The 226,686-nt window shown below is 41.5% G+C and overlaps 4 protein-coding genes, 1 long non-coding RNA gene and 3 pseudogenes across 14 annotated transcripts; 4 read left to right on the top strand and 4 right to left on the bottom strand.

Moving 5' to 3' along the window:
• Positions 1-19,899: 19,899 nt before the first annotated feature.
• HNRNPLL (heterogeneous nuclear ribonucleoprotein L like) lies at positions 19,900-58,403 on the bottom strand. The gene is made up of 13 exons (XM_086700398.1): positions 58,212-58,403; positions 47,901-48,019; positions 43,162-43,399; positions 41,200-41,280; positions 39,762-39,863; positions 39,604-39,676; positions 35,055-35,126; positions 29,346-29,563; positions 26,371-26,492; positions 25,551-25,752; positions 24,842-24,899; positions 24,653-24,751; positions 19,900-20,969 (listed from the first exon to the last, which is right to left on the bottom strand). The coding sequence occupies exons 1-13, from the start codon at positions 58,401-58,403 to the stop codon at positions 20,914-20,916; spliced, it is 1,632 nt and encodes a 543-aa protein (XP_086556524.1). The 3' UTR covers positions 19,900-20,913.
• On the bottom strand, positions 27,300-27,399 carry LOC112864426 (U6 spliceosomal RNA; annotated as a pseudogene).
• On the top strand, positions 57,383-174,377 carry GALM (galactose mutarotase). 2 transcript variants are annotated; one of them, XM_086700399.1, is made up of 7 exons: positions 57,383-58,034; positions 128,950-129,104; positions 134,617-134,823; positions 141,345-141,426; positions 170,722-170,863; positions 172,241-172,415; positions 173,250-174,377. In XM_086700399.1, the coding sequence occupies exons 1-7, from the start codon at positions 58,022-58,024 to the stop codon at positions 173,325-173,327; spliced, it is 852 nt and encodes a 283-aa protein (XP_086556525.1). In that variant the 5' UTR covers positions 57,383-58,021; the 3' UTR covers positions 173,328-174,377. The 2 variants fall into 2 exon arrangements, with proteins under 2 accessions (XP_086556525.1, XP_025783075.1); XM_025927290.2 differs by lacking the exon at positions 57,383-58,034 and adding an exon at positions 119,523-119,965.
• On the top strand, positions 58,402-62,044 carry LOC147582342 (uncharacterized; annotated as a pseudogene).
• Positions 147,869-169,950, bottom strand: LOC147582343 (uncharacterized). 4 transcript variants are annotated; one of them, XR_015248999.1, is made up of 6 exons: positions 169,335-169,925; positions 169,039-169,121; positions 164,351-164,856; positions 161,851-161,960; positions 152,596-152,718; positions 147,869-149,879 (listed from the first exon to the last, which is right to left on the bottom strand). It is a non-coding gene; the product is annotated as an uncharacterized LOC147582343 (long non-coding RNA). The 4 variants fall into 4 exon arrangements; XR_015248998.1 differs by having other exon boundaries at positions 164,351-169,121; positions 169,335-169,950; XR_015249000.1 differs by lacking the exon at positions 169,335-169,925 and having other exon boundaries at positions 147,869-150,082; positions 164,351-169,281.
• Positions 174,378-187,070: 12,693 nt separating the features above from the next.
• SRSF7 (serine and arginine rich splicing factor 7) lies at positions 187,071-193,253 on the bottom strand. 4 transcript variants are annotated; one of them, XM_086700405.1, is made up of 8 exons: positions 193,097-193,253; positions 191,899-192,079; positions 191,486-191,662; positions 190,545-190,619; positions 190,360-190,461; positions 188,661-188,714; positions 188,084-188,119; positions 187,071-187,369 (listed from the first exon to the last, which is right to left on the bottom strand). In XM_086700405.1, the coding sequence occupies exons 1-8, from the start codon at positions 193,122-193,124 to the stop codon at positions 187,315-187,317; spliced, it is 708 nt and encodes a 235-aa protein (XP_086556531.1). In that variant the 5' UTR covers positions 193,125-193,253; the 3' UTR covers positions 187,071-187,314. The 4 variants fall into 4 exon arrangements, with proteins under 4 accessions (XP_086556531.1, XP_086556530.1, XP_086556533.1 ...); XM_086700404.1 differs by having other exon boundaries at positions 190,351-190,461; XM_086700407.1 differs by lacking the exon at positions 188,084-188,119.
• Positions 193,254-193,264: 11 nt separating this feature from the next.
• On the top strand, positions 193,265-208,689 carry LOC112864357 (tetratricopeptide repeat protein 39B pseudogene; annotated as a pseudogene). Its single transcript, XR_015249001.1, has 3 exons — positions 193,265-193,701; positions 196,774-196,869; positions 206,538-208,689. The product of XR_015249001.1 is annotated as a tetratricopeptide repeat protein 39B pseudogene (transcript).
• A 7,918-nt stretch (positions 208,690-216,607) lies between these two features.
• Positions 216,608-221,857, top strand: GEMIN6 (gem nuclear organelle associated protein 6). 2 transcript variants are annotated; one of them, XM_025927317.2, is made up of 3 exons: positions 216,608-216,715; positions 217,280-217,417; positions 221,058-221,857. In XM_025927317.2, the coding sequence occupies exons 1-3, from the start codon at positions 216,630-216,632 to the stop codon at positions 221,431-221,433; spliced, it is 600 nt and encodes a 199-aa protein (XP_025783102.1). In that variant the 5' UTR covers positions 216,608-216,629; the 3' UTR covers positions 221,434-221,857. The 2 variants fall into 2 exon arrangements, with proteins under 2 accessions (XP_025783102.1, XP_086556535.1); XM_086700409.1 differs by having other exon boundaries at positions 216,640-216,715; positions 217,284-217,417.
• Positions 221,858-226,686: the final 4,829 nt, after the last annotated feature.

Consider the following 226,686-nt stretch of genomic DNA (forward strand, 5'->3'; position numbering starts at 1 on the left):
ACAAGACAGATGAACCTAAGGGAAGGGAAACAAAAATAATATAAAAACAGGGAGGGGGTACAAAACAGAAGAGACTCATAAATATGGAGAACAAACTGAGGGTTGCTGTAGGGGTTGTGGGAGGGGGGATGGGCTAAATGGGTAAGGGGCATTAAGGAATCTACTTCTGAAATCATTGCTTCACTATACGCTAACTGATTTAGATGTAAATTTTAAAAAATAAAAAATAAAGTTAAATAAATAAATAAATAAATAATGAACAAAGTGAGGCTCCAAGGGATTAAAAACTTGCCAAAGTCCCATGGCCACTCAGCAGAGCACCTGGGGCTCGGACTGATCGATGACTCCCTCCTCTGCACAGCACAGCCCCTCCAGGGCTTGGGGGTGAGGATGGCTCAGCGCACAGGCAATGGTACTTTTATTTGAGGCAGATTGGAAAGTAGCTTATTAATGTTTCTCCAAGACTCTGAAACAGGTAACTGACTAGTGCCACTTGCTACCCACCGCTCTGAAAAGGGAACTCCTTCTACCAGATACTGAGTCTATCGTTCATTTCTCCCACTTCTGCTCTGGTTCCAGTTTGCAGTCTTCTCTGCATCCAGCAGTGAACTGGGTGGTGAATGCGCCTCTCTCCTCATGTTCCTCATGATCCCTGGCATTCCAATGTGCCCTGGCCTGGAGCTGGAGCTGTTCACTCTCTGGTTATATAAGGGTGAAATCCACCAGGCGTGGACAGAGAGGAAACCCTTGTCAAGAATGGATCCAGATTTGCAGGGCCTACAGCTTATAAAAATTTTTAAGATCATCTTGAATGGGAAACAATGCAAAAAAATCTTATTTTTTGCTATTTATACAAACGCAGGAACGCATCACTAGGTCCCCTCCTTGTGCCTTAGAAGAGGCCAGGCCCTGGAAAGTGAGGGGTGCTGAAGATTAATTTTCTTTAGCTTCAGGGTAAAATTGCCCCTGGGCCTTACATAATGTAAAGTAGGACATACCTGGGGCGCCCTTTCTGATCCCTCACATGTCTTTGAACAAAGCTGGTCAGACCCCTTTGGGAGGTAGGACACACAGTAACCAGAAGCCTTGGGGTTTTCAGGACAATTCCTATTTCAAATATTTTATCAGACCATATGTCAAATGATGTCTCTTGAAAAAATGTAGGTGGTAATGTGATAGAAAAGAGGTACAAAAAAACAAAGAAAACAAACAAACAAATAAATAAAATAAAATAAAATAAGGGGCGCCTGGGTGGCTCAGTCGGTTGAGCGGCTGACTTCGGCTCAGGTCACAATCTCGCGGTCCGTGAGTTCGAGCCCCGCGTCGGGCTCTGTGCTGACAGCTCGGAGCCTGGAGCCTGTTTCAGATTCTGTGTCTCCCTCTCTCTCTGACCCTACCCCGTTCATGCTCTGTCTCTCTCGGTCTCAAAAATAAACGTTAAAAAAAAATAAAAATAAATAAAATAAAATAAAATAAAATAAAATAAAATAAAATAAAATAAAAACCAACCCTCTTCCCTCTCCCCACCAAATGAGTCCAAATGGAGACAGAACTGCTACTTGTTTCCTATGGATGTTCTGCTTCCTGTCTCAGAATGGAAGAAACAAACCCAGGAACTTCAATAATGGAGCACAGCCGGGGCACCTGCGTGGCTCAGTCGGTTAAGCGTCCAACTTCGGCTCGGGTCATGATCTAACGGTTTGTAAGTTCGAGCCCCGCATCGGGCTCTGTGCTGATGGCTTAGAGCCTGGAGCCTGCTTCGGATTCTATGTCTCCCTCTCTCTCTGCCTCTCCCCCACTTGTGCTCTGTCTCTCTCTCTCAAAAATAAATAAAATGTGGGGCGCCTGGGTGGCTTGGTCAGTTAAGCGTCCGACTTTGGCTCAGGTCATGATCTCACGGTCCGTGAGTTCGAGCCCTGCGTCGGGCTCTGTGCTGACCGCTCAGAACCTGCAGCCTGTTTCAGATTCTGTATCTCCCTCTCTCTGCCCCTCCCCTGTTCATGCTCTGTCTCTCTCTGTCTCAAAAATAAATACACATTAAAAAAATTTTTTTAATTAAAATAAATAAATAAATAAATAAAATGTAAAAAAAAAAAAATAAATAATGGAGCACAGCCTCTGCAGAGACAGAAGTGTCTACCCTCTAAGAAAACAGCAGGAATCTTTAAAAAGAAATCACCTTCCCTTAGTAGGCAGCAATAATCACGTGGCCGAGAAAATCCTGCCTCCTTAGACTTACCTTGGGTAAGAAACAAAATGTAGTCAGAAAGGACAAGTTGAGTTCCAAAGACTGGAGAACCTTCTTCTAGTCCCTGTCGTCAGTTTTCCATTCCATGGTAACCACGCCCGAGACTTCAGAGCAAAACATTGAAGCAGATGTGCCGTGTAGGTCTCCCATCCCCCAAAGACTCAGGCTCAACTGTCCCACAGACTTCTCAGGGGCTGCCAGGGAACAGATGTGCAGCAATAAGCTATTCATCAAGTAAGAATGGGAAGAGGTGTTCGTTTTGCTTTCCAGGAAACACTATCTGAAAGGCAGAAGATAGCATGGGCAGCACTTCCAAGGTTAGCACAGTGCATTTGCGGCTTGTTCATAACGGTAATAGTGATGACGTGCATCGCTACTGTTTACTGAGACTTACTATGTGCTATAAATGTATTATCTTGTTTAACCCACATAACAACCCTATCACTATTCCTATTTTACCTACAAGAAAACAGAGATGTTAAGAAGCATACCTAATATCATACAGCTAATAAGTGCTACAGCTGGTACTCAAACTAGTTCTATCGTCATTTCTAACCAATGTGTTTTCCTGTCTCCTTTAATGGCCATTTGATAGATATCCCAGTGATTCACTAAGAAAGAAAGGAAAAAAGGAAGTGAGAGAAGAAAGGAGGAAGGGAGGAAGGAAGGGAAGAAGGAAAGAAAGAAAAATTCAGTTAAACATTTCCACAAAGATCAGCCAGTCCCTGCCTGGTGGTGATGTCAACCAAAACTGCTGTGGGGCAAGCTCCGTTCCCTCACCATTTCCAGCAGCAGAATAACCTGGGCACTTAGGAAAAAGGCCAGTTGTTGGGCCCATTCCAGACCTACTGAGTCAGAATCTCCGGGGATGGGGCCTAGGAGTCCTCCTGACACATGCCTCCCTCCACTACCACCCCGACCCCCCAGGCAATTCTGTCACACTGCTGCTTGCCCGATGTTTGAGAACAGCTGCTTGTCGACAGGCCATGCCTCCTGGCTCACCTGGGAGACCCAGTTGTCCGAGCATAAGTGGCAAGAGCACCCCCTTTATTCTCCTACGTGTTCCAGTGCAGACAATCCATTCGCATGTGTATATCTCTGTATTTTTCGTACCAAAAATCAGACCATATTGTACATGCTATTTTATAACCTGGCTTTTTTTTTTGACGATTCCTACTTTTCCATATAAATGAAGTTTTATCTTGACTAATACCAATCCTTATTCAGATTTCTTCAGTCATCCCTGAAATCTGGTTTAATCAATATGTAATCGTTTTATAATGGTTATAACTATTATAATTGCTTTATAATAACAGTTTTCTCTTCTAAACTGAAAACAGTTTCTTTTTTCTTTACAACCTGTCCTATCAACTAGACCAGGCTAGATGCACTATGGGCCATGGCATCTTTTGGATTTTTCTGGATACTTGTTAATTAGTTTGCTCCCCTGTTTTCCATATTGCTTATCAACTAAAAATTAAAGTTTCATGGAGTCAAGTTTGGCTATACATCATAGGTAATGTTTACTTCACCTCTGTATCACATCAGGAAACAGGTACCATCTGGTTGACCTACATTATTGATGCTAAGATCAACCACTGGATGAAGGTGATAACTTTCTGATCCTACGATGGGAGAGTTGCATTGTTTCCCTTGCACCTAGGAAGTAATCTGTACAGCCTCACTTTGGCTTTATATGAACATATAGTCTCCCATCAACCATACACCTAATGCTTTTAGCACCATTGATAACTATTGCCTGAGTTAGGGATGTTGCAGAATGTTGACTTGCTAAACCTATCAATCCTACTACATGATTGGCAGGTATTGTTTGGTAAAATCGGGATTTTTATGCATCATATGAGGCCATTTGGTTACCAGTCCCTATTGAAAAGGAAGGTTAAATTTCTTTTTCTCTACCATTTTCCAGTTGAGGAGCTAGTTTAACAGCCACATGAGCCCAATTTCTGGAGTCAGTTGTGCAATATCTGTGTCTGTGCTCAGACATGATTGGCAACCAGAAATACTCTATCAAAAAGAGTATCCATAAGGGCGCCTGGGTGGCGCAGTCGGTTAAGCGTCCGACTTCAGCCAGGTCACGATCTCGCGGTCCGCGAGTTCGAGCCCCGCATCAGGCTCTGGGCTGATGGCTCGGGGCCTGGAGCCTGTTTCCGATTCTGTGTCTCCCTCTCTCTCTGCCCCTCCCCCGTTCATGCTCTGTCTCTCTCTGTCCCAAAAAAAAAAAAAAAAAAAAAAAAAAAAAAAAGTTGAAAAAAAAAAAAAGAGTATCCATAAGTGTTGACCTAAGCTAACTACAATTTTCACATCTGACCCTCAAGCCACAATCTTGTACTGCATTTCTTTGAGCTCAGGAAGTTCTTAAAGAACACTTAGTTTACGATAAAACACATTCTATTGCCTCTCAGAAATGAGCTTTCATTAAGTAGAGGCAGAATTGTTCTAGTTAATGGGCTTTCAAGAAACATGAGCACTGTACCAAGCTATGGGACAATGATTCTTTGTGTTTGCAGTTTGACATGTGGCATAGGTCTTTAAAAAGAGTTAGCATTTCCGAGGGAACATACATCAGACACTGTGGCATGTTCAACAATCTCTCTCATTGTACATGTCCTTCTTACATTGTGACTCTGACACTCCTGGCAGTGAGAGGTGTGGTCTGTGTTCCCTTCCCTTGAATCTGGGCAGGCTTACAGCATGGCAGAAGTGACACTATGTAAGAACATACCACCATTTTTTTTTCATTCGCTTGTTGATGGACATGTGGCTGTTTTCAATTTTGTGCTATTACAAATAAAGCTGCTATGAACATTTGTGTACAAATCATTCTGTGGACATGTTCTTTCTTTTCTCCAGAAGTAAGTGGATGGGTCATATGGCAGGTATATGGTTTAACTTTTAGGAAACTGTCAAATACTTTTTGCAAAGTGTTGAACCATTTTACATTCCCACCAGAAGTGTATGAGAGTTCCAGTTCCCCCACATCCTCACCAACATTGAATATGGTCAGTCTTCTCAATTTTAGCCATTCTAATAGGTATGCAGTGGTTATCTCACTGTGGTTTTAATTTCCATTTCCCCAGTGACTAATGATGTTAAGCATCTATGCATATGCTTATTGATCATTCATAGATCTTCTTTGGTGAAATCTCTATTCTAACCTTTTTGACATTTTAATTGGGTTGTTTTTAAAAAAAATTTTTTTTTAATGTTTACTTATTTTTGAGAGAGAGAGAGAGAGAGCACAGGAGCAGTAGAGGGACAGAGAGAGAGGGAGACACAGAATCCAAAGCAGGCTCCAGGCTCTGAGCTGTCAGCACAGAACCCTACACGGGGCTCAAACTCATGAACCGTGAGATCGTGACCTGGGCTAAAGTCGGACACTTAACCAACTGAGCCACCCAGGCACCCCTAATTGGGTTGTTTTTTTTATATTGAGTTTTGAAGATTGTTTATATTTTCTAGATACAAGTTCTTTATCAGATACGTACATTGCAAATATTTTCACCTAGTCCATGGCTTGTCTTTTCATTCTTTCCAAGAGCAGAAGTTTTTAATTTTGATTAAGTCCAATTTATGAGTTTGTTCTTTTATAGATCGTGCTTTTGGTGTTGTAACTAGGAAATCTTAACAATGTCACAAAGATTTTCTCCTATGTTTTTGTATACAAGGTGTTTTCTTTTTAAAGTTTATTTATTTGGGGGGAGAGAGAGAGAGAGAGAGAGAGAGAGAGAGGGAGCGCATGAGCAGGGGAGGAGCAGAGAGGGGGAGAGAGAGAATCCCAAGCAGGCTCCACGCCATCAGCGTGGGGCCCGCTGTGGGACTCGATCCCACAACTGTGAGATCATGACCTGAGTTGAAGAGTTGGGCGCTTAACCAAGGGAGCCACCAGGCACCCCTACCTACAAGGTTTATAGTTTTAGCTCTTTTTTACATTTAGATCTATGACCCACCTTGAATTAATCTTTGTATGTGGTACAGCATATGCATTAGAAGTTCTTTTGTTGTTGCTTTTCGCTTTTGTATATCCTATTGTTCCAGCAACATTTGTTGAAAAAACTATGCTTTCACCACTGAACTATCTTTTCATTTTTGTAAAATAGTCATCAGTGTATGTGTAGATCCCTACGTTCTTTATTCTGTCCCACTGATCTATTTCTATCTTGTATCACCACCCACTGAGTTTGAAACCAGATAGTTTTAGTTCTCCAATTTTGTTCTTTTTCAAAGTTGTTTTGACTACTCTGGGTCCTTCACATTTCATATGAATTTTTAGAATCAGGTTATAAGTTTTAATTGGAAAAAAAAAAAAAAAACCCTGCTGGGATTTTGATAGGGATTGACTTAAATTTATAGATCAATTGGCAAGAATTGACCTTTTAATTATATTGAGTCTTCTGACCCATGAGAAAGTAGACCTGTCCATTTATTTAGGTCTTCTTTAATTGCAGCAATTTCTTGTAGTTTTCAGTGCACAGGTCGTACACATCTTTTGTCAGGTTTAGTCCCTAAACAGTTCATATTTTTTTTTTAATTTTTTTTTTCAACATTTATTTATTTTTTGGGACAGAGAGAGACAGAGCATGAACAGGGGAGGGGCAGAGAGAGAGGGAGACACAGAACCGGAAACAGGCTCCAGGCCCTGAGCCATCAGCCCAGAGCCCGACGCGGGGCTCGAACTCACGGACCGCGAGATCGTGACCTGGCTGAAGTCGGACGCTTAACCTACTGCGCCACCCAGGCGCCCCACAGTTCATATTTTTTATGCTATTGTAAGTTGTACTTAAATTTTTTTGCAATTTGATTGTTGCTAGTATTCATTGACTTTTAAATTTTGAGTTCTATTTTTAAATTTCTTGGGAGTTTTTGTTTTTTTTTTATAAATCTGTTCTTTTTTGTTGCTGTTGTTTAAAAGCACCCCATACTTGGGATGCAAAATCTTACTGAAGAATGTAAGTTTTTGCTTTAAATTTTCTTCTGCTCCCTGAATAGTTTTCTCCAGCTTTCTCTATTGTTGCTTATTTGGGTCTTTATCTTTCATGTTAAAGTATTGATTGGGGCAGAGGGGAATCCATTCATATTGAAGAGAAAGACACTAAAAAGCCAGTTAGAGCTCTGCATGCATGGGCGAGCACGGTTCACTACTAGCCATCTCTGTAGGGTAACTGTCCATTTCATACACACACACAAAAACCCCCAAAATGTTGGAATCTGTAGGGATTTTTGCCTTTGACTGGACAGGTTCTCCAGAGAAGAATCTTCCAATCTTTTTCCCAGAGAGCCTAGTTCCAAGAAGGGAGAGGGGGTGGGATGAGGACAAGGTTCCGAAGGGGAGTCTCAGTTTTCCGCATGTAGATTTTCACTTAATTGTCGTTTCCAGGATTGTGCTTCAGCGTGCATCCTCTCTGCCTTTGTTCCTAAGTCTGATGCTTCTCTAGTTGAATTTCTTAAGAAAATAAACTTCCTTTCTACTTCCGGAGTACAGGAGAGGTAGTCCTCTTTCAGGGTAGCATATGGAAAGGAATCTGTGGTTTAATTGTTCCTTTTAAAGTCTTTCAACAAATCATCCCGTTATGAGCCCTCTCTCCCTGAACTGGCAGAGTTCTGCTGTGCAAACTGGCATGCACTTTCCTCTATAAGCTAGGTCAGTTACCACTTGTCCATTTGCTTCCCATTTTCTAATGTTTGTTGACATCTCTAATTCACTAGCTTCTGCTGTCCCGTGTGGATTTAAACGTGTTTATCCTTTGCACAAGTGTGCAGGCCACAACGTTTATCTAGAAGTCAAACAGCTTTTGAATTACCAATAACCCTCTGTGGCAGTCCTGACCCTTCATTGCATCCAATGAGGCTGTGGGGCTAAGTCTAACGGAAGGAGTGAGGCTGAAAGGTGGAGTCTGCTCAGTAATTAGTAATTTCAAATCCATACGTGGTAGTTGTAAAGATATATAAGAAAATGTAAATCACTATTTCTACAATGACAAACTGGTTAAAAAAACCGCAACATGTACGTCAGACAGAATGGCCCCAATATAACAAGAACAAAACAATGCTTATAAATCAGTAAAAAGATGAACGCTAAGAAAATAAATAGGGGCACCTGGGTGGCTCAGTTGGTTAAGCGTCCGACTCTTGATTTTTGGCTCAGGTCATGATCTCACAGTTCATGGGTTCAAGCCCCACATCGGGCTCTGCACTTAAAGTGTGGAGCCTGTTTGGGATTCTCTCTCTCCCTCTTTGCCCCTCCCTCCTCTGCTTACACTTTCTCTCTCTCAAAATAAATAAACTTAAAAAAAATTTTTTAAGGAAAAGAAAGATGGTTAAAATATATAAAAATACATTACAATAAATGTGCAAATTAAAATAATATTGAGCTAATTTTCACCTATGAGATTAACAAAGTTTAACAGTTCAACCTTAAAAAAAATAGTTGTCTTTCTTGGATTGAGCAGTTCAATTTGACAATTCCACCAAAATTTGAAATGTGAATAACTTTTTGACCAAGAAATTCCAATCCGGAGTATCAGGTCAGGAGCATATAAAAAAAATTTTAATGTTTATTTTTGAGAGAGACAGAGACAGAGCATGAGCGGGGGAGGGGCAGAAAGAGAGGGAGACACAGAACCCAAAGCAGGCTCCAGGCTTTGGGTTGTCAGCACAGAGCCCAACATAGGGCTCAAACCCACGAGCTGTGATATCATGACCTGAGCTGAAGTCGTACACTTAGTGAGCCACCCACGTGCCCCCAGAGGATCAGGAGCATATAAACAAGTGCTCAAAAGCTACATGCAAAACCCATCGGTGTGAAATTAAGTTACCATTCTATCTCATGGTGAATATTCTGCAGAGAAGATGACAGTGAATTTAGAGATGATTTTCCTTTTGTTTACACTGATTTGACTGAATCTTTTGTAATAAGCATGTCTTACTTTTACAGTCAGAAAAATTAAGAAAGGCATTTTTGTTTTATTCATTTAGAAGCAATTTTAAATAGTTAAGGGGCACTGGGTGGCTCAGTCGGTTGAGCATCCAACTCTTTATTTCAGCTCAGGTCATGATCTTGTACGTGGGGTCAAGCCCTGTGTCGGGCTCTGTACTGTCAGTGCAGAGCCTGCTTGGGGATCTCTCTCCTCCTCTCTCTTTGCTCCTCCCCTGCTCACGCATGCTCTCTACCTCTCAAAATAAATATATATATATTTTTAATAAAAATAAAATAGTAGTTAAGACTATGACCTGGGTTCAAATCTGAGCACCACTCCCTTGTTCAGCCGTCAGCAAGTTGCTTCGTGTCTCTATTCCTCAGTTTGCCATTATTACATACGGTTGTTTTAAGGAGATTAATGTATGTAAAATGCAAAGAACCTGCTTGGCAAGCAATAAGCACTTGATATGCACTAGTTATTATTTCATTTTGGAAAAACAAAGATTATTTAATGATTTGTGTTTAGGTTGTGTAAAAATGTCTCTATTGTCAAAACAGCTGACTCAAAATGCCAGTAAGTCAATGGGACGAGACAAAAACAAAATGACAAGTTTAAACACTGGAAAGGAAAAGACAAAGTGCAATTATTTTCAAATGCTACAACTGTCTACCGAGGGAAATCTAAGATACTCAATTTAAAAATTATCAGGATTAATAAGAGAATCCAGTGGAATGGGAAAATAAGGGTTAAGTATTCTGAATTCAATAGCTTAACACTATAGTAGCAATAACTAGTTAGAAAATATAATGAGTTTCAATTCACAGTAAAAATAAACAATACAGCTAGAAGTAAGCTTCATAAGAAATATATAAACTCCACATCAAGAATATCACAAAAATAGGGGCACCCGGGTGGCTCAGTCGGTTGAGTGTCTGACTTCGGCTCAGGTCATGATCTCGCACTTCGTGGGCTCGAGTATGAACATTGTTTTTTAGACATACTAGTATTGTATACTTCATAGACTACAGTATAGAGTAAACATAACTTTTATATGCACTGGGAAACCAAAAAATTCGTTTGACTTCTTTATTGTTTTATTGCAGTGGTCTGAAACTGAACCCACACTATCTCTGAGGTACACTTGTATTTAGACTGTGGTCAGCAGTAAGCCCCCAGAGGTCCAACCAGGTTTCTGTCAGAAAACTAATGCAACTCTATTAGTTTTCTATTCTTGTCATAACAAATTACCACACACTTAATGGTCTGAACAACACAAATTAATTACCACACAGTTCAATAGATCAGAAGTCTGACATTGGTCTCACTTGGCTAAAATCAAGGCTGTGTTCCTGCTCGGAGGTTCTGGGGAGAATCCACGTCTTTGCTCATTCAGGTTGTTGGTATAATTCAGTTCATTGCAGTTGCAGCACTGAGACCCCCATTTGCTGATTGTCAGCTTGATGGCTGTTCCCAGCTTCTAGAAGCTGCCCACATTCCTTGACTTGTGGCTTCCATCCTCCATCTTCAAAACCACCAACAGCAGGTCGAGTTGTTCCCATGTTTGAATCCCTCCTCCTATCTCCTCCCTCAATGCGGACAGAAAAGTGTCTCAGTTTCAAAGACTCGTGTGATTAGATTGGCCCCACCTGATAATCCAAGATACTCTCCCCATATAAAAGTAAATTTACTCACATCAGCAAAATCCTTTTTGCCATAAAGGTTACATAGTTACAAGTTTTGGGGATTAGGACTTGGGACATCTTGGTGGGCAATTAAGTATGTGTGTTCTGGAATCCTCAGGGGTTGGAATTTGGTTCTAATAGTCAATGGCTGAACAACCTTGGACAAGTTACTTTAAATTTCATCTTTGTAATAATGCTGGCACCTATCCCAACTATCATAAGAACTATGTAACACATACACTTAGCAGTGCCTCACATACATAAAGCTCAATAAATGTTAGCTATTATTAAACTTAAATGAGGAACCTTTTCTTATCTCAATTAAATTTCATCTTATTCTTTCCAACTCAGGGCCGCAGGCTGTCAAGATAGTTTTTAATCTCAATTCTGTGGTCTTCACTATTATAACTTCCTTTTAGATTTGTGTTATCTTCCTCTTGATAAGCATGCTTGCTCCTTCCTCTCGGTCACAAAGTTAGGCAAGGTCAAGCTGTAACTTTGGCATGAATGGAGACAGCTTTCATCTTTGAAAACAATTTCATGGGACAGACCCTGACTCGAAGGATCAGGTGCTAAGAAAGGGAAAGGAAATACAAAGATTCCTCTTGCACTTATGGACATTCCTAGTCTAACGGCCCCTTTCAAAATGAGAAAAAAATAGGGTCACTGCAAAATGGCACCCAAGGCCTACTCGAAGACACTTTATTTTTAAGTGGATAAAGGAGATATTTACATCTCCATTTTATACATTAATAAACAACCGAGGCTCAGTCCATTTTAAAGGACTTGTTCGGGCTCATTATAGCTGATAAAGGGCAGAGTGAGGCCATGAACCCAGGATATCTGACTCCAAATCCTACCGTCTTTCCCCCTCAGCACTCTTCCTTCTAAGGGTTCTGCTTACCACATCTGGGAACTGGAAAAGCCCCAGAAAGGAGACAACTAAATGATGGAAGAAATCTTGGGTCTTTGATGAAAGAAGAGATACTTCATTGGAAGGAAGGAAGGAAGGAAGGAAGGAAGGAAGGAAGGAAGGAAGGAAGGAAGGAAGGAAAAATTGGAACTCTTTTCTTCAGCCTAGAAATGTTACAACTGAGAAAAAAAAATCAAATCCAGACTGACAAAACTAAGATTGATGGGCACTATTTGCTATAATCTAGTTGGCGCCTTTCAAACTCCTGTTAAAGTACTTCCTCACAGAGCATAAATGTATCCAACTCTATACTTCGTGTAGTGCCAGCAAGAAATATTCAGGCAATCAGTCTTCATAACAGTGACTTCCTGGAAAAAACTTACAAATTGATCATTAGGAATTATAGTGTGTTTTCCCATTTCCCAGCAGTATGATAAAGAGGCTCGACCAAGGGAGTATTATGTCAAATACATCACACATACAGCCAACATAGGTGAAAATCCAATATTATGACTTCAAAACTCCGTATTCATAAAAAAAGGGTCAATATGTACCACATCCTGGTTGTGCAAGAGATCTCAATGTACTATAACATGTGTATACAAATATATGTAATTTATGTATATTTAATACTAAAAGTGAAATTGTATCATACAAACTTCTCTTAAACAATTTAATTTTGTCTGCCTTTAGAATTTAGGAGGGCTTTTGGGGTTGTCTGGGTGGTTCAGTCAGTTAAACATCCTACTCTTGGTTTTGGCTCAGGTCATGATCTCCCAGTTTGTGAGTTTGAGCCCCACATGGGGCTTCTCACTGACAGTGAGGAACCTGCTTGGGGTTCTCTCTCCCTTCTCTCTCTGCCCCTCCCTTGCTCACACTCTTGTCTCTCAAAATAAACTTTTAAAAAAATTAAAAAAAAAAAAACAATTTAGCAGGGCTTTTATTGAGATTGTAGGAGTAAGCCAAGTCTTTAAAAAAAAAAAAAAACTGTCCAACTAGGTTGAAATAATTACAACCATCATCTTGTTGGATTTTCTGTATCTGAGCTATCCTACTTTTTAATCTATAAAATCCTTTTTTATTGCTGAAAAATTCTCAAAGGAGCAGCTGACCATGAATTTGAAATGACAATGATTGGGTTGTGACTGCTTATATTTCCATCCCAAGTGTCAGCCCCATGGCAGTGCAGAGGCCCTCTCCAATGGAAGTGCCCCCTATCGGTCCTAAAGATTTGTATGGACTACCACCAGAAGTATTTTTATATATATTATTTCATTGTGAGGTAAGTAGGACAGATACTATTATTCTCATCTTACACATAAAGGATCTAAGGTTTAAGGGACCTTAAATGACTTCGCTCAAGGTCACACAGCTCATTAGTAGAGTAGCTGGGACAAAGAAGCCAGGTCCCACAATCAAGGCACAGTGTCTTTTCCTGCATTGTATGGTCCACTCACCTGTCTGCCAGGACAGAAAGGTTTCTTCTAAGAATCTTCGGGAGTTGGCAAGATGATCACAGCAGGACTTTAGGTTGATATAGTGTGACTATAGTCCAGACAGACTATAATCCAGGTCTTTCCAGTAAGGTGTCACCCATTTAATGGAGCTATTTTTAAAATGCCTACGATCACTCCCTCTCACAAGATGGGCAATGCACAGTGAGATTTTCTTGTGATCACAAATGCCTAGATTTTTCTCAAAGCCACACAGCTTTGGGGGGAACAAAATAAAAATTCTAACTACTGTGTTTCTTTGCTCCCACTCTGAGTCAGAATCATCCGGTGTACCTCAGATACTGCAAGCTTAGAAAGGCAAACCCAATACCCAGGTATGCCAAACACTGTCATTCCCCTCCTCCATCACATAACCTGGCCCCATCTATCTTACCCATAACCCGCATTAAGAGGTGGCTGATGTCATTAGGGAATACCATGGAATGGAACCACTGTTGCTTGGCAATGATCTCCTCAGCTAGCTTCCCATAAGCTAGGATAGAAATTTCTTCCCCTTATCCAAGCTACTTCTGTGACATATACCAGCTTTAAGGATCTTCACATGAACATTCCAGATGCAAGAAATTGGTAGGCAGCCTGATCCTTTCCTCTATTCACTAGAAAATTTGCAAAATTACTAGGCAACAAGAATAATTAATTTGATCCATTTAGGAAACCTATCTGGATAATTCAGACAAAAAAAACACCTGTTACTCAGGAACAATTTTACCGATTTTATCCAAATAATTTCAACAGCCCCTTTCCTCAATTGAGAACTGCTAGGTCAGAAAAGAAACAACAACAAAACACCACCAAATAGAACTGCTTTCTTGAGCAAACAGCGTCACCCAGCCTAAACCCTACATTGTATCAACACTAGACCTAGGAACCATTACTACAATCCAGCTCTCCTTCCTCAGTCTCTGCCCTTTGCACCAAATACAATCACATGCTCTTCATTGGAAAAGCACCACAGCCCATTAAACAACCTTGGGTTATAGTTACAGCTCAGTCCAATGTGTCACACCTGATGGCAAGTAGGTTGAGGGTGGGGCTCTAAGATGTTTGCCCTGTGCATTTTCAGGGTCTTACTCTACAATTTATAAACCATGTGGTCCTCATTCACACATAATGGAAATAATTCCCCAAAGCGGTCCTACCTTCCTCAGAAACATAAATTAACTAAGGAAAATAACAGGTTTTACTAACTGAGACTAGTGTTTAGAGCAGAAACTCTAGGGAGCACAGGGTTATTACACAGCAGGAGGAGGTACAATAGGCTGTGAAACGATTTTGGTCTTTTTGGTCCAGTGGTAGAAATTTCAGCTCAAACAACAGCACTTTGCTGAGAAGTATCTTGCTGTTAAATAAACAATTGTATGAGGCCTTTTTAGAACAATGAATTTGGATTGGCAACAGCTCTGTAGATATTACTTATAACAGTTTAGCAAGAAAAGCTCTACCATGATTGAGGTCATTGATATTGGCATCAGTCCTCTCAATTATTTTGTATTAGGCAGAAAACGCTTAGGTTTTATCATGTATCGTACAGATGCATAAAACAAAATGCATTAGCCTTCTCATTTTAGATAAGTCTCCTAAAGCTCTCTTGAGCAAACCATGAGCAAAAATTTATATATTATATACATAAACATTTTTGGTTTCACATATTATTTTCTATATAAGCCAGCGTCTAATTGCTCAAGACTTTGAAGCAACTATGAATGTTAGCAAATGGATCAAAGTCCAAATACAATCAGGTAGACTGGATAAGACAGTCTATGAACTTTCAAGGAAATTTGGGTAGAATTATAAACATCTGCCTGTAGGCTGAGGCTCCTTAAGCGAAGACAGCTCAAAACTTAGGACAGAGTCCCAGCAGAACCTGAACTGAGCAGCTAGCGCACTACCCTGGTTTAGGAATGCAGAGAAGTTCTACTTTTCACTTACGGAATCATCCCTCCCTTTCCCAAACCCTCTTTCCTAACTGCTCACTGTTCACAAAACTCCAGTGGGCTCTTTCCTGGCTCCAACTCCCCTGCCCCATAGTCCAGGATGACAGACGAGAAGTGACCAGCCATCAGACCAATACAACCATAAACCAGATCTAGAATCACATCTTCTGCTGGTGTTGGTAAAAGTAACCCACTTTCCCCCTATGCCCCACATTCCTTCCTCAACCTATCTAGCCAGCTACATGGAAGTCCTGACGCACTCACTGTATTGACCCTTCTCTAAACTGAAGGGTCGCTGGGCCAGACCTTTTTTTTATTCCCATTTTAACGTGTACAATTCCATGGCATTTAGTACGTCACAATTTGGTTAACCACCACCACCATCTAGTTCCAGAGGAATATCATCACACACCACCCCCACCAAAATCCTGTACCCGTTAGCTGTCATTCCCCATTCACCCCTCACCCCTCCCCCAGTCCCCGGCAACCACCTATTCTACTTTGTCATTTTACCACAGCAATTAATACTTTGGGCAAATACAGCTAACACTTCCAGTCACTGAGAAAGATCAATTAACTTAATGAAACAAAAGGGCTTTTTTGTTCATATAAGAATCTTAAGGATTAACATCTGGGTTTTACGTCAAATTGAACTTCAGGTCATAGCATCCCTACAAGGTTTTGTTAAACTTTAACAGATCACAGTATCTGGGCTTCTCATCATTAGTTTGTGAAACATAATTATCATACCGCTGCCCTCCACACACCCACGCAGTGCTAATCACTCCTTGACCTCATTTTTCCATTTTATAGAATTCACAAAAGAACAGATTTAAATATATTACTCAAAGATCAGAGATTCACTAATTGATTTTTAGTTCCTCCTACTTAGGAAATAGTGTTTCCTATCTGGGAAGATACCTTTGCCATTCTTCTATTGGTTCCTTTGTAAGCTCAAATTAACCTACTGACTGTTAAAAGCTAACTGTCTGTTTGAACTTCTAATGTCTGGTACATTCCATGCGCTTAACAGATATTAAAAAATAAATGAGTTAAATGTCCAAGAAGCCAAATGGTTGCAAGCGACATTTCTGGAATGGTTTTTGTCGAAACTAAGGCAAAATCTGCAGATGGACTGGCTATCAGTAGGATTCTAGTTTCTACTCATGGAATCATTCCTCTTCCCCAGCCCTCCAACCATCCGACCCCTCCCCGCCCCTGCCACCTGCGAAATCCTCTTTTCTAACTGTTGCAAATCATGCCAAGTATTACTATGCAACACAGGTGTTATCTACGTTTTTCTCACCCTGTCTTAAAAAAAAAGGTATTTCAAATAAACAAAACCACTTCAATAACCATCTTAACAACCTAAGTTTCACAATCCTAAATTATAATCAGGTTTCAAGTCCCCCAACTATCCCACTGGTATTGTTACCTAATTAGCTAATACTTAAATTATGGTAATAATCACAATATTTGAGGCCATTTACTAGTTTACTTTCCAGACTTTCAATAATCCATAACTATTCCCCAGAAAGAATTAATATTGCTCTTGATTTCTCTTGGTGTTTCTCAGGAGAAAAAAACAAATGATAACCAGATTATCAAATCAACTCAAAGCAAATATTTCAAGGTTGTTCAGTAGCTTTGGTCTGATTATTGTGTCATATTAGGGAGCTGTGTATGTTTTCAAATCAGAAATTGCCACTAATTCAGTGCTTCTACTTAATTCAATTAAGTTCTGTAAGATTTACATAAAAGGAGTGAAGTACACAACGGAGAGAATTTTTAGGTTGAGTATATATTAAAAGCAACTCCCTAACAAACCTACAGAGAATAGCTTCAGTATAGAAAAGTGTCCAGAGGTATTTGACTTATGTTTAAACTTTATGGTACTACTTAGGACAAAAAAATTCAAAGTGGGAAAATACAATGGGAGTCATAAGCCCAGACTGGCAAAAAGATAAAAATAGCTCAGTTTAAAAACAGGGCTACCTGTCAAACAATTCTCTGTACTCTTTCATTTGTGTTGTTTGTACACTACAATGGCTTAAGGTGAGATTTAGGCACTTAGACATTCTTAAAAATGTCTAGCTAGGACTTCAAACTGAGAAGGGAACTCTGAAGACAGGAGTCTACGGAGCATAAGCAAAGTAGCCTATGCTCACAGTGGTTTCCACAGCTGTCTAAATTAGTTCTATCCTCTTCTGTTTCTTTTTTTCCCCGCCTGCTGGTATCTCTCAAGATAGCAAAATGGCAATACAGTCCCAGGCCTACCTCATAAATGCAGACCACACGACTTTGGGAGAGCATCTCCTTACCCGTTCTTCAACAAATCCTAGGCTTCGCTGTCTTTGGATCAACCTAGGTTTACCAGTTCAACCCAGAACCAGATTAGGTTAAAGCAATGGTTCCCAATCCAGACAATCTGACACCTTTAACATTATGCTCAAATAAACTTCCTTGATTATACCTACCTACCCTCCCACCTACCTACACACACATGCATGCACACGCACACACAATATTTGAAAGAAAACAACATAAAACCTTAGTTATATAAAACCTGACCTGCATACTGTGAAGCATAAATGTTCAGGAATGGTTACAGTAGAAGACAAAGAGATGAGTATGACTGCTGCAAATGAAAACTGACCCTGATGTGTTATAATATCAATGTAATGTCAACTCAATCTTTCAATGACCTAATTTTCCAAAATAGCAAAGAACTCTCGGAAATACTGCAATCATCTTTCCTTGATTTACAAGGTAGTTGCATTCCTATGAAATTCATTGTACTGTATACAAAAAGAGTTTGTATTTACAAAATTCTTTTTTTTAAATGTTTACTTATTTTTGAGAGATATAGAGAGCAGGCATGCATGCACAGGTAAGGGGCTGAGAGGGAAAGAGAATCCCAAGCAGGCTCCTCACTGTCAGGGCAGAGCCCTAAACAGGGCTTGAACTCACGAACCTTGAGATCATGACCTGAGCCAAAGTCAGACGCTTAACCGACTGAGCCACCCAGGTGCCCCACCTGAAGAACTTTTTAAGTGAAGCAAAGTTCCTTGTGCTTTTGCTTCCTAATTATGGAAGAATGCTCTATGGTCAAAATTTCTTTATTCTAGAAAGAATGGAGTATCAATGGTAACTACTAAAAAGCAGTTACCTAGCAACCTATCCTTGCAATAAAAAAAGAAAAGAAAAGATGAAATGTAACTAACCCCATTTGGTAGTTTTTATTTTCTTCTCTCAACTGGAGTCCTAGAAAATACAGTCTGGATAACCAAATCACTAGGATGTTCATAAGTCTCATGTCAGCTGCAACCATAAATTTTATTTGAGGTAATACCCTCAGCAGGAAAGTGAGGATTTTAAAAGGCAGCTTATATTCCTTAACTCAGTTATACAGATATATTTCCTAATATTTAATGGGATTTAGATATGGGATAGGATTCCAATACTTAAAAAATAAACTCAAAGCTATTATTTCTTTATAGCTATAGCATCTACTCTTTCATGTTCTCCTAAAAGCAGAAAGATAGCACAAAGAATGTTTATCTAACGTTGTTAAGGCTAAGGAAATACAGAATGTTGCCAAAGCCAATTCCATTCCAGGATCAGATAGTATCAGGTATTAACAGTAGTGACACCCAAGTAAACTGTCAAAGACATTACTGATAACAATAGTATAGGGCTGACATACCAGTGTATAGATCAGCAAGGTATAACTTAACAATACTTTACACCTTAGGAATTTACTCATCATTCTGTTGGGGAAAGAGCATTAAGACAGAGTTCATATCTAAAAGTCAATACCATTTAAGCCAAATCTAAATTAATTAAGACTTGTCACCATCCATGGGTGTGTTTCCTAAAATCTTAGGCACAAAATAATCTAGAATGCTGACATCACTATTAGTTTTCAGAAAAGGGAAAGGGAGGAAGACAACTATTACATAAACTCAGAAATTACCTTTTAAAATAAAGATAATTTCATTTTGCAACAAATGTAAAAAGTACAGGGGAGGGGGGAAAAAAAGATTTGGTTATTGTAGAGTTAGGTAAACATAAAATTGGCAACGAATGAACGAGGAACACACAGAGCCCAGTATCATACACTTACAATTCATACACAAGGTGCCCTTGGCATAACTTACTGGGTTCCATGTAATGCCTCTAGATTGAATTTAAATTTTTCTAGATCTTTAGAGGGCTAAAGGGACACTGGTTCACAGCTGTTAAAATTCAAGGGAAAATAAATGTTAACGTGTGTTTACTTTCCATCTTAACTTCCTATTCAACAGCTCTAAAATTTTTTAAACCCCTGCCTCATTTCTCAATGGATTAAGGCAGACTGTTTTTATGTTAAAATTCAAAATAAAACTTTTACAAAAGATCTAAATAGAACTTCTACTTGGAAATTTGTTTAAAAGTCTCAAGATCACAAAACTGCTACTGCTAACTATAGACTTCAGTTATTCTAGGTAGATGAAACATATTCCCCTTCTATTAAAGATAAATATAAAATGGCTACATCACATTTTTATTATAAAAAAGCTATGAATTTGATAACAAGTGTGCTATAGTCTCTTAATACCATGTTTAGTCCTTACACCTCCTTGAGATATATTATTTTCCAAAAAAAGGAAAAAAAACAGTTCCAATGGGAGAAAGAATGTTTAATAAATGGTGTTGAAACAAATAGCTATCTGTTTGGAATAAAAATAAAATTAGATCCTTACACCTTGCACCATATAGAAAAATACATATATTACTGATGGATTCAAGAGTAAAAAATAAAAATGCAAGTACCCAAAATTCTACATCCAATATTAAGGGGTTCACGAACTCCCTAAAGCCCATCCATGGATCTCAGGTTAGCAAGAAGAGGAACTGTTAATCATAAAACTTCCATTAAAATCTCAATGCCAAACACCAGATGTGTTTTCAAGATCAAGTCACATGCAACAAATGAAGATGAACACATTAACTCATTGTTGTAACTTTATAAAATCTCCAAACTGGAACTAGAAACAGAGGCATGTCAATACAAATGGACAATGACTTAAAAAAAAAAAAAATTACACCAATTTAAATAAGTTTGAGTGCATACTGTACAAGTGTACCCATGTCTGTTAGCCTTTCAGAAATATAAAATCAGCTAAATCTTTAGTACTTAAAATTCATTATGTGCAATGTTATTCTCAAACTTGATTAAAATACTTAATAAATACAAGTTATGTTTAATATGAATAACTGCAACATACGTAAACATCTAAACATATAATAGGAATTCTATAATATTAAAATGCAATACTTTCACCTGCATTAATCTCATACACAATGGAAAAATACTTGCAGATAGTTAGCATTAAGAATGCAAATATATTTTCACTGTGGAAGAAAAATAATAAGATTAGAAATCATATATTTGAGTAATCTACAAGGAAGCTGTAGATAGTCTACATTATGATATTCTATTTTAAAATGAAAACAATTCAATATTTAACTTTACAACAAATTTACTCAAGGCAAAATATTTGTTTATTACAGAACAGGATCTTAAATCAAAGGAAGCAAGGCAACATTAGATCAACAATCTTAGATTTTTTTTTAATGAAGTGTAGCTTTAAAACTGTAATAAAGGTGAACATAAATTCTAACATGCTCTTCTCTTCTTATAAATGGGACGATGTAGAAAAGCAAAGCTTCAATGTGTAGGGATTGGAACCATCTGTAAAAATTAAAAAACAAAGTTAACAGTTCACTTCATCAAACTTTCAAGATTACCTTGAATTAGCAGAGTCAATTATTTCACCTTCGTATAGCATCAGGAGCAGAAACATAAAGAAGGAAAATTTCTATGCAAGGAAAAGGGAAGATTACTTCTGTACATCGCTACCGGCAGTTAACCTACATGAAGACAGGGACTCTGTCCACGGTTACATTCCTACTGCTGAACATTATCTGACACACAGAGGAACTCAATGCTTCTTAGTGAATTAATTAATCATTACAGATAAATAGTATAGGATTAGGCTTATGTTCACCAGCAAAGCTCCCTTTGCAGAATACATTAGAATGGCATTTCCTCTATAAAAGCCATTTCAGGGGCGCCTGGGTGGCGCAGTCGGTTGAGCGTCCGACTTCAGCCAGGTCACGATCTCGCGGTCCGTGAGTTCGAGCCCCGCGTCAGGTTCTGGGCTGACAGCTCAGAGCCTGGAGCCTGTTTCCGATTCTGTGTCTCCCTCTCTCTCTGCCCCTCCCCCGTTCATGCTCTGTCTCTCTCTGTCCCAAAAATAAATAAACGTTGAAAAAAAAAAATAATTAAAAAAAAAAATAATAAAAAAAATAAAAGCCATTTCAAATACAGGCTGGGAAATGGGACAAGACTGGTATGTATAGGAAAATATTAATAAACTGAAAAAGTTCCAGAAGATCTACTATTAAATTCTAAAATTACTCAATAAAAACAGTATGATCCACAAAAATTTTTCCATTTTATACATTTTTCCTTAACTTTTCAGACTAGACAGAAATAATTCTTCCTTACTTGATTATGCAAAGAAATAATTCTGGTATCTTAATGTATTAAAAGCTATCATCCTTCAAGAAAAACATTCCTATAAAGGAAAAAGCTTATAAATAACAAGTATTTGCATGACACTGGAGAGGATAAAAAGATAAATAATTGTTCTAGCCTCCAAGGAGTTTAAAATTCATATACTATCTTGTCTATGTCTCAAATATACATGTAATTTTAAGCCTTTAAAAAACTTCTATTGAGGGGTGCCTGGGAGGCTCAGTCAGTTAAGTGTCTGGCTCTTGGTTTCGGCTCAGGTCATGATCTCACGGTTCATGGGTTCAAGCCCTGCATCGGGCTCCACACTACCGGTGGAGCCTGCTTGCAATCTCTCTCTCAAAAATAAACTTTAAAAATAAATAAACAAATAAAAACCTTCTAATATTAAGCTATGATTCACTACCTAAAATTTACTTTTGTGACTAAAAAGTTAAATGAGGAGATATTCCTATTTATTTTTTATCTTTTAATTAAAATTTTCAAACATAAAAAAATTTATAGATTAGTATGACAAACCCCTATATGTCACCTAATTTTTTGTTTTAATTTTTTATGTTTATTTATTTTTGAGAGTGAGAGAGACAGAGTATGAGTTGGAGAGGGGCAGAGAGAGAGGGAGACACAGAATCCAAAGTAGGCTTCAGGCTCTGAGATGTCAGCACAGAGCTCAATGCGGAGCTCAAGCTCAGGGACCACGAGATCATGACCTAAGCCAAAGTCGGCCGCTTAACCAACTGAGCCACCCAGGTGCCCCTCTATCACCTGATTTTAATAATTGTCAAAATTTGACAGTCTTATTTTATCTACCTACCCTCCACACACTTTTTGGGAGCTAGAATATAAAAAACAATTTTTTTTTTAACCATTTATTCATTTTGAGAAAGACAGAGCGTGAGTGGGGGAGGGGCGGAGACAGAGGGAGACACAGAATCTGAAGCAGGCTCCAGGCTCTGAGCTGTCAGCACAGAGCCTGACGCGGGACTTGAACTCACGAACTGTGTAATCATGACCTGAGCCAAAGTTGGATGCTCAACCGACTGAGCCACCCAGGTGCCCCTGGGAGCTAGAATATTTTAAAGTAAATCCTCAATATGTTATTCTACCCATAAATCCTCAGTGTGTATTTTTCCTTTCTTTCCTCATCATACCTAATTAAGTTAGTAATATTTTTTCTTCCAATATTTAGAAAAATAAACTTTTAACACCCTTTAGATCCAGGATCAAAGTACACAGCACAACGCTTCAGAAGTTATATACTTGAGTGTTCTTTGCATGGTAGAAAAAGAGGCCATTTACCATTTTGGAAAGATTAAACAGAGAGACAATTTCATTTGATACAAATTAAAACCAGTATTCATGATAATCAAATTGTGGTACATCTCTACCATGAATAGCTACTATGCCTGTGCTTTAAAAAAAAAAAAAAAAAAAAGTGGCTTTGCATGTGCTGATACAGAAATAGCTCTAAGACAGAGTAAATGAAACCAGTAAGGCAAAGAAGAATATGTACAGGAGAACCATTTTGGGGGCACCTGGGTGGCTCAGTTGGTTGAGCATCCGACTCTTGATTTCGGCTCAGGTCATGATCCCAGGGTCACGGGACTGAGCCCCACATTGGGCTCTGCACTGAATATGGAGCCTGCTTGGGATTCTGTCTCTGTCTCTCACCCTCTGCCCTCTCTCCTGCTTTCTCTCTCTCAAATGAAAAAGTAAAAGATTCTCTCTCTCTCTCCCTCCTCTGTCCCTCTTCCCAACTTGCGCTAACAACAACAACAATAACAACAAAGAAGAACCATTTTGTGGGTGTGCCTGGATGGCTCAGTCAGTTAAGAATCCAACTCTTGATTTTGGCTCAGGTCACCATCTCACAGTTGTGAGACTGAGCCCCTCACCTGGCTCCACACTGAGCAAGGAGCCTCCTTAAGATTCTCTCTCTCTCTCTCTCTCTCTCTCTCCCCCCCCTTTTTCTCCCTCTGTCCCTCCCCCACTTTTATACATGCACAGGTGCATGCATGCACCCTCTCAAAATATTAAAAAAAAAAAAAACATTTTATGTAAATTTTTTAAATGTAGATATACATACACTGGAGGAGGAATAAAGAAGACAAACAGATTATAAGTTGTAGAAACCTTTAACTTTCATTTTGTACCCTTATGTGTTTTAAGCTTTTTAACCATATAAATGTATGTATTACTTTCTTCTAAAAACATCAAGAGGGATTGTGGGAGCCAGCATCCAAGATGGCCTCGATGATCCACCCTTCTGATATTCATAGCCCTGTACAGTCTCCTCCCACACTGTACCACAGTTGGTCTGTGCAATTAAAATACAGCATAAATGATAGTATGTCATTTCCAAATATTAGGGTATAAAAGACATTGTGGCTTCTGGTTTGGTTTTTGCTCTCATTTCCTTTGGATCACTTACTCTGAAGAAAGCCAGCTACCATGAAATGGCCAATGTAACTTGACTGGACTTGCAAAGGACCACGTAAGTGAACTTGGAAATGGATTTCCCAGTCCCCAAGCATGACCTGAAATGACTGTAGACCCAGAAAACAGCTTGACCACAACCTCGAGAGATCCTAAGCTAGAAATACCCAGCTAAACTGTCCACAGATTACTGACCCTCAGTTTGCTGTCTTAAACTGCTGAAAGTGGTAATCTGTTATACAAGCAATAGGGAACTAACATAAGGATTGTGTGGGGGGTGGGATTTATATGCCTTTTTACTTTGTACTTCTCTATATTAAAAAGACAGTAAGTGTTATGGTAAAATTACTAATGTTTTGACAGTAACTGCTATTGAATAATTATGACACAATTTCACTTACTTGGAACTCTTATCTGGTAGTGATTAAGTGCGGTAAGGGCTTCCACTGCATCAGTTTTGCATTCCCATTCTAACAGCCCAGAAAGTGTTTTGGCAGAAGCTAAAACAAAACAAAGAAACACAAATCCAGTTGTTATTTGCTTGTCATCAGTTTAACCAGAAAACCTAAAAAGAGGGAATGTGCACTTACGTTTTGCATCAAACACTTTATATTTGATGAATGTAAGAACTTCATGGTCATTACATAACTGTCAAAGAAATGTAAAACTCCATTAAAAATATGGCCAAAATAATAATATTCCTGTTTTTTTAAGAAAGTAAATTTATGGCAGCATTTAAGACTGGCATGCATGAATTAAATCAAACACTTTTTAGATTAGTAAGTTCTAGGAGAAAATCAACTAAAAAAAAGTGATATTCTGTGAACTATGTAACTTATTTAGTGCTATACAATAAAACCACAAACTGGTAACTGAAATACATATTTTCAGAGCTGACCAAGATTTATCTAGTGTCTAAGGTAGGGAGTGGAGTTCCAGAAAATCAATTCTTTTCTGAAATATTTTCTACATTTAGGCAAAAAGGTAGGGATAGATAACATTTTTTTATGGGCAAGATTTAAGGGCACAGTAAAAGAACTTTCTGATTCCAGAAGTAAGGTCTCTCACTCTCAATCCAACTCTCAAAAAGACTGAGCCACAAACCAACAAAAGACTAATGCAGAATGGAAGCCAGAAAAGTACAATGACCAAAGAATGAACTATAAAGTACCAAATAAATAACAGAATACTATTAACATCAAAAGTAGATGAACAGCGCAAGACTTTAAAATGAGGCTAAAATATTTTAAATTTTAAAATAAGACAGAACATTCTGCACAACTCTATTTCAGCACCCACCTTGGTGAAGGTCTCCTCTGTGACACACAATGGAACATTATAATAATGCAGCACACACGAGGGCGGCTGAATTATATTCTTAGATGCTTGACCAGCACTTGTAAAGCGATTATTTTTGCTCATTGCAAAATCTTTGTAGCTACTTGTACCATCCTCCAGCTCAAATATTTGACTTGGAACAACTGAATGTTGTTTAGACACACTAAAGATTGGGAAGGAAAAACGTACAGAACATAGCTTGTTAGATAAAAAGCAGCAAGTAGACAGTCTCGAAATGTTAATACATATGCCTGCATTCAATTTTAACAAATAAGACAAATGTAGCTATTTTAAATGTGGTTTAAATATTTAATATTTTAAACATTTATTTGAATATTTAAATTTAGTTTGAGTTATAATCCATCACTCATAGCTTAGATACAGTCTTGTATTAGGAAACTTTACACAAAACTTGCCCATTTTTACATGCTGTTTTATGGTAACACTAAAAACTAGGTATAGGTGAGCAAAACCTGAATTATATGACCCTAACATACTTTGTCTAAAATGGTAACTTTACACAAAACTTGTATTAGGAAACTTTACACAAAACTTGCCCATTTTTACATGCTGTTTTATGGTAACACTAAAAACTAGGTATAGGTGAGCAAAACCTGAATTATATGACCCTAACATACTTTGTCTAAAATGGTAACATTATAGGTGCTAGTTTCAAATGTGCTCTCAATTACATTAAAATATTCTGAAATTGAAATTAATGTTTCTAATAAAAATGAAGTTTTTTTTAACACTTTTAAAATTTACCACTTAAGATAATTACCAAACATTAAGTCTTTTCCCAAATAATTTGACATTGTTAAGGTGTGTGACAGCTCTTTCTACAGCATACTCATCACCCATTTCTACCAGTGCTGTACCAGGAATGGTCTTCATAAACTTTACCTGTAAATACAAAATCCCAAAAAGGTGACTATTTATTTCCCTTCTACAGTAACAGAATTTCTGAAAGATAGTATGATTTAAGTGGCTGATGTCAAATACAGAAGATCACCTGGAATCTTAACTTTATTCTGCTGTGCTATTACACACTCCTAGCTCTTATCAAAATTCAACAGTTAAAAAGGAAGATGATAGGGGCGCCTAGATGGGTCAGTTGCTTAAATGTCTGATTCTTGATTTTGGCTCAGGTCATGATCTCATGGGTCATGAAATTGAGCTCCCACTGTCAGCATGGAGCCTGCTTGGGATTCTCTCCCCTCCCACTGCTTGTGTGCATGCACTCTCCCTCTCAAAATAAATAAATAAACTTAAAAAAAAAGGAAGACTATAATTCTATTATATAGCACAATAAAGAAGAGCACAGGCTTACCCTGACTCTGCTATTTATTGTGTGATTTGGGGCAATTTACTTCACTTCCCTGAGCCACAGACTTCCCTATGAAATGGAGATAACAGTAACATCTAGTAGGATTCAACAATATTTACTCATTCAACAAACATTTACTAGGTGCCTCAAACATTTTGATAAACACTGTGGGAGGTACTGGGAATTAATGGTGAACATAATAGACACAGTCTTCTTGAAACTTATATTCTGGTAGGTAGGTCAAAAATTTTAAAGTAAATAGTAATTACCGACTTCTCAGAATGCTTTTAAGGCAATACTCAAGATACTGTAAGAAATAATACAAGATGGCCTTGAGACAGCACTGCCAGGAGGAAGGCTTGTACAAGGTTAGGGGCACTTTAAAACACAGGCTTTACTTCACAAGTTCTCATAACATCTTGGACAGAGGCCATACTTATCCTCTTATATTATTCCAATTTTAATATATAACAATGTAGTAATGAGGGTTAGATGGGTTAAAGTATGATAATTATTCAGCATAGTACCCCGCCCCTTGGAAAGTCCTTAAAATAGCTATTCTGTACCACTAACATTCGCGATACCTTGAATATACTCCCTTCTTATTTGTTAGCCTTAAAAGAACACTACAAACATATTTACACAACAAATGCAGCATAGCATTTATACCCACCCTTGCAACTAACTATCCTTTTTAACGGGCTATCTTGGCATTTTTATACTGCTCCTGTATTTAAACAAAACTCAGCTATAGTAGAACTTTTCAGCTTTGCTCGAAATCAACTGTTTTCTTGTGGGCAAAATTTCTATACATTGATTTAATCCAATAACATCCTACAAATCTAATAATGACTAAATATATTAAATATGGAGCTCTTATATTCATGAATCTCAAAAAAAGGTGAGGAATAATTAACTATATATAGGTCTTTTAAAGGATTATCATAACTTGAGATTAGTGTATCATAATATATTATTTAAAATGTTTAAAAATTTTTGAGATATGGGACTAGAATTGTTCAAATAGCACACAGAAGATTTTGCATTTATCACACAAAGTGATTTATGTTTCTAAATCATGAGACAATTAGTTCATAACACAAAAGACAAAGATATACTAAAGATGTTGATTGAACTGCCTGATTCTGATTATCTACAAATATGATAAGCACAAAGAGACAACCTAAGTGATAAGGCTAAAATACACACTAAAGCCCATTTAGTCATCAAACATGCAGTTCCTAAACCTTAACTAACACCTAGGTGTCTTAAGATAAATGTCTGTGTGAAAAAATTCTGGACTACTTCTCTCAGTATTGCTAAATCTATCCCCTGTATTCCTGGCTAGTTACATAAGCAGAGATATCCCATATGTTAGCCCTAGACCAAAAGTGGAATTTTCTTTCTTTTCTAAATGTGGTCAAATTGTTATGTTGAGGAAATTCTTGTCTCAGAGATTTTCTGAGTTGCTTCCTCAGATCAAGGAGGCTTTAGAATTAATAAACCAAGTAAGAACTAAGAGTACCAACTATTCAAGCCATGCTCCCCCTCCCACACATTTATGACCCACATGCTTATACCTTTTTATTGTAGTGAAAAGAACACTAAAAATCACTTAAAACAATAGAGAAAAATAACATTACCTCAGTACTGAAACTCAAATTGGCAAGGGTATCGAACAATTGGTGACTTAAGACTACCGATCACTTCCCCAGTTAAATTTTCCATGATTCTTTAAAAAACAGTTTAGCATCTACTTTATGATAAGAACTATTTTAAGTATTTATATCAATGAACAAAACATCACAGATCCAGGGAAATAGATGCCTAGTGAAAACAAGGTTACAGCTCTTTAAAGATCTTTAAAATATATAAAATTTAAATGTTTTGCTACTTTTTGAGTATAAGCCTCCAGACAAAGTTTTGGACACATTCTTTCAAAGTGGGTCAGTTTCAAATACTGATAGAGCTAAAAGCACATTGTTCCTCAGAAGATACTAGAACTCTAGCATTTAGAAGGCCAAGTATATAAATCCAGGATTTTCCTAAAAATTCATGACTTGTGCTCAAGCTCCACGAAAGTAACTGCTCTTTCAAATTCTACAGTTCAACATGTTAAATGCTAGACAGAAACTCTTTGTAATGATAAAATTAATACAGGCTTTATGTCTATAATACTCTAGTGGTTGATTAAACTGTTTTGGACTTCTATTTTTAAAGTATTTTTAGTACCAACAACCTATACCAATCACTTACCAACAAAAAACAATTTCTGAAGTTCCTACCTAATGAATTTTTAGCGTACATTGGTTACTGCTAAAAGAACTTGTATGTTCCCAATAAAAGGCGAAGACACATGTATTTACTGCCTATTCAGACTTTCCTGCTAGATATCCTAGCAAAAGAAATTAATATGAAATGAAACTTACCTTTTCAATATTTCCATATAAGCAGAATAGGTTGAACACTCTTGAACAATTCATTTTTAGCTGATGTAATCCACTAACCATTACAACTGAACCAGACGGATTTCCTCCATGCATGTAAGAGGAAGAAGCCTGTGGTAACGGATACGCCACAAGCTCAGGTGTATCTCGAGAGCCCATTCTGTAACGACTTGGTAAAGGCAATAATGGACCATGGGAGCCTATAAAAATGATACAAAACAAAACAAAACACAACTTTAGCAGATACGCTTCATCACACAGAAAGTAAACTCTTACTATTAGCTAGTTTGGTGTATGTCCCAGGAAAACTCAAATGTGTTAATATTCAAATATAACCTGTGGGGATTAATAAAATCTGTAATTCTTTGTATCAGATCCTATATACATTGACCTGCACACCCCTGCATATACATCAGGCTTTAAGTTTGTATTTTTAAAAATATTGTTGAACCAGAAGTATACAAAATCAGGCCATAGATAGTGGGAATAAGGGGAAATCAGTGTAAAACTTTGGGCTGCTGTGTATAAATTATACCTCAAAAGTTTTTTAAAAGCCTCCTGCCAAAATCTTTTGGAGGATAATACAGTAACATACACAACGAAATCTCAGAAACTATCTCTATATACAGATATAACAAAAGGAACATCTCTTTAATTCCAATGAAAAGCTGCCTCCTTGAATATATTTTACTATAATGTGCTTTCTAGTTAGTATTTTATCCCCCAATTCTAATTTAGGAAACTAAACCTCTAATTTAGTTAATATCTCACCTATGCAAAGGTGTCATTTATTCAGCACCCTGCACTATCTGAAACAACATCAAGAGCCCAGAAGAAAATAATGGCTGAGTGTCTGAAACTGTTGTCACAGAAACACACATAAATCTATGTCTTGCACTGAGAATCCTTATTAAGAATCAACATGCTAACTTTAGAGTAGTTCTAAACAACTCTACCTGGTTTTCCCATCCATAACAGATTGGAAGTAACAAGAAAAATAAAGCTAAAGTGAATGGAACAGAAAGGAATGAGGACGGAGTCTGGAGAAACTCATACTAAAAGCAGGCATAAGGCACATTCACAACAGCAAGAAGAGAGGCGTAAGAACTGAGAAGCAACTAAGAAACAGACTCATAAACTGGAGGTTGTGGGAGGCAAGGAGGGAGGGGGGTGAAATAGGAAGGGGATTAAGAAGTATAAACTCCCAGTTACAAAAAAAAAAAAAAAAATTAAGTCTCAGGGATAAAAAGTACAGCACAGGGAATATGGTCGATAACACTGTAGTAACGTTGTATGGTACCACACTTCTCGTGGTGAGCACTGCATAATGTATAGAATGTCCAATCACTATATTGTATAACCAAAACTAATACAACAGTGTATGTTAGTTGTAGTTCAACTAAAAAAAAAAAAAAAAAAAAAAAGCAGCAACTCAGATGGAGATACAGCTCAAAAACGTAAATCCATACACCTTCAGTGCTCCTGAGTTAGTGATTACATAATCGAAGCATACTCTGGTAACATGCAAAGGTCTTCTTGATGTGCAAGAAACCAATCCAAAAACCCAAGTCTTTTCCTCATTTCTCAAGAAGTAAAGCGTATATAATACTACTGACTTTCATTTTTATCCAAGACTAAGGGACAACTGTCATCTACTAAGTCAGTCACTAAGAAACTACATCTTGGTATTCACAGCATGCTATTAGAACTTATGTGGACTCCAATTCAGAATTCAGTATTCTAAATATAGTTGCCATTCATAACAATTCTGCAACACTACCACTGAGCACACACACAGTGTGAATTCCTACAACTTCATGAAGGCAGAAACACCTTATCAATTCATCGTTATCAGTGTTGCCTTAAATTGGAATTCAACTGCTCTTCCTGCTGGGAATTGATAGTTTATTAAAACAATCAATATAGCTCATCAATATATACTTGTTAGTAACTATACATATTTTGGCCTCTAATTTAGAGTGATACATATAATGGGGTCAAATATCAATCATTCTTACCCCTACTGCAAACACACACATACATATTATACCATACATATTACACTACCACCATTTGCTTGTACAGTAATGACATTTCACTATTATCACTAAATATTCTTTTTCATAGGAAGTAGAAAGATGTGTGTATGTGCTAGATGGGCAGTGGAAACTTCCACTCTACTTAAGTTCCCCAAGGTCCAAAAATGCTGAGATTCACTGCCCTAGGTAACAACTGAATTCAGTGCAAGAGAATAACTGACGTTTGTAATTATGACCTCAGCCATCAGGATTAAATTATGTTATCTATGCTATTTACATTGCTGCCTATATTGTTTAAGAAGATAAGAAAAAATAGAAATCTTTAAAAGCTTTCTATATATAAAACAAAAAGTTCACGCAAAATATTTTGATCCTTAAAAAGCTAATACTTCTGGTATTTAAAAAATTCACTTATGTGGGAAAATACTACCTAAATGGCATTACTGTCATTTTAATAGCATTTCTCATCTTTGATACTTTAAAATCTTTGGTCCAGGAGCATATCCAAAGACACTAGCAATTAATATATAAACTTTTCTTAGGCTCACAGCAAATAAATCTGTATAAAAGTAGCAAAAATCATACTTTTCAAATATGAGGGCATCTGCAAGTTTATCTCATGGGACCGGGCTCCCCAAATTAAAAAATTTAAAATATTCTGAAAGCATAGATTTATACTGCTATAATAAATCAATGAATAAATTTAATCTAATTAAAAATTAAATCTTTTCTATTCCTCTTTCTCCTATACCATCATAAAAGAAAAGCCACTTACGATATGACACCAAAATGCAAATACACTGGTTTTGCTGAACTACTCATCTGAAGGCACACAGCTGTGATTTGCAATGTTTTTTAAAAGGCTCAGTATCAGAGCGCCTGGGTGGCTCAGTCGGTTGAGTGTCTGACTCTTGATTTCGGCTCAGGTCATGATACCAGGGCTGTGGGATAGAGCCCCACATCTAGCTTCACGTGGAGATTCTCTCTCTCTCCCCCCCCTCTCTCTGCTCCTTCCCCCGCTCTCTCTCTTAAAAAAAAAAAAAAAAAAAGTCTCTGGGGCACCTGGGTGGCTCAGTCGGTTGAGTGTCTGACTTCGGTCATGATCTCACGGTGTGTGAGGCGGTGTGTGAGTTCAAGCCCCGCATCGGGCTCAGTGCTGACAGCTCAGAGCCTGGAGCCTATTTCGGATTCTGTGTCTCCCTCTCTCTGCCCCTCCCCCACTCATCCTCTGTCTCTGTCTCTGTCTCTCTCTCTCTCTCTCTCTGTCAAAAATAAATAAACATTAAAAAAAAAAAGTCTCAATGTCACTAGAACCTATTCCCATCTTCTTTACTTTTTCCCCCATTTCCTCACCTTACTTCTCTACCTCTTTTTATTCATCTCTCTCTCTCCTCTTATACTCTATTCTGCTTACTTCCCTAGAAAAGAAGAACAAGTTTTCCTCAGAGAGGTAACTGCTTCAATGGACAGAGCTCAGAATGGTCCCTACACAACCATTCCTGCTGAGCAGGACTCTCCAGAATGATCCCTATTTAACTACCAATGTAAAGAATTTTACACCTCTCTTTAAGTAAGCTTACATTTTAAAATTTACACACACACACACACACACACACACACACACACACACTAAATTGGGGTATGAAACTGATAAAGAGTTGGACAATAAGCTTTTTAAAACTATAAAGTTCTTGGGGCGCCTGGGTGGCACAGTCGGTTAAGCGTCTGACTTCAGCCAGGTCACGATCTCGCGGTCCGGGAGTTCGAGCCCCGTGTCGGGCTCTGGGCTGATCGCTCGGAGCCTGGAGCCTGTTTCCGATTCTGTATCTCCCTCTCTCTCTGCCCCTCCCCCGTTCATGCTCTGTCTCTCTCTGTCCCAAAAATAAAATAAAAACGTTGAAAAAAAAAAAATTAAAAAAAAAAAAAAAAAACTATAAAGTTCTTTTAGGGTATATAACATAGTTTTGTTTATATAATTTTTCGGTAAGATGGATTTTACAAAGAAAAGCAACTCTGAAAATCCATACCAAGAAAATAGTGTCAACACTACCACAGTAGGGTTCTGTCCTTCATTTATTCTTTCACAGGTTATTCTAGACCCTGTGGCAAAACATTTAAACAATTTTTAGCATTCAGCTGACTGCCATGACACATATACTCCACAACTACACTACAAACTTGTGATTACAATTCTTTGTAACCCTCCATTATGGAAAGCATAGTGGGCTCTTAATAAGTGTTTCTTAGGGCACCTGGGTGGCACAGTCGGTTAAGCGTCCGACTTCAGCCAGGTCACGATCTCGCGGTCCGTGAGTTCGAGCCCCGTGTCGGGCTCTGGGCTGATGGCTCAGAGCCTGGAGCCTGTTTCCGATTCTGTGTCTCCCTCTCTCTCTGCCCCTCCCCCGTTCATGCTCTGTCTCTCTCTGTCCCAAAAATAAATAAACGTTGAAAAAAAAAAAAATTTAATAAGTGTTTCTTTACTACAGGAGCAGAGCCATCCTTATGACCAGATTTAATATTTATGCTGTCAAAGAAATAGCTAAGAAAAATTATCAAGGAGCTCATTAAAATAATTGTAGTAAGATTTTCATCCTATACCACACTTACTATTTAGACAGAACACAGATTGTTTCAATCATTTCTGCCATATAGACTACCATAGCAACTTGAACATACACACACACACACACACACACACACACACGTAATAAATCCTGGAGTTCAAAAAAACAAACTAAGGAATAAGCTTAAGCTCACAGCTAAGAATAATGATCAAACACGCAGGCATGCTGAAAACATTTCAGAAAACAGGCAACACTGGAAGCTTTTCAAAGATAAATCCTGAGAGCACAATATAGCAATTTCTATTTTCTATACCACTTCTAATAGCATCATACTTCAGCTTTAAACCACAGAATAGGTGGGGTCACTAACTATTTAAAACTAAAAAATATTTAAAATCACAGAACTTCTAACCAGTTACAAGACTTATCAGTAGCAATTCTCAACATCTACCTATAAGGACAATAGTCTGATACCTAACTTTTTCCTGGGGAAGAGTATTATTCTAGGTTTCATGATCTTAAATCTTATCAATATACCAAACATTAAAACTAAGAATTTTTAAAAGAGGAATTAAATACAAACAAATTTAGCCAAAGCCAAAATACCAACTGTAGAACTGTCTTAACTCTAAAAGACTTAAGGCTCTAACAAGAAAACATATTTCTTTTGGACAAATACCCCATCCTTTCTGCCTTTATTACTCAAAGTTCCTCTTTGCTCATAATTGGTATAATGGAAGAAAATATACTTACTAAAGAAGTATCTCTTTTTGGTCTTCTAACAGACCAGAACCCACTACTAATCAAAATCAAAATCAAAACCAAACCAAAACAAAACAAAATGGTAAAAAAGCTTTTCAATCTCCAACCAGTAGCTCTCATTCATCTCAAGGATTATATATCAATATCCTAAGAAAACAAAGGATTTTGGACAACTCCTTGGGAGTACATTATAAGTGACTAATCCCCTATAAACCAAGTCAGGTGAGCAGGAAAAATAGAGACAAGAAATGTGCCATTCTTCATCAGAAATGCAAAAATTCTAGTAGTTTGTCTATACTACCTTCCTTCTGCCTTGACAAACTTACCATAGCCATCATGTCTAAACGAAGAAGGGTGTTCTCCCAAAATGGCTTGTCTCTGGCGACCCTTTCCTCTATCTGACACAAAAGTAGAAACATGGTTTTAACAATTTTGACCCAAGTACTTAACAGTTCTCACATGGGAAACACCCATTCAAAACATCCATTACAATTCATAAAAGAAATAGGATTCCTGGTTAACTTTAAACATCCATTCATATCCAATTTAAATACAAACACCAAAAGTTTAAGGAAGTAATTCTATCTAACAAATTCCACTTAACTTGAAAATATCTTTTTGGCAAGTGCCAAATACAATCACACTTTCAAATTTAAGGAAAGAATGGATACTTTTCGGAAAGTGAACATACACAATGCTAGAGTTTGACACTGTACAGAAGTTTTTACCAATACATGTCTTTAAAACAAGCTTTAAGTGCAGTACTTTTGAAAGACAGTACCTGAATCATACTATTAGCTTCAACAGCAACACATTTTCAAAGTGGGCTTCTTTCAAGAAGTTCAGCATAAGCCAACAACAACCTGTATTACACGGTTTCACAATCAGTAAACACAGAGTATTTTGTATGTATATACACATATTTACAAACACCTACTGACTTGAGAGCTGGAAATTTGCACATCACTGGCCCATATTATAGCATGGATTGGTCATTGTCTATAGACCTTAACACCAGGCAGGACTATGAGCACCCTCCAAAGTTTAAATACGCCAAGATAAAGCTAACCAAGGGGGCTACATTATTGGATGAGAGTACTACAATACTCCTAAAAGATAATTTTTATTCTAGCTATGTTTTCAGGAAAGGCATGCCAATTTTCCTAAATCTAGAATGAGAGATCAATAATAAAATTACTTACAAGTTTCTAAAATAGCACTTCCTATGTTGGTTGGTAAATTTTAGAAATTATTGTACAATGCTTTTTAGAAAGTTTGCTGATCAAATCATAGCACCCAATAAGATTTTTTTTTTTTAATGTATCTTAAGAGTCTGGTAATTCTAATCTTTGAAAATTTAGAGAGAGGCCTTCTATAAATCCTTAGTCACCTAAACAAATGACGTTTATGGGAGATGAGAAATAATTTTCACTTCAGCCTAGAGAAGTACAATTTTAAGTACCTATTTGAAGTTATCATAGCATTAAAAGGGACCTAAGAGATCATCTTGTTCCATTTATTTTGTATAAATTCTCTTTACATTATCCCTATCAGTTGGAATCATCTAGCCTCTGCTTACCCAACACCAATTAACAAGGTTCTCATGACTTTCCCTTACATTTTCAGTTAGTCCTAAATAATGAGAAAATTAATGTTTATATTGTATAGAAATTGGTCCTCTACCCATATTCTATCCCGTCTGAGGCCTCGTAGACTTAGTCTTTCTCCAAAGACCCTTTCAAAAGCTTCCAAGTTATTAAGATCCTTCCTCCATTTCCCCAGTCATTTCTTCTCCAGTCATTCACAGCTCCTTCTTTCCATTATACGGGTTCCAGCATCCAGTATCATCATTTAAGTCTCACTCCTCTTGAATCAATCCAGTCTGCTAATCCCTTCTGTTAATGTTCCTTTACTTAAGTATGCCACCCAACACTACATACAATTCCTCATCTGATCTAAGCAATCTTAAACCAAAACCACCATAATGTCTTCATGACTCAGTTTTATTGATATAGTTAACAGTGTCCTATAAAGGAAAGAGCACTAGAGATTGGGAATCAGAAGATTCCAACTTAAACACTAATTCACTGGATAATTACATAAACTCACAACCTTCATTCATAAAATGAAGGAGTTAAGAGTAGATAATCTCCTAAGGTATCTTTCAGCCGAATATTGTCATTATTAATAGTTCTTTGGATTTGAAGCATTAAGTACCTAATATAAGGTCACATAAAACAGAAGTGTGCAGAAGAGTCAAACACTAATTACATCAGTCTATAAATAGTAGTTTGAAACTTTTCATGAATTCATCTGAAATCTGATGGAATCTGTGTACATTCTCCCCAAAAAGATGTACACATAGACAAGTTTTGCTTAACGTTTCTGGAGTGATTCTCTGGAGTCCAGGCTAAGAATTTTTCACACTAAAATGTAATTTGGGCTGAAAAGGACTTTTAAAAATGAGGTTGTATTTATTACAGAGCTCTTTTTAGTAGAAAAAGTTACAATTCATTCACAGGATGCCTGGGTGGGCTCGGTGGGTTAAGTGCCTGACTCTTGATTTTGGTTCAGGTCATGATCTCAGGGTCATGAGAATGAGCCCTGTGTCGGGCCCGGCACAAAGCGTGGAGCCTGCTTGGAATTCTCTCTCTCCCTCTCTCTCTCTGCCTCTACCCCACTCATGCTGTCTCTTGTGTTCTCTCTTTCAAAATAAATGAATAAACTTAAAAAAAAGTTACAATTCAGTATCAACTTGAGTAGAAGAGGAAGTCACAAGACTTCAAGAATGTAAACTGGTATGGTCTCACCAGACAAGTGTCTGTAAGGATTTAGAAAACGAGTTTTTCCCTTGAAACATAACCAAGTAAAATTCTACTTTACTTCTTTATATTTTGCTATTTAAATATCTATCTCACCCATTTGTAACCTTTTCTGACACTAATTACTTGTATGAAAAACTAATCTAAGTTGGCTCTGCATAAACTTCAGACCTTCTAAAAGAACAGATGTGAACACTAATAAGAAACATATCTACAATGTTTTAAGAGACATTAAGAGAAAGGTTACCAGAGCTATTTCAAGAGTTAAAAAAAAAAAAAAAAGTGTTCAATAACTGACTATAATTTGACAGAAGTGAGAGATTTCTCATCAACCACTTGTTCTGTTGTTTGAGTACTAAGGCTTTGTTTTCCAATGCTGTATTCAACTGTACTAAGCCTATGCCAAGTGGATTTGTGAGTAGTGAAAAACGTGGGGTCCAGCCGAAGCTGCATTATAATACAAACCTGTTTGCAACCCCATGCATCAGACAAGATGATTTCCTAAGAATTGAGAATTAAGGGGCCAATCACCCAAAGTCCTAAATATTTGAACATGCAAAAGATCATCACATTGTCTTCTTTTTTCTTTTGGCAAGAATACATACATGCACTATAGAGTACCTACTGCCCACGATATTTTGGATGCCATAAAAATTTTTCCTACTTTGTGGATTTTTACAGATATGCTTATCTTGGTGAGTTTTTTCAACACGTGGTTCCAACACTAATATTGTAGTTGAGGTGTAGCCAATACTGCAGCCCCCTTGTTTTTACAAGATCCACATTTTAATTTGTATATTCCAGAATTGCCACACAGTTAGTTGAACAATTTTATCAGTCAGATCTATGCTCATGAAACCTAGCATTTATCAGTTATAGGTGAAAATGCATCTCAAATGAAATGCTCTTACTTTAAGATTTATCAAGTTTAAATATTGTCTACCTTGAACAGACATGTTACTTTCACCTACATTTGAAATGTCAAAATTTCTAGTTACACAAGTTAACATGAGTGATAACCTTAAATTGTTACAAAAAGTGACAACTTATGAACAGCCACTTTACAAAAAAAAAAAAAAAAAAAAATCAAACCACACAGAGATCGTCTTTTACATATAATGCATCTTTTCATCATCAGGTTAATCTAGTCAATGTCCACAGTTAAGGAAAAAAAAAACCCAAAAGAGTAAACTTAGGTGCAGCAGGTGTGTGCACCTTTCTATTCCTTTTCTTTCTAACATCTGTGTGGATTGGTTGAGCATAAGCAGTTCTTAAGGCCTGTTGATAATCTGGCCCTGGTTATTTGCCAATTAACAATTTGAATCTAGGCTGCAAACAGTTACAGTAATGGGCGTTAAGATTTACAACATCATAGATAAAGTTCTAGTACCCGTTAGTGAAAAATCTTAAATTCTACAACTGAAACCTTAAGGGAAATCAGACCAATATATACATACAACTTGAATAAATGGGCACAGTCTATCATGGTGTTCATCCCATGCAAGTCTGAAGTACTGTTAAGTGTCCTCCTTTAAAAACTTGGGGTGATGGTGCATGCAGTATGCAGTCAAGGTGAATTGCAAGTCTGAGTTTTTCAGAGGGCTTTCTGCTGATGCCGATGTTGTGCATGATGAAGTGTAGAGTCAGCCTGCTGGAGTCCTCTATCCTTCTTAATGCCTTGTCCAGCTTGGGGGAAAAGTCCTTTCCATAGAGAAGCAGTGTGCAAGTTTGCAGTTTGTAAGGAATATTCTGAATCAGTTTCCTCTCCTCCAAAGAGAGAGAGCTGCTTGGAGAAATGCAAGTCCTTGAACTGCGGGCGTGCCTGTATGTGTGGGCTCCTGGTTGAACTAAATATAAATAACTCCGTACATACCAGTAGGGGGCACTAATTTCAAGGTTATTTTCCAGCATTACATGGCCTTTGGCAACAAAAGCATTCACCAACAAGGTTTTCACTTGAATGAACTAGCTCACCTCAGGAAAAAGGAATCTAACTGCATGTAAAAATTTGTCAGCAGATGTAAGCACATTCTAAAATGCATAAAATACTTACCTCGTCTTCCCAAATATGGTTTAGTGTAGTCCCAACTGTCATTGTCATTCCTAATAACATTTAGACGAGTTGGCTGTTAAGATTAAAAAGAAAGTAAGCTCAAATTGTATATCCAAAGCATAAATATTTCTTTGGCGAAGTGTTGAAAAAATATTTACCCTTGCATATTCGATTTTTAGTGTGCAACATCCAGCATATATATCTGCTCCATTGAGTGCTGCTTTAGCTTTCTGGGCACAAAGGACTGATTCAAACATAAGCTCTATTAAGGAAATTTGGTTTAACGTATCCAATATTTTATCATTATTCGCTGCCTCAGAAAAGGACTGAAAATAATCAGAACTCTCACTTCTAGAAATGTTTTACCAATAAAATTTCTAGATGAATTTTAGGAGTACTTATTTTCAAAATCAAGGGTGCCAAAGAAAACATAATAAACCAAACTACATTAATCCTTCCAAGTCAACTGAAGTACTTCATAAATTGAAAGGAAGAGGGAAAATGGAGCATGGTTACATTCCCAGGCAAAGGACAGTTTGCTATCTCGAAACAGGAAATATTTTACTCTTAAAAGTAGGAAAAACAGGGGTGCCTGGGTGGCTCAGTCGGTTGAGCGTTCAACTTCGGCTCAGGTCATGATCTCACAGCTCGTGAGTTTGAGCCCCGCGTTGGGCTCTGTGCTGTCGGCTCAGAGCCTGGAGCCTGTTTCAGATTCCGTATCTCCCCCTCTCTCTCTCTCTCTGCCCCTCCCCCATTCACACTCTGTCTCTCTCAAAAATAAACATTTAAAAAAAAAAAAAGTAGGAAAAACATTACAACAAAACCAGTTATATAAAACAAATATTTGATTATATTTCTGAGAAGACAGGGTTTTATAACCATTAAACTATCTTCACTTTGTTGGTTTTCAAAAATTACTTGAGTCTATATATTGTTTAAAAAAAAAAAAACAAAAAAAAACCCCACCAACGTGGTTTTTTAAAAAAAGGGCAAAAATACCTTGCTAGAAGTAAGCACCATTAAGAATTTGCTGTATATCCCTACCTTTTTCTATGCATACACATGTACATATAGGATGTGGGGCGAGGGTAGTTATTATTCTTTTGTTTACATGGGATTATACAGTACATACTATTTTGCTACTTGCTCTTTTTACTCAACATATCACATATCTAACAAAGAAAAGTTCTTATATAAACCTTGACCATTTAAAAGAGTCAATAAAAAAAGGTAAGAATAGTTTTACTGACTCTAAAGTTTTGGTACTTCCAAACCACCTATTTTAAGGAGAGATTCAAAAAAGTCCGTTTAGGATACATTTAAAAAGGTAGAGATGTACATATTATCAAATAATGTTATTTCTTCTCCCATTAAAAAGACAAAGCACACTATGAGATGAAGCACTGGAATGTTTTAGGTAGCAAGTTATTATCTGTGGGCACTGCAGTTTTTAAATCTAAGACAAATAGATTTTGGGGGAGGAACAGAGAATAAATACCACTTGTCCAGATATCATTAAGCAGTTAAAAGTAAGACGTATATTACACAGCATTCATATACATCAATTAAAAAATTTACAATCAAAGGATATTCAACCATTGCTTGTATCCCATTTCTCTTGAATATAACAATACGTTGTACTTTTCCAACAGGGTTGCATACTGTATATAAAACATCCTATAAAGGAAAGAAAACAAGATTTCTTCACATACAAGATTTCTTCACATTTTATACTTGGAAAAACAACAAAGTTACACCCTGCTTTTTTTTTTTTTTTTTTTTTTTTTTTTACTAAAAAGACACCTGTCAAGATGTCATTTCGATTCATTACTAATTAAACTTTTAAAAATTGTTATCCTTCTAAAGTTACTTCCTCACCTATACAATATACCCAACATTAGAGAAGTTATAATGAAACATTTCAAAAAGACTCGTACCTATTTTATCTCCTAAATAAACCCTCAATTCTTATTTTAACAGGTACTTAAAATAATATCTGACAATACACAATAAATAAGCCAAAACTATAATCAATTAATGGTTTGTTTTCCAAATGTGACTCTGGAATGTTTAATATTATAATCACTTGAATTATAGTAATAAATATTTATTAAGGGGTAGTAATATATCAACTCAGTATTCATTTTTCAAGGGACAATGACTATAGAGGAAAGACTCAGGAAAGATCATTTATACAATGTTAGATGTCAGCAAACAAGATCCCTAAATTAAGTAAGAGAAAAATTAAAAACCCCCTTAAGAACAATTCTTCAACTGTCAAATTTCTTGAGCACCTACAATTATACAGTGGCACCATTAGGTACTAGGGATACAACAATAAGCAAAGCAGAGTACTTGTACTAGATTAGGAACATTCTTTCTCCCAAAACACATATTAATACTGCTTATTAATAAGTCTAGAAATATTAGAGGTAAATAATATCTAACAAAATTTAAATAGTATCTTATGCTTTGTTTTTAGTTTATGTCCCAGTATCGTATAGAAATCATTTTTTCTTTCCCAGAGAGCACAAGCAAGGGAGGGGCAGAGAGAGGGGACAGAGGATCTGTAGTGGTCTCTGCAAGCCTGATGTGGGGCTTGAACTCACGAACTGCAAGATCATGACCTGGGCCTAAGTAAGATGCTCAAAGGAGCCACCCAGGTGCCCTTTACTAGAAATCATTGTTTTTATTTTTACTTTTTATTTTCTTTTAATGTTTATTTATTTTTGAAAGACAGAGAGACAGAGTGCAAGTGGGGGAGGAACAGAGAGAGAGGGAGACACAGAATCTGAAGCAGGCTCCAAGCTCTGAGCTGTCAGCAGGGAGCCCGATATGGGGCTCAAACTCAGGAACTGTAAGATCATGACCTGAGCCGAAGTCAAACACTTAAATGACTGAGCCACACAGGCGCCACGAATCATTCTAATTGAAGCTTCCCTCACTGTGATATTCTATTCGTCACAAAAATAAAGTGTCCTTGTCACTAGCTTATTATGAAACATCATGTGATTATGAAGTAGAAAATTTAACTGGTTCAGGACATGAATCCTTTGTAAAAATTCTGTTAATACCACTTTTTAAAAGAGTTAAACAGTGAATTTTAAGTAAATCAGACAGGTTTTTAATAAATTATCTCAAAACCACTTATAATAATATATGCATTTTATTATATACTATGGGATTCTGTCCTTACCTAGTAGACACTCTTAACACACATACTGGCACATGAGTGAAACAAATTTCTTGGATCACTTCTAACAAGTCTAATTCCTTACCAGAAACAGAGTTAACTCTGATGCTAAATAATAAAAATTTTTAAATGTGCTTATTTAATTATGACCATTGCACTTCTGACCTTTTTACCTTTGGTGCTTGCCATTTCTTTGTTCATTAAACATGACAGTCAAAATTAAGATTCATTTTAAAAATTCTTTAAAAAAACACTGTTTTTATTTTTAAATACCTAGATGGCAGTGAAGAAAACTATAGGTTAGTCACTCTGAAGGCAAATTTCAAAGTCACTGTTAATTTAGTTTATCATACTAAAATACATACCACTGTAATTGGATAAAGAGGATTCTGAATTGATAGCAGAAGAACTTTGTTGCCTCCTGATGGATCATCGGTATTTCCTGGCCGAGTGATCCTTTTGCTCGTAGAATAGTTGAAAAAAGCCTGTTGACCAGCAATGTACACAGGTTCATCCGCAGCAAAGGTCACACATTCTTTGGCACTATCTATGTTTTCAAATTCCACTAGAGCCTGCCGTTTAAATGGCATCATCATAACATAGCTGAAAGGCAGATTGGGAAGGAATACCGAAAGAATAAATTCAGTTAACATTTATTCTCAATCAAGGAAAGGCAGACTCTAATAAAAATGTGTCAAATCATACAGATTAGTATTCTTCACTACCTATATTCAATGTTAGTCAATTCTTTTTTTTTTTTTAAGTTTATTTATTCGGTGGGGGGGTGCAGAGAGAGAGAGGAGGACAAAGGATCCAAAGCGTGCTGTCAGCACAGAGCCTGATGTGGGGCTCCAACTCACAAACCATGAGATCACAACCTGAGCCAAAGTCAGACAATCAACCGACTAAGCCACCCAGGCACCCCTAATGTTAGTTAATTCTTATAAACTGTGGTACACCAGGCAGATGGTTCACATGTGAAAGCTTATCCTCCTGTGACAGAAAGGTTTTCCATCTTTTGCCTTCCTCAAGCACAATTCTGTTACCAGTTACCAATGACGCCTCCCTGTTTATTCTTCAGGCTGCCACTCCCAAGCAATACTAGAAAATCTCTAGATACAGAAACCAGCGGAGATAAAACTGAACAGAAAGTTAGCAGATGGGACCTTTAACAACAGAAACTACTACCTCTACTGTGTTTTCCAAATAAACAAGTGCCCACACTAATAATAACCAAGGACTATACAATTTCGCTTATCTTACTAAAAACAAGAGAATTAAAATATACATAGAAACAACTGCAAACCAACCAAATTTCACACAAATAATCTCTTCCAAAATATTTTTTAAATATTAAAGAATCCATGAAAAGATATTCATCAGATGATGATAATCATGGTTGTCTGTGAACAAAGAGGGTGAAGTTATTTACATTTCATTGTATACTCTTGGGGAGGAACATATTTTAACACGTGAAATGAAAAATAAAGCAATGAAGAGAGGGAGGGAAGAAAGAAATCAAAGAACATGGATCACAGCAGGGGAAATATTACGTCCTCTATTCATAAGAACAAGCACCTTAAAAAAGGTTTTAAAATACAATTAGCACGGGTTTTATAATAGAAGGCTGCAGAAAGAACATCAGGTCAGGTACTCAGTGACAGCACTATTTCTGAATCAGGCATCTAGACCTACCGCTACCCTTTAGAAAGCAGCAAATGATTTACTAGTAAGAAACAGACCACTTTGTAGCCTGGCATAGTATGTAGTTTCTTATGAATTTCACCTTTTCTCATTTATAAAATGTGAAAGACTATTGTCAAGATTATAGTTACTGAATACAAACTGCTTGCCTCACCTCATTCATCTTCATATTCTCAGAATCTAGAAACAGAGCTGACACGTAACAGGCATTCAATCAATATCTGTTGGTCTATGAGGCTTGTTAGCTCTCCCCACCCACATTGTTCAAACTTAAAGAAGCTATTGAAACAGTAAGATAAAGAATTATCAATTATGAATATAAAATATAAATTCCAGGAAAGAAATATTATTTTTAGAAACTTCTTGATGAAGTTCTGAAGTCGTGCATACAAAAAAACCAGAAAACCCTGGAATCAGGACTATGCTAAAGAAATTGAAGAAGGAGGCGCTTGGGCGACTCAGTTGGTTCAGTGTCCAACTTCGGCTCAGGTCATGATCTCGCGTTTGCGGGTTTGAGCCCCGCATGAGGCCCTGTGCAGACAGCTCAGAGCCTGGAGCCTGCAGCCTGCTCTGGCTTCTGTGTCTCCCTCTCTCTCTGCCCCTCCCCTGCTGGTGCTCTGTCTCTCTCTCAAAAATAAGTAAACATTAAAAAATCTAAAAAAAAAAGAACAAAAGAAATTAAAGAATAAACATTCTCCCCCCACAAATATAAGGTGGTTGAATAGCTAAATAGTATTACCAAGTAAGTATGTTAATAATGCCCTTTGATTCTTTGGAACACAGAAAATTATAAAGGCTGAAAAATAAATTTTTTATTGACCTGTCATAGACTTGGTCTTAGTGAAACTGCCTTCTATGGTAACTACAATAAGAAGTGAGCTAGAAGCACAGACTTAGAAGTGAAAAAGTGGCATCACATGAAGATAAAGAAGGGAAAACTAGAATGTTGCAGATGTTTTAGAATGCACCTAAATTATCTGTCATGTAATTTTTAAGAAATCTTGAAAAGCATATGAGGAAGATAGGAGAAGAACAAAGAAAGAAAAAATAAAAGGGCTAAGGGACATGGTAGGGTCAGTGCTTTCAACTTATAACTCAAAACACATTTACTAATATTTAAACAAAAGTTGGAGGAGGCAAAAGATTTTATTATACAAATTGGGTCCCAAAAGGTTTGTTTTAAAATATTAAACCAATATAGCTAATTATACCTAGCATGCTCTCCTTTAATGGAAGGGGAAAAGGGAAGAAGAGAGAGTACATCTTTTTAAACATTCTTTTGATCCTAACAGATGAATATACTACAGAATAAAGACAACAAATATACAGAATTTTATTAGACTGACACAACCATTCTCAACATCTTATAGTTTCTCCTCACCTTCTTTCCTACGCATCTAGTTTTCAGGTATAAACTTACTCGATGTTGAACTTGGTGATGCACATTTTTATATGAGCAGTTTCTATATAATCTCTATAATCCCACACACACCACTAAAGAAATAAACAAACACAGAAAGGTTCTATAAATGCAACATTTTGAAGCAAAACACCTACTCCTCACCGGAGGCTGTTCAGGGTTCTTTCAGTTTTAACAGCAGCCACCTCTTATTCAAGATCATTTCACACAATTAAAACTCCTAGTGCACATATTTATGCCAATTAAACTTTTAATTTTACACTAATTTGTTCCAATTATTTCACGACTTTTTTATCCACAAAACTACCAATCCTGAGGGCAGAATGATGTACTATGCAAATTAACAGAATTACATTCACATATAAAACACTTTACCATGGACTAAATATCAAAAAGTATACAGGCCACTCAAAAGTGATTCACGTAAAAAAAAAAAAAAAAAAAAAAAAAGAAGTGATTCAAATAATTCAACAACTTCCACAAATAGTTCTATTTCTTTAAAGCCGAACATTAAGATCTTGTGTCATAATTAACATAAAAATGTCAATATAGTTATGATTGCTCTAAAGTTCCCACCAGTATTTGCTCGTCGACCTGTTTTCTGACAGGACTCCAGTATCTCTTGGCTTTAAAGAAATCACTTTAAAAGCCTAAAATAAAATTACCAAATAAAAAATAAACCAGAAATAACCATCTCTTTCTAATTCCATAGGACAATGCAACCCACGGGGTTAGTCTAGTACCAACGTGCAAATCTAAATAAGGTCTAAGTTTGCTTCAATATATAATGTTCCCGACAAACTTAATTTCCAATATCCTCTTCAAATGACTAAATAGTGATGTAGTCATCTGAATGACATTTCAAGAAACGGGCTTTCCTTTGCCCATGTGGACTGCCAATTTGTACGTGCAAGAATAAACAATACGTAACAGTGGTCTCTAAGGTGCATAAGTTGAGGATAACAGGTTTGCCACGTCACCCACCTCTCTGTAAGATCATCAAAGAAATTAAAAAAGATGCCATGATGGAAGGTGTCACCTAACTCTACTATTCCTTTGAGGCAACGATTCCTTTCTGTTGGACATCTCTGCTCACTCTCTCACCATCTATTTATGCATCCTTTCAATACCCAAAACTCCACATAAATTTCCATAAAATTGAAGCAATCAAGTTATCTCAGCAAATACACTGAAATCTCTCCCCTGTTTATGTATTTTGACTTAGACTGTGTCTCTGATGCCTCTAACCAACGTATTCACCAAGGAAAAAATAAAATAAAATCAACTCTAGACTATCCATACTAATAAGAGAACAACAGCCGGGCACACTCCAAAAATAATTTAGAAAGAATTTTTGAGTGTCTATTTTTGGCAGTACATTCACTTTTCTGATTATATTTTCATTTGAGTCAATATTCTTAAGCATACGCTAACTATGGAAGAGAAAGGAGGAGACTGAGTGAATACAAAACACAAAAAGAAACTAGGGTAAAACACTGACTTCTCATGATCTGCAGAACTCCTGGCAGCACACACCTAAGGCAAATAATGCCTACCCTTCATCTACTCACTTTTAGTTGCCAATTAATTCTTAAACATTCCAAAATAAACAACAACAAATCAGTATTTAAGTACCGCTACTTGAAACTCTAAAGATGAAGGGCGTAAACTCATTCAAACATGAAAGCAGTGTTTAACAAGGAGTCATGGACTCATTTGAAAGTCAGATGAAAGATGAAATTACCCATTTTGCATATAGCCTGGCTGGGGAGTGATAGGTGATCATGGTCCACAAAAATACATCTCTGCATCATCCCAGGAAGGAAAAAAATAAGAGGCTTAAAAGGTTCTAAAGAAATACTGTCACAGGCAAACTTAATATATACTATGGTCAAACATCAAAGCTTATATTATAGCAAGCAAGCAAGGCTTGTTTTACTATACTGTTTTCAATCTGCATGAAGTCCCTAGAGTCCTTACCATATTGTCCCAAATTTCTCCAGGGCCTCCACAAGGTCTGCTTCCACCACAGATTCACAGAGTCCTCGAACATGGACAACAGGTGAAACAGAAACTTTATGATGACTTCCACCTGCCTCCTAGCAAAAGAAAATAATTTCTAGTTAAAAATTTTAAAGGTCTAAATTGCATCTATAGTAGATTCAATTCTGCATTAAAAAGAAAACATCAAAAAAAATTCCAAACCAAACTGCATTCACAAGTTAGCAAAAAAATCACCAATTGTTAGGCAGGAAAATTTAGATTTCTTAGAAGAGGGTATTTTCTCTTAATAAGAAGTACAACATAGGGGTGCCTAGATAGCTCAGGGCTAGCTCTTGGTTTCAGCTCAGCTTATGATCTCACAGTGTGGGGTTTGAGCCCCGCGTCAGGCTCTGTGCTGAAGGTGCACAGCCTGCTTGGGATTCTCTCTGTCCCTCTCTCTCCGCACCTCCCCCATTTTGCACGCACACTCTCTCTCAAAATAAATAAAAAGAAGTACAACATAAATTAATAACTTATTTCAACTGCAATAAAATCTCAGAAAAAATTTCAACAGATGCAGAGTATGCTATGACTGGAATTATATTGTATACTGATAATTTCATTACAAAATATCAAAATCTCAAGTAGTCCAAATGAACAAAAAAAAAATCCCAATTTAAAATGTTTCTTTAATACAAAGATTATAAACTTTATATCATCTTTTGTCCTTGTTTAATTGGTTATCTCGTTCCACACTAACTTAAAGCTACTGTGCTTACTTAAGCAGCACACTTGACAGCTTAAATTTATACAAGGTACCATCTTTGTTGATGAACAAGTAGTGCTCAAAAATGCAAGCCTTGGGGCGCCTGGGTGGCGCAGTCGGTTGAGCGTCCGACTTCAGCCAGGTCACGATCTCGCGGTCCGTGAGTTCGAGCCCCGCGTCGGGCTCTGGGCTGATGGCTCAGAGCCTGGAGCCTGTTTCCGATTCTGTGTCTCCCTCTCTCTCTGCCCCTCCCCTGTTCATGCTCTGTCTCTCTCTGTCCCAGAAATAAATAAACGTTGAAAAAAAAAAAAATTAAAAAAAAAAATGCAAGCCTTCCTGGGCTTCTCTGGAATACTCTGTTTCTTTTGAGTACACCCAGGAGGTAGTTTTAAAATACACGTATATGGACTATGTATGAGAATTATTTTGACTGTGAAAATGGCTCTATCATTTACTTATTCAAGTTCTATTTTTTTTTTCCAAGTTCTATTTTTTTTTTTTTTTTTTTTTAAGTAGGCTCCATGCCCAGTGTGGAGCCCAATTCGAGGCCCAAACTCATGACCATAAGATCAAGACCTGCTGACATCAAGAGTTGGATACTTAACCAACTAAGACACGCAGGCTCCCCTGAAGTTTTATTAAGACAAAAATCTGTATTTTACAACAAGCCACTGGGCACCTCTCTTGCATCACTTCAGAAATGACTTCCATATACGATCCACACACACACACACACACACACACACACACACTCAAAATCTATGAAATGAAAAGTTTTTTCTCCTACAAACAGACTAATCTAAAAGCATAAATGTTTTATCATTAAAACTTAAGAATTATTTTAAGAAAATTAAATGTCTTTATGGCTATATTAAAAGACTCACCAATTTCTCTTTATAATATTATAAAGACTGTTAGAAAAATATAACAGTCCTGTGCACTGCCAATAAAAATGTTATGTCACAGTTTAAAGAGTTGATTGAAATATATAAAGTAACCATGGGACTACTCTCTTATACTATTGTCAAATTCAACAAATAAATTTAGTCCTCTGCAAATATTAATCCAATACTTGGAATTTCATTTGAATTGCTTATGCTGAGTCAAGCAGATATTCATTACATGCCACTAAGTTTGAAATAAATCATTCTGATTGTACACTATGTAACCCAACACTATTACAACCTTAACAAATGAGACTCTTTCCCTAAATGAAACTCAACAACCAAATGTGCACTGTCATTATTAAACTACTAAGCATAAATGGACAACTATACAAGAGTTCTAAATCATAGCTAAAACCTAATGTAGAGCATATATTTAAATATATTTAAAGTATAAATAACAAATTTTACTCTAAAAATAATCAAACAACAGAAGTCAAGAAATAAGACAGTCCTCTCAGTTGATCCCTAGAAATCTGCTGGCAAAGGTAAACGTGCAAAAGAAAACTTCACTGGCCAAGACAATTCAAAACGCTACTATAAAAAAATAGTGGAAGGAGGATTTCAGGTTAGGACTAAAAAGAGACAACAGGGGTGACTAGGTGGCTCAGTCGGTTGAGCGAAGGACTTCAACTCAGGTCATAATCTCACCCTTAGTGAGTTCAAGCCCTGCATGGGGCTCTTTGCTGTCAGCAATGAGCTGGCTTCAGATCCTCTATCCCCGCCTCTCTCCGTACCTCTCCTGCTCGTGCTCTCTCAAAAATAAACATTTTAAAAAAAGAGAGAGACAACAAAGGCATTATTTGAGTCTTCATTTTATAATGGATAAAAACTACTATGATATATGTTTTAGAGACAAATGGAGAAATTTAAATAGAGATAGGATTTTATATTATGTAATAGAACTATTTATTGTCTTAGGTAACATTATAATAGTAATGTTTATGTGATAAGAATATCCTTATTCTTAGGAAAGCTGGGATCATTTAAAGATGGACTGTCATCATGTCTCCAACTTTCACAGTTTAGGTGAAAAAATGTATATAAATATAGATATACACATATGGAGATAAAATCCCAAATGGCAAAATGTTAAAAACTGCTGAATCTAGGTGAAAGGCATATGTAATTGAATATTTCACAGAATAAAAAGTTGGGAAATTATTTTATTATGTATTTAAGGCCTATAATAAGGTATGAGGAACAATATAAATAGTCATTAACTCACCAACCACTTTAATAAATAAAACACTACCCAACAGTTGAATACATCTCCTACCTCCCTTCCCATCATGGATAGCCACTGTCTTGAATATAATGCTAAAAAAATATGACTATTTTTCAAATTGGTCTTCTCACAAAGAAATGGATCTCAGGACCAATTTTAAAATCCCTCAAAAATATCTGATTTTAATATATTATTATTTAATTACATTTCCTAAATGGAATAGCTCCAGACTTAAGTCATTCTTCAGAAGTAGGAACTTAGTAAATGCAAACAATATGGTACTTAGGGGAAGATATGATTATCTCAACCTCAAGGCAGAAAACATACCCTGTATCCACTGTATTTCCCTATTTCCACTCAATTAATCTGCCATTCATAGAGATTTCTCTAATCTTTACATTATGTCCCCTTTTCTTGAACTTAAAATTTTCCCATCTTTTCTGTAGTTTAAAGAAAAAAACAAAACAAAACCTGAAGGAGTCACATCTGAGGGACCACAAAAAAAGAAAAAAACCCTAGGGTTGTTTCCAAATATAAAACTGATATATTAATGGTATCTTTTCAAACAATATTTTCACAACCCCCCTTTTCCCCCAATACTAAAACTTTTCTTAAATCAGTATTTTCTTATCTCTACTTATGCTTTATACTGGTGGTAAGAAATCTGCAATCTGTACAGCTTCTTTTACCTACCCTAAAGTTACCTCTTTTAAGCATCATACTATGTATCTGAGTCTGAAATTGGTGAATAAATATTATTTGCCCCATTGTCATATATTAACACTTTGATCATGTCTTCTCCAGTTCAACAAAGTTTTTTTTTAATCCTTTCTCATACAGAAGCCCAAAGTCCTTCCATTTCTAGGTTCCCTCTTCATCTATTTATGTCCATTACTTGTCAGACTAAAAACAGTATTCCAAATAAGCACCCAGCAAACGAAGACATGCCTGCAATTTATATACACTTTTTTTTTTTTTTTTTTTTTTTTTTTTTTTTTGTTACCTTAGTCCTTCTTTAGGCAAACTTTGTCAACTATAATGGAGGCATTATTTGGTCCCTTGGGCAGACTACCGACCAGTCTAGTCATACCATTCCAAACTCTCAGCCCCTTAAAAGTTATCTCAAGGACAAACTCCAATAATACCAATTTTCAGTGCTAATTTTGACTATTGCAGATTGAAGACTGAGCGCTACTGAAAAGAAGGGAAGCTCAGGAGGGTATAAGTGAAGTTTCTGAGAGGAATGAGAAGGGCCCGTTAACGCCTCTTCACATAGTAAAATAAATGTAAACTGGCAAAGGCCAGGCACAATGTCCTTATTAGGCTTTTTTGTTTTCCCAACATCTCCATGCCCAACACATGCTTAACAGCATAACACTTGCTCAACAGCAACTGAACAACCTTCTTCTCCCCTCTCAGAATTATAAAAAAGACCAAACTCAAGTTCAATCATTCATCCCCCAACACCAGACACAAAACTACTGCCAAGTGCTTATCCAGCTTCTCCTTAAACACTTCCAGTGACAGGAAACATACTACTCATGAGACAATCCATTATATTTTTAGAAAATTCTTCGTATGTATCCAAATCTGTCTCCTTGTAGCTTTGTATCCAAAATGGTCTTTGAAGTCAGACCAGTGTTTGAATCTTTGGACATTCACTGGCTCCAGTGATCTTGAGCTAATTGCCTTTTTGAGCCTCAGTTTCACTATTAAAAAAAAAAAAATCCTTATCATGTAAGATTACACTAAATAAAGTGTCTAGTACAGTGCAAGATGGAGTTATTAAGGGTTCAAGAAATATTGGGGCACCTGGGTGGCTCAGCTGGTTGAGCATCCTCAGGTCATGATCTCACACTCCGTGAGTTCGAGCCCCGCATCGGGCTCTGTGCTGACAGCTCAGAGCCTGGAGCCTGCCCCAGATTCTGTCTCCCTCTCTCTGCCCCTCCCCTGCTCATGCTCTGTGTCTGTCTCAAAAATAAGTAATAAAAACATAAAAAAAAAAAAAAAAAAGGAAATATTAAATGGCACCCTTACCCTTATCTACATTTCCCTCTTCTACATGACAAACCTCCAATTATTTGTAATGATTTCTCAAACCACACCTAAATATACCCTAGAGGCTAAATATCCCCCTTGCCCCACCCCCATTCTTGTCATTCCTCTTATAATGCGATTTCAAGTGTCTTTTTCTATTCTAGTAATCATTCTCTGGATGCATTAGAATTCATCAACATTAAAAAAAAAAATTTATCAATATTATACCAAAAAATGAATACAGTATTTCTAGGTATTAAGGTTTTCCCTTTTACTTTGGATACTGCATATAGACCAAGGAAAAAGGAGTTTTAAGGGACAGCTGAAAATATCTTTTAACCCACGCTATGCTTAGAGTTAACTACATAATTTTTCTTACTAAATTAAACAATCACATCTCTTCGTCTCTTTTTTTTTTTTTTTTTTTCAACGTTTATTTATTTTTGGGACAGAGAGAGACAGAGCATGAACGGGGGAGGGGCAGAGAGAGAGGGAGACACAGAATCGGAAACAGGCTCCAGGCTCTGAGCCATCAGCCCAGAGCCTGATGCGGGGCTCGAACTCACGGACCGCGAGATCGTGACCTGGCTGAAGTCGGACGCTTAACCGACTGCGCCACCCAGGCGCCCCCCCTCTTTCTTTTTTTAAAGAAACAATACAGCAGATCCAAAATATGAGAAATCCTTTCATTTTCTTACCTAAGTTTTCAGGTACACTTGATCCCATAACAGAGCAAAATTAAAAAGAACAGCCATACCATTCAAATAACTTTTTAAAAAATAACCTTTACTTTTTTACACATGCAGCAGGGATTCTCTGGTTTTGCCTACCCAGATCCCCTTCCCCCTTCTTCTGGTTAAACACATACACAACCCTGAACTCTGTATTATTCCACTGGTATTTTCAATCACACAGTCATGCCTATCCAACTTCAGAAGTAGCCCAGTGATTAGCTGCAGGGCTAGGGAAGCTAAAAAGTGTTGATCAGAAGGGATAAATATGGGCACCGGGGAGAGGAGAAGAGTATTCTCTATTTGCTAGCTATAAAAATTGCAAGTCTAGTTTTATAACTACATGGAGGAAATAGAGCATATAGAATCAAGTTTCAGTGACATCATCTAAATCCCTAGATCCAGCCATGCCTGAAACCGCGACCACAACTTAGCTTTCTCAGTTACACAGGCCAACTTTTTGTTTTGCTTAAGCTCACCTGAATTGTTGCTGTGGCTGAAACTACAAGCTTTGAAAGGTGTATTCAATTTCAGAGGCAAAAAAAAGGCATTAAATGACGTAGAGTCACAGATTTTTAGATATGGAATTTTTAAAATTAATTTATTTTGAGGGAAAGAAAAAGAGAACTCAAGCCAGGAAGGGGCAGAGAGAGAGAGACAGAGAGAATCTCAACCAGGCTCTGCACCATCAGTGCAGAGCCCAACTTGGGGCTCAAATCTACAAACTGTGAGATCATGACTGGAGCCGAAATCAAGAGACCAACGCTTAAACAACTGAGACACCCCGGCACCCCTGGAATTTTTTTTTCTTTACTTTTATAACCCCATCACAGACAACAGCACCTGGCACATAAAAGGGGCTCGAGTATTGTTTTTTGATGAATTAAGAGATCACAGTGATCATCTGATCCAACCTCCTCATGATGGTTGAGTCACAAAGCATGTTGTTGGTAGCAGAACCAAAACACCTGCCTTGGTTGGGCTTATAGGTCCATTAAAAAGCTCTTTTCATTGTATGTACTAACACGAAGAAATGTAGTCACTTGTTAAAACCAAAAGATAACAAAACCTACTACCTTTCTCTTCTTTCCTAACACAAGGCCTGAAAATCCTCACAACAGCAGCATAGCTAGAGACAGAGCACATTTATTGCTATAGAAGCCTTAAAAATTAAAACTCTGGCGCTTACCTCCAGGGCACACACATCCTTTAGCTTTTTCATTCCCCAGGGTGTATTTACTATGCTCACTGTCAGCCTCTAAACTTTTCCTGTGGGAACTAAGCTAACAAAGTGACCTCACCTTATCCCTCATCCCATATTCATCTAATAAGCCATCATTAATATTCCTATACATCTCTGTAATTCAGATCCTTAAAGTATAATAGTGTATCTTAAATTCAAACTAGCTCCTCCACATAATATATATCACTAAGAAATCCTAGGATCTACGTTTTTATCATGACGTTTTGCCATCTTACAAGTCTATTTATTAAACATTGAGAAACTTAAATTTTCATCTCATCGGCAAACAAGCCACTTTAACAATCTGATTTGCCTGTTTACTCACTAGCAGAAGATAGTAAAAAAAAAAAAAAAAAAACCTGAAGTCTCCAAAATGAATTAGCATTCCATAAATTTTTATTGATATCAGTCTTTATATAAGCAGATCTTTCTAGGTAACCTCTCAATTTAATTCTTCAATTGGTTTCACCAAGTAAAGCCCTAATTTTGAAGTCAAGCTGCTTTCTAAAAAATAAACAGATATAGAAATTTACTATTCATATGATCTTGAAGGTTGAAAGTCATGACTTCTAAATTTAAGACCACCACTTACTCCACAAGAATAAAGTAACTTATAATACACAGCACAAACTTTCATAATCCAGCTTTGTTCAACAATGCAGCACAGTGAATCTGAAACACTCTAGGAATTTCTGGTCTTCAAATTAAGTACCAGAAGACATAAATTTGAAGAGTGTCTTATTTCTCATATCCGAACTACTAACTCACTTCTCTATACACCTTAACACATCATGATCATTCAGTGATCAATTCATCTTTAACTTAGCATTTGTAGAAACATAGCTTTTCTTAAATACTTTCTTTCCTCTTTACATCTAATTAATAGATTAAATTAATAAATAGATTAAAGCACTCATGGAAACTTAATTATCAAAAACTAAATAATGTAAATCCTTGAAGACTTACTTTGCACTTGACAAACCTCCAACTGAGTTGAAAAGATTGCCCATCATTGTACCTAATCTGCATTTGCTGTTATTTAACAGTTTGACCACAAAGTATTTCTTCTCTGGCTGGACTGTCAGACAACTGAGGTTGAGCCAAAACCATTTCAGTTAGATAAATTACCATACCTCTGGCTGATGACGCACTAGACGTTAAACTTTTATCCAGGGAATGCCTATCCTAATACAATTTTATTATGTACAGGTTTCCATAGTTGCAATAATTTCAAAATAGTACCAAAAATCGCATGAAGAAAAAGGTTTAAACACAGGAAAAATAAGCCTTCATTAGATTTCACAGTGCAGCACTGCTCCTACTGTTAAAAGCAATTCACACTCTGAGAAACAAAATAGCAGTAAATAAACAAAAATTAAAATTTATAACTCAATCTGCATTTATTAGATCCTGCCTGGGTAATTTAAAAGCTGCATTACATTAATCACTGAATTACAACTTCAGGTATAGAAAGGCTCAACTTTTATACTAAAAGAACTCAAGACTAGGGTGAATTGACTTTCCCAAAGGCACACAGATATGCGAGCTAGGACTCCTGACTCTCCCCAAGCCCTGACAAGTACTATTTCCACTGCCAGATACCATCCACTTTGGATATATTAAGCATATATTATTTTCTTCCCAACATGCAAAATAATCTATTGCCTTAATGTTTAATCTGTTTCTCAAAAAATATTTTTTTCATTAAAGAATTTAGGTATCTTTCCAACACACTTAAGACATTTCATGCTACTGCACAAAAAACTCAAGACTTGTGGCAAAAGAAATACACTGACCCTTCTAAAAGATCAGTTACAATATTCCTGTTTCCAAACTTCCACAATGGAATTGGCTTTGAACTGAAACATTTAGAAGACATGCATTTTTTAATGCGCAAGCCCAAGATACATTTTGAGTATGCCAAATACCTAGGCACAAAAATCAAGTCATACATATCTAGCTATAAGGAAACATTAACTTAGAGGAAGAAAAAGTTCCTTTTTTCTAATGTGTTGAAACCTATGTCACAGCTTCAAATTGGGAAACTAACGTTGGTAACTACTGACCAGAATTTTTTTTATATAAAAATTCAAATAGCTAGGGGCACTGGGTGGCTCAGCCGGTTGGGCACCAGAGTCTAGATTTCAGCTCCGATCGGATCGTGATCCCTCGGGTTTGTTTGGGATTCTCTCTCTCCCTCTCTCTGCCCCTCCCCCCCCCACTCTGTATCTCAAGATAAATATTTTTTAAAAATTCAAATACCTAAGAAGCTTATCACTGGCCTCTTATAAAGGGTGAAAAACATTTTAATAGAATATATGTGTACATTTTCTTAAATTTCAGGAAAAGTCTCCTTTCAAAAAATCAATTAAAATGTGTCACATGTTTAAAAGACATCTAAACCGCTAACACATATGAAGTACACCAAAAAAGGGCAAAGACTTTTGCTTTGCTTTGTTTCCTTAAAGTCTCCATGCAACTGAAGCTGAGTTACTACTTGCGGCGGATAAGACGATTTTCACATTCCTTCTGCCTCCAGCTAACGTTTCTGATAAGAGCAACAAGAATCTAGGAAGGTGTGTTTAATCCAATTCCGAGCTCAGTCCTTCCTTTCGTGGGGCAAATTTGGAATAAGCCGTCCATGAACTGTGGTGATTTTAAGATTTGTTTTACTTGAAAGTAAGGGTCGTGTTCACACCTACCAACACTTGTTTTTTTGACCGAAGAGCTAAGATCTGTACTGAGCAATAATCCTAAAACTGGGTAGCAAAGCATGCGCACCATGCCTGCCAAGAGTAAAAATTTTGAAATTAGACCTCCAGGCGAACTAGGGTGTGAGCTCCAGGGCATAATTTGTCATTCAGTTACGGCTCTGCTCAGGACCCAGGTGAAGAGAGACCCCGGCGGAACCGACGCAACAACCATCCTGCGACCGTGACCAGCGCGCAGATGCTGCGGGCACAGGGGCAGAAGGGAGCGGGGCGTCCCGACGCCGGCCAGCAGCCGGAGGAGTTGAACTAACAAAGAGCTTATCGCGCACCGAAGCCCCCCGGGAGCGGAAGCAACGCCGCCCCGCCGCCCCCGCCGGGCTACCCTCCCCAAGTTCAGGGCCGGTAGACGACTCGCACGCGGGGCCTGCAGCCAGGCCGGAGCCGGGTTCGCGGTCGGGATGCGGGAAACAGGTAGGGCAAAGAATAAAAACCCCGAAGAGAAGAAAGAGCCGGCGCTTCCCGACGCGGTCAGCGCAGCAGCAGAGGGCAACGAGGCGCGCGGAAGGCCCCGGGGCCGAGTCCCCGCCGCTCGGCCCTGCTTCCCAGGGAGCCGCCAGGCACAGCGGACAGGGCGCCGCGCTTTGTTACCGGCTGTGAGAAGCTCCGGCCGCCGCCGCCGCCGCCATCGCCCCCGCCCCGGGGCGTCGCTTCCCGGCGGTTCTCGCCTTCCTCAGCCGAGTAGTCGATCTCCCCCTCCTCGGTCTTAAGGCGCTTGGCCTGGCTCTCGTACTCGCGGTCCTCCTCGTACGCCTCCCTGGGAGAGGATGAGGAGGAGGACATGGCGGCGGCCGGAGGGACCGGCGGGCAAGCGGGTGGGGGTGGCGGCGGGGCGCGGGCCTCGGACGCCGCCGGCCAGTCCCCGCCACTGGCCGCGTCTCTTCAGCGAAGGTCTGCGCTGCCGGGCCGTCCGCGGGGGCCAGGCGCCCAGGAGCCAGTGGGGGTGCAGAGATCGGGCGGGATGAGGGGGCGCCCCGGGAGGAGGCTCCGGAGCGGCCGCTCCCCTTTATTACGGAGCCAACATTCAGCCTCTCCCTCCTCCTCCTCCGTCTTCGCTCCCAGCCCGGGGGAGCGAATCTAAGGATGGGGACGCGACTGTGGCTTCCGGTCTTCCCTCCTCCCCTAATCCGCTCCCCGCCGCCCAGGCCGAGCCTCCGCCCCCGCTTTAGCTGCCGGCGCGCAGGATCGAATCCAGCCGCAGCCCGCGGGAAGCGCCCCTCAGCCTGTGTCCCGCTCGCTATTGGCAGGGGGAAAAGTCGACCAGGCTTCCAATTGGTTGCAAGGGCTGTTCGTCAAGTGCCGCCCACGGCTCGGCCTCGCCCCCCCCCCCCCCCCCCCGCGCCTTGTGAACTCGCCGCTGGCCTGCCAGTCCCGAGCGCGCGACGTCCGCAGCGCGCTGTCCGGGAGCCGTTGCTGCCCAGCGGCCGTTAACGTTGTTCGGCTCCCCCGAAGCCAGGCGCTGAGTGAACCCGGGTGGTGACGAGGCGTGCAGTGAAGCCAGGGCTGCGGGTGTTAACCGCCCTCCCGCTAATTTAAATGCTTTTATTACTTCTCTTCAGAAGAGAATGAGGAAAACCTCTAAAATCCCTGCAGATAGACCTCGCACAGCCCTTAAAACTACAGAGGCTGAGGGGAGGAAAGGGTTTGGAACCATCAAAAGTAGCCTTCTAGGAAGAAGCCTTAAGTGGTGTGCAAAATCTGATAAAAGTGGGTGCACCCTGTCCGCCCCTAACTAGGTATTCGAGAACAGCAGCCCACATTTCCATTTAGCAAGGTGCCAGTCAGAAGAAGACGCTCCACATGGGTGAATGTCAGTTTGATCACTTAACACTCATTTGTCATCTAGACCCTTCTTTCCTGACAGTTATAAGGGACTGGTCTATAAGTTCCTGCTCCAGTTAAATGTTTTAAATCTCCCATATAATATGCCATGCTTCTTCCCAGCCCTTTCCTTTCAGGATGATCTGTTTATTTCACATCATTTATTCTTGAAAGATACATACAAAAGCCTATCAAAACCCTTCAGGCCACAGCTCACTTCCTCTGTGGAGCCCTGAGGATTCTTCCAAGCTTCTGGTTGCTGTTTTCTCTTTTTGCAACAAGGCCCTTTTATACTTAACCTCCTAGAGTGTTCTAGAAACGCTGGAAGACGAACTTTGCTCTTTTCATCTTTGCAAATCCAGTTCCTGTGCAGACCCCTGGCACAAGTTAGGTACTCAGCAATGCTGAATGAGTGATTCCTAGGAAATAAAGGTCCAGTATCTTTCAGGAGAGAAACTGGAAAATCTAGCCCAACCTAACTGCCCTCTGTGACTTAACCCTTGGAGGATTGTCTAGGATCAGGAGTCACTTGAGTGTTTCCATCGTCCTTGTCCCTCAGATGCTCCCCTAAATGTGGCTCTTCCTTTCCTAACCATGTGGATTGTTTCCTCCTCCAGCCTAGTTCTCTCATTTCCAAGGTTACTTCCTCCAAATAAGCCGTTTTTATTTATTGCTGGCAATGCTTTAACATATACTATTTTATGTTTTATAATTTACACTGCCTGTCATTTTGGAAAACAATTGCAAGTTTTTCACAGCACCATACAGCTTATAATCAGACACTTGTGCAGTTGCAAGTGTCTACTGACAAAATAGAACAACAAAAAATTTTAGAAATGTATTTTTTAAATTAAGATAGAATGGAAGTGGACAGAAGAAATATCAAAGGGGGGAGCTGCAGTGCTAGCTACAGAGCAGAAATATTATTGGCAGAGCACTGTGAAGAATGAGAAGAGCCAAAAGGAAGGCCTTATACAAACTTTCCAAATATTTCATAGTAATGGTGAAAATGTTTTAAATTCTCAAAACCTACCTCCAACCCGTAGATTATACCAACTTGAAATGCAGGTCTCACACCAATCCATAAGGAAACCCAGCCTTACTGAACTTTGTTGCTATACTGTTTACTAAGAGAGGGTAGGAATCAATATGTACCAGCATGAAACTTCATCTTTTGATGAATAGCTCACATCAAACTGTTAAGTAACAAAACAAAACAAAACAAAAACTAAGACGTAAAAATGTAGAAAGCATGTTTAAAAAACATAGATCAGTATGTTGGCCATGGGTTATCTGTGAGCTTGTTGCAGATGAGTTGTTCAGTGACAATAAGTCCTTCGATAAGGAAAATGCTAGCTAGCTCATCATTCTACCATGAGAAGAGCTAAAGAAGGAGGGCATAAATTATACTCTGCATGGTTTAACTTAGATGAAATAAAGAAATTACTTGCTATCCAGTAGCCAGAAATGCCTAAGAAACCCAGAAACAGCTCCTAAATGCCATGACTTTCTGGAATTTCTGTTGCAGGACACATAGCTTCAGTCTTTTGGCTGATTGTCTAAATGTTTGATTGGATTGGCCGCTGTTGATTAGGGTAAGAAGCAGCCTTGAACTACCATTGCCACAACTCAGAGTGGATTCAGGGGTTATACTAGAGTGAGAGACAAGTCCAGAGGAGCCCTGGGGAAATCGATAGTCAAGGTCCTTTATCTAACCCCGAATTGCCCTTTAGTTTTAAATCTCCATGCTGACTATGTAATTTATAAGATACTGTGCCAGGTGATGAAGGGACCAGAAAACTATATGAGATGGTCTTTGCCTTCTCAAAGCTTGCAATCAAGTCGAGGAAACAAGGCACATGTAATATACATGCAGTAATAATTACAGCCGTTTACAATGTGCCAGGCACTGTGTGAACCACTGTTAAGGGCCATGTGAACAAATTCTGACAGAAGCCCTCTAACAGGCATTATTATTGCTATGCCCATTGTATGATTAAAAAAAAAAAAAACAGTGTAGGAAGGGTTAAGGGACCTGCCCTAGAGACAAAGTAAACCAGAGAGCCGGTATTAGAACCCAAGCAATCTGATTCCAAAGCCAGTATACTTCATCAAGAAGAATGATTGAATTATTACATTTTTTTTTTTACTGCCATCAGAACACAGATCTTATAGTCTTTTATCATGATGCTAATTTATTCGCTAATTTCTTTTTTTTTTAATTTTCTTTTTTTAACGTTTATTTTTGAGACAGGGAGAGACAGCATGAACGGGGGAGGGTCAGAGACAGAGGGAGACACAGAATCTGAAACAGGCTCCAGGCTCTGAGCTGTCAGCACAGAGCCCGACACGGGGCTCGAACTCACGGACCACGAGATCATGACCTGAGCCAAAGTCGGATGCTTAACCGACTGAGCCACCCAGGCACCCCTTATTCGCTATTTTCTACCAGGGCTTATGCAGGTGTATGTCTAGAAAGAGGTGAATAGATTATAATTTTCACCATTTTCATTGGTATAAGGAAATTCAATTTGCCTCCATAAGAAATTACAAATATAATACACTGTTTTAGTATCTTTTTTTTTAATGTTTATTTATTTATTTTGAGAGTGTGTGTGTGTGTGTGTGTGTGTGTGAGAGATAGAGAGAGAGAGAGAGAGAGAGAGAGAGGGAAGGGGGGAGGGACAGAGAGAATCCCAAGCAGGTTCCATGCTGTTTAGTGCAGAGCCCAACACAGGGCTCAAACTTGGGGTTTGAACTCATGAACCATGAGATCATGATCTGAGCTGAAACCAAGAGTCGGACACTTAACTGACTGAGCCACCCAGATGCCCCAATTTAATGTTCATTTATAAATTTAATTTCTATAGAAAAAGGCTCAAAAATCATGAGAAAAGTATCACAATCTTATGATGGATACCTCATTTGAACCAGAGATGCAAATTGTGAACTTTTCATGCCCAAACTCAATTTTCAATATTGCTGCTATTTTTTAAAAGTTTTTAAAGTTTTATTTATTTATTTTGAGAGAGACAGAGAGAACATGAGCAGGGAGGGGCAGAGAAAGAGGGAGAATCCCAGTCAATTAGTTCCTATAAAATCAATTAGTTCCCATGAAACTTTGTCAAATCCAGAATATGTTTGTGATGATACCACTGCCATGTTTCACAGAGATCCCCAAGAAAGGGCACTGTGGTGCTGTTACCCAAGCTAGTCCCTTTAATTTGATCCACATTTGGTTTGTTAGGGTCAAAAGAAGCCACTGTTCCAAGAGGATGCACCCCGCAGGAAGCGCCCCGAGCACTATTAGCTCACTGTGTAGTCAAGTGTAACCACAGTGGTATTCTTTTTCAGTTGCTATCATCATGCACATCTCCTTTGGGGCTAGAACTACAACCATGTTTGGCCTCTTTAAAAATAAATAAATAAATAAATAAATAAATAAATAAATAAATAAATAAATAACAATCTGTGATAAGTCAGCAAAAATAAAATAGATTAACCTTACAGAACTAGCTCATATACCAAATAATGATAGGTAAAGTTCAGATTCTTGTTATAGCCACTTAGTCTTAGAAATAATACTTAAACTATTTCCACTTCTAACTCCTGTGAATTGAGGCTGCTTCACACATCTTTAAAAATAATTTTTGTAAGTAAAAAGAGTCAAATCATGGCATTTCTATCCACAGCTGAGAGTAAGTAGAATCTGTCAAAGCAAATTCACCTTGCGTATGAAAATATAGATAAAACAAAATTAACACGTAGTTGCTAACACTTAACAAAAGGGTATTAAGTGCTACTGATCATTCCCAATTGTGTGGAATGTGAAATAGTTGGTAGTAATCAGTAGTTCTTAATACCTTTTTGTTGTTAAGTATGAGCTCTTAGTTCTTTTCTGTCTTTTTTAATTTGAGAAAAATAAAAATATCTTGGAAATGGCCCACTTCACCCCATCAGGGAAGTTTCGTTAGTAGGTAAGTTACTAATTCACTCCTTCTTCCTTCCTGATCTTTGATGCTAAAAATGACCACTCTAAAAATGACAAGGAATACTACAGATAACACATAAACTAGGTTTTTCAGGCCTTTTTTTTTTTTAATGTTTTTATTTATTTTTGAGAAAGAGAGACAGAGCGCAAGCAGGGGAGGGACAAAGAGAGGGAGACACAGAATCTGAAACAGGCTCCAGTCTCTGAGCTGTCAGCACAGAGCCCAACACGGGGCTCGAACCCACGAACCAATGAGATCATAACCTGAGCCAAAGTCGGATGCTTAACTGACTGAGCCACTCAGGCGCCCCTTAGACCTGTTTTTTGACCTTTGCTGTCTTCAGCTTTTTTGGCCTGGTGGTATCGTTGCATTCTGAATATATTAGGGGACATTTGAATCAAATAGAATAGATTTTTAACAGAATTGTATAACTGTTTCCCTTGATACTATGTACTTTCCCAAACCATCGTGGCACTTTCCCCACCACCACCCCTAAGACCAGAAAATTAATAGACCACCTTTGTTTTAAGACAGAAGAAAAGTGTTTTTTCCATGCATCCTAACCACAAGTCAGCTACTGAGTTTGGCTAGGCCTGTGCCATTCAATACAGTGGCCACTAGTCACACATGGCTACTTTTATTTAAATTAGTTAAAATTATGGGGCGCCTGGGTGGCTCAGTCGGTTGAGTGTCCGACTTCGGCCCAGGTCATGATCTCACGGTCCGTGGGTTCAAGCCCCGCATTGGGCTCTGTGCTGACAGCTTGGAGCCCGGAGCCTGTTTCAGATTCTGTGTCTCCCTCTCTCTCTGACCCTCCCCTGTTCATGCTCTGTCTCTCTCTGTCTCAAAAGTAAATAAACATTAAATTAGTTAAAATTAAATAAGATGTAAAATTCCGTTTCTGAGTCACACTGGCCACATTTTAAGTGACCAATACCCACATGTATGACTGGCTGCTGCTTTTGACATGCTGGACTGGACTGTAGCGTAGGGAATGACTGTCTCATTCATCTTTGCGTCTTCGTCACCTACAACGTTGTACAGAGAAGGCACTGGCTAGACATTTATTGGTCTGAATTAAGCTTCTCTTTCACATACCTCAAAAAACGGACATAAAACAAAGAATGGAAGCTTTGCAAGATATGTCTATGTGTATGTCTCAAAGATTGATCTATAATTTGATTTGCTCCTCACCCATATTTGAAATGAGCTCACTTAAAAAATATAATTACAGGGCTGTCTGGGTGGCCCAGTTGGTTGAACGTCCGACTTTGGCTCATGGTTTGCGAGTTCAAGCCCCACATTGGGCTCTGTGCTGACAGCTCAGAGCCTGGAGCCTGCTTCGGATCCTGTTCTCCCTCTCTCTCTGCCCCTCCCCGGTTCATTCTCTCTCTCTCTCAAAAATAAATAAAATAATAATAATAATAATTACATTTTTCAACCAACTAAGCTCATTTTGTACACTGGATATACCAAAATGTGTATGATTTAAATTCATAGGCGTGCCTGGGTGGCTCAGTCGGTTGGGCTTCTGACTTCGGCTCAGGTCATGATCTCGCGGTTCATGAGTTCGAGCCCCACGTTGGGCTCTGTGCTGATGGCTCGGATCCTGGAGCCTGCTTTGGATTCCGCGTCTCCGTCTCTCCATGCCCCTCCCCTGCTCATGCTCTGTCTCTCTCTGTCTCAAAAATAAATAATGTTAAAAAACATTAAAAAAAATTTTTTTAATTTAAATTCATAAATCAACCAATTGTATTAAATGAGACACATCTAATGAAAGAATTCCTATTGTGAATCCTCTTCAAAAGTGAAAATTCCTTTCACAAAGCAGTCACTCTCTGATTTATCTTTAAGAATGTCATTACATGAACATCAGAATTTGCACCAAAAGAAGGATTAGGCAAGCAAAAATAGTTTTCTTTAAAGGTGCTATCATAAGCATCCAAAGCAAGGGGCGCCTGGGCGGCTCAGTCGGTTAAGCGTCTGACTTCGGCTCAGGTCATGATCTCGTGGTCCGTGAGTTCGAGCTCCGCGTGGGGCTCTGTGCTGACAGCTCAGAGCCTGGAGCCTGTTTCGGATTCTGTGTCTCCCTCTCTCTGACCCTCCCCCGTTCATGCTCTGTCTCTGTCTCAAAAATAAATAAACGTTAAAAAAAAAATTTAAATAAGCATCCAAAGCTAAAAGTTTGTAGGATAAATTTACTATTATTACTACTTACAAATAAAATAACCAGCATACATAGCACTTAAATATGTACGAAGCAGTTTCATATATCTTGCCTTATTTGATTTTCACAGAAACTTTATGATGAGGTAGACAGGGTAAGTCCTTACTATCTCCATGTGGCAAAGTTCAGAAAAGTTAATCTTTTGTCTCTAAATTGCCATCTTCTTTCCAGTATAACAATGAGGACGTATGAAGTATTTTTTTGTAGTGATTAGATTGGAATTGGAACTTTTAATTTTTCTGCCCTATTTGGATGGAACTACTTTCTTAGGAATATAATATTTAATCATATAATATGTGTGTGTGTGTGTGTGTGTGTGTGTGTGTGTGTATACCTGTTCAGAGAAGGCCCTCAATAAATACTTGCTAAATAAATCAGTGAATACATGCATGATCCTGAAAACACAGACTCTTATCAGTTCAAGTTTAGTTTCAGAGAACAGAATCCATTCCAGTTAGTTTAAGCTGGAGGTATTAAAGTACTTTAAGAATAATGGAGAGTATTACTAGAATGATTCTCAAAACCCCACCTCAGAACTAGGATACCAAAAGAGCTGTGCTCTCCCTCACTCAGACCTGACAGCTGCAGAACTGCACCAACACGGCCGCTGTCTGGCAGCCACCAGAATCCACTTCCACAGCCAACCCCAGAGTCCTACGCTACTAACCATCACCCGAACCGGCAAAATGGATGCCCCACCTCAAGCTTCCCAATGGTCACAAAGCTAATGACTGAACGCTAGAACCTATACAGAAGAGACAATGCCTCCGCGATCATGGCAGCAGAGAGGCAGCCTTCCAGGGCTTCCGTGGAAGCCTCTGCTAATTGTTGAAACCTAAGTACTTCCATGGTAATAGCTGCAAGAGAGTCTGGAGGGTGTCATTTGTGCTTATCAGCCTCTGCAGCACAGGAAGCATACTCCAAAGCGAGAAGGAGGATGTAATGACTGCCAGGTGCAATCCTCTGTATCCTCCACACTCACCTAAAGAAATCGATCTGTTTTCTTAGATTGGTGCTTTCAAACTTCAATGTGCATATAAATCACCTGGGAATCTTATGAAAATGCAGATTCCGACTCAGTAAATTGGCATAGAGCCTACAATTTTGCATTTCTAACAAGCTTCCAAGTGCTGCTGCTGCTGCTGCTGATGTTGAAGACCACATTTCGCATAGCAGCATGTTAGATACGTCTCCTCCACCAGGCTGCCTAGTGAATGCAGTGTGCTGAGGTAATGATTCCCTTCATCCCTTGGGACAGCTAGGTGAGGCTATGGGCACACACAGACTCCAAGCCAGTTGGCTCCAGCTTCCCTCAGTGTGTCATGCAAGTACTAATATTTTTTCCCTGTACTGTGATGTGGGAAGCATTGAACTATTTGAATAAACATGTCAGTTACTGAGTCTTCGCAAGTAGTGGCCAATTCATGTGCTCTTTCTGGAATCTTTTAAAAATATTAACTATTCTTGCAACAAGTTTAGAGAACTAAAGATATCTGTAGTCAACTTACATATCACCAAGTCAACTCTTATAATGAAGATTTAGAGTGAGAAAAGATAATATTGGTATATCATGTTATCTCAAGCAAGGTCTTTAAGATGGCTTCAGCTCTTCTGCCAATGACATCAAAATGACCTAAGGAGGGAGAGGAGAGAAAGTCAATCTGCTTGATTATTTCTAGAGTGCAATGGTTTTTTGCACAAAAGAAGGGGAAATTTATAAAAACAATATTTGGAACTGTTTCTTCATAAATACCAATGTGTACATCTGCAATTTAGACCTAGAAAATCTGTGTGTGTGTGTGTGTGTGTGTGTGTGTGTGTGTGTGTGTCCTGCAGACAGTAAGACAAACTCTAATCCTTTTAAACCAGGTGAGGCAACAGTTTTAGTCAGTCAAATTGAGTTGTTGTTTTTTTCACAAGCAGCAACTTTTCAACCACTCTTTAAATCCCTTCTCTGTCCCCAACCTCCCAGCCTTATCAACCAGCTAGAAGTGGAGCAACTCAAAGTGTAGTTGTTGGGTAAGAAAAGAAAAGAGAGGGGCGCCTGGGTGGCTTGGTCGGTTAAGCGTCCGACTTCGGCTCACATCATGATCTCACCGTCCGTGAGTTCAAGCCCCGCGTCGGGCTCTGTGCTGACCGCTCAGAGCCTGCAGCCTGTTTCAGATTCTGTGACTCCCTCTCTCTCTGCCCCTCCCCTGTTCATGCTCTGTCTCTCTCTGTCTCAAAAATAAATAAACGTTAAAAAAAATTAAAAAAAAAAAAAAAAGGAAAAGAAAAGAGAGAATTTTGTAGTCATAGCCTTACACGGAGAGCAAGCCTGCGAGACCTGTGGTGTGGGGTCCTGAATGGTTGGGGCACCATGGCTGTTGTAGGCCCAGGGATGGAGGGCAAGGAGCTGAGATCCCCAAAGATAAATTTCACCCAGTTCACAACTTCAAAAGATTAAGTCTGCCCAGTATTGTTGTGGGGAAGGAAGATTGCCAGTGACCTCCAGATTACCAAGCCCCAGCCTTAGAAATTCAAATAGAAGACAGAGAAGAGTGGGTTAAAGAAGATAAATGATCTAGAAATGAAATGGTCTGAAGAATCAGCTTGTATTGATTGCTGTTTACTGTATTCCTGGTTCTTTGAAGGGATCTAATTATGACATGCCAGACATCCCCACAATTCAATCCTGAGACAGATTCAGTGATTCATAATCCAGTTGACATCATTGCCACATTGGGAATGAATCGATTCTTACTTTTAGACACCCACAGCTACATCAATTCTCTTCTGCATTTTCAGCTGGACCTACAGCCACCTCACTAAAGACTGCATTCCCAGCCCCCTTTGTAGCCGGGTGTGGCCATGTGACGACGTTCTCGCCAGCGGAATATGAGTAGGTAGGATGGTGGAACTTAAATCCCTTCTCTGTCTGCATGATTTGCTTAAAAAAGATATTGTTTGCCTCCATGTTCTCTCTTTCCCTTCCCACATGCTGGAGTGCAGATGTGGGATTGAATTAGCTTTCACCATGCAGAACACTATAAAAGGTGGCAGAGCAGCAAGATCGAAGGCACTAGGTCCCTGGATGATTTTTATGGAGCAAAGCCACTCCACAGCCTGAACCACATACTTCCAGACTGTTACATGAGAAAGACAAACTTCTGTTTTGCTTTTATGACTTAGTTTGGGATCTCTTGGTAATGACAGTGTCTAGCCTGTACCTAACATACCTATGTTAGCCCCTCCAGGGAGGGATACAGGATTGCTGGAAACCACAGCTTAAAAGAATACAGATTCTTTTACACTTTACAATTTTGTGCCATATACACATATTTCCTAGTTATTAAAAATTCATCAATTGAGGCACCTGGGTGGCTCAGTCGGTTGAGCGTCTGACTTTGGCTCAGGTCATGGTCTCACGGTGTGTGAGTCGGAGCCCCGCATCGGGCTCATTGCTGTTGGCACAGAGCCCACCTCAGATCCTCTGCCCCCCTCTCTCTACCCCTCCCCAGCTTGCTCTCTCTCTCTCTCTCTCTCAAAAATAAACATTAAAAAAAAATTTTTTAATTCATCAACTCATTAATTTGTTAGTGCCTTTGTATCCTTGTCAAATTAAACAAAAACTAGAGTTACCTTGCTAGAGAACTCTCAGCACAAAATTACAGCATTAGAAACTGGTTAAAGGCAAATTTTAATTGGCTTTGAGAAACTAATAATAATAATTAATGTATCTTGCCAAAGTTAATGTTTATAAGGTCCCCCTACCAAGTTTAAGAGTCGTTAAAAACGATAATACCCTTTACTGAGGTCATTTTACTCATGAGAAATTAATTCAAACTAATACAGAAGCCATCTGTATGAAAATTTTCATAATGTTGTGATATCTAAGAGTGGGGAAATCGTTACATAAATCGTGATCGTCAACTGGATGAAATAAGTGATAATTATAAAAAACTTGTAAAAATAAAGAAGGATTTAATAGTTGTTAAAAGCATAATGTGTGTGTGTGTGTGTGTGTGTGTGTGTGTGTGTGTGCACGCGCGCGCACGCGCGTACAAGGGTTTCTCAACCCTGGCACTACCGTACTATTGACATTTTGGATTGGATAATTCTTTTTTTGAAAGGGAGCTACACACTGTAGTATGTTTGTTGAACAGCCTGCTCCCTAGATGCCACTAGCACCGACCTGTTCCTAACAGGGACAATCAAAATGTCAGCAGACCTTCCCAACTGTCTCCTGGGGGACAATCTCCCCTAGCTGAGAATCCTTAGTAGATGAATTATGTGTATCGTGCATATTCTGTGATCGTGGTTATATAAAATATAGGCACCTATGGACAAAGGTGGAAGGAAATTTAGAAAAATTAAAAAGATGGAGCCCCTGGGTGGCTCAGTTGGTTAAGCGACGGACTTCGGCTCAGGTCATGATCTCGCGGTTTGCAAGTTCAAGCACCATGTCAGGCTCTGTGCTGACAGCTCAGAGCCTGGAGCCTGCTTCAGATGCTGTGTCTCCCCACTTTTTGCCCCTCCCCTCCCACTCTCTCTCTTTCTCAAAAAATAAATGAACAAAAAAAAATTTTTTTAAGAAAAATTAGGGGCACCTGGGTGGCTCAGTCAGTCAAGCGTCCAACTTCTGCTCAGGTCATGATCTCCCAGTTTGTGAGTTTGAGCCCCGCGTCAGGCTCTGTGCTGATAGCTTGGAGCCTGGAGCCTGCTTCGGATTCTGTGTCTCCCTCTCTCTCTGCTCCTCCCCTGCTCATGCTCTCTCTAAAATAAATAAATGTTAAAGAAAAATTAAAAAGACATCTTTAACAGGGTGATGAAATTACTGAAGCTTTTAAACATTCTCTTTAATATTTTGGCAGTAAAAATATTAAGAGGGTTAAAATAAAACTGAGTACTGTTATGATTCACAAACTCTTCTTAAGAGTTTTAATCTTTAAAGATTATTATACATTTCATTATTAGAGATAATTTTCTTTTTTTGTTGTTAATTTTGAAAGTTTTTATTTTAATTCCAGTTAGTTAACATACAGTGTTATATTAGTTTCAGGTGTACGATATAGTGATTCAGCACTTCCATACATCACCCTGTGCTTATCACAAGTGCAGTTCTTAATCCCCATCACCTATTTCACCCATCCTGTCATCCCCTCCCCTCTGGTAACCATCAGTTTGTTCTCTATAGTTTAAAAAAAAAAAAAGTCTCTTCCTTGGTTTGTCTGTCTTTTCCTCTTTGCTCATTTGTTTTGTTTATTAAATTCCACATATGTGTGGAATCATATGGTGTTTGTCTTTGACTGACATTTCATTACCATCATACTCTCTAGCTGCATCCATGTCATTACAAACGGCAAGAGATAATTTTCACCTTCCCACTATAGTCGTATCATCAAAAGAAATTCCTCAGATGGTTGCAAAATCATTTTTAAGGGAGCCAAACTGATAGGTGATTCAGATGCGAAAGGACACAATAACCCATTAATACTGGAAATGATTCTTATTCTGCAGAATGCTTCTTGGAGCTAGCCCACATTCAAAATTCCCACTGATTTCAAAAGAAACTTTGTGCAAGAAAAAAAAAATGAATTGAGAATTATTTCATCACTGATCCCTATGATTTGAGTAAGAACTTAATGTTGTGTTTGGCTTCAGCAAGAAAGTCACTGAAAATATTTGGACGATGCCCAATGTAAAAAAAAAAAAAAAGTATTAGGGATTACAGCATCTAATATGCAGAATACTTTACAGCACTTGTCTTATATAATGGATGTGAACACAAGAAATAGAACCTCAGTTATGAACATGTGCTGAGTAATAGGGCAAGTGTATAATATAGGACAAAGTGTAGGCTACTCTAACACTGTAGGATTCGGAAAGAAAAAAACCATTGTCAACACTTATACAGCCATTCTCTTCCTTGCTCCATTAGTACAGATGATTAAAATGATTTTTGAGGGGCGCCTGGGTAGCTCAGTCGGTTAAGCGTCCGACTTCGCCTCAGGTCATGATCTCACGGTCTGTGAGTTCGAGCCCCGCGTCGAGCTCTGTGCTGACAGCTCGGAGCCTGGAGCCTGCTTCCGATTCTGTGTCTCCCTCTCTCTCTGACCCTCCACTGTTCATGCTGTGTCTCTCTCTGTCTCAAAAATAAATAAACATTAAAAAAAATTTAAAAAAAAAGATTTTTGCAAGTCTCAAAGACATTGTTCTGAAAAGGAATCTGTCTGAGAGGCAGGTGATCCGGTGGACCTACTAAGCTTTGGCACAGGTGGGGATGTGGGTAGCTGATACACACCTTCTCCTGCTCTGCGATGTAAATGTGAATCTATAAACAAATACAGGGGTGTTTGACACTTGATTCAGTGAGTTACATTTTGAGCCTTGGAGAATTTGGAGGCTGAGAAAGAAAGGAAAAGAGAAGATTTCAAGCAAGAATCTGGGAGAGCAGAGTGGAAGGCATGGTTTCTCACCTCTCCACGTCTACTCCACCCCGACCTACCTGTTCCTATGGACTCACTAGGTCCTTGCAAAAAGAAGTGTTAGAATTAGAAGCTGATGGGGTGCCTGGGTGGCTCACTCACGTAAGCGTCTGACTCTTGGTCTCAGCTCAGGTCATGATCTCACGCTTCATGGGTTCCAGCCCTGTGTTGGGCTCTGTGCTGACAGTGCAGAGCCTGCTTGGGATTCTCTCTCTCCTTCTCTCTGGGATTCCCTCTCTCCTTCTCTCTGCCCCTCCCCCACCTGCGCTCTCTGTCTCAAAATAAATAAATAAACTTTAAAAAAAGAAGAAGAAGCTGAAACTTTCTCATGATACTTCGTTGGATTGGGCACACACAGTGCTGTTTTGAGACCCAGGTAAGAAAGGACAGAGTGGGCTGAGGGCATTGTCTTCATTTCTGAGTGGATGGAGCAAATCATGCCTACCAAGTGCCTGTAGGTCAGAGCAGCAGAAAAGCAGAATTTACATGGCAGGTCCTAGCAACAGGGTGGGTGCCTCCTTCAAATAGATTTTGAAGAAGGGACTTCTACCAGGAGATGGACCACCACAGGAACATGAGCACGTTTGTTCCTAAGCACATGTAAGAAACTCATTCACAACCCCCAAATTAATTAGTGAAGATTTTATGGGGGAAAGTTATTGAAGTCTTTTAGGTAGGCATGTATTGTTAATGTGACTTCTTTGGTTTCCATGGGCTGAACAGGTATGAGAACATTCCAACTACAGCTGGCTTACCACAGAAAAGTTCCCCACTCATTCCCAATTTATATTCCATAGGTACTCCTCACTTTATAAAATTGTATTTCAGAAAAGTTGACTATAAATAAAATGTAAAGCAAGTAATTTTTTCTCATAGGTAGCTATTTTTGGTATAATTTACATACAAGGTAACCATTAAATTATTTTCTAGTGGAGGAAAAAATTCCAATAAATGGGACTGAAAACTTTTGATAAAGGGGGACATTGAAATGAAATGCCAGGCTGGGCATTGACAAGTCAATAGGGGCACATGCCCTACTCAAATTATTCCTCTGCTATTAGCCTCTGCCAGTCTCCATGTTCATAATTACCAGATTAAAAAAAAATTTTTTTAATGTGTTTATTTGTTTTTGAGAGAGAGAGAGACAGAGTGCAAGTGAGAAAGGGGCCGATAGCGAGGGAGACATAGAATCTGAATGCTGTCCGCACAGAGCCTGACATGCGGCTTAAACTCGTGAACCATGAAATCATGGCCTGAGCCAAAGTCGGATACTCAACCGACTGAGCCACCCAAGTGCCGCCACAACTACCAGATTTTTAAGCTGGTATTTACGGAGTCTAAAGAATGAGACTGTAATCGCATCATTTCTGCAGGTGCTGTGGTCATCACACCAAATTAAAATTTACTTAAAATTATGTAGAACAGGGGTGACTGGCTGGCTCAGTCGGTAGAGCACAGTCTGGGTTGTGAGTTTGAGCCTCACACTGGGTATAGAGATTACTTTAAAAAAACCTTTGAAGTGCTCGCTTCAGCAGCACATATACCAAAAAAATCTTTCAAGAAAATTATGCAGAATAAATCAGTTCCATCTTCATTCCAAAAGCTTAGAATGTTCGAGTGCTATACTCCCTATTAGGGGCCATGCTGGTCAGCACACAAGGACGAGATTCTAATCCATTAGTGGCAAATGAACCTGTTATGGACATCTCTTGTTTTTAACAGTCTGATTCCTCCCCTTTATGTCAGAACTCTTCTTTCCTGGGAGGAACCCACTCCCGTGTCTTAGGTGGGGCTGAACTCTCACTCACATGGCCATCGTCGCAGAAGTGTGCAAGCGACTAAGGCAGGCCAGTCAGAGTTCCTTGTTTCTTCAGTGTCATTGCTCATTTCAGAGATGTATATGTAACCCAGCAGAACATACCAGAATTGCTTCCAGGAGTTTTTGGTCAGAACTATTCGGAAAGATTCTCCTTTTCGTTCCATCTGCTAAAGTGGGAGCATAGGCATCTGGGACTGAAGAAGCCCAGAATGAAATTGCAAGAGATAAGCAGAGCTAGGCAACAGGCCTGATGACACCATTTGAACTCCTGGATCCAGTTATGCCTGAAGCCAGATTCGTGATGTCTCCCCTTTCTTCTCCTACCATCCATTCTGGAGGAGGAGGCTCAATGGCTTCAATCCCAAATCAATTTCCCTGGCTCATCAAGAGTAAAAACTCCTACCACTTCCCAGTCCTGGGTTCCTGGGATTTGCTTCTGGGCAGTGGTGCCAGTGAAGCAGCTGGTGAGGCAATAAGAGTGTGCAAGCACACGGTTCTTTACTTTCATTCACTTGGGTCAAAGTCAGGGAGAGAGACAACAGTGTAGAAGTATCTAGAAGCCCTCTCAAGCCCACAGGATCTAGGTAATACTTTTTATAAACAAATAATTTTCCTAATGACATTATTCTTTTATCTGTTATCAAATCACTTCCAAAACTCCCCTCCAGATAGTCTCCCATGGTTTAGTTAGCTACACTACCTGTGGCTTTGCTGCTAATTGTTACTTAATTTTTTGCATGTGCTCTTGTCATTATCACAAAGAAGATGTCCCATCGTCAGAAGACCTGTGGGTAGGGGTGCCTGGCTGGTTCAGTCCACAGAGCACGCGACTCTTGATCTTGGAGTTGTGAGTTTGAGCCCCACGTTGGGTGTAGAGATTACTTAAAAGAAAGAAAGAAAGAAAGAAAGAAAGAAAGAAAGAAAGAAAGAAAGAACACTTGTGGAGAAAGAGCACATCACAACTTTAATGAAGCTTGAACCATCCCAAGTTCAATCCCCACTGTGTGCTTGGCTCCTCTTGCCTTTGTGTTCACAAAAGCAGATATTCTGCAGTTCCTGCCCATTTTCCTTGTTTTGTCTCCAAAGCTTTTGGCTGACATGTTCATTTTGCCCTGAATTTACTGCTTTAACTTATTTTATCTTCACTGGCTAATGCAGATAGCTTTTCTTCCTCCTACATGATAGATTATCTCCATGAATTTCTCTTTTGTTTTTAAACTTTTTAATGTTTACTTTTAAGAGAGAGAGAGAGAGAGAGACAGAGTGTGAGTGGGAGGGGCAGAGAGAGAGAGGGAGACACAGAATCCAAAGCAGGCTCCAGGCTCTGAGCTGTCAGCACAGAGCCCGACACAGGGCTGGAACTCACAAACCTCAAGATCTGAGCCGAAGTTGGACGCTTAACTGACTAAGCCACCCAGGCGCCCTCCGTGAATTTCTCTTTTAGACCAAAATTGTCCATTCAACCCCCTGAACCTCCCAACTTTTATGAGCCAATAAATTCTTTTCCTTAGGCCTGTTTAGGTAGGGTTTCTTTCACTGACAAGTGATTCAAGCTCCTACCACGATGTGCTGACCCATTAAACCATTCTCGGGGGCTTTCCTTCCTACAGCCAGTTATTAGGATATTTGCTATCGCAGTTCCTGAGATTCAAAATGAGGTCAATTGGGAAAATTGAAGGAAAACATTCTAGTGTGACCACACACCTGTGCTTTCTCCCGAACACTAGTAAAATAACAGTAAAAGAATACAGCAAAGAGGTATTCGCCCCAACAAGAAAAAATCGGAGAGGAAACAGAAACAAAGACGATTCAACAAGCTTCTAAAAGATGAAAAGTGAATGGAGAAGTAATAACTAACCCAATGGAACAGAGGAAGTTGAAATCCAAGCATCTCAGAGGGGGATTTCCAGTGAATAATGAGCTAGAAACTGAGAGTCTCGGTGCTTGGACCACAAAAGGTAGAAGTGTAGGTGAACTCTAAAAGTAACAGGATTGGTGAGCTCTATGTGGAAAACGGTTGGACCTCTAGTCCCAGGTCCCCTTCTCCACGCTAAGGAGCCAGAGAAATGCCACCTCACAGGAGAATGGAGGTTTATCTTCTGGGAAAATTAACCCAAGAAGCTCTGGACTTGGAGACTAAGCCACATGCAGGGTGAGGACCAGTCATTGAGTTAAAAACTGGAGTATTAAGTAAGAAGTTAGCACTGACCTATTAGCTTAGGTCAGGTATGTCCCTGTCCCCTGCTCGGACGCACTCAGAGATTCTCCTCTGAAGAAACTAGACAGTCCCAGAGGAAAGACCTCCAGACACTGTCATTAGAGAGTCCCCAAATAATAAGGCTGGTTCTGGACCCAGGGCCCCTACAGCAAGGCTCTTCAGGCAATAAACCTTGTCAATGCACCTGGAGCTCCCAAAGAGCTTTTTCATGAATCAGTCTTAAAGATTAGTGGCCAGCCAAGGAAGCCAGACATTTGAGGAAAACCTGGAATATGAAAGAAATATCCCCAAGCAAACAGAAAATGGCAGCCAGAGAGTCCTTGACCCTGGAAAGAGTAAAGTCGAGTTACAGTCACTGCTTCTGAGGATGTTTGATCAGCAGAGTGAGCACTACTGTGCCCGAAAAGTCCCATATCACTAGGATCACATTCAGTTGCAAGTGTCAAAACCAGGCCATTCTCATATAACGAGAAGTTAAAAGTATTCAGCAATAGGCTGCTGGAACTCAAGCTCCAAGTTCAAAGATCTTTGCTTTGAACAGCACCTGGAATATGGTAGGGTTCAATAAATATTGATGAAATAAATGAATCTCTTCCTCTTTACTCCTTGGTCCCCTACCTCACCTCCTGCCTCTTTAAAAAAAAAATTTTTTTAATGTTTATTTATTTGTATGAGAGAGAGAGTGTGTGAGCAGGAGAGGGAGACACAGAATCCAAAGCAGTCTCCAGGCTCTGAGCTGTCAGCACAGAGCCCCACGTGGGGCTTGAACTCATGGACCATGAGATCATGACCTGAGCCGGAGTCAGATGCTCAACTGACTGAGCCACCCAGACACCCCTCACCTCCCACTGTTTGAAGAAAACTGTAACATCTCAGGCATATGAGGAACTTCTTACAAAAATGGAATTGTCTTCTAGTTCCCATTCTGCGCTACAGTATTTTCACATTGTCCAGCCAGCAAAGAGTATTATCCACCCTCTGCAACTCTCTGAATGACTAGGCTTTTTAAAATTTATGCCCCCCAAAATGTGATGAAGAAAAATAAATTGCACAGCCTTTCCTTCTGCCACTGCTGCTGGCTGCTTATGAATAGATCCTTAGTGACCACTGCCACCAGGAAACCACTCCTGTGTTCTTTAGGCTGAAGTGTTAAGGAGAAGGAGGTACAGCAGTTACAGTAGAGTGTGGTTAGAAGACCAGACAAGACACGGGTCTGAAGCAGGGCATTTTTAAATTTTTTAAAAATGTTTATTTTTGAGAGAGAGACAGAGGCAGAGAGAGGGGGAGACAGAGAATCTAAAGCAGGCTCCAGGCTCCCAGCTATCAGCACAGAGCCCAATACGGGGTTCTAACTTACGAACCATAAGATCATGACCTGAGCAGAAGTTGGACGCCTAACTGACTAAGCCACTCAGGTGCCCCTGAAGCAGGGCCTTTTTAAACAGCATTTTGACGTAGCCAGGTCCAAATAGCCTGTAAAATGTAAAATCACTATCTTTAAAATGCACCAAGTAATGGACGCAGCCTACATTCTTGACCTTAGCCTACCCTCTCTCAGCACTATTATCAAGACACTGTTTTCAAATTTAATGATGACTTTTGGAACTTAGAATAATAGATCCTGTTTGATATATTTTTTTCAGCCTAATTATATATCAGATCAAGATCAAAGATCACATAATCATGAGGTCTACAGGAAGTATCTCTCCTCTAGTCTAGGCCAGTATTTCTCACCATTAGAAAAAAAAAAAAAATCTTTCTCCTCTTTCAGTAAATACAAGGATCTCAACTCCTATAGAAATTCATTTCCTACTGGCCAAGGAGACTGTCAAGCTTTACTTTCTTTGGTTACAATATGAAATTTGTTGAACTAGCCAACCCAAAGTCTCTCTGTCTTAGCTTTTGAGCAGTCTCTGGGATAATTCAGTCACCAGGGTAGGTGCTCAGTGATGTCCTGAGGATAGTGGCTCAATGATGGGGACGGCAAAGTAGTAGGGGAGAGGGACCTCAGATCCAGGTGGTATCCGGGATCCTTGCTGGTCTCTACTGGGAACGGCTGGCATGGTCTTGTCCCTACATGATGAATTCTGAGTGCAAATGTTCCCTCCTCTCTGGCCATATGAGATATTAGGCAACCATCACTGATGAAGCTGCTGGCTTTGTCTATTTGTTTTTAGTCACAAAAATCTCCACGTGGGTGGCTCTTTGTCCTGGCGCAGGTGTGCTGCTACATGTTTAACAACTGTCTATTTCCAGGGGCGCCTGGGTGACTCTGTCAATTAGGTGTCCCCACTCTTGGTTTTGGCTCAGGTCATGATCTCACGGATTCCTAAGCCCCATGTTGGGCTCTGCGCCGACAGCTCAGAGCCTACTTGGGATTCTCTCTCTCCCTTTCTCTCTCCCCCTCCCCTGCTCATGCTATAAGTAAATAAATAAGTAAATAAATAAATAAATAAATAAACAAACAAACTTTTAAAAACCCCACAACTGTCTATTTCCAACTCACATCATGTCCTCAGGCCCATAACTGCACAGGGCCCTCCCTAGGGTGCCTCTTCTGGGACTGTGTATTTGTTACTCTGGCTATGCCCTCATGAATCCTCTTGAATCTCTGGCTGCTATGGAAGACAAGAGTGTCTCAAAGATCTCCTAGTGGTTTTCTCTGGTCTCTGGCTAAGTGGAGATGAGAGCCTGTGGTAGCTACGAGTAGACAGGGACTCCAGAGAGTTACATTGAGTAGATCCACGGTGGTGTCCCCACATCCACCCCTTCGGCCCTCTTCTCACGCAAGATTGTCACTGGCCAAGCAAGGGAGAAACTGAGAGAACAGGAAACTTTGCTTTCCCCTCCTGGTCTCAGTCTCCAGTAGCTGCACATCCATCTTGAGGGCCCCATTCACTTTTCAACAAATATTTACTATTGTCCTTTATGTACAAGGTACACACTGTGTATTTCAGGGAGTGCAATAGTGAACAAAAACCATGATCCTCATTTGTTCTCTGAGATTATAATCTAGCGCAGGAGAGGAGATGTGTATACACATTATGATTTTTTTATGTTTAATTATTTTGAAAGAGAGAGAGCGGGGAAGGGGAAGAGAGACAGGGAGAGAGAGAATTCAAAGCAGACTCCATGCTGTCAGTGCAGAGCCTGATGTGGGGCTTGAACCCACAAACCATGAGATCATAACTTGAGCCAAAGTCAAACGCTTAACTGACTGAGCCACCCAGGTGCCCACAAATTATGATTTTTTAGTGTTACTACCTTGTGTCAAAAGTTTCTAAAGGCAGATGAATCAAACCTCTTGTGTGGTCCTATCCCTCAAATACGTTGTAAGCATCTCTCATAGCTCACACAGCTTGCATTTGGATTAGTAGTAATTTGTAATTTAAAGAGATATGTTAGTCAGCATTAAAAGATATATAGACAACATGGAAAAATAAAAATGGTTAATTTGTTAAGGTGATGGAATTATGGGTGACTTTCCCTCAATAGTTTTGATTTATATCACCATTACATAGTGATGTTTATGAACTTTTTATGCTTTAAGAAAAGAAGGCTACAAATTATTGTCACCCACAACCTAGTGCCAGAGACTGATTCCCAAGTTTGCCTAGGTAAACCTCTGAATTAATCTCCTGAGGAGCTGAGAACTCTGTAGAACAGAGAACACTTCTAGGCTTACATGGTCATAGCAACGTATTTTAAAACAACTTAAGGACATTTTATGTATCATACATAACCCAAAATACAGTTTTTAAATGGTAAGTATCAAACCTTTGAAAAGTGATGTGCTCAGAATACAAAATCATACAAATCTCAGTTGTATTTCTATGTACCAACACTGAAATATCTGAAAAAGAAATCTAGACAACAGTCCCATTTACAATAGCATCAGAAACAATGAAATACTTTGGAATAAATTTAACCAAGGAGGTGAAAACTATAAGGGCTCACAAACAATGAGATCATGACCTGAGCCAAAGTTGAACGCTTAACTGACCGAGCCACCCAGGCGCCCACAAATTATGATTTTTTTAATGTTACTACCTTGTGTCAAAAGAGGACATGGAAACTATAAGACTTTGATGCAAGAAATTGAGAAGACACACGTAAGTGGAAAGATGTCCTGGGCTAATGGATTGGAAGACCTATTATTATTAAATTGTTCATACTATTTAAAACCATCTATAGATTCAGTACAATCCCTATCAAGATTCCAATGGCATTCGGCATTTGTCACAGGAAAAAAAAAGTCCTAAAATTTGTATGGAACCACAAAAGACCTCAAATAGCGAAAGCAATCCTGAGAAAGAAGAACAAAGCTGTAGGCATCATGCCTGCCTTATTTCAAACTATGTTAGAATGGTATAGTAATCAAATAGTATAGTCCTGGCATAAAAATAGACACATAAACTAATGGAACAGAATCAAGAGCCCAGAAAAAAACCATGTATCAATGGCCAACTAATATTTGACAAGGGAGCCAAGAACACTCATTGGGGAGAGGACCGTCTCTTCAATAGATGGCTTTGGGAAAATTGGATAACCAATCATGAAAATGAATGAAATCAGATCCCTTACACCACTCACAAAAATTAACTTGACATGGATTGAAGACTTAAAGGTAAGGCCTGAAACTATAAAACTCTTAGAATTAAAACATAGCAGGGCAGGGAGGGGGAGGTGCACCTGGGTGGCTCTGTTAGTGCCCGACTTCTGCTCAGGTCATGATCTCGTGGTTCACGGGTTCCCGTGTCGGGCTCCGTGCTGACAGCTCAAAGCCTGGAGCCTGCTTCAGACTCTGTGTCCCCTTCTCTCTCTGCCCCTTCCCAGCTTGCACTCTGTCCCTCTCTCAAAAATAAATTAAAAAAAAAAAAAAACATAGGGGAAAAGTTCCTTGCCATTGTTCTTGGCAGCGATTTTTTGGATATGATACCAAGAGCACAAACAACAAAAGTAAAAATAAATCAGTGGGACTACATCAAACTAAAAAGCTTCTGCACAGCAAAAGAAACAATCAACAAAATGAAAAAGCAATCTATGGAAGGGCAGTAGCAATGACCAACAGGTATGTGAAAAGATGCTCAACATCGCTAATCAAGGAATGCAAATCAAAACCATAGTGAGATATATATCACTTCACATCTGTTAGAAAGGCTATTTTCTTTTTCTTTTTCTTTTTTTATTTTTTTTTAATTTAAATTTTAGTCAACATACAGTGCAATATTGGTTTCAGGAGGAGAATTCAGTGGTTCATCACTTACATACAATGCCCAGTGCTCATCACAAGTGCCGCCTTAGTACCCATCACCCACCTCCCACCCACTTGCCTTCCATCAACCCACAGTTTGTTCTCTATCATTAAGAGTCTCTTGTGGATTCTTCCTCTCCCTTCTCCCCCCTCCCTTCCCATATGTTCATCTGTTTTGTTTCTTAAATTCCACATATGAGTGAAATCATATGGTATTTGTTCTTTATCTGATTGACTTATTTCGCTTAGCATTATACACTCTAGCTCCATCCTTGTCATTGCAAATGGCAAGATTTCATTCTTTCTGATGGCTGAGTAGAAAGGCTGTTTTCAAAAAGACAAGAGATAAGTGCTAGTGCGGGTGTGGAGAAAAGGAGGGAAGCTTTGTGCACTGTCAGAAGGAATGTGAATCGGTACAGCCAGTATGGGAAAACAGTTGGAGGTTCCTCAAAACATTAGAACTCCCGGGGCGCTTGGGTGGCTCAGTTGGTTAAGCATCCAACTTCAGCTCAGGTCCTGGTCTCACGGTTCTTGAGTTCGAGCCCCACATTGGGCTCTCTCTGCTGACAGCTCAGAGCTTGGAGTCTGCTCCAGATTCTGTCTCCCTCTCTCCCCCTCCCCTGCTCCATTCTCTCCCTCCCTCTCTCTGTCTCTCTTTCTCTCTCAAAAATAAATAAACATTAAAAAAAATTTTTTTTAATTGGAACTACCATATGATCAAGCAATCCCACTTCTGGGTATACATCTGAAGGAAATAAAATCACTATCTCAAAGAGACATCTGTACTTCTGGGTTCACTGCAGCATTACTCACAATATCCAAGAGATGGAAACAACATCTGTGCACAGATGAATCGATAAAGAACACAACACACACACACACACACGCACGATATTATCCAGCCACGAAAAAGGAAGTCCTTCCATTTGCCACAACATGGATGGACCTTGAGGGCATTACGCTATGTGAAGTAAATCAGACAAAGAAAGACAAATACTATATGATTTCCCTAAGACGTGGAATCTAAAGAAGCCTAAATGCTAGAAAGAGAGTAGAGCAGTGATTGCCAGGGACTGGGAGGTGGGGAAATAGGGGGATGTTGATCAGAGGGTACAAACTTCCAGTGATAAGATGAATAAGTTCTGAGCATCTAATGTACAGCATGGTGACTCTAGTTAACAATACTGTATTATACACTTGAAAGTTGCTAAAAGAGTAGATGTTAAGTGTTCTTGCCAAAAAACCAAAAAGGTAACTTTGTGAAGTGATGACAGAGGTATTGACTAACCCCATTGTGGTAGTCATTTTAACAGTATATTCATGTAGCAAGTCATCATCTCATTGCACACCCTAAAAATGATGTGCTGATAGAACTCTTTTCTCAAGACTCATTTTGCTTTGTTGTTGTTGTTGTTGCTGGTAGTTAACAGTCCCACATGGGCACACTAACCGCCAGTGAACTAGATAGAGAGTCTCCTTAGGGAAACGGATGTCAGCAGCAACACAATCTGCTAATTTACCAATGATCGTTACCCTGATGACCCATATTTAGCAATTAATAGTCCAAACCAAGCGTCGTCAAATGGGGATCGGGCTGTACTGAAACCAAGCAACGTGGGACGCCTGGGTGGCTCAGTAGGTTAAGTGTCTGAATCTTGATTTCAGCTCAGGTCACGATGTCACGGTTTGTGGGACTGAGCCCCGAGTCGGGCTCTGTGTGGACAGCACGGAGCTTGCTTGGAATTCTCTCTCTCTCTCTCTCTCTCTCTCTCCCTCTCTCTCTCTCTCTGCCCCTTCCCCAGCTCACGTTCTCTCTCTTTAAAAAATAAACATTTTTTTAAACAAAAATAAATAAATAAAACCAGGAAACAAGCCTCTGAGACTTTGGCAGCCATCAAACCAAACATTCCCTCCTGCTAACAATTCCCTCATGACTCTCACAGATTTCCATTTCCCCAAAAAGGCAAGGGGCCAGCAGCAGTCTGCTTCCTCTGCCACTGTTCTCAGCCCTCACTCTGCTCACTCTGTGACCCAAGACTTTCAGGGAAGTGCTTAGGTGGTAGAGATCTCTGTTTCAGACGGTGACAAGACAGGGAGTGGCTCTGAATCTGTTATAGTGGTGTTGTGTAATACTCCGTGGCTTCACAGAGTGTCGTGTGCTCGGTATAGTTACAACCTGACTGGGAAAAAAAACCAGTAATAAAAATAGCATCTAATGTATTGAGAACATAACACATGCCAAGCACTTTGTCAAACACTTTACGTTTATTAACTCACATAATCCTTACCGCAACCCTGGCAGATAAGTGCTCTTACTGTCCCATTTCACCAACGAGGAAAGCGAGGCCAGGAGGTTAAAGAACTTGCCTAAAGTTACACAGCTGGTAAATAATTGTTAGAATCAGGTTTTCTTACACTGTAAGCAATAGAGACCTGTTTGAGTTGATCTGGCTCCCCCTCCTACACAAAAAGGAGATTTAAGAACAGTTCCTGTTACCAGGAACCCAAGGGTAGGAACATCAGGCATCAAGATGCACTTGAATCAGGAATTCGAAATCTGCTGGGAACAGTGTGAATTCCCAGAATTCATGTTTGTGGTTAAAAGTCCATCTGTGTCTTCCTTTCTGTCTTTCGTCCTCGAGGTCTCTTGCTTCATTCTCTGCACATCTTCTTCCTTCGGTTTCCTTCTTTTCTATGCTGGGGGCATTGGCTCTTCTGCTCCATATGTGCAGAGCCAAATATAGTTGCCCCCACCCACCCACCATAGCTTCCAAGTTTGCTTGTTTTAAATCCAGGTGGTAACAGCTCTCAATATTTGGAGAGGGAATTTGATTAATCCTGTTTCCTCCTCTGATCCAATCAAATACGTCCAGGCAGGCCACCACACAGTATAAACATGATTATAGGGTACATTCCTGGGGGTGGTTCTCAGAAAAGGAGGCTTTGGTCTGGGGAGACTCCCAGAATGTGTATTCTCCAGTGCTTGAGATCGGATTAGAACCCAGGTCTCTGTAACTCCAGAGCCAGAGTTCTTCACTACCACGTGATTCTGAAAGAAAGAAAGTGACTACCTATGGGATTTCCACACTGCTAAAATCATAGCAAACAATGTTTAGTAACGCTTGATTTATTAAACTGGATGAAGTTTCACTACAATATTCCATATACTTTTGTGTATCTCAAATATCTCATCATTTAAAAGGCCAAAGCAGGGGCGCCTGGGTGGCTCAGTTGGTTAAGCATCTGACTTCAGCTCCAGGGATGATCTCACGGTTTGTGAGTTTGAGCCCCAAGTCGGGCTCGGTGCTGACAGCTCAGAGCCTGGAACCTGCTTCAGATTCTGTGTCTCCCTCTCTCTCTGCCCCTCTCTCTCTGCCCCTCCCCCACTTGTACTCTGTCTCCCTCTCTCAAAAATAAATAAACATTTAAAAAAGTTAAATTAAAAGAAAAAGGCCAAAGCATTGGGAACAACAAGAAAACAAAGCACACACTGCCCAGTGGCTTCCGGAAGTTTCTAGTCCACAGTGTCAAGGAGCTTGAAGTGCTGCTGATGTGCAACAAATTTTATTGTGCAGAGATTGCCCACAGTGTCTCCTCCAAGAACCTCAAAGCCATTGTGGAAAGAGCAGCCCAGTTGGCCATCAGAGTCACCACTCCGAATGCCAGGCTAGGCAGTGAAGAAAATGACACATAGCTTAGGTGAATGACACATTTGTGTTAATAAAAGCAAAAAACTACAGGAGCGCCTGGGTGGCTCAGTCCATTGAGCATCTGACTTTGGCTCAGGTCAGGATCTCATGGTTTGTGAGTTCAAGCCTCATGTCAGGCTTTATGCTGATAGCTAAAGAGAGCCCCTCCCACCTAGCACTCTTTCAAAAATAAACATTAAAAAAATTTTTTTTGAAAACCCATATAACCACAAAAAAATAAAAATAAACAAAATAAGATGTTAAAGCATCATAAAACATTAAGATTTTAGAAAAAAATTCAAAAAGTGATTATGGACTTCCATTTTTAGCCATATAGCGTCCTGTCTATTCAGAGTAACTCTCCCAGTAAAGAACACCTAAAAATGCTGGATAAAGTATTTCTTTTTTAAAAACACACATTAAAAAAAAAAAAAAAGCAGTTCTTTTAAATGCATGGTCAAGTTGGCTGGAATGCCAAGGAAATCCGTGGGAGCCAGAGAAGTTATGTGGTGAGTGTCTGCCCTGAGCCATCTGCTGATCCCTGGTGACCTAATACTCGAGCTTTAATAAACCTCTTGAGTGTGAGGGCTGCAGGAGAAAAGCCTGAGTTTTTACGAGATGGGAAATCAGAACAGAAACCCTCAACGCTGGAATGCTCTAAGATAACCCACTAAATGGATGACATAAGGAAAAAAAAAAACTAACCTAGTGAAGTGCGATGAGGAAATCCTCATCTGGTTTAGCACTGAGATCTCCAAACTCACAAACCAGGTACTATCACATAAATCCTGGGCATCCATCCTGCCTCTGTGGCCTGAAACCCCCAATCTGACAACTTAGCTCAAGTGGTCCGAGACTGCCAGTACTCCCAAGCGTTTAGCAGGTACAAAAAAATTTCTCTTTGCTGGGACCACACTTTAAACCCAGGCCTCAGAGAATTTCCACAAAGTTCCAAAGAACATGACCTCACCTCCGTGAGTGAAAGTCCGCAGAAAAAACAAATGGCAAAATCTGCCTCTACCACAAATACAAATGGAAACACGTGTCTTTTTCATAAACAAGACATCATAAAGCTATCAATTCTCTCAAGGTGATTTATAGATTCGGTACAATTCTGAATCATAGGTTTTTTCCATTGAACTTTACAAGTCTCTTCTTGCATGTAGATGGAAGAGCAGGGGCCAAGTATAGCCAAGACACTCCTGAAACACAGATGCAGAGGTTTGTCCTACTGAATATTAAGACCTATTATAAAGCTATAATATTGAAGACTTTGTGGTATTAACCCAGAGACAATAGACCAGCAGAACAGACTAGATAACCCAGAAATAGGTTTTCAAGTGGAGACCCGATATATAATAGACCCAGCACCACGACAGGTCATAGAGACATGCACACAGTAGGATTGCATTTATACGAAAGTTGAAAACAGGCAAAATCACTCTGGAAAATTGTATGGAGTTTCCTCAGAAAATTAAAACTAGCATTACCCTACAACCCAGCAATAGCACTGGTAGGAATTAATGCAAAGGATACAGGAGTGCTGATTCATAGGGGCACGTGTACCCCAATGTTTATAGCAGTGCTATAAATTGGTTGTGGGGAAATTCTATTTTTAATTTTTTGAGGAACCTCCATACAATTTTCCAGAGTGATTTTGCCTGTTTTCAACTTTCGTATAAATGCACTTCTACATTTTGGCTATCAATAGCCAAATTATGGAAAGAGCCCAAATGTCCATTAACTGATGAATGGATAAAGAAGATGTGGTATATACATACACACACACACACACACACACACACACACACACACACACACACACACAATGGAATACTACTCAGTGATGAAAAAGAATGAAATCTTGCCATTTGCAACAATGTGGGTGGAATTGGAGGGTATTATGCTAAGTAAAATAAGTCAATCAGAGAAACACAGATATCATATATTTTCACTTATATGTGGAATTTGAGAAACTTAACAGAAGACCATCAGGGAAGGGAAGGAAGAAAAATAGTCACAGAGAGGGAGGCAAACCATAAGAGACTCTTAAATACAGAGAACAAACTGAGGGTTGATGGGGGTGGGGGGCCAGGGAGGTGGGAAAAATGGGAGCTGGGCATTGAGGAGGGCACTTGTTGGGATGAGCACTGTAAGTGATGAATCATGGGAATCTACTCCCGAGGCCAAGAGCACACTGTATACACTGTATGTTAGCTAACTTGACAATAAATTATATTAAAAATTTGTTTTCATAAAAAAAGAAGAAAACAGGCAAAATCAAGCAGCATATTATTTAGGGATACATGAGTATCTGGTAAAATTATTTTTAAAAACAGGAAATGAAATGCAAACTTTCACACCCCCAGGGCTTGGGGAGAATAGGATTGTGGAGTTGCTCGCAGCCATCTAAAGCGTTGGTCCTTCTTACACTGAGTGAGGAGTACAGAGGTGTTCAATTTATTATTAAACTTTAAATTGTACAAATATATATGCTCTTTTGTTTTAATATCTTCATATTTTTAATTTAAAAGGTAACTTGAATTCATTTTTAAAATAATTAAATTAGAAACAATTAGAAAATGCCTAAATGATACAGAATTAAACTATCAGTGCTGTATACAACTCATATAAATTGACCAGATAAATACAAAGACCATGTTAGAAAATGGCACAGAAGTCGAGAATAGATAAATTCAAGCAAGATAAATATAAATAGAAGATAAACATATAGGGTAAAAAAAAAAAAAATTCCGTCAACCTAGTAGTAAAAAGAAATTAAAACTTAATATTTTCATGTCTTAAATTTTTAAAAAGATTAAACCCACATTCATTTTTGGCACTGTACTGCTGATAGGCAGGTAAATTAGTACAAATTTGTGAGAAGCAATTTATCAATACCTATCAAGAGTCCTAAAGTGTTTATACCCTTTGGTTAAATAATACCACTTCCGGGAATCTGTTCTATAGACATTATTCTTTTAAAAAAAAAATTTTTTTTTAACGTTTATTTATTTTTGAGACAGAGAGAGACAAAGCATGAACGGGGGAGGGTCAGAGAGAGGGAGACACAGAATCTGAAACAGGCTCCAGGCTCTGAGCTGTCAGCACAGAGCCTGACGCGGGGCTTGAACTCACAGACCGTGAGATCATGACCCGAGCCAAAGTCGGACGCTTAACCGACTGAGCCACCCAGGCGCCCCTATAGACATTATTCTTATACATCAACAATTATTTTTTGTTACAGAGAGGATAATATTTACTGAATGTTTATGCCACATGCTAAGTATGGTGCTAAACCGTATGAATAGGTGGTGTCATTAATCCCAGTCCCACAAATAAGGGGACTTGAGCTAAATTACTGCCCAGATTACTCAGCTGGAGATACTAGGGCCCAATCCAAACCCAGGCAGTGTGATTCTAGAACCTCTATTTATAAGTTCCACACTATACTGGAGCATTGGAGTACTGTTTCTAATTGTCAAAACAAAACAGAGCATTTCTTGGGATGCCTGGCTGGTTCAGCTGGTGGAGCGTACTACTCTTGATCTCGGAGTTGTGAGTTCAAGTCCCATGGTGGGTGTAGAGATTACTTAAGAATAAAGTCTTGGGGTGCCTGGGTGGCTCAGTCGGTTGAGCATCCGACTTCAGCTCCGGTCATGGTCTATGCAGTTCGTGGGTTCAAGTCCCACATCCGGCTTTGTGCTGACAGCTCAGAACCTGGAGCCTGCTTCTAATTCTGTGTCTCCCTCTCTCTCTGTCCCTCCCCTGCTCATGCTCTGTCTCTGTCTCTCAAAGGTGAATAAATGTTTTAAAAAACGATTTTTTTTTTTGAAGAATAAAGTCTTAAAAAAAAAAAACAAACCAGAACACTTCTTACCAATCCATTAGACAGTGTGAGACAGTTATTCCTGGGGAAGAAATGAAGGGGAAAAAAACTAGCAACAACACCAAATAGCACAATAAAGTATGGTACTACATTTATGGGCAATAAGAAGGGGAAATTACTCATTTCAGAAAAATGTTAATACATGGGAGAATATGCATCTTAGAATTGAAGAAATGTGAATGTGGCATCATGTTTCAGTGCAAATGTATTACTGTTAAACTAAAAATGAAAGTCCTACTTATGGTAAATCAATAGCATCATCTTAGTAAGCAAAGGAGAACACTTTTGCATTTCTATTTTACATTAGTGTTAATAGATAAGACATTCACATTGTCCAAACAAGTATAAAAATATACACAATAGAAAGTCTCCCTCCCGCTCTGTCCCAGATCCAGTCTGTTCCAGTCTGTTCCCTAACCCCAACACAGCTCATCAATACCAGTAGTTTCTTGGTTAGCCTTCCAGGGGACTGTTCCTGGTCAAAGAGGACAATTGTTGTCCTTTTCCTTTTTTATACACATAATGAAATACTACACACGTTTTTTCAGCAGCTCGATTTTTTTTGTTTAGTCTATCTTGATGAAGATCTTTCTAAATCAAGACCAAAAGCACTTATTCATTCTTTTTTGATAGCTGTAGAGTATTCCAAACTAGCTGTGCCATAAATTATTTAACAAAACCTATATTAATTGACATGTGTGTTGCTTCCAGTTTTTTGCTATTATGAAAAAAATGCTGCAATGAATAATATTTCTTAGATCTTATCTCTAGAAATCATTGTTAAAAGTAGAATGCTGGCAGGGGCACCTGGGTGGCTGGGTCGGTTGAGTGTCTGACTCTTGATTTCTGCTCAGGTCATGATCCCAGAGTCATGGGATTGAGCCCCACATTGGGTTCTGTGCTGAGCATGGAGCCTGCTTAAGATTTTCTCACTCTCCCTCTGCCCTTCTCCCCCACTCACACTCTCTCTCTAATAAATAAATAAATAAATAAATAAATAAATAAATAAATAGGAAAGTAGAATGCTAGGCCCAAATGTATATCCATTTATAGTTTTGATGGATACTACCAATCCCTAATGCACTTATACCATTAGGTCTTCCTACCCAAGAACATGCCCTGCTTTTCCATTTGCCCCAGCCTTCTTTTGTGGAGGACAACACATTTTGGAACCACTACTTTTCAAAAAGCAATGCATATACACAGAACTGTATATATCAATGGTTTCAGTTATGTGAATAAAAGGGGGGGGTCAGAGTAAAAGGAAATAATTCTTTATTTCAACATTAACTAATCTATCAGGGCAGGTGGGATTATGCGTTACATGGGTTACCTCTGTAGTCTTTATCCTTTTCTGCATTTTTCTTGCTTTATTTTGTTTTGAAAGAATGAACATGATTAGTTTTTAATTTTTTTCCCTTAATCTTTATTTATTTTTGAGAGACAGAAACCGAGCACAAACAGGAGAGGGACAGTGAGAGGGAAACAGAATCGGAAGCAGACTCCAGGTTCCGAGCTGTCAGCACAGGGCCCGATGCGGGGCTCAAACTCACAAACTGCCAGATCATGACCTGAGATGAAGTCGGACACCCAACCGACTGAGCCATCCAGGCGCCCCAAGCATCATTAGTTTTTAAATAGGGCTCAAGTGTCATCTGACCCAATCTTTTGCCTTTAGTCTGCCAAGATGAAACAACTAACACAAAACATTTAAGTGACAGGCTTGGGGTCACATTAAGCTATTCATCTTGGTTAGAGGACAGTTCAAGGCTCCTGCCTCCCGGCATGGGACTTTTTCTTCCCCCACTTCCCATACCTCTCTGCGTTATTTGGCAACAATGGAGGTTTGGGTTACTTTGTAAAGTTTGGGAAAGTGGACTCCATACATTTCATTCTGTTTTTATGGGGTGTTTTCAAGCTTGATTTAGTGCTGAGTTTTGATAGAATTCTAGGCTGTGTTTTGAAAATGAGGTCAGCACATCCCTGTGATAAATGTCTCCTCAGAATTCCAGGTATAGGATGAGCACTGGGTGTTGTATGTAAGCCAATGTGACAATAAATTATATTGGAAAAAAAAAAAAAAAGAATTCCAGGTATCGCTATCACTTTCTTGAAGACTAAACTGAATACAGTTCAATCTGGCCAACTCCCACTCTGATACCATATCTTTGCTGCCCAAATGTGCACTTGGATCTTCAAAAGTGAGGTCTACCTGCACTATAAAAAACTATATAAGACTTTTGCTTGGCAAAATCTGGCTCAATTTTATGATCTATAGCCCTGAGGCAATAAATACATCGGAAATTCTACGTTTCCAGGAAAGACATGGAGAGAAAAGGTGATGCATGATAGAGCATAGGAAGCAGGTGGAACCATGAATATGTGGGCTTTCTAGAAGCCTGAAAAGGAAGCACAAATCTGCAGTTATACAAAGAAAAAAAAATTTAAGCTCTACACTCACAGTGAGGCTTGAACTCACCACACTGAGATCAAGAGTCGTATGTTCCACTGACTGAGCCACCCAGGTGCCCTTTTTTTCTTTTTTCTTTTAAGTAAGCTCTTCACCCAATATGGAAGAAAAAACATTTATATTTGAAATCTCGGATTAGTCAGTAACTTTTCAAAGTAGTAAGACTTCACATTATTCATCAGGGGGAAAAAAAGCAAGATAAACCCATGAAAGATTGGCCCAGAGCATTAGGTACTTTGAGATGAAATTGTAAAGTGTCTAGATAAAGCAAATTCCCTTTTTGTTCTGACTGCACCTATATCAAGTGACAAGTTCATGAAAGACCAATAAAGAAGCAGCTATATCCTTGCTCTGAGTTTGACCTTTCTCAGAGAAGAATGTGGTTTTGCTAAAATAAGAAAAGAATCTATTAAGGTCATGCTGTACTTGATTGTCATCTTACAAAATTTGGCAGAAATTTTGCCCTGAACCCTATCAGCTGTGCTGACAATCCCATAGAAGAATTTATTTAAACTGGTGCCACCATTGCTGATGCGGAATCTCATTTTAGAAAATTTGACAGTCTTGTGAAACCACAGTCTAGAGATGTGTAATTTGATTTTCTATGGGACAATTTAAATCAGAATTTCTGAAGGGAAAAATTCTAACACAGAGACTCATTGAAGGAACAATTTACTGAACATTTCCTTTAGGGGATATTTGCTATGTGGTATAAATTACTTTCCCCTTTTGGTCAATTCTGATAACAATTCTTTGTATGGAACAAAGCCCTTTGAACTTCATATTTGGGGAAGGAAAGAAAGAAGGAAAGGATGGAAGAAAGTCTTAAAATTCTGGGGGTAATGAAAAAGGGGTACTCAGTTACCTTAGGGGATCATCCTACACAAACTTACAAGCAAGTTTCCCTCTGCTGCTATTATAACTCCCAGGACCCCCTCCCACTTTTCTGTTTCATATTGTTCCAAACTCTTGTTCCCGGCCAGATGTCATCTTACAAACAAATCCTCATTAAGATGATTTACTTTTCCAAGGGATACTCACATTTCAAAAAAGATTTCTAAAGGCCAAAAGGAACATAACTCTGACGTTGACATTTGAGAGCTTATAAGAGGCTGGTGGGGAACCTAGGACGTGGGGGACGGGGGGGATGTATCAGCATTCCTGATTATAGTACACAGGTTAGTCACATTGGCCACCTGCTTAAGGTGAATCCCAGTTCACCAAAATGCCAGAGAAAAAGAAACCTGATTATTTCTACCTTCAAATAAAGTAGGAGGGACAAGATTTAAATGGATAACATATACATTTTCTCTTTTTTTTTTTTTGAAGCGAAAGATCAAGCCACGCCTCCAAATCATATGTCACCCATTTCATTTAATACATTCAAAACATATTTAACTACGAGACAAAGGAAACTCACAAAACATTCATAGAAAAATAATAAATGACAATATCTGCCACACCTAATTGTACCCTGGTATGAGAAATAATTAATCCTTCTAATTATACATTTTATTTTTCTGTTACTTGTCAGCTCAAGTAACAGTCTTCCTGGATCAGGAACAATGCTAACTCCTACCCGCAATAGCAGATTGTTCCTTTTTATTCTCCTGACTTAAAAAAGAAAAAAAATGTTGGGCATCTTAGAGAGATTCATAAATGATACAGGATTTTTTAAAAAAAGTGTACAAATGAAAGACATTGAGACAAATGGCAAATGAAGGTGAGAAAACAAAGTCATGATGTAGTGAATACACAGAAGCCATTCCATGAGGATCTTTCCTGTTAATACAGGGGGATTGTATCTTTGGTTTTGAACTTCTAGCAGGCAAGCAAGAAAAAAAAAACACAAATCTAGATCAGTTAGGAAATCAAAGCCAGGTTGGAGTTCTATTCACAGAGCCCAAGTAAACAGGGCCCAGATGTTGTTAAGTGCAGCATCATGCATTTATTTGAGCTCTTGTAGGAATCTGGTACCAAGGGCCAAGAGGCAGAATGGTAGTCGGGGGAAGACAAGCCATATTTAGGGAAGAGCAAACTGCTCACCAAACCTGGTGGCTCCTGGGGGATTCACACACCAGCTGCAGAGAGGTCCGGCCTCTGGGGGTTACAGCTGCCATTTGGCTCATCCGCATCCCACGGCAAGAACACAAATGCCCTCGAGCAACCAAGAAAAATGAAAGAAAGAAAAGCATTCATGACACGAAGGGAAGAAATAGCAGAAAGTGAAAAATGAAGTGGAAAGATTCACAGCAAATGTATGGTCAGTCGTGGCAGGGGTGAGGCCGAGATGGGAATGGGGTGACGGGTGGGGATCAAAGGTACTTCAAATTAAATACACGGAAGTACACGTGAAGGCTAAAAGCAAAAATGCCCACCTGCTAACAACTCACAATTCTGGGAGGTGAGACAGCTTTGTATTTTGTACTTCGCTGTATTTTTTAAGTTTACTTATTTATTTTGAGAGAGAGAGAGTGAGTGCATGTGGGAGAGGCAAAGAGAAAGAGAGAGAGAGACAGTCCCAAGCAGACCGCCCGACACAGGGCTCAATCCCACAAACCCGAACCCGAGACCACGACCTGAGCCAAAATCAAGAGTCGGACGCTTAACCGACTGAGCCACCCAGGCACCACTGTATTTTTTAATTATTTAAAATCTTAAAAATAAAAATAGAGGCGATGGTAGAAGAAGGGGGTATAATGGTAAGAGTTTCCCAGAGGAGATGAGTTTTGAGGCCAAGTATAAAAAGTGGACTTGGATGGTCCCGGGGGAGAGATGCCAGAGTGAAAGACTAAGGAGCTTTCTGTTTCAAAACAGACCCTGTTTTCTAGAAGCTAATTAGGGATATAAAAGTTACCTGTGTGAAACACCTAGATGCCAATACATAGTCACACAGAGTTGAAAGTTATATCACTTATTACTGATAACAGAGAGAGCAAAAAAATTACATCAGAATGAATAATTCAGAGTTTTCCACATGACTCAACCTCACACACACCTTCTCCATTTCTTTCATCTTCCTCACTCATGCTCACCCGTGCCTATTCCAATACCGAGCCACTGATTTCTTTGGAATGGCCTAAAAATAAGAGAGAGGTAGGAATGCAAACTGGTGCAGCCGCTCTGGAAAACAGTGTGGAGGTTCCTCAAAAAATTAAAAATAGATCTACCCCATGACCCGGCAATAGCACTGCTAGGAATTTACCCAAGGGACACAGGAGTGCTGATGCACAGGGACACTTGTACCCCAGTGTTTATAGCAGCACTTTTCAACAATAGCCAGATTATGGAAAGAGCCTATATGTCCATCAACTGACGAATGGATAGAGAAACTGTTGTTTATATACACAATGGAATACTACTTGGCAAAGAGAAAGAATGAAATATGGCCTTTTGTAGCAACGTGGATGGAACTGGAGAGTGATATGCTAAGTGAAATAAGTCACACAGAGAAAGACAGATACCATATGTTTTCACTCTTATGTGGATCCTGAGAAACTTAACAGAAGACCATGGGGGAGGGGAAGGGAAAAAAAACAGAGAGGGAGGGAGCTAAACCATGAGACTCTTGAAAACTGAGAATAAACTGAGGGTTGATGGGGGGTGGGAGGGAGGGGAAGGTGGGTGATGGGCACTGAGGAGGGCACCTGTTGAGATGAGCACTGGGTGTTGTATGGAAACCAATGTGACAATAAATTTCATATTAAAAAAAATAAAATAAAAATAAAAATAAGAGAGAGGAAGGGAGGGAGGGAAGAGTGGACAGGAAACTAAGAGAAGCAGAGAGAGGGAGACGAGACCAAAGAGAGTTCAATATATGTGCAGATAACTCACTAATGGACAGGACTATCACGCATCCTAGAAAAGAAAGAAAAACCGAGTAAGTCCACAATAGATGTTCCACAATATCATCGTAGAAAGCAAGAAGTCTTAGATTTTGAGAGACAAGAGCAAAGGTTTCCCTAGAAGGATACGTGGCAAGTCTTTCAACCCTGTGATTAAAATACACCGGAACATTTTTGGCTCTGTTGGGTTGGCTATTTTCATGACTGTGTGGTTACAACAAAAATCCTCCACCTCTTGTTTCTCGATGCTGTTTATATCAACTCAAGCTCTTGCTGTCATTTTTGTGTTAGAGTCCTTTTCGTTTTGAGATCATTCGTTATCTTGGTATCTTTGGGTACCGTGTATCAAGTAACAGGGTAAGCCCCAAGACACCTGGAAATAGATGCTGTTACCATAGCTGCAGAGCTCATTTCTGCTGTAAAACTGTATTTAAATTTTGTCTCTTAGAGTCTGAATGAAGTATGATTCCATTATGATACCATTGAGCACATTTTTTGTGTGAGCATTCACAAACACTCCCTCTGTGATGAAATGGTTCAGTTGCCCTTTTTTCCTCAAGTGTCGAAGACTGAGATCTGTTGCCTGGCTTAAAGCAACTGTAATGTGAGGTCCTGTAAGTCCCCTGAAGCCCCCAAAGCATTAACACCATATTGACCATTTTCCTTGGGGACAAACCCATGTATTTTCACTATAGTTACTGTGTCTTAGTCCTTACTGAGGTATGTCTCTTCCAGAGAAATTTAAAAAAGAAATTCTGATGCAGGGGCGCCTGGGTGGCTCAGTCGGTTGAGTGTCCAATTTCGGCTCAGGTCATGATCTTACAGCTCGTGAGTTCGAGCCCCGCGTCGGGCTCTGTGCTGGCAGCTCGGAGCCTGGAGCCTGCTTCGGATTCTGTGTCTCCCTCTCTCTCTGCCCCTAACCCACTGGCATTCTGTCTCTGTCTCTCTCAAAAATAAATAAACATTAAAAAAATTTTAAAAACAAAAAAGAAATTCTGATGCAGATAAAATGAAGAAGATAAGTGAAGAAAGTGAGAACATTCAAATCGCTCTGAAACGATGATAAATTATAAGAGCTTCTAACAATCACTTGGTTCTTATGAAAAGTATTTACCATGGCAACCACTGTATCAAATTGCCCTTAATAGGTCCTGAGCCACATGCAAAGAAAAAGGAAGCAAGAGAAAAGTTGTCTCCTAGACCCTGTTTGTTCCGTTTATAGACAAGGAGGTGGCCTACAGTGACACGATGATAAAAACATAATATATGTGCACAATGCTTTCCTTGTTATCCGACACCTCACATACACTATTTCACAGAAGTGCTCATGATGCAGAATCAGTTTAATTATCTTGCTCTCCTTCCTGATGTTTCAGAAAGGACTCCCAAGCTATTTAGCTGTGAAATAAGGAGTCTTCAGCAGTTCATGCAGAGGGGTCCTTCCTCTCCTCTCTTGGAATTACTGAAATAGTGTCAAATTCTTGAGGTCCCTTCCATATCACAAGGTTCCTTCCATACTTTGATTTCCTATTATAAATGACACTATACAAGAGTCTTAAGGAAGTAATCTAATTTGTGGACAAAGATATGCAGGGCAGCCGTATAACAACCAAGAAATTAGAGTGTGTTCTTAACTCTTTTTGGGGGGTCCACATTATTAGGGCAACTCTGGAGCAAGACTGCCTTGTTTTAAGTCCAGGCTATGCCACATCCAAGATATACGACCTCTTTTCTCTCACTTTCTCATCTATAAAATTGGGATAACCATTGATACCTATGTATAGGATTATTGTAAGGTTTATTCAAGTCACTACAGGCACAGGGCACGTGAACAAGTGCACATAGTACATAGCAAGTGCGATGTGAGTGTTTGCTATAACTCTCATCATCATTTATTAGTAAGCACACACTCTGGGCCTGGCCACGAGATCCCTTGTATACATAGGCTCACTTCATCATGGCAGAAAACTTACACGGTGAGTCTTATTAGTCTCATTTTACAAGTAGAAAGTCAGAAAAATTACACGATCTGCCAAAATCACATAAGAAGTAAATGGTGCATAACTAATTGTATCCATAATTTAGGACTCGGCCAGTTTTTTGCCAAATTGAGGTGGAATGTTTGTGAAGAAATATCCGACTTAAGATACAGGCTACATAGTTTACAAAAAAAACTCGCTTTGAGAGAGGACTGGAGAGTAGTTACTGTCCAGAGTAGCTGACGCTGAAGTATAACACAAGACCTTTGGGAGCGCTCACTGGGAGAGACACACAGTACTTACAAAGCTGTTACAGGCAGAGAAAATACGAAATGATCTCGATTACCGTACCCAAGTACTAAATCACAGGATCAGCCTCAGCAAACTTACTGTTAATGTGCAGACCGCAGCCTAGATACTTCTCACATGCACAGTTCTACATAGGGTGGTCCAGGAAGCAAATGATCATTTATCATGTGATAACTGTGGACTTTCTAGAGGGGGATCACAAATATGACTCACCAGCCGAATCCGGCCCACTGCTTGTTTTTCCAAGTCTTATCAGAACACAGCCACACCTATCTGTTCATATAGTCTCGGTGGCTGTTTTGAACTGCAATGGCAGAGATGAGTAGTTGTGAAGAATACCACATGGCCCAGTAAAGCCTGACGTATTTACTGTCTGGCCCTTTATACAAAAAATCTCCTCATCCCTGCTCTAGAGCAACGCTGGAAAGGCCAGCCTGTCTATCTATCTATCTTGTACTTATGAGGTTTTAAAATTGATATGTTTGTGTGGGGCGCCTGGGTGGCGCAGTCGGTTAAGCGTCCGACTTCAGCCAGGTCACGATCTCGCGCTCCGTGAGTTCGAGCCCCGCGTCGGGCTCTGGGCTGATGGCTCGGAGCCTGGAGCCTGTTTCCCATTCTGTGTCTCCCTCTCTCTCTGCCCCTCCCCCGTTCATGCTCTCTCTCTGTCCCAAAATAAATAAAAAAAAAAAACGTTGAAAAAAAAATTTAAAAAAAAAAATTGATATGTTTGTGTCCATGTGTGTGTATGGATATACAAACGTTTTTACAAGAGGAAAATACATCTGAATTAGAAAGAATTAGATCATTAAATAGATGATCGTATTTTGTAAAGAACAGCTTGTATGCCCAAGGCTTTTGTAACTATGACACTCACATGTGGATTTTTTTTTTAATGTTTTTTTAATGTTTATTTATTTTTGAGGAAGAGAGAGACAGAGTGTGAGCAGGGGGAGGGGCAGAGAGAGAGAGAGAGAGAGAGACGCAGAATCCGAAGCAGGCTCCAGGCTCTGAGCTGTCAGCACACAGCCTGACACAGGGCTGGAACTGTGAGGTTGAGACCTAAGCCAAAGTTGGACGCTTAACCGACTGAGCCACCCAAGTGCCCCACACGTGTTTTATAAGGAGAAAGTCTGGGAGGAGACCGTGAGCTCTGTCTTGAATAGGACAAGTATACAATGGCGGTTTCACATCCAAGCTTCTAATTAGAATACTTATTAGGAGGCAGGTGGAGATAGAAGTCTGATGCCCGGAAGACAGGACAAGATCAGAGGTGTCGACTTGGGGAGTCATCAGTCAAAAGGTGCACTTTTGAGTTTACAAAGATTTAGAAAGCATATGAAAGAAAAAGAAAAAGAAAAAGTACCTTTTGACCCAGCATGTCACTACCACTTCTAAGTATAAAAATTAGAGAGACCGTCACAAGACAATACGTGTGTATCCAAGGGCAAGCAGCAAGATTCATCCATCACCGGGAACGGGGATAAATGATTTGGACATACAATTTGTGCTAACCTGCACAGCTCTAGTGAAATGGGATCACTTGAATTACATGTCACAACATGAACCAATCTCACAAATATAGAGTTGAGTCAGAAATCAGGTTGAAGAAGACTGTTTAAAACATATAGCATGAACGGAGGTGCCCCAAACGTGCACTTTGGCATGGGGCCCGTGGGTTCAAATCAATATTTAGCTGAAGACAAAGACAAATGTCAACATCCAAGAATGGCTTCCGGGGCACAAGAATGAATCTGAAATTATAATTAGAATATTGCTATTTGATCATTAATTTTAGTAGCAATTACATCCTGGTACATAAAGAATCACTTCTGTAGTGCCGCCAGGTGATATCATGCTCCTGCGGCCACTGTTGTACTGTGTGATGTTGAAAAAAAAATTTTTATGTTTATTTTTAAGAGAGAGAGAGACAGAGTGCAAGCAGGGGAGGGGCAGAAAGAGAGGAAGACACAGAATCCGAAGCAGGCCCCAGGCTCTGAGCTGTCAGCACAGAGCCCGACGTGGGGCTCAAACTCCTGCGCTGTGAGATCATGACTTGAGCCAAAGTCAGACACTTAGCCGACTGAGCCACCCAGGCGCCCCTACTATGTGTGATGTTTAACAGACACATTTTCATCTGAGCTCAGGACAGCAAGCTATTCTGAGATCATCTAATTTTTCTCTAATACTTTTTCCTTCATATTTTGAATTTTGTGTGCTGTCTGAATCAAAATGACTTATTATAAATATTGTGCATGATTTTGGAGTTTTCCCTCTTGGTGAAATTTTGAGATGGCAAGATTGACATTCTCCTTTAAATTTATCCTCATTAAAACAATACTCCCAATGACCCTTCTTAACCAATCCGTGATCGAAATGGAATTTTAAAACTAAAAATTAAATAGAGTTCTTACAGATTGTTTTAGTTAATGTTTTGGATACTAGTATACAAACAGTTGTCCAATTATGAAAATTATGATATAGCCTAATCTCTATTATTCTGACTTGTATTATTATTTTTATGCGGATTTCCCTTTATTGACATGATAAAAATCTATTGTTCTTCCTAAAATTGTCTGGCAAATGTACTGAATACTTGTATTAGCCGCCCACTTTCCTACTTCACTGTTAAAAAGTTCTTACTTTTTTATATATAATTAACAGCTCTTATAATCATCAATTATTGCAGCATATTCTTCTTGCAACAATAAATACGTATTTAAAAAAAAAAATAAATACAGGGGCACCTGGGTGGCTCAGTTGGTTAAACAACCGACTTCGGCTCAGGTCATGATCTCGCGGTTCGTGAGTTCGAGCCCCGTGTCGGGCTCTGTGCTGACAGCTCAGAGCCTGGAGCCTGCTTCAGATTCTGTGTCACTCTTTCTCTCTGCCCCTCCCCTGCTCATGCTCTGTGTCTCTCTGTCTCTCAATAATAAATAAACGTTAAAAAAAATTTTTTTTAATAAAAAATAAAAAAATAAATAAATACATATGTATTTTCACTTCAACCACTGATAGAAGTTCAACATACAAAAACTTATAGAAGGAAGCCTGTGGCTCAGTTGCTTAAGTGCCCAGCTCTTGATTTCAGGTTTGTGGGAACAAACCCTAATTTGGGCTCTGCGCTGACAGCATGGAGCCCGCTTGGGATTCTTTCTCTTCCTCTCTGTCTCCCTCTCTCTCTGCCCCTCTCCTCGACTCATGCCCCCACGCACACACAATCTCTCTCTCAAAAGAAATAAACTTAAAAAAAAAAAAAAAAGGATTCCATTCCTAGGACAGCCGAAACTGTAATTGTCTCAGTTTCATGATGTGGGGATTAGCATCAACAGCTCTATTTGGGGCCTTTTGTCTTGTTTTAAACAAAGTTTACATGGGTATGTACCACAATTATAAAGACACATCCTAAAGTTTTTTTCCTGTGGGGAAAAATGGGGAATGCACGAGGGAAAAGATATATAGAAGGTCCAATTTTATTTGTCACATTTTATTTCTTAAGCAAATAGTTGAAATTTAAGTATTATATTATTCTCTACCCTTTTTTTTACGTGCTTCAAAAATTTAATAACAAAAGAATAAAAATAGCAGAGAATAAAAACAATGCTTTTTTTTTTTTTAATTTTTTTTTTCAACGTTTATTTATTTTTGGGACAGAGAGAGACAGCATGAACGGGGGAGGGGCAGAGAGAGAGGGAGACACAGAATCGGAAACAGGCTCCAGGCTCCGAGCCATCAGCCCAGAGCCTGACGCGGGGCTCGAACTCCCGGACCGCGAGATCGTGACCTGGCTGAAGTCGGACGCTTAACCGACTGCGCCACCCAGGCGCCCCCAAAAACAATGCTTATTAAGAAGCCCATGCAATTCTAGAAACTGGAAATATTTCTCATTTACAAACTTGTTAAATTGGAAAAAAAGATTTTAAAATAGGCAGTTATCTTTTCTTCAGAGATGAAATTACTGGTTTTTAAAGCACCCACTTAGCGGTTGGCTTATTTAAATCTCAGAAAATAAGATAAAAATAAGCATAAAGCTAATGTAGCCATATACCATTTTTAGTGGCAAACTGGTACAAAACGTCTTTCTGCTATAATGATGGTAATAAAGGGTAAAAAATAAAATAAAATAAAATAAAATAAAATAAAATAAAACAAAATAAAATAACTAAGAGGAAACGAAACTAGGTAGTTTGATTGTGTTTGAAACCAAAGGAACAACATTCAAATCCGCGGTCCTCTGGGGTAAGATCTCTGCTTTAAGTGACATGTAACCCCATATCAAAAGCTGGCTCATGGAAATGTTCCCCCCACTTCTGTTGCACAGATTTTCTCTTTTCAGTATTACCTGGCACAAATTTTCTGGTTTTCTCCACAGGTCCTCAAACCTCTGATCAGAAAGCCCTGACCCCAGGAAGTGCCTGGGTGGCTCAGTGGTTTTGGCATCTGACTTCGGCTCAGGTCATGATGTCACGGTCCGTGAGTTCGAGCCCTGCGTCAGGCTCTGTGCTGACCGCTCAGAGCCTGGAGCCTGCTTCAGATTCTGTGTCTCCCTCTCTCTCTGCTCCTCCCCGACTCTCACTCTGTCTCTTTCTCTCTCTTTCCAAAATAAATAAACATTAAAAATTAAAAAAAAAAAAGGGGGGGGTACTGGGTGGTTTGGTGGGTTAAACATCCGACTCTTGATTTCGGCTCAGGTCATGAGCTCACAGTTCATGGGATCAAGCCTCTCATCAGGCTCCATGCTGACAGTGTGGATCCTGCTTGGGATTCTCTGTCCCTCCCCCACTTGCATGCGTGCACGCGCGCGCTCTCTCTCTCTCTCTCTCTCTCAAAAATAAATAAACATTTTAAAAAATTTAAAAGAAAGAAAAAAAGAAAGCCCTGACCCTGGAACCCCTAGGTGATGGTGGTTTGCCTGTGCTAACTACCTGCCTCATTTCCTGTTTTCTCTCACATCTAGATACAACAGGTACCAAGCAGAGCAAGATACGAGACGGTTAGAGGGAATGCTGCACACAAGAATGAAAGCAATCACTCTTGAGTCTTAGGTGCATTTGCTTGTTTTCATTTCAGTAGATAAACGATATCATCTCTTGCATTTAAAGTGGGCCAGGCTGCACCCATTCCAGGAGACAAGAAACGGCACCTGCCTCCAGTTATCACAATCAATTAGCAGCTTGTTTGACTTCTTCAGGCCTTGGAGGAGGGGGAGGGTTGGGGTTTGGTTTTTTTTTTTTTTAATGTCCGGGAGAGTGAGGGCAAGTGGGGGAGGGGCAAAGGGAGGGAGAGAGAGAGAGAGAGAGAATGAATCTCAAGCAGGCCACACACTCAGCGCAAAGCCCTCAGAGCTCAGTCCCACAACCCTGGGATCATGACCTGGGTCAAAATCAAGAGTTGGTCGCTCAACCAACTGAGCCACCCAGGCACCCCTGCATTTTTTTTTAAGTTTGTTTATTTATTTTGAGAGAGATAGAGAGCACAAGTGAGGGAGGGGCAGAGAGAAGAGGGGACAGAGGATCCAAAGTGGGCTCTGTGCTGACAGCAGAGAGCCAGATGTGGGGCTCAAACTCACGAACTGTGAGATCATGACCTGAGCCAAAACCAAGAGTCAGACGGTTAACCGACTGAGCCATCCAGGCGCCCCACCCCTGTATTCTTTAATTAAAGCCTTCCCACTAGTGAGATTTTGAATTTGAATTTCGAGTTTGTAACTTTATATCTACTCTATGTCTTTAAAAATCTCACTTACTGTAAGAAAGTTTGGAATATAAAACAGACAAGATTTAGAAAACAGCATGATCTATCATACAAAATGAGGAAAGAGATGAGGGGCTTAGAAATTCTGCTTTCACCGAGTGAGATACTGAATCATTTCCTTCACAAAAAACTCTACCACCACAGATGAATTGGCTTTCATGATATGTTTAAGCCTATGTAACTACCCGGAAGCTCATTTTTACAATGCTTTCTACTGACTTTCTAGCAGAAAATCACCCTTTTATTTTTTTAATTGTTAATTTATTTTTGAGAGAGACAGTCAGGGGAGGGGCAGAGAGAGAGGGGGCAGAGGATCCTAAGTGCGGTCTACGCAGACAGCAGAGAACGCGATGTGGAGTTCGAACTCACGAACTCCAAGATCATGACTCGAGCGCAAGTCGGACGCTTAACCAACTAAGTCACCCAGGCACCCCCAGAAAATCATCCTTTTAAACACTTGTTCTCAGAGAGTGAAATAATGCTTGCCTAGTCCTGGAGGGTTGGGGGTAGGGGTAAGAGTGAGTGCTAGGGGGCGGGGGTTTAGTTTGGGGATAATGAAAACGTTCCAACCTTAGATTCGGGCGGTGGCTGCACAGGTGAATATACACCATACACACCAGAGATTTGGGGTCCAATATATCCTAACCTTCCACCCCGCTCTCCCTCCGCTTCCCAACATGATCCTTCCTTACAATTTATCTCATGAATACTGTAGCCCCGTGCCAGATGCTAGAATTAGCCCCAAAGCCATTCACAGGGTCTTCTTCGCTTGCCTTTTCCTACTACAAGACGCTAGAAAGCAAAATACCCGATTTTGCATTTTTGCTGTAAGGAGCAGACAGATGGTTCAGTTCTGGCCAATACAATGCAGATAGAACTCTCCTACCTAAGGTTTCCAGGAGCGTTTCCCTTTCCAGATGCAACTGGCGGAGCTCCTTTCATCCCTGTGGCCTTTCCCTCTTCTTCCTGCCTAGAAAGCAAACAGGAGGCCTGGAAGTGGAACAGCCAGTTGGGGATACGGAGTGACAAGCATGAGGATAAAAGCCCATAAGCCAAGGCAGGTGGGGTGGAAAGACTGAAAGAGCCTTGGTCCTTGTCAGCATTTCTCTTGTACCAGTGCTGGACTGCTCAGTTTGGGACTTCTCATTTGATGAGAAAAAGGAAACCCTCTTGTGCTAACCTACTGTTGCTCGCTATTGCAAACAGGTATCGTGTGACTTGCAACCAAAAGCACTAATGACCAGCCAATTGTGAGATTTTCCTATTTAAAAATTATGTAAATATGCCAGTGTCAACGTGGTTTTTTCTTTAAATGTTTATTTTTGAGAGAGAGAGAGAGTGCACAGGAGAGGGGCAAAGAGAGAAGGAGACAGAGAATCTGAAGTGGGCTCTGTGCTGACAGCTGACAGCCCGATGTGGGGCTTCAATTCACGGACTGTGAGATCATGACCTGAGCCAAAGTCGGATGCTTAACTGACTGAGCCACCCAGGCGCCCTGAAGTGGTTTTCTTTTAATGGCCAGGTGATACTTCTTATACACAGAAAAAAAAATTTATAATTAATTGGGGTACAAATTATTTTATAATTTATTGAAGAATCACGTTTTGCTTAAACCTTAAGGTTTAATTTAAAATATTTTATCTTCTGGGGCACCTGGGTAGCTCAGTCGTTTAAGCATCCAACTTCGGCTCAGGTCATGATCTCACAGTTCTTGAGTTCGAGCCCCGCCTCCAGCTCTGTGCTGACAGCTCAGAGCCTGGAGCCTGCTTCAGATTCTGTGTCTCCCCCTCTCTCTGCCCCTCCCATGCTCACGCTCTGTCTCTCAGTAATAAATAATGTTTAAAAAAATTAACAAACAAACAAAAAAGACTGGGCTTAGGGGTGCCTGGGTGGCTCAGTCGGTTAAGCGTCCGACTTTGGCCCAGGACAGGATCTCATGGTTCATGAGTTCGAGCCCCGCATCAGGCTCTGTGCTGACAGCTCAGAGCCTGGAGCCTGCTTCAGATTCTGTGTCCCCCTCTCTCTCCGCCCCTCCCCTACTCCCACTCTGTGTCTGTCTGTCTCTTTCAAAAATAAATAAAATTTTAAAAAATAATAAAATAAAATATTTTGCCTTCCTTGTAGTTCTCATAAGGTACGTGCCATACTAGAGATCTGTGCACAGATGAAGAAAAGAGCATTTCACAGGGAAGCATTTCAGCGAGGCCCTAAAGAATGAAGAGAAAAGAAAGTTCCAGTCTGACAGAATACACACACTCAGAGGCATGAAAGATCATGGTGTGCTAGGTGGGTGTGTGAGGCTGGAGAAGGGGAGATGATGTTACCAAGCAGATTGAGACCAAATCCTTTAGAGCCCTGTGTACCAGACTACGTCTCTTCAACTTTATCCTGCAGAATATAGAAGGCCTTAGAGGTTTGGAAGTCAGGGAGTGATAGGATCGTGTGGGTGTTTTAGAAAGAAAAAGAGATTGGGGGCTGTAGGTAGGGAGGCTACCTGGAGACTACTTCAGAAAGGATTAGGAACCGAATAAAGAAAAGACCCCCTGAAGAGTCTGCGGTGGACCCCCAGGGCAGGGATCCAATGGAGGAAAAAGCAGAGGCTGAGGGTCCACAGAGGCAGCTGAGGGGAGGCAAAGTCTGGAAGGGAGAGGGGGGGTCAGTGTTCCCAGGAGGCGTTGCTAAGGGTGTAAAGGGCCACCTGTCAACGGCTGGAGGCTGCAGCTTAGGAACCAGCACAGCACTAGCAAACAGGTGGACAAGGCAGCAGAGGAGGCAAAGGGCCCCCAGCCTGAGATGGTGGCTTTTCCTGCTGTGAGAGACTCCTAAGCCGCACCCCTCCCTCTTCTCCATACACCTGCTTACCATGTTAGGAAAAGAAGCCGGCAAAGGGGGAAGTTATCTGAAGTTACAGTGGTAATAGGTATGTTACAATATTAACATACCTATTAAATTAGTTAAGCAAGGAGACCACTGAGGTGGCCCTAATTGAATGGCAGCCTCTGTAAGTGAACCAAAATCTAAACCTATAAATGTCTCCAGGTTAGGAAACTGAAACATAAGGACGGCCAATCACAGCCAACTGGCTTTCGACTATAGCCAATCAATAATTTCCCTACTTCGCTTCCACCTGTTCTCTGGGAAAGTCTTGCTCCTAACCGCCTCCAGTTTGGGGCTGCCCATCCGAGTAGATTTTTACTCAAATAAGCTCTTGAAATTTTTAATATGCCTCAAGTCTATCTTCTAGTCCACCCAAAGCCACCCAATTATCAGCATCAGCATGCTTTTTTTTTTTTTAATTTTTTTTAATGTTTATTTTTGCGAGAGACAGACACAGAGTGCGAGCTAGGGAGGGACAGAGAGAGAGAGAGAGAGACACAGAATCTGAAGCAGGCTCCAGGCTCTGCTCTACCAGCACAGAGCCTGACACGGGGCTCAAACCAAGGAAACGCAAGATCATGACCTATGCTGAAATTGGACGCTTAAGTGACTGAGCCACCCAGGTGCCCCACCATGCTTTAAATCAAATTAGACATTTAGCTAATCACCACCACCAACAACAACTAACCACGTAGGTAGGAGCTCCAGAGAAACCCGGATCAATTATGGACAAAATAATCGGAAAATCCATCTTCTATGCAAAACGCAGTAGTAACACAAGTTAAATTATGCAGCTCTGTTACAGAAGCACCAAGAAAGCAGAGTCAGACATACCCGCGTTGGCAGATTATATCCAGGGCTATCCATGGGTGGCACGGAATCTGGGGGACATCAGCAATCTGGTCACCAGAGGTAACTCTTTGCCCCAGCTCTTTGCCCCTATCTGTGCTCATCAAATGGCCCTTGATTATTAATTCATTGTCATCAGTTCTTTAATACTAGACACTGGTCCTAGAAAAGGAAACCCCTCCTGCCTTAAAGAAATAGAATGGGCTTAGGGCGCCTGGGTGGCTCAGTCTTGATTTCAGCTCAGGTCATGATGTCATGGTTTGTGGGTTCGAGCCCTGCATTGGACTCTGCACTGACAGTGCAGAGCCTGCTTGGGATTGCACCTATGTGGAAAGAGCACACAGTCCAGCGGGGTGCACGTATTTCCTCCAAGCTCCCATGCCGGCCCCACAACACAGTGCAGGGATATTGGCCAAGCTGTTCACTCGATGATTCATCCCTGACCCTCTTCCCATCACCTGGTGCACTTCCCTCTGACCTGCTCTTAAAGTTCTGGCTGCTGTTTTAAAAAAAAAAAAAAAAAAAAAATTAATGTTTATTTATTTTTGAGAGAGAGAGACAGAGCGCGAGAGAGAGACAGAGCATGAGTGGGGGAGGGGCAGAGAGAGAAGGAGACACAGAATTCAAAGCAGACTCCATCCAGGCTCTGAGCTGTAGCACAGAGCCCGACGTGGGGCTCGAACCCACAAACTATGAGATCATGACCTTAGCTGAAGTTGGACGCTTAACCGACCGAGCCACCCAGGCGCCCCTCTGGCTGCCGATTTTTATATTCCTTCTCCTATTTGTTTCCCCCCTGTTCCTGTTGGATTTGACCTTGGCCAACTCCTAAAGCCTAGGGTGACACCTTTCATATTTAGCCTGTCTGCCTCTACACCAACCCTGTAGAGAAGAGCTGCTTTCCCAGCAGGCCTCATGCAGCCTTCCACCCATGGAACTGTCCAGGGCACACTCTTCATGTCAGAGAGACTCCGGTAATTTCTAGAACCGTTGGCTGGGCTCTGCCCTAAGGATTCAAGTGCAGCACACAAAGAAACAAACACAACAAACAAAACAGTAAAACCCCAGGAAACATTCAGCAGGAATGGTGATTGCCCAGGAAGGCTCTGAGAAAGTAGCTGCTTCAGTAAGTCGCAAGTATGGGCTGAAGCTTTCCCACGTGGTGGGGCAGAGCCGCCCTATCAGCGCTGCCCTTTCCACAGCAGTAATTGTGGGGTGACTGACACCGTGTACTGTACTGCCATGACTCTAGCTCGCAACCAAGCCACCCCAGCTCCACACGTTCCCTTTTCATTACTCACCATTTTGACCTAGAGGGTGGAGCTAGGCAGGCCTTATTTGAATACCCACCATGCCCCTTCAGCCATAGTCTTCCCCGAGGCTCCGTTTTCTCAACCGGGAGAATAACAACGATTATTACCTCCCCGGCAGATAGACTCACTTGCACATCCGCCTGACACACAGCAGACACTGCCCAGTGTTAATTCTGATTCCTTTTTCTGAATTTCTGATTCTTTTTTTTTTTTTAATTTTTTTTTCAACGTTTTTATTTATTTTTGGGACAGAGAGAGACAGAGCATGAACAGGGGAGGGGCAGAGAGAGAGGGAGACACAGAATCGGAAACAGGCTCCAGGCTCCGAGCCATCAGCCCAGAGCCTGACGCGGGGCTCGAACTCACGGACCGCGAGATCGTGACCTGGCTGAAGTCAGACGCTTAACCGACTGCGTCACCCAGGCGCCCCTGAATTTCTGATTCTAACCTGAGGCAGAATCTCGGGATCCTGAAGATTGGCCTCACCTAGGGGTCCTCTGTACTCAGCTGTAATTCTTCCTTGTCCTTAGTCGGGGGAAGATTGTAACCTGAGGGCAGACTTGGGGCTCTTCCTTCAGCATGATTGGAGGAGAGGGAGACGACTCAAATAAACCCTCGCTCCATGATTCTCAAATTCCAGTGAGCATAGAATTATCTAGGGAGTTTATTAAAAATACAGATACCCAGGAGGTCCCTTCCTCAGTGACTGAAAGTCACTGAGCCAGAGTCAGCCCCAGGACTCTATATTTTTAATAAGGTCCCAGAATATGCTAATGTGTACCAAAGTTTCCTCCTCCTTGACCTGGTTACTCCCTGAAGACAGAGTGGGTGGTAGGGCCCACTTGGGGGCTGTGGGATAATAAAAAAGACTTGAAAAAAAAAAATACTTGGTCTTTGTCTCCAGTTCCTGGCACAAAGCTCCCTAAGCCCTTGGACTCTCTCTTAAGTGAGAAGAGTGTCTTAAGTGATGAGTGTTTTATGCTGATAAGACAATCCCTTGTGGTAGGAGGCTAGAAAGCTTCAGGACAAGAACTGGTCACAAGAAAAACCAACCAAGTAATTAGAGGGTTAGAATTGTCAGCCCCACCCCTCGACCTCCTGGGAGGGGAGAAGGGTAGAAATTGAGTTCAATCATCAATGTCCAGAGATTTAATCAACCATACCTACCTAGTGAAACCTTGATAAAAACCCTAAAGGGGAGGTTCATTGAGCCCCCAGGTTGGTGAACACATCCATGCACTTGGTTGATGGCACAGCAGGAAAGAACATGGAAGTTCTGCGCCAACCCCCAGCCCCCACCCCTACCCCCTAGAATTTGTCCTATGCATTTCCTCTGCTTGGTTGTTCCTGAATTATAAGGAACTTTAGAATGAACTGGTAAACCTAAGTAAAGTGTTTTCCTGAATTCTGTGGGTCATTCTAGCACATTATCAAATCTGAAGGGGGCTCACAAAGAAGTATGGGTAGCCTGGGTACACATTTGCGACTGGTGTGTGACACGGAGGCAGTCCTATGGGTCTGAGCCCTTTGACTCATGAGATCTCACCCAAACTCTAAGTGAATGGTGTCAGAATTGAGTTGAATCGTTGGGCACCCAATTGGTGTCATAGAATTGGTTGGTATATGTAAAAACATGACACATTAAGTGTCAGAAAAAACCACACAGGGGCCCTGTCACATTTCATCTTCTGACTTCACCTGGCCCTTGTACAACCACACTTCTTTATAGAATGTGGTTAAGCCCAGAAAAAATGGCCAATTCTGTTGCAATTCTCTGACCTAAATTCAGCATGAGCCTTTTGAAGGTGAGTAGAAGGGAGGCTTAAATTTTCCCTGTTCACACCTACTCTAAGGAGGGCCGAATTTCCCTCCAGGCTTCCGACCTGCCAATTGTAATCCACAACACAGACAGTGGACAATTTCCAACAGGCCAGGGAAGAAAGGTCTCACTCTAGAACAGGGTGCGAGTCCATTTTCTGGAATCATTTTATGGACTCACTGACCACCTTGATTCTGGCTGGACACCACTTTGATGTGCCCCTTGACCTTTTGAGCCAGGTTCACATGTCTGCCAGACCCCTCCCATCTAGCTAGATTCTTTGCCCTAGTTCCTCTTGGCTATTTATCAGTCATCAAGCCTTTCCTTATGCCCCCAAATTTCTACAATCAACTCTCTCAGCCATTTCCACCAGAATATGCCCCCAGGAGTCCAGGTGAAGGCTTTGCTGATAAGCTTTCCTATCCTGGCCTCATGTGTGAGGTCTCAGCTGCACTGCTGTTCCAGCATTTGCCATTAGGATCTTTCTCCTCCCTTCCTTGCCTTGTCTTCCCTCTCCTCCTAGAGAAGCCTAACTCTTTTATCAGTCAATGCCACCCATCTTGGTGTACCTCCTAGACATACCTGAAACCATTCAGAGGGCCCTCATTCTTCATCTTTTTTTTTTTTTTTTAATATGTGGTAAATTTTGACGAGACTTCTTCTACTAAGACCCTGTTAGGACAAAGTTACCTGGTCAATGATTGCCTTGCCCACATGCAGGGAGAGAGTCATGGTCAATTTGGTAAAAGGTGGCACAAAATTGAGGGATATGACAGAGGCCCTATGTGCTAAAGTCCAAGTGGAATGAACTAGCTAAGTGCTTCTACTTGGAGCAGAGGCTCAAGTCTTCCATGAAAGAGAGCTCCCCAGGAAATAGGGGGCTATACCACAGAGCCACCATTAACTAGTGGAGAGTACCTGCCAGCTTCAAGGCCATCCCCAGGGACCTCAGCTAGGTTCTACTTGGTGTAGTGCCCCAGTCACTTGTTCCCAGGAAATTCTTCCTGTGACTACACTGGGTCAACACTGACTCCTGAAAACCCTCCCTCCAACTTTGGCTCAGAGTCCTGTTTCAAGATACAAAGAGCCCATGTACTGTGGCTGACTAACTTCTACTTCTCCACGTCTTCCAGGGGAGCCAGTTTTGGGAGGGCTAGGGGAAATCCTATGTGGCTTGAGCTCTTCCTCCATTGAAAAACTCATCACCATCACAACAGATCACACCCTGCACCACCCACCCTCTGGACAGGAACCTCTCCACGCAGAGTTATTTCAGACCTTGTCACTTTGATCCTTGGAATTTTAGCTCCACGCTCACAAAGGCACCATCATCTGAACTAATATCCCTGTCTTCTTCCAGATCCCTGGAAATCCTCCGACTCCTTTGTGTTCTCACCTTGGGCAGTGCCTGAAGTGTACCTGACACCTGTAGTCCCATCCTCCGTGTGTGCTCACAGCTGTCTGGCTAACACACGTCCAAACCACAGGCTCAAGATTTTCACTGTGTGCAAAGAATGGGAGGCACGAAGTGACCTTTAGCAACCCTACAAGGTCCCTGGAAAATATTTATTGAAATATTATCAACTTTTAGTAAAGAATGTGCTAGACTGCTCCAATATCTTCTCCTTTATACTACATTAACAGAACCCTTAGAAAACAAGATTATACATTTCCCAACTTACCCTGAAGTCTGATATGATTAAGTGAATAACTTCTGGCCAGTGTGATATAAGGGGAAGTAACGTATGGAAATTTCAGGATGTATCCTCAAAGGGGATACAAGAGGCCTGCCTCTTCTCCAACATTCCCTGTCCTCACCTCCTCTCCTCCATCCTGTTGCTCTAAATGTGGACATGGAGGCATACCTCCTTGGCTAAGCGGACTTCAAGCCACACCTTTCAGATAGTGAAGCAACAAGCTGTAGGGAACTTATGTGCCAGATGACCACGTTGAGCAGAACTGCCATACTAACCCTGGACCACCTGTTGAGAGAAGCAATCCACCAAGGCCTTGAGCATCCCTGAACACCCTTTTTGAGGATGCTAAGAATGCAAGGCCCTGACCACTCTTTAGGCAACCATTTCTTGGGGTTGAGTTTCCAGTGAGCAGATTCATCTTCTCCCAGACAAAGAGCAGGCTTGCTTACCACTCACTATAAAAGTGGTAGATCCCAGTTGTAATGCAAACCCACTGTATGTGTCATGCCCAGCTTGGTTCCTCCTTGTAACTTCCATGGGTCTTGGAGGGCATAGGGAACCAGCACCAGCAGGATACACATGCTGCTTGCTATGCGGTGAGTAATGAAATCCTTTGTCTCAGACCCAGGAATCTGTGTCTTCTGTCAGCCTCCATGAAACAGTAATTTATCAATTTGCAAGTAGGGTATGATCCCAGATCCTGACATCCCTACCTCTGGACTGTTTTTAGGGGAAAAAATCAACTTGTATCTCTCTTGAGCCACTGTTATTTTGGATCTCTGTTATAGGCAGCCAAACCTAATTCTAACAAATCAAAGAGTAACTTTTCAAAGTTCTAATTTGGCAAAACGAAAAAAGTGCTTATTACATCTTTTGAGAAATTTATCTTTCAAGCTGAGCCAAATGTGATCATTGAAAAGCAAGAAATTATAAAAATAAGAAGTATATGTTACTTGGGACCTCTCGAACAAGTGTCATAGAAGAATGAAGATCACACTATGACTGGTTAGCAGATACTGAAGGCAGTGAATCAAAGGTTACTTAATCAGGTTGGCAAATTCACAAGAGCAAATTCTCCACATTTATTCGAGCAAGATAATTTGTAGATGTTTTAGGTGCTTGAATGTTACTTTCTGCCAAGAATTATATTCGGCCATGCTTTTTTGATGTAAGATTCCATATTATGAGGAATGGAGTCCAGATGAACTCGGAGAGCAATTCCCTGATCCGCCTTGTTCTCAGACAAGGCAGGGGTGAATCTGCTTCAGGCTAGGCTGAATTCGAGTTAACATTCTTTCTCGAATGTTGGCAGCTCTTGTCCTTTGAAAAACAGCAGGGTAATTGAAGATGTTGAGAAAGGTTCAAGCAAGCTTGCGTCACTACCACATTAGTTAGGAGACCAAGGCCGACAAAGATAAAACAAGAATAGAAGCAAGGATGTGGCAACACCTGCTACCGAGCGACTGACAGAATGCTGAAAGCTCTTTGTAAGACGCAGGTACTTTGATGTGTCAAATATTCTAAATGCTTGAACTCTCTACAAGAATTCCCAGTGCATTTATTTCTTATTTTTGATTTCTAACACATTCACAATTCTCTAATGAAATTACCCATTACTCTTTTTGGTGGGCAAATCTTGTTTTAGCCTGGTCAGCATCCATTCTCACTTTGGGAATAGCATCTAGATTGTCCCTTGGATAATCACCCCTCCCCACGCCCCAGTCCACAGTGTTGCGTGAGGCTGACTCAACCACACCAAGCACCAGGCAATTGGTTCAGAAGGGCACAGGACCGGGTGAGACTCAACACTGGGACTTTTGTTGATACTGTGGGGAATGTGAAGCTTGCTTTGTCTTGAGACTGCTATTGTAAGATAATGTAAGTCTGGAGGTGCTAGAAATCATAGGTAGAAAGAACAGTCTGAAAATAGGGCAAACACAGTGGAAAACCGAACAAGAGGAAGAGAAAAACCAAGTTCTGTTGACGTAGTTTTAGCCCAGATCCAGCCATGCCTGAAGGGAGATTCGTCCACAGACTTTTCACTATGTTAGCCAATACTTTCCCTTTTTTGCCTAAGCCAAATTTGAGCTGATTTATAACTTGTGGAATTAAAAGAGTTCTGACTCTTGAAAGTATTGTTGTCACAAGGGACAACTAGAAGTGTTTATCCAGTCTATATAAAACTAAGGAATGTGCTCAGGCCAGTTGTGGCTTTAGAATTTCTATAAATAGGTGCCACAATCAAGTCAAAGGGAATGTATGAGGGACTTGTTTTGAAGCTGCTTTACATGAAATTGATTAAACATCTATTATTCATATCAAAATGGGGGGAAGGGCAGAGAAAAGAGATCCCCCCCCCCCAAGCCACTCCCTTGGCAATAACATTCACTCAAACTAAGGAAAGATCAGTCAATAGGGTTTCCAGAGCACTATAGGGGTCTAATACATATCTGGCTATCAATGCTTACCTGAGGCAGGATGGTATAGTGGGAAGTGCTGTGGATTAAAATCCTCGCTCTATAACCCCCCAGGCTAAATGACCCTGGACTAATGACTTAAATTCAGGGAGATCTAGTTTACTTTGCAAGGTTTATTATTTGATGTAAATGACATATTTGCATCCTTCTGCACTGCTTTTTTCTTCCTTAACATTATAATTATGACATTTATGCCTGAGGACCTATGGAGTATCTAGTGCATTTATTTTCCTGTTACATCACATTGCATTACATGCGTATACCAAAATTGTTTTATCCATGTTTCAACTGATGGACTTTAGGTTGATTCCAAATTTTGATTCTTACACATAATACTGCTATAAATATTCTTACGTCCATATGCAAAACATCATCCAGGGTATATTCCAAGAAATGGAGTTGCTGGGTCATGGGCTGTTTCTGAGTTTTGTGCAAACAGACTTGATTACATATTGACAAGTTGTCCTCCAAAGTGGTTTTTATCAATTGAGACTTCTACCAGCTGTGTATGAGAGATGCTTCCCATCCTTTCCAGCATTCAAACACTCAATCAACAGATATTTTTTAGCAATCCACTGCTCTGTTCTAGCTACTAGGATATAGCAGTGAAAGTTCTCACTCTCGTGGAGCTTCCATTTTCTTGGCAGAAGACATAATAACAAATCAACAAATGACAACATAATAGATCTGGAGGTGATGGGTGCCTCGTTTCCAGAGTGTATGGCTGCCAAGGATTAGCTCTTCTCCTTGGACCCTTCTGTACTTACAGTAAGTGAACACAATGCCGTCTTGAGCCCATTGTGACCTAATTCCAGAAACTAATTTTTTAAACTTGTAATTACCATAAAAATTAGGAGATGAGCATTTTGCCCTGGCGTAACGTGTTCAAATTTGCAGGCTGCTTTGGACTCCAGGTTCCCCATTGACCACAATACCAGGCAGCATATAAGGAAGTGGTTAAATGCTCCTATCTCTGCAGTCAAACTGCCCAGGATCAAATCTTGATTTCCTGACTTACTAGCCATGTGACCTTTTAACCTTGGTAAGTCTCAGTTTCTGTATCAGATAATGGTGCCTGACTCATAGGAGTGCTTATCATGGTGCCCAGTTCATTCTTAGCACTTTATATTTACTAGTAATAATTAATAATAATTGGATGGGCCATTCATGTGATATTATTCCCATTTTATAGTTGAGGAAACTGAAGTTCAGAGTGGTTGAACAAATTGCCTGACCAGTAAGTTCTGATGACTTTCGGACCCAGTTTTTCTGATATCAGAGCCAATTCTCCACTACAGCATCATAAATATGAATGTATCATGTATTCATTCAACAGTTATTTACTGAGCATCTAAAATTGCCAGTTCCTGTGCTTGCTTCTAGGAAATTCTAAAATAATCCCAGTATGACTGAACATCTCTGGGCAACCCTTAAATTACAACTACTTCGAGGCTGATCCCAGTGCTTTGTTTCACCCAGCATTGACTGGTAATGAACTCTGGAGATTTTATTGCAGGTTTTATGGAAGACAGAGATGAGCATTATATCATATTAAGCTGTAAGCTCCTGGAAGACAAGGATCATGTTTTACTTATCAATGTACAGCCAGCACTTAGCACAGTGCCTGGCACATACTCCTAGAATATTTGACGAATGAGCACGTCATACAGCAAAATTTAATCCATCTTTCTCAACAGCTTCTCACCTGCACCCATAATGCCTTCCCCAGCAGCTGCTCCAAAATTATTGATGAAATCGAGTTGACCTGAACTATGAAGAATTCTGCCTCTTGTCAACTTGAAGAGGTTCTTCCAGATTTCCCTGGCTCCCAGATTTCTTCTGAAACCTAGTGTTGTTTCCGTCACAAAAAATTTGTGAGTCAAAATATGGAGTTTGGGAGCCAAACGTTGAGTAAACAATAACAACAAAATGTGCTCCTGGGCAGATAATGAACCATCTAAGATATTGCATAGTTGAGCACCCAATGAAGCAAATTGACAATAAATGCCATTCGAGTTCAGAGCAATAAGAAAGAGAACAGGAAGATGGTAACTTATCAACAGAAGAGAATCTATTCTGGGTCTCCTTATAGACAAACTGTGAGATATCATGAGTTGGTTTATTATTACAGCTCAGAGAGTTAGGCATCTTGTCAACAGCTTAAAGCTTTGGAGCCGTCTCCATGGGCCCCAGATCTGACAGATCCCAGGAATAGTACACATGCAGTGTCTTTGTAGAATGAGAAGGTGGAGTCCAGGGTCTAAGGGCTCAGATCTCCTCATTCCTGGCTCCCCACACACTCAGCTTTGGGGACTAACTTCCAGTAGAGAAGAGAAACTGACCTCATTTTTTACCTGTCTACCCTGAGTCCTCAGGTTGAAAGAAAAGGTACCCACTTTAAGCAACTTCTCTTTTTGGTTTGTTGGTTTTGGTTTTGTTTTGTTTATTTATTTGGAGAGAGACAGAGAGAGTGTGAGCAGGGAAGGTGCAGAGAGAGGGGGAGAATCCCAAGCCATATCCCTGCTGTCAGCGCCGAGCAGAGCCACAAGACTGTGAGATCATGACCCTCGCGGAAGAGTCAGACACTTAAGCAGCTGAGCCACCCAGGCGCCGCTTTAAGTAACGTCTCTTGACATCAATGTCACAATTCCTTCTCTCTTTACCTCATGACCTCACCCCCAGTTCTCATCCCCAAAATAAAAAGAAATACTTCCTCAAATTTGAGGATCTTTCATTTTCAAAGGCACTATCTGGCTTCTGACCCAATCCAACCTTGGAGATGGAGAATACTTCCTTCCCTTAAGGGTGCTTCTTCCTCCTTTCTTTTTAAGTGCACAAATATTCCTTTATATATATTACCTTATTTTTTTAAGTAGGCTCCACACCCAACGTGGGGCTTGAACTCACAACCCTGACATCAAGAGCTGCATGCTCTACTGACAGAGCCAGCCAGGTGCCCCAAGTGCACAAATATTCCTTTAGAGCATCACTGTGGGACTCGGAGAATAGGATATTTTGGTAAGAAAAGTCAAGGTTCAAGCCTGACGGCTGACCTAGCACAAGGTAGTCCTATTTATGACAATATGTTCAGCCCTTAAAAGTGAAAGGAAAATGAAATGAAATGTACTCCTTACATCTTTGAGAGACATCATGGTATGTTTCATTTTCCACCAAGCCTAGCTACAACATCTCCCCTAGTGACACTTGGCTTTGGCCGTTCAAATGCATTCATCTCTTTCTGTGACAACATGAGCTTGGCAGAACATTGAGAACTGGAGGCTGAGAAAAGAAAATGCCGTCTTCCTGCCCACAGAAGAAGAGGTTCTGAGACATCCGTGCTAACACAGCATTGCCGAAAGGGCTTGTATATGAATCAGCCGCAAATGTTAGGTGGGTTGATGAGGATTGCAGAGTTTATGAGAATTTCTGATGAAGCAGCACGCAAGAGTGCTATCGGTTATTGTGTGAGTGTGGCGCAGGCTGTAATTTGACTTGTTTGGGTCTTTTTGTTATCATGTGTGACGCCTCACTAAAGCCTGTTTGTTGCAAGCTCTCTTTTTCCTTTGCTACCACAGTTCCCCTGCTTCATGAATGAGAATTGAGGCTTGTGGCAAGAATGCTAAGTATTCCTTCAAACGACAGACAGAAAGGGCTGAGAGGCAGTTATGTTTTATTCGCATCTGATTCCAGGAACACAACCCCAGTTCTCCTAATTTCCTAATCAGAGATGCATTTTGGCACCCACCACCCACCACAGTCCAGTTGGACCCCTCTGAAGTACCTAGAAACCGAACCAAAAGCAGTGTCAAGCCCAGAGGAGTATGAAGGCCATCAAGTAAAACACTTCCGACTTCCAGCATCCTCTCTCTTCCTGGGCCCAGTACTGTCTAGAGTTGACACATTTCGCAAAGAAGTACACAGGCTCCTATATTTCATCTGGCAATCCTATTAAGGCCTTTAGGAGCTCTATCTTAGTCTTATGCCATCAGAGTCTATTTGGAGGAAAAAAAAATCTAAGATTAGTCACCCAACCATTGAGCAGTACTTCTCAAAGTCTGGTCCCAGGTAATCTGCATTAGAATCACCCAGGAAACCTGTGAAAAAGACAGATTCCTGAGTCTTGCCCTAGACTCACAGAATCTGAAATTCCAGGGATGGGCCTGGAAATATATATTCTTGAAAAATCTCACACAATTCTGAGGCACTCGAAAGGATGACAGTTATTTAATGGTCTGCTTGCCTTTTCCTCTCCCATCGGTACCTACTTATAACCTTTTTCTGCTTGTGGAAAGGAAATAATAAAAGTATAGTACGTGACATTTAGGGGGACCTCAATAAATACTCCCTTAATCCTTTTTTTTTTTTTTAAATTATGTTTATGTATTTTTGAGAAAGAGGGAGAGACAGAGCGTGAGTGGGGAGGGGCAGAGAGAGAGGGAGACACAGAATCCAAAGCAGGCTCCAGGCTCTGAGCTGTCAGCACAGAGCCCAAACCGGGACTGGAACCCACCAACAGTGAGATCATGACCTGAGCTGGTCAGACACTTAACCGACTGAGCCACCCAGGCACCCCCCCCCCCCCAATCCCTTTTTAAAGGAACTCTGGACTTCAGGAACGAGATGGGGGTATGTCCTCAAGACCCTTCCCCAGTCCCCTGAGGAAAAGAAAGTCAGAGGCTGCCTCTGAGCACCTCCGTGTAACTACACCTGACCCTGTCCAGGCTGCTACTCCAGGCCACCAGCCAGGAAAGCCTCTGGGCAGTGGCTCCAGCACAAACATGTCTAGAATTTTCACTGTGTGGGACAAATATAATGAATCCAGTGTGCAGAGACGCCTTTCTCTAAATTATCTCTGTATTTCTTTCTCCTCTGGATCAGAGTTAACTTAAAACCAGAATCTCCCCCCAACATTCATCTTTCTCTAACTCTGCGCTCTGCATCTTCCAGCATTTTATCTGAAAGTCAGCCACCAAAGTTAACGAACTGCTAGCTCTTCCTGTTGAGAAGCGGGAGCCGGAGAAACCCCCCCCCCCCCCCACCCCGCCCGCCCCCGCAATCCTGCAGATTCAGCATTTGGGTTTAGGAAAACTACAGGCCCCAAAATGCAATTTCACCTTCCAAAGACTACCACTCCCAACATGCAATGCAGCCAGAGTTAGCAAAGGAAAACCCCGTCTGGAAATTTTGCCTTCCTGTGGCCCTCAGGCAAAGGAAAGGTTTAGAAAGTCGCCAGAAGGTATTTTTTTTGCAGGAGCGGTCACTCCCCAAATCCAGGCAAGGAAGGGGAGGAGTCTGGGCCGTGTCCCGCCCTTCTCCAGTAAACTTCTCCGGCTCCAGGTTTGGAGGCAGAGTCGGAAGGGCTGGGAGTAGCTGCACGCCCCCACGCTTTCCCCATGGTTTCGGTGACTAGAGCCGTGTTCGGAGACCTGCCCTCAGGGGCAGGGACAGTGGAGAAGTTCCAGCTGCAGTCAGACCTGCTGAAAGTGGACATCATCTCCTGGGGCTGCACCATTACGGCCCTGGAGGTCAAAGACAGGCAGGGCAGGGCGTCAGATGTGGTGCTCGGCTTTGCAGAGTTGGAAGGTGGGTTGAATGCTGTCCCGGGCTGCGGGCGGGCCCCGGGCCCCCAGCCCTCCCGCATATGCCCCCGAGGTGGCCAGGATCCAGGGCGAGTACCCGAGCTCGTCACCCTCATCACCGCGAGGAGTGCTTGCAACCGGCAGACCCACTGTGTTTCCATCCTGTGTTCGGAAAAAGACACATGAATGGAAACAGCTGTAGGACTTGGTCTCTGGTTGTCCATTCAGGCTTTGCCTTAATTTAGAATAGTTAAGGGTCTGGGGCTCCCGGGTGGCTCAGTCGGTTAAGCCTCTGACTTCGGCTCAGGTCATGATGTAGAGTTTCGTGAGTTCGTAGCTCAGAGCCTGGAGCCTGTTTCGGATTCCCTCTCTCTCTCTCTCTCTCTCTCTCTCTCTCTCTGCCTCTGTCTAAAATAAATAAACATTAAAAAAAATAGTTCAGGGTAAGATAAAACCCCAGCAACCCTGGAGCGATCTTTGAACTGCCAGGTATGCAGGGCAGGAGAGGGAAAAGCTGGCTAGAGGGGGTGTGGCTCCAGGTCTTGCCTTGTGTTCTTTCTTCCTCTCTCCTTCATCAGATTCTCCTTGAGCCCTGGTTGTCTGAGAAATGCTCCTCGACATGGCTCAGTGGGTACAGACGGCTTAGCCACCCGGTCTGGTGTAACAGCGCCCAGCGCAGGCTGGCAGCTCGGGAACCAACCAAGCAGAAGACCAACTCATGGTCTAGCAGTGAGGTCTCCCAAGTAGGACCAACTTTTATTTTATGGGGTTCCATGGGCAATTAGGATCATGAATTAATCCATGCATTCACAAGCTGTTCATTCAGTCACCTCATTCAGCGAGACAGACAAGGTCCTCACCCTCATGGAGCTTGCACTTTAGCTGGGGGGTTAGACATTAGCCAGATAGTCACATTAAAAAAAAATTACAGTTGCAGTTTGATCTCAGCAAAGGAAAGGGTCTGCAGTGCCATCCTGGCCCTACTGTGTAGCTAGACAGGAGGTGAGGTCTGAAATAAAGGTGGCAAAAGGAAACTGCTTGAAAATGAGTACGCTTTGCTCCGTGGTAGGGGCGTGGGCACAGCCTGCTAGAGAAGAGGTTTGAGGTTTTCCTTTAGGTGTGTGTTTCTATCTGTTTGGTTATTTAGATACATAACATGGCTCATGGTTAGAAGTTAACAGAAAACTGAGTATTGGTTTTCTTTGGTGGGGGTTCAGATCTTCAGTCAGAAGGCAAGAGAGTTGACAACTGACAAAAGAGGATTCTTTAGAATGATTTTGCTGAGTCACCTCTCTCTCTGTGAGTACCATAACTATTTTCCAGGCTGACACAGAATCACAAAGAGATTACTTGGCTGGTGCAAAATTGCCCAGTGGAGTCGAAGAATTGGACCTACGTCCTAGAATATCAGAGCCAGCAAAGCTTTGGAGACGCTAAGCTGTCAGCCTCTGCTTTTATCACCTCATTTCCATCTCTGTCTTATCATATGGCCCTCCCTCTGCACCTCTACACACACACACACAATGACAGCTCTCTCTCCTTATCAGTGTTCGTTTAGATGTAAGGGTCACATAGAGTTTAAAATGCAAAGTGTCTTTGTGGAATTCTTATGAAATGTGTGCCCTGACGGCACGACCGCTGGGAAGCACCAGTGTCTTTTCTTTTCTTTTTTCTTTTTTTCTTTTTAGTTAGTTAACATCCAGGGCAATATTGGTTTCGGAGCAGAATTCAGCGATTCATCACTTATATACAACCTCTACTGCTCATCACAAGTGCCCTCCTTAGTACCCATCACCCATCTAGCCCATTCCCCACCCACCTCCCCTCTATCAACCCTCAGTTTATTCTCAATCCTTAAAAGTCTCTTATGGTTTGTTTCCCTCTCTTCTCTTCTCCCCCTTCCCATGTGTCATCTGTTTTGTTTCTTAAATCCACTTGAGTGAAACCGTATGGTATTTGTCTTTCTCTGACTTACTTCACTTAGCATAATACACTCTAGTTCCATCCATGTTGTCGCAAATGGCAAGATTTCATTTTTTTGATGGCTGGGTAATGTCCCACTGTGTGTATAGACCACATCTTCATCCACTCATCAGATGGACATTGGGGCTTTCCATAGTTTGGCTATTGTTGACAGTGCTGCTATAAACATTGGGGTGCATGTGCCCCTTCGAATCTGTATTTCTGTATCCTTTGGGTAAATACCTAATAGTGCCATAGCACTGGTGTCTTATTAGGCATGGAAGTGTTGATTTTGTGAGGGCATTAATACGGTGGAGTTGTCTCTATAAGTCTGTGCCTCTTGGGGCAGTCTGGATGAGGAAAGTACTATCCCCCCAATGTTCTTAAAAGGGAGAAAAATCGATCTCCTTGGATTATAGTGATCTAGCGTGTGCTTTATTGCCCTCCATCTTAGTAACCTCTCTTGAGAATGTTAAACAGCATTTTCTTATTAGCATACATCACAGACTTCACATAATGCCAGGTTGAATCAAAGCATCCAAAATATTCTAGGTGCTCATTCCTAGGCTATAATTTAGATGATTGAATTATTCTAGAGGGAAAGTGAGTGATTTTCAGAAGAGGAGAAGTTGGAAAAAAGCCCTTGGAATATCAAGTAACACTTTCTAATATGTGCAGCCATCATCATGGCTACTGGAAGCGGCTCCTTTGTTCCTTTTTTACGCTCCTGTCTTGCAGTTTTTTCGTAGATTCTTTCTACAAAGATAGATATTGCTAAAGATAAAAGAAGACCTCATGTATGTCATAACGGGGAGCATTCTGGTCTCAGTCAGAATAGTGTGAAATGGGGCTCTGCTATGGTTTTGATCAGTTCTTGTGTATTAAAACCCACGTTAAGAAATTGGCGACATTGGGGCGCCCGGTTGACTCACTTGGGGGAGCGTGTGACTCTTGATCTTGGGGTTGTTTGAACCCCATGTTGAGTGTAGAAATTACTTTTAAAAAAATAAAATCTTAAAAAAAAAAAGGGATTGACAGCAGCGATTGCCTTCAAGAGAGGCTCTGCATAGCCAGGGTGCAGGGTAAGAAGGAGACTTTATTTTCACTGTCTATTCTTTTCAAATATCTGAATGTGTAAGTATTATGTAAACAAAACTGAGGTGAATCATTTAAAGCTACAAGACATGACAGAATAAGGGGTTATCTTGACATTACTATGCCCCAGAATATTTTAAACCACAGGGAGAGGGGCGCCTGGGTGGCGCAGTCGGTTAAGCGTCCGACTTCAGCCAGGTCACGATCTCGCGTTCAGTGAGTTCGAGCCCCGCGTCAGGCTCTGGGCTGATGGCTCAGAGCCTGGAGCCTGTTTCCGATTCTGTGTCTCCCTCTCTCTCTGCCCCTCCCCCATTCATGCTCTGTCTCTCTCTGTCCCAAAAAATAAATAAACGTTGAAAAAAAAAATTAATTAAACCACAGGGAGGAGCTAAGCAGGTATAATTCCATGAAACATGGTCCTTTTTAACTGCCAGGTTAGATGTGAACAATCTCCAGTTTCCCAGATAGATTATATAAACTGCTTGGATCATGGCCATGACCGGAGGTCAGACTGGTTCAGTTTTTCCCTGGGAAAATGAGAGCTCTCTTCTGTAGAATTCTAAAGAGGTAAATCATACGATCTTTTAGTTACAGCCTAGAAAAGTCACTAATGCCTCCTATGAATTGTTCTGCCATTTTTTGTACCTAAAATATTTAAAAATGTGTTTCTTCTTCATGCCTCACCTACAGTCATTATAACTTCTTTCAAAATCTGTGACGAGACTATTTGCCTATAAGCCACAGGTTTAAGCAACCTACTCACACAACCAGTGCACTCTTGCCCTTCATCTTCCCTCCAGTTACCACCAAACACCCGGCTCTTACGGCCATGAGAGTCACTATGGAAAAAATAGAAAAAATAGACCTAGTGCTTTTAGAAAACCCTGGCCAATAGCGGGTGGAGGAAAAGGGACCGGTTCAGAGACTGCGGTGTAGGCTTGCAGATGCCTGAGTGCCCTTGTAGGAGTACTGGGGATTCCTGGTTTCAATCTCTGCTTTGTCCCTTAAAGTTATTTAACTTTCCAGACATGTTTCTTCACCTTAACTAATGGATAATGAGACTAAATGTGCTGCCGCCTGTAGCGAGCAATCAGTCGTTTTTATCTCCTTTCTTTCTCTTGCCCCCAAATGTCTTCCTTCACACTACTTGAACATTTTACCTTGCTTGATTAATACTGCAAAAAAGGGCATCAAGATCCATGTGGACAGCCAGCAGCTATTTGAAAATATTTAAAATATTGGGGACAAATTAAAAAAAAATTTTTTTTAAGGGGGGGTGTTCATTCGGTTAAGCAGCCCACTTGGGCTCAGGTCATGATCTCACGGTTCATGGGTTCAAGCCCCGCGTCGGGCTCTATGCTGACAGCTCAGAGCCTGGAGCCTGCTTCGGATTCTGTGTCTCCCTCTCTCTCTGCTCCTCCCCTGCTCGCGCTCTGTCTCTCTCTCTCTCTCTCTCTCAAAAATAAATATTTAAAAGAATTTTTTTTTTAATATTGGGGGCAATTAAAGTTCTTGTCGATTAAAGTAATGTTTGCTTTCCTCCGAAAACAGGTTGTAGAAGCTTAGATTGGAAATAGTAGGTACTTTCATTTCACACTTTTAGGGCACTCTGGCTGAAGTTTGGGCGGTACGAGGTGGATAGCATAGCTGGGGTCCGTGGGACGTTAGAGGAGTGGAAAAGTCCATAACGCTGGTTAAGGATTTGTTAATATACTCTGGCCAGTCCTTTGCTCAGGAAAAGGGACAGACTTTTCCTCTACCCTATATCCCCCATCAGCAATTGAAAAAAAAAAATCATCATTCATGGTTCGACCTAGAAACTTTTCCCTTTTTAATGGAAAACAGTATTTTCTGCATTTGAAAACAAGCGTTTTACTCATGTCCTATTCAGAATTTGGGGAATGTCACTTTTTGTAATTCTGATTTGATATGAAAGCTTAGTAACTTATGAAGATACCAGTATCTTTGTAACAAATAACACGCATTTGTTCCGAAGCATTTTTCAGAGACAGTTGAGAGCAGCGGTTTCTGGTGTTAAAAACTCTTCATCTAAACCAAAGACTGGCAAGTACTGCTTCTCTCCGTGGGCTGTTTACTGTTGCCAGAAAGCCGTCTCTTCTGAGGGAATTCTTGCAAGACCAGGAACCAGCAGCTTTGCTGTTGGAGTTGTCACTGTCTCCAGTGCCGAGCATGTGGCTGGCAGAGTGGGGACTCCGTGTACATTTGTTGAATGGATCAGAGTAGGAATCAAAAGTAGATACAACCAAATAATTTTTGAACAAAAATTTCTGCTTTTCTTCACATGTTTTAGCTCCTGAAAAGCAGATGAATGGTCCACACTGTACCTCATGGAGGAAATACAAATTAAAACAATAGTGAGGCCCTATCAGAATGGCCAAAATCCAGGACACTGACATCACCAAATGCTGATGAGGAAGGAGAGCAACAGGAACTCTCATTCACTGCTGGCGGGAGTGCAAGATGGTGCCGCCACTTTGGGAGACAGTTTGATTGCTTCTTACAAAACCAAACATATTCTGACCATATGATCAAGTGGTCATACTTCTTGGTAGTTACTCAAAGGAGTTAAAAACTTATGTCCACACAAAAACCTGCACACAGGTGTTTCTCACAGCTTTGTTCATAATTACTAAAACAACCAACCAAGTTGTCCTTTGGTAGGGGAAAGGACAAATGAACTGTGGTTCCTCCAGGCAATGGAATATTACTCAGTGCTAAAAAGAAATGAGCCATCAAGCCATGAAAAGACAGGTAGGAACCTAAAATGCATACTACTCAGTGAAGAAAGCCCATTGGAAAGGGCTACAAAGTATACAATGCCAACTATGACATTCTGAAAAAGCCACACTTATGGGGACAGTAAAAAGATCTGTGGTTGCCAGGGGCTGAGGGGATGGGAGGGATGAATAGGCAGAGCAGAGAAGATTTTTAGGGCAGTAAAAAAATGATATTATAATGATGGATACATATCATTATTCATTTGTCCAAACCCTCAGAATGTGCACCAAGAGTGAACCTTCCTGTTGAACTGTGGACTTTCGGTGATAATGATATGTCAATGTGAGTTCATCAGTTATTAGAAATGTGTCTCGGGGCGCCTGGGTGGCTCAGTCAGTTGAGCCACTGACTGAGCAGGTCATGATCTTATGGTTCGTGGGTTCAAGCCCCATGTCGGGCTCTGTGCTGACAGCTCAGAGCCTGGAGCCTGCCTCGGATTCTGTGTCTCTGCCTCTCTCTGTGCCTTCCCTGCTCATTCTCTGTCTCTGTCTCCCCAAAATAAATAAACATTACCAAAAAAAATTTTTTTTAAAGAAATGTGTCTCTCAGATGGGGGGGGGTGGTATTGATAATGGGAGAGGCTATGCACGTGTTAGGATAGAGGGTATCTGGGAAATCTGTATCTTCTGCTTAATTTTACTGTAAACCTAAAACTGATCTAAAAAATAAAGTCTACTAAAAATGAAACAAGAGGCTCCTGGTTGGCTCAGCTGGTAAAGCGTGTGACTCTTGATCTCGGGGTTGTAAGTTCAAGACCCCTGTTAGGTGTAGAGATTACTTAAAAATAAAATCTTTAAAAAATAAAAATAAAACAAAAGTAGATGAAGCAAAAGCAAAGAAGGTTGTTTGGCCCTTTGGAACTCCTTTTGGTTACCTGGTATAAGGAGTTTTAAAGCTGTAGCTTCAGAAAGAGAGGAGGGAGGGGAGGGAGGGGGAAGCAGGGAGAGAGGTCAGTCTGGCCTATTCTAAGAGATGGTAGTAAGCGCAATTCACCAGAAAGCCTCGTTTTCAAATAAGGTGATGCTTAAGAACAAGAACCCACAGGGCGCCTGGGTGGCTCAGTCGGTTAAGAGTCTGACTCTTGGTTTCATTCTTTCTCCATGGATCTGTGTGTCACTTCTGTCACAAATCGGTCTTCATAGGTACAGGACCTGTCTGGGGTTGTCTCTTTTGTTCCATTGGTCTGTTCGTCTTTCTGGGCCAGCACCACACTGCCTTAACTTAGTGAGTCTTAGGATCTTATAAGGCAAATCACTCATCTTGTTTTCTTCAAAATTGTATAACTATGTTGGCCCTTTGCTTTTTCACAGCAAGGTTAGAATCATCTTGTCTAGTTACACACGCACACACACGCGCACACACGCACACACACACACATAAAACCCTGCCTTGGGGCGCCTGGGTGACTCAGCTGGTTAAGCGCCCAACTTTTGGCTCAGGTCATGATCTCAGAGTCCATGAGTTCGAGCCCTGCGTCAGGCTCTGTGCTGGCAGCTCAGAGCCTGGAGCCTGCTTTGGATTCTGTGTCTCCCTCTCTCTCTGCTCTTCTCTCACTCTCTCTCCCTCTGTCTCTCTCTCTCTCTCAAAGGTAAATAAATATTAAGAACAAAAACTTAGGAGCCAGACTATGTTCAAATCCAGGTTCTTTTGATAACGATCTGTGTGTTTGGGGCAAGTTTCTCAACTTTTCTGTCCTCAGTTTCCACATCTGTAAAATGAGGGTAATAATAGTGTCTACCTCATAGAAGTATCCTGAAGATGAAATGAGTTAGATGTAGAGTAGTTAGAAAGTGGCTGAGTCTTAGGAAGAACGTGGTGTGAGATGTTATGATAGTCCATGGGTAGGACTCTGAGGACCTACAGGTTTGCAAGGGAGTGAGCCAGGAAAGACCTGGAAGAGAATGATTAATATTTCACTCATGCCCAGCCAGTTGAGTAACGGGAGCCTGGGTGAATGCTTAAGAGTCTATATCCTGAGAGCCCTTCCAGGCATGGTAGAAATAGTTCATAGGCTCGAATTGCATATTCTTCTATCAACACAGATGGGATGGATGCAAAGAACCATAAGAAAGGGGGATAGAATTCCAAGGGTGAATTCTGAGTGAAAAACAAATGGGAGGTTTTTTTGCTTTCTTTAAACTTTTTTAAAAAGTTGGCCTAGAAAAGAGCAGATTGCAAAGCAGCATGTATACTGAGACTTCATTTTTATAAAGAGAAGAAGAAAAGCACATATATCCATAAAAGATGGCGATATGTACATAAGAATATTAACAGTAGTACTCTCTAGTGATGAGACTGGGATGATTTAAATTTCTTTGTGTTTTGGGGTGCCTGGGTGGCTCAGTTGGTCAAGTGTCTAACTTTTGACTTCAGCTCAGGTCATGATCTCACAGGTTGTGGGTTCAGGCCTCGCATTGGGCTCTATGCTGGCAGCATGGAACCAGCCTGAGATAATCTCTCTCTGTCCCATTCCTCCTTGCACTGTCTCTCTCTCTCTCAAAATAAATAAATAAACATTTAAAAAAATTTTTTTAATTTCTTTGTGCTTTATAAATTCTTTCAAAATGTTTGTAAGGAGCATGCATTACTTTTGGAAGGGGACAGTTTGTGTGTAAAGCCAGCCATTTTTCTGTGTTTCCCTGAGGGCTTGGATATGCCTAAATTATTACTACTTTCAGGTTCTCTCAGAAGAAAGTGAGGGGTGGGGGGAGTACCTGGGTGGCTCAGTCGTTAAGCATCTGACCTCTGCTCAGGTCATGATCTCACGGTTCATGAGTTCAAGTCCCACATCGGGTGAGCATGAGCCCTGCTTGGATCAAGCCCTACTTCTCTGTCTCTGCCTCTCCTGGGATTCTCTTTTTCTGTCTGCCCCTTGCTTACTTGTGTGCTCTCAGAAGGAAGGAAGGAAGGAAGGAAGGAAGGAAGGAAGGAAGGAAGGAAGGAAGGAAGGAAAGAAAAGAAAGAGAAAGAAAGAAAGAAAGAAAGAAAGAAAGAAAGAAAGAAAGAAAGAAAGAAAGAGAAAGAAAGAAAGAAAGAAAGAATAGAGTGGTGGGCAGCACCGTGAGCCTCACCTTTGGTTTGAAGTTTTAAAAAACACTTTCATCCCATGTCCCTCATCCCATGTCCCTGCAGGGTACCTCCAAAAGCAGCCCTACTTTGGAGCAGTGGTTGGCAGGGTGGCCAACCGAATTGCCAAAGGAACATTCACGGTGGACGGGAAGGAGTATAAGCTGGCCGTTAACAATGGGCCCAACAGTCTGCATGGAGGAGTCAGGGGCTTTGATAAGGTGAGTCAGGGGCATGGACGCAGGCCTCACCTGGCAACTTCACAAGCCCCTTCAAACATACCTTCTATTTGCCAGGCTCGACCCTCGGCCCTACAGCAAATGGGTGATACGGGAAAGAGGCTGGTCCAGTGATCGAGGGCAGTCAAGGCACTGGCCCTGTTCCAGGACCCGTCCTTCTGTAGCTCATCTGACCGTAACAGGCAGGGATCCCCGAGTGAAAGGGCGGCAGCCCTTGACCTGGGAAAGAGAGAGAATGACTTTCTCACAGCGTCTGGATCAGGACGTCCAGTTGACGTTAGGCACAACAGAAAAGTGGCTTAAACATAATACCTACCACTTACTGTACAAGGCATTTTGCACCTATTCTCTCCCATGCTTTCTAGAACCCTGTATTCTCACCAAATGAGAAATCTGAGGCTATGAAAGGCCATATAACTCCTGAGTTGGGCTGCCTGACCCGAAGCCCTCATTTCCAGACCAAACCCGCTGGTGTCCTCCACAGCTGCTGTAGGTGCCCCCAGGCCAACACACACCCCCGAGACTGTCGCTCAGCCCCCTCCCTGGGCAGCGTGGCACCACATCCAGGCCTACCCTTCCACCGAAGTGCCTCATGCCTCAAAATTACCTCAGATTCTCCCCAGTTACCTCTTTCCACACTAAGAGTCTTATTCCCTAAGTGAACCCCTGGAAAAATAAGGCTGGGAAAGCAAATTGGTCAAACACCTTCTCCCTGAGGTAGAAATGCCTGGCCTGCTTCCTAGCTGTGTGGGAGTCTGCGGATTACCCCCCAGTGACTCTCTAACTAGTCTAATTTCAGGGAGGTAATTTTGGTAGCTAACTCTCCTTTAAATTATACCACCCAGTTTATTTCCCAGGGAAGAGCCAGAAAACACAGGAACGTGTACAGCAGTTAAAGGTCACAGTTTCTCCTTTTCTGCCTCTTACTGCCACCTGTCCCACTGAAGGAAGTTGGTTACTGTCTTTCCCCTGTTTCACCAATTTCCTGTTTGTGGCCTAGAACCATATTGCCTCATCTGTTCCCCTTTCCTCCATGATTGAACCACTCACACCAGGAAGGCATGAAGGCAAGAGAGAGCCTCTGTCCTGCAATACTAGGGCAGAGGGTCTCTGGAATGTGCCAGGTACAAGGCATATGGAGCTTCCTCCAGAGGAAGTTGGGCCCAGCTCTGTTCTAACAGGGATCTTCAGAGGAGCCTCAGAACAGCACCTGTTCTAGCTTGTTCCTGTCCCTTCTATTTCACTGTAGTATTTTCTGTGGGGTTGTTTAACATGTGTGCCCCATGAGAACATAGCAAGATAGTGAGTATACATATCCTTCAGTGCACTGGGCCTACTGAGCCCCTTCGGTGAAGTGGGGAACATAATATGGTGGGCGTACCTGAGACTCCAGTAGAGTGAGGGAGCCAGACCCTTACATGAATAGCTGTTATAGGCAACAAGCCCCATAATATGGATGCCAGTGGTGCGCTAAAGGATCTGGGTGTGGACAAACACATAGTAACTGGGGAGGCAGGATTTGAATCACCCTTGAAGAAAGAATAGCATTTCGTTTGGTAAGTAGTTACTGGAGATAATGGCTGTGTTGATGCCGAAGCCCAGACAGAGGTAGGGAAAGACTTGGAATGTTATCGTGGAGATACTGAAAGACTTTGAGCTGTAAGCTTTCATACAGTAACATGAACAGTATGAGGGGAGCTTTGTTTCAGGTTGTAGTTCATCTCAGCAATTACTGAATAGTTGTTGGCTTATAGGTAAGTCTTCTTGTACTTATTTCAACACATTTTTAAAATTTTTTACTTATTTTTAAATTTTTTTTAACGTTTATTTATTATTAAGAGACAGACACACAGAGCATGAGCAGGGGAGGGGCTGAGAGATGGAGACACAGAATCTGAAGCAGGCTCCAGGCTCTGAGCTGTCAGCACAGAGCCCAACGCGGGGCTCGAACTCACAAACCGCAAGATCATGACCTGAGGTGAAGTCGGACGCTTAACTGACTGAGCCACCCCGGTGCCCCAACACTTTTTTTAAAGGTGAAATTTGACGGGTGCCTGGGTGGCTCAGTCAGTCGAGTGTCCAACTTGGCTCAGGTCATGGTTCAAATGTTCGAGCCCCACATAGGGCTCCTTGCTGTCAGCGCAGAGCCTGCTTCGGATCCTCTGTCCTCCTCTCTCTCTGCCCCTCTCCCACTCATGCTCGCTCTCTCTCTCTCTTTCAAAAAATAAACATTTTTTTTAAAAAAAGATGAAATTTGAATAACCTAACAGGATTAGAAATGGTATATAAGTAGGCCTAAATATGCAAACATGGAAATTTTCAGGAAATGTGGAAACTTCAGGCTCTGGGATATTCTCCTATGAATAGGAATTTTATTTTCCACAGAATTATACTCATCTGATAATACTGGTTTCCACGAAAAAAACTTTCCACTGCGTTCTTTCTCTGAAGGACAAAAACTAGGTAGCAAATTAAGAATATTTTATTTCAAATGTTTTATTCCTACAATTTTCCATTTGGGGGATTCTTTTTTCTTTTTTGAATCATGCATATAACCAGCTTTATATTATAAGTGTCTTGAAAGTTCAACATTTCTGGGAGATAACTAGGGTGTAAAATTAATTTTTTACTAAGGTCAGTGAATTTGTTTCAGATCCCAGCTGCTTTCACGGTAGGTGAAGGCAGAGACCTCCACTCCTGCTGGACTCCCCTTTCTGGTAAATGTGGGCTCACTCAACGGCAGTGAGCAATGCCGGCCACACCAGGAGGGGGTGGGCAGAACCATTCCTGTGGCCCTCAGGAATTATTATCTTTCAGGTCTATTTGCAATGACAGTGTTTGGCCTCAACTCTTCTGTTGAAAAAAGGAGATTCAAACAAAACATTGAAATGAAGATGTGGAATGGGGTAGACTGCCAAGCCTGAGTTAGAATCCTAGTCATGTCACTAATGACACGTATGACTTTAAACAAGGTGGTTTTTTTATCCCCCCTCTAAACAATGGACACGAAGTATGAAAGGATTCTACTCAACTCTCCTGGAATGTGGGAAGTAGGAGTGGACAAGGTAACGCCACTGAGCTCAATTTGCTCATCTGTAAAATGGGGTCATAGTATCAGTTGGAGCCATTTGAAATTGCCAGTGTTCAACTGTTTTGACCTACAAAGACAGTCATTTCGTTTGATTCAACCAAATCCTCACCTTACACAATGCTTTATGTAGGGGCGCCTGGGTGGCTCAGTCAGTTTAGCGTCCAACTCTGGGTTTCGGCTCAGGTCGTGATCTCATGATTCATGAGTTCAGGAGCCTGCTTGGAATTCCCCCCCCCCCCCACAAAGTAAATAAAATTTAAAACAAAACAAAATGATTTGTGTAAGCACCAGTGGCTGGTGAGCACCGAACAAAGGGAGATCTCACGTCAGCAAAAGGCCTTTTGGCTAGTGACCCAGGGCTCCATGAAGGGACTGGGGTCTCTGCACACTGTGTCCTCGGATAACAGAGAATAAGGAAATAAGCTCAGGATCAGACCACTTAGTTCAAATCCACTGTCTTCCTAGCCGAAAGAAGCTAGGGAAAGCAGTGTATTCTGAGTCCCAGCTCTCTCAGTCTAAGTGAGGATCATGGTGCCTACCCTAAGTCAGCTCTGAGACAGATAAGATAGTGTCTGTGAAGTTTCTAGCAAAATGTCTTGGCCCATCATGGGCACTCAGTAAATCCTGGTTGTCCCTCCTCCATAAAGGTAATATTGAGGCCTCTAGGGCAAGGGAGAGGGTAATCACTGTGTCAATGCCAGATTCCTATTTCTGAAAGCAAAAAACTCCTGGAAAACTTTTCTTCATATTTTTCTTTTTTTTTTATGTTTATTTATTTTTGAGAGAGAGAGAGAGCGCGCAGGCAGGGGAGGGGCAGAGAGAGAGGGAGACACAGAATCTGAAGCAGGCTCCAGGCTCTGAACCATCAGCACGGAGCCTGATGCGGGGCTCGAACCCATGAGCTGTGAGATCGTGACCTGAGCAGAAGTTGGACGCTTAACTGACTGAGCCACCCAGGTGCCCCTTCTTCATATTTTTCTTGTCATCCTTAGAACCATATTTTCTAGAATGAGAAAAAAACTTCAAGATCTTTTTTCAAACCTTCTGTGGCAGGAATGGTTTCCCACCATCACACAGTGAGCTAGGAACAAACCTTGTCCCCAAATCAGGACTCCTGACTTGTGGGTAAGACTCTTTCTAACAGAACAAGTACCTTCTTATTTGTTTGGAACTCTGCCCAGGGGATATAGAGAATCTTGGAGCATTTTTTTTTTAATATAAATTTTTTTTCTTTTTTCTTTTTTAAATGTTTATTTTTTGAGAGAAAGAGAGACAGAGAGTGAGCAGGGGAGGGACAGAGAGAGAGGGAGACACAGAATCCAAAGCAGGCCCCAGGCTCCGAGCTGTCAGCACAGAGCCCAACATGGGGCTCAAACCCATGAACTGTGGGATCATGACCTGAGCTGAAGTTGGACACTTACCCAACTGAGCCACCCAGGTACACCCCCTTTTTTTTTTTTTAATAAATATTCATAAACAATACTTCCCTGGGACAGAGGAGCTGACTTATTTAGGTCATTTTTTAATACTATTAGCAGATATTGCTATATGACATTTATCAGAATGGGTCACCAAGATAAAAAAATAACCTTTTAGGGGCGCCTGGGTGGCTCAGTCGGTTAAGCGTCCGACTTCGGCTCAGGTCATGATCTCGCAGTCTGTGAGTTCGAGCCCCGCGTCGGGCTCTGTGCTGACAGCTCGGAGCCTGGAGCCTGTTTCAGATTCTGTGTCTCCCTCTCTCTGACCCTCCCCCGTTCATGCTCTGTCTCTCTCTGTCTCAAAAATAAATAAACGTTAAAAAAAAAAAAATTAAGGGGCGCCTGGGTGGCGCAGTCGGTTAAGCGTCCGACTTCAGCCAGGTCACGATCTCGCGGTCCGTGAGTTCGAGCCCCGCGTCGGGCTCTGGGCTGATGGCTCAGAGCCTGGAGCCTGTTTCCAATTCTGTGTCTCCCTCTCTCTCTGCCCCTCCCCCGTTCATGCTCTGTCTGTCTCTGTCCCAAAAATAAAAATAAAAACGTTGAAAAAAAAAATTTTTTTTTAAATAAAAAAAAAAAATAAAAAAAAAAAAACCTTTTAAAGAAGGGGAAGAAGAAAATATAGGCACATACATATCAATTTAAGGAGGAAGAGAATGGGGAAGGGGAGTAGGTAAAGAGAAAGAAAAAATTTTTTCTCTCAAAATCTACTTTTCTGTATAAAACAAAATTTTAGAACAACTAAAATCCAAGCTAAATAAAATAAAATAAAATAAAATAAAATAAAATAGAATCCAAGCTATTATTCCAACATCTTAAAGATCATATAACCATTTCTCTTCCTAGAATCACTGTCTTTAAATATTGAAATGTGGTGTTTAGCTGGAGATTGCAATGACTTAACAGCTTTGAAAACACTTTTTTCTAGGTCGTCTGGACCCCTCAGGTGCTGTCAAATGGTGTCCAGTTCTCAAGGATCAGTCCAGATGGTGAGGAAGGTTACCCTGGAGAGTTGAAAGTCTGGGTGACATACACACTGGATGGTGGGGAGCTTATGGTCAACTACCGAGCTCAGGCCAGTCAGACCACACCGGTCAATCTGACCAACCATTCTTATTTCAACCTGGCAGGCCAGGTAAGAGAACTTACCTCTGCTCTCCTGCTTAGTATAAAATGTGACTTACCTCTCCTCTCCTGCCACATGCTTTGTGGAATGACCTGGGGAGTAGCTGGATAGACCCACCCAGAATGGTCTTAGCCTGGCAACGGAGTCACCTGGTGATGAGGAAAAATGCCTAGCAAAACAGCTGACTCGTAGTAGGCGCTCAATAAATGGAAGTTACAGAGAAAGATGGAATGAGTACATTGTGTTACTAAGAGAACTTGCTCTTTCCCACAGGTTCAGACAAGTACCCAGCTATTTTAAGAACTCCCTCTCTTCTAACTGTAACATGAGTTTACATTTGCTTCCTCATTCCACTCCTACTCCCAAAAAATTACTTCCAGTTAAGTTCCACTTTCCACCCTTGGAACTTTAAAAATGTGCCTGGCTCAGCTCCTTTAGGTATGCCACCAACATTCGTATGTCTCTGCTGTACTTCCCACCCTAAGAGGGGTATAGAGACACTCTCACCCCTCTTAGGTAATCCCCTCTACACTACCTTATTCCCAACTAATGGTAGTATTTTAGTTTGTTGAGGAGGCTGTTACATGAGGCAGAGGGAAAAGTTTAGCTAAACTCTGTAGACTATATCTGTGGCTTCCTCTTCATCTGAAAAACTCATTGTTGTCTACTCTACTTGAATCACTTTGGCATGATTTCCTACCACAAGATGATGTTCACAGCCAACTAGTAATATCTAGCATTTTTACACTCTTTTAGGAGTCTGCTGACAATGTGCTGATTTTTTTTTCTAGGATCTTTTCAAATAGCACGATGTGCTGATTTTTTTTTTCTAGGATCTTTTCAAATAGCACGAATTAATTGGTTCTTATGTAATTTCCAAAGTTCTCCCTTGAAAAATAAAGAGGATTATAAACTTGTCTATCCCTTACCCTCAGAAACTTCTGCCATGCTCCTTGAGATCTTAAAAACAAACCAAAAACCAAAGCTGCCCAGCCATGCGCCTCTGTAATAATGTGCATAAAGACCCTAATTTTTTTTTTTTTAAATAGGCCAATTTGAGGCTTGAACTCATGACCCTGAGATCAAGACCTGAGCTGAGATCAGGAGTCAGACTCTTAACCAACCGAGCCACCCAGGCGCCCCTTATACACCCAACTTTTTATAATAAGCTCAAAAGGAACCTGGCAGAAATAGAATAAAATATTAGTGGGTTTGTATAGGTAGTAGATCATGGTGATTTTTTACTGTTTTCCACATTTTTGTATACTGAGAACATCCTATTCTGTAATGGGTGGGAGGTGGCCTAAAGAAAGAGATTCAGAGGGGCGCCTGGGTGGCGCAGTCGGTTAAGCGTCCGACTTCAGCCAGGTCACGATCTCGCGGTCCGTGAGTTCGAGCCCCGCGTCGGGCTCTGGGCTGATGGCTCAGAGCCTGGAGCCTGTTTCCGATTCTGTGTCTCCCTCTCTCTCTGCCCCTCCCCCATTCATGCTCTGTCTCTCTCTGTCCCAAAAATAAATAAACGTTGAAAAAAAAAATTTAAAAAAAAAAAAAAAAGAAAGAGATTCAGAGATAGGAAAGAAATTATGCATGAAATATTACACCTGCCAATGTATTCCAATCAAGGAGACAAAATGGGAATGTAACATTCACTAAAACTCTTTCCATTTACTTGGCAGGAGGACTCTCAGAGATCACAGACCCCACCCAAAAGGGTGTTCAGTGTTAGCCCCCTTCTGTATACTGTCTTAGTGCAGCTCGAACCCATAGCCACTAACTTCAGGGTTGAGGATAGGAGGGAGCCATCAGCCTTTTGGGGAGCATCACAACAAGAGTGGGTAGTTGTTTACGAGGCCTGGGGTCAAAGGGCTTCTGCATCTTCAAATCATCTCTTACCCTACCCAGGAAAGCATTTTTTAATTTATTTTTGAGAGAGAGAGAGCACAAGTGGGGAAGGAACAGAGGGAGAGACACACACAAAATCTAAAGCAGGCTCCAGGTTCAGAGCTGTCAGCTAGAACCCATGAACCGTGAGATCATGACCTGAGCCGAAGTCAGACGCTCAATGGACAGAGCCACCCAGGCACCCCAGCACTACTGTATGTCTTAAACTGTCCCCAGGGAAATAGCTCAAAACTTGATCATTTAAAGTGGTCAGCTCATCTTATACATTTTCTTTTTGTTTTGTTTATTTGTTATTTAATAAGCAGTATGTTTGTGCTACTTGGGGCCAAATTTTGACTCATCACTTCTAAGTTTGAGTGTTGGAGACCTGGAGGGAGGAGAGAACTGGTTCTCGAAGAGTGGAACAGGTATATAGGTTGCAGGTTGGTTGGGCTTTTGTTGTTGTTGTTGTTCCTTCCTTATCTAACCCAAAACTGGGCAAACATGTTTTTTGTTTTGTTTTGTTTTTTGGTTTTTGTGTTTTTTTTAATTGAAACTTTACCCAAAGAGGTATGAAAGCAGCCTCGGGGAATTTGAGATGAGAATAGTGGTGGTTCCAGTATGACTGGGTAGGTATGTCAGCAAGGACCTTCCGCCTTTCCACTCTGTTCCTTCAGTGTTTTTGGCTTTTGCCTTCAGGCATATCCTTTTATGGTCACAAGATGGCTGCCATAGCCCCAGGAATCACCTCTACATATAGTCACAACCAGAGACAAAAAAGGACCTATTCCTTTCTTCATATCTCTAATGTTCCATTTTAAAGAATAGACAAAAAACTTCCCCCAGAAGCTCCCCAGCAGACTTTCCTTCACATTTCATGGGCCAGAAGTGTGTCCCATGTCCTGCCTAACCTAATCACCAGCAAGGGAATTAGGCCACCATGATTGGCTTAGGCCAATCAATATTCACCCGGTGGGGGGCGCCTGGGTGGCGCAGTCGGTTGAGCGTCCGACTTCAGCCAGGTCACGATCTCGCGGTCCGTGAGTTCGAGCCCCGCGTCAGGCTCTGGGCTGATGGCTCGGAGCCTGGAGCCTGTTTCCGATTCTGTGTCTCCCTCTCTCTGCCCCTCCCCCGTTCATGCTCTGTCTCTCTCTGTCCCAAAACTAAATAAACGTTGAAAAAAAAAAAAAATTTAAAAAAAAAAAAAAAAAAAAAAAAATATTCACCCGGTGGGATTGGGGAGGGAGCCCTTTCCCTGAGTATACAGCCTACCATAGGATGAATCAACAAGGCAGGGTTCTGCCAGAGAAAAAGGAGGGTGTCCGTAAAGGAGCTGCTATGACTTTTGGGTGGTATGATAGTGTCCAGGATATCCTGCTAAAGGTGATGACAGCTGAATTAAGGCAGTGGTAGTGGTAATGCACGAAAAAAAAAAGAAAACCCTGCAGGCCATAATGAGCTCTATAAATGGTTAATGTTCTGAGCTAGCAGCAGCTGAGCAAAGTTAACCAAAACAACACTGAACCCAAAGATGGGCCTCAGGATCTGTTGGTGGATCAGCATTTCTTGCCAGGTTTTCATCAGCCTGGAAAGGAAATGAATCCAGCAGTAATATTCCACTGAAGTGGGTCATTGCATTATTCCAGGTCAGAAGAATCATAAAATGAAGCATGCTTCCCTTTAATAAAGGAATGTAGGTGCCGCTTTGTGACCCAGTGCCCGTTAAGAGAGTGGCTGTCTAATAAATGTTCCTTTCCTTCCCCCTCCCTCCCCCCCGCCAGGCTTCTTCCTAGCCTCTTAGACTTAGCAATTTATTTTGGTATGTGATGGAATCATTTGCTTCCTGCCCTAATGCTAAAAAACACAAAGAGAAGGAAAGTCCTAAGCAGCATTATTCATCATAATAAAAAGCTGGAAACAAGCAAAAGTCTGTCAACAGGAGAAGGGATAAACAGATTGTGATACATTCGTACAATGGAATATTCCTCAGCCTCCGCTGGAGCACTGAGCAGATAGAACCAAGGAAACTGTCCCCAGTTCTCTTCCCTCATCTCCGCTCCCCTCAGACCCCGAGGCCTCTTCGGTGCTGGCGGTACCACCGAGGCGTGAGGGGACGGCGGCAGGGGGAGCCGGGCAAGAGAGGTACCCCTCTAGTCCAGAGCTGCTCTAGGCGGTGGTGCAGACCCTTCCCACTCTGGACCCGCCTTCTCAGGTCAGAACAGGACCAAACAAGTGGCTAAGGAAGAGACTGTGGGCAGAGGCCTGGCCTTGTCTCCGCCCCCCGTCCACTCCTACCCCTGCCCGCCTGTACCCACCGGGAGAACACAAGACCACGGCAGTTCTTCAGAACCAGAGCCTCCTCGGAGTGCAATTAAAGCAATTTCTGGCCTGTTTAGACATCAATTCTTATGGTCTCTAAGATCCTGGCATTTCTCCTCAGGACGACTCCATTTGATTGTGGAGGCCTGAGTCTTTCTGATTAGAGGATCGTTTCAGTTAACCCCCAGGGCTCCGCCTCCCTCTGCTTGCTTCTCAGGAACCCAGCAGGGCTTTCAGTGTGACTTAGCTCAAGGTTTCTCAACCTGAGCATGTGGACACGTTGGGTCAGATAATTTCTTTGTTGCAGGGGATGGGCATTGTAGGGTGTTTAGCAGAATTGCTGGCCTCTTCCCACTAGATGCCAGGAGCATTACCACCCCCAATTATGACAATCAAAACTGTCTCCAGACATCGTCAGATTTTGCCCTATGGCAAAATCATCCCCAGTTGGGAGCCACTAGGTTAGCTTATTTCTGAGTGTTCACTTAGCAAAAGCCCTCTCCTGGTTCTCCTTCCACGTCTTCTGCTATGAAGCTTGAAAATTTACTCCTATTAGAATATAATCCTTTTTAGCAGAAACATATACGTGTATTTTCCAATTTGCAAGGAGCACAACATGGCTTTACTAAACTTCTTCACAAGAATCCTGGAAAAGGTGGAGGCATTACTGGCCCAGTTTTACCCTGAAGGAAAAGCGATTCTAGGAGCACCTGGGTGGCTCAGTCGGTTAAGCATCTGGCTCTTGACTCCGGCACAGGTCAGGATCTCACAGTTTATAAGTTTGAGCCCCACATTGAGCTCTATGCTGACAGTGTGGAGTCTGCTTGGGATTCTCTCTCTCTCTCCCTCTCTCTCTGTTCCTCCCTTGCTTGTGCTCTGTAAAGAAAGAAGGAAAAGGAAGAAAAGAAAGAAAGAAAGAAAGAAAGAAAGAAAGAAAGAAAGAAAGAAAGAAAGAGAAAGAAAGAAAGAAAGAGATTCTACCTGGGGCCATTCAATAGAGCTGGAGATAGACCACAGGCCTTCTGACTACTGACCCTTTATCTTTGACCCCACTGGGGAGGGCAAGCTGCATCTTTTAAAAAAAAAATTTTTTTTTAACATTTATTTACTTTTGAAAGAGACAGAGTGAGAGCAGGGGAGGGGCAGAGAGAGAGGGGGACACAGAATCTGAAGCAGGCTGCAGGCTCTGAGCTGTCAGCACAGAACCTGACACGGGGCTCGAACCTGCGAACCGTGAGATCACCTGAGCCCAAGTCGGACGCTTAACCGACTGAGCCACCCAGGCGCCCCAAGGGCAAGCTGCATCTTTAATGGAAGAGATGGGCAAGCTCTCAAAAGCAGGAACTCCAGTTCTGACTCCCAGGCTTCTGTCATGTGGTAGAGGATGGGTCCTCCGGGTGGGAGCTGGGCCAGAGAAGGGTGACAGATACCCCACCTCTAGCAAGCCTGGAGGTGATACCAGGCCATCCAGTACTTGTGTGTTCCAGGCCAACAGCTCTTGCTCTTCTATTTGCCTGTCATGTGGGAGGAGAGTGGGAGAAACCCCTCTGCTAATAAGCCAAAGTCCAAAAGTCTTTCAAACCAGTGATGTCTCTCTGACTTTTCACGTTCATAATTCCATTTAGAAAAGAAGATGCATGCTGGGGTCACGCTTGAAAACTTCTTTCAAATGTATCCATTGCTCTGTTGAGGACCTATCTGCCAATGCTTAAATGAACGTATTAATGATCACCATAGGTCAAATGGGATTTCTAGAATTCTTGTCAATGCCTGCAAACCGTTCTGCAAGAGAAGTTAAAAAGCAAAAAATAGGGGCGCCTGGGTGGCACAGTTGGTTAAGCGTCCGACTTCAGCCAGGTCACGATCTCGCGGTCCGTGAGTTCGAGCCCCGCGTCAGGCTCTGGGCTGATGGCTCAGAGCGTGGAGCCTGTTTCCGATTCTGTGTCTCCCTCTCTCTCTGCCCCTCCCCCGTTCATGCTCTGTCTCTCTCTGTCCCAAAAATAAATAAAAACGTGGAAGAAAAAAAAAAAATTTAAAAAAAAAATTAAAAAAAAAAAAAAAGCAAAAAATATAGGCATGCCTGGGTGGCTCAGTTGGTTGAGTGTCTGACACTTGATTTCGGCTCAGGTCATGATCCCGGGGTCATGGGATTGAGCCCCACGTTGGCCTCCTTCTGCTCTGAGCATGGAGTCTGTTTAGGATGGTCTCTCGCTTTCTCTCTGCCCATCCCCTGCTTGCGCACACACTCTCACTCTCTCTCTGTCTTTAAAAAAAAGTAAAATAAGACTAAGCATTAAATCTTCTTTTCTTTCTCTACCTTTCCTTCCCAGGGTTCCCCAAACATCTATGACCATGAAGTCACTATAGAAGCTGATGCCTTTTTGCCGGTAGATGAAACCCTGATTCCTACAGGTTGGTGAATTTATTTTTATTTTTATTTTTTAATTTTTTTTTTCAACGTTTATTTATTTTTGGGACAGAGAGAGACAGAGCATGAACGGGGGAGGGGCAGAGAGAGAGGGAGACACAGAATCGGAAACAGGCTTCAGGCTCTGAGCCATCAGCCCAGAGCCCGACGCGGGGCTCGAACTCACGGACCGCAAGATCGTGACCTGGCTGAAGTCGGACGCTTAACCGGCTGCGCCACCCAGGTGCCCCAGGTTGGTGAATTTAAACTTCTTTATGGGAATGCAGAGCTGGGGTGTGATTGGAGGAACATCGAAACTTCATTTACCTAAATGTGTTTTCTCTGTTGGCCTGCCAAATTGCCTATAATTACCATGATTAGACATTTATGTTGGTTGTGGCTGGGGGACCATATAATTAAACAAACAAACCAGGACACTGTTGAGAAGAAAAGGAGATGCTACTAATCATTAAGCCAGGGCAACAGGTATCAATCGGAAGTTTTGTTGTTGTTGTTGTTGTTTTTTAGTGTTTTATTTATTCTTGAGTGAGAGAGAGAGAGAGAGAGAGCACAAGCAGGGGCTGGGCAGAGAGAGAGGGAGACACAGAATCCGAGGCAGGCTCCAGGCTCTGAGCTGTCAGCACAGAGCCTGACGCGGGGCTCGAACTCACGAACCGTGAGATCACGACCTGAGCCAAAGTTGGACGCTTAACCGACTGAGCCACCCAGGCGCCCCTCACCTGGAACAGTTCTAAACAAGCTGGGTCATATGGCCATCCTGGCTGAGCCTTAGACAGCAAAAGTTCTCCGCTAAAATGTAAATCTGGTACTTCTTAGCACCTTAGCAGAGATAAATTTACCTAAACATTACCTCACCACTGCAGGACACTGATAGAACACGACGTGGTTTTTGATGGAGGATGAAACGTTCTACCCCGAGAAAGACAAATGCACATGTCACCTCTGAGACACAGTTGGGGAATGGGGTAGCATAGGGAGTCTAAAGTATCAAAAGGGAAGGTGAGGTGTTGCCAGAATCAAAGTTTATGGGTGTATGTGTGCATCTCCTAGGTTAACTGGATTGAGATCATCTTGGTTATTATTATTTAGGATCAAAACTGCCTTGGTTCAAATAGGCAAATCCGTAGAGATAGAAAGTAGATTAGGGGGTTGCCAGGGGCTGGGGACAGAGGGGTATGGGGAGTGCCAGTGGGTACAAGATTTCTTTTTGGGGTGATGAAGAGATTCTGGAATTAGTGGTGATGGTGGGATAATATTGTAAATATACTAAACACTACTGAATTGTGCACTTGTGAAAAGGGTGAATTTTGTGGTATGTGGATTATATCTCAATTAAAAACAAGAAAGACAGACAGACAGAAAGAAAGAAAGAAAGAAAGAAAGAAAGAAAGAAAGAAAACGAACGAACCTTGGTTCCTGTGGAGTCTCCAGGATTAAGTGGTGTGGATTTGTACTAGACTGTAGGTGCACTGCCATCTGCCTCCAGGGGACAGGTGGATGATGGCAAGATGGCCGGCAGGGGTGCTGCTATTCATGTCAGCTTATGGAAATTCACTTGAAGTAATTAACCACCAGAGCAGTAGATAAATATTCTTATTGGGATTTCATTAAAATCAGAGATGAGGTAAGTGTAGAAGTCTTAGTCAAAGAAAACCAAAGTGGGGCGCCTGGGTGGCTCAGTCGGTTAAGCGTCCGACTTCAGCTCAGATCATGATCTCATGGTTTGTGAGTTCGAGCCTCGCCTTGAGCTCTGTGCTGACAGCTTGGAGCCCGGAGCCTGCTTCGGATTCTGTGTCTCCTTCTCTCTCTGCCCCTTCCTTGCTTGCGCTCTGTCTCTCTCTCTCTCTCAAAAATAAAACAAACATTAAAAATTTTTAAAAAGAGGGGTGCCTGGGTGGCTCAGTCGGTTGGGCGTCCGACTTCAGCTCAGGCCACGATCTCGCGGTCCGTGGGTTTGAGCCCCGCGTTGGGGCTCTGGGCTGATGGCTCAGAGCCTGGAGCCTGCTTCCGATTCTGTGTCTCCCTCTCTCTCTGCCCCTCCCCCGTTCATGCTCTGTCTCTCTCTGTCTCAAAAATAAATAAACGTTAAAAAAAAATTTTTTTTTCAATAAAAAAATAAAAAAAAATTTTTTTAAAAAGAAAGAAAGAAAACAAAAGTAGAGGATGAAAGAAAAGAAGAGCAGAAATCCAGAAACACACAAACACTTGCTCATCAGCCCTTATTCCCCTGGGAAGAAAGCCTGCCCGCCTTGGCCTTGGGCTGGCCAAGGTCTCCTGCTTGATGGCAACTTGGAGGTGTTGCCTCAGACCCCTTTGCCAGAGCATTAACGTCCTGTGTACCATCCTCTAGAGCGTCTGTTCAGAGCTCCAGCCCTCCATAAGACCATCTGCTGGCAGCTCCATGTGGAAGGTCAGGAAGGCCTTTCTCTCTGTTCCCACCCCGTGTAAGTGTGCTACTATTTTGGTTGTCATCTCTGCTAATAAAGAACGTAGAATGATAGATTATGAGCAGTTTGAAGCCAAGGGCACCATCTTAACCAAATAATCAAGTTTAAATCACCAGTAATAAGATGTATTGTGTCCTCCTCGTATGATGTACTGGAAAAGTACATTGTGTGATATTCTGTCAAAAATGCCTAACCTCATTCCATTCAGCAGAAGGCATCACACGAACCCACTTGAGGGACAGTCTGCAACATAATTAATCCATATTCTTCAATAGTGTCAAGGTCATGAAAGACAAAGCAAGGCTGAATGAAGATTGGTCACAGAATAGACCAAGGAGATAGGACAACTAAGTGCAGTGTGAGAATCCTAGACTAGACCCTGAGTCAGAAAAAGGACATTAGTGGGAACGCTGGTGAAATTCTAGTGAAATGTGTAGTTCAGTTAATAGTATTGTACTAATGTTAATTTCTTAGTTGTGATCATTATACCATGGTCGTGTATGATGTTAACATTAGGGAAAGGACGGTTATACAGAGATGTACTTTTTTTTTTAAGTAGTCTTCATACCCAATGTGGTGCTTGAACTCACAACCCTGAGATTGAGTTGCATACTCTGTTGACTTACTAAGCCAGCCAGTCACCCCCAGAGATGTACTATTTTTGTGACCTTGCTGAAGTCTAAGATTATTTCGAAATTAAAAAAAAAAAAATAGTCCAGGGATCCAAGTAAGATATGACTTTAATTTTCCTGGACACCTGCCTTACTTTACAGGTAAGGGCTTTTGTTTTATTTTGTTCTCTTTAAAACAATGAGGCTGTGTTTATGGCCTCTAGTTCAAAATTATTATGAGGAAAATAATAAGAATGTGAGCCTGCATGCTAAACGGTAACTTCAGTTAACAGCGGGAATTAGAAACCCATAAATACAGGGGCTATAAAATTAATTAGAATAATAATGAGAAATCAAGATAAATGCATTAAAATATTTTTTTTTTGCATTGCAGTTTTGAAGGTTTTCCTAGCTCTGGGGCTGGTTTTAAAGGCTCTTATGTTTGTGTTGGTAACATGTGTCATCTTCTGATATTTACATGACTCAGTGTGAGGCTGAGTAAACTGGTCCATCTTGTCCTAGATGCAGCCTGATTACATTGGAACTGTGTGTGGTGAACTGTAAGGGGAAAATGGCGGCTACTCTGTTGTGACTGATAAAGAAGAAAATGAGTTAAGTAGCTTACAGGTGGAGCTGATGACATAAGTGCATATTTATTTGTGTATATTTATAAAACCTCACATTGTCCTATTGAGTTTTGATCAGATGAAAATCACAAAAATGCATAATTCATGCCATGGGAAGATTATTTGTTGTGATTGTAAGTGATCACTGTGGCAAAGCCCAGTAGAACTTAACGTGTAATCTAATGAAACGCGTAAAACTCATGTCCATCTCAGTTCTGCACTGTGAGTGGTTTTAGGATCAAATTTTATACTTTGTACTAATTTTGAACACCTGTGAAGCTGGGTCAGCTGCAGGCCCTCTGGGCTCTGGGAGGCAAAAACCATGGCTGTAGTCTTGAATATGCTGTTAACTAGCTAGGTGACCTTCATTGTATGCATAACATTTTAACATTTAACTTCCTTAGACCCTCATTTCCTTTTCTGCAAACAGGAGGGATATTGAACTCAATCCAATTTTATGGACCAGTAAATTTTCTTTAGAAAATAATTTGACAGACTTACGTAGAGTTGCCCAACTTTTCGTTTTGCCAAGTTAGAAAACAATCATAAATATAGGGCTATTAAAACTAATGGGAATGTATGCATATTATATTTCAATTAAAAAAAATTAAACTAACCAGGGTAATAATGAGGAACAGAAATAAATAGACTAGGGGAGCCCGGCTGGCTGAGTCGGTAGAGCACGTGACTCTTCAATCCTGGGGTCATGAGTTTGAGCCCCATGTTGGGTGTGGAGCCTACTTTAAAAAAAAGAAATAGACTGAATTCATTTTTTTAAAACCCAAGTTGCCATTTATAATCACCATCTTTTCATAAAGAAAAATACTTTAGGGGCGCCTGGGTGGCGCAGTCGGTTAAGCGGCCGACTTCAGCCAGGTCACGATCTCGCGGTCCGTGAGTTCGAGCCCCGCGTCGGGCTCTGGGCTGATGGCTCGGAGCCTGGAGCCTGTTTCCGATTCTGTGTCTCCCTCTCTCTCTGCCCCTCCCCCGTTCATGCTCTGTCTCTCTCTGTCCCAAAAATAAATAAAAAACGTTGAAAAAAAAAATTAAAAAAAAAAAATACTTTAGTTATTTAATTATTTATTTTGGAGAGAGAACTAGCTTGAGCAGGGGAGAGAGGTGGGGGGGGAGAGAGAGGGAGAGGGAGAGGGAGAGAGAGAGAGAGAGAGAGAGATAATCTTAAGCAGGCTCCATGCTCCTGTGTGGAACCCAACATGGGGCTTGATCCCACGACCCTGGGATCATGACCTGAGCTGAGATCAGAGATCAAGAGTCAGACCCTCAATCTGCTGAGCCACCTAAACGTCCCATTAAAGAAAATATTTTAACACCACAAAAGGGGGGAGATTTTAATCTCAGAACAAAGAACAACACTTTACATTGAATTCGTCTTGCTTTTAAAAGAAATGTGATAGTAGATTATCCAAATATGTCTCAGTTTTCTGTGAACCAGTAAAAATTTTACCATGGACTCATGATTGAGAACCAACGATTAGTCTGAAAGGTCACTAGTAGCTCTTACATTCTGTGATTCTACAAGGCTCTCAATATAACATTTTACTGCTAGTTCTACCACCCTTCAAATCCATTAGAACTCTATCATGAAAGTAAATAAGTTGCAACAACTTCAGAGCACATAAAAAATCCATAAGTCTTTTACCTATCCATACACTAGCCAGTCCCAACATAGGTTATGTCTGTTTTCCCAGAAACACTTCGACTGAAATTATAGGGTGTTTCTTCTTCCCCTTCCTCAGAAATGCCATAAGAAATAAGCAAAGTATATGTTTCCTTAGGAACTGCCTTCCAAAATGCGTGGCAACTCCCACTCTGCACTGCCATGATGGAAGAATTCACATGTCTGGCCCTCTTTCAGCCAAGAGCAAATCTCCAGGAGCCCAGATTTCATTGGACTCTTAACACGGACCAAAAGTGCATGAGCATGTGGCTTCATTCTGAGACCAGTCCAAAGTCATTTGGTCATTTGGAAGTACCTCCCCTATGTTGCTGGGCTTGCCAGGAATCAACAGCCTAGTGGAGAGTCAGCCAGAATAGTATCCATTAACCTGGAAAATATCAGGATAGATAGAACTCGGACACTTGTTAGAGGGAAAGCACTGTCTGGGGACCCCTGGATAGAGGAGATGAGAGTTAAATAAAACCCAAAAGGGCAAGTGGAAATTTGCCAGGCAACCAGAAGAAAGGTGTTCTGGATAGAGATGAATAAGAATAAGGAGAGCAGGAAACAGCAGGAATACCCCCAGGCCAGCACTGGGCTTCTGGAGCATTCGGGGCATGTATTTGGTAGCAGAAAACCAATGGGCCTGGAGAGGTTGGCTGGAGCCATGTCGGATCTGCACCAGGCTCTGGTACAGTTACAATCCCTGGGGTGGCTCTGGATGACCCTCGGCTGGCCTGGAGTTCAAGGCCGCTCCACGCAGGGCAGATTCACAGGTGTACCTGAGTCCAGTCTCAAACTTCCGGATGTTCAGCCAGAAGTGGACTTGAACCACAAGGCCACTTCCTTGAGACGTGCTACAAGAAACCCGTTAGACCAGCCATGCTCTGTTACGAGTTCTGGGTAATTGATATACAGTATCTAGAGATGGTGGTTGTGCTGAATTGAGAAAAGGGAAGATACTGTTTGTCTATCTGTGAGATGAGGTGAAGGTTTATGATAATAATAGCTAGTATTTCAGAGAAGACTTTATAAATGATAATCCATGCCAGAATACTAAAAGGTAGGTTCTGTTAATTTTTATTTAACAGATATGGACCCTGTGGCACAAGGAGTTTAAGTAACTTAACTGGGGATCATGCAGTTAACAAGTGGTGGAAAGCTGGGATTCAAACCTAGGTAGACTGGTATTGAAACTCCTGCTTATAACTAGACCTGTACTCTACAGACCCTACAGTGTGGTTAGATGCCAAGAAGGTTTCGGGGGGTGCGGGGAGAGGAAAGAAAGAAAAGTAATTTCTTGACTATATAGATAGCCAAGATAACCATGTAGTCAAGAAATGGGAAGTAAGCCAAAAAGAAAAAAAAAGAAGTTCTGACAGTTGAGTGTTCTCATTTCCTGTCTACCTTTCATATAGGTAGTCTCACAGCTTCTCTCTTTTCCTCCCTGTTTCTCCTTCTTTTAATTTATTTTGATTTTTCTGCATAGAAAACAGAAAACAAATTATATTGAAAAATGGGGGACAGAGGGAAGACAAAGATGCCTGCATAAGAGGCTTTCCTGAGACTAAAGAGCCTGAGTAGAAGTGTCTAGCCATGTTAGACTGACCAGGAAGGGAATGTAGGAAAGGAACAGTCCATTTTAAAGCTCAGAATTATTGGGGCGCCTGGGTGGTTCAGTCGGTTAAGCGGCCGACTTCGGCTCAGGTCGTGATCTCGCGGTCCTTGAGTTCGAGCCCCGCGTCGGGCTCTGTGCTGACATCTCAGAGCCAGGAGCCTGTTTCAGATTCTGTGTCTCCCTCTCTCTGACCCTCCCCTGTTCATGCTCTGTCTCCCTCTGTCTCAAAAATAAATAAAACGTTAAAAAAAAAATAAAAAAAAAAGAAGCTCAGAATTATTTCCTGTGCCCCTCAGTAATCTCGGAGGTCATTGCTCTGTTGCAACATAGTACCTTGTTTGGTGACACGTCTCTTGTCCTGCTGGTTCTTGGTTTTCTCATCTGCAAAATCTTGTCATGACCAATTTATGGTGGTGGATTAGGAGGAAGCTCAGGAAGCAACATTTTAACCATGAGGTTTTTTATCAGATCATTCTTTGAATTCTGTGCAGGTTTGTCCCAAATGCTTCATCTGACAAACTGTAATTTCTGAGCTTCATTTATCCAGCCTCCTCTGGACTTTCTGCCAAGTCCCCCAGGTTTGCTTCTAAGCTTGAGTCTTTCTGTGATACAAGGGTGTTTGATAGTCCCAAGCCCCTCCTTTTGTGACTATTAATTTATACTTGTGTTTGTCTTTCAACTCCTTCTTTTTGTTTGCCCTTTATAAAAACTATTTTTGAGGGAAATGCTGATGTAGGTCTAAACTTTGCGGGTGATTTTCCACCTTGGTTATAGATATTCGGTAAGTAATTTTTCAGGTGAAGGGAAAACCCATTGTCATGAGAAAGTAGCACCTCTTCTTTTACAGCAGTTGTAATACTGTGGCTGAGGTACTCAGTAAAAGGGGACCTTCCCCTGTGTGTGTTTGGGGGAGGGGTGGAGTCTTATCCTCCATTTTGTTTGTTACTGATCTGGCGTTGTCACACAGAAGGGAAAGGGATACCTTGGCATACACTTTTAGGGAGCCAAAGCAAGCACATATCATGAAATCCCCTTGTCTTAAACATACAGCCTCCATTTAGACCTCTACCTCAGGCAGGGCCCTCAGACCTCGGAGAATCTCGAGCTCCCTTTCTTCCTGTTGGCAACTTGGAGCATATAAAATGTCTTCAGCCCTTTCAGTCAGTAAAACACAGAAGACAACAGCCTGCATTACGTGCCTCCTTCATTCTCCCCCTTTCTCTGCTCTGCTATGAAAAGCTAGCCTTTTCCCAAAGCTCAGTGGAAAGCCTCAGCAGGTGTAGGGGTAGCAGAAGCCTTCAAAGGGTCCCATTCAAATAATTTAGCACCCCCACCCCCCCACCCCACATTTTCCCCACTGGAAATTTCTGCCATTTTGCCCTCCCTGGAGGCTTCCAGGCAAACAATATCCCTCGTGTGTTGTTAGGCTGCAAGACTCCAGCATCTTTGCTTTTCTTCTGGGGGAGAAAAAAAGAAGAAGAAGAAAATATTTTGAATGAAAGAATAGAATCCACACCTAACTTCTGAAGCTACTGCTCTGGATGTAGTTCTGGGCACTTTGGAGTCGGCAGTGGGGGTTGGGGCACGGCGTCCTTCTGCACAGGTGCCTCTCTTACGCCACAGCTGCACCAACAGAAAGGCTTCTGCAGAGATGGTTCACCTATAGACCAAGAGCAAAGTCTGCAGCTAAGCTGTCGGGCCGGGTTTGCACGTCAGCAGTTAATTTAGCTTTGCTTCTTCCGAGCAGTTATTCTTCCCTACTTAAAAAAAAGGGGGCGCCTGCCTGGGTGGCTGAGTCGGTAGAGCCTCCGACTTCGGCTCAGGTCATAGTCTCACGGTTCATGCGTTCGAGCCCCCTGTCGAGCTCTGTGCTGAAAGCCCAGAGCCTGGGGTCTGATTCGGTGTCTTGCTCGCTCTCTGCCCCTCCCCTGCTTATGCTCTGTCTCTCTCTCTCTCTCAAAAATAAATAAACATTACAAAAAGAATTTTTTAAAAATTGCACCCTGTAAAGCATTTGGCACTACTTAGGATAGGCTCACACTCTGTTCCTGGGACATCTCCAGGTCCTCCTGAGTGTATGTTTATGTTTGTTGTTATCAGGACTGTCCCTGTCGTTTCCCAAAAGTGGAAATTCTAGAAGACATTTACCAGGAAGGACCAGTGTATGATCGATGTCCACAGAGAGAACATTCCAGTGCCAGATCTCTGGGCTGCCACGTCAGGCATTTAGCTTTGGGGCCTGAGTCTAGTGTCCTGTCCTGTGGTGACAAGAGGAAATTGGTCCCCAGAGCCCTGCTCGGGTACTAAGCCCCCTAAATATGAGCAGGTGAGAAAATTCAGGCCTTCTGTTTCTCAAGGGATTAATTCATTCCCAGGGTTGTAAATATTACACAGCCTCTTTTTGTCTTCAGAACCGTGAGACTTGGAGGCAGTGTGGGCACAGCCTGCCCAGCAAGATATTATCATGTACACAACATTGTGCAGAACCAAGCATGTGTCTGTATAGGCATTTGCAGCACGGAGCTTTTTTTTTTTTCCCCCTTTTAATTTTGCTGTTCTTTATTTGCAGTAGTAGATAAGGAATTAAGAAAGCAAAAAAAAAAAAAAAAAAAATGAATGCTTTGACTAGGTCTTTTGCCTCTAAAGTAACATTAGTAAAATTCTGTCTTATTCTTTCTCTCGAGAAAAGATACCTTTTATTTTTATAGAAACTCACCCAACCCATTCTGTCCCCCAGCCCATCTGTGTTCACTTGCTGTTCTTGCAGCTCTCGGTTTTTGAAAGCGCCTTCTAAAATTACATGAAAGCAACCCCGTTTTGACAAAATTAGAATGCTGGTAGGAAAGGCTTACCATGAGGCTGTGGAGAAAGGCCCCGCAAAACCTTTGTGTTTTATTTCACCCTCTCGGGGTTCAACTGACAATTCAGCCAATTTTATAATCACTTCCCTAGGGCGGGGCTAAGCCGCTGCCCCGGAGAAATAACGAATTCTAAAGTAGCCTCCTGGTTCAGAGATGGTGCAAATGGAGACTGTTTTTATCTACATGTTTTAATCATTCTGGACTTCTTACAGAAAATTCCTTTAGATTTGATATGACTCTAAAATGTTGGACGTGATATTAGTTTCAAACCTGAATCAGAATGTGTCTTCTTTCTTTTCCTGCTACTTCCCCACACCCAAGTATCATTACTCATCGGGTGCTGCCGATTTGTTAAAATAAAACCTTTTTGTTTTTTTAGAGAACTTTTAGGTTCACAGAAAAAATGAGTAGAAGGTACGGAGAGTTCCCATATATCTCCATGCCCCCACAAATGCACAGCACCCCCCCTTTTTCAACATCCCCCACTAGAGTGGAGCATTTGTGACAACTGATGACCCTACCCTGACACATCATCATCACCCAAAGTTCATAGTTTGAACTTTGAAGAGTGGCATTCACTCTTGGACAAATGTATAATGACATCTCTCCATCATTATGATAGCACACACAGTATTCACTGCCCTAAAAATCCATAATATTGCTTTCAACCACCCATCAGTATGCTTCCTCTTTCCTTTCCAGTCTCCCCCCTCTACCCCCCAACATTGTTACTCATCAGGTCCTGCTGATTTTTAACTCCTCTAACTATTTCTGGAATCTGTCTCCTCAATATGTATTGATGATATGGTTCTATTTCCATTGTCACTATCCTGACTATACTGACTTTTCTTGTCTAGAGCAGTGCCTGGCTTATATTATGAGTTTCACCAAATTGGGATCGATGACTGAACAAATGAATCTGGAAAATAGCTCTCTAGCTGGAGGTGGGGGGTGGGGGGGTGGGGAGTGAATCTCTTTAGATCTATCCTCCATCTGGTTACTAAAGTTATCTATCTAAAATGCAAATCTTATTTTGATACTCCACAGCTTAAAAACCTTTTAGGTGGCTCCAGGACCACATGCCAGCTGCTTTCCAGACCCATCTCCCAGCATGCCTCACTCATACCCCTCCACCCACAGGGACCACCCAACTCCCCCTTCTCTGCTGCATAAACCCCTACTCTTTCCTCAACGCTACACTTTTCTCCTTAGAAATATTTTCCCCATTTCCTGGAAACAATAGCTTCTTTTTATTCCAGGGTTTTTGCAATGACAGACACTGTGTAGAGCTGACCACATGCCCAGAGCTCACCTTTCTTATCTTCCCCTTCACCGGTCTGCCTGAGATGACCTATCAGGATTCAGTTACAGGTCTGAAGTAGGGGGCTGGAAGGGAACTTCAGGCTTGGTCTCTTTGGCTCGAAGCTGGAAAACTCTGCCAAACACAAAAATGAAACCCAGTAATAGCCAGTCTGTACATTCTAGGAACAGATATTCCTTCCTTTCCCTATACTCAGTCTCTCTCCATTCTTCTCCCTTCTTGACATTTGTTTTCCACAGAGCATATTAACACAATATTGCAGGGTGACCAGGATTCAGAAAACCTAGGTGAAGGTCTCCCTTCTGCTGTCCACTAGCTGTGTGCTCTTTAAGTCAGCCAGGAAAACTCTCTGGGCCTCATACCTAATCTGCTAACTCTCATCAGATGAGGGTCACATCACTTGAACTCTGAGGTCCTGTCAGTTTCTAACACTGAGTCAAAGACCCCGTGGAATCTCTAACCTAGATATTCATAACCAGGGTCCATACGTGTATGTCTGGGAAGATGATGAGAGATCTTCAGGGGATTCACGGGCCCCTGAAATTCTGTGTAAAACCCTGTATGAGTTGATCACATCACCTTGGTCCACAGAGGGTCTGGTCTTCTCTCCTCTCTTAAGGTAATGATAGTTTATGGTTATCCTACTATGTATCATTGTATATAAAGACAGCCATTGTTTTAGAGATTTAGCAGTAGTATGTTTTTCTTTTTGTAATCTTCAGGGTGGCTTTAAATTTTTTTATTTTGCTAATTCATCACCAATACAGTTTTGGAAGGAAGCTCGAAGATTAGCTAGAGGAAGGAGATGGCACACCCAGAAGGAAAGAAACTTCCCCAAGTTTCTGTCTGGAGGAGAAACAGCAGCCAGGGGTGAGGGTTGGATGGGCAGCTTTCCAGTTCCTGCCTGACCAGATGATTGAACTTGCCTTTCAATATCCACCAGCCCTAGGTGCCGTCAAGACTCCAGGCCTGGCCATCAGTCCATGAAGGGTAGGAGCAGGCAGGAACCCTGGGGCCTCACCGTAAGTGGGAAGCCAGAGCATGGTGTCCTGGTTGTCACCTTCAGCTCCACAGTTCTGGAGACAAGCACCTCCAGCTCCCCAAGTTTCTTCTTTTTCCGTTCTCCATCACCAACTGACACCAAGTACTTGCTATATGCCGGGTGCTATGCCAGCCCCAGGGAAGCAATGTTGAACAAAACAGATACGCCCTGCTTATGTGGAGAACCTACAGCCATGAATATAGTACAGGTCCTGTGCTCAAAGAAATAGGACTGGTGTTATTCGGGAAAGGGTTTGAATGACACTAAAAACCCGAAACATGATATTGGAACTTATGGGGTGTTAGTTAGAGATGTTTCTTCAATGACAGGTCCGTCCTAGACAGTATTCAAGGATGTTCACTACAGAAACTGTAAGGACCTCTCCTGATAGCAATAACACTCTCCAACCGGGTGCATTATGGAATCCTTCCCTATAAAGGGGCCCCAAGAACAGTTTTATGAGGCTCCAGAATAACTCCCAAAGCAATACTTGTGTTCCCTGCTAGAAAACACATCACTGCTACGAGATTGGCAAGCATGAGCCAGCATGGTGGAAATTTGGCAGGAAGAAAGCTTAGAAATTAGCACTTGGCCAGGCATGATGTCATTCCTATGAACATTTGAGACTAACAACAAGTAAATTTGCCAGAAGAGATGTTATTTGCTAGAGCTCTGACTACCACCTTTGGAGAACCGCTGTTTAACACCCACCCCTCCCCACCCCGGGTCTGGACAGGGGCTGGCTCTAATTCATACCTTCAAGGTCACCCCGTTCTGAAGGGGCTGAGAGGTAACTTTGAGCTTCGCACCATGGGCCCAAGGCTGATTCACACGAGTACTCAGAGCAGACTTGTACTAACATTTATGGAGCGCCTCCTAATTGCTACATGCTTCCTGAGGCACTGACCATGGAAAGATGATTGAACAGTCTCTGCCCTTGAGAAGCTCACAGGCAGTGAAGAATCTAAGGTAGTTAGGACAGTGAAAGAGGCAATGGTAGGAGGAGGCTTTCTCAAGATCACCTTGAGCTTCAAGAAGTTTCTTAGTGTCTCTGAGGATCTAGCAACAAGGAGTGCGAGATGCACTTGTGAAAACACTGCCAGTATTTAAGGTGCAAGAAAAGCTTACACAAAAGGCGCTGAGGGAGATGGTCAGAGGTAGAAGGCAAAGGAAGAGAGGAGGTGACCGGAAGTCTTGGAGTGACCAAGAACATCAGTACTCCAGAGAGTACTCTCTCTGGGGAGACCTGGGAGTGTGCGGGCTGTCATGGCTGTTCCTGCTGACCTCGTTTCACAGAGTGGTGAGGGTAGAAGCCAGGCTGTGACAGCTGGAGAAGCCACTGAAAGTGAGGAAGGAAAGTCAGGGAGTATAGGCTGATGAGTAGTTCCCAATGAAGACAACGTTCTTGAATACAAATCTCAGGCCCCACCTCAGAGATTTGCTTTAGTGTGGGGCCTGGGAATCTGTATAAGCTACCTACTGAGCTCATGGGAGCCGCTGGTGTTGGATACACTTTCAGAAATCTGTGAAAGGAAGAAGACGGGGTGTTTCCATGAGGTGGAGATACAGGGTCAAGGAAGAGGGTTTTTAGGGGCAAAGGAGACGATTGAGGGCAAGTAAAGTGTTTGTCAAAGGATGCCAGGTGAGGATTGTGATCAGGAATCGGTGGTGGCCTCAGTTGGTACTACTGGGAGTTTTCTCCAGATTCACGTCAGCAGCAGAGAAGGTGGATTGTGGGATGATCCAAAGGTGGGGTTTGGTCTGGTACAAGGGACAAGAGGACAGGGTGTATGGCAGGTCAGTAAGAGTGTTACTAACCAAAGTGGCTCAAGTCATAGACACGGGACCCAGGCAGGTAGCAAAGGACACAGGGACCTATGTCAGGGGAACCTGAAGACCAGGGGTAGATAGCGGCACTCTGGAGAACAGGTCTATCAAGAATGCCCATGGGGGAAGGCTGCAGACAGTGGGCAAACTTTCCACTGGCAGCAAATCCCTCGGCGCCATCTTGATGTGAGTCTAGGATGAAAAATTTCCCTGCATGAAAATGCCTCGTGTGGGCCCAACCGTGAAGTGTAAAATTGCCTTCTCACCTGAAAACAACATGTAACTGGGTTTAGCATTTTATGCTTCAGATGACATGTAATATCCAGAAGCAATACACCCTCCCCTCCCCCATTGCAAGTTCAAGTAAAATCAGAAAACGCTCAGTGAAAAGGAGAAGAAAAAAAGAAAGGAAACAGCAGTGGAACGAAGCCACAAACCCAAAGCATTGGCAGAGAAATCGGGGGAAACTGCAGCAGAGACAAGCTTTGAGGTTGTGTGCTCTATGAAAATTTATAGAAATGTTACCTCAAAAAAAAACCGAAAAAAAACAAAACAAAACAAAAAAACCCAGGGTGCTTTACTTGCCAACCACTGGAATGGAGACAAAATTCCCACCCGGGGTGTTACTTTTAATTATCATTCTCTTTATGTTGTTTCTTAAAATAATAACAGGCATTGTAGAGATGATATACCAAGATGGCTTAATTAGGTGTCAGATGAGTACCTGTGCCCACGAGCCCCATTACCGCCGGCTTCCTTATGCAGATTTGACTGACTGTTCCGAGGCTGGCTAGATAAAGAAACAGACATAATTGGAGCAGCTGGGCTGCAAGCACAGCTGGGCCGTCCCCATGGAGACCAGGCTCCCGCGTTCCTCTCCACCTTTTTTTTTTTTTTTTTTAACTGAGATGAATGTAAGCACGTCTGAGCCTGGGTCTCCCTTAGACGCTCTCCACATCAGCGCCTTTCACCTTTAATGCATGCAGAGATCTCCTGGGAAGCTTGTCGCTAGGCAGATTCTGACTCAGTGGGTCTGAGGTGGGACCTCTGGGTCCTGTTTCTAACAAGCCCCACGTGATGGTCCTGGGTCCACACTTTCTATAGCTGTTTAAAAGGCTCTAGAGGCACCTGGGTGGCTCAGTCCGTTAAGTGTCTGACTCTTGGTTAGGGCTCAGGTCATGATCTCACTGTTCGTAGGACTGGGGCACGCATCGGGCTCTGTGCTGACAGTGCAAAGCCCGCTTAGGATTCTCTCTCTCTCTCTCTCTCTCTCTCTCTCTCTCTCTCTCTCCACTCACACTGTCTCTGTCTCTCTCTCAAAATAAATAAAACGAACTTTAAAAGAAAAAAGACTCTAAAGAGATCTGTATAGCCTCAAGTTACTTTTTCCTTTTTTGGCCCCCGTTTCTCCTCTCCTGCCCCAACAACCCTCCTGTCCTCCTGCTGCCCCTGAGCTACCTTCACTCCCCGTCCTCCTTCCCCACTTTATCCTCCCACCTCCAGGCCTTTCTACGGGTCATTCTGCAAAGCGCTGCTCTCAGCCAATGGCCTCCCTAGAAGAGACAAGCTAGCAGTTTGATTTAAAAGAGGAGGGAAATAACCAGAGATCACAGTGTGTCCCTAAAGGAAACAACCTGCTTCCTTATGGTCGTCACATGGGCCAATGGACCTACAGCCTCAGAAGGTCACAGTTGGAAAAGACCTTCTGTCCAGTAGTTGGATCCCAGACTGTGGTACCCACGGGCACTCAAGTGCGCCCGGGTCAGGGTGTTCACTGTCCATCCTGCGCCAGCACATCAGAAAGGCCTTCCTGAAATCGAGCTGGCATCCGTCTACCTAGATCTGACCCCACTTTGCCTACTTCTTGGGTCCCTATATATCAGGCTCAAGGCCTTAGAAGGTAGCCGTCATGTTGCCCCCAAGTCATTTCTTCTTCAGGCACAGCTGTTCTTTTTATGCCGTGAGTTGGCCATTCTGGCCCTTCTCCTCTGCCTCTGCTTCTGCCTCTGTACGTCCAGGGCCTCTCCACCTGTGATGCCCACACTGCAAACAGCAATCAAAAACTGTCACCACCTCATTACACTCTTTATGTGACTCCTGTCGAACTTACTGCCAACCACATCCTCAAAGTCATTTGCATACATGCTGTGGCTCAGCTGCATCTCCCTAGTCAGTAATAATTGTAGTAATCAGACTTAACATTTATGAGAGTTAGTATAATATGATAGCTAAGAACACATGCTCTGGAACCAGACTGCCTAGGTGTGAAGCACTTAATGAAGAGTCATGTCGTTGGTAGTTATCACCATCATGAGTATCATCATCATCCCTGTGCTAAGGGCTTTGGTCACAATAACTGGTTGTGTGTGTGTGTGAGAGAGAGAGAGAGACAGAGAGAGAGAGGCAGAGAGAGAGGGTGCAAGTGAGCAAGGGGCAGAGAGAGAGAGAGAAGTGAGGCTCGTGTTTTACCCAAAGTGGGGCTTGAGCTCATGAGCTGTGAGATCATGACCTGAGCCGACATCAGATGCTTAATGACTGAACCATCCAGGCATCCTGCCCACAGCAATTGTTTTAATCCTCATGCCAACTTCACGCGATAAAGGTTATGTTGTCCCGGTTTTACAAGTAAGGAAATGGAACCTCAGAAGATTATGTTTTGTGCCCAGGGTAGAGTTGGTTTTTGTTTTTGTTTCTTGGTGTGTTTTTTTTTTGTTTTTTTTTTTTGGTTTTTCGGACCCAAGTGCAGAACCCTATCTATTGCTGTTATTCACAAATTTCATCTTGTAATCCGTGCTTTACCCCTACTTTGGATTCCCAGTTCTGTTATCCCAAGTGGGTCTGCCTCCTAGCTTCGTGTTGTCTGTCCTAATGAGAATACCTTCTATATCTTCATCTAGATCATCTACACATCAGAGACCACGTGACAACTCCCTGCAGCTTCTGTTCCCTGAAGTGCAGGTCTCCGTCTCCCGAAGCTCCCCAAGCCACCAGCCTTGTAACCCTGTCAGAGAAGCCTGGGGGTAGCCTGGGAGTGATTTGTATTTGAATATATCTGTATTTGGCTCTGAGTGAGCATGCCTCATCTTGCCTTCCAGGTCTCCATTCCAGAAGTCTCCCCAGAACAGAGAGAGGGCAGCTCCTAAATGGATAGTTTATGAAACTGACCCTCCAGGCAGTGCCAGATGCACAGACCCAGTCGAATGCAGGGTCTGCAGAATACACATCCCAGAGAGGATAATGACCACATCCTGCAGATAATGAGACCTAGGAGGCTGGCCCTGCATTTCAAGGCTCCCTTCCTTCTGACTCCACTAGTACCAACGCAGGCCTTCTATGTCCTGACTAAACCACAGGAGGCTGAGCAGTCGTGGTGGTCAATATTTCTGCACAGGGGGAGCCTGGGGCACTGGTCTCATTAGAAGGGAGATTGGGGCATGCCTTGAAACTTAAATCGGAGGTTTATTTGGAGTGATTTGCAAGAAAGGGAGCACTGATGGAGATCACAGGGGCTAGATCCCCCACATAATGCCATTTCCTAGCTCTGCCACTCTGCCAGTTGACCAGAAAGGCTGGACTGATTTCTTTCCTCTCTTCTCTACTGGTTCTATTCTCTGACCCGGGGCTGTTAGTGTAATTTGGCTGTCTTCAGTTGCCACCTTTTTCAGTGTCAGGATGCCAGCCACCTTCCCTGCTGCTCTCCTTGGCTTCCTGTGAACCATGACAGTGGGATCCTCATGGCTCTTGGAGGACAGCAGGAAGCCATGGGTCTACCATGAGCCTGGGCTGCCTAATCACACCGTTATCGCTGGGGCCTGCCCACGCTACTGTGAAGCAGCAAAACAACATGCAGGAAACTTCTTCTGCTCCAACATGTTCCCCTTTTGAAATCAGCCAGCAAACCCCGAACACTCTCTCTCTGTGTGGTCAGGCAGATGGGCTGTCCTCTCAGGCTAGAGGAGTTAGGGACCATTGGCAGACTGAGCCCGGTGGATCCAGGAGGATTTGGGGAAGGTAGTAGCCTTAAGTTCTCATAGATCAACATCCAGCCCTAGCAATGCACCTGCTCTTGGGCAGTGGACGCCCCCGGATGCCATGAAAAGTGATGGGCACAGGTGAGGAAGCTTCGGCCAGAAATAGAAAATGCCTCTGACCTTGGTGAAGTGAGTCCTTGGTGTGACATTGAACACACAAGTGCTGTTTAAAAGGACCAACTTTGGGGTGCCTGGCTGGCTCAGTCAGTAGAACATGCAACTCTTGCTCTCAGGGTCCTGAGTTCAAGCCCCACATTGAGTGTAGAGATTACTTAAATGAATAAATAGCTCTTAAAAATAAATAAATAAATAAATAAATAAATAAATAAACAAACAAACAAACAAACAGACAGACTGATTTTGACACGTTATAATCAGGAAAACAAAGTAGTTAAAGGCATGAACTCAAACCCTGACTGTTTAGGTTTAAATCCAGCTCTGTGACATTAGACAATTTATTCAGCTTCTGCAGACTTCACGTGTAAAGGTACTAACTGGACCTCCCTCGTTGGTGGTGAAGATTAAATGCAGTAATACATGTAAGGTGTGTAGAGCATCAAGTCCTGGCATTTCATAAGAGCTCCATAAGGATTAACCACTATTATTATCGTTATCATCACCATCGCCACCATTTCTGCGTGTTCAATATGTACCAGCCACTGAGCTAAGCACGTACACGTCGTCGCTCATTTAACCTCCCTTTGAAATAGGTGTGTAATGCTTCAGTTATGCCTCAGTTGAGGAAACAGACATTTGGAGAGGTTAGTTGACCTGCACACAGTTAAGCAGGTAAGTTATTGGTGAATTCAGGGTTTGGAGCCAAATTTCCCTTGGCTATGCTGTCTGTTATCACCGCTGGCCACTGTCCGTAAAAACAGCTATGTTACTGAGTACTTCCTGCAGACTGGGTAGGATGCAGGGCACTTTTATCTCGTTTATCAGAATCCCATGTTTGTCAGAATCTTCTTATACCCATTTTACAGATGAGGAAAGCAAGGTTCAGAGAAGCTAAGCAACCTCCACAAATTTTTACAGCAAAGAAGTTAAATCCAGGCTGCCTGACTCTTAAAATCCATTCTAACATCTATTGAGTTTGACTGCCAAACAAGTGAGCAAGATGCCCCTGGGAGGTTGATAACAGTAATTGGTGATCGTGAAGCCTGATACCCAATATAACCCAGGGCGACACTATTTGCCTAATTATAGCCCCATTTTCTGAGCTGCTGTTAGGGGCAATTTCCACTTTCTCTGGTGCTTCACTTTCCTGCACTTTCTGAAAGCTGTTGATGTGCTCAGATTAAGACAAGCTCCTGTGTATTTCACATGTTAGTTTATTGCACATCCTGCAGGAATATGGAGGAATCATAAATAGTCCAGAAGGAGGTCCCAATGGATTATGCAAAGCCTTTGTCACATTGCTATAGGAGGAGTTTGACAGTAGACTCCCAGACTACATTTCTTGACCCAACACCTGACGTTATGTGACTACGATATTCCAAATGTGCATTTCAGTATCAGGTCATGAGAGGGCAACTTGCTTGGTGATGAGTAGGGTCTAGGCAGAATATATTCACCAGCCTGTATATCGGGGATTCTTAACCAGTCCTGAATGACTGGTCTTCAGAGGTTCTGAGAACATTCTTTATGTATGTATGCATTTTCCTAGAGAGAGAGAGCCCATAACTTTTACGATATTCTCAAAGGAGTACGTGACTCAAAAACCAGTTTGAGGGGGGCCTGGGTGGCTCAGTTGGTTGAGCGTCCGACTGTGGCTCAGGTCATGATCTTGCAGTCGGTGAGTTAGAGCCCTGCGTCAGGCTTGGTGCTGAGCCTGGAGCCTGCTTCAGATTCTGTGTCTCCCTCTCTCTCTGCCCCTCCCCTGCTCGTACTCTGTCTCTCCCTCTCTCTCTCAAAAATAAACATTTAAAAAAATTAAAAAAAAAAACATTTTGAAGACTGTACCACTCTAGATTAAAAATCTAAATCTAAATCTAAAAATCTAAATCTAAAAATCCTGAGAGAGGAAGCTTCAAAAAACAAAACTAAACCAAAAAAACCCTGAATCCTTTTTTAATGAAAATTGCAATGCTCCCTGGAGGCAAATATGCACCTTCCTTTTGCATCAATGATTTATGCTATAATGAATCATTGTTCTCTCTCTTCTCTGTTTCTGGAGAGAGAGAGCAAGTAAATAACAGCACTATGTGCAGGCTCTGCCCTAGAGATAGGACTTCCTTCATATCCTTCTCTCAATTAAACCTCACAATACGTGTCTTAGGTATATACCACTATTAGCTCCATTTTATAAGTAAAGAAATTGAATCTTACAGAGGCATAGAAACTTACCCAAGGTCGCCAAAAAATGAATGAATGTGGAGATTCAGTGACTCTTGCAGTGACCATCTGTTCGTTTCCTCAGAGAGTCGGGCACTGGGGCCATCAGGCAGAGAAAAGAGCTATTTGTGATGATGAGAAATTGAAAGCATTGAATTAAAATTCACCCAGGTGAATTTCCTCAGACACTGAGAGAGTGTTCATGCCCAGATGTTACAGAAACCATTTCACTGGACTCTGTCCGATCGGGAGTTCAAAGGACTAATTCACCTTCTACACTCTGTTTCTTAAGTCAGAGCTGGGAGCCTACAGGATATGTGTAATATAAATGCATCTTGTGCCTACACTTTAGATCTCAACTTCACAGGTGAGAGGACTTCATTCTCATGCTTGTTCTGCCCTGCACCTTGTCCCGTGGGCCAGTCCCAACTTAATCCTTCAAGATTAGGCTCCTGTCATGACCTTTAGAAAACTTTTCCAGACCCCCCATGGCTGCACCAGGGACTGCTTTTCCCTGCTCTGCCAGCGCCTATTGGATGCCAGTCTCATCACATTTGTCATACTCTCCTGTCCGTATTAATTTTTTTTATCTGTCTCCTTCACCAGATTCTAGGCTCCCTGAGATCAAGTTCATGCCTGGTACATAAAAGATGCTCAAAAATGCGTGAACTAACAACTTTGTATTTGTTTTTTCCCCACTCAAAAGCAATTGCAAGGATTAGTGGGTTTTTTTTTTTAATGTTTATTTATTTATTTTGACAGAGAAAGAGAGAGAGAGCATGAGCAGGGGAGGAGCAGAGAGAGAGGCAGAGAGAGGATCCCAAGCAGGCTCTGTGCTGATAGCAGATGTGGGCTCGAAACCACGAACCGTGAGATCATGCCCTGAGCTGAAATCAAGAGTCAGATGTTTAACCAACTGAGTCATCCAGGTGCCCCCACATGGACTAGTGTTCTTAAGGAAGAACCAATTAAAGTCACTTATGACTGTGGAATAAAAGCACAGGGGTGGGGGGGCTTCATTAACCTTCTGTCAAGACTAGTTAAGTGCCAAGAGGTGAAAACATCCTAAGGCAGTATACCAGTCTATTACTATATAATAAACTACTCTACACTTCATATATAATCTTTGTGTCCGTGGTCAGGAATTTAGACAGGCCATATCTCTAGATGTGATGTCTGGGGCTCATTCACTCACATGTCTGACAGTTGATACTGGCTCCTGCCTCGGGGCCTAGCTGGGGCTATCAGCCAGAACACCCCACAGATGGCCTTTCAATGTGACTTGAGCTTCCTTATAACATGGCGGTTGACTTCCAAGGGCAAATATCCTGAGAGAGCAAGGGCCAGGCCAAAACCACTTTGTATTTATTACCTGAGCCCTGAAATCACATCGTATCACTTGTGCCATGTCGTATTCGTTGCAGCAGTTACAAAGGTCCTTCCCAATTTAAGGGAGGGAACAAAGACTCCATCTCTCAGTGATGGAATGTCAGCATCACATTATAAGTAGAGCCTGTGGAATGGGATACATACTGGTGTGGCCATCTTTGAAAAGGGCAACCTGCCACAAGCAGTCATGGGGAAAAGGCCAAAGTCTATATAATAGAATATGTATAAAAACCCCTTATGTGAGATAAGAGATGTGAATCAAGGCAGATGGAGTTCATGAAGGCAGTGTGTTTTTCCTTTGCTGCCAGAAGGCAGGTAATTATAATTCTATCAGGAATGCCAATAGGGAGAGGAAGATTTAACAACCTGTGACAGAAATCTGGAATGTTAGAGAGTCCTGTTTCCAATTATGAGGTCTACATCGTCTTCTTGCAAGGATGGGGCAGCTGTGGTTGCCAGAGTGACACATCTGTTGAGGTCATCTACAGACATCACCTCATTCCTGGCTCACTGTCACTCCAACACACTCTTGTCATAGTCCCTAATTATTTCATTATCCAAGCTGTTGATATTCTGATCTCTCAGCTTCTTTACATCCTCTGTTCCAATGATCTTGTCCACCAACCTTCTCAGTTACTCACTTCCGTGGTCATTGGGTCATACCCTTGACTTTATCACCACCTCTTATTGTAGCCGTCTATAATCCCTGTCTAAGGTATCTATTTCAGCCCCAACAATTCTTTGATGCCACACGAACCTGCAGTCCCTTGATCCTACCGTCCTTTCACTGCCCCTAACCTGCTCATGAGCTCTTTCCCCACCCACTTAAATCAGAAGTCTGTCATTGGAATCACCTCTTTGCATATGCCCTCCACTCCCTCACCGTCTCCCTCTTCTGTGTGTTCTCCTAACAAACCCAACCCTGATTATTTTTTGTTTGTTTGGTTGGTTTTTTTTGTGTTTTTTTTCCAACCCTGATCATTGCCCCCCACCACACCCTCCATAGCTGCCACCCTACAGGGACTGATCTCACTCTAAATTCATGACAGTAACCCCAGGTGGGTCTGCACTGGTGCCTGCAGTCAGGCTTTCCTTGAAATGGGGAAGCAGAAATGCTACCTACCTCAGGCTGCTCATCTGCCCCAGAGCTGTAACCTCATATCTTTGGGTCAGAGCCCATCATCTGCCAGGCATGTGGCATTGCTGCTCAGGCCTTTATGCACACTCAGCCAACCTTCAGTAGCTGAAGAAATTCTCTTCAAAACAACAGCTTCTCTCTGCTTTCTGGTGGCTTCAAAACCAAAGTCTGGTGATGTGACATCCTCTCTGAGGGCACCCTTTCCATTTCCGCTTCAATTTTCTGTACACTCAGCGTTGCTGAGAGCGCTATTTTGATGTCTTCTATTCTTAGCACCAAAGCACAAAGTCACATATGCAGATAGACCAAAATTAGAATAACAGCACATTGATTTTCCAAATTCTTTGAGAACTCACGAACACTTGAGGGCTTGGGGGTGGAAAAGGCTGTTACCAAGTCACTCTGGGGTGAGAGGCCTGGAGACTTTGACACTATGGAGATGTGTCACCTTGGGCAAGTCCCTTTAGCTGTCTGGGTCCCAGTCTTCTCATCTGCAAAGCGAGGAGACTGGATGAGGTAATTCCTAAGGCCTTTTCTAGATCTTTCTGACTTTGTCACAGGATGCTATGACATTCACAGTTGGCCCTGTTTTTTCTGCCTCTGCTTCATTCATCCATCCATCTTTCAATCAAGTGAAGGCTCGCTTCATGCTCAGAAGGTACAAAGATAAAAAGGACACAATTCATACCCTCTTGGAGCTTGATATAATCCTATGGTTATGTCTTAAAACAACAAATGTTTGGGGCGCCTGGGTGGCTCAGTCGGTTGAGCGTCCGACTTCAGCTCAGGTCACGATCTCACGGTTCGTGAGCTCGAGCCCTGCGTCAGGCTCTGGGCTGATGGCTCAGAGCCTGGAGCCTGCTTCCGATTCTGTGTCTCCCTCTCTCTCTGCCCCTCCCCCATTCATGCTCTGTCTCTGTCTCAAAAATAAACAAACATTAAAAAAAAATTTAAAAAAACAACAACAACAAATGTTTTGAAGAAAGTATGTTCAAAATGTGATAGGAACAAAGTAGAAAAGGAGATCAGGGGGGTAAGGGGGAAGAAAAGAAAAGAAAAGGAGATTAGTTCTAGCTGTGGAGGCTACAATCCTTCAGAGGAAGTGGCATTGGAGAGTAAGTATTCTTAAACAACTTTGCCAGGATGTGGGGGAAGCAGGGACACAGAGGACATTGAAGCTGTGAGAAAGGTCCCAAAGAAGGCATGAATCTGGGGGACAAATTCCAAAGTTTTCCATGTGCCTGATCAGTAGATACATGAGGTCCACAGGTCAGGGCGTGAGGCTGGAAAGAGATTGGAACCTTTTCTCTTTGTTTCTTCTCATTTAGTAAAAATCTCATTTAGAAGTTTCTCAGTTTTAAGTCAGGGCTTCTCTGCCATTCTTGAAGTCTTACCCCCTCTCTAGGCTCTCCTTTGTGTTATAGATGCATCCGCAAATTTGGCCTGTTTATTTATGCCATTGTCCTGAAACCATTCAAGTATTTCATTTGTTGAGTATTTCCATGTCATGTATAGGCAGCAAATAATAGCTTCATTTTACAGAGAGAAAAGCTAACATTGATTTGTAGATTGCTCAGTATCAGGTAAACAGACCTGAAATAGACCCTAGAACCCTCCTTCATGAACATTCCATGACTTTATTTTTACCTTGAAGTCAAGAGAAATAAGTAATCATGACTGACTTGTGCAATATTACATTGGGACTGTCATAAGGGTCAGATTTTGAGTCAAGTATGGCTTTAAGGAACTAAATATTGTGAATACCATATAAAGTTAGGGAGGAAAGCATAACAGAAATTAATACTCAGAATATGAGTTGGTAAGACTACAGTCTTCTTGAGCCCATGAAAACAGCTGCTGCTTTTTCCCGGACTAAGTTTTTCATAAGGAAACATTTTGCCTTTTTAAAAATCAGTGTGAGGGGCACTTGCATGGCTCAGTTGTTGGGCCTCCGACTTTGGCTCAGGTCATGGTCTCACAGTTCATAGGTTCAAGCTCCATGTTGGGCTCTGTACTGACAGCTCAGAGCCTAGAGCCTGTTTCAGATTCTGTGTCTCCTTCTCTCTCCGCCCCTCCCCTGCTGGCCCTCTTTCTCTCTCTCTTTCTCAAAAATAAACATTAAAAAAATTAAAAATTAAAAAAAAATCGGTGTGAGAGGTGGTTGGTCACCCAAACTTCACAAGACAGTAGCACACAGGTAAGTAACTACCATCCAGGATTTGGCCTTATGGCCTGAGGGACCCAAAAAAAACAACTATTCATTCTCCCAAAACTGATCAGGGTTTAAGCACGCTCTTTATACTGTGTCTCTAGCACCATCTACTGGGAAACAAAGTGACTTTACTTGGATTCTTAGTTGAAAGATGCAGAAACCCAAGTCAGGTAGCAAAGAGGAGAGAGAGAGGAAGAAGCTTAGCAAATTCTAAGAAACAGAGGGTTACATATATTATATTGAAGTTTCTTCTATAAAGATGTTACCACTAAAACAAAATTACAAACTGTCTCACTTATCAGAAAGACACATATATACACACCATATAGTAAAAAGATTTCAAAAAGTAAACAACTAGAATTCATGAACACAAAAAGCATACCATAAAATGTAATGACAGACTAAGAATACTTAGAACATGTATATGTCATAGTAATGCCATAAAACGCCTCTATTAAACAATAGTCTCTCAGATTGAATCACAAAGGAAACCCCAAGGGAAGGCTGTGTATTAACCAAGTCGTACAGAAAGGTTGAAAACATGAGATTTCAAAAGCAAACCAAGCAAATAAAAGCCAAATGAAAGCAGGGGGTCTCAGTCTTAACATCAGTAAAGGCTGATCTCAGGACAGAAAGCAAGACACTTTGTAATGATAAAGGACAGAATTCACAAGGTGCCTGGGTGGCTCTGACTCTTGATTTCGGCTCAAGTCATGACCTCGCACGAACTGCACCTTGAACTCCACATCAGGCTGTGCGCTGACAGCACAGAGCCTGCTTGGGATATTCTCTCTCTGCCCCTCCCCTGCTCTGTCTCTCACTCTCTCTCAAAATAAATAAATAAACTTAAAAAAAAAAAAGGATGAAATTCACAATAAAAATTCACCATATCTGAGACCGTAAAGAAAACCTCAGGTAATTTCACAAAATACGAGTAATACAGCCAATGCTTGACCTAGAAATGCTTTAACTCTTAATAATTCTTGGATCAAAAGGGAACTCAAACCCTAAAACTAGCAATACCTAGAAAATAAGTAAATAATATATCATAATTAAGTATAATGGAAATATTTACTTAATACATATTAGAATATATAATAAATGGGAATATGGTGTTATCATTATATATAACGGAAACTCCTATATGTGATATCAAGCCTATTGCTCAGAAGAACATTGAAGCACTAAATACTTTGACTAATCCAAAAAATGTGAAAATAAATGAATTAGGCATCTAATGCAAGATATTTGAAAAAGAATAACAAAATAGGGTCACCTGGGTGGCTCAGTTAGTTAGGTGTCCAACTTCAACTCAGATCATGATCTCATGGTTCGTGGGTTCAAACCCTGCATCAGGCTGTGTGCTGACAGCTCAGAGCCTGGAGCCTGCTTCAGATTCTGTGTCTCCCTCTTTCTGTCCCTCCCCTTCTCTCTCTCTCTCTCTCTCAAAAATAAATAAAATATTAGGAGTGCCTGGGTGGCTCAGTTGGTTGAGCTTCTGACTTTGACTCAGGTCATGATCTCACAATTCGTGGGTTCAAGCCTCGCGTCAGGCTCTGTGCTGACACCTCAGAGCCTGGAGCCTGCTTTGGATTCTGTGTCTCCCTCTCTCCCTTCCCTTCCCCTGCTTGTGCTGTCTCTTTCTCTCTGAAAAATAAATAAACATTAAATTTAAAAAATAATAATAATAAATAAAACATTAAAAAAAGAGTAACAAAATAAACCCAAGAGAACAAAATGAAAATTAATACAAATAAAAGCAGAAATTCTAATTTTGAAAAGAGGAGGAAAAATGTAGCACTAATACATAAATCCAAGAGCTCCTTCATTGGAAGGGGGAAAAACCCACAAAAATAGATAAAGCATCAGCCTACCTACTCAATGCACAAAGTTAGAAATGAGCATAAGCAGGGTGCCTGGGTGGCTCAGTCAGTTAAGCATCCGACTTCGGCTCAGGTCATGATCTCACAGCTTGTGAGTTCGAGCCCCGCATCAGGCTCTGTGTCGACAGCTCAGAGCCTGGAGCCTGCTTCAGATTCTGTGTCTCCCTCTCTCTCTGCCCCCCCTCCACTCGTGCTCTGTCTCTGTCTCTCAAAATTAAATAAATGTTAAAAAAATAAAAAAAAGAAAGAAAGAAAAGAAATGAGCATAAGCAACTAACCACAGAGAGATGAAATTGAAAGGATCATAAGTTACTGTCTTCCTTGACTCTACCAATAAATGAAAGTAATATAGATGAGATGCATAAGTTTCTAGAAAAATATAAATTTGCAATTATGACACCAGAAAACAAATAGTAAGTAGATTATCATAGGAAAAATAGAAATAGGAATTGGCACATAGAATTGTCTAATGAAGTACGCAGGAATAAATTTAGTAACAACCTTGAAGACAAATTGAGTGGAAAGATTAAGGTGGAAACAGGCTATATTGCTGTGTGTGTGCATGGGTGTGCGCTTACATGCTTGGATATCCTTGTATTCTCTCTGGAAGGGTGTGAGAGGAACAAGTAATGGTGGTTGCTTCTGTTGGAGGAAACCGGATCTTCAGGGAACAAAGATAAGAGATTTTTTTCATTGTATAGTATTTTGTACCTTTTAACTTCATTACCTTTAAAATTGGTTACATGTACAAATATTCCCCATTCAAAAGTTCTTTTTCATATAAGCAGAATCAAGGCAAAGGAAAGAGATGGTTTTCAAGGATGTCTTCGAAAAGAATGCTACTTGGGGTACCTGGGTGGCTCCGTTGGGGTACCTGGGTGGCTCTGTCGGTTGAGTGTCCGATTTCGGCTCAGGCCGTGATCTTGAGGTTCGTGGGTTCGAGCCCCACATCGGGTTCTGTGCTGACAGCTCAGAGCCTGGAGTCTGCTTCAGATTCTGTGTCTCCCTCTTTCTCTGCCCCTCCCCTGCTTGTGCTCTGTCTCTCTCAAAAAAATAAACATTAAAAAAATTTAAAAAAGAATGCTACTTAATTTTTCCTAACACTGACTGGTGAGAGGATTCTTTTGTTCAACCAAACTCCCTTGGTTGAACAATGGACACCAGATGCTAGAATGGCATTGGCCAGGCCTCTGTGTTCCCCTTGGGTGTTTTGGACCCCAGGCATCCTCACAGCTCTGTGTGAACTTACAGACTCCAGTCCTCATGTACCAGGAAGACTATGTTTCTGAACAGCAGCTCTGAATTTAAGAAGAGGATGCCCTCGGGGCAACTGGGTGGTTCAGTCGGTTAAGCAGCCAACTCTTTGATTTTGGCGCAGGTCATGATCTCACAGTCGTGAGATGGAGCCCCTTGTCAGGCTCTGCATTGACAGTGTAGAGCCTGCTTGGGGTTCTCTCTCTCTCTCTCTCTCCCCCTCTCTCTTTGCCCTTCCCCCACACCCTCTGTGTGTCAAAATAAAAAAACATTTAAAAAAAAAAAAAAAGGATGCCCACTTTCACCCAAAGATAGGAGATTAATGTTTCTTTTAGTATTTGGCAATACACGAAAGCAGAACTAAATGCTTTGAGTGGCTAAAAGTTGGTTCTCTTTTCACTTGTTTAAATCTTTTTAAGGTAAGGTACAAGTTCTTGATTTTTCTTAGCGTCCTAAGATTTTAGACCCACTTTGCATGCTACCTCTCTCCCCTGAAACTAGTGTAGAAACCAAGTTCGTAAAACCTCCCCATCTGACCACATGTAAGGAAAAAGTAATTCTACCCCTAAAAAAAGAGTTAACTAACTGAGCATTTGTATTCACCTTTAAAATACATGATACAGCTCTAGGACAAAAGAAAACCTTTAGAGAAAGGAAATTGGCTTCCAGCTATGGAATGAATAAGTCACGGGAATAAAAGGTATAGCCTAAGGAATCGAGCCAGTGGTATTGTAATAGCTCTGTATGATGGTGACAGATGATAGCTAGACTCACGGGGAGCGCAGTATAATGTATTGAGGGGTTCAATCACTACATTGTACACCTGAAACTAATGCAATATTGTGTCAACTGTGCAAGTAAAAAAAAAAAAAAAAAAAAAAATTAAGTAAATGCAGAAACAACTGGATCATGGTGTGAGGCCCTGAAACCGAGTCCCTGTCCTCTTTCAAGAAAGCCTGGCCAGAGTACTCCAGCCCCCTGCCCTTCTACCTGCCCCTTCCCTCCAGGAGAAGTTGCTCCAGTACAAGGAACTGCCTTTGACCTGAGGAAGCCGGTGGAGCTTGGAAAACACCTGCAGGAGTTCCGTATCCACGGCTTTGACCACAATTTCTGTCTGAAGGGATCTAAAGACAAGCACTTCTGTGCACGGTAGGTGCTTTTCCCTGACTGCCTGTGTAGGGAGGAAGAGATCTCACCTCCTAGGTGAGGAGTTTTTCCTCTGGCCACCTCGATAGCATTTACTACGCTGCAGGGACCATATACCACATCCCTGTCTTTTCAAAGCTCCTGTTCCGCGGAGCAGCACCACCGAAGGTCTCTCCCCCACCCCCACCACTGCCATGTCTCTTCCCCCGCCCACCCTGTGCTCCCACCTGGCATCCTGTCTCTCTTTGCTCCCTCTCTCCCCATCGGAGCCTGTTCTTTCAGGCCCACTCTTTTGTTAGAAGCCCTAATTCCCCTGGACTGAAGTCAGCTCTGCTTTCCTTGACCTTCCGGAGCCCCGTTTGTGATGCATGGAAAGTCAGAGGCTGCACCTCTCCCAGGGCGCCCACCACCAGCAGCCTGGCCTGCGAGGCATTTGTGTGCACTCTCTCCTCCCCGCTAACCTCCCGGCTCCTCCTGCTACCTCTGTGCATCCCCAGCTCTGCCCGAGCACCTCACCCCACGCGTGGCAATAGCAAATGCACGTCTGTAGAATAAATGGATTTTAAATGAGGCAGAGAAAATGATTCCAACTCTAATGGAAACTTCAAAAGCCTTCTCTCCCTTAGAGCCCCAGTCCCTGTGTTCTTCCAGATGGAGTCCACTCTTCTCCTCTGGCCCATTTCTCTCTCTAGTCTGGAGGACACTCTCTTGCCTACTCTCAATTATTCAAGTCCTGGCCCTCCTCTTCCCAGAACCTCTTGATTGACTACATTGTTGGGATGTTTTACCTCGTTTTTTTAAAAAAAGGAAACCGTGAATCCAGCAGAAACTGACAGCACCTCTGTTCTCGGGGGTGAGATCTGACTAAAAAGCCCAGCCTGCTCTAGCCCCAGGGAAGGGCGACAGTTTAATTTAGACAAGCGTCTCTTCTCTTTCAAAAGACACAGCTGGTGGCTTTGCCAGGTCAAGCAGAGAGCATCAGCTCTTCCTGAGAAAGAATCTCAGCTCCTCCGGAATCTGACAATCTGACAACTGTGTCTCTGCAGCCTGGCCGCCCCCCGCATGCGCGCGCGCGCGCACACACACACACACACACACACACACACACACACAGAGTCTGGCTAGGGTGAGCCTTCCTCAGAGAAGCCAAGATCACAGTGAGAAGTTGCTACTGGAGGATCCTTACTTAGGACCACCTGCTCATGCCTCACCCATGAGACTGCGAGAATTTCCCATCATGCTCTTCCCATCTTTGTCTCCACGTATCTTGTCCCTGCTCTGTCACTGGGTCTAATTACTGTCTCGAGGCTGCTTCCCAGCTCCTACCTGTCCCTGCCAGTTTTTCCGCCCTTGTACCTCTATGATTTGCTTTGTCCCCAGGGTCCATCATGCTAGAAGCGGGCGGGTTCTGGAAGTGTACACCACCCAGCCCGGGGTCCAGTTTTACACGGGCAACTTCCTGGATGGCACGCTGAAGGGCAAGAGTGGAGCAGTCTATCCCAAGCACTCCGGCTTCTGCCTGGAGACCCAGAGCTGGCCTGATGCAGTCAATCAGGTAAAGCTACAGGCCAGCCTCTCAGTGGTGTTGTGTCCAAGGTCACACTGTATGACAGAGGCCACAACCCTCAGGTCAGGTCTGTCTGACTCAAAAGTCCACATGTGTTCTCTTCTCCAAGTCGTGATAAACACAGGAAACCCAGAGCCAAGCTCCTAACATAGCATTTACTTTTTTTTTTAATCTCCTCTATTTTGTGCCTTCGAAGCCTTTACTCAGTTTAACGTTGCTCTTCTCAATCTTATCTTCTGCAACCACGCTTTTAAGATGGCTCTGTTGGGGCGCCTGGGTGGCGCAGTCGGTTAAGCGTCCGACTTCAGCCAGGTCACGATCTCGCGGTCCGTGAGTTCGAGCCCCGCGTCGGGCTCTGGGCTGATGGCTCAGAGCCTGGAGCCTGTTTCCGATTCTGTGTCTCCCTCTCTCTCTGACCCTCCCCCGTTCATGCTCTGTCTCTCTCTGTCCCAAAAATAAACGTTGAAAAAAAAAAAATTTAAAAAAAAGATGGCTCTGTCTTCTCTTCCTATTTGTTTACTGGTAGCTTCTTTTTCTAGCCACTGCCTAGAAAAGTGCTCTTCAAAGCACCAGCTCAAAAGACTGTCTTGCAGTCTTGCCCCAGAATGTGAATCCACACAGCAAGGTCCTGCTACAGCACCATGTGCTCAGCAATGTAGTTGATTTTCATTCTGGCTCAAGTTCTTTATCTCACTGCAAACCAGTTACATTGGCAACTGGTTCTCAGAGCTGGCCTAGAGACCAGTCCAGAAGCCATCCTGAATGGTTGAGGGCACGACCCAGGCCGGCAAGGTGTAACCTGTATTGTTTTTCCCTTCACAGCCCCACTTCCCTCCTGTGCTGCTGAGGCCTGGTGAGGAGTATGACCACACCACTTGGTTCAAGTTTTCTGTCGCTTAAGGAAGTGTAAAGACCCCCAGGGCCAGGCTGGGGGCCCTTCAACAGCCTGTCTCCTGTCCAGAGAGAAGATTTAGAGGCTTTACAAGTGATCCTGTGAATCAAAATCATATAAAGGGTAGCTGCACAATAATTAGTCTGGATCTTGATTTCCTTTCCCAGTGACTGGCTACAGGTTCAGTCTATGACCAGCTCTGTCCTCTGTGTGGTTTAGGGAATCCAACCGCCAAGGTTCTCGCCTAAGCCCTGACCCTAACCCGGAAGGGACACCCAGCCCCTTGCTGTGTTGGCCCCATCTCTCCACCCTTCTTTCTTCTCTCCTTTTTGCCCCTCTTTTCTTTGATCCTACTCTCATTCCGTTTCTTTGTCCTCCTCCCCTACCCTAGGCCACCGCGTCCCTGTGCAGCAATTCAGAGCTCCGACAGACCTCTGATAAGGTGGTAGATGATTGAGGGTGAAGGAGCTGAGGGTTAGGGAGGGCAAATGACCCTCATAAAGGCACACAACCAGAAGTTTTAGCCAAGACGTGACATCAGGTATCCACATTCAAGCCCCCTCTTTGCTTCCATTTCAGTCTGCCAGAGCATTCCCAGGATCGCTGGTGGACATAGGGGGTTCTGACCTTTGTTAGGGCCAGCCTTTCTTCCCAGATTCATGCTTATGGGAAGCATTAGTCTGAGTCTGAGTTTAGCTGTCTCTAAGGATATGACTTAAAGGGCCAGGTCAAAATATCCAGGAAGAAATCTGTAATTTTGATCTCTGCCTTTGGGGTAGAGAAAGCCCCAGCCCAGGCAAGGCGTGGGAAAGAAAGCAGGCCTCTGGAGACAAGAGCTGTGTTAGTGTGGAAAGAGAGCCTTACCTGAGGACTGACTGTAGAGTGCACCTGGCACAAGACGTTGGTATTACATAGTTGAGCCTGGAGCTCCCCCGTTTCCTGAACAATTGAATCATCAGTGATGGGTTGGGGTTGGTGGTTGGTTTAGAGTTTTAAAGAAATCTATCTTCTATTATATGCTAGCAACCAGTTGAAATAAAACCAGAACTTGCACCTTCGGAAGACTCTCAGGGCCTTCGCTCATCTTTAAATCTGTCAGACATGGACCTTTGGGAAACTGACCAAGTGTTGGGTATGTTCCGGATTCCACTGTGCTCTTCCAGTATGAGCCCCAGCACCTTCCTAGAAGAAAGTCACCTAACTGGCCGCCTCCTGAGCTTCCCATACTTCCTTAGTAACAATAAACCAAAAGAAGCATTTATTTTTTTAAATGCATTTCAGCATGAATTTTCTGGATACCTACTGTGTATACAGTTTTCTGCTGAGTCTTTTTTTTTTTTTTATTTTTTAAAAAAATTTTTTTTTTTAATGTTTATTTATTTTTTTGGGACAGAGAGAGACAGATCATGAACGGGGGAGGGGCAGAGAGAGAGGGAGACACAGAATCGGAAACAGGCTCCAGGCTCTGAGCCATCAGCCCAGAGCCCGACGCGGGGCTCGAACTCACGGACCGCGAGATCGTGACCTGGCTGAAGTCGGACGCTTAACCGACTGCGCCACCCAGGCGCCCCAACTGAGTCTTAAGGAATTCAAGAAGTAATGTCTAAGATGTAGTGTATTCCCGGGGCGCCTGGGTGGCTCAGTCGGTTAAGCAACCGACTTCGGCTTGGGTCATGATCTCGCGGTCCGTGAGTTCGAGCCCCGCGTCAGGCTCTGTGCTGACAGCTCAGAGCCTGGAGCCTGTTTCAGATTCTGTGTCTCCCTCTCTCTGACCCTCCCCCGTTCATGCTGTCTCTGTCTCAAAAATAAACGTTTAAAAAAAAAAAAAAGATGTAGTTTATTCCCTCAGGGATATCAGTCTCTCTGGAGGAGACAAGACGGATAGCGACAGATGATTTAGAATTGCACCGTGACAGCCCAAACCCTGAGTGCTATCTCTACTGCTGGCGTTTACTACATGGGCAAACAACCCAATTTTGGGGATTGGGTGAGGCAAAGGGATTAGACATGAGATATCTTGAAGGTACGTCTATGTCCGCAGGGCTAGAACTAAAACTGGCCACTAGTCTACTTCTTTTTCCACAGGCCCTCCCTGTGCCCGTGACAAAAGGACCTGAAAGGTGAACAGCAAATTCTTCAGCCAGCCAGGGCCCTGAGCCACAGATGCTGAGGCCCAGGACCTGTGGTCCTGTTTCTCTTCCCAAGTGGCTTTGAGCAGGCAGTGGGGGGGTCTCACCACATTACTGTTTAGAGCCCTGCACAACCTATACTTCCATCACACATCCTTCTTCTAGGACCCTCTGGACAATTGAGTTCTTACCCTATTACCATCTTTTAAAAAAATTTTTTTTTTAGTTCATTTTTTGAGAGAGACAAAGTATGAGCAAGGGAGGGGCAGAGAGAGAGGGAGACACAGAATCGGAAACAGGCTCCAGGCTCTGAGCCATCAGCCCAGAGCCTGACGCGGGGCTCGAACTCCCGGACCGCAAGATCGTGACCTGGCTGAAGTCGGACGCTTAACCGATTGCGCCACCCAGGCGCCCCTAAATTTTAAAAAATAAAAAAGAAAATTAAAAAAATAAAGTTCAAGTAATTAAAAAAAAAAAAAAAGAGGTCACAAGAGGTCACTGGCTGGAAAAAGTAACAGGACAGATCTAGAATGCAAGCCAGTGTATGCTCTGCTGGCACCACACTCCAAAAAAAGTCCCCAGTTTTTCCATTCAGAGGGAAAAGTCTAAGATTCATAACATACAGTATTGGTAAATGGAGAATTTTTACTCAATCACCATTAGTAGTAATGTAGATTAGTACAACTTTTTTGGAGGGAAATTTGGCAGAATCTATCGATATTGGCAAACTTGCAAAACTCACGATCTAGTAATTCCACTTTTAGAAACCTTTTGTATATAAATCGATCAGAGAAAGACTGACCTCACATGACTTCACTCATATGTGGAATCTGAGAAACTTAACAGATGATCATAGGGGAAAGGAAGGAAAAGCAAGATAAAACAGGGAGGCGAACCATAAGAGACTTACATACAGAGAACAAACGGAGGGTTGATGGGGGTGTGGAAAATGGGGGATGGGCCATTCAGGAGGGCACTGGTTGGGATGAGCACTGGGTATCATATATAAATGATGAATCACTGGCTTCTACTCCTGAGGCCAAGACTACACTGTATGTTAACTAACTTGAGAATTAAAAAAAAAAAGTTTTTCAATAAAATTTTATGATTTGCCCTGCTCAAAAAAAGAAATCCTTTCTAAGGATATCTATCTGTAAAGACAAACATTCAGACAAGGATGTTTATCTCAATCTAATCGGTAATAAGGAAAATTTTTAACTACCTAACACCCATCAATACAAGAATGGATAAATAATAATCCATACAATGGAATACTATGTGGCCATTAAAAGAGATGAGATCAGGGGCTCCTGGGTGGCTCAGTCAAGTGACTGAATCTTGATTTGGGTTCAAGTCATGATCTCGCGGCTCGTGAGTTCAAGCCCTGCATCAGGATCCCTGTGGACAGCACGGATCCTGCTTGGGATTCTCTCTCTCCCTCTCCCCTGCTCATACTCTCTCTCAAAATAAAATTATTTAAAAAAAAAAAAAAAAAAGGAAGAAAGAAACAGATTGGGCACCTGGGTGGCTCAGTCGGTTAAGCGCCAGACTTTGGCTCAGGTCATGATCTCACGGTCTGTGAGTTCGAGCCCCTCAGCAGGCTCTGTGCTGACAGCTCAGAGCCTGGAGCCTGCTTTGGATTCCGTGTCTCCCTCTCTCCGCCCCTCCCCTGCTCCTGCTCTCTCTCTCTCAAAATAATATTAAAAAAATTTTTTAACATATAAATAAATTACAAAGAAAAAATAAAGTAACATCTACCAGTCATTAAAAAAGTAATAAACTAAAAAACAAAGTTACTTAGCCCCAGTAAGGATATGCACCTTTAGGGCATTTGAAGAAGATACTGGTAATTAATTGTGCTTACGAAAGACAATAAAAAGGTTAAGTATGTCAAGCTACAAATCTGATGAATAGTATTTTAGAGAAATTGATCTTTTGTGGTAGCAACCAATCTATCCCTTTTCATGAAAAACACATAGAAAAGAGAACTTTGATTTCCCTAAGAAAAGACCTACTACATAGTTATGAGACATGTAGAGTGTGACAAGGTCTCTATGAACTCACTAAAGATGTCAGCAAGAAACAAAACTTTACTGTCTAATAACAGGACACTTAGTTCATATGAGGTGGTGAAGACAAACATGGTATTATTCAATATGAAAACACCACATAACCACAGAATTATTAAAGCCTTGCTGAAAAGGCAAAGTAAGTCTCTAGGCCCCCCAGGAGTCCATCCCTTCTTTACCATATACCCCCTACTACCCACAACCAGACTAGTGCAATTATTCTTGTGTTTTGATCCTTCACAGGTGAGCATATCATTGACTTCAGTTCAATGGCTAAGTTCTTATCATTTCGCTGTGGGATTTTCATTTTTCCAATTCCCAATCATTTTGCTTAACAAGGTAAGAGGTAATAATACTGAACACCTGCACAAATGTTGCTGTAAAGACATAAACTAAGATGGCCTGCTGTGGAGGTTGAACTATCGTGACTATCAGGTAACCAATGACGGTCCACTCTCAAAGGACTGAAGGAAGTTATGTCAACGAATCCATGGATAGTTTGCAAAAAGTGGAACAGGAGAAAATACAGGACTACCAGCAGAAGACAGAAAGGAAACAGCACATACCTCCTGTCTCCCGGCCAGTTCCCATTCTCAGTCATAACCATCTTAAACAACTGGATCACCAGTTTGCAGTGGGCTGTGTAGGCAGTTATGACAGGAGTACAATACTTTTCCAAGTTTCAACTTCTCCAATTACTCAAATCATAATTCAAGTCTCAGATGCTTTGGGTAGCACTTCCAGCTATAGCCAAGTTAAAGAGGTCAGCAAATCCTCTCCTCAAAAATGCAACTATAATGCCAAGGGGGGTGGGGGGAAGTGGCAAAACAACTTTGGTGCTCTGGAAACTGGCCCAAAGCATACAGCAATCTGAGACGTGTTTGTTTGCAAAATTGCTGAACTTTGTGGATGAACAGTGGGAGACTGTGGCGTTTTCACCCAGGGCTGTTACCATTCCCTACTCCCCCAGCTCAGTCATTATGGAGGTTCTGTCCAGGCAAAACAGAACATGAAGACCAGCAGGTTCCTGTGGTTGAAGATGGGGTTCACTCAATTTGGAGTGATAGATGATACCAACATCCAATAGCTTTATCAATAGAAGTAATGACCACATTGCTATGCAAGCGGGACACCTGGTGGCTCTACTAACCCTGAGGTTGCAATCTAGTTGGAACGTGCAGCTTTCTGGCCGATCTGAAGCTGCACACATGCAGAGGAGAGACCAGAGAGGTCCAAGCTGTATATTTCTGGCTAACTCTGAGGCTGCTTTCATGTGCACAGGAACTTAAAAGGGGTTTAGCAAAAAGTAAAAGCCAGGACAGACTTGAAAACACCCCAAACATTGAAGTCACTCCCCATCTACAAACAGATCCATCAGCAGAGGGCAGAAATCTGACTGGTTGAGGTGCCTGTCTGGTGGTTGGCTGACCACTAAGCTATGCAGACACAGGGCAACCCCCTAGAAAACTGAGCTTAAAAATAAACACAAAGTTTCTTAAAAAATAACCAAAAAACTGAATAGAGACAGATTATATAAAAAAGAACCCAGTGAAATTGTAAGGTTGAAATGTACAGGGGCACCTGGGTGGCTCCTTCAGTTGAGTGTCCAACTTCGGCTCAGGTCATGATCTCGTGGTTCCTGAGTTGGAGCCCTACATTGGGCTGTGTGCTGACAGTTCAGAGCCTGGAGCCTGCTTCAGATTCTGTGTCTCCCTCTCTCTCTGCCCTCCCCTGCTCATGCTCTGTCTCTAAAAAATAAATAAATGTTAAAAAAAAATAAAAAAGAAATAAAAAGAAATGTACAATAACAAATGAAAAGTCCACTGGAGAAGCTCGGCAATAGACGACAGGAGAAAAAATAAGTGAACTTAAAGATAAATCAATAGAAATGATTCAATCTGAAGGACAGAGAAAAGAGATTGAAGAAAACAGAACAGCACCCTGGAGACCTATGGGACATACCAAGCACATCAACATATGTGTAATGAATCCAAGAAGGAGAGGAAGAAAGGGTCAGAAAAATATTTCAAAAAACAATGGCAAAAAAACCTCAAAGTTGAAAAAAACCATTAATCTATACTTCCAAAAACTCAAATAACTCCAAGAGGGATAAATACAAAGAGATCCCCACCTAAATACATAATATTTAAACTGTTGAATGCCAAAAAACAAAGAGAAAATTTGAAAGCAAGAGAAAAAAATGACTCATTACTACAGGGGACCAATTAACATCAGACTCTTCATCTGAAACAATGGGAGTCCAGGAAGCAGCGGAATGACAGAGTGCTTAAAATCCAAGGATTTTGTATCACCCAAATCCACTCTTCAAAAGCAAAAGTAAATGAAAACATTGCTAGCAGACCTGCCTTATCAGAAATACTGGAGGAAGTCCTTCATGCTAAAAGCAAATTAAGACAGCAACTTGAATCCTTGGAAAGAAACGATCAGAAATGGTATAAATATATGGGTTAACGAAACTGGGTGTGTGTATTTTCTCGACTCTTCTATGAAGACCTAAGACTGTATAAAGCAATAATTTATAACATTGCATCACTGAGTTTATAATACATACAGCACACGGGAAGGAAGTCTAGGAAAAGGAAATAAATTGGAGCAAACTTTCTGAATTTTGCCAGAATATTAATTTGAAGTAGATTGTGATAAACGAAGATATAACAACTATGGAAGTAACTCACAAATACAGTAAAAAAGAAAATCAAAAGGGATTAAAATGATACACTAAAAAAATATGTAATGCAAAAGAATGCAGGTACAGGAGAAAGAGGAGGAAAAAGACAGGAGACATATAGAAACAAAATAGGAAATACAAAAAAAAAAGAAAACAGAAAAAAATATCAATAATTCTATTAACTATAGATGGCTTAAATAACCCAAAAGGCAGAGTTCTGTCAGACTGAATTTAACAAGCAAGACAGAGCTTAAACTATACGCACCAATAGGCTAAAAGTAAGTAGATGGAAAAGATCCGCCATGGATACAAAACAGTAATCAATAGAGAGCCGGAGTGGCTCTACTAATATCAGACAAAATAGCTTTTAAAACAAGAAATATTCGGGCGCCTGGGTGGCGCAGTCGGTTGAGCGTCCGACTTCAGCCAGGTCACGATCTCGCGGTCCGTGAGTTCGAGCCCCGTGTCAGGCTCTGGGCTGATGGCTCAGAGCCTGGAGCCTGGAGCCTGTTTCCGATTCTGTGTCTCCCTCTCTCTCTGCCCCTCCCCCATTCATGCTCTGTCTCTCTCTGTCCCAAAAAATAAATAAACGTTGAAAAAAAAAAAAATAAAAAAAAATAAAACAAGAAATATTCATAGAAACAAAGGTACTTCATAATAAAAGCATCAACGCATCAGAAAGATACAACAAATATAAACATTACATATGCAGCTAGAAGAGTTGTAGATGCTTTGAAGCAGTAATTATGACCAGAGGCCATGCCTGGAGTTGCCTTAGTGTTGGGTAAAACTATAGTTCTAGTAAATACTGCTTCAAATTTCCTGAAAACAGGAAATGTTTTCAGTTAAGAGAATGTTACCTTTTTTTTTTTTTTAGATGAATATTTCTCTGAGCATAGTGACCTCTACTGGTATTTACATAAATTAAAATGCCGTTTCTGCCATCATAGAAAGGTTCCATTCCAGCATAGGGTCATTTGCTTTGAGAAAGGAAAAGAGAAACATGGTACATATTAGAACCTTCTTTTGAATCACGAGTATTGCAAACTTTCTTACTATAGTAGCAAGAAGCCAGGCCAATCTGTCCAGTAACTAGTGAACTAGGAGAGGGCATCACTAACCCCTACAGCAATAGTTTTCTATTCTGGCTATGTTAGAATCACCAGGGAACATTGTTACAATATTGATGCTCAGGCATCACTCTCAGCAATTCTGATTTCACTGGAATGTTTTGAAGGCTTCCGGGGGATCCTAATGCATAACTAGGGATGAGACACTCCCCTAGAGTAAAAGCTTTCACCAATATTATAAAGTACATAAATGTTTAGCTAGAATTTGCCCCCTTAGCTTCATGAAGCACTTCCTCAAGAATGAGTCACAGAGAAACAATCTTCCTAGACCAGAAGTATGTCTTGGTAAGGCCATCGCAACCCTACCAGTAATGGCACCCAAGATCTGCAGAAATAATTATATTGAAGGTGGTGAAGAGCTAAAGATAAATACCTAAACCAGGGGTGGCATTTTCTGTAAATGGTCAAAGAGTAAACGTTTTAAACTTTTGGGACTTCCAGTCTGTCACAATTACTCACCTCTACCACTGTAACACAAAAAGTCAAGAAACAATAGGTAAACAAATGAGCCTGGCCACATTCCAATAATTCTTTACAGATGCTGCAATTTGAATTTCACATAATCTTCATGTCATTAAGTGTTATTATACTTTTAATTTTTTTCAACCACACAAAAATGTAGAAACCATCTTAGCTCATTAGCTGTATGAAAAAAGCAGTGGGCCAGATCTGGCCTGTGGGCCACAATTTTCTGAATCCTGGTCTAAATAAATAGCCTGCACTCTGAAGGAATATAAACATTAAAGTATCATGCAGCCATCTTTAAAGAAAGCAGTATGTTCTTATTATAAGAGCCCTGGAACTCTGGTGATGGTTCTTCTGACAATGGCCAAGATAAACTAGCCCATCTACCTTTACCTCTGTCATACGTATTTGCTTTACAGCCAGAATTTTTTAGCCTTGGCATTGAAAGAATTCATTTTCTGGAATCCAGATTTCTTGAAGATCTGCTACATCCCAAAATAAAAACTTAACAGTGCATTCGTATAGGATCACATCCAGACACCTTTAAGCAAGCTTTGGTCACTGAGGACAACCCAAGGGACCTGAAGAGCTGGATAGGATATAACCTTAGGCAGCTGATAGGTGAAATGGTTGCTGTTGGTCTTATGACGTGACCTTTCTTACATGGGATAGGCTGACTCACCCCAGCTCACCAGTTCTTGGGGTGGTAAGTCTCCACCCTTCTCTGCAGAGAACTTTCTGCACAAAAATTTTCCACACCCTTTTTGAACAGAACTCCTTGATGAGGAGAACCCAGATGAGGAGAAAAGAAACCTTGCAATCGAGTTGCAGAGTAGAGTTGGACATTGTAAACAGCAGCCTAGGGATCTAGATCCTCCGCAGACAGACTCAGACAGGAGTCTTAGATGTGGCTAAATGGAAATGTGAGCTTTTAATTGAAATGGCGATTATAGGTCTCAGAGAAGAGAGGAGGTTCCAATTTTATATCCTCGGCTTAACAGATAATTCATTGATTCATTCACCCATTAACTTTCCTTCATCAAATATTTAAGTGTTAAGTACTAGGCAGTGAGGAAAACAGAACAAGGCCCGGTACCTGCTGTCGCCATTAGCCTTTTGGTGGCACACCTATAAGAGAAGTAAACAGGCAAGTTCACCGTGTTGAGAGCAAAGGAGCCTAAACCAGACTTTTGATTACATGGAAACTTTCCAGAATAGGGGGAAAACATGCATTTTACCACAGTTAAAACAAAAACCAAAAACTATGCTGAGACATCATTTTTCAACACCAGATTGGTAAAATTAAAAAGCTTGAAATCCCACCACGTGGTTACACTATATGTACCATGCAGGCAATGGTACAGAGAAACAAGATACTCCTTCACCTTGTCACCAGGACAGACTAACGATACCTAGCAAAAATATAAATAAACGCAGGAGCACCTGGGTGGCTCAGACGCTAAGCATCTGACTTTGGCTCAGGTCATGATCTCACGGTTCGTGGGCTCAAGCCCCACATTGGGCTCTGTGCTGACAGCTTGGAGTCTGGAGTCTGCTTCGGATTATGTCTCCTCTCTCTGTCCCTCCCCTGCTCGTGCTGTCTCTCTCTCAAAAGTTAAGTAAACGTTAAAAATTAAAAAAAACAAAAAACAAAAAACATATATATATACATATATATGTGTATATATATATATATATATATACACACACACGTGTACACACACACACACATCCTTTGACCCAGCAATTCAGCTTCTAGGGTCTATCCAATACATACAGTCACACGTGCAATGTATTGTACTATTCACTACAGCATTATTACTGTAATCAGAAACCCTCACATCCACTAAGAGGGAACTAATTCCTGGTACTTTGCTGAAAAACTCAGTGGAAAAGCAGCAAGTCCTCTCCAAGGTACACAGGTCCTATATAATCTATATCCTACACCGCTCTCCCTTCCTATGCCATCTCTTCCTGTTCTCTCCCAGTGTTCACTCCATGCTGGCATCCTTACCCAACACAAACCACTTCAGAGTTTCTGCACTTACTATGCCCTCTGCCTAGAACACTCTATCTCCACAAGCTGACGTGCCTTACTCCCTCACATGCACAAACGTTACTATCAGAGGCCTCCCTTAGACATCCTTTACCCAACACCAACCAATTCCCCCTCTCTCCCCGCCTCGTTGTTGTCCGAATCAGTTATTACCCACCTGTTTGTTCATTTGTCTCTCCAGAACTTAAGCTCCAGAAGATAAAGACTTTGTTCATCTGTTTTCCATGGCTAATAGTACCTGGCACATTGAAGGGGCACACAAGTTATCTGTGTCAATTATGCAACATCCAGGAACTAACTAGTATGCAACATAAAAAGAGCGCCATTTTTACGTATAATGGAAGAACTCCAAAATGTTAAACGAGGGAAAACAAGGTGCATCTATTTTGTGTTAAAAGGGAAATGGAGAAAATCTGTCCATATTTGCTCAGGCTGTATTAATTGGTAACAATGGTTGCCTTTGGGGAGGTAACTGGGCAGCTGAGTCAGGGTTAGGGTGCCTTCTCACTATATACACCTTGAATATATTACCAAGTCAAAAAATGAAATAAAATGGAAAGTAAGTTGGGCCAGCGGCCTGTGGGAAAAAGAAAACAGCACTAGATTCAAGAAGCAGCCTAGAGTGCTTCAACAATTGGCTACTGCATTCCACATGTTCCAGTTATCCTTCTATCCGGCATCTTTGCCTCATGCGGTCTGGAAAGAAAATAGCCAAGTTATCAGCAAGTCGACAATGAGTAGAATCATGGGTTGTATTTTCTGATTTTCCCGTAAGGTTTTTTTTAAAAAAGCAATAAGGTGCCTTATTGATAAGAAAACCAAGGGCTTTGAAACAACACATTAAGATTCAAACATTTCCTTTCTTCTAATAGGAGACTAGTAAACAGTATTAACAATCTCACTGAACCCATTTCCTCCTCTGTGAGATGGGGTTACCAGCACTATATTGCTGTGTGGATCTCACAAAATGTCCTTCGACATCTTTACTAGAATGTTAACAGGAAACCTGTAAGGTGTGGGGGGAAAAAAACCTATCAGGCTTTAAAACTGCCTGCTGGTGTTTCCCTGCCACCCTCCCTTCAAGATCGTTCTGGATATAATAGCTTTAATACTACCGCTTACCAGAAACCTAAGCATCTTCACTCCATGTCTTTGGTTTGTCACCAGTTCTCACCGCCCTCCAAACACTACAAGACCAGCCAGGCCCCTGGTATGTTACTTTGACCTTTACTTCAGGTCTTTCCAGCTATACAATTACTTATACATCCACTACGTTGTACCCTCCCTTCCAAAGGTCTCCAAACAGTTGCTAAGAGCCAGATCTGATTCTTTGCTATTACTCTTCACTCTGATTACTCTTTGCCAACCTGTCAGTTTTAGAGCTTACACTTCCTTTTACACGTACCTTGGAAATCACCATCCTCCTTTAGACTTCAAGATAGGCTACACAAAGAGGACAATCACAATCCTACACCACCATCCATTTCACCAAGTCTCAAAGTGATGGCATTTCAAAATTCCCTCAGATTTTTCACCGTCCTCAAGACAGGATATGGCAAGGTGGCAGGACCACACTTTCACTTTATGCTTAGCCTAGCTCCAAGTCCAAAGGAAAACTACCACTGTGAAATCAAGTGCAATCAAGGGTATGCATTACCTACCTCTCAACACCTCTCTGTAAGCAAGAGGACTAAAAGATTCTATGTCCAAAGTACTCAGTGTCTGATGTGTTCAATTAGTCACCAAGTAGTGCCAGGTATTTTAGGAATAAGCCTAGCCTAGTACTTATCAAGTCAGTCACATCAGTTTAGCATTCCCGACACCTGAAAATGCAAACAAAAAGAGCACACTGCATCAAAATGTATCACGTTAAGATGTATACTAACCACAAAGGTACCTGCTGTCAAGCATGTGCAAGGCACTGACCTAGATACCTAGCACTCCCTTTCCCATTAAAGGTTGAACTTCCTGTACTTGTTTCCTAGACCCATTTTTGCCCCTACCCCTCCTCCTATCTTTTAGCCTTCTGTACTAATCTCTAGGTTACTGCTTAGTAATCATCCCAAAGCTACAGGATTAATGATTCCTACTCTTGGCTCAGCACTGCCACTTCCAAAAATTGAGTATCAGGGTTGTTTGTTCTCTGCAGATTTATTAAGTGAACTTATCTTTATGTAATACAGAACAATTAAAGCTGACCAAGTGCAACAAATAAGCCTCCCATTTACACACATAGCTTTACACCATTATAATTCAGCCAGTTGTCAAAATTCTGAAAAGAAAATATCCAATCTTCCAATGCACTAGTGATCATTCAGACCAAATAAATTTGATGCAGACCAGTATTCCCTTTTTGAACTGATGCTAAAGAATGCCTGGTAAAAGCTTGACCAGAAAACTCAAAATTAACTATTACTGTCCTACTAAGGATAAAGTCTGAACAAAGAATCTACCAGCTATATTCTAAGATCTACCAGATGCTACCAAAACAACTACATGAGGTGTCGCTAAACGCAGATTTACAAAACTGCTTTAGTCTCATTAACATTTCTGATTGACATCTTTTTTCAGATTGACATCTTTATAATTACTTTGCACCAGCCTGGCAAAATAAAATGTTGGTAGTCAGGAACCGAAAAACCTAGGATGGGAATAATCTCTGCTCAGAATAAGGCAATCCATTTCAAGAGAGAGTATCTGGGCTGGAAAATTTTGCAAAGCTGGTTTACATGATGTTTTGTCCCAAATTCAGACAATTCTTCCAACATGCATAAGTTGTGGTATAAAATTAATATTGAAAACAAAAGAACATTGGGTAGAATTTACTAAAATCGGGAGTTCTGATTTGACACCATCTCATCTCATAGCCTGAAAACCTCAATTAGTTACTGTACTAACAAGCCTTTGGAAGCAGTGATCCTCTAGGCTGACAAATTGAGATCGTTAGAGCTTGCTATTATCTAGTAATACCAACTCCCAACAGATTATTTAGGGACTTGTCAGATACACTTAAGCTATTAAGTGGACTTGAGTTCTTATCTTACCCACAGCTCTAAGGATAAAAAGGAATTCCCCAAGTGTATGTATACTACAGCTAATGATGTTCACAACTCAAATAACACCATTAATGAATATAGATCTGTATGAATAGTTAATATCAAGGTTTACCCCTGAATCTTAAACTGAGTATTAACATTGAACACAAATCAAAAATCTAGTTAGAAACATTTTATTTAAATGTGCCAAATAAAAACCCACATTTTCAGACCATAGGATGTTAATACATTCAACAAAAATTTATATTATCTTACTGCTGTGAATTTACAGAGTAATAATCCAGATCCATTTTGATTAGATGGTTGAAATACCCTTCCTAGGTTACACTTTACAGACATCACAAATCCCTTATAATAATGTAAACAAAATAATTTTTCCCTAAAAGGTGAACTTGAGAACTTCAGTCCACTCTTTCAGGACTTGCACTTCTTCGTGGACTTCCTGATGGGGAACGACTAAAAAGAAAAACAATTAAGTTTGGAACTGATTAGTATCTACTAAAATTTACTGTTATGTACATATCAGGACAAAACTCAATTTCAGTAAACTCCTAGGTGGCCAAAAGTAATATATAGCAGAGATCTAAAAATTACCTAAAAGATTTACATACAAATCCTTTGTCCCTGCTTAAGATTAGGCTTCACAGCCTCCTTGCTAAAACCACAAGTTAAAGAAAACTAGTATTTGAATTCTGGGGTTTCGATCATTAAGTAGCAAGTAAGTAGTAAGATAATGCTTTAGCTCTAAGATTTCAACCTACAATTTTTTTTCCCTCATGTGGGTACTTCACTTATCTATTGTCCCACGTGGAGGAAAAAGCGCATGTTTAACGTGAAACTCTACACTTAAAGGTTTACAGGACTAAGCCTCTTAATAATCATCCTAAGGTTTTGTGACTAAATATCCAAACATTAATCTCAACTTGAAGTGGGAAAAGCAATCATTTAAGAAACTTAGTAACTAACAAGAATATACATATATATATATATACATGTATATATATATATATACATATATATATATATATATATATACATATATACATGTATATATATATATAGCACCAATTCTCCAAAGAGCTCAAAGCCTGCAAAGCAAGCAGTAAGCAAACAAACTCTGCAGAGGCCATACTTGACAGTTAAGATTTGGCAACAAATTATTTAGCTTACCTTCTTTTTGGAGATGGAGATCTGGACTTTGATCGGCTGTCAAAACATGAGAAATTCTATTAAGAAAAGTACTACCAAATACCTTTCTTATAATCACAGTATCATGAAATGAACCCCCAGGTTGCGCTGAGCTTAATATTAAAAGGTCAGGCTGCAGTTCAACTGAAAGAGAGCCTACCAGTTTTTGCTAACAAAAGCCAATCTTCCAACAACTGTTCTTCATAAAATGAGTGAACTACTTTATTGTATCATGATTAATTTTTACACTATACTTCAAGCACAATGACCTCAGAATGCTTTTTTCCATGCACCTATCAGTTCTAACAAGGCCTCTTAATATAACCCCAAAGTCACAAACTTCTCTCTATAGCTTGACATTTTCTTGTCCAGGAAGTCAGTCAGAATAGGTCACGTACAAACCAAGTTCTAATGTTTGGTTTACTAGTAAGATTCTGTGTTTCCACGAACACCTAGGTTCTGAGTTTACACTTGAGATTTCAACAATTCAAAACACTTTGAACTCTTTGGATATTGGTGCCATATAACTAGAAGAGTATTAATCAGATTTTTACCCTACCTGCTTCTTGGTCGTGAAAGAGACCTAGATCTTGATCTTGACCTCGACCGGGATCTTAATAGAAAGAAAAACGGCATTGTTAGTTCAGAGGAGTAACGTCCTTCAACACCTACTACTGAGCACTACATTAGGTAAACTAAGAACAGAGAAGCTAAAATTAGGCAAGACACAGGGCGCCTGGCTGGCTGAATCAGGAGAGCATGCAACTCTTGATCTCAAGGTTGGGAGTTCGAGCCCCACGCTGGGTGAAGAGATTACCTAAAAAATGTTTAATTTAGTACTTAAAAAAAAAACCAAAAGACTAAGCAAGACACAACTCTTAACTTACATCGGCCTAAGACTGAACAAATGATTACACTTTCAACAAGCTCACAATATCAAAATAAAGAAGCACCAGCACTTCAATTATTTGTTTCTACCATACTCAGTGAGCTAGGTTGTCACAGTTCCTGTACAACATTCTTAACCAGTATATAGTATCCAAGAGAAAGAAAAGGTTTTAAGACTGGTATCATTTGGTTTAGTTGTAGATCTCAAAACCAAATTCAACATTACACAGACCCCTAAACTGAGATTTCAATTCTTCAGGTAATAACCTCAATGAAAAGTCACAAATGGGTTAAGACTTTATTCTTAGATCATCAACAAGCTTTCGTGGTTCAGGACCACTTGTCACACAAACTAAACCACAGCCTCTGACATACACACATTAGAGTCCTGCAATCAAATTAATGCATTCATTCATCTAGAGTCCAGAGCTTTCTGGAGTGGACCACAAGTTTCAGAATCCCTGCATTTTACAGATCTTGTGCTATTATCGAACAGCACTAACTCACAATGGCATACACTACTAGTGACTTGACCGTAGTATTTGTCAACTCCTTATATTCTATAAAATCTTACCCATTTAATTTTTTTGATTTATGTATTTTTTCCCCGTTTAATTTTTTTTAATGCTTATTTGTGAAACAGAGAGACAGCGCAAGCAGGGATGGGGCAGAGAGGCAGAGAATCTGAAGCAGGCTCCAGGCTCTGAGCTGTCAGCAGAGTCCCACATGGAGCTCAAACCCACGAACCTTGAGATCACAACCTGAGTCTGAAGTCAGATGCCACCGACTGAGCCACCCAGGCACCTGAATCTTACCCATTTCTGCACCTAATTTAAAGGCCTTCTACAAGAGGAGTCAAAAAACCCCTAAGGTTTCTAATTTGATTTTTAATTTCTTACATTTTAGCGTGTATGTGGTTAAATAAGCCATATCCACCCACATGTACACAACTACTACCCTAAACAACTTCCCAGTCTCAAATTCACCCTCTCATTCCAAATAGGAGAAATTTAGGTCTCAACTTGCTTCTAAGTCTACCCCTGGTTCTAATGGGCCTCCAGCAGAAATCAAGCAACTATCACCTTTAAGAAGCACTGGAATGACTTGAGAATTTGTGCTTTGGACCCTCCTCTACCATGGCCTCTCAAACAAGCCTCTAAAAATCTTTGATTGGTCTTTTCTTGATCTGTACAATTAGGATAATATCCATTTAGATGCAAGTCATGTACAAATTCAACTTTTAGAAATCAAAATATTTTCTGATGCAAACCACTTCATTTATGTCTTTAAGATAGTCTTAAAGTGCAGTCATTAAGACGTGACAAACCAAATACAAATAAGGGAAAGAAAGTGTTACATACTGGAAATACCTCGATCCTTTTATAGAACCAGACCTAGATCGTCTGAGTGAAGCTGATCTTGATCTCCGAAGAGACACAGACCTTGATCTTCGTGGAGATGCTGATCTTGACCTAAGAAATAAATCAAAGCTTAAGTCTTATGTCCAATTAAAGTTTATCAGTTGTTAAAACTTGAGTTAGATAATATTTCTCACCTCCTTCCCCTGCTCCTGCTGCGTGAGCGAGAGTATCGCCTACCTCTGGATCTCGAATGTGATCTAGACCGTGACCTATTTTATTAAGTTAGGAAAAAAAAGAATGTCAGATGATAACTCGTTTTGAGAGTTTGTGTGCCTCTGCTGAAACCAAATCTCAAACTATTTAAATTTAGTGTCTCATTTGGAAATAAACTCTGGGCCTATTAGTTTTTTTTTTTTTTTAACTACCTAAAAAAAGATTTGTTAAAAGCTGAATTACATTTTAGAATTACATAATATAAAACACTGTAATGTGTATTTAAAATAAACCTTGCAAGTTTGCAGGTCGACCCTCTTTGGCCCATGGTCTAGTAGATCTAGACGATCTAGAAGTATCTATAGCCGATCGCTGCATCTAGATGTTTTCTTCAATCTAACGACGATCAAACTGACAGCCAAATGAGCCAGGTGAGGCTTGATTGACGCAAGAAGATTTTTCTAGTTGGGAATGTGGTCAATCTGGTGTTCCTCTTTCTAAACCGGAGGGGGCCCCAATTGTAAGCCAAATTTACTGTTACGGCGATCACCGTCTCAAATTTTCTGCCCTTTAAAGAATAAGGTGAAGCTAGGTGTAGATGACTCGAGGGGATCTGGCCTCTTATGCTGATCACCTCAAGGTCTAGGAGGATCTTAATTGTCGGATTTGCAAGGCGCCTCAGCATGATATCATAAGGCTCGTGACATTCTGAATCAAGGCGACTGACTCAAACGAAGAAACCTGAAAGGTTTTGACCAGGTTGATTATTAATATATTAGCATTTGTTTAATTAAACAAAAACTGTAAAATACACCTGTACAATTAACATTCAAGTTTATAGAAAAATACTAGTTTCTGCCTTGCTAATAAAAAAATTACTGATTAACTAGTATACCAACCATTCCTTTATTAAAATAAATACCTGCTTCTCCTCCGCCGGCTATAACGATGACAATCATAAGCATAATGTCCCTTTTCGCCACATTCATAGCATCTATCATTGGGATCAAAGGGACGGCGGGCTGGTGGTCTATCAAAACGAGACCTCCGAGGCATGCCTGTTGATAATTCAACTCTCACTCGGGAACCACAAATCACCCTATAAAAGAAAGGCAACAAATTTCTAATGCTAAAGAAAATACAAATGACTTCTAGATTTAGAAATTTCCACTCCAACCTCAGAAGCTTCAGTTCTCTTTATAAACCCTTCCGACTCCAACTTTGCTCCCCCTTCTCAAGTATGTAGAATTAGGATTAACTATTTAGCTAGCTCGCTACCCAGCCCACAGGAATATTCTAATAAAGGCTGAGTTTCATGACCAACATCTTACTTACTTCCCATCCAGGCCTCGCACTGCATCTTCTGCATCTCTGGGATCTTCAAATTCCACAAAGGCAAATCCCGGAGGATTTCTTGCAATCCACACAGTTCTTAAGGGACCATAATAACTGAAAGCCCTTTCTAACTCTCCTTTGCCGGCACCGGTTCCCAGATTACCAACATACACCTTGGTTTCTGTTTAAAAACGCAAATACAAGAACGCACGTTATGCAAAATTTTGCCTAAGTTTGAGTGAACTCTTTGTCCCAAACAGGCCAACCTTAAGACTGTACAATGCATGTTTATTTAATGCTCTATCAAGGATTTAGTCTTAAAACCAGGAAGGCTCATAAATTTCCGGAAAGCTAGGCGTAAGGCAAAGCTCTTAACATTCAAACGGGGAGACGACCTCCAAAACACAAGCAGACACGTGGTAGGAGAGTCCGCGGCGTGGGGCGGGCTCCGCCCCCGCCCCGCCCCCGGGTCCCGGCAGCCCCGGGCGCGCGGGGAGCGCGCGGGCCGGCAGCGTCGGCGGCGGGCGGGCCCGGGCTGGGGCCGGACCAGGAGAGCTGGGCTGCGCCGGCTCTCGTCCTCCGCGGCAACAGCCCCAGGCGCTGGCTCGCCCAGGACTCCAGCTCCCCGCCCCAGAGCCATAAACCGCGCTCGAAAGAGCTAAAAGAGAAAAGAAAGCAGCCGCCAAACGAAAAGATTAGGTCTCCATTCCCACTCCACAACTCGACCGATTGTCTGACGAGAATGCGCAGCTCGAAGCTGCCACACTTTTGTCCAGTCTGAAATTCACCCTCGGTTTTACAGTTGGGACCAGATCTGTCTGCTAAAGTGGCGGGAAAGCGCCAAGGAAATGCGCCACCATGCTCGTCAATGTGCGCAAAATGGCAGCCGAGGGAGGGGGGGTGGGGGGCAGGCGGGCGGCTCGAAGAAGGGCAACAGGAAAACAGTAATCGTGGGCCTGCCTTGGGCTGTGGTGGAAGACGAAAACGCCCAAGAATACGGAACCCACCAGACCTCCACCCGCCATCCCCAGGCTGCCTTCGACACCCCGCCCCCGCTGCCTCCGGCTTCGTATGGTGTGCGCCGAAGCCGCCATTACGCACGCGGAATAACCGTCTCCCAACCGCCGCGCCAACCCCACGGCCTCGCAATACTCACTATAGTCACAGCAACGTCCCTTACCGGGCCCTGGCCTCTTACCTCCTCCATAACGCCCGTAACGCGACATGATGACTGGCCCGCGAGCTCTGCTCTTTTAGCTCGCAGTGCCCAAGGAATGAGTAATACAAAAGCCACAAGACCAGACCAGTCGCCAACGGTCCCAGCGGCACTACGAGGAAGAGCTGAGTTCGCGCTTATATATGCGGCGGCTGGGTCTCTCTGCGCATGCGTCAGTTCGACGTTCTGCGCGGCACAAAGGAGCAGGGCGGAAACAGTAGAGAAGCCGCGCGGAGGGAACTGATGAAGCTAAGACGCTGGGTCGGGCGGAGGGATACGTTTCCATGGGAACGCCAGATCTAGCCAGTAAACCCTCCGACTTCGCCGCGGTGTCCCGCCCCCTCCTTTCCCCCTTTTCCTGTACCCTCCTCATTTTCCTTCTCTTCTCCCTCCCTTCTTTCCCCGTACTAGGGACCCCCAACTCTAGCAATCTTACTATAGGTACCTTTAAGACCGGCGTTATGAAAGGCTGTAAAATTTAACCGCTGATGTTGCAGCTGTCGCCGCCTTTCTGCTGGGGGACCTGGCCTAAACTGCTGCCCAGTCATCTTTGAGGCTCATCAGAGGTAATCGGGAGTTTGGCCAGGGTGAGAACTCCAATGAACCCCGCCATTCTGTGTAGTGGTCTCTGCACCATGGGCCTCAAAAAGGAGTGGCGCCTCCAGGGACTGCACCGACCCTCCAGCCCCTTCAGAACCAATTTTCATCAACACGGTCCGAGTTCTTGGAGTCTGGGGGACAAAGGAATGGAGTACTTTGTTTTATTTTCCGGTGATACTGAAATTGTGCAAAAGCCCTAAATCCTTAAAGCGTTCTAGCTAGTGGCAGTTATGAAATTATTTGCATTTGAAGCACACAGAGTTATTTGTGCTTCCTTTTTAGTGCTTTCTGCTTTGTATTATAGTAACACATCTCATCCACTAATACTCATATCCTGAGCACTGAGACATTGTTAAATTGTCTTTGACTAATAAGCCTTGCTGCTCAGCCACTCTCTTCATAAAATAAATGTAAACCTTTTCTTTAGATAGAATCACTGAAAAATCAAATTTGACTTGATTTTTTATTTTTATTAAGTAATATACAATGTTACATTAGTTTCACGTGTACAACATAGTGTTTGAACAATTCGTTATAGTAAGTACTCCATGTTCACCATTAGTGACCATCTGTCACACAACTTTATTGCAATATTGCTATACTTCCTATGCTGTATTTTTCAGTTTTGATTTTATACAATGTATCTGCCAAACAGATTCAACTTCTTTTCCACCAGCCACACAAACACACACACAAAAGACAATTCATCATGAATATTTGGAATATATGAGTTGGATTGGTTCACATGAAAGATGAAATCCTTAGGTATTTGTAGTTTTATGTTTCCATTTGTAACTTAATGTGATGTATATAGGTATGTGGTACAGAGTACAGGAGAAAGGAGATTTAGTTGGTGAATAAAGTATGGATCCTCTTCTGATAATGCTACAAATTCATATATTTTTTTCAGACTTCTCAAATTATGGAAAGTGTATACATTGCAAGAAAATTCTAGCAAGAAAATAGAAGTTCTATAAAATATGTTATAGTTGTTCTCTCTTAGTCTCCTTGATCTTTGTTATCTACTTAATGGGCAGGGTTCTTCTCAAAGGATTAAATGATAAAGATCTTTTTATATATCCCTGAAAGACATTATCAATCCTGTCAAGCCTCACTAATTTGACTTTCTTTTATTAAGAATTTATGAAAATTGTTGTGGGGCAAACTGTAGGTAACTTATTGAAAGATAGTACTTATTATACTATTAGGCCTCAGTAAATAGTTTTTGTTCTGAATACCAAGTCTGCTGTACTAAAGAGAATTTTTAAAGTAATGGTATGAAAATAAGAAAAGAAACAATTTTCCAACTTAAACTGCTTTCAAGCACATTAAAGGAAAAGGGGTAAACCCAGACTGGCTTGCCTGCCTCTCTAGGTGCTTTGATAAGCTAATTGCATGTTATTTATCTCTATTAAAGGAGGGCCAGTTCTAGGCTGGGTTTGCTATCCTAGGCACCATGAAAAAACAATAGTCCCTCACAGAATTTCCACACACTATTCTACTGAACACTCACTCTGACACATAACCAGTTCTTTTCACTAAACATCAATCCAAATCAGGGAGATATTATTGTATGGAGTACTTCTATTCCTACTGATTTCTTTTGAAATCAGTTTCAGCCATATAAATTTTGCCTATAGGATTGTGTGTTAAATTAGGATGACGTTCCCAGATTTAACTGGAATATGAAAGCTACTTAATTCAATGAATATTCTAAGATTTCCTAATATGCAATTTTGAGTAATGCTTAACATGTTACTGTTGTTAAAAACTGATTATGTTATTAGTTTAGGAAAGGGTGAGTTCATTCTTAATTCTTTTACAGCAGCTTTCAAAATTTATCTGCTTTTTCTAGATTCAGTTTTTCCAGAAAAGCATTAAAGAAAAAGTTAACTCTATCATATTTTCTTCTCCATTTTAGTTTCACTTTTAAATCATTGCCACTATTTTAGCTTGCATGTGGAAACCTTAAAACAAAAACAAGTTTAGACCTTTTGTACATGTACTATTTTTTTTTTTTTTAATTTTTTTTTTTTTCAACGTTTATTTATTTTTGGGACAGAGAGAGACAGAGCATGAACAGGGGAGGGGCAGAGAGAGAGGGAGACACAGAATCGGAAACAGGCTCCAGGCTCTGAGCCATCAGCCCAGAGCCCGACGCGGGGCTCGAACTCACGGACCGCGAGATCGTGACCTGGCTGAAGTCGGACGCTTAACCGACTGCGTCACCCAGGCGCCCCAATACATGTACTATTTTTAATATAAAGAAATAGTCTGTACTTACAAACACTAGTCTTTTAATATGTATTCATGGATGTGCTGTAAATTTATGTACTGTGGGTCAGTCCGAAGATCTGTATTCAAGTACAACTTTCTTTTCTTTTTTCAACATTTCATAATCTTCAGTTCTGTCTAGGATGCTTTTACGAAATTCTAGGAAGGAAAAATCCTCAGAGGCATGTTTATAATTCTTTTATATTGTATAAAGAAATTAACTTTTCATTCGCTAAGTACTGAACTACAGTCAGTACTGAAATATGGAGATGGGGTAGGGAGAGCAACAGTTAAAGAACGCTAGTGCCTTGATCAACTTCAAGGAATGAAGAGCAAAAATGTGATGCAAGAGTGCTCCCCTGATACAAATAATACCTAAATGCGTAGTTTAGGAGTATAAAACAATCTAGGAAAAATGAGGCTTTCTGAGGAATGCCTGATTGTATTAAAAAGTGTGAAACTGTAAAACCATCCAACCCTAACCAGTTATGTCAATTAAGTTGCTCCTTCTCTAAAGAAGGATTAATGAAACTAATTAATGGTCAGCTTGTTGTCTTAACTAGGAAGAGCTAGACTAGTGTGGACAGAGTCGAGCAATTCATTCAGCACAGATAGGAGAGAACCTATGTTATCAGCTAGCTCCCAGTTGTATTTAAAGATGCTCAAGACCATTGACTTCCCTTATTTAATATTTGGATACTGACCTTCTAGTCCCTGGAAATGAATATTCTCTACTGTAAAACAATAAAAATGATTTTTGTTCACGAATCTTTTCCTTAAGACAGGCGGTGGGTGTAGTGATGAAGAGGAGGAGCTCCGTGGAGTGTGCCAGAGTTGGGTTTGAAGCCGGGCTCCACTATTGGTTAGCTGCCTAGCCTTGAGTAAGTAGCTAATCTCCGCCCACTTCAGCCTCCTCATCTGCAAAATAGGCTTTGATAGTAGTGGCCCATCTCAGAGAGTTGTTAGACGTAGACAAGGTAAATCAGGCAAATAACATTGCCCACTGTCTAGCACATATTGAGTGCTCAAGAAATGTTAGGAGGAGAAGGGGGAGGAGGAGAGAGAGGAGCGGTGGTTTGATTAACCTTTGTCAGTTGCTCAAAGTTTGATATGACTTGGGTGCATTGACAAAACTGAAGTTTTATTTGGGCAAAGCTGGGGAGAAGACCCTGAAATATGGTGACCAGCCTTACGTAGCCACTCCGAAGACATCTTTGTCTCTTCACTTACCGACCTCTAAGTGGAATTGTCACTTTTCTCCTTTGACCCTGTCCACAGAGACAAAAACAATCTGACGCATATAAGAAGCAACAACTCAGAAGAAGAAATTTTCTTCATGAAAAGTATATCTACAGGAATCCGCAAATCAAATGCTGAAACCTTCTTAAAGGTTCTACGCAAGAGCATTTGTCTGTGGAATGGGGAGATAACGTATTCATGAGCAATGGGGAGATTGTTGCTTTTTATTACAAAGTTTAGTCTTTGCAGCTAATTTCTATAAGATTAAGTACACCTTTTTTTAAAAAGGCAAGTAGAAAAACCTATTCTCAAGCCAGTGACAAATGGGTACATACACTGCAACTCAAATAGACGAGTTTAGACTGCATATGAAAGAAATGGTTTGGAACGCAGAGAAACAGGAGGAATTGTATTAAATCATTAGTCTAACCACTTCGTTTTTCAAATGAGACTAAGACCAAGAATTGTAGCATGGCGAATGCAGTGGTTCCCAAATCTTCCCACAAGGACTGTCAGAACTTTGATAAAAATATCTCCAATTCCAGAAAAATTGGAAATATTGCCAACCACTCTTTCCTGAAAAAGCCATCTTTTATTCTGTGACTATGTCTTTCTTACTCTTTTAAATGTTCCTTTTCGCATTTTTAAAAAATTTTTTTTAACGTTTATTTATTTTTGAGACAGAGAGAGACAGAGCATGAACGGGGGAGGGTCAGAGAAAGGAAGACACAGAATCTGAAACAGGCTTCAGGCTCTGAGCTGTCAGCACAGAGCCCGACGTGGGGCTAGAACTCACGGACCGCGAGATCATGACCTGAGCCGAAGTCGGCCGCTTAACTGACTGAGCCACCCAGGCGCCTCCGCATTTTTTTTTTAATGAAAGGATGCTAAGTAATTTTTTTAAATCTCATGTCTTCTTTTTTTATTTTATTTGTTTGTTTGTTTATGTGTTTATTGTAATCTCTATGCCCAACGTGGAGCTTGAACTCAAGCCCCAAAATCAAGAGTCACATGCTTCTCTGACTGAACCAGCCGGGCCCCCCTCTCATGTTTTCTCTCTTTCTTTTTCTTTAAGTTTATTTATTTATTTTGAGAGAGAGTATATGTGAGCAGGGGAGGGGCAGAGAGAGAAGGAGAGAGAGAGAGAGAGAGAGAGAATATCCCAAGCAGGCTCTGCGCTGTCAGCATAGAGCCCAGCACAGGGCTTGAACTCACAAACCATGAGATCATGACCTGAGCTGAAACCAAGAGTCAGATGCTTAACCCAGTGAGTCACCCAGATGCCTCTCATGTTTTCTTGATAGAAAAATGTTTGTGCCCTCCATCCCCCAGTATTTCTCAGATCTACCTAGTTCTCAAAGTCCAAGAGTCTGGAATTGCTAGTTAAGAACAAAGAATGACAGGGCACTTGGCAGGCTCAGTAAGTAGAGCATGTGACTCTTGATCTCAGGGTCTTGAGTTCAAGCCTCATGTTGGGCATAGAGCTTACTTGAAAAAAAAATGACTTCACTCAATAAAAAATAAATTAAAAGAAAAAAACAAGAAAAAAACCACAAAGAAGAAGAAAAACATCTATCCTAAATGCAAATTAAAACAACATGCTATTTTTGTCAGGAGTGCAGTGAAATTGGTACACATCAGAATGTACACATCAGAATGTGAAGTAATACAATATATCTGAGGGTCAGTTTGGCAATATGTTGTTTCCTTTCTTTAATAAAGCACAATTTATAGCCTACACACACACACACACACACACACACACACAAACTTTAGAATATATAGAATTTCATTCTTTCAAAATATCCTTTAACTTTTCACTAATTCAGATACAACACTTATAATTAGTATATGTTTTATTTATTTATTTATTTATTTATTTATTTATTTATTCATTTTTAATTTTAACTAGACTTCACGCCCAATGTGGGGCTTAAACTCAGGGACCCTGAGATCAAGAGTTGCGTGCTCTACCAACTGAGCCAACTGGACACCCCAATTAGTGTATAATTTTGATATAGTACTGAATATGTTAGCCTGCGTGTTCTTCCTTTGGAAAAACAGTCTCCAGCAATTTGCAAATCATTGGTGTAGAGTATAATTCCCCACAGTCCGTGATCACTTTTCAGCCTGTGTTTACAGCCATATTCCAGCATAAATATGGTGAAGTGGCAAAAGTGTTGAACTGGGAAGTCCGACAACATACGTTCTCATCTTTATTATTAACTAATCATGTTATCCTAGATCTGTCACAAACATTTTGGGCATCATTTTTCTCTCATATCAAAAGAGAGCTCTAGCCCCCAAATATCTTACTAAACGTTAGTATTCATTAAGCATTTACTATGTGCCAGGCACTATACTAAGTATTTATATTTATTAACTCTTTTTTTTTTCACTTTACAAATAAAACACAAACTGCTCATTTTGGGACAAACCTCTGCCGCTTTCCTTATGCTATTCTTATCCTTTAATATTAATATTCCTTGAGGGGCACCTCAAGGGTGGCTCAGTCCATTAAGCATCCGACTTGGGCTCAGGTCATGATCTCACGGTTCATGGTTTGAGCCCCACATTGGGCTCTGTGCTGACAGCTCAGAGCCTGGAGCCTGCTTCGGATTCTGTCTCTCTCTCTCTCTCTGCCCCTCTCCCACTCATGCTCTGTCTCTCAAGAATGAATAAACTTAAAAAAATATATATATATTAATATTCCTTGATTGTTCCTACAAACAATCCTACCTATGAAAGTCCTACTCGTAGTTTATTTATTTATTAAAAAAATTTTTTTAAACATTTATTTATTATTGAAAGACAGAGAGACACAGAGCGTGAGCAGGTAGGGGTAGAGAGAGGGGGAGACATAGAATCCGAAGTAGGCTCCAGGCTCCGAGCTGTCAGCACAGAGCACTATGCGGGGCTCGAACTCATAAACTGCAAGATCATGACCTGAGCCGAAGTCATTGGCCCAACCAACTGAGCCACCCAGGGGCCCCACCTACTCATACTTTAAAAACTTAAATGTATCACTTCCTAGAATCAGGAAAATTAAGTGATTTGTCCAAGGTCATCCAGCTACCTCTTTCATGAATACAGCCTGAGTTAATGAAAAGAGCAATGACCTGGGATTCAAAAGACTTGAAATTGAATCCTGTCTCTGCAATTTACTACTTGGTTCCAGAAAAATCACATAAATGCTTTATACATTCATTGTCTCATTTGTATTCATTCATAATATACGTTCAAGGATACTTTGAAAAATGATTCAAAGCTAATAATCATAATACCATTCAAATTTTTGAATTATTTTGGACAGCAGGTTGTATATTCTGTATTTAGTTCAATTATTCCATTGGATCACATGGATAAGGGTACCTGGCTGGCTCAGTCAGTAGAACATGTGATTCAATCTTGGAGTCATGAGTTCAAGGCCCACATTGGGCATGGAGCCTACTGAAAAACAAAAAACAAAAAAACCCCACAAACCACAAAAATATTATCCATATGATATTAAATTGAAAATGTAAAAACTTTCTTAAATTATAAAAATAATTTACTTATGTTGTAGAAAATGGAAAATACAGAAAAGCAGAATGAAAAAAAATCCAATCTTTTGAAAAACAGAAGTTAGCTCATGCTGTACTGTTGACAATGACTGTGAGGTCTGCAGTCCCACTACCTAGGTTTGAATCCTGTTCCTACACTTACCAACTATGATTTGGGGCAGGCCACTTAACTTCACTTGGACTCAGTTTCCTCATGCATAAAAGAGAAATGACAGTAATACCCACCTCATACCGTTGTGAGAATTACATGAGATAAAGCATGCAAAACTATTACAAGCTTTTTTCCCCAATTATAAGTAATATGTTGATTGTAGAAATTATATAAAATAGGAAAAAGCACAAATACCAGGCTATGAATTTTGTGAGGGCAGGGCCCAAATCTACCTCATTAACCAATGTATGCTAGTTCCTAGCATAGTCTTTATCATATAGTAGGTACTCAATATTTATTGAATGTTGATAAGTGAAGAATATAAATGTTATCCATAATGCCACCACTCTGATATCACCATTATTAAGAATCTGGAATTTATAATTTCAATTTTTACCTATGCATATATCACTTCTTTGAAAAAAAATTATATAGTTTTGCAAATAGTACATGTTATGGTTAACTTTATGTGTCAACATGACTGGTCCACACAGATGCCCAGAATTTGGTCAGACACTATTCTGGGCGTGTCTGTGAGGGTGTCTGGATGAGATTAACATTTGAATCAGTAGACTGAGTAAAGCAGATTGCCTCCCCTAATGTGGGTGGGTCTCATCCAATCAATTGAAGGCCTGAATGGAACAAAAGGCTGAGCAAGAAGGAATTTCTCCTATGTGACTGCCTGAGCCAGGACATCAGTCTTTTCCTGTCTTATGACTCTCACTGAAAAATTAGCTCTCCTTGGATTTTGAGCCTGCCAGCTTTCAGATTAGGATTTATACCATTGGCTCCTGGGCTTCAGTTTGCCTTTTACAAATCTTGGGACTTCTCAGCCTCCAGAATTGTATGAGCCAATTCCTTGTTTTATATATAATTTTATATATATCTGGTATTGGTTATGTTTCTCCGGAGTACCCCAACCAATATAGTGCATTACACCATAAACAATTTGCCAAGTCATTAAATACTCCACAACATTATAGTATTGGCACAGTATTCCATTTCATCAATATCCTCTCTTGTAAGAAATTTAGACTATTTTGTCTTTTTGTATTATAAATAACGTTGAAGTGTATATAACTTTTATAGATATTTATGTACATCCCTGATAATTTCTTTAGAATAATTCCATAAGTGAAATTGTTGGGTCAAAGAGTATAAAAAGGGGTCCTGGGTAGCTCGATTAAGCATCTGACTGGATTTTGGCACAGGTTACGATCTCACAGTTCATGGGTTTGAGTCCCATGTTGGGCTCTGCACTGACAGCACTGACCTGCTTGGGATTCTCTCTCCCCCTCTCTGCTCCTCTTCCCCTCAAAATAAATAAATAAACATTTAAAAAAGGAGTATAAAAAAATATTAAAGCTTTTAAAACATGTTGCCAAATAGCTCTCCAAAATGGTTGTAGCATTTATATACCCACCAAGAAGTCCACAAAAGTACTTGGTTCTCTGCACCTTCATTAACACTGGATGAATTTTTTTAATCTGCCAAATTTCATTTTTAAGATGGGCATATAATTTTTTAATTTGTATTTTATTATTTACAATGAGATTCAACATTATGCTAATTGGCAATTCATTTATACCCTTTGCTGATTTTTCTGATGGGGTGCTTTTTCTTAGTTGAGTTTTAGGAACTCTTACTATATTAAGGATATCAATTCTTTTTTTTTTTAATTTTTTTTTTTAACGTTTATTTATTTTTGAGACAGAGAGAGACAGAGCATGAACTGGGGAAGGTCAGAGAGAGGGAGACACAGAATCTGAAACAGGCTCCAGGCTCTGAGCTGTCAGCACAGAGCCCGACGCAGGGCTCGAACTCACGGACCGCGAGATCATGACCCAAGCCGAAGTCGGACGCTTAACCGACTGAGCCACCCAGGCGCCCGTCTTTTTTTTTTTTTTTTTTTTTTTTTAATGTTTATTTATTTTTGAGAGAGAGAGAGCACAAGTGAGGGAGGACCAGAGAGAGAGACACACACAGAATCTGAAGCAGGCTCCAGGCTCTGAGCTGTCAGCACAGAGCCCAACGCTGGGCTCGAACCCGTGGACCACAAGGTCATGACCTGAACTGAAGTCACTCAGCTGAAGACACTCAACCCACTGAGCCACCCAGGCGCCATCAATTCTTTGTAGTATTCACTGTTAAATGTTTCTGAGTCTCATAGTTTTAACAGTTACATGGTTACTTCGTTTTAGATTTGTCTTAGTGTATATAAATTGAAAACTGTCCTAGCCATTCAACAAATGCTAATTTTGGGGCGCCTCGGTGTCTCAGTCGGTTAAGTGTCTGACTTTGGCCCAAGTCGTGATCTCACAGTTTGTGAGTTCGAGCCCCACATCAGGCTCTGTGCTGACAGCTCAGAGCCTGGAGCCTGCTTCAGATTCTGTGACTCCCTCACTCTCTGTCCTTCCCCCACTTGCACTCTGTATCTCAAAAATAAATAAACATTAAAAAAATTTTTTTTAATGCTAATTTAGTTTAATGATTGAGTGCCAATCATTGTACTTGGTGATGTAGATATACATGATGCAAAAAGAAGACATATTTAAAAAAAATTATATATATATATATATATATATATATATATACATATATATATATAGCAAGTGCTAGGATAGAGGTAAGCACAAGACATCATGGGAACACATAGAATGTTCACTTATCTTAGACTGAAAGAAGAGATCAAGAGACTTTCACATCATCTACATCTCTGCTCAAATGTGACGTTATCGGGGAGGCCTTCCCTGACTGCCCTACATAAAATACCAAGTACCTCACACCCCATCACTCTCTAAATTCCTCATTCTGTCTTAATCTGGTTTACTCTTCTTTACAGCAAAAATCAACTGCTGACATGTTATTTATTCCTTTGTTTATTGTTTTCCATGGGAGCCAGGTCTTTGTTTTGTTCACTGCTGTATCCCCAGCACTAAGAACAGTGCTTGGTATTATAGAAGGAGCTCAATTCAGTCTGTATTGAATGAATGACAGAAAGGAAGTCTCTTGTATTTAGTGCAAGAGGTTATTCTCATCTTATCCAAGGCTAACCCTTCCTGCACTTGGGATCTGTGCATCCCCCTCTGCTTTCTTTTCATTGAATTGTTCCTTTCTGTACCTTCAGCCTCTCCCACTCAAGCCCCCTACTTGACTGATCTTCCTGGCTTAGTATTACTGTTCCCTAATCCATTCTCACTAGATTGATCCATTTTTTATTATTTTTTAAGATTTTATTTTTAAGTTATCTCTACACCCAATGTAGGGCTCAAGTTTACAACCCTGAGATCAAGAGTTGCATGATCTACCAACTGAGCCAGCCAGGCGCCCCACTAGATTGATCCTTTTAAAAGTAGACAAGCAGATGGGGTGTCTGGGGGACTTAGTTGGCTAAGCATCCAACTTTGGCTCAAGTCACAATCTCACAGTTTGTGAGTTCGAGCCCTGCATTGGGCTCTGTGATGACAGCTCGGAGCCTGGAGCCTGCTTCATATTCTGTGTCCCTCTCTCTCTGCCCTTCCCCCACTCATGCTCTGTCTCTCTCAAAAATAAATAAACATTAAAAAAAATTTTTTTTAAGTAGACAAGCAGAGGTGCCACTGGCTCAGTCTTAATTCTGGCTCAGGTCATGATCTCACACTTGGTGAGATTAGAGCCCCATGTGGGGCCCACCATCGAGCCCCACATCGGGCTTTGCACTGAAGGTGCAGGGATTCTCTTCCTACTTCTCTGTCTCTCCCCTGCATGCATGTGTGTGCTCTGGGGTTCTCTCTCTCTCTCTCTCTCTCTCTCTCTCTCTCTCTCTCAAAATAAATAAAACTTAAAAAAATAAAGGATACATTTTTTAAAAAGTAGACAAGCAGACAGGTAAAGACATTTCAGGTAGAACATTTTAGGCAAAAGAGTGATAGGATGACTCCACCTCTATCACCAAAAGCTGTGGGACTCCCACACACAGCAGTCTACATCCCACACCTCATTTAAAACAATTTGAAAAACAAAATAAAAAATAATTTGGCAAGCACCTGCTATGTGCCAGACTATGGGGTTGGGGGGCAGTGTATAGAATAATATTGAGTATTGAGTATTTCCTATGTATGCCAGGTACTGTCCTGACCACTTTAAATATATTAAATTACCTAATCCTGCCAACCACTCTTTGGTAGAAGTACTATTATTCCCTATTTGCACGTGAGGAAACAGAGGCACAGTGAGGCCAAGCAAATGGCAGAATCAGGATTCAAACCTAAGCAGTCTAACTTCACAGTCTGTGCATTTGACCATGCTAGTAACAAGCCTTGTTAAAGAATGTCCAGGGTGATTTGGAAGACGAGAGGTACTGCATTCAGTAAGTAGATCTGACAGGGTTTTGGAGGGGGGAAAAAAAAGAGAGAGATCGAGAGATCTAATGTGGATGATAGTATCAACTATCTAGAGAGGGAATACAAGATTTGGAAGAGGGGGGCGCCTGGGTGGCTCGGTCGGTTAAGCATCCGACTTCGGCTCAGGTCATGATCTCATGGTCCGTGAGTTCGAGCCCCGCGTTGGGCTCTGTGCTGACCGCTCAGAGCCTGGAGCCTGTTTCAGATTCTGTGTCTTCCTCTCTCTCTCTCTGCCCCTCCCCTGTTCATGCTCTGTCTCTCTCTGTCTCAAAAGTAAATAAACGTTAAAAAAAAATTAAAAAAAAAAAAGAGTTGGAGGAGGAAGAGATGGCCTGTTAGGGATCAATAAATAACATCCCTTTTCCTGCCTGAGTTCAGAACCAATGGGATCCAGATGCAGGAGTCAGGCAGAAGGACACCAAAACATGACCTTTTTGATTAAGTTGATCATTACTGTGATTTCAGACGTGATGGACTGCCGAGTGGGCTCGCTGATGCTTTACCCCCTAATTAAACAGATTTGCCCACCTGGTCCCAAGCGCAGCTGGAGAGCAGAAAAGACAGGCTTCCTGGTTTTTGGTTTCAGACTTTGAACAGGCCAATTCCAGAAGGAGGAATCCAGAAGGCATAGAGCAACACTGGTCCAGGTTCTTTTATCTGTTCCCAGCCAGAAGTCAGCCCAGAGTATTCCTCTAGCAGAAAAGTCCCCTTATGAGAACATCAAGAACAAGGAGTTGGGGGGGGGAAGGGTAGGTGAAATAGGGAGAGGTTAGTGAAAAAAAATACAAAATTTCAGTTATAAGATGAATAAGGTCTGAGGATCTAATATATAACATGGTTACTAAGTTGGTAAGACTGTTTTGTATAAGTGAAATTTGCTGAGAGTAGAAAAATGTTCTCATTTCCCCCAAACCATCATGTTACATACTTTCATTATCTTCCAGTTTTGTCAGTTTTACCCTCAATAAAACTGAGGGGGAAAAAACAGGGAGTGTGTCAACTATAGTCAAACATGTTTCTTTTAAAGGGAAGGAGCCTTCCTCCATTAACATTTCTGAAAATGTGTATTATCGACAAAAGAACTCTTTTTGTTTGCAAATGATTTGCTTCACGTGTTTTCTATATATTACAAATGATTTGAACTTTTCAGAAGTACTTCTTCTAGGTAAATAAATTATCTTCACACCCCCCCCCCCTCCCTTTGTCTGGCATAGATGAGAATATCCTAATGCTACACCCACACTATTAGTTTGTCTGCCTCGGTTGTAGCAGTGACACTTCGGGCCGTGGAAGAAGTGAGCCCAGTCGGGAGAGCAGGAGCTACCCTCACTGCGGCCACATCGCTCCCCTTCAAATATTTCCCGTCTCAAAGTAGGGAAGCAAAGATGTCCGTTACTGTAAGTAAAAGAGAAAATGATGAAGGGAATGACTTGACATCATGTGTCCTGAGTAAGACAGAAGGTGACGAGGAAAAGTTTGAAGATGCCTATGAAATGATCCCGGTGGCCACAACCATGAACCTAAAATCTTCCCTGGAAGAGTGCACAACTGGATTGTATTTATTTCTAAATAACAGATTCTCAGATGCCATAAATCTCATTCATCCATGGTCGAAAACCAGCATATACCATGCTCTAATCTATAATATCCTTATGGTTGTCAAGGCCGTTTTGACTTTTGATCCACAGGATATACAGACTGGAATGGCTACTGCAAAGGAAGCTTTGAAAACCTGTAACAATTTCCGAAGAAAGTCTAGGATGATGAATTTTTCTCATCTCGTGAGTAAACAGGGAATAAAGACTATCAAAGAGGAGGAACTGCATGCTGAAGTCTGCTACGCGGAGTGTTTGATTCTGAAATCCACTGTCACATTTATACAGGATGACAGTATGCTTGGTTTTCTTAAATGTGCAATCAACATCGGGTTAAGTTACCAAATATACAAAGACTGCCAACAGGTATTAACACAGATGCCTAACAACCACAGCAAAACCTACAGACACCTGGTTGAAGGAGTAAAATTTGGACTTGGAGCATTCAATCTGCTATTATCACTTGTGCCACCAAAGACACTTAAACTACTCAATATTGTTGGATATTCTGGTGATAGAGAGGTAGGCTTGACTCTGCTTCACGAGAGTGCATCCAAATCCCATATAAATAATATCTTAAGTGTTTTGACTCTAGTCTTTTATTACACGTACATCTATGTAGCTATTGGTGCTGAAAAGGGTCACAGTTCTGCTGTAGAGGATCTCTTCCTGATCTACCTCCAGAAATTTCCAAACTGTGTCATACTTAAATTTTTTCAGGCACGTTTTAGTATGCTGAAAGGAAATTTTGAAAATGCCCGGTTAATATTAGAGGAGTGCATTTTTATTCAAAATGAATGGAAGCAGGTTCATCACCTCTGTTACTGGGAACTCATGTGGTGCCACATCTTTCTGCGGAATTGGAAGCAGGCTCACCACTGCGCTGATCTACTGTCTCGCAACAGCAGGTGGTCTAAGGCAATATACGTGTACAGTAAAGCTATGCTACTCTCCTTGCTCCCTTCAGATTCTGTGAAATCAGTGAGTGAGGACATAAGCTCTCTCTTCTTGAAAGTGGGTAGCCTGAGAATCAAAATTTTGGGAACTTCTGTGCCAATAGAAAAGTTCATCGCCGAGAAGGGGCGGCGCTACGGCACCACCACAGGCTGGTTTACAGGCACAGCCCATTCTGGAGTTCATTTACGCCTGGAGTGGTTTCCGAGTCATGAGCAAAAAACTAGACCTTATTTCAAGCTGGCTGTCGATAATTGATAAAGGAGAAGACCTCTTACGAAAAAATCCAAATACCGAGTATGGCACAGATGACATAAGTCTGTTAAATTTGCTGAAAGGTCTGTGCCTGAAACATTTGGGCAGATATTCAATGGCTGAGCGTTACTTTAATCGTGTCCTTCAGAAGGAGAAATTGTTAAAATATGACCACTATTTGGTGCCATATACGTACTACGAACTAGGAATTCTCTACTATCTAAAAGGAGATTATGACAGTGCCACAAAAAACCTAGACAACATAAAAAACTACAAAGACTATTCCATGGAAGCTCGATTACAGTTTAGGGCTCACATAGCCCTTGAACAAATAGCTAAAGAAAAGTGATGGTTTTGACACGAAGCATGGTTTTGTTTATGATGCCGTGAAGTAGCTGCAACCAGCAAGAAAACAGGTAGAAAAATCATTTCTTTGTGGAAGAAATCCACGAAGAGACAGCTGCTAAGAATCTGATCAGTAACAAGTAAGAAAGGGATTGGCCATTACTTTTCCCTCTTTCCTTCTCCATACTTATAAAATGCAATGTCTTAGACTGGCAAATGGAGTGATGCCCATTCTTGAAAAAGAAAAGGCAAAGGATGTATAGTTGACCGTTGAACAACACGGAGATTATGGGCGCTGACCCCACGCAGTCAAAAATCTACGTATAACTTTTGACATCCCCCACATTTAACCGCTAATAGCCTACTGTTGACCAGAAGCCCTGCCAATAACATAAACATATACTTTACAGGGCTGTACCATATCAAACAAAAAATCCAGATGTAAGTGAACCTGCACAGTTCAAACCCGTGTTGTCCAAGGGTCAGCTGTACATTATAAAGTAAACCCTCCCTTGGAGCGCGTGGGTGGCTCAGTTGGTTAAGTGTCCGACTTCAGCTCAGGTCATGATCTCATGGTTTGTGAGTTTGAGCCCCACATCAGGCTCTGTGCTGACAGCTCAGAGCCTGGAGCCCGCTTTGGATTCTGTGTCTCCCCCTCTCTCTGCCCCTACCCTGCTCATGCTCTGTCTCTCAATAATAAAAGTTAAAAATTAAAAAAAAAAAAAGTAAACCCCCTCTCTTATATGTTATGAATTTCTCAATTACATTAGATAACATTTTCAAAAACTCAAAAAGCATTTTTTAACCTCTCACTAGATAATGCATACAACTTGCAAATAAAATATGAAAAGTAGCTACACTGGGAATCCCAGTGCCTTATACATGTTTTTACACTCAAAAGAAAGAAAAAAACATTTAAGGTCTTTACTGACATTTCAAAACAATGATGCACTGAACAGCACAGACTCTGACTGGTTTTCCCCTCTTACACAGTAATTTTTTTTAATGTGTATTTATTTTGAGAGAGTGCAGGCATGAGCAAGGAGGGGGCAGAGAGAGAGAGAGAGTGAGAATCCCAAACAGACTCTGTGCTGTCAATGCGGAGCCTGAGTCGGGGCTCAATGCCGTGAACCGGGAGATCACGACCTGAGCTGAAATCAAGAGTCAGATGCTTAACTGACCGAGCTTACACCGTAATTTTTAGTGGCTTTTTATAGCAGAGAAGATATTTTCCTCTGTGTGATCAGTAGTCTGTTTTACCTTTTTCCTAGGAAGCTCAAAAATGGGTCTATAATTTGCCATAGAGTAGAGAAGACAAAGCCACCCCCCCCCCCCCCCCCCCCCCCCCCCCCCCCCCCCCCCCCCCCCGCCAACTCTTTGAAGATACCTGGAGGAGGAGGGGAGGGAAGATAGATAACACTGGGTAGGAAAAAAGAAAAGGCTAGTCCTATGGAGGGAGATTTGAGTTACTGCCCTGCCCTCCTTAGTTACTACAGCTTAATTAAACGTGTGTGTCTATCCTGTTGCTGTTGTCAGTGGGCTAATCTGAGAGTATATAGCAGCTGTAGGCATGGGGCTCAGTATTGCTTTACCTGCCTTGGGGATAGACCATTCAATTTCCAGACCATTAAATCTGACAGTGTGTGTCCTCCCTTGGAAAATCACCCTTGGAAACAGACCTTGCTGGGAAAGTCTGGTTTGCTAAAACACATGAGTGAAACACATTATTTTAATGCTTTGGGTGTCCCAAGCAATCAACTGGAACACAATGAGGAGCTAGTACTTAGATTTAAAAAGCTGACTTTGAAAAGCACATTTCTCATTAACTAAAAATAGACTTTTACACGTACAACTGTGCTGGGGTGCCTGGTTGGCTCAGTCGGTTAAGCATTCGACTTTAGCTCAGGTCATGATCTCGTGGTCCCTGGGTTTGAGCCCGGCGTCGGGCTCTGTGCTGACAGCTCAGAGCTTGGAGCCTGCTTCGGATTCTGTGTCTCCCTCTCTCTCTGCCCCTCCCCTGCTCGTGCTGTCTCTCTCTGTCTCTCAAAAATAAATAAATGTAAAAAAAAAATTAAAAAAAAATTTAGATGTACAACTGTGCTTAAATTATCCCCCATTGTTTAGTTAGTATGGTATAGTGGTTAAGAGGGCAGGCTTTGATCTGATTGCCTGGATTTGTGTCCTTGCTCTGTCACTAGCTAGCCACATGGTCTTGGGCCTCTGTGCCTCAGTGTCCTTTGCAGGGATAATAGTTCCTATTTCATGTTTTTTCTGTGTTCATTAAGATTGAGTTAATACACATTTATTATTACTACTACTACCAGTAGTAGGAATAATACACTGTTCCTCAGTGCAGAGGATTTAAGTTACTTTCTTAGAAACAGCAAAGGTCCCTTTGTTATCTGCTTTGCCAATCTAAAATTTGACCTGTTAATTTGCTTTTTCTGTTCTTGGTCACTTATGAAATAAGTAACTCTCCACCTAAATAATGGTCTTGTGATTTGTCCCAACTTCTGCCAAGGAATAGCAAATTTATTAATTGGTTAAATAAATATATATTGAAAGTCTACTATTTTTTTTAATGTTTATTTTTTTATTTTTTATTATTTTTTTAAATTTTTTTTGTTCAACGTTTATTTATTTTTGGAACAGAGAGAGACAGAGCATGAATGGGGGAGGGGCAGAGAGAGAGGGAGACACAGAATCGGAAACAGGCTCCAGGCTCTGAGACATCAGCCCAGAGCCCGACGCGGGGCTCGAACTCACGGACCGCGAGATCGTGACCTGGCTGAAGTCGGACGCTTAACCGACTGCGCCACCCAGGCACCCCTGTTTATTTTTGAGAGAGACAGAGAGAGAGACAGAGTGAGAATGGGTGAGGGTCAGAGAGAGAGGGAGACACAGAATCCAAAGCAGGCTCCAGGCTCTGAGCTGTCCACACAGAGCCTGATGTGGGGCTCAAACTCACAAACCGTGAGATCATGATATGAGCTGAAGTTGGACGTTTAACTGACTGACACACCCAGGCATCCCAAAGCTTTCTCCTCCTCTTTTTTTTTTTTAATTTTATTTATTTATTTTGAGAGAGAGAGAGTGAGAAAGAGAGCGGGGAGGGGCAGAGAAAGGCAGACACAGAATCCTAAACAGGCTCCATGACGTCAGCGCAGAGCCTGATGCAGGGCTTGAACCCATGAACCCTGAGATCATGACCTGAGCCGTGATTAAGAGTCGGATGCTCAACTGACTGAGCCACCCAGGTGCCCCTAAAACACATTTAAATAAATTATTTATTTCTTTTCCCAGAGAAATACCCATGTTGCTGAAGATCTTTATTACTATTATTTTTAATGTTGATTTTTGAGAGAGAGACACACAGAGCACAAGCGGGGGAGGGGCAGAGAGAGAGGGAGACACAGAATTCAAAGCAGGCTCCAGGCTCCGAGCTGTCAGCACAGAGCCTGATGGGGGCTCGAACCCATGAACCATGAGATCATGACCTGAGCTGAAGTCGGATGTTTGACCAACTAAGCCACCCCGGTGCCCCTGAAGATCTTTATTTTCTAATAAAGCTTTGAGTCTCAGTATCAGAATTGTTTTCTATGTATAATGTAGGGCTCACACAAATTACAGTGACAGAGAAGTGTTCTCTGTCAGCTGTGGCCCACCATTGTTTTTAAAAAATATATTTATTCTTTTAATTTACATCCAAGTTAGTTAGAATATAGTGCAATAATGGTTTCAAGAGTAGATTCCAGTGATTCAGCCCCTATGTATAACACCCAGTGCTCATCCCAACAAGTGTCCTCCTTAATGCCCCTTGCCCATTTAGCCCATCCCCCCACCCACAACCGCACCAGCAACCCTCAGTTTGTTCTCTATATTTAAGAGTCTCTTATGTTTTGTCCCCCTCCCTGTTTTTATATTATTTTTGCTTCCCTTCCCTTATGTTCATCTGTTTTGTATCTTAAATTTCACATATGAGTGAAATCATATTTGTCTTTCCTTGACGAATTTCACTTAGCATAATACACTCTAGTTCCATCCATGTTGTTGCAAAGGGCAAGATTTCATTCTTTTTTTTTTTTTAATTTTTTTTTTCAACGTTTATTTATCTTTGGGACAGAGAGAGACAGAGCATGAACGGGGGAGGGGCAGAGAGAGAGGGAGACACCGAATCGGAAACAGGCTCCAGGCTCTGAGCCATCAGCCCAGAGCCCGACGCGGGGCTCGAACTCACGGACCGCGAGATCGTGACCTGGCTGAAGTCGGACGCTTAACCGACTGCGCCACCCAGGCGCCCCAAGATTTCATTCTTTATGATTGCCCAAGGCTTTCTCCTTAGGAGGCTTTGCCTTTTTATTTCAGAAGGGACAGCCTTCTGGGGGATTTCCATGTATATCTCACTGGCCAGAAGTATTCACATAGCCATCTATCTGCAAGGGAAGCTGCAGATTGAGTTTTAGCTTTCTTCTTCTTTTTTTGTTTAATTTTCTAAAATGTTTTTATTCATTTTTGAGAGAGAGAGAGAGACAGAGAGACAGAGCATGAGCTGGGGAGGGGCACAGAGAGAGAGGGAGACACAGAATCCGAAGCAGCCTCCAGGCTCTGAGGTTTCAGCACAGAGCCCAATGCGGAGCTCGAACCCACGAACCATGAGATCAGCACCTGAGCCGAAGTCGGGCACTTAACCGACTGAGCCACCCAGTGACCCTGAGTTTCGGCTTTCAAGCCTCATTAGGAGGTTGTGGGAAAGGACTATTAAATGAACCAACCTACAGTAACTGCCACAACACATGTGTAAATAACAACAAGCTACAAAAATGGTATGAAAAGGGCACAGATGAGAAGGAGGCAAGGCAACAAGACCAAGGAATCACCTAAAAAAGACTGTATGGAAATCCAACAGGAAATCTTGGAATTGGCATTTCCTTGGTAAAGTTGCTACTCACAGCCCAGCTTTCTGGTGCTTAAGTGGCCCAAGAGTTGACTAGACACATCCAAGGCTGGTTCTTACCACAAGAGATTAAGGCATAATTTACTCTGCTAATTTATTTATTTATAGTAGGGACTATTCCAGAGTTGCAAATTCAATTTCCTGTGGGATCAGGCAGCTGATGTAAACAATATAGAGCAGCCAAACAAAAGCAATAAAAGTGGTAGAACTAGTAGAAACTAGTGAGGAAGAGAGAGGAAAACTATATAAAAACTTCCAAATTTAAAAAAAAATTTTTTTTTAATTTGAACTGTGCAGATATTAAACTATCTGCATGTCCCGATATGCCCCCTAGTTTGTGATTTCTGGTCTATTCCTTTCTATTGATTAGAAAGTGCTCGTTTCCCTCTCAAGAATCACCTCTCCTGATCAACACTGTGTCTAGAAAACCAGCATGGGGGAGTCACGAGGCATGGGGAACATCAAATCAGAACAAGAAGGCAGATAGTTTTAGGAAAATCTATTCCGGGCCAAGCTGAGACCTGATGAAGTATATCGGTTCCCCACAATAGGTATATTCCTCTGGAAAGTCCCCGCTTGCAGATTCAGGGTCTTTGAGAAATACCTCCCAATCTTCTACTTACTGACCTTTCTTCTTTTGTGCCTTCTGCTACCAACCCTGGGGTATTGACTGTCCCGGTAGGGTCTAATATAATTAAGTTTCCATTTACTGACATAAAATCCCATTCCAGTCCGGCTTCCAGAGAATACAACCAGGTCACTCAGTTTGGAATTTCGGTCATCCCCACATTCTCTGGTTATCCAGATAATAGATGGTCTCTTTGTACAAACGAACCACAGATCGAATCACATCCATTCTATTTAACATTTAGGGTTAGTTTATAAGAGCTTGGAGGAGAGACCTCACTGTTGCCTTCCTGTGCCATAAAAACAAATAAAGTGTTATTGAAGCATTTTTTATTCTGTGAAGAAATTTCTTATCTAGTTTAGTAAATATAATAACTATGTGGAGGCCTGAGATCTTGAAAAAACAAAGAGGAAGGAGGGGTTATTATTGAATGAAGGAAAGAACAGAGAGAAGATCTGTTAACAGATCAAAGTTCTCAACATGCCCTTGCCCCACTCCAATCAATCACCAATCCAGTTGATTTTTCCCTTGAAGCATTCGTTGAATCTACTCCTTTTTCCCCTCTTTTTCATTTCCACTGCTATCAGCTTGTGTCCTGTCTGGACCACTGCAATAATTTTTAGGAGCTCAGTAGTCAACATCTTTAGCTCAGGTCAATCAAGAGTTGAATGCTTAACCAACTGAGCCACCCAGGCACCCCAGAGCATGCAACTCTTCATCTTGGGGTCATGAGTTTGAACCCCACGTTGGGTTTAGAGATTGCTTAAAAAATATTTCTTGTTAAAATTAAACAGAATGTACTCCAAAGTCTAGAACACGCAATTTTGAACTTGGCAGAGGAAAGGGTTGAGAGTGTGTGTATGTGTGTAGGTTTGAGGGGGAAGCAGATACTAGGAAGAAGACAGAAGAAGAGAAGGGGAAGAGGGAGAAAAGCAGAGAATGTGAGAGAAGGGACATCAACTGGTAGGAGGGAGGCACCAGGGAGACCAAGAGTAGGCGTTGATGGGGAAAAGGAAATGGCACATGTGAACTTGTTGAGGGTGGACTACAGACAGGGTCTCTCTGTAAACCTCCATTAGAAGTGGGCAGGCTCAGTCTGTTATAAATCAGCGATTCCAATAGGCAGATGCTGTGAACGATTCTTTAGTTTATCCAGAAGGCTAAAGGGAGAGGGGAGAGAAGGGAAGGAAACTGCCCCAGTCACATCAATTTAAAGGGAGTAATTTAAGCTTGAAGCTAGCTTCCAAAGTCTTTCATTCTGCGGGACAGTTAGAAGGCTTCAAATACAAATGATCAGTTGTCACAGTTGGTTCAAGCTCTTTTGGACTGAATTTTTATGAGGTCAAACGTTTCATTTCACATTGTAACAACTGGTATTTATATTAGCTCTTTGTAGATTTATAGAGGACTTTAACTGGCATAATCTAATTTAATCTACTAAAGCCACATTAATATAATCAGCCAATCATTCAACGACTCAAAGTTGCCAAAGGATTATTTGAAACGATGGCAATAAGAAACAATATACTTTAAGGATTATGTGAACTCAAATCCCAGACTGTAAGGGAAAAGCTGACTAATTCTTTTGTTTTTTTTTTTTTTTTTAAGTTTATTTATTTTTTGAGAGAGAGCGGGAGCAGGGGAGGGGCAGAGAGAGCTGAGGAAAGAGGATGTGAGGCAGCCTCCGTGCAGACATCAGAGAGCCCAGTGTGGGGCTCCAACTCAGGAGCCAGGAGATCACTAGCAGGGAGGTCATGAGCTGAGCCTAAATCCGAGGCTTAATAGACTGTGCCACCCAGATGCCCCAAGCTGATTTTCAATGTTTTCTACATCGTGGTTTGATAGGCCTCTAATTCAGTTTCTGTAAATCTCCCTTGGTGTTCCCATTTGCAGAAACTCAATGTTTAACGCCTTGTACCATTTTTCAGGATCACAGTTAAGAAAAAAATTCCGGACTATGCCAGGAGCCACCTAAGTACCTGAACATAAATCTGCGGCAGAAGCGAGTCTTTTCCGCTTTTCTACTGGGGAGGGGGGCGGGGGTTGGAGGAGAGGCTGGGGCTTTCCCACTGAGAGATCTGCTAGGTGGAATTCATCCCGATCCTGTGCTTTATTCTTTCTGGCTTCTGCAACTCCTGCGGGACTATAGCAAGGGCACATCCCGAAGGAGCAGAGGTATTAACTGCCTCACACCAGCGGAACAAACAAGTCTCTTGGCTCTATCGCTCTTCTCCAAGGCACTTTCACCTCACACTTCTAAAGCTTTAGGATTTACCTAGAGGGTTCTTGTGCTTCGATTCCACGGCAAGGGTGCATTTCCATGTCTACTCTCAATGAGGACCGGGCACGAGACTTTTCCTCTTTAAAAACAAAAGGTTGAAATGTCCATCGTGGCAGTGAAGAGGGGTGGCTCTAGAGAACAAGGAGCCTTATTATACAAAAATCTCAAGTCCCGCCCGCATCCCGCGCCCGGCTTTTATCCCCCCACGCCAGCCGACTCCCTCAGACCTCTAGGTGCGACCAAGGTCAAGGACTACAAAACAGAGACTTCTGGGGGAAGGAAGTGGCGCAAAGCATGCTGGGTTTGGACGGCGCCGCCGGGGAGACTCCTTCCTTACCGCGTGGTTGCTGCGTGCCTTTCCCTGTGAGGAGCTGTAACTGGTATATTTCTCGTTTGTCGGGATTAAACGTTAAACACCACCAGGTTTGAGTGCTGCTCTAAGTATCGTGCAGCTGCAAGCTAGGTCAGGGAGTCTGCGCTCCAGAGCCTTCGCTGCTGCCCCCCGGTTCGTGCATCTTCCAAACAAAAAAGAGGAAATGGTCGCAAATCCGAGGCCTCTCCCTGGCGGGATCCAGCGGAGAAACAGCCAGAGAGAGCGAGTGGGTGGATATCAAAGGAGTTTTGTTTTTCAGGTTTGGCTAAAAGTGGTGTGGAGAGCAGACAGAGTTAAAGGGTTTGAGCATCTGCCGACCGGAGTTCAAGGCCAGGGCGAAGGCCATCTGGAGTGGTACTGGGTGGTCGAATATAGAAGTAAGCCGGATGAGTTAGCCCCATGGCAACTCGGGATCTCCTAGCTTTCATATTGAATCGTGAATATCACCTATTTCCTGATACGGAACCTGAGGCAAATCACAAGATGTTCTCTCTGCCTAGCATAGGGATTGGGGCATTTGCTTGAGTGGAACATCTATATTAACCCGGACTGGTGGTGGTTTTTGATCTAGTCAGCTGGCAGCCATGAATGAATGGATGAAGAAAGGCCCCTTAGAATGGCAAGATTACACGTACAAAGAAGTCAAAGTGACAGCCAGTGAGAAGGATTATAAAGGATGGGTTTTAACCACAGACCCAGTTTCTGCCAAGTGAGTATGGGTCCTGCTTCCCAGAAGTCATAATGACACCCCTTTGTGCTGCCTGTATGTTATATCCAAACTAAGGAAGTAGATAAATGAAAGCCATGTAAGAATTCGCGTGTAAGAATTGTATTGTCTTTAGGGGCGCCTGGGTGGCTCGGTTAAGCCTCTGACTTCAGCTCAGGTCATGATCTCACGGTTCATGAGTTCAAGCCCCGCATCAGGCTCTGCTGACAGCTCAGAGCCTGGAGCCTGCTTCAGATTCTGTCTCTCTCTCTCTGCCTCTACCCCGCTCACTCTCTATCAAAATTAAACATTAAAAAAAAAAAAATTGTATAGCCTTTGAATCTAAGTGCTGTTCAAACTATGGATTACCCTGGCACCAGCCAGGTTTGTAGAAGTGAGACACTTTTTTGTTCCTACGTTTTTATTAGAAAATCTCAAACATACATAAATGTAGAGAGAATAGGATAACAGACAACTAGCTTTACCTTTCCCTTCTAAATATCTTTAAGCACAGCTCATTTAATTTTGTTCATAAATGCCTCAATGTAACTTTTAATAGATAAGAACTCTAATAAATGTAGCCACAATACCATTATCATTTTATTCATAAATACATCAATATATCTTTTAGCAGATAAAGTCTTTAATAACCACAATAACATTATAATACCCAATAAAAGTAATAATAACTTTATTAACAGTCGTGTTGAGATTTGCCTGGTTGTCTCAAAAGTATCTTTTTGTATTGGTTTATCAATTTGGTTGATAACATCTCTCAAGTATCTTGATCTGTGACTGTGCACTTTCTCTATTTAGTTTTCTTTTTTCTCCCCCCTATTATTTTGGAGAGAGGGAGAGCAAGTGAATGGGGAAGAGGGGTGAAGGGAGAGAGAATCTTAAGCAGTATCCATGCTAAGCGTGGAGCCTGACTCGGGACCCTGGGATCAACACCTGAGCCGAAATTGAGAATTAGACACAACCAATTGTGCCTCCCAGGCACCCCATCTTTTTAGTTTTCCATGTCATTTATTTGTTGAAGAAATGGAATCATTTGTCTTACAGGGTTGAACACATTCTGAGTTTAGCTTATTGCATTCTCACGGTGTAGTTTATTTCATCCTCTGTATTTCTATAAACTGGGATTCGTATCCAGAGGTTTGATCAGGATCAGATTTGTTTCTTGCAAGACTACTTTAAAGGTGGTGATACACACACACTTTTTAAATTTTGGAATGATTTTAGATTTATAGAAAAGAAAGTACAGACAGGACCCATCTACCCAGCTTCCCCTGATATTGGCATCTTAACCTATCTGTGGTACATTCCTCCAAACTAAAAATTTACATTAACTAAAGACCTGTCATTTGGATTGCAACAGTTTTTCCACTAATTGTTTGCCTTTTTTCTGTTCCAGGATCCAATCTAGGATCCCACATTACATTTAATCATCATGTGTCCTTAGTCTCTGATCTGTGACAGCTTTTCAGTCTTTCCTTGTTTTTCATGACCTTGACACTTTTGAAGAGTACTGATGAGGTATTTTGTAGAAGGTCTCTCAATTTGGGTTTGTGTGATGCTTTCTCATAAATAGCCTGGGGTTATAGGCTTTGGGAAGAGTACCACAGAAGTGAAATCCCCTTCACATCACATTGCATCATATCATGTATTTTATTTAGTTAGGATTTTTGCATTTGTATTCATGAGTGAGATTAGCTTGTAGTTTTATTTTTTTAATTATCTCTGCTTTTGGTATTGGCCTCATTTAATGAGCTAAGGCACAGTCCACCTTTTATAGTCTCTAGAAGAGTTTGGTTAGATTAGAAATGTTTGGAGCTGGCTCAGTCAGTTAAGCGTCTGACTTCGGCTCAGGTCATGATCTTGCGGTTTGTGAGTTCGAGCCCCGTGTCGGGCTCTGTGCTGACAGCTCGGAGCCTGGAGCCTGCTTCGGATTCTGTGTCTCCCCCTCTCTCTGCCCCTCCCATGCTCATGCTCTCTCTCTGTCTCTCAGTAATAAATAAATGTTTCAAAAAAAGATAAAAATAAATGTTTGAACCTTGGAGCACCTGGCTGGTGGAGCACGTGACTTTTGGTGTTGGGGTTGTGGGTTTGAGCCCCACGTTGGGTGTGGAGATTACTTAAAATTAAAATCTTGGAAAAAAAAAATGTTTGAACCTTAAAAATTGTATATAATTTGTTGGTAAAACTGAGCCTTTTCTCCCCCCTCTTATGGGAAAATATTCTTAAATACTTACTCAGTTTTTATTAATGATTATAAGATGATTTATATTCTCTCTTTCTTTGACTCAGTAGTAGAAATTTATATTTCCCAGGAAGTTTTCTGTTTTAATTTTCAAAACGATTGACATAAATTTGTTCCTAATACTTTATACTGCCAATCTTTGCTGCCTTTTTTCTCCATTCTAATTAATCTTGCTTGAGTTTTATGAATTTTACATGTTTATTTTTTCTTAAAAAAGTTTTTTATATGTAATAAATAAAAAACTTTATTTATTTGTGAGAGAGAGACAGACAGAGCATGAGCAGGGGAGGGGCAGAGAGAGAGGGAGACACAAAATCCGAAGCAGGATCCAGGCTCTGATCTATCAGCATAGGGCCCTATGCAGGGCTTGAACTCATGAACTGTGAGATGACCCAAGCTGAAGTAGGGCACTCAACCAACTGAGCCACCCAGGTGCCCCTACATGGTTTTGTTTTTTTTATCTTTTTGTTTTTTTCAAAGAGCCAACATTTGGCTTTGGTGATCTTGTTATTAACTCTTTTATTTTCTATTTCATTGATTTTGTGTTTTGTTATTTTCTTTGATCTACTTTGAAGGTGAGTTACTCAGTTGTTTTTGAACTCTGAAAGTTAAGTCTGTGCCCTTTCTTCTTTTCTAATATACGTTTAAGCCTTTCATAACTCTTTAATGCTTTAACTGCATTCCACAATGATTTAGGCTAGACAGAAAGTTTAGATGTGAGGCGCCTGGGTGGCTCAGTCGGCTAAGCGTCTGACTTTGGCTCAGGTCATGATCTCGCAGTTCGTGGTTTGAGCCCCACGTCGGGCTCTGTGCTGACAGCTCGGAGCCTGGAGCCTGCTTCGTATTCTGTGTCTCCCTCTCTCTCTGCCCCTCCCCTGATCCCACTCTGTGTCTCTCTCAAAAATAAATAAACATTAAAAAAAAAAAAAAAAGCTCAGATGTATAGGACCCTCAGTGAATACTTATTGACCAAGTACAAACATTTGATGGTGAGAGGATTAATTTTAAACAGGGAAGTCCTGGGGCGCCTGGGTGGCTCAGTCGGTTGAGTGTTCGACTTCGACTCAGGTCGCGATCTCATGGTTTGTGAGTTCAAGCCCCACGTCAGGCTCTGTCCTGACAGCTCAGAGGCTGGAGCCTGCTTCAGATTCTGTATCTCCTCCTCTCTCTGCCCCTCCCCTGCTTGTTCGCTCTCTCTGCCTCTCAGTAATAAATAAACGTTAAAATTAAAAAAAACAAAACAAAACAGGGAAGTCCTTCTTCCCTGGTTTCATTACCTGTTGGGGCTGGTGATGCCTCTCATTCCACTGCTTCTTCCATAGATTTATGAGACTTTAGGTTTTTCTTTTACATATCTGCTGTGAACTTACTTTTCCTCCAAAGTATCGTCCTCGTGAACTTCCTAGAAGATGGCAGCATATCTGTGACTGGAATTATGGGCCATGCCGTGCAGACTGTTGAAACTGTGAACGAAGGGGACCATGGAGTGAGAGAGAAGCTGGCACATTTGTTCATGTCTGGAGACTGCAAGGCATACAGCCCTGAGGACCTGGAGAAGAGGAAGAACAGCCTCAAGAAATGGCTGGAGAAGAACCACATTCCCATCACTGAACAGGGAGATTCACAACGGACTCTGTGTGTGGCCGGGGTGCTGACGATAGACCCCCCGTATGGCCCCGAAAATTGCAGCAGTTCTAATGAGATTATTCTGTCCCGTGTTCAGGATCTTATTCAGGGACATCTTGCAGCTCCGCAGTGAGAAGCCAAGAACTGTGGATGCGCCGGTTGAAATAAGACTTCATTTTTATTTTTTCCTTCGTGAAGTGTTTGGATGTTAAGTCCATCATATTACAAGACTTCAGAGGCACACGTGTGTCGTGTGTGAGTTTTCTTTCTCTGTTGTTTTGGTCAAATCAAAGATGTGGATTATGAGTGCTAATAAATAGGTAAACCACACGGATAGTCTCACGTGCAACAAAATAGCACAAGGACCCTGAGATCAAGAGTGGCATGCTCTTCTGACTGAGCCGGCCAGACACCTCAGTGTCCTTCCTTTTAATTTCAACATACAGGTGTCTAGTTTGTTTGTTTTTTAAAAAAAAACCTTCAGAGGCTCTTGCAGGGGTAAATTATGCTCTTGATTGAATTTATTCAAGTAAACTTTATTTCTCTATTGTCTTGTTTCTCCTGTGTCCCAGTTTATCTTTGTATCCTGAATTCCCAGGGTGGCTGGCACATAGCACCTGCTTAAAATAAGTTGGTTATATTGAAATTGTGAGCATAAGTGTGGGAGGATTTCCTGCAACCCCAATTTGGGTCTCAAACTAGCCGTGTAGCACACATTAGTTATAAACAGGACAATCAGCCTCCCTGTTAACTAATCAGATTGCATGCTTCAATTAATCCATCTTAGCCATGCTTACCGTGGAAAAGGATGGTATAAAGATTTTTGGGCTAGAAATAATGGGGACAGCTGGAGTTTAAATGGGAAAGTGCATAGGTGAATGTCAGAGACAGAAGGGCGGCATTAACAAAAACGTCTATAATTACGGATTGTTTTGTGTTGGGTCTATAATCAATGGATTAGTTTCCTCCTCATATGGGATAGTCCCTTGGTGCCCGTGTACAGCATGGCCCTTGATTTGTAAAGACATCTGTCTTCTAAAGAGCATAATGCATCTTTGACATTTAGTCTGGTAATCTTGCTAATAATTAAGTCCTGAAACCAACTGCTTTGTTTTTTCAGTTCAAACGATAGGAGAAGGGTTACTGAGCCCAGAAATTATAGAATTATAGTTCCTAGGTAAGCTTTATGTTAGATTTCAACATTTTACAGTCATCTACCTATAGAGCTATATACTCCCATCCCCCTTTACCCCTTTTTAAAAACCCTATTTGTGTTTTACCATATTGGCCAAAGTCTGCTAGGTTGGACTCCCTTCAAATAATGGAAAGATAAGGGAAGGGTGTGTGTGTGTGCATATGTGTGTGTATGTGTGTGTATTTCAAACATTGTAATACGGGCCTGAGTGTGAGAACTTGAGTTGTTTTTTTTTTCTTTTTTTTTTCAATATATGAAATTTATTGTCCAATTGGTTCCCATACAACACCCCGTGCTCATCCCAAAAGGTGCCCTCCTCACTACCCATCAACCACCCTCCCCTCCCACCCACCCCCCATCAACCCTCTGTTCTCAGTTTTTAAGAGTCTCTTATGCTTTGGCTCTCTCCCACTCTAACCTCTTTTTTTTTTTTCCTTCCCCTCCCCCATGGGTTTCTGTCAAGTTTCTCAGGATCCACATATGGTATCTGTCTTTCTCTGTATGGCTTATTTCACTTAGCATCACACTCTCCAGTTCCATCCACGTTGCTACAAAGGGCCACATTTCGTTCTTTCTCATTGCCATGTAGTACTCCATTGTGTATATAAACCACAATTTCTTTATCCATTCATCTGTTGATGGACATTTAGGCTCTTTCCATAATTTGGCTATTGTTGAGAGTGCTGCTATAAACATTGGGGTACAAGTGCCCCTATGCATCAGTACTCCTGTATCCCTTGGGGAAATTCCTAGCAGTGCTATTGCTGGGTCATAGGGTAGGTCTATTTTTAATTTTCTGAGGAACCTCCACACTTTTCCAGAGTGCCTGCACCAATTTGCATTCCCACCAACAGTGCAAGAGGGTTCCCGTTTCTCCACATCCTCTCCAGCATCTATAGTCTCCTGATTTGAGAACTTGAGTTTTGTAGTGGAAAACATTAGCAGTATTAGTGTCACATGCAAATTGTATTTCCTTTTTTTTTTTTTTTAAGTTTATTTATTTACTTTGAGGTGGGGGGTGTTGGGGTAGAGAGGGGGGGAGAGAGAATCCCAAGCAGGCTCCCAGCTATCAGCACAGAGCCCAACGAGGGGCTTTGATCTCATGAACTGTGAGATCGTGACCTGAGCCAAAATCCAGAGTCAGATGCTCAGCCGACTGAGTCCCCCGGGTGCCTCAAGTACTCTGTATTTTGGTAACAACGTGATGGACTCATAAATTCTTATTCACACAGTACATGTTGATTGCAGTTGATGTGGGCATAACTTTTCAGAAAGATGTGTGGGCATAATTTGTATCTGACTAGTAACTAATAGCCAGACTTTGTAAGTGGTTACCCATTTTGTTTAAATAGGTTTTCTCCACCTTGGCACTACTGACATCGTGAACTGGATAATTTGTTGGGGGGGGGGGGGGGGTGGGTAGGGGAGGCTCCTGTGCATTGTAGGGTATTTAGCAGCATCTCTGGCTTCCGACCACTAGATGCCAGGAGTACATCCCGATCCCCACTCAGTTGTGCTGCCTCCAGATACCTCCAAATGTCCCCCGGTGGGCAAAATTGCCTCCAGTTGAGAACCACTCGTTGAAAACAAGCAAAATCTACATTTTCTCCTGTGAGGAAACCTCCTTATGGTCCTTGTACATGATAAGGTCCTGTATTATAGTTAATCGACCTCCATGGACAAATAGAGTCTTCCTTGAAAGGTTAGCAGATACTTTGGAGACATTTGAAACCCAAGGATGGAATGAGGCAAACTTATTAAAGGGGGACTCTGGAGAAGTAAATGAGTCGTTTTAGCTACGTTATCCCGTTTTGAATTATTGCAGAAGAAAATCAGCCATGGATAATCTCCCCTTTATAAAACAAGTTCAACTTGGAAGGACAATTAACTCCTTCAGGACATTTTCAATAAAGCCTAGGTTGGAGGACGTAGCAGTAATTGCATTTTCTGCATAAGGAATAATAAAAAAAAACCTTCGCTCTTTGAAATGCTTCTGTTGAAAATGTTTATTAGACACATTGTTATACCATATTTAGGAATACCGTATTTGTCATGTCAGGGTCATCATCCTAAACAGATATTCATTGCTGGTATTTATAGGAAGTTGCCTTTTCAAACAAACCCCTTATACTGTCTTTTGTTGCCATTTGTTTCTTTCCTAAAATGTTGAAATACAGGAGGAAAAATCCAGTAAACTGATTTTTTTTTTTTTTTTTGAAAGAGAGAAGGCACAAGTAAGCAAGGGGCAGAGAGAGAGAGAGAATCATTCCCAGGAGGGGGAGAGAGAGAGAGAGAGAGAGCTCATGTCTACCCAAAGCAGGACTTGAGCTCACCCAATGTGGGGCTCAAACCCGCGAACTGTGAGATCGCGACCTGAGCTGACGTCAGATGCTCAATGATTGAGCCACCCAGTCACCCCCGTACGTTGATTCGAAGTCATCGTCCTCACAGCTGTCTCACTGGGGCACCGCATCCTGGCTTATTTATTCAATTAGCTGGGCTAGAACTGACTGGGGAGTAGACTCCGGGATGGTCCCCGTTAGGCAAAGAAGGCAGAGGCTGAACCGTCTGTGGGAACAAGCTCGTGTCTGGGCTGCTGTCCTGTATCTTTATGAAACACGGATGCCAATCCTTCCTGCTGGTCCACATGTAGGGCACGAGTGATTCTCCAGCAGAACTCTTTCTTTGCTCTTTGACAAAACAAATTATTAAAACATTTAAGATTTGAAAGCACTTTCAGGATTAGTGATTGGCCACAAATCCTATTTAAGACCAATCTCTTTGATATTATCATTGTGGGGGCGATAACTTAGAAGCTGGCAAGAAGAAGTCTCTCCTGTTAATGATTCATCGTGGTTAATGGTTTACACAGTCATTACGTAGCTTTACATGTGTGAGGCTGAAAGACATTGAATAAGTCTATCACTCTGGAACAGTCTGAAACTATTGCCGTGACAATAAATTGTATTAGCTGGCTCTGTACTGTTTCCACCTGAGGCACTCCGTACTGTGAGTCCTCAAATGTTGACTGACACAGTTTCATGACCAAGTTCTAACTTCTGAAAACAATAGCTCACCCTGCTATTTATTAACCGGTTAAATATTTTAAGCAAACTCTACCGCCTGCATTTAGGAGAAAATAAGCCCTAGGAATTATGCTTAATTCTAGCGTGACGTAGGAGGAAAGAGCCATTGTCCGCCCAGGCTTGTTCAAGCACAAGGGCAATGGGAGCAGAATTCTGCTGTCCCCGGAATCCTCATTTATGTGGCAACGAGGTGACCCTCACAAGACACCCTCGGAGTGTCAAGCCCGAGCTCACCAGCTCTCGGCCCAGCAACTGAGACAACGCAGCAGAATGCAGTCCTCAAGAAGCCAGCCTGGGCCGCACCTGAAAACCACACCGTTGGTCCCAATTTGCTTACCTTTGCTATATATTTTACAGAGTGACTTTCACAATGTCTTATTTTATGATACCCTCTTAGGGACATATTCAAACCATTGCCTGGAAATGAAAAAGAACACTGACCACATGCTTGCAAGACCCACAGTCTGTGTGCTCTGGTATATTATTTAAACTGCTCAAGTGACAAAATGGAAGGGTACAGACCAAAATTCATTCCTCGTCAGGGAGTCTGAATGGTAGTATCCAGATATGGAGCTCAAGCAGGAAGAAGGCACTTTGTCAACCTATGACCACCTCCGTGAGAATGTTGTTACCTATTCTCATTTCCTGAGAAGTCCCCGCAGACATGCACTACAACAGTGTCGCAGACTAATTTTGTAGCAGGTACTGCATCCATATTATTTCCTAGCTAGGTTCCAGTAAAACAAATGTTTGAGAAACATTTACAGAGTTCTCCAGAAAAGAACATTAAATGCTGATCATCTTTTACAGTTTTTTTTTTTTACAGTTTATTTAGAGAGACAGCAAGCAGGGGAGGGGCAGAGAGGGAACCCCAACGGGGCTCCACATGGTCAACGCAGAGCCCCACGTGGGCCTTGAACTCACGAACTGCAAGATCATGACCTGAGCTGAGATCAAGAGTCAGATGCTTTAGACACCCAGGCTCCCCAATGCTGACCATCTTGTTGGGGCTTAGAAATCTGGTGTCACCTTGAAATGCTACACTGCACTCTGATCTTCAATCGAAAAGAAGTAATCCTATTTCATTGATCTCATGTTAGTGATA

This window comes from Puma concolor, chromosome A3 (assembly GCF_028749965.1).
Source record: "Puma concolor isolate L17-30 chromosome A3, mPumCon1.1.hap2, whole genome shotgun sequence".
In the NCBI taxonomy this organism is placed as follows: domain Eukaryota; kingdom Metazoa; phylum Chordata; class Mammalia; order Carnivora; family Felidae; genus Puma; species Puma concolor.

Excerpts from the sequence above, each read along its gene's own strand:
- HNRNPLL (XM_086700398.1), bottom strand. The coding sequence starts at position 58,403 with ATGTCCTCCTCCTCATCCTCTCCCAGGGAGGCGTACGAGGAGGACCGC. Across the intron at positions 48,020-58,211 it reads GCCGGAGCTTCTCACAGCCG|GAGGCAGGTGGAAGTCATCA; the intron begins GTAACAAAGCGC and ends TTCTTTTGCTAG. Across the intron at positions 26,493-29,345 it reads TATATGGAAATATTGAAAAG|GTAAAGTTTATGAAGACCAT; the intron begins GTAAGTTTCATT and ends TTGTATTTACAG.
- GALM (XM_025927290.2), top strand. The coding sequence starts at position 119,776 with ATGGTTTCGGTGACTAGAGCCGTGTTCGGAGACCTGCCCTCAGGGGCA. Across the intron at positions 119,966-128,949 it reads CGGCTTTGCAGAGTTGGAAG|GGTACCTCCAAAAGCAGCCC; the intron begins GTGGGTTGAATG and ends ATGTCCCTGCAG. Across the intron at positions 129,105-134,616 it reads GAGTCAGGGGCTTTGATAAG|GTCGTCTGGACCCCTCAGGT; the intron begins GTGAGTCAGGGG and ends ACTTTTTTCTAG.
- SRSF7 (XM_086700404.1), bottom strand. The coding sequence starts at position 193,124 with ATGTCGCGTTACGGGCGTTATGGAGGAG. Across the intron at positions 190,462-190,544 it reads AGCAGGAGCAGGGGAAGGAG|GTCAAGATCAGCATCTCCAC; the intron begins GTGAGAAATATT and ends TTTATTTCTTAG. Across the intron at positions 188,715-190,350 it reads AAAGGATCGAGGTATTTCCA|ATCCCGGTCGAGGTCAAGAT; the intron begins GTATGTAACACT and ends CTTTCTATTAAG.
- GEMIN6 (XM_025927317.2), top strand. The coding sequence starts at position 216,630 with ATGCTGGGTTTGGACGGCGCCGCCGGGGAGACTCCTTCCTTACCGCGT. Across the intron at positions 216,716-217,279 it reads CCTGTGAGGAGCTGTAACTG|TCAGCTGGCAGCCATGAATG; the intron begins GTATATTTCTCG and ends TTTTTGATCTAG. Across the intron at positions 217,418-221,057 it reads ACAGACCCAGTTTCTGCCAA|TATCGTCCTCGTGAACTTCC; the intron begins GTGAGTATGGGT and ends TTTCCTCCAAAG.